The sequence below is a fragment of the Mauremys reevesii genome, linkage group 2 (assembly GCF_016161935.1).
Source record: "Mauremys reevesii isolate NIE-2019 linkage group 2, ASM1616193v1, whole genome shotgun sequence".
In the NCBI taxonomy this organism is placed as follows: Eukaryota; Metazoa; Chordata; order Testudines; family Geoemydidae; genus Mauremys; species Mauremys reevesii.
The window spans coordinates 244,502,690-244,791,047 of NC_052624.1; the positions used below are offsets into that span (position 1 = coordinate 244,502,690).

The window sequence follows — 288,358 nt, forward strand, 5'->3', positions numbered from 1 at the left end:
GGTTTGCGTTCATTAGGAACTGGGAAAACTTTTGGGATGGGGGGAGCCTATACAGGAGAGATGGGCTCCACCTAAACCAAAGTGGAACCAGACTGCTGGCACTAAACATTAAAAAGGTTGTAGAGCAGTTTTTAAACTAGGAGATGGGGGAAAGCCGACTGCTGCAGAGGAGCATGTGGATCGGATACAGACTTCTCTTAGGGGAGAGTCTGATGATAGAGAATCTCCAGGTTATAGTCAGGAGCAGAGGACGGAAGAGGATAATGTAAGGGCCAGATCAGATGATAAACAGTCACATAAAAAAGAATCTGGCACATCAGAAAAGGGCAGACAAATAAACAGGGACAAGTTTTTAAAGTGCTTGTACACAAATGCTAGAAGTCTAAATAATAAGATGGGTGAACTAGAGTGCCTTGCGATAAAGGAGGATATTGATATAATAGGCATCACAGAAACCTGGTGGACTGAGAGCAATCAATGGGACACTATCATTCCGGGGTACAAAATATATCGCAAGGACAGAACAGGTCGTGCAGGGGGAGGAGTGGCATTATACGTGAAAGAAAATGTAGATTCAAATGAAGTAAAAATCTTAAGCGAATCCACATGTTCCATAGAATCTCTATGGACAGAAATGTCATGCTCTAATAAAAATATAACATTAGGGATCTATTATCGACCACCTGACCAGGACAGTAATAGTGATGATAAAATGCTAAGGGAAATTAGAGAGGCTATCAAAATTAAGAACCCAATAATAGTGGGGGATTTCAATTATCCCCATATTGACTGGGAACATTTCACTTCAGGACGAAATGCAGAGATAAAATTTCTCGATACTTTAAATGACTGCTTCATGGAGCAGCTGGTACGGGAACCCACAAGGGGAGAGGCAACTCTAGATTTAATCCTGAGTGGAGCGCAGGAGCTGGTCCAAGAGGTAACTATAGCAGGACCGCTTGCAAATAGTGACCATAATATAATAATATTTAACATCCCTGTGGTGGGAAGAACATCTTAACAGCCCAACACTGTGGCATTTAATTTCAAAAGGGGGAACTATACAAAAATGAGGGGGTTAGTTAAACAAAAATTAAAAGGTATAGTGACTAAAGTGAAATCCCTGCAAGTTGCATGGGCGCTTTTTAAAGACACCATAATAGAGGCCCAACTTCAATGTATACCCCAAATTAAGAAACACAGTAAAAGAACTAAAAAAGAGCCACTGTGGCTTAACAACCATGTAAAAGAAGCAGTGAGAGATAAAAAGACTTCCTTTAAAAAGTGGAAGTCAAATCCTAGTGAGGCAAATAGAAAGGAGCATAAACACTGCCAAATTAACTGCAAGAGTGTAATAAGAAAAGCCAAAGAGGAGTTTGAAGAACGGCTAGCCAAAAACTCCAAAGGTAATAACAAAATGTTTTTTAAGTACATCAGAAACAGGAAGCCTGCTAAACAACCAGTGGGGCCCCTTGATGATCGAAATACAAAAGGAGCGCTTAAAGACGATAAAGTCATTTGAGAGAAAATAAATGGATTCTTTGCTTCAGTCTTCACGGCTGAGGATGTTAGGGAGATTCCCAACCCTGAGCTGGCTTTTGTAGGTGACAAATCTGAGGTACTGTCACAGATTGAAGTGTCACTAGAGGAGGTTTTGGAATTAATTGATAAACTCAACATTAACAAGTCACCGGGACCCGATGGCATTCACCCATGAGTTCTGAAAGAACTCAAATGTGAAGTTGCGGAACTATTAACTAAGGTTTGTAACGTGTCCTTTAAATCGGCTTCGGTATCCAAGGACTGGAATTTAGCTAATGTAACGCCAATATTTAAAAAGGGCTCTAGAGGTGATCCCGGCAATTACAGACCAGTAAGTCTAACGTCAGTACCGGGCAAATTAGTCGAAACAATAGTTAAGAATAAAATTGTCAGACACATAGAAAAACATAAACTCTTGAGCAATAGTCAACATGGTTTCTGTAAAGGGAAATCGTGTCTTACTAATCTATTAGAGTTCTTTGAAGGGGTCAACAAACATATGGACAAGGGGGATCTGGTGGACATAGTGTACTTAGATTTCCAGAAAGCCTTTGACAATGTCCCTCACCAAAGGCTCTTACGTAAATTAAGCTGTCACGGGATAAAAGGGAAGGTCCTTTCATGGATTGAGAATGGTTAAAAGACAGGGAACAAAGGGTAGGAATTAATGGTAAATTCTCAGAATGGAGAGGGGTAACTAGTGGTGTTCCCCAAGGGTCAGTCCTAGGACCAATCCTATTCAATTTATTCATAAATGATCTGGAGAAAGGGGTAAACAGTGAGGTGGCAAAGTTTGCAGATGATACTAAACTACTCAAGATAGTTAAGACCAAAGCAGATTGTGAAGAACTTCAAAAAGATCTCACAAAACTAAGTGATTGGGCAACAAAATGGCAAATGAAATTTAATGTGGATAAATGTAAAGTAATGCACATTGGAAAAAATAACCCCAACTATACATACAATATGATGGGGGCTAATTTAGCTACAACGAGTCAGGAAAAAGATCTTGGAGTCATCGTGGATAGTTCTCTGAAGATGTGCACGCAGTGTGCAGAGGCGGTCAAAAAAGCAAACAGGATGTTAGGAATCATTAAAAAGGGGATAGAGAATAAGACTGAGAGTATATTATTGCCCATCTATAAATCCATGGTATGCCCACATCTTGAATACTGTGTACAGATGTGGTCTCCTCACCTCAAAAAAGATATTCTAGCACTAGAGAAGTTTCAGAAAAGGGCAACTAAAATGATTAGGGGTTTGGAAATGGTCCCCTATGAGGAAAGATTAAAGAGCCTAGGTCTCTTCAGCTTGGAAAAGAGGAGACTAAGGGGGGATATGATAAAGGTATATAAAATCATGAGTGATGTTGAGAAAGTGGATAAGGAAAAGTTATTTACTTATTCCCATAATACAAGAACTAGGGGTCACCAAATGAAATTAATAGGCAGCAGGTTTAAAACAAATAAAAGGAAGTTCTTCTTCACGCAGCGCACAGTCAACTTGTGGAACTCCTTACCTGAGGAGGTTGTGAAGGCTAGGACTATAACAGTGTTTAAAAGAGAACTGGATAAATTCATGGTGGTGAAGTCCATAAATGGCTATTAGCCAGGATGGGTAAGAATGGTGTCCCTAGCCTCTGTTCGTCAGAGGATGGAGATGGATGGCAGGAGAGAGATCACTTGATCATTGCCTGTTAGGTTCACTCCCTCTGGGGCACCTGGCATTGGCCACTGTCGGTAGACAGATACTGGGCTAGATGGACCTTTGGTCTGACCCGGTACGACCATTCTTATGTAAAACTGCTGCCCATTAATTTCATTTGGTGGCCCCTAGTTCTTATATTATGGGAACAAGTAAATAACTTTTTCTTATTCACTTTCTCCACACCACTCATGATTTTATATTATTGCCATTAGTCCTTCACTTTCCCTACTCTACCTGTCACAACTATGCATATTCCACCATCTTTATAAGTGTACCCCTCTGTTCCTTCCCAAATCACCTAGGAACAGGCAAGTGCTCGCCTTATAGCTGGACACCTGATGTCTTGAGGATAATACAGATCCTGGGGAGGTCCCAGCAGTGGTGTTGGGTAGGTGGGAATCTTCTGTCCACCCATCTGCAGCAGCTGTCTACTCATCAGAAGAATGATAGATGGCAGTGCCTCCATATGGATATGCACTGTATACCTCCATTAGGGTACCTTGATAGCTTCCAGGAACAACTGCACCCTAAACCATGCAATAGGCCCAGCAGATAAGGGCAACTTATACTTACTGCTCTATGGAAAGCATTAAATACACAAACATGAGCCAGGGACAGCTTTACTTAGAAGTCATGTAGCAAAATACAATGACGATGCAATAGAATAAATTAGAATACCTATTATAATGTGACAAGTCAATAGATGGCATAGCAACTGTTCAGCTAATGGTGGAGACTTATAAACATTAAAGTAAATTTAACCACTACTCACTACAACAAAGGCTTAGCTTTAGAAACAACATACACAAGCACATTCGTCATTAACATTGTACAAACTCAAGCCCTCCCCCATGGTTTTAAATTCTTGAGGCCTCGCCTCCCTTCCCATGAAATGCCTCACACTTTTTTTGAGGTGCTTGATTTTTTTTCTCAGCCTCCTCTCTCCTCCAGCTTCCCTTAGCCAATGCCCCATCCTTCAGTCTCCCAGGCTGTCACTGCAATCCCTGTAGTGTTAACCAGGAACTCAGATCTTGCCTATGGTTAACTGGATGTGCTCTAAGTTCCACACCTCAGAGTCCCTACCCAGCAGACTCGTTCCCCCAAACTGCATCTATCAATGGAGAGAAAACTAGGGACAGGAATAACTATAAATCAAACTGATTTATTAAACAGTGACTCAAACAGGAAACAGTAACTTATAGGACCCCCAGCAAAACAATACACAAAGGGCATATAGGTACAGGTTGGCACAACAAACTGACATAAAGTCAAGGTCTCAAACCCATGAAGACAATGGGGAATTTACTACAGATAAGGTACAGAGGTACACAGAATACTACACTAGGTTCAGAGGAATGGATCCATGACAGAGGACATCACAGATGGAATACACCAGGACAGCAAGGTGAGGACACAGGAGTTCAGGATACAGATAAGATAGGAATCAATCAGGAACTGACAGCTGGAACTATGGAGTTTAGATCTTCTTCTGTGGTCTTCTGTAGATCCCTCAAAATCTTGGCTAGGACATGTACTGCGCTGCCACCAGGAAGGAGAGCCTCTCCTCTCAGGTGCAGTAGTCTCTTATGCTCTCCTGTTAGTAGGCAGAACACAGGCCATGTGACCCTTGCTCTTTCCCGCCTTACAGAGAAAAAGGCACCAATTGTCTCAAGAAGAAGGTTACCAACATGGTGGACAAACAAAATGGTGAAATCCCTAAACAAAATGGAACTTGCAGTTTTCCCCTATGGTAGGATCCCTAACTTTCCACTTCTGCCCTGAGACATGATCACAGAGCCAAGATCGAAGTGTCCCAAAAGGTGCCAAACACTACATCATGGGATCTGTAGTCCTTACAGTCTCTAGTCCCTACAATTCAACTGAAAGTAGTTGTGGTCCTTTGGAGCCAATACATAATACTACTAGAGGCCTAATCAAAGCACCAGTGTCAAAAGTTTGGAGGCCCCCATAGTGGGAAAGCCCTACATAAGTCTCACTTGTAATGCACCGTTGGAGATTTAATATAATGCCAGTATACTATGGTCTCTTCACTACAAAACTATAGTAATCAATAACCAGCCATTTACTATCATGAATTTTTTATTCACATGGCTTTACATCAAGAATGGTGCTACATTAAAAAGTTTCAATATATCTTTTGTCTACTTCACTTTGAAAAACATTTTCTTACACAGTGAAAAGATTTGGAGCAGATTTCTAGTCTTTAAGGTCTGCTGCTTAATTGTATAATACATTATAAACTACAGAAAAGTAGCAATAGTTGAATCATTTTTCTTTAAGTGACAGCTGAACAGTAATAAAACGGAATAACAATGTTCAAGCCCAGCATTTATAAAGCAAACTTTCATCCAAAACACCTGTGTGTTCCCCAGACTGAGGAAGCATTTTAACTTAAAACTAGGGCTGTCAAGCAATTTTAAAAAATCAATCACGATGAATTGCAAGATTAAAAAACGTAATCATAATTAATTGCACTGTTAATAATAGAATACCATTTCTTTAAATATTTTTGATGTTTTCTACATTTTCAAATATATTGATTTCAATTACAACACTGAATACAAAGTGTATAGTACTCACTTTATATTTATTTTTTATTAAAAGTATTTGCACTGCAAAAAAACAAAAGAAATAATTTTTTTCAGTTCACCTAATACAAGTACTGTAGTGCAATCTCTTTATCATGAAAGTTGAACCTACAAATGTAGAATCAGGTTAAAAAAGAACTGCATTCAAAAATAAAACAATGTAAAATTTTAGTGCCTGCAAGTCCACTCAGTCCTACTTTTTGTTCAACCAAGTGCTCAGACAAACAAGTTTGTTTACATTTGCAGGAGATAATGCTGCCCACTTCTTGTTTACAATGTCAACTGAAAGTGAGAACAGGTGTTCTCATGGCACTGTTGTAGCCAGCATCACAAGATATTTATGTGCCAGATGCACTGAAGATGCATATGTTCCTTCATGCTTCAACCATCATTCCAGGGGACATGTGTCCATGCTGATAATGGATTCTGCTCGATAACAGCCCAAAGCAGTGTAGACCGATGCATGTTGCTTTTCATTATCTGAGTCAGATGCCACCAGTAGAAGGTTGATTTTCTTTTTTGGTGGTTTGGGTTCTATAGTTTCTGCATTGGAGTGTTGCTCTTTTAAGACATCTGAAAGCATGCTCCACACCTCATCCCTCTCAGATTTTGAAAGGCACTTCAGATTCTTAAAATCTTGGGTCAAGTGCTGTAGCTATCTTTAGAAATCTCACCTTCTTTGCATTTTGTCAAATCTGCAGTGAAAGTGTTCTTAAAATGAACAACATGTGCTGGGTCATCATCTGAGACTGCTATAACATGAAATATATGGCAGAATATGAGTAAAACAGAGCAGGGGACATACAGTTCTCCCCCAAGGAGTTCAGTCACAAATTTAATTAACACATATTTTTTTAACGAGTGTCATCAGCATGGGAGCATGTCCTCTGGAATGGTGGCCAAAGCATGAAGGGGCATATGAATGTTTAGCATATCTGGCATGTAAATATCTTGCAATGCCAGTTACAGAAGTGCCATGCAACTGCCTGTTCTCACTTTCTGGTAACATTGTAAATAAGAAGAGGGGAGCAATAGTAAATGTAAACAAACTTGTTTGTCTTAGCAATTTGCTGAACAAGTAGGACTGTGTGGACTTATAGGCTCTGAAGTTTTACATTGTTTTGTTTTTTAGTACAGTTAAGTAACAAAAAAAATCTACATTTGTAAGTTGCACTTTCATGATAAAGAGATTGCACTACAGTACTGGTATGAGGTGAATTGAAAAATACTCTCTCTTTTATCATTTTTATAGTTCAAATATTTGTAATAAAATATACATAATAATAATAATATGAAAACGTAGAAAAATATCCAAAATATTTAATAAATTTCAATTGGTATTTATTGTTTAATAGTGCTTAATCGCAATTAATTTTTAATAGCGATTAATTTTTTTGAGTTAATCGCATGAGTTAACTGTGATTAATCGACAGCCCTACGTAAAACAGAATTTTAGCACTCCAAGCACATTAGAATTAACTGTATTCTGAGTAGCAATTAATGTTATTCCCACCTAACCAAATGCTATTTAATGTAGGATGTAAGCTATGTCATTGCTTTGTATATGGCATGTGGTTTGTAATAGAAGAAAGGAAGTATTCTGCAGAAGACAATTCACATAAGCACAGGATCTTGGATTAGTTAGAAAAGCAAACAAAACTATGGAAACTGCATACAAGTCTGGAGCAGGGAACAGCACAGTGTGTTATATTAGAACAGAAAAAGAAAAGGTGGATTTATTTTAATTGTATTTCTTTGGATTTTATTAGAATCAGAGTTGGTGGTACCACCTATAGTTAAGGTTTCATAGATTTTAATGCCGGAAGGTACAATTCAATCATCTTGTCTGGCCTCCTATATAACACAGGCCAGAGAATTTCACCCAATTCTCTCTGAATTGAAAACAGTAGCTTGTATTGGACTAAAGTGTATCTTCCAGAGAGGCATCCAGTCTTGATCTGAAAACATCAAACGATGGAGAATCTATCACTTCCTTGGTAGTTTGTTCCAATGATTAATCACCCTCACTGTTACAAATGTATGCCCTATTTCTAATGTGCCTGTCACTTTCCATTATAAGACCTTTTTTTCAGTTGCTTAAAACTTTGCCAAATTAACAGTTTGAGCTAAAACTTTCCATGCTGGGTGTCTGCCTCATGCTGAATGTTTCTGGGGAAGTTTCAGCTAAATGGGTTCATTGCTCCTTATAATGAGGTTAGGAAAAATGCATTGTTTGCCCATGTTAAAAAAATTCTTACAACGGTTTTGTTGAGAAGCTCTAGCACCTCCATGATTTGGGACAGAGACTTGAAATGTGGCAGGAAGGTCACCCGGCTGTCAAGGATGTGCTTTTTGCCATGCCTGTGAAAATTTGCCTAAATTTAGCCAAGTTATAAGCCACCCACAAAACTCAGTTTGCACATGCTTTGTAGACTTTTGTTAGAGTTTGGCAGCTAAATTCTCTAAGGATTCCATCTCCATTGAACATGCTTCAGCCCATAGCAGCTCCTCTGTGCTGCCTAGACTGCGCATGAGCCATCCCTGCAGAGTGACTGAGCATGTTCCATTTTGGGGCTGCAGGGGGTGAGCAGGACTTTCCCTGCATGTGCTGCTTCCTGCAGGGTTGCCACCTCTGAGGTTAAAAAATAAATTGGACTTCTGGGATGATCCTGAGCCCACAAAACTGGACAATTGGCAGAGTGTACTGAGCACCCTTGCAGATTACCAGGGACAGCTACCTCAAAAAGAGGATGATCCTGGGGAAACTTGCAAGCTGGCAACCTTAGCGCCCAACTCCTGGGGGTCACTGCACCACCAGATCTGAGAGCAGAGAGACCATCTATCCTGTGCTCTCACAGCTCCCCCTGCTGAAACCCAAGCAACATGGGGGGAAATTCAGAAGCATGAGAAATTCAGATGGGGATTGCAGGAACTAGGGTTGTTGAATTGGATAAGAGCAGAGGGAGGGGGGAGCAGGAGGCAAGATAGGAGCAGAAGAGGAGGGAGGGCAGAGCAAAGACAGAAATAGAGGAGAAGGAGCTGGGATGTGGGGATAGAGGGAGCAGAGTGAGAAAGAGACAGGATGCAGGCACAGAGGCAGCAACACCTCTAACCACTAGAGAATACTGAATGGAGTCCTCAGTCTCTACATTCTTCTTCTGTCACCAAATAAACTGTGCAACCTACTGGCAAAATGTGTGTCCCATCCCATATAACAGCCTACTACTGCTATCCATTACTCTGTTAGCTCAAGTGGTAGAAATCTGTGTTGTGGCTCTAATGGTCCAAACCTTGGTGATGACCCAAACTGGGGATCAATATGATTCCACGGGATTAAATTTCTGTTACATCCAAAAATGATGTTAAAAGAATGTTAAGATTGCAAAGTCAAGCACTCAAAAGATAGGAATGTCTCAATATAGGTTGCTTGTGCAACCTTAATTGCCTTTCCACCCATACAACTGTATTATGCTACAGTCTTGAATTGCATGATCACATACTATATTTTCTACAGGACCTTAAAATTGGGGATTTTTTTCTGTCTCCTCATCTTTCTGACTGCTTCTGCTCAGACACACGCACCTCCACCAAGCAATTCCCAGGACCCTGTGAAACGCCCCCGCCTGTGTTATGGGCAGCAGCAACAGCCCTACTGTTTCAGCTATCTTACTCCTAAAAGGAGCTTACCTGCTTCTGACATAGATCCTGAATGAAGGATGTATATCACTCCCATCAGCTTCACCCAGGTTTCACTCAACCCCCATTATGGAACTCCAAGTTATCATGGATACTGTTTACTTTTAAAATGGAATGGATTGTGCCCCAATATTTGAATGCGTATCATTTCTTCCAACAGACACTCTGTGCTTCTCTTGCGGTAAATTTCAATGGACGTTGGTCTGCAATACTAGGCCCATATAATTTATTGGGCTAATTATAATCCTGATATACAAGATTCGATCTTTCTCTAATATATTATTTGAAATCTTGCCACAGTGCACGTGATCAATAAGCTATCTGACAGATGATTTCTGAAGAAGTTCTTTTCTGTTGTAATTAAAAAAACACTTTACATACAGTAGATATCTTATTTCCTTACTTATTTTCAATAAGTTACTGAATGGTTTATGCATTCATCCCCATACACACAGCCTGCTATTCCCTGCTGGAATGCAACATGTGCTGAAAGTGAATTATTTGAATATCTAAATGACAAATATTCATTTCTACTGTCTGTTTGCTGCCCAAGTAAGTTTCACCTCTGATTAATTTAACAATGAGTCATTGTTGAGGATATTGTTGGATATAGGAAAAAGAAATCAACTAGACAACATCCCATGTTGTACCATAGGCAAAGACTATTACCGGGTATGCCATAGTCAGAAGGATTCATCAGATTGCCATACCCATGATACATGTGTTTCCCCCTAACTTTGGGTGTACAAGCCCTGTAGCACCTGTAAGTCTACACTGACACCCTACTTTCGCTTGAGACATAACTGTCTAGGACTCTGCAGCTGAAAAGACAATATCTGTAATATGAGTCTCAAAGATGCGCAGGTTAAGGGGATTTCTCTTTCTCCACGAGGGTCCCAGACCCCAAAAGATCCTATTTTAAGGATAATTTGGGAGACCCTGTTGTGGTACTGGGGCTTGTGCTGTAAGGGCTGAGCTTCCCAGACAAAGAGTTGTTATGCACAGCATGCGGAGCTCTTGCAAGCACTTTTAGCACTGTGTGATCAGTGAACACTGCACCTCTCATCCTTGGTTCCGTATAGCTATCACCCTCATGGTCACCAAGCTTTCTCTGTGCCCCCTGCCAACCTCATTTAGGCATCATAACATCATCTATTGGGGAAGGGCAGCATTGTTTCTGATGCTTATTGCTTTTATTCCTTCACTTAGGATCCCCTGCCCAACAGATTTCTCTATCCAATACTTTTCTTGGGATGCTCACAGAGCCTGAGCATCAAATCTCTTCCCACTTGTTCAGGTGAATTTGAATCCACCACTCATATTGAGAAGTCTTCCCTCCTCTACCAACCCAACCTATGTATGTCTTTACTTCTGACTCCTTGGAGAACCACTCCACTCATTCCTTTCCATTCTCAGGCTATTCAAATGACTGTTTTATCACAGACAGATCAATTTAAATACAAAGAAGTACATTCAAATAGCACCATCATTATTCTCGTTTGGATTAATGCCAAAAGAATTAATAACGTTGCCCAGTCCCTGAATAACACCTTTCTGAAAAATCAGAGGGTGGAGAGGGAGCAATGGCTTGAGTCATCAGCTCGAAGTATTTGGCTTTTGTTGGTGCACGTGTGTTGTAAGTGACCCAGCCTTAATGAAATTGCAAAGTAGCTTTCTAGTAGCCAATATCTTTTCTATTTAACAAACAAATCAAATATTACAAATGAGAGTAGCTTAAGTATTACAGAAAAACTGGATTTTTAACTTTGATAACCAGAAATGAGATATGAAACCCAAGGAGACATGACTTTGTGCTCCCGAATGCTTCTAGTGCCAAGTTAAGGTCTTGACTCTAACATTCAAAGACATCCACTGGTCAGGTCCCAACTACGTCAGTGACTGAAGCTCCACCCATCACCCATCAACATAGCTGCATTCCCCTGGGATAAGGTGGCTCGAACCCTTGATGGAAGTGTATGATATCTACAGAGCAAGTGTTCTGTGTTAAGGGGATGGGGGCCATGGAGCAAATTTCCAGAAGAGGTCAGACTAATCTAGAGGCCTGCGGGTCATGTTGCAAGACCCTCTTTGATTTGAAAAAGTTTTCCACCATAGCCTATTCTAGGGACATAAGTGGTGTAAAAGCCTCATGCTGGGCCCTCTATGTAAGGCTGAGTTTCACCCTATAGACTGAAAGAGCAAAAAAGGTGAAAAGCAGGTCTCTTATATAACAAATATTTTAAACCAGGACAAAGCTCTAGGCCAAATTTCAAGAACCCCAAAGACTGGTGTATTTCCGAGCCAGGAGTTTGGTTTGGTCCACTATAGAGATATGGACCTGCTGAAATTCCATGTGAAATTCTAATGGTTACGCAAATTAGAAATGCAACAAGATTTTATAAAAGGTGATATAAAAGAGGGTTAAATAATAGGATTTCATTCATTCTGATACAATTGAATAGGTTTCTTGGGTGCAAAGCTCTTAAAATTGTGCTCACAAGCAAATAAAATCTCTCTAAAGTTTTTAATGAGCTTTGGTAAATTTATGACATTATCTATCTTACCTTAGTGACCACAAATTGACATCCAAGCTGTGTAAATGCCCAACCATTCGTGAATAAAACAGGATATAGTGAGGAAACGGAAAAAGGAAAGGATTCATGTCCGAGTGCACCTAGTGAACACCTGCACTTCACAGACCTGTGTAAAAATTTACCACCTTCTTCCCTCCAGATAAATATCTACTAACAATTTACTCCTATCTCCTGTCTCTCCACTGCTGACAAATTAAATGAAACTGATGCAGAGTGCCAGGAGGCAAACAATACACAAGCTAATTTTGGGTTTTGTCTGCCAGGAAAATAATCTTTATGCGAAGACCTAATTAAAAAGGATTCAACTTTTGGGGAGCGGTCATGCTGCCTGCTTCATAACAGAATAAGTTTTGATCTGGACCCATTGAGACATGGACACAGAAGAATGGGCTGCACACAGAGACTGCGACTTTAGCCATTCATTTGAGGTAACAGCATCCCAGCAACCTGGCAGAAAAGCTCCAGTGAATTTCACATTGACCACAGTGACTAAAGATATATGAGCAACCAGAAAGAAGAAGGGTCTTCCCCACCACCTCCTCCTTTGACTTCCACTTGGCCTGCATAGCTGGAGTCCTCCTTCCTTTCTTCACATGAGGTAAGGCGTTAGATATGGAGAGCCTGAAGCTGTGCAAGACATTGAAAGTTCACTGTGTCAAACCAACTCACAGGACCAATGACTGAATAGCATCCACATGGGGGTAAGTGCCCATGATTGATATTTGCAATCCACATTTTAATCCAGCCACAAGGTCCAAGAATCAACAAAATACTCCTTGAATGCCTAGAGGAAATAACACAAAGTGTTTGCCATTTCTGCCAGCCTTTCTTTAAAACATCTTGGGAAAGTCAGATTTTTTTTCACTTAGTTGTCTCTGCTAGTATTGCTTCCTCAGCTATTCCTTCTACTCTTGCTTCTGCCTTCTTTTCACTAAACTGAAGCTGCTCTTCTACATTTTCCTCATGATCTTTTCTCTCTCCTGGTTTGATTGTATCTAATGACTCCTTTTATAAATGGCCACAGACACTCCTCTGCTGCTAGAGCTCTTCTTTCTGGGGTCTGAAGTAAAATGGATTCCTTAAACAGGACAGCTAAAAAGCTAAATTGACAGAAAATGATCAGATTCAGGTGAAAGATGAAAAATATTCTAGCGCTAGATTTCTCAGTTACTCTAATGGGAGAGCCTGTATCCTAACCTACTGCAACATATTACTTGTGCTTGCGAAGAGTGGCTGCAAATGGCTGTGAATTCATGTGAAATACTTATGTCTAAGCTTGGTAGAATTCAGTATTTATTTTTGTTATAATATCAGACAATGGGTGGGTCAGAATAATTATTTAATGTGAGTAGATGTTGAAATTCAAAAGTTAAATCTTTATAGCTGTTCAAACTCAAATTGTCAACATCATATGTCAAAATATACAAAATAAACAGCCTTCCAAACACTAATAAGTTCTCAGGTAACATTTTTCTTACTTTGCCTATTTGTAAATTTCGAGGAGCATCGATGGACATATTTTTTCAGGGGTTTGTGTGTCTTCAAAGAAACAGATTTTTATTGACATTTGCCAATAAAAATCAAATCTTTCTAAGCTTACTTATAAGATGCAAAGAATACTAATTGTATTAATTAATGTCAAAACAGAATTGTTCTGTGTCTAATTGGAAGACAGTCAGTCTATCACTAAGGATTAATCAATTTTGCAAAAGCTGCTTTAATTAACATATTAATATATTATTGTGTTGAAGTCTCTAACACAAGGTATGTATTTCTCAATGTCTGTCAAGTACATAGCAAGATGTGTATCTCACTATATATTGATACAGATAGCTACACATCATGCTATGTTCTTCATAAATAAACAATATATTGCCTTGAATTGAAAATAAGGCAGTAATTCAATAGAGAAATTTATAGACAACATGAAATCCTTAAATTGAATTCATTTTAAATACAACACTTACAGTACCCTTGGGTGAAAGCTTTTTTAAAGCATTAGAGGAATCAAACAAACAAAGTCTATATTTTTGCATAGAGTGTTTTATGTTCAATGCCTCAATATTTATGTGCAGCATTATTTACTCGATGTGAAAATATAGGCTTTGTGTCTTTCATTCACTCAGCATTTCAGAAGTGTGGATACCCATGGGTGTATTACACCCACAGGTTTTATGCTGACAGTACTTATATAATGAAAATGAATTTTTTACAATTTAAATTAAAGCTAACTTTAATTTGCAATTGTAATATACTGTAAGAGATCATTATACAGTATGGGTGCCAAAGGAGATTTATTATGCCAGTGAGATACATTACACGAAGGTTTGCTATGAATGAATGTGACACAGGAGAAGGAAAATAAAAAAATCAAATGAATCAAGTTACTAATATATAATAATTTTATACAACTAAAATCCTTCCAACTGTAGGCTCAATAGCCTCTCTGTTAGAAGCTGAATTGCACTCACCTACCACAGACTCTCATAACTAGCAAACCAGCTTCGCCAGCAGGCTGTTCAACTACAATATAAACAGTTCTCCAGTAATTATTCAGAAAATGATGGCTCAAAGATTTTCCTGGATAAACTGTCAACAACTGCACTCTAGTATTTTGTGTGTGTGTGTGTGTGTGTGTGTGTGTGTGTGTGTGTGTAAAATGCACAAGTCTTATTTTTGCATAATACAAGTAAAAAACACACTTTTACTACTATACCAGGATCCACTCCAGGCAAGCTTTCACCCTTTCCATTCCCTAGGGACCATTCTCAAGCAAAGCTGCTAATGACATCTTCCTGGTTAAATCGGAAAGTCTATCCTGCTCCTTTGCTATCTTCCTTTAATATCACTGATCATTTTCTCCTCCCTGTTATCTGTTCTATGTGCTTCCATGACTCTGTCCTCTCCTTGGTCTCCTGGCATGATTACATCTTCCCTGTCTGTATAGTACACTTCTGATGTGTTTCCCCACCGATTTCCTGTAATTTTCACTCTTAAACCTCACACAGGGGAGGAAGCCATAAATCATGTAATCCCTATGGGCCAAACTGGCATTGGCCGGAGCAGGAGGTAGCATGGAGAATCTTAGGGATGGATTGTTCCCCGGGAAAACATAGAGTGACCTGTTGTGCAGGGAGACTGTGCAAGCTGCACCATCAATTAGGAGAGTGCAGCCCCTATCCCTCAGTGCAGAGAGAGCAAGTGAGCTATTGCCACTCCTTTTGCTCTCCTGAGTGCATGGTGTGTAATTGTGATAACCTTTGCACAGAACATGCAAAGGGACATGGGGGTGCTTCTTGGCCCTTGTGCACTCACATAAGAACCTATCACAATTTGGCCCAAAACAAAGAGAGGGTGTCACAAAGGTGCAATGTGTAAAGATGGAACTGGAAGTGTCAAATCTCTGCTAACATAAACTATTTCACAGATAGTGACTACAGACTGAGAGTGAGCAAGTGTTTCCTGAATAAGGTCTGGTCTACACTACAGACTTATATCAGTATAACTATTCACATAGTTATACCAACCGAACCCCCCTGGAGATAGCACTAGGCCAGCAGGAAAGCTTCTTCCATTGATATAGCTACTGACTCTCGGGGAGGTGGATTAACTATGCAGGTGAGAGAGCTCTCTCCTGTTGGTGTAGAGTGTCTTCATTAAAGACGATGCAAGCTCTGCCGATACCGCCTTTTAAGTGTAGATATGCCCTCAAACTGATCAGCTACTACAGTGTTTTTTGTTATTTTCCTTTTTTAATTTTCACTGCAAACACTGTTTATTTACACTCTGTCTGTTTTAAAATTCAGGTGTCAACCAAGTGCTAATCTGCTGCTATTTGCTGGTGCTTCAATTAACACATTATTAGCTACCAACAGCTGAAGGTGACTGGACCGTCACCTCTGTTTATTTCTTCAAAGTAACAGCTATCTGAAGCATCTGTATAGATGCACTCACATAAATATAACTTTGAACATAAACATATGCAGAATACATAACCATACACAGTTTCAACCAGATCTGTTAACAGAGCCACATCTTGTTAATTTTATCCACAGCCACAGCCTGTGCAGTTATGAGTATGGAGTCAATTTAATGATGCTAGAACTGACCTGTGCTAATTCTCAATCTTGTATGCTTCAGAGACCAGTGTATGGAAATTATTTAGGAAATCTGAGCAGGGGGACGGGGGGGCGGAGGGTATGTTCATACTAACCCTTCTCGAATGGGAATCTTTTAAATGTACAGGCTCAACTTCTTGGCTGCACAAATCGTCATAGCTCCACTTTTTCTTAGCATCTGAGCAATGTGCCCCAGGTGGCACGAGACAAGGATGCATCACTGAATTTGGGCTGTTGGTGGGATCATTAGCTGCCCCAGCCATGGCCGGGAGTGCAACGTGAATGCTGACCCATACCCCCCATAGCTCCACTGACTTGCACCAGCTGAAGATCTGGCTCCTTGTAGATATCTTTCTATACCTACTGCTAGTCTGTCTAGATGTGACAATAAACAGAAATAATCAGCAGCAGTTTTCTAACAAGGTTTGGACTCGAAAGGTCCCACCCTCTCGAGAGCAGGGAGACCTCAAATGCCCCACTCTCCAGAGAACTTTAGGGAGTAAGGGCTATTTTACTTTGTCCCAGTTCCTTCCCCTACTTGCCTTTCTAATTTAAGAAAGAAAAGACAAGACAGAGGGTGTATGCACTTTACTAGCATTTCCCATCTCTCTCCCCCGCCTTTATTTTGCTCAAAATCTTACCTGCTTCTAACTGTTTTCTCTTCATTACGGGCTGTTTTTGTTTGAAGAGGGCATCCAAGATGGAGGAAAGGCAATTTATAGAATTATATAAACCCCCCACCCTTGGGAAGGACCTATTGGCCTTGGACCCCATAAATACAGTTCTGGCTCAGAATGCAGTCATTTCTGGAGAAGCTAGAGAAACTCTGTTTCCCTGATCAAAGCCATTTTTCTTTTTGTATATATAAAGTCTCGCTTATTGTCCCATTTGTTATTTTCATTCTTTCTCACTTATTCTCTATAGCCACTTTAGTAATAAAAATTGCACATGTACTGTGCATTGTACCCAAAGCTTAGTTATAGGACTGTTAGCTACCACTCTTCATCACCCAAGGCAGTCTGACAGGTTTTAAGTACCAAGAAAAAGTGAGGTCCTTCCATTGAACTGACAGGGCTATTCTCTAGCACTTTACTACCGTCACTACCCACACAGGACCACATTTAATAGGAAATCTGTGATACTACCCAGGCAGTACCTGGCACAGGAACTAGCGTTTTCTCATCACTGTGATGCCATGTACAAAAATGATCTTAATGTTTCTATGCCCTATTTATGGGAAAATAGCAAACCAAAATTTAAAGAAAATCTTCCTTGCCTTCCTAGACGTTTGCTGATAAAAACAGCAAACCAAAGAAATGAGGATGGATACAGTGCAGATGGTTAAAGGAACTACCATGCATATGGGAGTGGGAACAGAGAGAGTAATAGGAGTGATGAACACAATGTGAATAAAGTAGTTTTTGAGGAGAGATTGACCAACAGGACTACAAATATGCATAACATTGAACACATCCATTAGTCTTTGCAAGACTAGGTCTGTAATTATCTTTCTCATCCAAAAATATTCTGTAACAGACGAGACCATTTTAACCATGTTTGTTGAATCAGGTCATAATATATGGTATTCACTTTGCTTATCACAAATTGTTGCATATAGATTTTGTGCATATGGATGAAGAAACAACAGATCTGGATGAAGAATTCTGCCTTGTTGTGATAAATATCTGGAGACAGAGGAAGATGCACGTACCATCTGTCTGACAGCTGAAGCTGGTGTGTGTACCACTGCTGTCTCAGAGAAGCAGGCGCAATCAATATGATTGTTGCCCTGTCCAGATGAAACTTCTTGACCACTTTCTGAGTCAATGGACAGGTGTGGAAAGCACATAGAAGGCCCTTTTCCCAATGTAGAAGGAAGGCATTCAAAAGGGATTGAAGATGCTTCCTGCTCTTGAACTGAGGAGGGGACCCTTTTTGTTAATTTCTGTCATGACAGTTCTACCTCAGGCTAACCCCAGTTAGAAAAGACGTTATGAGCTACTCAATCCTTCAGAGACCCCTTATGAATCTGAGAACAGTCCCTGCTGAGACAATCGGCTAGCCCATTTCTTTCCTATGCTAGATGCTGGGCCACCAAATAGATATCATGAAGAATGCACCAGTTCCATAACCTGACCTTTTCAGTACACAATTGGAATAAGTGAACTCCTCCTTGTTTGTTCTCATAATACATAGCAGTTTTATGGTCTGTGGCCACCTGAACTACCTTCCCTTGAATACTAAGGAGGAATGAGCTGAGAGACAAATGAATGGCCCTTAATTCCAACACACTGATGTGCAAGCTCTTTTCTTGAAAGCCCAGTGACATTGGATATTTCCCTAAACTAAATGGGTGCCACATTCAGGTTTGGAAACATCTGACATTGTCATTATCAACTGTGAAGTGAGACTGATGAAAACACCCCTGAGAACACTTCTCCTGTTCATCTACCATGTCAATAAATGGAGACCGTCCTGCGGCATGATGCCAAACATATGAAAATTGTCTCAACTGGGTGTGTAAATGTGAGACATCCATGTTACATTGGCCATGTTCTGAGCTGATCAAAAGGGGAATGTAAGTGGCAGCTGCCATCAATCCTATGAGATCCAGGAAGAAGATCACTTCAGAGTATTGATAGGCTCAACTCTGTGAAATTACTTGTGTTTGTGTTCTAGAAGAAAAGCTTTCCCTGCTAGTGAGTCCAGTATTGAACTGATTAAGGGAACTCTCTGAGTTGTACAGAGATTTGATTTCCTGGTGTTGAGAGCAGATTCAGATCCAAGAAGAGGGTGATTGTAACCTAAGTGTGGAATACCAGAACCTCGCTTGTAGCAGCTTAGAGCAGCCAATTGTCCAAATATGTGTAAACACAAATACTCTGCTTTCTTCTATGTGCCACTGGCACAGGAAAGTACTTTGAAAAAGCTCATGATGCTGTGGACAGGCCAAACTAGAGCACCTTGTATTGGAAATGGTGCCCCATCACCATGAACCACAGTGTCGGATAGCAATATGAAAACGTGTGTCCTTTAAATAAAGAGTGACAAACCAATCCATAAATGTAAGTGTGGAAATTATAGAGGCCAGGGTTAACATCCAAAACTAGAATTTTTGAATGCATTGGTTCAAATTTCTTAAGTTTAAAATCAAACAGAATCCCCTAGCTTTTTTCTGTATCTGAAAATGGCTCAAATAGAACTCCTGACCCTAAAGATACAGATACCTCCTCAACAGCTCCCATTTGGAGCAGCTTGTGAACACCCATAAGCAAACTCACCTTGTGAGATGGTCCCTGAGAAGGGAAGTGTAGGGGAAATTGAAAGAAGGCCATTTTTCTAATTGAATGGCATAGTCCTTTTCTATACTTTTTAATATCTAGTCTATAAAATTTAGTCCAGTGGTTCTCAACCTGTGGCCCAATAAGCACACAGCTGTGGTTCATGTGACATCCTCAGGGCCATAACCAGGGCGGGGTGGTAGGGGAACCTCCCCTGGGCACAGAGCCATCAGGGGGTGCAAAATGAGGTGGCACAGGATCAGGCCCAGCGTAAGCCCCCCAACAGTCCCTGGATGTGGGGCTAGATACTGGGGTATAGTCCTTGGATGGGGGGCATTGAGTGCTGAGGGGCAGTCCTTAGGGTGGTTGGGTGCTAAGGTTAGTTGTTGGGGCTTGCAGGGGGATAGTCCCTGGGTGGGGCATTCTGCCCTGGCCAGGGCACCCTGTCTCTGCAGGGCAGGCAAGTGTGCCAGCCCAGTGTTGGGGGTGGGTCTGGATGCTTGGGGGACAGTCCTAGGGTGGGGCTGGGTGATGAAAGCAGTCCCTGGCTGGGGGAACAGTCTGGGGAGGGGCTGAGGGCAGTCCTGGAATGGGGGGGGGCTGGGTGCATGGGGGACAGTCCCTGCAAGGGGGGATTAGTGCACGGGGGTAGTCCCTGGCTGGGGCTGCACCCTGCACCAGGCAGGGCTCCCCATCTTTGCAGGCAGGGTCCTCAACCGTGCTCTCTGGGCACTCAGCCCAGCCAAGCTGCCAGTAGCAGTACACAAGTGAGGGTGGCAATACACCATGCCACCCTTACGGTAAATTGGCTTTAATTATGACTGTAGAACTGCCGGCCCAAAGAGTGAGGCAATTTTTCATATGGGCCCAAAATATACTTATTACCACGGACTTCTGAGAATCATTCTGAGGCCCGGGCACAGCCAGAGTTCTGAACAGCAAATACGAAGATGTAGAAACCAGTTCCACAGGTAAGGATGTACTGGTTTTGTTCTGCTTCTCAATTTGTTTCCCCAATCAGGTGTTTACTCATTGCCATGTCTCATCTAAATGAGTCTGAACTGTTTTTAATCTGTTTCCTTGTGGATTAATTTTCTTGTTCTGAAAGCATCGGTTGGTTTTTCAGCAACAATCAAATATTGCTGTGTTTCATGAACAAAGAAGAATGGGTTCCTTCGCAACCAGTGGAAAAGCCTCACTGCTTATGTTCATTTACACTGCTTGTTTCACACAATGTCAGTAAATTACATAAACAGTTTTTAATAGCTGCTGTCAATTAAAAATTGTAACATACAAATGTTCATAGCCCTTCCCTGTCGCATTCAGTTTGGCTTCTCTTAGAAGGTATATGTGAATGGATGCAGTTTCATTTTAGCTACCTGCCTTACTCCATGTCATGGGGTGTACAGTACAGTGTCAAGCAATTCAGTGTGTGCATTAAAAAGCATCTGGACTGTTCACAACAGTTACTCTTAATCCCTTTCTCCAGCCACTTTATTTGTTCCCCTCATGCTAGGAGGAAAAACAGGGGGCAGCTGCTCTGGATAAACATGTGCAATCGTGGGAGATCCCCTCAGGAGAAGTTCTGTCACCAAGGACTTTTACCTCATTGACAGTACTGTGCAGCCTGTCTTCTTGGCTGCTGCTCTCTGGAAAAGAAATGGCAGCATTTCAGGCTGTTAAAGGTGTGATTGATGGGTGCTGTCGTTCTCTACCTGTCAGCTCATTGCACTGACAGGAATGAGTTCCCCTCTTGGGAGACAGACTTATACAACACAGCCCACCCATCCCTTTCAATGAGAATATAATATCCCATTGCAGATCTCCCACCAAGTGGTAATCTACTTCACAGGCTGGGGAAGGGCTATTTGAAGAGCTGGAAATTCTATTTTTCCTGGCAAGGCCAATGACGGCTTTTACACATTTTAGCAGAGAGGAGATTATAGCCCACAGAGACTTGCTTATGTGAATGGCTTGTTCGGCCCAGGTTTAAGGTGGCTTCTGCTGTCATAACCCCAGGTGCAGGGCCTCCAGTTGTGGAAAATCCATTTGGGGGATGTTGGATTGACTCCAAGTACCCCCAGCCTCCCCTCTTTGGAGGAGGCTGATGTAGTCAGTAGAGCCCAAAACGTGCGTACACTGGTCAGTGAGGGAGTGGGGCTAGCAAAGCCCTGGGCTGTGCTAATTCACAGCTGCTGCCAGCAGGGCTGTCATGTAGTTTGTGGAAGCTGAGGCCCCAATCCTGCAAACACATATGCACCTGTTAACATGTCACATGCTGAGCTTTACATACATATGTAAAGTTAAGCATGTGGAGAAGGCTGTGCAGGATCAGCTCCCAACCCCAAGGGAGGATGTGAGGTGATACAATCACTTACCCTCACTTGCATGAGGGCCCTACTGGTGCAGGTCGGTGTCAATTACAGCTCACAGAGAGTCAATCTACCACTTAGCCCAATTCTTTTTCTGGTTTTGCATAAGCACAAATAAAGTAACCGGTCAGAATAACAAAGTGCCCTAGGACCCATATTTGCTCATTTTGTGTTTGCTGGTGTGTGAGTTAAGCCCACTTTTCAACAGCATAATGTAAAGATGATCTTTTAAACCCCAAAAGCACTCAAATTAGCTCTCTGACCCTTCAACCAGTGTTGACACAAGAGAGTAGCTGTAACAAAATCCAGTTGCCATGATTCCAGTGGCCTCCTCTCCTGCTGCATTTCTTCCTTTTCTGGCTGGACAACGGTTAACCTTAGTGCTGCATGACCTCTCTTTCATCTGGTTTATCACAGGACGGGAGCAGTCAGGCCAGGAGATCCCGGTGGGATGATCCAAAACTCACTGACATCAATGGAAAGACTCCCAGGATCAGACCCAGTCTGAATCAGCACCATGGCCCCTTCAACAATCCTACTTGCCAGACTGTTATTCACAGGTAGGCATGGGCCTTGCATTAGGATATTGGGGGTACACTATGAGCTCCGGTATCATTCCTATACTGCCTGCAACAAGAAGGCTAACTCCATCACTGGGAGGAGGGCAGCTCTAGGCTTCTATGCAATGCCTAAGATGACACTCTGTGGTGGCTGGTGAAGGGATCCTTCCCCTTTCCTTCAAAATCAGAAGCAAGGACTGCAGCTGCGTAGCCCAGAGCATCTGTGTAGATTCTGTGGGCCATCAGCTAAGGATGCTGCTGTGCTTTTCTGCTGGATGGGGGCATTCCAAGAGATGATGGGTAGAAATAGGTCTCATATAAAAACTGCTCCATATCATTTCAGTTAATTAAATGCTAATTTTTTAATGAGGTGACAATGGCAGCGACTTGTTATCAGTATTTTAGTACTACCTGCAGCCACTGGGCAAGCACAGAACCCTTATGCTATTGTTAAACTCCATTCCTATATTAATTAAATACTTTCACAGCTGTATTAGCATGACACTGGACAGCAATGTCGATTGTAATTAAAAGGGGAAAATACCCATTTGGAGATTGCAGAGTGGCTTAGTGATATTTATGATTTTGCCGCATTGTTATAGAAACCTCTTCCATTTCTGCACTGCTACGTTAGCAAAAACTGGAAAGGTAAACCTCAGGAACACAGCCCTCCCCTTGCTAACATGAAGGCTACAGCTATTTTAAAATGGTGCACGTGACAGATGGAAATTAAGGACAAAGTACAACCCTGAGATTATGTATTGGGGAGGTGGGAGGTAGAGTAGGTATCTGAAAAAGGCCCAGAGTAAGATGTGCATGTAGGGCAAGATACTCAAAGATATTTAGGCACCTAACTTCCATGGCTTTCAATGGGAGTTAGGCACCTAAATACCTTTAAGGAGCTGGGCCCTAGTATTCCCTTGAACGCTAAACTGAGGTGCTGGCTAAATATGTCCAAAGACATTTCATAGCCCAAGGGGAGTTAATCAGTGGATGAAGCAAATGGTTCCTCCATTCTGGAACAGCAGGAGAAAGGCAGCTCTGTACATTCCTCCCAGCCCCTTTTGCCCTTGATAGGGAAAGTGGCTGAGAAACTCTCCATTTGACTTCACTCTCCTTAGCCCAGGTGGCTTAGAGGGGCAAAGGAAACATTTTTCCCTATTCCTGGAACTCCTATCAGTAAATGAAGAGCTGTTCTGCTTACATTAGGAATCTGTTGTTCACTGTCATGTTTAGTTAAACTAGTAGCGGATTTCCAGCTAGGGCATTTTACAACTATTATCTTCATGATAATAGTCTAATAGTAAAGAGCACAAGGTGAGACATACCTGTAACTTTTCCTCTGAGTGTTTCATGTAGTCGATATTATGATGTCCTACATATGAATGCTAAAACCTGCCAAGATAATAAAGCTGTAATGTGAAATTCATGCTCTAAACAGTTTTAAAATCACGTGTTTATTGAATTCATGTAAATATCTTCAAAACACTTTTATCTTTAGCACAATTTAAGCCAATGTAACAAACACAGCAGCGGTAATAAAGTGTAAATCCATTCACAAAAAGCAGCAGGTGGACAAACACCTCTCAGATACACCTTTGTGTGCTTGTTTCTGCTGCCACAATGGAATGATAACTCCTTATTTTCTACTCCTACTCTTATATAATAACACAGTAATTTACATAATAGCACCTGTCATCCCAAAAGGATTTTACAAACTTAGCAAAATGATATTGAGGGAATCAATTTACCCAGATTCTGAAATGCAGCCACCTCTGTGGTGAAACATGGCAGCTGGTTAGCAGCACATCACAGAAGCACTGCATGACACAGTAGGATCAGAAATAAATAAAGGTATTGTAACTAAAAGACACTGAAGGGGAATTACTTGAGATGCACTTTGGTAGAACATCAGGGTTAAAACACTTTGCTTTGAAATAAGTGTCATAGGTTGTTTAATGACCACACTTAGGTCATTCCATTCCATTTCATACTAAATACAGAACACCCAGCTGCACCATGTTCCCCACACCATTCGGGAGCACTGCTTCAGTGCAGATTCATATAGAAGAGCAGAGCTCAGCCCTATACACTCAATACATTAATGAGAGCTGAAGATTCCAGGCACCTGACAGGACTGGGCCACATGTGTTCCTTGCAGGTCTCCTATCCAAGGTCTGATCCAGTCCAGCCATGCTTAGCTTTTGAGAGCTAATGGCTGGTTGCTCAGGATCATATAGGGATAGGCAGATGGCACTTTACACATAGTTACCATACAACAGCAAAATATTGGGTCTTTGACATTTTTTATTTTCAATATTTTTATTTTTCCATTCAAACATTGCACTTCTCTTATATTCACATGATGCAAAATATAAGTTAATAGAAACCACACTGCTTAGTGGAGAGAGAGAGAATGTGTGAGAGAGAAATAACTGTTCTGCTGAGATCTCCCTGGTGCTTGGCGGTAGAACTCCCCATCCCCCAAAGTTATTTTACAAAACTTCCTTTGTTTCGTTTCCTTTAGTCCTGCCTTATTTATTCAGATTTCACATGTAAGTTATGTCCTGGTTTCTCAGAAGTTTCTGCACGAACACAGGCAGCTCTGCCATTCTTCCTCTGTGGATAAGGGCCTCTCCTCTCTTGCTTCAGGCTCTGTACTCTTCCCTAGAGTTCCACCTGAGGTCCTTGTCCGCCTGGGAAGGCATTTTGTCAGCGGCAAGGTCTACCTGCCAGTGCCACTCTATTTGGCGCTTCCAGAGAATGATGTAAGAACTCTGGCTGAGCCTTCCATTCCCCTCAGAGCTCCCTGACTTCTCTCCCTCAGCCTTTCCGAGTACGTCCACACAGTTCATAGAATCATAGAATCATAGAATCTCAGGGTTGGAAGGGACCTCAGGAGGTCATCTAGTCCAACCCCCTGCACAAAGCAGGACCAAACCCAACTAAATCATCCCAGCCAGGGCTTTGTCAAGCCTGACCTTAAAAACCTCTAAGGAAGGAGATTCCACCACCTCCCTAGGTAACCCATTCCAGATCTTCACCACCTTACTAGTGAAAAAGTTTTTCCTAATATCCAACCTAAACCTCCCCCTCTGCAACTTGAGACCATTACTCCTTGTTCTGTCATCTTCTACCACTGAGAACAGTCTAGATCCATCCTCTTTGGAACCCCCTTTCAGGTAGTTGAAAGCAGCTATCAAATCCCCCCTCATTCTTCTCTTCTGCAGGCTAAACAATCCCAGTTCCCTCAGCCTCTCCTCATAAGTTATGTGTTCCAGCCCCCTAATCATTTTTGTTGCCCTCCGCTGGACTCTCTCCAATTTATCCACATCCTTCTTGTAGTGTGGGGCCCAAAACTAGACACAGTACTCCAGATGAGGCCTCACCAGTGCTGAATAGAGGGGAATGATCACTTCCCTCGATCTGCTGGAAATGCCCCTACTTATACAACCCAAAATGCCATTAGCCTTCTTGGCAACAAGGGCACACTGTTGACTCATATTCAGCTTTTCGTCCACCGTAACCCCTAGGTCCTTTTCTGCAGAACTGCTGCCCAGCCATTCGGTCCCTAGTCTGTAGCAGTGCATGGGATTCTTCCGTCCTAAGTGCAGGATTCTGCACTTGTCCTTGTTGAACCTCATCATATTTCTTTTGGCCCAATCCTCTAATTTGTCTAGGTCCCTCTGTATCCTATCCCTACCCTCCAGCGTATCAACCACTCCTCCCAGTTTAGTGTCATCTGCAAACTTGCTAAGGGTGCAGTCCACACCATCCTCCAGATCGTTAATGAAGATATTGAATAAAACCGGCCCCAGCACTGACCCTTGGGGCACCCCACTTGATACCGGCTGCCAACTAGACATGGAACCATTGATCACTACCCGTTGAGCCCGACCATCTAGCCAGTTTTCTATCCACCTTACCGTCCATTCATCCAGCCCATACTTTTTTAACTTGCTGGCAAGAATACTGTGGGAGACTGTATCAAAAGCTTTGCTAAAGTCCAGAAATAGCACATGCACTGCTTTCCCCTCATCCACAGAGCCGGTTATCTCATCATAGAAGGCAATTAGGTTAGTCAGGCATGACTTGCCCTTGGTGAATCCATGCTGACTGTTCCTGATCACTTTCCCCTCCTTTAAGTGGTTCAGAATTGATTCCTTGAGGACCTGTTCCATGATTTTTCCAGGGACTGAGGTGAGACTGACTGGCCTGTAGTTCCCTGGATCTTCCTTCTTCCCTTTTTTAAAGATGGGCACTACATTAGCTTTTTTCCAGTCATCCGGAACCTCCCCCGATCACCATGATTTTTCAAAGATAATGGCCAATGGGAAACATATTTATATAAGTTTCCATTCCCAGTCACAAATCTAGCATTCTGGAGCAAAGTGACTAAAATATAGTCCAACAAACAAATGGTTATTTAACGTGCCCCTCACTTTTCCCTCCACCGCACTCCACTCACCGGTGTTGTCCTTGGTCAGTGGAGACTCAGACTTCACTTTCACATGAGTATACCTCCCAGGTGGGGGACAAAAAGGCACAATTCGCTCTGGCCATGGCTGTTTGTTGTGCCACCGTTCACTCCACCGCTCTGTTGCCAATGGCCCTGCACAGTCACCTTCTGCTGTCACCTACCACTGTGATCTCTGCGAGTTGGTCTCTTGAGGTTCCACCAGCTCTCAGTGATTTCAGCTGAGCTCTCAGTGCGGGAACCTCGCTGCTAGTGCAGTCTGGGCTGTCTCTTACACAAAAACACTGTACCCACAGGAACACTGTCCCCACAACAGGACTAAGCACTTAGACCTGATTGTCAGTGATTTCAGCTGCAGTGGTCACTTAACAGAACAAAAGACTATCTATTGAGCCTAATCAGCTCTATCTTTAAACAGTGGAGAGGGACAGGTCCCCACCCTCTCTCTTGATGCCTTGAAATCATCACAGGCTAAGTACAGTTCTACTGCCCTTTACTCATACAATAAGAACAACATTTCATCCCCTCTTCCCCCTACATTCAAGTGGTTTGTAACCCAACCCCAGCCAAAATCTATCACTTGGACAACACAGCTCTGTTTGCTGGATACCTAGGTAGATTAGGTGTGAATGTAAATATAATCTGGCCCTGAAGCCTTAGCCCCCAGCTCATCACTAGCTGTCAGGGAGAACTCATTTAGACTTTGCTTACAAATCATCATTTGAAATTATTAGGTTGGCCAACATCACCGAAATGAATGCACGGACATCATAAAAAACAGTTGTATAAGGAAGCAAGGAAGCTAGTCTATGTTCATACTTTTCAAATCTATTATACTTTTTCAGATACACATATTTTATCATACACTGTATAAGCTTTTAAAGTGTGTAAATGTTTCAGTTTAAATTCAGATTTCCAAACAGTCACTAAATGGGTATGTAACTAGCTCACAAAACTGGGGGGGGGGGTGTTGGGAAAATTCAGGGGGGGTGTAGGGAAATCACTGCCTGGATCTTCCTTCTTTCCTTTTTTAAAGATGGGCACTACATTAGCCTTTTTCCAGTCATCCGGGACCTTCCCCGATCGCCATGATTTTTCAAAGATAATGGCCAATGGCTCTGCAATCTCATCGGCCAACTCCTTTAGCACCCTCGGATGCAGCGCATCCGGCCCCATGGACTTGTGCTCGTCCAGCTTTTCTAAATAGTCCCGAACTACTTCTTTCTCCACAGAGAGCTGGTCACCTCCTCCCCATACCGTGCTGCAGAGTGCAGCTGTCTGGGAGCTGACCTTGTCTGTGAAGACAGAGGCAAAAAAAGCATTGAGTACACTAGCTTTCTCCACATCCTCTGTCACTAGGTTCCCTCCCTCATTCAGCAAGGGGCCCACCCTTTCCTTGACTTTCTTCTTGTTGCTAACATCTCTGAAGAAACCCTTCTTGTTACTCCTAACATCTCCGGCTAGCTGCAACTCCAAGCATGATTTGGCCTTCCTAATTTCACTCCTGCATGCCTGAGCAATACTTTTGTACTCCTCCCTGGTTATTTGTCCAATCTTCCACTTCTTGTAAGCTGTTTTTTTGTGTTTAAGACGAGCAAGGATTTCACTGTTGAGCCAAGCTGGTCACCTGCCATATTTACTTTTCTTCCTACACATTGGGATGGTTTGTTCCTGCAACCTCAATAAGGTTTCTTTAAAATACAGCCAGCTTCCCTCGACTCCTTTCCCCGTCATGTTATTCTCCCAGGGGACCTTGCCCATCAGTTCCCTGAAGGAGTCGAAGTCTGCTTTTCTGAAGTCCAGGGTCTCTGTTCTACTGCTCTCCTTTCTTCCTTGTGTCAGGATCCTGAACTCGACCATCTCATGGTCACTGCCTCCCAGGTTCCCAAGTCTCGCAGCCTGGGGTGACAGACTCACACTAGCAGGACTTGGGCTAGCACTCTAAAAATAGCAGGTAGACAGCGTTTTAATGTTCAGATTTGGGCTGGTGATTGGCTCTGAAGCCATGCGGGTGGGTAGGGAGGGGGACTTTCAAGCCTGAGCTCCAGCCAGAGCTTGAATGGCCACAATGTTATTTTTAACACAGTAGCATGAGCCCTGCTAATGCAGGCCACAAGACTCATTCCCAGCAGCTGTGTAGACATAGCCTAATTCTCCTTTCTTTTGGGGAAAAGTCCCTGGCTTCTGATTGGTTCAGGAAGTCTCTGGTCACCTTTCCCAGCCTTCACTGGCTACTTGTTACTGTAGCCACTGAAGACAAAAACAGTGCTTCAAGCAGAAGGCTTGAATCCTAGAGTGTCTGTTTAAACAGGAGCTGTCGTTACATCTGAACTTTGTCAGCTCTGCAGGGAAAGACTGTCAGGGCTCTCAAACACAGGCTAAATCTCACAAGGGTTTCATTCTGGAGAACAGTATTGTGACACCAGCTTTAGCACAAACAAATTGTCTTCCTTTGTAAATTACTAATGTGGTGTTGTAATGTTCTTATGTTGTCCTCAAAACACAAACAGAAGAAAGTTAAAGTTGTTTCAAAGCTCCTCTCAAAACTTTTGAAATTCCATTTGAACCAAGAAGCTGAAGAACTAAGAACCAGCTTGTCCTGCTCTATAATGGTTTCTGATCTGGACAACTACCCACAACAATCCAGAATTATAATGAGGCTGCCAAATTGCCTTCACTGCTGACCTGAGCCAAATTTAAAAACCAGTTTGGTACATTATAATACTTAGCCTTGCCTGAGGGCAGGGGATTGGACCAGATGATATTGACATCCTTCCAGTCCTACATTTCTATGATTAGCTCAGTGTGTCACCTGCATCCTTGTCCTCCCACATGCATTCTTTTTTTGGTTCTGCCTCAAGTGTTGCTTACTCACTAATTCTTAAATAAATCCTGTGAATAGTAAATCTCTTGGAGGGCTGATGCAACATTAGCTCTTGCTCTGCCAGGGACACCCCCACCTAATGTATCCCAGAACGCAGGCAACACTACCTAGGAAGTGAGTTTCACAAGGGCACCTGTAGGGTGCTGTATGTTAAAGCTGGCAGAACCCATGGAAAGAGTAGTAGTGGAAACAGTACCTGCTTTCTTCCAGCATAAATGCCCCCGCTGGAGGTGCTACCTTTTCTGATGAAGACAGATGCAAGTTGCACTACACCTGTGCCAGCAGGAGTGATTCTAGCCCAAAATCTGTATGGCTTTTTAAATTATAGCTCTCCCACATCCATAAAAGGTTATTGTAACATTATAGTATTAGTCATACCATCATTTGTTGCTCAGAGGGATAGATGCCTGAGCTATTCACAAAGGATTGCACAGCAGGCATCACCAGGTGGCAGGGCCGCCTAGAGGGGGGGCAAGTGGGGCAATTTGCCAGAGGCCCTGGGCCCCACAGGGGCCCTGCGAGCCCTGGCTGAGAATCCCTTCCCTGGCTAGAGGTGCCTTTTTAATTTTTACTCACCCGGCGGCGGGCCCTTCACTCACTCCGGGTCTTCGGCAGCACTTCAGTGGTGGGCCCTTCACTTGCTCCGGGTCTTCGGCAGCAGGCACGTCACTCGCTTTGGGTCTTCAGCAGCACTTTGGCTGCGGGCCCTTCACTCGCTCTGGGTCTTCGGCGGCACTTCGGCAGCGGGCCCTTCACTCACTCCAGGTCTTCGGCAGCACTTTGGCGGTGGGTCCTTCAATTCTGCCGAAGACGTGGAGCGAGTGAAGGACCTGCCTCCACCGAAGACTCGGCGCACTGCCCGGTGAGTACAAGCGTTGCAGCGGGTGGTGCCTTTGTTTATGTCCATGCCCCCGCTTTGCCCCAGGCCCCCTGAATCCTCTGGGCGGCCCTGCCAGGCGATACTGTTATGCACAGTCTTCCAAGTTCTCTTTCTTAGCATGTGACCAAGTTGTGATTCTTAGAAAGACATGGTAGGTTACTGTTGGTTTTGGTTATGCAGGGCTTTGTGAAGATGCAGCAACAGGAGGGAAGGTGTGGTGTGAGCAGCAAGAGAGTTTGCTCTCTGCCTCGGCCTCTGATTAGAGTCAATTCTTGAAGCAGAGTTACTTCCTGGTAACTGGGCATTGGCATTGAGCAGGGCTGAGAAAAGGGATTACCCGGCCGTATAACCAGCTCATTTCAGGGCTGGTGTTAATAAATCAAATTAATACCCAGACTTCAAAACATTGATTTCTCCTCCACTGGAAAGCTGATGTTCAAGGCCCCAACTTCTGTTACCACTTGACAGAGAAGCAACAGTGGTGTCAGAATGAGACACAGGCATGGGAAGAAGGCAGAAGAGTATCTTTTTCAGACAGCCTACATAGTAGCCTGGGGTGTTTTACTCTGTATCCAAGGGAAGATGTGGTGTCTGCCATTGGTAGGTGGCAGATAAAAAAAGGGAGTAAAAGTAGTAATATTTAAACCAACCAAACATGAAAGTTGTCAAATTCCTTGCTACAGAAGTGTGGAGTATTGTGAAGTGCAACACATGCAATGAGTGTGTTAATCTTGAAAATTCTGCCTGGATGTGGCTCTTTAGGGCAATCTGGTTCCATCTGCCTCATCTGCTCCTGTTTAATTTGGATCAGGGGCGGCCCTAGACTAGCTGCTAACAACTAGGTGAACCATGCAATCGGCGCCCCAAGCCCCAAGGGCAGATCTAGGCTGAGGTTTTTGGTAAACTGCAAAACATTTTGCCCCTTTTTTCCTTTTAATGTTTTTTTAAGCATTTTTTGTTTTTAAACAGAAGCTTAATTATTCGGTTTGTCTGTCCGTCTGTCCAACCAATGTTTCTGAGATCAGACAAAATAGAGACACGACATTTTCAGATTTGTACACAACTAGATGATATTTCAGTCTGATTTCAAATAAAAATGAATTAAAAATGTTAATTACTATTTTTATTACAAATCCAAAATCATCCATTACGCTATCCTGCTTTAACTGCCATTACCACTACATCCAATACAGAAAGAAATAAGAAAACTCTTCAATGAACTTTAACTTGTATTTACAAAACACTCTGAATAAAAAACACTCTGTGCTCTTAAAACATGAATTTTCTTGCTTTAAGTTTTGAAAATTCAGTCACTAGCTCTTTTAGATCCAGTTTTCCAGCCATTTCATGCTCTATTGACATTGTGGCAAGTCCAACAAGTCTCTCTTGCACCACTGTTGAATGCAGATATGTTTTTATCAATTTTAATTTTGAGAAGCTACATTCCCCACTAGCTACGGAAACTGGCAAAGTTAAAAGACTGCGTAGAGCTATAAACATTTTTGCAAAACTGTCCGTGAGTTTATTTTCACAAACGTCAGTACTTCTTCAGGAGTGGAATGTTTCTTAAGTCATCTTGAAAAAGCCTGAAGCTCACTACACAAATCTGTAGCATCAATGTCTTTTGAATTTTCACGAGTCAATGCCGACTCCAGTTTTATACAAAATTCTCTTATCTGTTTTGCTGTTTTCTTTTGCAAGCTGCGGATATCATATAGAAAGCCAAATACTGACTCTAGCTGCTGCATCTGTTGAAATCTTTCATCAACTGAGTGAATAGCAGTACAGACGCTCCCCAGGTTATGCAAACCCAATTTACACAAACCTGCACTTATGGAAAAATTTCCATAAGTTCCGTAAGCTTTTTTTTTTTTTTTTTTGCGTAATTGTCAGGTATACGTCCCCGACTTACACAAAATTCGACTTACACAAGGCATTCCAGAATGGAATGCCTTGTGTAAGTCAGGGAGTGTCTGTATCAAGGACTGTGAAGTAGAAATTCACTTTGAACCTTTGTTTTGGGTTCTGAATGGGTGTGTCTCATCCTTCATATGAAAACTGCTGTTTCTTTTGCCGAATGCGAACTGGCTCTGATTCAAATTCAGTTCGAAATTCTTCAGCAATCTTGAGAGAATCTACCAGTGTTCTTTTGAACCCTTCATCACTTCTGAATTCCTCCAGAATATTTTTAGTTTGCTGCAGTTTTTGAATAGCAGAATGTATGTTCAAGTTCTTTTCCTGAAGCTGCTTACTAGTGAGGTTAATCTAAAAAAGGATATTATTACCACAGAATGAGTGAAGTCACAAATTTGAACTTGGAAAGGCCATTTGCAAGAGCTTCTGCATCTGAACGTGCCATATTGCCAGATGATCCAGTAAAGGTAGTATCATCAGAAATTTCAATTAGGGCATCATAAATGTTTCCAAGTTCATAGTGAAGAGGCTTCAAAGCATCGATGCGATTCTCCCATCTTGTCTGACTAAGTGGTTTCACAGTTAGAGAATGGTTACCTGCTTGGAGTGTGACATCATTACTTTTGTAGTCTATTAAGCATTAATGCTGCTACTTTTCTTTTATGGACCTTATTTATTACATGTGAACCAGATATAACAAAGAAAAGTTCATAATTATACAGCCCGATAATAACACTAAGGTTTAATAACGCTTAAAGATACTCACATTTTTCATTTAAAATGCTGAAAGATGTTATTCTTTATTCTTTGGCACCAAGAAACACAATTTTACCCAGTATTTGCTTGATTCTTAACCATCTAACTGTGATCCGTGTGTTAAAATGACCGTTTGACATGTATCAATTCGCAATATCTCCGCTCTACATGACTTTCCGGCTATGCGACCTTGATGTATATTCAAGTTAGGTGTCACTAGCATTGCAGCTCTTGCCGCTGGTGGATGTGTTTCACTGTGGCTGAGTTATTGCATATCAAAATTGTGGAGTGGGTCATCTTGACCCTACGTCACAAATTGAAAAAACAATTGCTAAAATATTATTTTTTTGCAGTAAATAAAATATTTGACATATTAATAAATTCTCAGAAATGTAGAGAAATGAATTATAATTCATATTCCCTCCCTACACACACAGGAATTGAAATAATGACACATTCTTTTTTTTTTAATTTTTTTTTTCATTTGATTTTTCCCCTCAATTTTGGCACCCCATTTAACTTGGCAACAGCCTAGGCAACAGCCTAGTTTGCCTATATGGATGGGCCACCCCTGATTTGAATATTTCCATTTTCAGTTGCTGCATGCTGTAACTATTCTCATTAGCCTTCTGACTTCAGTGTCAACCAACAGTAAGCTCAAATTTTACCTTGCAAGAGAAGAGATGTAAGACAAAAGGTTCCATGCATGTGAGATTGCCTATAGTCCTTGAGAGTTCTGATATGCAGGAGATCTTGGCAGGGCATGAAAGTGCTGCTTATAGAGCTGGGTTTAATATTTGGTTGAGAGGGAACATACTAGTACCTCTGCAAACTATAATTTAATGAACCTAACTCCTTGTTTCTACAGCCCTAAACACCAGAACAGTAGGGAATCCTAGAGTTCTGCAATACTATTTTGTTTCATTAAAATGTTCATGTTAGCTGTGAGGAACAACGTGTTGTTCTACCACTGACAGACAATGAAAGGAAGAAGACATCAGTAGTACACATTATAGTATCCCCAACCCCCATCAGAGCCGAGAGCCTACTAAACTGCGGATCCATGGTCACTGGACACCATCGAGTCTATTCCACAATGCGCAGCAATGGAACACCTTGCTGATCCCCCATCTTCTGAGGAAGTCTGGCATGCCATAACCCAGACAAAAAAATCAAAAGGCACCAGGTCCAGATGGCATCCCAGCTGAGGTTTTTAAAGCTGGTGGAACAATGCTCCAGCACAAACTTTGCCAACTCCTCAACAATATCTGGACCTGTGAAGAAATTCCACCTAACTTCAAGAACACCAACATGGTTACAATATTCAAGAAAGGAGACAAATCTTTGTGTGGGAACTACAGAGATATTGCCCTCCTCTCCATTGCAGGGAAGATCCTTGCCTGGATCCTACTAAACCACCTCCTCCCCCTTGCTGAGGAACTCCTCCCCGAATCCCAGTGTGGTTTCAGGCCATCCCGAGGCACAACTGACATGATCTTCATGGCATGATAGATTCAGGAGAAATGCAGAGAGCAACACCAGGGACTGTTCCTGGCATTCATCGACCTAACCAAGTCCTTTTACGCTATCAGTCATGCTGCCCTATGGAAGGTACTGTATAGGTTTGGCTGTCCACAGAAATTCATTTCTATCATCAGACTACTCCATGATGAGCTGACTGCCACCAAGCTGTGCAACAGCTCAGAGACCGAACCATTCATCATTCACACTGGTGTCAAGCAGGGCTGTGTCATTGCTCCAACACTCTTCTCCATTTACCTTGCCGTGATCCTGATTCTCATCTGTGACCACCTTCCTGATGGAATCTGGATTGAGTACCATATGGATGGCCAATTCCTCAATCTCCAACGTCTCAAAACAAAATCTAAGATCAAGAGAACTGGCATCACTGACTTTCAGTCTGCAGATGATTGCGTCATTCTTGCACACACAGAGGCCGACCTGCAAAGCACCCTAAATCTTTTTGCAGATGCCTATCACTGTCTGGATCTCTCCCTCAACATCGGGAAAACCAAGGTACTCTACCAGCCCTCACCTGCACAAGCTACTCTTCATACTCCACAAAGCACTATCTGTGGAGAACCCCTTGAAAATGTGGACCATTTTCCATACCTTGGCAGCCACCTCTCCCAAACAGCCAGCATTAACACAGAAATTGAATACAGGATCCACTGTGCCAGCACATCCTTAGGAAGACTATTAAAACGAGTCTTTACCAAGATCTTGGTTTACAAGGCAGTTGCCATCCCCACTTTTCTCTATTGGGTGAGAGACCTGGGTAACCTACAGACGACATCTCAAGCAGCTGGAGTGGTTCCAGCAGTGCTGCCTCAGAAGGATTCTCAGGATCAGCTGGGAAAAATGATGCACTAACATCAGTGTTGTCTCTTCAGCCAACATCAGCAGTATAGAAGCGCAGGTCATGAAACACCAATTCTACTGGGCTGGCCACTGTGTATGTATGCCTGAAACTCACCTCCCGAAGCAAGCACTCTTCTCTCAGTTAAATCAGGGAAGAAGGGCTTGTGGAGGGCAGCAGAAGTGCTTCAAAGACATACTGAAAGTACACCTTAAAAAGGGAGGCATCAACCCAACAAACTGGGAGAAATGGCACGGGACAGAACACAGTGGCGCCACACCATACACCAAGCCACAGATCACTTTGAGGAGAACAGATGTGCTTATGAGACAGAGACGCGACAAAGAGGGAAAGGAGAGGCACAACAGTCTTCCAAGATGACACCTGTCACTTCTGTGGGAAAATCTGCAGGGCACAAATTGGGCTCCTCCAACACTTAAAAACCCACCAATGAACTCCCTTGGCAGACATATCCTCGCATCAAGGGATAGCTGAAGAAGAGATATGCCACATGCAGCAAGTCAAGTACGTGCATTATTTCTGAGGCCTTTTCATCAAACCAGTCTTGATGTTTCCTTGTGCTAAACCCTAGCATGTAACTGGCAGAACTGAGGGTTATATCATGAAGCTGGCTCCACTCAGCCTCAACATCCATTACAGGATTGTCTGAGGATGGAAAAGCCTCTGAAATCATTTGCGCAGTTCTTTCTGTTTATCTAAGAGCTGGGGCTTCTGGACGTTAAGTTTATTTATGGTTTTGGCTCCCTACTGATGCATCTTGGAACAGATGGCTAGCTACATTTTGCTCCACACCAGTCTATGGTCAGACCAACAATCAGTACCTCTCATCAGCCTGGTCAGGTTCACATCCCGTAGATCACAATCGGAAATTATGACAAAATCTATCAAATTCTGGTGGTGGGAATGAGGCTGTATCTATGTTGTTTTAAATCTGTTTGCTTGCCAGAATACAGTATTGGTAATGACCAATCCATTGGTAGCACAGGTGGAAAGAAAAAGAGTACCATTTGAATTTTCACTGCCAATGCCATGGTGGCCAATGACATTCTTCCAGACTGTATAATTACAGCTGACTCTGGCATTAAAATCTCCCAGGATTATGTTTGTCATTGAGTGGAATTGATCTAATGATGCTTTTTAGGTCATCACAGAATCTTTCCTTTGTTTCTATGGGGTTTGGCACAGTGAGAGCATATGCACTAATGAACATAACACATCTTTCACTGGACAGACCAATATGCAGAACCATAAGTCAGTGATGCCTTTTGGTAGAGAATCCAGCTCCTGTGAAATGGGTGTTCAAATGGCAAAACTGACTGGTGCCTTTTGGCAGCAGCCAAACCGATCCAAAAGCAGATATATCCGGCACCAACCTCTTCAAGCTGAGACTCATCAGCGAAGCGAGCTTCACTGAGAGCAGTGATGTCAATCTCATATTTGTTCAGTTCTCAGGCAATAATGGCAATCATCCTTCATGCTCAGGTATCAGTGTCCAGAAGCATCTGGACATTCCACAAGGCCGTATATATGGTGTGTTTTATATACTTCACATTCATTGAATTTTGACTGCAGAGTTGGATGATCAACCAGCCACGGTAAGTTGTCAGCTCAGGAAATGGAGCAGGCATTGCTTAGGGATCCTTTTCTTCCCTTTCCTCAGATTGGGGAGAGCAGGGCTGTCCTAAAAAGGGCTGCTCTGATGCATGGGCAGGATACAAATGATGCAGCTTCTCCAGTGTCTATGATAAGCGACCATCATGTCCACACCACCATGCGTGCAGGTTTACGATGGGGCATTCCCAACAGTATCCTCTGTCTGCCCCCATTGCCACTCCCCCATTGCTTCAGGACTTGAGACTTGTGAGACAAACTGACTACTTGCATATTAAGTGGAATTAAGTGAGAAGGGCTGTGCATCAGCCAATCCCACTCTCTCATCCTGGCCAGACAAATGCCCAATTGGTATAGAAAACTGCAAAAAGCAGCCGGTTAGGATGGAGCTATTTAATCCATAGGTAGGGGCTAATATGGCACTTTGAGAAGTTGTACATCTTCACACTGAAGGATAGCCACCTTCACTGTTCAACCCATGGTTGGGACTATTTACCCTTATCTGGGGCATAGTAGGTGAGTGCCAGGGCATATTCACAGGCCTGTGGGCCTGCATACTCTACCTCAGGGGCCCATGGTGCTCTGAGATCTCTTGCACATTTAGCCTGAAGCTGCAGTCAGTTTCCAGCTGGTGCCATGGGAAGCAAGAGTCTTGACCATGGAGAGGCTATGTACCAGCAAGAAGGATTCACATAATCTGCCTTCGTTTTGCCAAAGCAACAAGCAGAAGGCAATCACACTACACAACACACTGTACAAGATACGTTACATAGTCCTGTATCAAAGCACCACCATCCATCTAGCAGTACATCTGTCTCCAACCTCTGTGGATCCATCAAGATCTGTCAGCACAAAAGCCTTGGGCTTCTGCTCTGACACTGGGAACCCCTTGCCACAGAATCTGAGCCAGTACTTCTATCTTTTGTTAAACAGGGCTCATTTCCAGCAATCTTACTCTAAATGATTTGTTTTCCATCTTGGAAGCGTTTATCACTCTCCACACTACTCCTCATTTTAAGTGTATGAGATCTCTCTCCAACTAGTAGAAACTGTCAAAAAAAAGAAGAAACTTTTAAAGTGCAACTTTCTAGGAAAACTGTGAAGCCCAGATTATATGTAGAGTAAAATGAAGCATTGGAGACCATGCTCCCCTAGGCAGATGTTACTGTACTTTTAATCCTTGTACATCACCTAATGCTATGGTGATATGTGCTATATAAATGCTGATTGATAGTCTAGATAGAACTATCCTTTCAGGCTTTTTAGAGTGGTGAGAGGGAAGGGCACAACGGGACCTACAGATCTGGTCTATAGTTGGAGTGTTGATAGCTTCATTGGGTGGATTGACTGAGCAATTGAAGGGCAGCCTAATTTTTTCCATTAGTCTGTATTGCTTTGTACCATTTGTATTTACATTATTGCACGTGTGCTTTGAGTTTTGACAGGCACATTTTAAATATTTAAATAAATAAGAACGTAATTGTGATTTTTTTATTTTTTTCAATTTCTGGGAAATACTGAATCATTTATGAATATGATTTATGAATCTACTGAGTGAGGGACAGAGCTTCTGCGTTGGTGCCAGGGCAGCCCAGGACATGAACCATAGTCCTGAAGGTCACAATTAATATCCTGGTTCCCCCCTAAGTCCAGAGGAAAGTAATAAATTAATGGAGATATACCTATCTCCTAGAACTGGAAAGGGCCCCAAAGGGTCATTGAGTCCAGCCCCCTGCCTTCACTAGCAGGACCAAATACTGATTTTGCCCCAGGCCCCTAAGTGGCCCCTTCAAGGATTGAACTTATAACCCTGGGTGTAGCAGGCCTAGTAGCAGATTAGTTCTCATTCCATGCTGGTTCAGGTGCACTGGTCCATTCACAAGGTTCCACACTCCATCCCGAACCCTGGTCACATACTCTCCACCGAGCTGTGCAGGAAGGGAATGGACGCTACTCTCTCCCTCTTTGCAGTGTAAGCAGTAGCGCACATATACAATATAGGGGAAGGAAGGACATCTATGTCTCTTTACATCCCTTAGCAGGCATGTAACAACATGGAAGATCTTGTCCTTAATATTCATATTGTTTTCTTAATCGTACATGTTACACACTGTCCAAATCCCCTCTTCCTTGGAGAATTATTCTTTCATCCCAACACCCTTGGTCAGGACAATATCTTATATACATTTGTTTTTCATCTTAAAGTGCACAGAAGGGAAGTCTTCTGCTTCAGATTTGGCACCTTTGGTTATTTATATAAAATGACGGCTGTGTCTCATTGGTGTACATAAATACTAATATTAATGACATGGTATGGTAAAGAATGTTTTTATCAGCATGAGTCTTAGATGGCCACAGCCATGAATGAGTAGTACAAACTCTCTCAAATGTGTAGACATGACCTTTATAATCACATACCTCCCACCATGTATTCTGAATATGCCACAGATGTGGTATAGTAGAGAGAGAATCTACATTCAAATTCTATTTTGTGTTGTATTTCAGACTTTCCAGTCTCGCATGCTATCTGGCTGAAAATCTCTGAAGGCAGAAGGTAAGCTTTGCTCATGAGGAGTTTGGATACTTAACGCAAGTATTTAAAAGGGTTCTGAAAAGAGAACAAAACTTCTCTTTTGGTAGTGCCATATCTCTTCTAAGATGAACCTCGAATTTGAGCATAATATTCCCCTCTGGCAAAGATCATAAATGCCAAATTTCAGATGCAGTGGATTTTTTTTGATGAATTTGAGGGAAGGGAGAGGTAAACCTCTGTTTCCAGCTGGTGACCAAGTTCTATCATCTAAGAACAAAGCAAATTTCCTATGAATTAAAAGCAGACAATGGTTATTTTGTGAAGTGTTCTCATGAATAATACAACCAAATTTTGAAGTCAATGAGGTTACTCATGTTTAAAGTTAAGATCGTACTCAAAGCCTTTAAGAATAAAGCAAGATTGTCAGATGTTTACAAGTGTAGATCAGGTTGTAAATTGTTGCACCTTCTAAAATAAACATAAATCATTTTGAAAATTGAGTAAACTGCCCTAAGAAAGTTGCCTGTGTTTGAATTAATTCTTGAATTTAGTAAAGATTTGGAGGAACCCCCATGTTCTTTTGTTTGTATATCACAAAATGCTAGCATTTGAAGGACAGATACAGTGGCACAAAGGTAAAGAATTGCTGGAGCAGAGCAGCTTGAGAATACCAATGATTAATGAACAGATAAAGACACATATGATTGCCTGCCGTTTTAAAATGAGCTGCCAGCAGCTCATTAAGCTGGTGAGAACTCTTGAGACAACTGTTACAAACAGCCTTGCTTCGAGTCGAAAACGGTAGCATCTTAGTTCAAATTAGAGACCTTTAAGATTACAACCTGAGAGGAATCTTAATAAATTGCATTTCTCACAACAGTAGGCTGATGTGCAGACTCACCAGCCAGGGAAGGAAATATAAAGGCCCAGCTACAGATCTCTTCACCTTCCTTTCTTCAGGACTCTCTTTAGCTCCAAAACACAAACAAAAACCAGAACAAATAATCTCAAACTACTAGGTATAACCAGCTAAGGCCTTTCCAGCTTCAACTGGCTGGGCGGGGAGAAGACAGGATACTTTCCTCCCCAGGATAGCATCCATTGATCCAGCTTTCATAAGAACATAAGAACATAAGAAAGGCCGTACCGGGTCAGACCAAAGGTCCATCAAGCCCAGTATCTGTCTACCGACAGTGGCCAATGCCAGGTGACCCAGAGGGAGTGAACCTAACAGGCAATGATCAAGTGATCTCTCTCCTGCCATCCATCTCCATCCTCTGACGAACAGAGGCTAGGGACACCATTCTTACCCATCCTGGCTAATAGCCATTTATGGACTTAGCCACCATGAATTTATCCAGTCCCTTTTTAAACATTGTTATAGTCCTAGCCTTCACAACCTCCTCAGGTAAGGAGTTCCACAAGTTGACTGTGCGCTGCGTGAAGAAGAACTTCCTTTTATTTGTTTTAAACCTGCTGCCTATTAATTTCATTTGGTGACCCCCTAGTTCTTGTATTATGGGAATAAGTAAATAACTTTTCCTTATCCACTTTCTCAACATCACTCATGATTTTATATACCTCTATCATGTCCCCCCTTAGTCTTCTCTTTTCCAAGCTGAAGAGTCCTAGCCTCTTTAATCTTTCCTCATATGGGACCCTCTCTAAACCCCTAATCATTTTAGTTGCCCTTTTCTGAACCTTTTCTAGTGCTAGAATATCTTTTTTGAGGTGAGGAGACCACATCTGTACACAGTATTCGAGATGTGGGCATACCATGGATTTATATAAGGGCAAAAGACGGTTACTCACCGTAGTAACTGTTGTTCTTCGAGATGTGTTGCTCCTATCCATTTCAGTTAGGTGTGCGCGCCGCGTGTGCACGGCTCTTCAGAACATTTTTACCCTAGCAACTCCGGCAGGCCGGCTGGGCGCCCCCTGGAGTGGCGCCGCTATGGCGCTGGATATATACCCCAGCCGGCCCGTCCGCTCCTCAGTTCCTTCTTGCCGGCTACTCCGACAGTGGGGAAGGAGGGCGGGTCTGGAATGGATAGGAGCAACACATCTTGAAGAACAACAGTTACTACGGTGAGTAACCGTCTTTTCTTCTTCGAGTGATTGCTCCTATGCATTCCAGTTAGGTGATTCCCAAGCCTTACCTAGGCGGTGGGGTCGGAGTGAGACGTGGCAGAGTGTAAGACTGCGGAGCCGAAGGCTGCATCGTCTCTGGATTGCTGCACCAACGCATAGTGGGAAGCGAAGGTGTGGACAGAAGACCAGGTGGCCGCTCTACAGATGTCCTGGATGGGAACATGGGCCAGGAAAGCGGCCGACGAGGCTTGCGCTCTCGTCGAGTGAGCGGTGAGGTGGCATGGTGGCACGCGAGCAAGCTCGTAGCATGTCCAGATACATGCTGTCACCCAGGAGGAAATCCGCTGCGAGGAGACCGGCTCGCCTCTCATGCGGTCGGCAACCGCCACAAACAGCTGTGGCGAACGCCGGAACGGCTTCGTCCGCTTGATATAAAAAGCGAGGGCCCTGCGGACGTCCAGGGTGTGAAGCTGTTGCTCACGAGGTGAGGCATGCGGCTTCGGGAAGAAGACCGGAAGGAAGATCTCGTGATTGAGGTGAAAGGCCGACACCACCTTAGGGAGGAAGGTCGGATGTGGTCGAAGCTGCACCTTGTCTCCGTGGAAGACGGTGTATGGGGGACTAACCGTTAGTGCCCGGAGCTCAGAAACTCGTCTTGCCGATGTAATTGCGACTAGGAAGGCTGTCTTCCAGGAGAGGTAGAGTAGAGAGCACGTGGCCAGGGGCTCGAAGGGCGGTCCCATAAGCTTGGCCAGAACGAGATTTAAATCCCAGGTTGGGGAAGGACGCCGCACCGGCGGGTACAAGCGGTCCAGGCCTTTAAGGAAGTGGGAAACCATCTGGTTGGAGAAGATGGACCGACCTCCCATAGATGGACGAAAGGCGGACACGGCTGCCAGGTGCACCTTCAAGGAGGAGACCGCGAGCCCTTGTTCTTTAAGGTACCAGAGATAGTCCAGGATTGTAGGGATAGGGACTAGGAAGGGATTAAGGCCCCGCTGATCGCACCAGAGCGCAAAACGCTTCCATTTCGCGAGGTAGGTGGAGCGAGTGGAAGGCTTCCTGCTTTCAAGTAGGACTTGCTGTACTGCCGCCGAACAGCCCCTCTCTGCATGGGTCAACCATGCAGGAACCAAGCTGTAAGATGGAGGGACTGTAGGTTCGGGTGGCAGAGTCTGCCGAAGTCCTGTGTGATGAGGTCCGGCCATAACGGAAGGGGAACGGGATCCCGAACGGAGAGCTCGAGCAGCAGGGTGTACCAGTGCTGCCTCGGCCAGGCCGGAGTGACGAGTATTACATGGGCCCTGTCCCTCCGAAGCTTGAGTAGCACCCGGTGTATGAGCGGGAATGGAGGGAAGGCGCAGAGGAGGTGATCCGTCCAGGAGCACAGGAATGCGTCCGACAGGGAGCCTGGGGAGCGACCCTGGTACGAACAAAACAGGTGGCACTTCCTGTTCTCCTTGGAGGCAAACAGGTCTATCTGGGGAAACCCCCACCTCTGGAAAATTGTGTGCACCACATCCGGATGGAGAGACCACTCGTGGGAGAGGAACGATCTGCTGAGATGGTCGGCCAGCGTGTTCTGCACTCCTGGAAGAAAGGACGCTTCCAGGCGAATCGAGTGGGTCACGCAGAAGTCCCACAGGAGCGTCGCTTCCTTGCAGAGCAGGGAGGAGCGGGCTCCGCCCTGCTTGTTCACACAGAACATTGCCGTCGTGTTGTCCGTGAGCACCGCCACGCAGCGGCCTTGCAGACGGGCGCGGAAGGCGAGACACGCCAAGCGGATCGCTCGCAGCTCCTGGACGTTGATATGGAGGGAGAGCTCTTGGGGCGACCAGAGACCTTGTGTGTGAAGGTCGCCCAGGTGAGCCCCCCATCCCAACGCCGAGGCGTCTGTGGTCAGGGTGACAGATGGGCGAGGAGGGCGGAATGGGACTCCTGCACACACGACCTCTGGGTCCAGCCACCAGCTGAGCGAGTCGAGGGTAGGCTTCGTGACCGTGACCACCATGTCTATGGGGTCGCGATGCGGGCGGTACACCGACGCCAGCCAAGATTGAAATGGGCGAAGGCGCAGCCTGGCGTGCGTGGTCACGAATGTGCAGGATGCCATGTGGCCCAGGAGGCGCAGGCAGGACCGAACTGTCATCGTGGGAAAGGTGTGTAGGTCCCAAATGATGGAGACCATTGTCTGGTGCCGAGACGGAGGGAGACAGGCCCTGGCTAAACTGGAGTCGAGGACCGCCCCGATGAACTCCACTCGTTGCGATGGAGTTAAAGTGGACTTCTCGGCATTGATGAGAAGGCCCAGGAGCCAAAATAGGGATAGTATTTCCGTCATCTGGTCCATTACCAGCTGTCGGGATGTCCCGCGAACCAGCCAGTCGTCGAGATACGGGTAGACGTGTATGCAGCGACGGCGGAGGGCTGCGGCCACCACTGCCATACACTTGGTAAAGACCCTTGGCGCAGTGGACAGGCCGAAGGGTAGCACCGCAAACTGGTAGTGCGCGCTGTTGACCATGAAGCGCAGGTAGCGTCGATGGGGAGGGTAAATCGCGACATGGAAGTACGCGTCCTTCATATCGAGGGCGGCAAACCAGTCTCCCGGATCCAGGGAGGGAATGATGGTCCCCAGGGTGACCATGCGAAACTTGAGCTTGAGCAGGTACCTGTTGAGCTCCCGGACGTCTAGTATGGGTCGGAGACCTCCTTTCGCCTTGGGGATGAGAAAATATCGGGAATAAAATCCCCTGCCCCGCATGTCGTGCGGCACCTCCTCTATGGCCCCCAAGCTCAGCAGAGTCTCGACCTCTTGTAGGAGGAATTGCTCATGAGAGGGGTCCCTGAAGAGGGACGGGGAAGGTGGGTGGGAAGGAGGGGACGAAACAAACTGAAGGCGGTAACCATACTGGATGGTGCGAAGGACCCAGTTGTCCGATGTTATTTGGGACCACGCCGGGAGGAAGTGGGACAGGCGGTTGTAAAATAACGGGGTAGGATCCGGGAAGGAGACTGATGGGCCGTCCTCGGGTGTCCCATCAGTCCTCGGGCGTCCCATCAAAAGGCCTGTTTGGGCCCTTGAGGGGCCTTGGAAGGGGCCTGGGCCTGGTTGCGTCTGTTGCCCGATGGTCTACGGCGGTTTAGGTTAGCACGCCGACTATTATAGGGCCTTGACCTGGCCTGGGTAAAGGGCCGGTAGGGCTGTTGCCGGAATGACCTCCTCTGGGTAGCCGGTGTGTGCATACCGAAGGTGCAAATGGCAATTCGACCATCTTTGAGGGTCTGAATTCTGGAGTCCGTTTTCTCCTAGAAGAGACCCAGAGTGTCGAACGGGAGGTCTTGAAGGGTGTACTGCACCTCAGGCGGCAAGGTGGAGGACTGCAGCCAGGAGATACGCCGCATGGTCACACCAGAGGCCAGGGTTCTGGCTCCTGAGTCCGCAGAGTCCAGAGCGGCCTGGATGGAGGACCGGGAGGCTTTTTTGCCTTCTTCCAAGAGGGCCGAAAACTCTTGACTTGAGGCGGTTGGGATCAGCTCCGAAAATTTCGCCAGGGACACCAAGATGTCAAAGGTGTAATGGGCGAGAAGAGCCATCTGGTTGGCAATCCGGAGCTGGAGGCCACCCGCCGAATAGACCTTCCGGCCCAACAGGTCCATGCGCCGTGTGTCTTTGGATTTTGGCGCCGGAGCGGGCTGCCCATGCCTCTCCCGGTCATTTACGGACTGTACCACAAGGGAGTCCGGAGTCGGGTGGGTATAGAGGTACTCGTATCCGGTGGGCGGGACCGAGTACTTGCGCTCCACGCCACGTGCGGTGGGAGGGACGGACGCCGGTGACTGCCAGATGGTAGTGGCATTCCGCTGAATGGTGCGGATGAAGGGCAGGGCCACCCGCAGCGGGGCCTCAGCTCCAATGACGTTGGTCACCGGGTCGTCATCCTCCGGGACCTCCGCCACGGGGAGGTCGATAGCCTTCGCCACCCGGCGAAGAAGGTCTTGGTGGGCCCGCAAGTCAATAGGAGGGGGGGTCTGCGGTAGAAGCCCCCGCCACCGCCTTATCCGGCGAGGATGATGAGGACAGACCCTGGACCACCGCTTCTGGAGCTGGTTCTTCCAGGGGATGTGAAGCCGCCTCGGACCCTGGACGCTGAGCGGGACCAGGTGGCGACGGGGCCTCACCCGGTGGAGATGGGGGAGGTCTGCTCACCGTGGCTTCGGGCACCCTATGTTCAGCGCCCACATGCCTCGAGGGAAAGGGGAGACTTTGAGGCTCGTGGTAGGCCCAAGGGACCCAAAAACCCCACTGCTGCGGTCCCTGGTCCTGGCCTTGGGGGTCGGCCTGGAGATCTCTCCCGCTGCTCACCTGAGAGGCGACTGAGGGCTGACGCGAAGGCCAAGGCGGGGCAGAGGCGCTGAACGATTGCACCGTGGATGCCGGCAGTAGGTCCCTGGACGGTGCCGAGGATCGGTGCCGGTCATTGCGGTGCCGGGATGGAGAGCGGGACCAGTGACTGTTGCGGTGCCGGGAGCTCGACCGGTGCCGGGAGCTCGACCGTGACCTCGACCGAAGGCGTCGGGAGTGGCTTTGGGAGTCGCGGTGCCGGGAACGGTACCGGGATCCGGACCTCCCTCGGTACCGACGGTCAGGCGACCGGGACCGGGAGCATCTCCGGGAGTGCGACCGGTACCGCGATGTTGAGCGGTACCGGGACTGCGACCGGTGCCGAGACGGGGAGCGGTACCGCGATGGTGAACGGTGCCGAGATCTGGAACGGCGTGGCGGTGACCGTTGCGGAACCGGGACCGGGACCGACGTCTCTCTCGTCCGTCAGGGGGAGGCGGCTGCATCATCGCCGGCTTGCCTGCTGACTGAACGGCCCGCACCGGCGGTGCCGGGGGCCGGAGGCTCGGTGCCTCTGTGAGCTCGATGAGCTCTCTCGCCGTTGAGAATGTCTCGGGCGTGGACGGGAGCTGCAGCTCAACCGCGGTTGGCACCGGGGAGCAGGGTGGTACCGGACTCAACGGCTCTTGCGGCGCTGGAGTCGACGGTACCGTGCACGGTTTGTGCACTGCCACAGCTGGTACCGGAGGTGCCGGTGGTGGCTGGGCAAGCGGTCCCGTAGCATGCGGCTTGGAGGCCGTCTGCGCCGTCTTCCGTTTCCTCGTTGGAGAGAGGGAACAGTGCCGGGACGCTGGTGCCGGCTGCGGAACTCGAGCAGTCTCGGTACCGGAGCGGCTCAGGGCCGCCGGTGCACCGCGCACCGATGACGATTTCGGTGCCGCTGGGGTCGGCGCGGGAGGTTGAAGTGTCTCTTCCATAAGGAGCTGCTTTAGGCGAGTGTCCCGCTCCTTTCTAGTTCTCGGCTTAAACGCTGTGCAGATGGGACACTTATCTGGACGATGGGGCTCCCCGAGGCAGCGCAGGCAGGAGTCGTGCGGGTCCCCGACAGGCATGTGCCGCTGGCAAGCCGCACAGGGCTTAAACCCCGGTGCCTTGGGCATGAGCCCGCACCGGTTGTGGAAGAAGAGGGGCTAAACCCCCCTAATTCCCTAACTATACTATATCTAACTAAACTTATTCAACTAATCTAACAACTAAACTAACTTAACCAACTATGAACACGTAGGAAATGGAGAAACGCTAGGGCTGTGGAGGTAAAGGAGCACTCCACTGTTCCAACTGGCCGTCACAGGCGGTAAGAAGGAACTGAGGAGCGGACGGGCCGGTTGGGGTATATATCCAGCGCCATAGCGGCGCCACTCCAGGGGGCGCCCAGCCGGCCCGCCGGAGTTGCTAGGGTAAAAATGTTCCGAAGAGCCGTGCACGCACGGCGCGCACACCTAACTGGAATGCATAGGAGCAATCACTCGAAGAAGAAGAATATATTCTCAGTCTTATTCTCTATCCCCTTTTTAATGATTCCTAACATCCTGTTTGCTTTTTTGACCGCCTCTGCACACTGCGTGGACATCTTCAGAGAACTATCCACGATGACGCCAAGATCTTTTTCCTGACTCGTTGTAGCTAAATTAGCCTCCATCATGTTGTATGTATAGTTGGGGTTATTTTTTCCAATGTGCATTACTTTACATTTATCCACATTAAATTTCATTTGCCATTTTGTTGCCCAATCACTTAGTTTTGTGAGATCTTTTTGAAGTTCTTCACAATCTGCTTTGGTCTTAACTATCTTGAGAAGTTTAGTATCATCTGCAAACTTTGCCACCTCACTGTTTACCCCTTTCTCCAGATCATTTATGAATAAATTGAATAGGATTGGTCCGAGGACTGACCCTTGGGGAACACCACTAGTTACCCCTCTCCATTCTGAGAATTTACCATTAATTCCTACCCTTTGTTCCCTGTCCTTTAACCAGTTCTCAATCCATGAAAGGACCTTCCCTTTTATCCCATTACAGCTTAATTTACATAAGAGCCTTTGGTGAGGGACCTTGTCAAAGGCTTTCTGGAAATCTAAGTACACTATGTCCACCGGATCCCCCTTGTCCACATGTTTGTTGACTCCTTCAGAGAACTCTAATAGATTAGTAAGACACGATTTCCCTTTACAGAAACCATGTTGACTATTGCTCAACAGTTTATGTTTTTCTATGTGTCTGACAATTTTAGTCTTTACTATTGTTTCAACTAACTTGCCCGGTACCAACGTTAGACTTACCGGTCTGTAATTGCCAGGATCAACCCCTAGAGCCCTTTTTAAATATTGGCGTTACATTAGCTAACTTCCAGTCATTGGGTACCGAAGCCGATTTAAAGGACAGGTTACAAACCTTAGTTAATAGTTCCGCAACTTCACATTTGAGTTCTTTCAGAACTCATGGGTGAATGCCATCTGGTCCCGGTGACTTGTTAATGTTGAGTTTATCAATTAATTCCAAAACCTCCTCTAGTGACACTTCAATCTGTGACAGTTCCTCAGATTTGTCACCTACAAAAGCCAGCTCAGGGTTGGGAATCTCCCTAACATCCTCAGCCGTGAAGACTGAAGCAAAGAATCCATTTAGTTTCTCCGCAATGACTTTATCGTATTTAAGCGCTCCTTTTGTATTTTGATCATCAAGGGGCCCCACTGGTTGTTTAGCAGGCTTCCCGCTTCTGATGTACTTAAAAAACATTTTATTACCTTTGGAGTTTTTGGCTAGCCGTTCTTCAAACTCCTCTTTGGCTTTTCTTATTACACTCTTGCACTTAAGTTGGCAGTGTTTGTGCACCTTTCTATTTGCCTCACTAGGATTTGACTTCCACTTTTTAAAGGAAGTCTTTTTATCTCTCACTGCTTCTTTTACATGGTTGTTAAGCCACGGTGGCTCTTTTTTAGTTCTTTTACTGTTTTTCTTAATTTGGGCCTCTATTATGGTGTCTTTAAAAAGGGCCCATGCAACTTGCAGGGATTTCACTCTAGTCACTGTACCTTTTAACTTTTGTCTAACTAACCCCCTCATTTCTGTATAGTTCCCCCTTTTGAAATTAAATGCCACAGTGTTGGGCAGTTGAGGTGTTCTTCCCACCACAGGGATGTTGAATGCTATTGTATTATGGTCACTATTTCCAAGCGGTCCTGCTATAGTTACCTCTTGGACCAGCTCCTGCGCTCCACTCAGGATTAAATCTAGAGTTGCCTCTCCCCTTGTGGGTTCCCGTACCAGCTGCTCCATGAAGCAGTCATTTAAAGTATCGAGAAATTTTATCTCTGCATTTCGTCCTGAAGTGAAATGTTCCCAGTCAATATGGGGATAATTGAAATCCCTCACTATTCTTGGGTTCTTAATTTTGATAGCCTCTCTAATTTCCCTTAGCATTTCATCATCACTATTACTGTCCTGGTCAGGTGGTCGATAATAGATCCCTAATGTTATATTTTTACTAGAGCATGAAATTTCTATCCATAGAGACTCTATGGAACATGTGGATTCGCTTAAGATTTTTACTTCATTTGAATCTACACTTTCTTTCACATATAGTGCCACTCCTCCCCCTGCACGACCTGTTCTGTCCTTGCGATATATTTTGTACCCCGGAATGATTGTGTCCCATTGATTGCTCTCATTCCACCAGGTTTCTGTGATGCCTATTATATCTATATCCTCCTTTATCACAAGGCACTCTAGTTCACCCATCTTATTATTTAGACTTCTGGCATTTGTGTACAAGCACTTTAAAAACTTGTCCCTGTTTATTAGCCTGCCTTTTTCTGATGTGCCAGATTCTTTTTTATGTGACTGTTTATCATCTGATCCGGCCCTTACATTATACTTTTCAGTCCTCTGCTCCTGACTATAACCTGGAGATTCTCTATCATCAGACTCTCCCCTAAGAGAAGTCTGTGTCCGATCCACACGCTCCTCTGCAGCAGTCGGCTTTCCCCCATCTCCTAGTTTAAAAACTGCTCTACAACCTTTTTAATGTTTAGTGCCAGCAGTCTGGTTCCACTTTGGTTTAGGTGGAGCCCATCTCTCCTGTATAGGCTCCTCCCATCCCAGAAGTTTCCCCAGTTCCTAATGAACATGAACCCCTCCTCTCTACACCATCGTCTCATCCATGCATTGAGACTCTGAAGCTCTGCCTGCCTACCCGGCCCTGCACGTGGAACTGGGAGCATTTCTGAAAATGCCACCATGGAGGTCCTGGATTTCAGTCTCTTCCCTAGCAGCCTAAATTTGGCTTCCAGGACATCTCTCCTACCCTTCCCTATGTCATTGGTACCTACATGTACCACGACCACCGGCTCCTCCCCAGCACTACACATAAGTCTATCTAGATGCCTCGAGAGATCCGCAACCTTCGCACCAGGCAGACAAGTCACCATACGATTCTCCCGGTCATCACAGACCCAGCTATCTACATTTCTAATAATCGAATCTCCCATTACTAACACCTGCCTTTTCCTAGAAACTGGAGTTCCCTCCCCCAGAGAGGCAACCTCAGTGCGAGAGGCAACCCCAGCACCATCTGGAAGGAGGGTCCCAACTACGGGAAGGTTTCCCTCTGCTCCCATCGACTGCTGTACTTCCCTGGGCCGTTCTTCCTCCTCAACAGCGCAGAGGCTGTCTGAGCGGAGGTGGGACAATTCTACAGTGTCCCAGAAAACCTCATCAACATACCTCTCTGCCTCTCTCAGCTCCTCCAGTTCCGCCACCCTGGCCTCCAAAATCCGTACATGGCCTCTGAGGGCCAGGAGCTCCTTGCACCGACTGCACCCATATGCCACCTGCCCACAGGGCAGGTAATCATACATGCAACACTCAGCGCAATAAACTGGATAGCCCCCACTCTGCTGCTGGGCTTCTGCCTGCATTGTCTCCTAGTTAGTGGAAGGGTGGTTTACAGAAAGGAGTTTTGGAATGTGGTTTGGTTTACAGGTTTAGGGTTTTAGGGGGGGCACAGGGAAGGGGTTACGGCCGGCGAGGGACTCCCACTCCCTTCCCACTCCCCTTCCAAACTCCCTTGCGAAACTCCCTGTTAGCAGCCCCTGGTCGCTTGTGCGCGGCTTTATAAAGCCCTGGCCTGAGTGAATGCCCCGCCCACTGATTAAGGCTCAGCCAATTACCAGAGGCTTCGAGCTTTCAAACCTGCCTCCAACTGCCAGCCAGAGCACACGGTCCCTCAAACAACCAAACAAACAAACAGACTGACAAACACAAGCTCAGCACACAGCAGGTAACCCCCAAACACAAACAAACACACACTACAGACAGTCACTTACCCCACAGATGCTGTATTAGCTCCTCCTTCACCTGGAGAACTCCCTTGCGAAACTCCCTGTTAGCAGCCCCTGTTCGCTTTCCCTTCCCTTCCATAACCCTCACCAGAGGAGGCTGGTGATAGGCATGAACCTATCATTACAAGATGGAGTGCTTTTACAACTTGTCACACATGGGTACTAAAGAAGAAAAACACCTGTGTAGACAAGTGCTGGTCATGATTGCTGAAATTTGAATAGGAAAAACCTTTTTCTAGCATCTTGCCCATCTGAACACACATCCCAAATATCAGAGCATTCAACTATTTGTGATAACAAATCACAAATGAAGGGTGGTAGAAGATTCTCTCCATGTAGGATGAACCGTGTTATGCTCTTCTTTACCTTCCAAAAAACCTCAGATGAATCAGTGGAATTTGGCTCTAAAGCCAGCACAACAGGTGAAGGGAGGGTCAACTCTGTGCAGAGGTGATCATCTGATGGTGTAAACCAGCATAGGAGCTTTTATGCCATTCCCCCCTCTACTGTTAGTGTAACAGAGGGAAAAGGGTGGATCCAGAGAAAAGGGAACATGACTAGGATGCCCCTGTGCCATGTCAATGCTCAGCTGTCATTTCAGTCCCTGTTTGCAGCTGGTATACATGAGAGAAACCTCATGGCTGCTGAGTAGCAGCCGTGTTAGTCTGTATCCACAAAAAGAACAGGAGTATTTGTGGCACCTTTGTGACGAACAAATGTATTTGAGCATAAGCTTTTGTGGGCTACAGCCCACTTATTCAGGACAGGGGGATAAGCTCTGTAGAGATGAGGCATCAAAGTCAGGAGAGTGACACACACACACACACACACACACACACACTCTCTCTCTCTCTCTCTCTCTCTCTTTCATCCAAACCCCCAAGATCCTCCCCAAAAGATTTCTGACATCAGACTTAAAGTGATCATCAGTTCTCCCTTCTTCTTCTCTCTATCACAGTGGGATTGTGACACCAGGTTTACATCATCCAAACATCACATTTTCTATTGTCCTCGCTCTCCATGCCTCTATGCTCTAAAATCCCTACATTCTATCAGAGATCGTCAAACCTTGTCCAGATCCCCAAGCTCCCCTCCAAAATTTTCCCAAACTTCAGCGGATCCAAAGTCCATGCTCGGCCGATCTCTATAATGGTTCTGAACACACATTCCTTTGTGAGTGTTTGGAGTGAAATATGGACTTTGTCACTTGGGCCCATCTATGAACTGTAATTCATATTTTGAGTGATTTAATAAAAAGACAGAAACAAATCTATTGTTTGAATGATTTTTTGTGGAGGGCTTATCATGCAAAACCAATATAACATGATTATATTTCCAGAAGTTAGAAAAAATACATCCATGAAACAAGTGTCCATGAAAAAGGAGCCTTTCACATGAACTATCCTTCACTATCACAAGTTATTTGATTGGTCCCAACATCTATAGTTCATTGTTACAACTGTCAAAATTGGCAACCACGAAGATTGTTGTCTCAATTAGGGACAGTAAACAGATTGTCCTTATTTTTAATGAAAAAATCTAAAATGTAATACTTCACAGTTTAACATGTTTATTCATCTAAACGAGCTAAAAAATAATGGCGTGACATCTGTTTGAGAGACACTGGTACCTAACATTTTGGCTGTCTCTTCACCAATTTGGTTGTCATTAAAAAAAAAAAAAAAGGAGAGGATGCTGTCAATTAAATGCATTGACATACTGTATAAAAATCCTTTTCTGTTCTTGGAAATATGTACTAAACATATAGCATGGTGTGCTAAGGCAAACTAAGCAGTAAGTAGGATGAAGGGAAGAAACACGGTGCTTCAAAAAATGCAAGTCTGTTCCCCTCTCCCAGGGTGTCAACAAACTCAATGTTGTACACACAATCTTTGCCAGTTTATTCATCTTATGGATTCATTTCTACAAGTGCAAGCATAATCTACTTTGCTCAGAAGCAGTCCAAACACCATATTTCTGCAGACTTATTGCCGTTCCATATTGTTATTTGCTTAGTCATAGGAATCACTGATTATTATGATAGTTTATATAAAACTCTAAATGCCATAAAATCTTTATTATTCTGTTTGTTGGGATTCTATGTTGATTTTAAGCACATTCCACTTGACCTTGAAAAATAAGGACTCAATTGTTCCTTATAGGCACAAGCCCATGTTGGAACAGTATGGAGTATTTCCCCATTGGGAGCTGCTAGAGGCTTCTTGCTCATTTGCAAAGGGACCATACATAATCTAGCCCTAAATTAAGTGATGAACCCCTCCAGTAGTAGTAAATTTCACTGAACCAGTATAGGCCTTTTAGTTCAGTTTCTGCCCTATCCCATTAGAAAGGATAATTTAAATTATTATTTATTTTTACATATAATCTATGATCAAGTGGACAAGTCAATTATTATCTAGAGTCGAGGACTATCCTGGAAACCTAAGCAAACAAAAGAACTATCTCATATGTTCTCAGTTAGATGTAAATGCATAACCTTATATATATCATCATTGCTACAGCTAATTGGATAAGTTGATAGGGCTGTGATATACACAGGATCACATGGTGCCTAGTTAACAAGCTTCAGTGATCTTTAAATAAAGCACCCTTCAATGAAATTTTAAATACATCTCTGAGGCCCTTGTTAGAGATATAATTACAGTGCATCCCCTCATTTCCAATAAAAACACATTCATGGATTACTACAAATACAGGTAGTAACCAAGTGGCAATGTATACATCCTGTACTATTTGTACCATTGTAACCACCATTACGGAGTTCTTAGGCTTCTTTTGTACTCCTGAAATTGTTCCAAATTCTGCTTTTACTTGCCAAAGAAATAACAAGTACTGAACCAAGCTGTATTACTCAGGATCACTGCTAGCAGCTATAGTCCCTCCAAAGGCAAAATATCTACCTAAGTGGGGAGGTGAAACAGAGCAGCAACCCTCATTCTTCTGCAGGACCTAGAGCCATGCATCACTTCCCCAAAAAGAGGGCACGGCCAGACACACCTACACCAGCTGGAGCTGCTCTGAGTCAGTGCATCTCCTAAGCAGCTTCTGCTGGCTAGGAGCCTGGACTGGAGTTTAAAGATGCACTCCATAAGCAGAGGGCTGCAGCAATAATGGAGCCTGCTCTATCCCCAGAGTTGAACTCCCCCATTTTGTAGCTGCCCCATGGAGTTGAGTCAAGTCCAAGGTGGTAGCAAGCCATATACAATTACTATTACAGTATTTTCTATTGGTTTAATATGATCAGGACCAAAACAGAGCATTCCCATTTGTAAAATGTACTGTATTTGAAGAGACTAGAACAGAAGTGAAGCTCTCTTTGTTACATTTTCAACATTTAAACCAGGGGCAGGAATCAGTTGGTTTGCTCCAAAACTTATAAACAGTGTGCATTCTTTGGTAGTACTACTCATACTTGTATATTGTGTTATCTAAGCTAATTTAATGTTCTTTCTAATGTACATTTCATAGCAATGCAATAGATCCAACTTTAATAAGCACTTTCAGAAAAGTTCAAAGTTTAAAAATTCATTTTATTATTAAAATAGTCCATGAGCTACAGTTACAAAGACAAATGACCTAAAAAATTATGGGATTGGTTCTGCTTTCAGATACATACATAGGTATCATCATTAGAGAAAGAGAGAGAGAGAGCGCACACCTAGCATGCATTTGAGGTGCTAAAAGCAACTTCATTTAAAGATATCAGGAATGGATACCTGCTGTGCTCCAAAAGGGAGGCATAATAACCGGCCAGATTTTGATCTCACATTAGTGTGAGTAATTAGGAGTAAGCAGGAGTAATTTCCCTGAAGTTAAAGGAGTCCGTGAAAAGAGGTGTAAGCAAGACCCAACTCAGGCCCTATGTTTAATGCATTTGTGTTTATAAATTAAAAAATAAAACAAGCGGATAGTTTGACTAAGGCTGGGACATCTGCTATTAACAAACCCCTGTCTGTAACTAGTGGACTGAAAGCACAGGTGCAATATTTTCCATGTATTTGCTGCAATATTCTCCATGTATTCCCATGTGCACTGGGCATGAATCTCCTCAGATATTCTAAGCAATAGGCAACTCTCTAGTTACATGTGACTTAGTTATGTCTGTCACCTGAATGAAAAATAGCCGTATGTAAAATGCAGCACTTGAGAACATAATGGAGATTTGAGATACTTTCTAGTCTAGGGGTCTTCTGGTCCATAAACCAATACATAGATTTCATTCATCCACAGATGTAGTTTGGTTTTTACTTGTGATTCACACAATATGGGAAATGTTCTTGTTCTAATAACTTCAAGTTACTATTTTAAGTTAGAAATATTCTTCTTTTCATTTAACTGTTTCGGAACACAATATATATGGCAATATAACATACTTAGCACTTCTATTGCATGTCTCATACAAAGCGCTGTACAACCATTAGCTACATAATCCTTACAGCATCCTGTGAGTTAGTGGAAAATGGAAATTGCTCGTGCAAAATGAAAGAGAGGACTGCAGCATTTTGAGACGTGGTATGGCACTCAGTGAAGTGACAGGCATGTCACATCCAAAATGCCAGCTTGTGATTGCCACATGTCATAAAAGGCTTCACTCCAAGTGCTATATGTTGCTACACATTTGGTGGCATATATACTATTACTGGACTACACGTACTAAGAATGTATGATTTTGGGGATTTGGTGACTTAAAAAGTCACAATTTAGAGAATGAGAAATAAGTATAATATTTCCTTTTCATACATATGTTGGAGATGCTGGTGTATTCTGCATTTCTAGATGAGGTGTCCTGTATTACACAAACCGAATAAAAAGTGTATCCTTAGAGACTCATAGTGTATATAGGCATCAATACTGTATGATCTAAAAATTAACCATATTGATCTAAATTCCTGAACCAGGTTTTCAGTGGTGATAATGGGGCTGTGGGTCAATTTAAAATAAACATAGTCTTATATACTACACTATTAGTTATGTTTTGGTTTCTCTTTACCTCCAATATCCTCATGTCAAATCTAAGTCTAACTTGAACACTTCCAAAACAGTCACTAAACAAAGGGAACTCAGTGGTTTATCCCTTAGTTATAAGACTATTATATAAGAGACATTAGGGTTAATTTGCCAACAGAGTTTCTAACAGATTTAAGAGTCAAGACTCTTCCAGTTTTGGGGAGTAGGCATGAAAAAGATTTGTTAGCTGGTACAACCCCTTACATTAGTTTGATGGGAAAAAGATAGTATAACTGGAACACTAATTTTTTACCACACCCTCCCAATGAGAGAAGCAAGTTGCTATTGCAATTAGCAGGAAAAGTATAATTAAAATAGAATTTCATCTTTATATCAATAATAGAGCAGTATACTAATTAAAATCAACATCGGCTGAACTTTCTACATATACCAGTTCCCACAGCCCAAAAGGCAAGGAACACTGTTTCAGAGGCATATGTTAATAATGTTCAAGCTTCTGTCATCCAGGTGCCATTTCTGACAGAGCACATGTGCACTGAACAGTTGGCAAGGATTGAAAAAAGATTACTGTAGATACATGTGCATATAGAATCTAGGATATAAAATAGGCCCTACAGGAAGTGGGAGACTGTTTCTAAAAAGAGAAATTAAATATGACTTCCTGCATGTGTGAAGAGCGAGAGCAAGAGAGTGCAAGACTGAGGGTGGTGCAGATGTCCTGGAGATACAAATCAGTAAAGCAACTTTTATTTGGGGACTTGTTTTTTCTTTTGTATTTTAAAAAAAAGAAACCTAATTTCACTACTGGGAAGTTTGGATTCATGGATTCATGAATTTAAGTCAGGACAGACTACCCAGAAGTCAGTATCTACCCAAACTGTCTTTTGGCATCAGAGTTCTCAGCCTGAGAAACAAATAATGTAAACAATTCATTTAATTCACAATAGTACATCTTTTGCTTTAACTTAAGCAGCTTGCATTGCATGAGTCTTCTTTGCCTCTTCTGCAATATGAATTTTAAGAGTGATTGAGATATTGCATAGTATTATTATGCATTATGCTGTTCCCAAGCAGTGTTGTTCAAGGTAGTTGCTTTTCCAGAAGAGAATCTGATGATAGGATAGATACATTGCATCTGCTAGTTTTCATTTGGATCCAGATCAAGGTCAACTTCACTTGATAGATTAAGATAAAAGAAAGCGTAGAAAGCCAACAGAAATACCAGTATAGCTGCAAGGACAAGGGCAACTTCCTGTACAAACGAGAGAGAAATTTTAAAAATGATAAAATGTTACATATGGTATCATCATTTCAGATAAATCAGGAACAAATGTTACCTTCCATCTGTATCAAGCCTGCAGAAGTTAAGTTTTCATCAGACTATATAGTTCACACAACCAAGTGGCTTTTTAATTAACACTTCTTTGCTGCCACCATTTCAGCATGTTATGGAAAAATTGTACTTGATCAGATGATCAATTTTTTGGTGGGCCAGACATATCCTTTTTGGCAATCAACACAGACAATGTTCATAAAAGATTCTGTAGGTTTCCATGCAAATTTGAGCAATGATTTTAGATTGTGTTTGGCTATTTTAGCATTTTCTAGAAATATGATCACTTTTTTCATATAATTATAGATTCCTAGGCCAGAAGGCACCATTGTGGTTATCTAATCAGACATCCTGTATAACACACACCACAGAACTTCCCCCAAATAATTCACAGAACATATCTTTTAGAAAAACATCCAATTTTAAAAATTGTCAGTGGTGGAGAAACCATCACGACCCTGGGTAAGTTGTCCCAAAGGTTAGTTACCCTCAATGTTAAAAAAAGTTACACCTTATTGCCAGTCTGAGTTTCTCTAGCTTCAGTTTCCAGCCATTAGATGTTATACCTTTCTCTGATAGACTGAAGAGCCCATTATTAAATATTTATTCCCCATGTAGATAGCTACTGACTGTAATCAAGTCATCCCTTAACCTTCTCCTCCACAAGCTAAACAGATTGAGCTCCTTAAGTCTTATCACTAGAAGTATGTTTTCTAATCCTTTAATCATTCTCGTGGCTCTTCTCTGAATCTTCTCCAATTTATCAACATCCTTCTTGAATTGTGTGCATCTAAACTGGACACAGTATTCCAGTAGGGGTCGCAAATACAGAGGTAAAACAACCTCTCTGGTCCTAGTTGAGATTCCCGTTTATGCATCCCAGGACCTCGTTAACTCTTTTGTCCACAGCATCACACTGGGAGCTCATGTTCACCTGATTACCCACCACGACTCCCAAATCATTTAGAGTCACTGCTTCCCAGGATAGAGTCCCCCATCTTGTAAGTATGGCCTACATTCTTTCTTCTTATAGCGACAAGATTGAAAATTATAAATGAGGCATGCACACCACAGTTGGTATCAATGAAAAATGCTACTCCTACCTCCCTAGCAGAAAACAATGTGCCATGGTACCAATCTGCAAAATCCCTCAGTGCAGGACAAAACCGTTCCATGATCAATAACGCTGGCAGAAAGCACCAGAGTTTGCATTTGCACTTAACTCCCTCTCTCCAAAGAAAAACTCTTCTGTAGCTGCCTTAATTATAATAAATGAATCCTCTACAGTGTACTTGATTTACAGTAGGCTTCAGAATTCGAGAAATGCTTTTGTAGTAAATGCCACAGGGCTGTCTGTTATCATAGCCTCTTTTTCTTAGGGCTACTTAACTTAGGCTCCCAAATGTATTAAATTGCAGTATAACGATCCTCTTTATAACAATACTTCTTTACAACACAAAATGCTTGACTTCCAAAGACAGTGTTCTATTAAAAAACGATATTTTCAGTTCACTGGAGAGGGCAACATACTTCTCTATGTTATACAGTGTTTACTACCATTTTCATAGGCAGTGAAATATGGAGTATGACTGAATATTGCACTGTTATATGGCCACTATAAATGGAAATTGTCACTTCCACTGCTGACCAGGGTGATTACACATTACCTCACTGCCTATTGTCGTGATTTATTTTTAAATCATGTACAGGGGGCCCTCAATAAAAAGAGCTGAACTCTGTTAAAACAAATACCCACCACTCCCACCAAAAATAAACCAAAAATGTGGTCCAATGGTCCATCTATAAATCATCTGCATCAAACCACCCATCCAGATACATAAACGGATAGAAGGAGAAAAGAGGAGCTAAGTAGCTGTGTAGTAACTAATATGAAAAGGAAAGACTGACAGCAGGGTTTGAAAACAGCCAGAGAGGGAGTCAGATAGAGACTGTCAGCAAGAAAGATCCATAGATAGGGCCACAGTGGGAAGGAAACTATAGGAGGAGCTATTAGACCTGGGTATTGACCTCAGCCTTCTGATTAGGACATGGTCTACTAGAAAATTAGGTTGGTATAACTACGTCACTCAGAAAAAACACACTCCCTGAGCAGTGTAGTTCATCTGACTTAAGTCCCCGAGTAGACACTTCTTCTTCTGTCGACATAGCTAGTGCCTCTCAGGAAGATGGATTACCTCCCATGGGTGTAGTTAGTGTCTACACTGCACTGCGGTAGCATTTTAAGTATAGAATAGCCGCACCTCATTGTGTCCCCAAACCTGAAGGAGTTAAAATTTTTACTAGCTCCACGTTTTAAAATCAGGCCCATGATCTGGCATTCTTCTCCAGAACAGCACTTTCATTTGCATTTACGTGAATGCATTTTATGTTTGATCAGAATGTTGGATCAATAATTCAAACAAATGTCACCTAATAAACATTGAAATATTACTGCTTACTTGGCTTATGCTGTGTATGAGTCTTTGTTCTATGAGAAACCATTGGTTTATGCTCTACAGGGATGGCGATTTAATTTTTAAGTTGTTTGCAGTATTGTTGTAGCGGTATTGGTCTCAGGATATTAAAGGGACAAGGTGGGTGAGGTAATATATTTTAAAGGACCAACTTCTATTGGTGAAAGAGACAAGCTTTTGAACTTACACAGAGCTCTTCTTCACCAGCAGAAGTTGGTCCAATAAAAGACATTACCTCACTTACCTTGTTGCCCTAATTTATAAGTGATTTTTATTCTTCTAAACAAATGTTTAAATTGTTTGTATAAATTTGCTTAGGGGATTTGTTATAGGCTGCAACTAGACTTTCCTATTAGAATTATACAATAATTTGAACCTTATCTCATTTTATATGATTTGATTAAAAAAAGAATTGCATCTAATTTACTAACATTAAATGAACGTGATTTTTGCTTTGTTACCGTTGCAACACTTTCAGTAGCTCAAAAGGGCATGGCAGCATCAGACAGGTTTCATTTATTTTCTTGTATCCACAGCTGTGCTCCCAGACCCATCTGGCCACACAGCTACTAATTTTAAGAGGATGTAATGAACAAGTGACACACAACTGCAAATTCCATCTGCTCAGAAGAGTGGACAACAATACCATACAATGCAGCCACCATTTACACTGACACAGAGAGCAGTATTAATTTTTTCCCCTCTCATTTGGATGCTAGGCTTTCCCCTTTATCACAGGCCAACCTTTCTTCTTCTCCACCTCGTCGCTCCACAATCGCCCTTCGAAAATTGTGTGCTGTATGTAAAAAACTTGTTGGCAATGTTTTATAATGAAGAAGCATTTCCTAGAGATTATAAGAAGAAACTGGGAGTCAGAAGATCTCGATTCTATTCCCAAATTATCTAATGATTTGTATGACTTTAGGAATTTATGTTTCTCTACACCTTAGTTTTGCCATCTATAAATTGGGGATAATACTGCTACTTTCCTCAATCACAAGAGTATTAGGAAGGAGGTGGGAGACCTAATGTTTGTTAAGCATTAAGAGATCTTAGTACTGAAAAGACTTAGAGAAGTGAAACTAATGTATTAAAATTCTAGGCCTAAGAATTATACAAGAACCTCAACTTTGAGTTATTGAGAAATGCAGTGGAACAAAAAAACCCTCATACTCAATATTTGAGTAACAAATTTTGTCTGGTAACAAACTGATCTAACAGAATTAATGATACATTGTTCACAATTAGGCATGCAGTCTAGTATGTCTACGGTTGCAGGGATTCGATTTTTAAAAATAATTTTAACATAAAATTGATGTTTTTTTAGTATTTTTCCAATTTTTATTTATTTAAATTTTCACAGTTGTGCAAAAATTATGGGTTTAAACATTTTTTCCTAATTTTAATCAATTTAAATTTTCTCAGTTGTGGCAATTAATGGGGGTGTTAGACACCTGGGGATCAGCCAATAATTATTTAATGAGATTCAAAAAAATTAAAGCTTTATAACTATTAAAACCAGGGGCGGCTCTAGCCATTTCGCTGCCCCAAGCACGGTGGCACGCCGCAGGGGGCGCTCTGCCGGTCGCCGGTCCCGCGGCTCCGGTGGACCTCCCACAGACGTGCCTGCGGAGGGTCCGCTGGTCCCACGGCTTTGGTGGAGCATCCGCAGGCACGCCTGCGGGAGGTCCACCGGAGCCGCGAGACCAGCAGACCCTCCGCAGGCACGTCTGCGGGAGGTCCACCGGAGCCGCCTGCCGTCCTCCCGGCGACCGGAAGAGCACCCCCCGCGGCATGCCGCCCCAAGCAGGCGGTTGGCGTTCTGGGGCCTGGAGCCGCCCCTGATTAACACACAAAATTATCAACACCACACATCAAAATATACAAAGTAAATATCCTTAAATCAATCTCTAAGTTCTCAAGCAACATTTTTCTTTCTTTGCCTATGTGTAAATTATGATTATCATCAAAGGTAATATTTTTGTTGGTTTGTGTGCACATGGTGAAATTGACATTTACCAATAAAAATCAAATCCTTCCAAGCCTAAATATGTGTTAGAATCGCATCTAATTTATAAACTTTCAAATAGAAACCCTGCAATGAAAATCATACCAAAACACTACAAAATTGCTATATTTTCTTTGCAACATGAGTAAAACTTGTCATTTTAATTTGTATATATCACATCAGCTTTTACAATTTGTGAGCCATACATAAAGGCAAAGCCTTAAAACAAATCTACTTCCCTACTACCGGCAACTGGCAACTTTTGGATCGCTCCTCCGTAAAAGGTACTTTACTCAGAGGATTTCACTCTCAATAATTAATTCTTATGGAAAAAGAGCTACAGATATTAACTGAAAATAATCAGCATTTTTTTCTCACCACAGTACAGAATTTAAGAGACTAATATCCCCGCTATAGAATTCTGAAGTATGGTTAAATAAATCTTTAGAAGGAATATCATCTTCTATAAATCTCTATAGAGTTTTGAGAATTGTTTCTGTAGAACCCTACTGATTTCATCTCTATTAAGTTCTGTAGGACTTTTCCATAAAGGAAACATATTTAGTTACTGTATATAATAAATCTGACTCTCCTCTCATTTATGCCAATTTTACATCATTGTAACTCACTACAACTGACTACAATGATTTACACCAGCCTAAGTTTCTGATCCTGCAAACTATTCTACATGGATAGACCCCTATGCCAGCACAAAGCTCCACTGAAGTCTGTAGGGCTCTGAGAATGCTCTGAGGCTACGCATACTGAGCAGTTTGCAGAGTTGGGGCCTAACCGAGGAAGAAAAATACCAATTTTGGACACAAGATAAATTCCCATACTGTACATAGAGAACTACAGTATTCACAGGGAAAAAAGCATTCATATGTATTTGTTTTAAATCCTTCATAAGTATAAATCTCTGAATTGATATCACTTTGAAACTCAATGTGACTGAATATCACAGGTGTGTGTCCCTCCAATTCTAAGCTATTTCTAGTTAGTTTAAACTCAAGCATGTTTGAAAAGGGGAGAAAAGAAGGAAGTGACAGTGACACTGGGTATTTCTTTTTTTGGGGACAAAACATGAAAACCTGTTGGTGACAAGATATCCCTAACATATCTTGGCAAACTGGTTAACTCAGAAGATTATGAACAGCAAGAAATCAGAGGACACTCTTTGGCAAACTGCATCAAGAATGTTGTCATCTATTTGTATCCAACTAGCTCCAGATGAGATAGATTCTTGGTAGGGAGCGAGCTGTATAGGTAAATAGATGAGGTAGCTATGTGGAAGAATGGATGGACAGTACATTTCTCATATTCAGAAATTACTTTTTCCTTGGTTCCATCAATGTCCCCTTTATTTAATCTGACATATTCTCTACTGACTTGCCCCTTGTACCGTCATGTACATCTGAGCAAAGTGGGTATAAAATGCTATCATTCTGATTTGGTAGCATTTTTTACTTCCTTTGCACAGATGTAAATGGCTGCACAAGGGATTAGGTAGTGGAGAATCAGGCCCCTATTCCTAGTGTGTTTGTTATATTTATTAGTGACTATACTGAGGCAAAGGCAGTGCAAAACATTACCCATATTTATTTTTTCATTTCTATTTTGGGTATCAAAGGTTAGGGTTGACTATAGAAAACTTGCACATACTACAGAGGGTCATTTAAAGGAAATCTCAGGCATGTTATTATTTTTTTCCATGACCTTGCAGTCCCCTTACTGGTGGCTTAGCACAGCCATGCAGCGATTCTGGATTAGTGACACATGGAAGAACTCAGTTTAACAACACATCTTTTTATTACTGGAAGCAGGTACAGAGGCATTTCTTCTGCTGTCGGTACAGCTTCCCTCTCTCTCTGAGGCCTGGTCTACACTAGGCGTTTAAATCGGTTTTAGGAGCTTAAAACCGATTTAACGCCAAAACCGTCCACACTAGGAGGCACCTTATATCGATTTTAATGGCTCTTTAAACCGGTTTCTGTACTCCTCCCTAACGAGAGGAGTAACGCCAGTATCGGTATTAACATATCGGATTAGGGTTAGTGTGGACGCTGATCGACGGTATTGGCCTCCGGGAGCTATCCCACAGTGCACCACTGACCGCTCTGGACCGCAATCTGAACTCGGATGCAGTGGTCAGGTAAACAGGAAAAGCCCCGCGAACTTTTGAATATTTCCTGTTTGCCCAGCGTGGAGCTCCGATCAGCACGGGTGGCGATGCAGTCCGAAATCAAACTAAAAAAAGAGCTCCCGCATGGACCATGCGGATGTGATCGCTGTAAGGGCAGGCAAATCCGTTCTATCAGCGCTCCGTTACAGAAGATGAAATTCAGAATCCTTTTTTAAAAATCTCCAGACAGACGCCATAGCAGGGACTCAGCGCACTGCAGCGTGACAAGTGTAACGGAAAGCCAAAGAATCAAATGGACGCTCATGGACTGGAGGACTGAAGCTATCCCACAGTTCCTGCAGCCTCTGAAAATTATTTGCATTCTTGGCTGAGCTCCAAATGCTTCTAGGGTCAAACACAGTGTCCGGGTCATGGCATAGCTTGGCAATCTACTCACCCACCCCCCACCCACCCCAGAAGCGAAAGGTAAAACAATCCTCTGACTCTTTTACATGTCACCCTATCTTTACTGAATGCTGCAGAGAGACGCGATAGTGCAGCAGTCAACACCAACATCCTTGCTCCCCCCCCCCGCCATGGGCGGCTGATGGTACAATATGATGGAAATCCATCCTCATCATCAGCATCAGCTGATCATGCAAAAAGCTGGAAATCCATCCTCATGATCAGCTTCAGCTGATGGTACAAAAGGACTGGTAACCGTCCTCGTCATCAGCCTATTGGCCCTAATTTTTTCTGGTGGATGGATGGTGCAATATGGCTGGTAACCATCCTCATCATAGCAACAGGGGGCTGAGCTCCATCAGCCCCACCCTTCATGTGTAAAGAAAGATTCAGTTGCCCCTGGACTAGCAGTGGGATGCTGGGCTTCTCTCCTACACACTGCTTAATGTCCTGTCTGGACTATCATAGCAGCTGGAGGCTGCCTTCCACTCATTTCTCACTAACAAGTCAGTGTGTCTTATTCCTGCATTCTTTATTAATTCATCACACAAGTGGGGGGACAATGCTACGGTAGCCAAGAAAGGCTGGGGGAAGAACGGAATCAACAGGTGGGGTTGTTACAGGAGCACCCCCTGTGAATAGCATACAGATAATTTCTGCGGGCTCTGACACAGAGCAGGTGGTTCTCTAGCACACTTGCCTATATTAGGCAGCACAGATTCTATTTTTAGATACCAAAAAGGAGGGATTGACTCAGGGAGTCATTCCCAATTTTGCTTTGCGCCCCTGGCTGATCGGCCAGGGGCACTTATGACAGCAGCCAATGGTACAAAACGATGGAAGGTGCAATATGGCTAGCAACCACTCTTGGCTTTTGCACCCCTGGCTGATTGACCAGGGGCACTAGCAGCAAATGGTACAAAAGGACTGGTAGCCATGATCATCCTCAGTTCCAATTTATGGAAGGGTTTGGATGGTGCAATATGGCTAGTAACCATCTCTGCTGTCATGCAAAAGCAAAAGCATGCTTCTGTGTAGCGCTGCTGAATCGCCTCTGTGAGCGGCATCTAGTACACATACGGTGAGAGTCACAAACGGCAAAACAAGCTCCATGGTTGCCATGCTATGGCATCTGCCAGGGCAATCCAGGGAAAAAAGGCGTCTGCCGTTGCTTTCCCAGACGAAGGAGTGACTGACGACATTTACCCAGAACCACCCGCGACAATGATTTTTGCCCCATCAGGCACTGGGATCTCAACCTGGAAGTTCCAAGGGGCGGGGGAGGCTGCGGGAACTATGGGATAGCTAGGGAATAGCTACCCACAGTGCAACGCTCCAGAAATCGACGCTAGCCTCGGACCATGGACGCACACCACCGATTTAATGTGTTTAGTGTGGCCGCGCGCACTCGATTTTATAAAATCTGTTTTACAAAACCGGTTTATGCAAATTCGGAATAGTCCCGTAGTGTAGACGTACCCTGATGCAGGAAACACTCACTGTTCAACTCCTCTGAGTTACCTCAGGAGACAGAGGTTCTTCTCATCTGGAAGGAGCAACATCCTTTGCCTCACACACAGACCTAGCCAGAACACTGACTCAGGAACGTACTATGAAAACACAATCTTCATGCCAAACTGCTGACCCAATATATTAACTGCAATCTTTCACAAAGGAATCCCTTTTGTCATAAGGGGAGCTCAGGTGGTGGGTTCTACCAATTTCCTGGCAGCACAGTCAGTGTAGGTTTGGCACCATTGTTCCAAAGCTACTCACTGTCCTGGCCAGTAGAGCCTGGCTGATACTTGTCTCATAGACTCATAGACTTTAAGGTCAGAAGGGACCATTATGATCATCTAGTCTGAACTCCTGCACAACGCAGACCACAGAATCTCACCCACCCACTCCTGTAACAAACCCCTAACTTATGTCTGAGTTACTGAAGTCCTCAAATAGTGGTTTAAAGACCTCAAGGTGCAGAGAATCCTCCAGCAAGTGACCCATGCTCCATGCTGCAGAAGAAGGCGAAAAAACCCCAGGGCCTCTGCCAATCTGCCCTGGAGGAAAATTCCTTCCCGACCCCAAATATGGCAATCAGTTAAACCCTGAGCATGTGGCAAGACTCACCAGCCAGCACCCAGGAAAGAATTCTTTGTAGTAACTCAGATCCCATCCCATCTAACATCCCATCACAGGCCATTGGGCATATTTACCTGCTAATAATAAAAAAGATGAATTAATTGCCAAAATTAGGCTATCCCATCACACCATCCCCTCCATAAACTTATCTGTGAGACAATTGCCTAGGAGAGAAAGCCTTGAAAGCCAGAGGCTAAGCAACCAAGGGGAGCTAGCGAACAGGGAACCACAAACAGGGGACTTTGAGAGGGGGGTTGAGGGAGGGAGACACAATATAATCGCTGTAGTTAGGAAAAGCCACATCGCCAGTGCCAACACTGCTCCTGGCCTGATCTACACTTTGGGGGGGGGAGGAGATCGAGCTAAGATATGCAACGTCAGCTACGAGAATAGTGTAGCTGAAGTCGATGTATCTTAGATCGACTTAGAATCACTTACTTTGCGTCCTTGCGGCGTGGGTTTGACGACCGCCACTCCCCCATCGACTTTGCTTCCGCCTCTCACCGAGCTGGAGTTCAGCAGTCGACAGGAGAGCGATCCCTGATAGATCGATCACTACCCGCTGATCCGGCAGGTAGTGTAGATGTACCCCGTCTCCTCCACCTGCGCCTGTATCCAGACCGACAACCTAACCATGGATACCTCTACCCAGATCCTGGTGTGGATTTGCAGAGTCTGTGGCCTGCATTTCCCACTCACAGAAAGCCAGGCTGGGGGGACCAGCCAGTGTGAAAGATGCCTGCTGGTGGACTCTCTCAGGAAGCAGGTGGGAGAGCTACAGGAGGAGGTGGCCAGGCTGAGGAGCATCCATCCCCACGAGGAATTCCTTGAAAGTACTCATATGGAGACATCCAAGGCTGAGGAAGTTACCAGCTACAAAGGGCTGCTGTCACACCACCGGGGGAGGAGAATATGGCTCTGTCACAGGGAGGACACTGGCTGCTGGTTACTTCTGGCAGCAGGCAGTGTTCCACTCCTACTTCTAACACACCCACGATGGTGATGGAGAACCATTATGCTGTCCTGGCAACAAGCAATGAGGGATCACCCCCGAAGGTGGAGGAGGAGAAGTCATGTATCCCCAAAGGCTGAGAGGACTGCAGCCACCACTCCCAGGTGAAACATAGGGTAGTGGTGGTTGGTGACTCTCTTCTGAGGGGAACGCAGGCACCCATCTGTCACCCTGACACGGCATGCCTGCCAGGGGCCCATATCTAAGACATTATGGAGGTATTGTCAAGGATCAGCCGGCCCTCTGACCACTACCCCATGCCAGTCATTCATGTGGGCACTAATGAAACTGCAAAGTATGACCATCTGCAGATCAGAAGTGACTACAGGGCTCTGGGTGTAAAGGTGAAGGAGCTGGGAGCGCAGGTGGTGTTCTCTTCGATCCTTCTGGTCAACGGTAGGGACCCACGTAGACACAGATGTGTCCTGGAGGTGAATGCCTGGCTGCAAGGATGGTGTCACCAGGAGGGCTTCAGCTTCCTTGACCATGGAATGCTGTTCCAGGAATAAGAACTGTTAAACAGAGAGGGGATCCACTTATCGAGGAACGGGAAGAGCATATTTGGATTCAGACTGGCTAACATAGCGAGGAGGGCTTTAAACAAGGTTTGAAGGGGGAAGGTGATAAAAGACCATAGGTAAGTCAAAAACATGGAGACCAGGGAGAAAGGTCAGAATTTGGAGGGAGCATGGGCTACTATAGTATGGATAAGGGAGAGACAAGACAGAACAGGGGGGAAATCAAATCACTATCTTAGATGTCTGTATACCAATCCGAGAAGTATGGGGAATAAGCAGGAAGAACTTGAAATCCAGGAGGCCAGGAGAGCTGGCTGTATTTTAAAGAGTCTTATTGAGGTTGGAGGAACAAACCATCCCGATGTGCAGAAAGAATAGCAAATATGGCAGGCGGCTAGCTTGACTTAACAGAGAAATCTTCAGTGAGCTTAAATGCAAAAAGGAAGCTTACAAGAAGTGGACATTTGGACAGATGACTAGGGAGAAGTATAAAAATATTGCTAGAGCATGCAGGGGTGTAATTAGGAAGGCCAAAGCACAATTGGAGTTGCAGCTAGCAAGGGATGTGAAGAACAAGAAGAGTTTCTACAGATATGTTAGCAACAAGAAGGTCAGGGAAAGTGTGAGACCCTTACTGAATGTGGGAGGCAACCTAGTGACAGATGATATGGAAAAAGCTGAAGTACTCAATGATGAAATACTCAGTGCTTCACAGACAAGGTCAGCTCCCAGACTGCTGCACTGGGCAGCACAATATGGGGAGGAGGTGACCACCCCTCTGTGGTGAAAGAACAGGTTAAGGACTATTTAGAAAAGCTGGACACGCACAAGTCCATGGGGCCAGATCTAATGCATCCAAGGGTGCTGAGGGAGTTGGCTGATGTGATTGCAGAGCCATTGCCCATTATCTTTGAAAACTCGTAGTGATTGGGAGGTGTCCCGGACGATTGGAAAAAGACAAATATAGTGCCCATCTTTAAAAAAGGGAATCCAGAGAACTACAGATCGGTCAGCTTCACCTCAGTCCCTGGAAAAATCATGGAGCAGGTCCTCAAGGAATCCATTTTGAAGCACTTGGAGGAGAGGAAGGTGATCAGGAACAGTCAACATGGATTCACCAAGGGCAAGTCATGCTTGACAAACCTGATTGCCTTCTATGATGAGATAACTGGTTCTGTGGATATGGGGAAAGCGGTGGATGGGATATACTTTGACTTTAGCAAAACTTTTGATATGGTCTCCCACAGTATTCTTGCCAGCAAGTTAAAAAAGTATGGATATGATGAATAGGCTATAAGGTGGACAGAAAGCTGGCTAGATCGTTGGGCTCAACAGGTAATGATCAATGGCTTGATGTCTAGTTGGCAGCTGATATCAAGCGGAGTGCTACGGGGGCAGTCCTGGGGCCGATTTTCTTTAACTTTTCTGTCCTGCACTTAGGGTGGAAGAATCCCATGTACTTCTTCAGGCTGGGGACTGACTGGCTAAGTGGCAGTTTGACAGAAAAGGACCTAGGAATTGCAGTGGACGCGAAGCTGGATATGAGTCAACAGTGTGCCCTTATTGCCAAGAAGGCTAACAGCATATTGGGCTGCATTAGTAGGAGCATTGCCAACAGATCCAGGGAAGTGATTATTCCCCTCTATTTGGCACTGGTGAAGCCACATCTGGAGTACTGCCTCTAGTTTTGCCCCCGTCCTTACAGAAAGGATGAGGACAAATTGGAGAGAGTCCAGCGGAGGGGAACAAAAAAGATTAGGGGGCTGGGGCACATGAATTATGAGGAGAGGCTGATGAAACTGGGGTTATTTAGGCTGCAGAAGAGAAGAGTGAAGGGGGATTTGATAGTAGCCTTCAACTATGTGAAGGAGGGAGGGTCCAAAGAGGATGGAGGTAGGCTGTTCTCAGTGGTGGCAGATGACAGAACAAGGAGCAGTGGTCTCAAGTTGTAGTGGGGGAGGTCTAGGTTGGATATTAGGAAAAACTATTTCACTAGGAGGGTGGTGAAGCACTGGAATGAGTTACCTAGGGAGATGGTGGAATCTCCATCCTCAGAGATTTTTAAGGCCCGGCTAGACAAAGCCCTGGATTTAGTTGCGGTTGGCCCTGCTTTGAGCAGGGGGTTGGACTAGATGACCTCCTGAGGTATTTTCCTACCTTAATCTTTTATGATTCTACAAAATGCTAGTAAATAAACACAACTATTCTTGGCATCACAGATCTGACTTAGCGGGATAATACTCATGACTGAATTATTGGTACAGAAGGGTACAACCTGCTCAGGAAGGACAGGCAGGGAAAAAAGGGAGGAGGTGTTGCCTTGTATATTAAAAAGTATACACTTGGACTGAGGTTGAGATGGAAATAGGAGACAGACTTGTTGAAATCTCTGGGTAAGGTATAAAAGGGATAAAAAACATGGGGTGATATCATGGTAGGGATCTACGACAGACCACACAACCAGGAAGAAGAGGTTGATGCAGCTTTTTTTTAAACAACTAACAAAATCATCCAAAGCACAGGACTTGATGGTGATGGGGGACTTCAACTACCCAGACATCTGTTGGGAAAATAACACAGCAGGGCACAGATTATTCAACAAGTTCGTGGAATGTATTGGAGACAATTTTTTTTATTTCAGGTGGAGAAAGCTACTAGGAGAGAGGCTGTTCTATATTTGATTTTGACAAATAGGGAGGAACTGGTTGAGAATTTGAAAGTGGAAGGCTGCTTGGGTGAAAGTGATCATGAAATGATAGCGTTCATGATTCTAATAAGAGGGAGAACAGCAAAATAAAGACAATGGATTTCAAGAAGGCAGACTTTAGGAAACTCAGGGAGTTTTGGGTAAGATCCCATGGGAAGCAAGTCTAAGGGGAAAAACTATTGAAGACAGTTGGCAGATTTTCAAAGAGACGTTATTAATGGCACAAGAGCAAACTATCTCACTGCGTAGGAAAGGTAGAAAGTATGGCAAGAGCCCACCCTGATTTAACTAGGAGATTTTCAATGATCTAAAAATTAAAAAACAGTCCTACAAAAAGTGGAAACTAGGTCAAATTACAAAGGATTAATACAAACAAATAACACAAGTATGTAAGGACAAAATTAGAAAGGCCAAGGCACAAAACGGGATCAAACTAGCTAGACATAATGGGTAATAAGAAAACATTCTACAAATTCTTCCTCTAGAAGCAAGAGGAAGACCAAGGAGAGGGTAGGCCTGTTACTCAATGGGAGGTGGGGGGGAAACAATAACAGAAAATGTGTAAATGGCAGAGGTGGTTAATGACTTCTTTGTTTCGGTTTTCACCAAGAAGGTTCGTGGTGATTGGATGCCTAACACAGTGAATGCCAGTCAATACGAGGTAGGATCAGAGGCTAAAATTGGGAAAGAACCTGTTAAAATTTACTTAGAGAAGTTAGATATCTTCAAGTCACCAGGGCCTGATGAAATGCATCCTATAATAGTCAAGGAGCTGACTGAGGAGATACCTGAGCCATTAGTGTCATAGAAGATGGGAGAGATTCCAGAAGACTGGAGAAGGGCAACTACAGGGCCCATCTATAAAAAGGGAAATAAGGACAACCTGGGGAATTACAGACCAGTCAGCTTAACTTCTGTACCCAGAAAGATAATGGAGCAAATAATTAAGCAATCGATTTGCAAACATCTATAAGATAATAAGGTGATAAGTAACAGTCAGCATGGATTTGTCAAGAACAAATTGTGTCAAACCAACCTGATAGCTTTCTTTGACAGGGTAACAAGCCTTGTGGATGGGGGGAAGCGGTAGATGTGGTATAACTTGACTTTAGTAAAGCTTTTGATAATCTCTCACATGACCTTCTCATAAACAAACTATGGAAATGCAACTTAGATGGAGCTACTATAAGGTGGGTGCATAACTGGTTGGAAAACCATTCCCAGAGAGTAGCTATCAGTGGTTCACAGTCATGCTGGAAGGGCATAACGAGAAGGATCCCACAGGGATCAGTTCTGGGTCCGATTCTGTACAATATCTTCATCAATGATTTAGATAATGGCATAGAGAGTATACTTATAAAGTTTGCAGACAATACCAAGATGGGAGGGATTGCAAGTGCTTTGGAGGATAGGATTATAATTCAAAATCATCTGGACAAACTGGAGAAATGGTCTGAAGTAAATAGGATGAAATTCAATAAGGATAAATGCAAAGTACTCCACTTAGGAAGGAACAACTAGTTGCACACATACAAAATGGGAAATGACTGCCTAGGAAAGAGTACTGTGGAAAGGACATCTGGTGGTCATAGTGGACCACAAGCTAAATATGAGTCAACACTGTAACACTGTTGCAAAAAAGTGAACATCATTCTGGGATGTATTAGCAGGACTGTTGAACGCAAAACATAATAATTCTTCTGCTCTACTCCATGCTGATTAGTCCTCAACTGGAGTATTGTGTCCAGTTCTGGGCACCACATTTCAGGAAAGATGTGAACAAACTGGAGAAAATCCAGAGAAGAGCAACAAAAATGATTAAAGGTATAGAAAACATCACCTACGAGGGAAAGTTGAAAAAATGGGTTTGTTTAATCTGGAGAAGAGAAGACTGAGAGGGGACATGATAAGTTTTCAAATACATAAAAGATTGTTACAAGGACGAGGGGAAAAAATTTTCTTCTTAACCTCTGAGGATAGGACAAGAAGCAATGGGTTTAAATTGTGGCAAGGGAGGTTTAGGTTGGACATTAGGAGGGTAGTTAAGCACTGGAATAAATTTCCTAGGGAGGTTGTGGAATCTCCATCATTGGATATTTTTAAGAGCAGTTTAGACAAACACCTGTCAAGGATGGTCTAGATAATACTTAGTCCTGCCGTGAGTGCAGGAGACTGGACTAGATGACCTCTTGAGGTCCCTTCCAGTCCTATATTTCTATAATTATCTTCATTTGGTACTGACTGCTGTCGGAAGACATGATACTTGGCTAGCTAGACCATTGTTCTCACCAGTTTCAGGCAGGTTTGTACTCAGCAAGGCTCAGCTGTGCTTCTGCTGCTGCAGCTACTCTGCTATTTATATTTGTGCTAATTCAATGAGAGCTAGTGCAAGTATGTGCACATGAGCAGGGGAATAACACCCCTAGCTCATAATATAGATGTAGTCTCCAAATTATGTCCTCAGACAGGGGTCCTTCCCATCTGGGAGGTGCCATACCCTTTAGGGGCTGCCTGAGGATGTGCCACACACCCAAACCAAGCCAGAACAATGACTATATTACAATATTTGATAATATTTTTTAAAAGGACAAAATACTGCACACTCAAAACAAGTATGGTCACCCTGGTTCAACTAAATTTTGATATTTATAAGTCTTTAGTTGCCACTCTGACATTATCAACATGGATAAAATTGCTCATTGAGGAAATTAAAAAGTACTAAATGGGAATGACTGAAAGAAACTTTGTTACTTTAAATCCTGCATTAAAATGAAAAACAATCAGAGTTTGACAAGACAAGCTAATTAGTAAGCTAGCTCTGAAATGTAAAGTACCTACAGGGCAGTTGATTCCAAAAGATTTCATGTAATTTCCAGGGTTTGCTTTCTTCATTTTTTTTCAAACAAACCTTGCAAACTCTTTGGGTGAAATGCAGCCCTGCTGGAACTCCACTCACTTCCCTGGTTATGAGAAGACGATTATTTCACTGTTAATTTGTCCTCTTCTCTCCCTTCTCCTCACATTCTACCTTCTTCCTTTGTTTATATCCACTTATTGTCTCACCTTACATGTTTAGACTGCATGCTCTTTGGGGCGGGGACTGTCTATTATATGTCTGTACAGAGTATAGTGTAATGGGGTGATGTTGCTTGATAGGGGCCTCTAGGCACTACTGCAGTACATCTTAATACATTAATTAAATAATAATTACAACAACTGCAGTTATGTCTGGGATGGATTTGCCCTTATAATACTTCTGTTATCTACAAGTTAGCAATTTGGAAGTGTCAATAGATTTTTAGAAGGGAGGATTACTGCACCACATGTTGAAGTCAAGAGTAAATAAAATCCTTGGAAAATACACCTAAGTATGTTTTTTTCACAGATTTGGCCACAAGACTGGGTACTGCCAGGATTATATATTATGTTGTCTCCAGACTATTTGCTACCATTGCAATTACCTCAAAATTTTGTATGTCAGCTACTTTTCAAACACATATTACGGGCTTGATCTGACCCTTACTGAAGTTAATCGCAAGTCCCATTGATTTTAATGGTACAGTATCCAGGTCTGTATTCTTTAAATAAAATAAAGCCATACCCTTAGCACATATGAACCCTGTTACTTATTACAGTTCACCAACAAAAACTTTGTTAATGCAGAGTTACATTTGTGTTGTGGTGTCTTGTGGCCTGCCAGCACTTCAAACTCAGTTACTCAATCCACTGAGGTAATGAAAACTTAAGCCTCTGAAAACCAAGAAATACACAGTTAAAGTACATGTCATCCCTTCAAGGTAACCTTAACTCTGACCCTGGGAGCTGGCAACAGTTAGTGGGAATAGCTAAGTAAGGAAGGTGCCAGAATAAGTAGACAGAGTTTAACTACTTCGTATCTCCAAAGTTATCCAGAAAAGATGGAGCAATCTGGGACATGTTCAGAATGAGGCCAGAGCATTTGCCATGGCAACCATGCTATCAGACAGCTGAAGAACACAGAGAAGGTGCTGAGAAGGAAAACATCTGTGCTTTAAAAATGCAGAGAACATACAAAGCAGCTAAGGATAGACAGGGACTCATTTATCTACATGCACTCCAACTTCATTCACTGTGCTAGATGTAGCTGTATTGAAAGGTTCAGCGATTAGGTGGAGCAGGTTGGAAGAGCTGTCACTGTGAGATGATGACAGTAATTTGGTGAAGGGGCTGTGATATTTATCAAGTCTGGATGGTTTGTGTGGAATTGGCTCAATGTTTGTATAGACTTCGCTTCTTTGCTATGTCTGACCTAAGCCCGAGTTTTGCTTTAGCAAAGAGAAGATATTATACCTTGCCCGACAGTGTTTATTGTGCAGTTCCCTAACTGTTCTGCAGCATTTGCAAGGGGCTCTAGAATGTGTGTTATGGGCATATTGAGGCATCACTCCATGAAGGCAGAGCTAAGGTTGCATTGCAGGGATGGCATATTGCAAGGATTGCAGGTACCTTAACTGTTTTCAAAGGCTTAAGTTTGCTTTCCTTAACTCTTCACTTCCTGCTTTTCAGAGGTTTGAGTGTAGCTGAATCTGATGTTCTGGAAGGGCACGAGGCACTACTGGGCAACCTTAACTCTGCATTAACAAAGTGTTTTCTCATTGTATTTCCTAATTTTTTGAACAGAAAACGAGATGTTATTTGTACAAGATAGTGTTACGTTAAGAAGGTATAGTTATCACATGGTATGCAGGTGGAACTGAGGACAGATTAAAGATACCATATGGCATGTATGTAGGGTCTTTCGCCTTCCTGTGTGTTTCATTACAGTCAAACGGTGATAATGCTCGTGCTATGACATTTTTTGAGTGTGGAGGTGCTGACAGGATAGGGAGAGAAAACAGATGTTTTCACAATATTTATAATTATTATTCCATGTAGTTTATAGTAACTTTAAGCACATGAGAGGAGACTGGTGTGTGTCTCTTCTCACCCTTTATCCCACCATACCCCATAGCATACACCCCTTCCAGAGCATATAGCTGCCCAATCGGCATCTGTAGATCCCCCTCCCCTGCCCATCTCTGTATCTGCAGCTACAGCTGACTGTTAGCAAGCTCAGAGGAGGACATTCAGGGCATCTTCACTACCGCACTACATCAGTGCCGATGCGCTATGTTGACGAGACAGCACTCTTCTGTCGATGTAATTACTCCACCAAAACGAGAGGCAGAAACTATGTCGGCAGGAGAGCATCTCCAGCTAACATAGTGTGGTGTAGACACCGCTTTAAGTTGAGGTAACTTATGTCGCTTAGAGGGGTGGTTTCTTCACACCCCCGAGTGACGTAAGTTACATCAATTAAGCGGTAGTGTTGACAAGTCCTCAAAGAGGTGTGAAATGGTCCATTCATCTCAATGAGATGTCCTCAATGAATGAGAACACACCATGAAGATGAATGCAGCCTGAAAAGGGCTCAGAAAGGTAAGAGCTGCTCTGTTCATCTCAGTGGGTGTTCTCACTCCATCGCACTTGTGGGTCTGTACCAAGCACTAAGCAATCCTGTTCTCTGCTCCTCATCGTGGTCTCAGGATTGTCTTTGGTGCATGCTCTGGTCATGCCGCTTCTCAGCTCCCAACTACGATCTTAGTGCTGTGTACTGTACCATGCACCAAACATTCCTCTCCTCATCCCAATCTCTGTACTGTATGCCTGTTCCATGCACTTAGCATACTTGTTCTCAGTTCCCAACTATGATCTACTACAAAGAAGGGCAACAAAAATGATTAAGGTCATGTAACATGGAGAGAGATTAAAAAGACGAGGACTTTGCAGCTAGGAAAGGAGATGATAAGTGGGGGGTACAATAGAGGTCTACAAAATTATGAATGGCATGGAGAAAGTGAATAAGAAAGTGTTATTTACTCCTTCGTATAACACAAGAACCAGGGGTCACCAATGAAATTAATAGGCAGCAGGTTTAAAATGAACAAAAGGAAGTACTTCTTCACAAAACACAGTCAACCTGTGAAACTAGTTGTCAGTGGATACTTGAAGGCCAAAACTAAAACTGGGTTCAAAGAAAGAATTTTACGTAAGTTCATGGAGGATAGGTCCATCAGTGGTTATTAGCCAAGATGGTCAGGAATGCAAACTCATGCTCTGGGTGTCCCTAGCCTCTGACTGCCAGAAGCTAGGAGTTTATTACAGGGGATGGATTACTTGATGATTACCTGTTCTGTTCATTCCCTCTGAAGCACCTGGCACTGGCTGCTATCAGAAGACAGGATACTGGGCTAGATGGATTACTGGTCAGACCTAGTGTGGCCGTTCTAATGTTCTTATGATCTCAGTGCTGTGTACTGTGCCATGCACTGAATATGCCCATTCCACTCCTCACCCAGTCTCTACATTGTATGCCTGTGTCATGCACTGAACATTCTTGTTCCCCTCCTAGTCTCAGCACTATGGGGCCATATTTTGAAAGAGGGACAGAAATAGGTGTGCGGGCAGGAGGCGTTATTTACAGGGGGAGAGCTGAAATGCTCCCCAAATCCCTCACTGCATGCTCTGATCGCCCTTTCTCTCTTCCCCACACTCTCCTGCACTTCTCTGACCTCCCTCTTTTCCTAGTAGCAGCCGCAACCAGTGAAGGGGGAGTTTTGAGCCCCTTCCCCACTGCTGGAGGCAGCATGGAGAAGGAGAGGAGTTCTGGGTTTCTTCCCCTGATTAGGGGACAGTGGAGGGAAGGGAAGCCTCTTAGCAACTTCCATCTCCCTTCCCTGTTCAAGTCTAGCACTGTTGCACAACTTACCCTCCTCCCATGATTCTGCTCTATCAGCACTTCTGAGCAGCCAGAGAGCAAAGGTCCCTTTGAGGATGAGCCTTTATTCACTGAGGGATCACAGAAAAACTACAGTTTTGGAAATCCAGTGCAGCATCAAAACTCTAGTCATTGAACTGGGTTTTAAAAAAAAACACTATTTTGGATGATCCTTTACATGAATAAGAGTCATTGTCTAAGGGTGTGCTGCACAGCTTTAAGTTGGCAAAGGGCCAGAGCACCATCCTGCATCCTTCCAGTCTCCATATCCCCTGCATTGCTCCCACACCCCCACATTTGCCTTCACTGTTCTGACCCCCTATATCCCCGGGCTCTGAACCAAAAAGAGTATGAGAATCTGTAAATGTTATGAGCAGTTGATGTTGGGGGGCGGGGAGGCTGTGTATCAGGAACCCTTGATCAAACAACTCAGCATCTTGCCTTCCTTTTGATCCCACTTAGTTCCATTCTATGGAAGCAGGTGAAGATTATGAATCATGAATACATTACCCTAACCACTTACATTCTTTCATCTTCTATTTAATACCAATTTCCTTGATAATATTTTTAAAGTAAAATCAGAGTCTGAATGTGAATTTTAGAGCATATCTCATTCAAATATTACTCTTAAACTAGAAATTTTGGTTTCAGGGCAAACCTTTCCTGCAGAATGCAGTCAGAGATCAAGGACACACACAACACATTCTCTAAAAGCCGCTAATGGTAGGGCTCCAATTCACATTGCCTGGGTGCAGCTCAGGTTCAGTCACCACAGCATGTAACCCAGTTACTGTGACAACAGACTGCCTACCATCCTTCTGGCTTCAACACAGCCCTAGCCTTGCTGCAGATGTGCATTTCACTCTTGGGTACATCAGTTTGGCATGCACTGAACTGTAGTTACAAACTTTATTCCTAATAACTTTTTCAATGTGGCTTCCCCAGAGGGGCAGTGGGTCCCATGCATTAGCTAAAATAAATCCTCAGTAACTGAGATCAGTTTGGGGAGAACCGGAGCCAGAGTTTGAACCCCAGGTGCAAAAATAGTTAGATGAACCAGGTGATTTTTTTTGGGTGCAGGAGCCTCTTACTCAAATGAACACAAGCTTAGACTACTAACACTACCCCCAGCACCCTCATAAGACACAGCATATTTAAAGATAATCTAACTAAGCATGCAGATTTTGAGAACTTACAATAGTCATCCCTTAAACAGCAACACTCAACCTTAACTTTAGCAGAGCTAATGCTCTGCTAGACTAAAATATGTTAAGGGAGAAACATGTTGCTACATAAAATTCTCTCTTATTTTCCTCAGTCACTAACATTTGTACTTAAGATTCTCTGTATCTTTCTTCTTCTCAGTTTTGTGTACCTTTCAAGTAAGAATTATGCAATACAAGAAAAAAGTAAGTGATATAGTTTCTGAGAACACAGGTATACAATATTCTTACTTGTAAAAGATATTTAGCAAAATCTCCAAAAACACAAATTGTGAGGGATTTAAAAAAAAATTAACTGGGAGCTGAACGTACAATAAAAATGGAACATCACTTTTAAAAGGTCACATCACAGAATAAAAAAATAAGAGTAAAATGTAATAAGGCTATGTCTACACTACAGCCTATGTTGGAAAAACTTATGTCACTCAGAGGTGTGAATATTCCACCCCCTGAGCGACATAAATTACACCGACATAAGCATTTGTGTGCACAGCACTACGTCGGTGGGAGAAACTCTCCCGATGACATAGCTTATACCGCTCGTGGAGGTGGGGGGTTTTTTTTCATGCCAATGGGAGAGGTCTTTCCCATAGGTGTAGAGTGTCTTCACCAGATGTGCTGCTGTGAGGCAGCTGTATCAGTACAGTTGCACCACTGCAGCGCTCTATGTACAGATATACCCTAAGAAAGAAAGGAAAAAACACAGAACTCCAAAGGTTAGTAATCTATCTTTTAAACAAAAAAGGCAATCTACTTTTTCTCATTAAAAACTGACACCCAGCACTAACTGAGGAGATTATGTTGTGAAAACATACTGCATCGCACGGCAGTGCTTGATCGAGATCAGCAATCAGGAGCAAAAGGAAAGTACTGTTTCATGATTATAATAGCAAATTCTGGAAGACAACCAAATACATCATCTGGCAGCTCAACAGCTGTTACAGCTTGGTAGTAATACCTTGGCATTTGCTATAAACTATAACTTGAAAAAATTGATTTCTCATCTGCCAGAAACAAGAATATGTTCTCCTTTTAACATTTCTGAGTTTCTTTCAATAGAATAGTTAGATTTTCAAGCTATTTTTATTCTGCATGTTTCTCAGCATGGCTGCCAAGTTAATTTCATATTATTTTATTTTGATTCAAAAATAAATTTGGGGAATAAATATTGGATGCAACTTAAATAAACGACATGCTTAGCCAAATTCCATCATAATAGCATGGCGAATAGTATAGAATAGTTGTCCTTCGTGTTAATATTTATTGTCTTGACCATTTAGTCATAATTATACTTCACACACACTTGAAAACAGGAAGTTTCCAAGCAGTATGAAGTTCAGGAACCTCCTTGCTGTTTTGTTGGTAGTGAAGGAAATCATTTTCCATGTTGGAGTCAAAGTGGATGGATGTAGCCACGTAATATATTATACTTATTAATGATGAGACTATACCAGTATTTGTTTTTAAACAACTCCTGGATATAACATACTAGAAGAAGGGAGGAATTCATGGCTATTTTGCATAACTATATAAAACAATTAAAGCATTTTTGTTTATACAGTACCTGTCTAAAAAATCCTGTTTCTAAACATATAATATTTCACTGGCACTGTTAAATAAAAGTATGCTTCATATCAAGAATGTGGAACATTTAAAGTCCATTAGAGTTTCAGTTATTCCAGTTATTTGAAGGTTAAAAACAATCCCTCATAAATATTTTAGATTCTGGCATTCCACTTAGGTCTTGAAGTGTCAAACAATATCTCTCAAAAATCAATATTCACACAGTACTTATGGGGAAAAGAAACTCAACATGGTGTAAGCTATCAAATAGATATCTACCTTTATGCCCAGTGCAGTTTTCTTGGCCTCTGCTTTTAATCTTGTTGCTCTTAACACTGGCCTGCTTTTCTTGTAATCTTGTTTTCCTAAGGTAGAAAAAGAGTTAATGTAAATGATCCACTGAAGATAAGGTACATCTACAATAATTTTAGCTTCAGTGGCAGATCTAACATTTTTAAGAGTTCAGTGATAGAAAGAGTTGTGCCACAAGAATGGGACTAACAGCAGGGTCAACAATGGCCTTTAAAACAAACAACAACAACCAGAAAACCAAAACAGTAGTTAACAAATCAACCTAGAGTCTGATAGTCCAGTGAGCTACAAAATGCAAATTATGATATGCCTCCAATGGTATGTTATTTACTAAAATGACAACTGCAATGCTCAGTAGCCATCAGACAGCATGTATTTAGAAAACATCATCCTTCTGCAGGAGTCCCCCCCTTCCACCAGTCTATTCAGCATCTGTTCATATCCAGTGGAGAGATCCCCTTTGTGGCATACAGGGGATGCTCCCCTTGTACAAGCTCTCCTCCCCTGAACAGCCCCACCTTAGGGATTAAATATTGTGAAGACCGTCTGTACTCGGGCAAAAGTCATGCATAAAGGATGTAAATAATTATGATGCCAAAAGGAAAGGCACAGCACCAGAAAGTATTGTCAGAGGAAAGCTAAGAGAGTCTCTTAGGGGAAAGAAAGGGAAGAGAATTAGAGAATGAAAATTTGTATCCTCTCCAACAAATTCATCCTGTCAATGCATTGTAAATATTTTCCACCATTACAGTACAGGGCCACTGGAGCTTTATATTGCAGGAGCTGCTGACATCCTAAGATAGGAGGGCACCACAGAGCAGAAGAACAGTCATTTTCTAAAGCAATCAGAGAAACAACCCAAAGGTTACCTCATGAGAAGAGAGGAAACAGAACCAGCAGGGGTGTCTACCCTCAAAGTATTATAATAGCCCTGTTTGCTATGCAATGGTTAAGGAGCTGTCAGAATTTCCATTATGAATTGCAGGAATTTATAACTCATAAAAATTCACTCCAGGGTGAAATTTGGCACAGAACTATCCCAGCCTGGAATATTTTTGAGCCAATTTTCAATAAAGTGATGCAGCTGTTCCAACTTACTTGTGAACAAACTATAGAAATTTATCCATTTGGGATTTTTTAAACACTAAAAATATCTTCAGCTTAAAAAAAAAAGATAATTGAAAAGTGCTAGCTCCAGTTTCAGCTCTCATGACTCAAATTTTCTGTCATGCCTTCCATGGTAAACAAAGCAGGACAACCAACAGAATGACTTACATCCAAATATCTGCTCTTCCAGTGATGCAACAGAATTAGATAATGAGAACTATGCAGCTTTGAAAGAGCATAGGGAACCAGAAGCCACTGACGTCAACAACTGAAATTCCCCCACCTACTGATATTCCCTCTGAAGGGTAAACTGCAAAGGTTGCTGACATTGGAGTAAATATTTCATACGGGGCATGTACCCTCTTTGATTAAAGTTCATTTGTTAGGATCAAATCTACGACTGCAAGGAGAAAGTCTATTATTGCTTGTAGCAAGGTGGCCATTTACTCCATGCCCCCTCGTGGCCAGGGGTTTCTTTTCAGGCACACTTCCCCTTTTGCCCCCCTCTTGCGGGCCACTTAAGAACTGCACACAAGCTTTCACATGAATACCACCACCACCTGCTTGGGGATGGTTTAACAACAAAAACAATCCTCAGGGTCACAAAATAAAGTCCATCACCATGCAACAGTCCATAATTATCTCTGGTGTCTTTTCTCACAGCCAGAGCTCTTCTTTTGTCCCATCTGTTCTCACAGCCCAACTCTTCCTGGCTGGAGCTCAGTCTTCTGGCACTGGCCTCTAGGCCCTCAAACTTCTAGGTCCAAACTCAGCCCAGGTTTTCCCATAGGAGCCTGCTGGTCTGTTGGTCTCAGGGCATTCCCTGCAAGAGCCCTTCACGTTCCCTCCCATCTCTCTATGCTTTCTTGCATTTTCCCAAACCACTGCAACCTACAGCTGTTCTTTATAGGAAAATCACCCTGATCTTTCCCAGGTTTGGCTCATTCTGTAATCAGGAGCTTCAGCCCACCAGCCCTTAAGGGTTGTGCCACCCTGTTACATTAAAACAACAAGGAGTCCAGTGGCACCTTAAAGACTAACAGATTTATTTGGGCATAAGCTTTCGTGGATAAAACCCACTTCTTCAGATGCATGGAGTGAAAATTACAGATGCAGGCATTACTATACTGACACATGAAGAGAAGCTATCAGGGCTACCCCCAATACCTGTTACATTACTCTTTCCATCAGTTTCAAGCACTCTGGTACTACTTACTCCAGTAGTGTAGTTATTGATGGGGCTGGATTGCAGTTACATAGAGAATGCTTCCAGATTTATATTAAAGTTGATATGAACAACTAAAATCACCTATATAACAAATATTGTAATGACTCTACAGCAGTTAATTCTCCAAAACTATGTACCTGTCATTTAATTTACTACTCCTTGCTAAATACAACAGCCAAAAGACATACTGGAGAAGTCTTGAGTCCACCAAGTGCAAAAGTTTTTAAAGGGCATCTCTTCGGTTTTTTGCAATGAAAACTAGATCCTACAATTGTACTAAAAAATGCTTTAAATATCTGAACTTTCTAAAGCCCTCAGAAAGACATCTGCACTACAGGACTGTAAAGAACTATGAAATGCAAAGTCCCTGGCTCATAAAACTGATAGTATCACCTGTAACACATTGCACAGATACATAATGTAGGTTCCTTAGGTTCTTTGGGCCTACAAATTCAACAGGTTGGAATATGCATTTGCACATTTCTAATTCCTTCCTGTTTCATCATGCTCATACTGTAAGCTTTCTCTGTACATATATCAGTCATCATTAATCTAAGCTGTTTCTTCTTCCCAGCAAGTGACAGTCAAAGCCGGTTAAGATGGACTCATCAGACAAAGCCCCATTTGTCTCTTACCCAATGTCTATTTGACAGACACTGAGTTCCCGAGGGAGCATTGGCAGAGAAGCAGCAGAGGATGCAGATGGAAAACTTCCAGACTAAATCTGACCTTGTGTATTGTTTAAACAAAACCCTCTTCTCTTCCATCCCTTATCCACTATCCTCTGTCGAGTGGGAGAGTCCCTGGTCCAACACAGTTACCAGAAGACCAGTATATGTTGCAGTAGTGAGCATAATAAAGGGAGGCGCTTCCTGGTCAGGAAGTTCTCTAGTTTCTGCTTTTAAGGCATGGATCTTTCTCTCTCTGTCTTCTAACTGTTGTCAAAGTAAGTGCATCCCTCTCCTTAAAGAAGTGGTAATGGAAAGAAAAGAAGACCAACATAGTAAAGAAAAAAGACACAAATGTGACAGGAGCAGCTGGAGCAAATTTACAATGTCAGAACAGTACATAACTAGAGAGTGAGAAATCAAAGAACCCTGTAAGAAGGAAGGTTGGAAAAGCTGTGGAAGATGTGGCAAGCACCAAGTCACAGCTGGCAACAACATCCAGCAAAAGAGGAAGAATGTAGGAGATGCCATAAAATTGGACATTTTGCAATAGCACACAGGTCACTAAGGTCTGGTCTACACTACAAGGTTAGGTCGAATTTAGCCGTGTTAGGTCAATTTTATAAGCACAACCAACCCCGTTCTGCTGACCTAAAGGGCTCTTAAAATCGACTGCTGTACTCCTTCCCAACGAGGGGAGTAGCGCTAAAATCGACCTTCCTGGGTCAAATTTGGGGTAGTGCAGACGCACTGTTGTGCAATTTGACGGTATTGGCCTCTGGGAGCTATCCCAGAGTGCTCCAATGTGACCGCTCTGGACAGCACTTTCAACTCCGATGCACCAGCCAGGAACACAGGAAAAGCCCCGGGAACTTTTGAATTTCATTTCCTGTTTGGTCAGCGTGGCGAGCTCAGCAGGACAGGTGACCATGTAGTCCCAGAATCACAAACAAGTTCCAGCATGGAGCTAACAGGAGACATTGGATCTGATTGCTGTATGGGGAGAAGAATCTGTGCAGGCAGAACTCCAAACCAGCAGAAGAAATGATATATATGCCAAAATCGCACAGGGCATGGCGGAGAAAGGCTACACCAGGGACACACAGCAGTGTTGCGTGGAAGTTAAAGAGCTCAGGCAAGCCTACGACAAGACAAAGGAGGCAAACGGTTGCTCTGGCTCAGAGCCCCATACATGCTGCTTCTATGATCAGCTACATGCCATTCTAGGAGGAATCCTACCAGTATCCCACCACTGTCTGTGGACACTTGCAAGGGGGAAGTCTCATGCAACACAGAGGAGGATTCTGTGGATGAGGAAGAGGAGGAGGAGGAGGATGCACAGCAGGCAAGCGGAGAATCCGTTCTCCCCAGCAGCCAGGACCTTTTCATCACCCTGGAGCCAATAACCTCCCAGGGCGAATTGTTCCCGGACCCTGAAGGCAGAGAAGGCACCTCTGATGAGTGCACATTTGTAACTACACTACAGGGGTTAAAAGCAATAGTGTTTAATATTTGATTTGCCCAGAAGACTTGGGATGCATTCGCGGCCAGTACAGCCACTGGAAAAGCCTGTTAACATGTCTGGGGATGGAGCAGGAATCCTCCAGGGACATCTCCATGAAGCTCTCCCGGAGATACTCTGAAAGCCTTTGCAGAAGGTTTCTGGGAGGGCTGCCTTATTTTGTCCTCCACGGTAGGACGCTTTACCACGGCAAGCCAGTAGCAAGTAGTCTGGAATCATTGCAGCACAAAGCATGGCAGCAAATAGTCCTGGGTTTTGGTCACATTCATGCAACATTCGGTCTTTATCTTTCTGTGTCAGCCTCAGGAGAGTGATATCATTCATGGTCACCTGGTTGAAATAGGGGAATTTTTGTAAGGGAACAGTAAAAGGACCCCATTCATGCTGGGCTGTTTGTGCTTGGCTAAAAGGGATCATCCCGGAGAATAGCCACGTGGTGGGGGAAGGGGTGTGCTGCACATCCACCCCAAAACCACAGCCCCTCCTTTTAAATGGCAAGCCCAATGCAATGGGAAAGGAGGGTGCTGCAGTTTGAAACCATTCCCACATGTTATGAAGGTGGAAGACACCAACCCCGCGTACCCTTTGGCTTACCACGGCTGCCTGGAAACCGAATTCTGTTGTCCAGCCATGTGTGATGTGTCACCAAACTGGCAGGTGCTCAATATAAAAGGCAAAATGTGACCTTGTACCTAAAACACATGTGCTGTCTGCTGTGAATTGCTTGATTCACTGTGAAAAGGTCTCCCTTTTGTTCTCAGAAATGTATCTGCTTAAATAGTACTCTCCCTTTTTATCCCCCCTGCAGGTGCAAATGTTTCTATGCTCCCCGTATCAACTCTGTCCCTGAGGTTATCACAGATTAGACGGCGAAAAAAACACACTCACGATGACCTGTTTTCAGAGCTCATGCAGTCCTCCTGCACTGATAGGGCACAGCTGAATGCATGGAGGCATTCAGTAGCAGAGGCCAGGAAAGCATACAGTGAGCGTGATCAGAACACGCAGGAGGAGATGCTGAGGCTAATGGGGGAGCAAATAGACATGATCAGGTATCTGGTGGAGCTGCAGGAAAGGCAACTAGAGCACAGACCCCCACTGCATCCATCATATAACCGCCTGCCCTCCTCGCCAAGTTCCATATCCTCCTCACCCAGACACCCAAGAATGGGGGCGGGGGAAGGCTCCGGGCACCCAGCCACTCCACTCCAGAGGATGGCTCAAGCAACAGAAAGCTGTCATTCAAACAGCTTTGATTTGTAGTGTGGCTACAATAAGCAATACAGCCTTGTCATTCCCTCCTCCTGCACCCCACCCGGGCTACCTTGTCAGTGACCTCACTTTTTTTTTAATAAATAAAGACTGAATGAAGTCAAAACTAAGGGGACTTTATTTACTTTGCCAGCTGTGGTCAAAGGGGAGAGGGGAATTGGCTTACAGGGAAGTACATTCAACAAAGGGGGCGGTTTTGCATCAAGGACAAACACACACACACACACCTATCACACCATAGCCTGGTCAGTCATGAAACTGTTTTTCAAAGCCTCTCTGATGCGCAGCGCATCTAGCTGTGCTCTTCTAATCACCCTGGTATCTGGCTGTTCAAAATTGGCCACCAGGCAATTTGCCTCAACCTCCCACCCCGCCATAATCGTCTCCCACTTACTCTCATAGATATTATGAAGCACACAGCAAGCAGCAATAACAATGGGAATACTGGTTGCACTGAGTTCTAACCTATTCAGCAAACAGCGCCAGCAGGCTTTTAAATGTCCAAAGGCACATTCTATCACCATTCTGCACTTGCTCAGCCTATAGTTGAACTGCCCCTTACTACTGTCCAGGCTGCCTGTGTACGGCTTCATGAGCCATGGGTGCAAGGGGTAGGCTGGGTCCCCAAAGATAACTATTGGCATTTCAATATTCCCAATGGTAATTTTCTGGTCTGGGAAGGAAGTCCCTTTTTGCAGCTTTTCGAACAGCCTGACATTCCTAAAGATGTGAGCATCATGCACCTTTCCCGACCATTCCACGTTGATGTCAGTGAAATGTTCCTTGTGATCCACCACTGCTTGCAGCACCATTGAGAAGTACTCTCTGTGGTTTATGTACTGTTTGGCAAGGTGGTCTGGTGCCAAGATAGGGATATGGGTTCCGTCTATCGCCCCACCACAGTTAGGGAACCCCATTGCAGCAAAACTATCCACTATGACCTGCACATTTCCCAGAGTCACTACCCTTGTTAGCAGAAGGTTATTGATTGCCTTGGCTACTTGGATCACAGCAGCCCCCACGGTAGATTTGCCCACTCCGAACTGATTCCCGACTGACCAGTAGCAGTCAGGCATCGCAAGCTTCCACAGGGCTGTCGCCACTCACTTCTCAACTGTCAGGGCAGCTCTCATCTTGGTATTCCTGCTCTTCAGGGCAGGGGAAAGCAAGTCACAAAGTTCCATGAAAGTTGCCTTACGCATGCAAAAGTTTCACAGCCACTGGGAATCATTCCATACCTGCAACACTATGTGGTCCCACCAGTCTGTGCTTGTTTGCCAGGCCCAGAATCAGCATTCCACTTTCCAGACACACATCGGTGTCCTCTCAGGCTGGTAGTGCATCCTACCAGCAGAAACGTGACTCTGACATCCCCAGCCAAGGACCTCATCACTGGTCCTTCTGGACACCGTGGGCATACCACCAATCCCAAGGTGCTCCACCAGTCGCTCCACGGTCGGTCCCGTCAGAACACCGGGTACCAGAGGCGACGCTAAGCTGTCCTCCACCTACGGGCATGGATGAGGCTCCGATCCCAACTGCGGACACCCAGACTCCACCGGACGCAGAGGACGTTCCGCAAATACAGGAACCCCCCACAGGATCCCTTGGTCCCGGGCCTCTCCTCTTCCTCCTCGCCTGACGAGGTGGTGGTGGGAACATCCTCCGCAGGCCCTCCACCGATTGATCTCAGAGCCCATCAGGACCTCCTGAGATGAGTGGCTCTGAATATGAACCTACAAGTGGAGGAGATCCCTGAAGTAGAGGACCCTGTTGTGGATATCCTCTCGGCTGATGCACCCCTAAAGTGGCCCTGCCATTTATCCGCACCATACAATCCAATGCGGATACCATCTGGCAGTCCCCGGCCTCGATTCCACCTACAGCAAGGGGGGTTGAGAGGAAATATATGGTCCCCTCAAAGGGGCATGAATACCTCTACACTCATCCACCTCCTTGCTCTTTAGTGGTCCAATCGGTGAATGAGCGGGAGCGTCATTGCCAACACGCCCCGGCTCCTAAGGCAAAGGAGGCTAGGTGCATGGACCTCGTAGGCCGTAAAATATACTCTGCCGGGGGCCTCCAACTTAGGGTGGCAAACCAGCAAGCCCTCCTAAGTCGGTATAACTTTAGCACGTGGGTGTCCGTGGGGAAGTTCACGGAGCTTCTTCCGCAGGAGTCCCTCCAGGAGTTTACCGCTCTCCTCGAGGGTAAAAAGGTGGCGAGAACCTCCCTCCAGGCTTCTCTGGATTCCGCGGACTCGGCAGTCAGAACCTTGGCGTCAGGAGTGACGATGAGGCGCATCTCCTGGCTCCAAGTATCAGACCTTCCCCCTGAATTGCAACAAACCATTCAGGATTTGCCCTTCGAAGGCCAAGGCCTGTTTTCAGATAAGACTGACCCCAGACTGCAAAGTCTGAAAGATAATCGCGTTATAATGCGCTCGCTGGGTATGCACACGCCAGTGACCCAACACAGGACCTTCTGGCCACAGCCACACCGCCTTTACGCCCCGCCTAGACCGCGTCAGGACTTTAGCAGAAGGTGGCAGAGGAAATCGTCGAAGGCAGTCTGGCCCTCAAGGAGGCCAAAATCAGGCGCCCGCAAAACCACCAGCAGGGCCCAAACAAAACTTTTGATGGGACGCCCGAGGGCGGCCCACCAGTTACTTTCCCGGATCCTTTTCCTCCATTTCTCAACCGTCTCTCTCATTTCCTCCCTGCCTGGTCCCAGCTCACTTCCGACCGCTGGGTCCTGCGCACGGTGGAATTGGGATACCACCTCTAGTTTGTTTAAACCCCACCTTCCCACCCTCCCTCCCCGTCCCTCTTCAGGGACCCCTCTCACGAGCAAGTCCTCTTGCAAGAGGTCCAGTCGCTCCTAGCTCTAGGAGCCATAGAGGAGGTACCAAAAGATGAGGGGCAAGGGGTTTTACTCCCGTTACTTCCTAATCCCCAAGGCAAAGGGAGGTCTGCGACCAATCTTAGACCTGCGAGAAAAGACGGTTACTCACCGTTGTAACTGTTGTTCTTCGAGATGTGTTGCTCATATCCATTCCATGTAGGTGTGTGCGCGCCGCATGCACATTCGTCGGAGACTTTTACCCTAGCAACTCAGTGGGTCGGCTGGGCGCCCCCTGGAGTGGCGCCACCATGGCCGCGGATATATACCCCAGCCGACCCACCCACTCAGTTCCTTCTTGCCGGCTACTCCGACAGTGGGGAAGGAGGGTGGGTGTGGAATGGATATGAGCAACACATCTCGAAGAACAACAGTTACAATGGTGAGTAACCGTCTTTTCTTCTTCGAGTGCTTGCTCATATCCATTCCATGTAGGTGATTCCCAAGCCTTACCTAGGCAGTGGGGTCGGAGTGAGACGTGGCTGAGTGCAAAACTGCCGAACCGAAGGCGGCATCGTCTCTAGACTGCTGCACCAAAGCATAGTGCGAGGTAAACGTGTGCACCGAGGACCAGGTTGCTGCTCTGCAGATCTCCTGGATCGGTACGTGTGCCAGGAAGGCGGCCGAGGAAGCCTGAGCTCTCGTGGAATGGGCAGTGAGGTGGCCCGCCGGAACATGGGCCAAGTCATAGCACGTGCGGATGCAGGTCGTGAGCCACGATGAAATCCTCTGAGTGAGATAGGGAGGCCTTTCATATGATCTGCTACTGCCACAAAGAGCTGAGGGGACTTACGAAAGGGCCTGGTGCGATCGATGTAGAAGGCAAGTGCCCTGCGGACAGCTAAGGAATGTAAGCGCTGGTCTCGGGGAGATGCGTGAGGCTTTGGGCAGAAGACCGGGAGGAAGATGTCCTGATTAGTATGAAAGGCAGAAACCACTTTAGGCAGAAAAGCGGGATGCGGCCTTAGCTGCACTTTGTCTTTATGAAAGACCGTGTAAGGAGGGTCTACAGTCAGGGCCCGGAGCTCGGAGACCCTGCGGGCCGAAGTAATGGCAACCAGAAAAACCGTCTTCCACGAAAGGTAGAGAAGAGAACAGGTTGCCAGCGGCTCAAAGGGTGGCCCCATGAGCCTGGTCAGTACCAGACTGAGGTCCCAGGTAGGGGCGGGGCGACGGACCGGAGGGTAGAGGCGTTCCAGCCCCCTGCGGAATCTAATCACCACCGGGTGAGAGAACACTGAGTGTCCACATTCGCCAGGGTGGAAGGCGGATATGGCCGCTAAGTGCACTTTCAGGGAAGAAACAGCAAGGCCTTGTTGCTTAAGGAACCACAGGTAGTCCAAAATGGCCGGAACGGGAACCTCCATGGGTACCAAAGTACGTGACTCACACCATAACGAGAAGCGCTTCCACTTGGCCAAGTACATGGACCGAGTGGAAGGTTTCCTGCTGCTGAGCAAGACATGCTGCACAGGGGCGGAGCAGCATAGCTCAGAGGCGTCTAGCCACGCAGGAGCCACGCCGTGAGGTGGAGAGCGGGGAGGTCCGGGTGGCGAAGAGTCCCGTGCTCCTGTGTTATGAGGTCCGGGCAGAGGGGGAGGGTGATCGCTGGGGATACCGAGAGGCTGAGCAACGTGGAGTACCACGGTTGCCTGGGCCATGCTGGGGCAATCAGGATCAGGTGAGCCCCGTATTGCCGGAGCTTCAACAAAACTTTGAGGACTAGAGCGAAGGGGGGAAACGCGTAAAGCAGTTGGTGCGTCCACTGGATCAGGAACGCGTCTGAGATCGACCCTGGAGAGTACCCCCAGAATGAGCAGAACGTTTGGCACTTCCTGTTCGCGCGTGTCGCGAATAGGTCCACCTGGGGAAAGCCCCACTTGCGGAAGATCACGTGGATAATGTCCGGTCTTATGGACCACTCGTGGCATAGGAAGGATCTGCTCAACCGATCCACAAGAGTGTTCCGAACTCCCGGGAGAAAGGAGGCCACCAGGTCGATCGCATGAGCCAGGCAAAATTCCCACAAGTGGATGGCCTCTGCACAAAGCGGGGAGGAGCGAGTCCCGCCCTGTTTGTTTATGTAGTACATGGCCGTTGTGTTGTCCGTAAGGACGGAGACACAACGGCTGGACAGAGGCCTGCAGAACGCCTGGCAGGCTAGGCGAACTGCTCTGAGCTCCCGCACGTTTATGTGGAGGGAGAGCTTCTCTGGTGACCACAGGCCCTGGGTGCGCAGATGACCTAGGTGGGCTCCCCAGCTGAGAGAAGACGCGTCTGTCGTCAAGGACAGCGTTGGTTGGGGCGGGTGAAAGGGCAGCCCCGCACAGACCATGGAGGGGTTCAGCCACCAGTTGAGGGACCGAAGTGCACTCAATGGAACGGTGACCAGGGTGTCCAGCGAGTCTCTGGCCGGGCGGTACACCGAATGTAACCATGTTTGAAATGGGCGGAGCCGAAGCCTGGCGTACTTGGTGACGAACGTACACGCCGCCATGTGTCCTATCAGAGTGAGGCAGGTGCGGACCGAGGTCGTAGGGAAAGCCTGAAGGCTGCGGACAATGGACGTCAACGCCAGGAACCTTGGCTGAGGGAGACAGGCTTTGGCCCGAGTGGAGTCCAAGGTCGCTCCTATGAAGTCCAGCCTCTGTGTGGGAACCAGGGTGGATTTGTCCGTATTGAGCAACAGGCCAAGATTCGTGAACAGGGCCAATGCCACTCGCACATGTTCCGCGGTCTATTCTCGAGAGGCCCCGTTGAGGAGCCAATTGTCCAGGTAGGGGAACACGTGGAGCCCTTGGCGACAGAGGTGGGTGGCCACCACCGCCATGCACTTCGTGAAGACTCGAGGTGCTGTGGAGAGGCCAAAGGGTAGGACTGCAAACTGGAAATGGCGATGGTCCGCTACGAAGGAATGTGTCTGTGTGGAGGAAAGATGGCTATATGAAAGTAAGCATCTTTCATGTTGAGGGCAGCATACCAGACCCCGGGGTCCAAGGAAGGGATAATGGTCCCTAAGGAGACCATGCGGAACTTTAACTTTACTAGAAATTTGTTGAGGCCTCTTAGGTCGAGAATTGGCCTGAGACCCCCTTTTGACTTTGGAATCAGAAAGTAGCGGGAGTAAAAGCCTTTGCCCCAGTCGTTCCGTGGAACCTCCTCTATCACTCCGATATTGAGGAGCATTCGGACCTCCTGTAAAAGGAGGTGCTCGTGAGAGGGGTCCCTGAAGAGGGACTGGGAGGGAGGGCGGAAAGGCGGGGGTGAAGCAAACTGGAGGTGGTATCCATGCTTCACAGTGCGCAGAACCCAGACATCCAGACGCCGGGAGGCGGTTGGAGAAAGGGGGGGAAGGATCCGAGACAGGAAAAGGTATGCTGCCCCCGGGCGCGTCTTCAAAAGGACGACTTTGGGTCCAATTGCGGCTTAGAGGAGCCGCGATTCTGGCCGGACTGAGGGCCCGAATATCGTCTACGGCCTCCTCGCCCTCGGCGTCTATTGAAATCCTGACCCCGTCGGGGTACAAAGTATGGACGGAAACACTGAGGGCAGTAGGTGCGTCGCTGGGTTACGGGAGTGTGCATACCCAGGTTGCGCATTGTGACTCTGCCATCTTTTAAGTTCTGGAGTCTAGAATCGGTTTTGTCCGAGAACAAGGCACTGCCCTCGAAGGGCAAGTCCTGCAAGGTGTACTGAAGCTCGGGCGGAAGAGTGGAGGCCTGGAGCCAGGCAATGTGCCGCATGGTGATTCTGGTCGCTATAGACCTGACCGTGGAATCCGCCGCATCAAGGGAAGCCTGCAAGGAGGTCCTTGCCACCTTTTTCCCTTCTGCTAGGAAGGCTTTATACTCCTGGTGGGAATCCGAGGGAAGCAATTCCTGAAACTTGTCCATTTCAGTCCAGGTGTTGAAGTCGTAACGACTCAGCAGGGCATGCTGATTGGCTACGCGCAGCTGGAGGGCGCCCGCCGAGTATACCTTACGGCCCAGAAGGTCCATACGCCTGGCCTCTTTAGATTTTGGCGCGGGGGCCAGCTGGCCATGACGCTCCCTGTCGTTAACCGACTGAACGACCAGAGAAGAAGGAGGCGGATGCATATAAAGGTATTCATACCGTTGGGATGGCACCATGTATTTCCGCTCGACTCCTTTCGCCGTTGGCGGAATAGAAGCTGGCGTTTGCCACAACTTATCCTTTTTTGCCTGGATGGTCTTGATAAAGGGTAGAGCCACCCTGGTAGGCGCGTCTGCCGACAAAATGCTGCGGACTGGGTCGTTGACCTCTGCGACCTCCTCCATCTCGATGTTAATGTTGAGTGCCACTCGTCTGAGGAGGTCTTGATGTGCAGCAAGGTCCAGTGGGGGCGGGCTCGTGGACGACACGCCCGCAACCGCCTCGTCCGGTGAGGAAGAAGAGGAACCACCGGGTCGGAGGACCTCCTGGATGAGCTCCTCCTGTTGGGGCTCCTGCTCCAGGTGTTCAGGCGAGGTGGTGGTAGGAGGCGGCTGAGCATCCATACCAGCTGGCAGAGGGCGACTCCCTGTTGCCTCTGGGGCCCGACGTTTGGCAGGGACCGTCCGAGATGGAACTATGGGAGCCCCTTGGGCCTGGTGGTAAGCCCAAGGTGTCCAAAAAGGCCACTGCTGAACTGCTTGCGATTCAGAGTGGGAGTCCTGGAATAAAGCCTCCGGCACATCTGCTTCCCGATCTTGGGAGTAGAGGCTACCTGCCCGGGACGAAGCCGAGGGGTGTCGAGAAGGCCATGGTGGAGCAGATAGGCCTTGGGCAGATGTTCCCACCGACCTGGTGCTTTTGCGCACCGGGGAACGGTGCCGTGAGGTACTCCGGTGCCGCGATCTGGTCCGGGACCTGCGACCTGGACGGTGCCGGGAGGTCGACCGTGACCGAGAGCTTCGGCGTCGAGAGCGGCTCCGAGTGGAGCGGTGCCGGTAACGGTGCCGAGACCTGGAATGGTGCCGAGACCTGGAATGGTGCCGAGAGTAATACGAAGGCGACCGGGAACGGGAACGGTGCCGCGAGTCCGACCGGCGTCGTGTCAAGGAGCAGTGCCGGGACTGCGAGCGGCGGGACGACCGCGAACGGTGCCGAGATCTTGAACGGCGACAGGACCGTGATCGGGAGCGGTGCACTTCAAGCAGGAGGAATGTGGATCCCTCGTCGGCATCGGGCGATGGCAAGCCGAGCACGGCTTGAATCCCGGGGAGCCGGGCATGAGCTCCGGCCCCGAGGCGGGAAGGGCCTAAGCCCAGAACCCGACTAACTAACTAAACTCTAACTAATCAACTAGAACTAACTACACTAAATTAACAACTTAGAGAACTATATACACAAATAGAATAGAAAATTGAGAGAATGCTAGGGAGGTGGAGGTCAGCTACGCTGCACTCCACAGTTCCAACGACCGACACGGGCGGTAAGAAGGAACTGAGGAGTGGGTGGGTCGGCTGGGGTATATATCCGCGGCCATGGTGGCGCCACTCCAGGGGGCGCCCAGCCGACCCACTGAGTTGCTAGGGTAAAAGTCTCCGACGAATGTGCACGCGGTGTGCACACACCTACATGGAATGGATATGAGCAAGCACTCGAAGAACTACTCAACAAATTCATGATAAAGCTGAAGTTCCGCATGGTAACCCTGGGGACCATTATTCTCTCTCTGGATCCGGGAGACTGGTATGCCGCCCTCGATATGAAGGATGCGTATTTCCACGTTGCAATTTACCCGCCACACAGACGGTACCTCCGTTTTGTGGTCGGCCTTCAACACTTACAGTTTACTGCACTCCCGTTTGACCTTTCTACAGCTCCGCATGTCTTCACAAAATGCATGGCCGTAGTCGCCGCCTCCCTCCGCCGTCGTCGGGTACACGTATACCCGTACCTCGACGATTGGCTCATTCGAGGGACTTCCCAGTCGCAAGTGTCGCAGCACCTGTGCATAGTCAAAGACCTCTTCGGAAGCCTCGGCCTCATGATCAACACAGAGAAGTCTACTTTAACACCCACACAGAGACTAGACTTCATCGGAGCGACTCTCGACTCCAACCTGGCCAGAGCCTGCTTCCCACAGTCGCGTTTTCAAGCGATGGCTTCCATTATTCGAGGTCTCCAAACCTTCCCGACAACGTCGGTACTCAACTGCCTCAGCCTGATCGGGCTGCACCTTCGTAACCAAGCACGCGAGGCTACGCCTCCACCCCATTCAAACTTGGCTAGCTTCAATATACAGGCCGTGCAGAGACAGCCTGGACTCCGTACTCACCATTCCCCAGGAGGTCCTGGTCTCCCTAACCTGGTGGTTGAACCTCACCACCAGTTTATAGGGGATGGGATTCCACCCACCACCACCAACCTCTGGCTCTCTGACCACGGACGCATCATCTCTGGGTTGGGGTGCCCACCTCGAGGGCCTTCACACTCAGGGTCTCTGGTCATCTCAGGAGCTGGCTTTGCACATCAATGTGCGGGAGCTGAGGGTGGTCCGTCTAGCATGCCAAGTGTTTCGAGACCATCTCCAAGGCTGTTGTGTATCAGTATTTATGGACAACACAACGGCCATGTTTTACATAAACAAGCAGGGCGGAGCACGCTCCTCCCCCCTTTGTCGAGAGGCCGTTCGCCTCTGGGACTTTTGTATAGCCCACTCGATCGACTTGGTAGCGTACTTTCTCCCTGGAGTCCAGAACACTCTGGCGGATCACTTCATCAGATCCTTCCTGTCTCACGAGTGGTCGATCCGCCCGGACGTCATCCATTCGGTTTTCCGGAAGTGGGGGTTTCCCCACGTCGACCTCTTTGCCTCCCGAGAGAACAGGAAATGCCAGGTGTTCTGCTCATTCCAGGGCCGCTCCCCGGGCTCCCTCTCGGACGCGTTCCTGATTCCGTGGAAGAGGCACCTATTCTATGCCTTCCCACCGTTCCCACTCGTCCACAGAGTCATTCTCAAGCTCCGCAGGGACAGCGCCCGCATGATCCTGCTTGCTCCAGCGTGGCCGAGGCAGCACTGGTAAACCATGTTGTTCGACCTTGCAGTGGCAGACCTGATTCCTCTGCCACTCTGGCCCGATCTGATAACACAGAACTTCAGCAGGCTTCATCATCCGGACCTGCAGTCTCTTCATCTCACGGCATGGCTGCTGCATGGTTGAGCCAGTCTGAGTTGCATTGTTCTGCCTCAGTTCAGCAGGTACTCTTGGTCGGAAGCCTTCCACTAGGATGACATATCTGGCCAAGTGGAAGCGTTTCTTCTGCTGGTGCACCCAGTGTGACTTAGTGCCCACGCAGGTGCCTGTTCCTGCTATTCTGGACTACCTCTGGTCCCTGAAAGAACAGAGCCTAGCGGTCTCGTCCATAAAGGTCCATCTGGCAGCCATCTCCGCCTTCCACCCAGGGGAAAATGGCCGCTCGATCTTCTCTTACCCCATAGTCTCAAGGTTCCTCAAGGGCTTAGAACATCTGTATCCTCAAGTCAGATGACCAACTTCTACCTGGGATCTTAACCTGTTCTTAGCCAGACTTATGGGTGCCCCTTTCGAACCACTGGCCACCTGCTCGCTACTGTACCTTTCCTGGAAAACAGCCTTCCTCGTCGCTATTACTTCAGCGCGACGAGTATCTGAGCTTCGGGCCTTGACAGCTAATCCCCCGTATATGGTATTCCATAAGGATAAGGTACAGCTGCGACCACACCCCTCCTTCCTCCCTAAGGTGGTGTCTGCCTTTCATGTCAATCAAGACATCTTCCTCCCAGTCTTTTTCCCGAAGCCGCACACATCGCGATGGGAACAACAGCTGCATACCCTAGACGTTCGCAGTTCTCGCATTCTATATCGAGAGAACAAAACCTTTCCGAAGGTCACCTCAGCTCTTCGTAGCTGTGACAGATCGGATGAAAGGCCTACCGGTCTCATCCCAACTAATTTCATCTTGGGTGACGTCCTGCATCCGTGCATGCTATGACTTGGCTCATGTTCCAGCTAGCCACCTCACCGCCCATTCTACTTGAGCTCAGGCTTCATCTGCCGCCTTCCTGGCCCACGTTCCTATCCAGGATATATGTCGAGCAGCTACTTGGTCATCGGTTCACACCTTTGCCTCACATTACGCACTGGTTCAACAGTCCAGAGATGATGCAGCATTTGGCTCAGCAGTTTTGCATTCTGCAACATCTCACTCCGACCCCACCGCCTAGGTAAGGCTTGGGAGTCACCTAATTGGAATCGATATGAGCAAGCACTCGAAGAAGAAAAGACGGTTACTCAGCTTTGTAACTGTTGTTCTTTGAGATGTGTTGCTCATATCCATTCCAAACCCGCCCTCCTTCCCCACTGTCGGAGTAACCAGCAAGAAGGAACTGAGGGGCGGTTGGGTCGGCAGGGGTATATATCCGGCGCCATGGTGGCACCACTCCAGGGGACGCCCAGCCGACCCACCGAGTGTTGCTAGGGTAAAAATCTTCCGACGAGCGTGCACGCGGCGCGCGCACACCTAATTGGAATGGATATGAGCAACACATCTCGAAGAACAACAGTTACAAAGGTGAGTAACCGTCTTTTATTGTAGGATGACAATTAAACCATATTTCTAAGGACTATATTCTCAGTAGAACTTCTTACACCTTGGTATAGAAGTATAAATGTGAAGCACTGAAACCTTAAATTGATACTGGGGCAGCACTTGCTGCCAAAAAGAGATATAATCAGTCCTGGGATGGAGATCTGCAAAGACCAAATAAGATTCTACATGGAGCTAGTAACACTACCTTGGATGCTTGTGAATAGGTCTGTAGGAAACTGGAGAAAAGACAGAAAGTTCTTCAACAAATATATGCAATACAGGGACTAAAAACTAGGGTTGCTAGCAATATAAGGACAACAACTAATAGAGAAACTGGACTGCAATAATAGAAAAAAGCAAACTATACAGGAGATGTAGCCACACATCTTCACTGAGTCAGGGAGCTATCAGAGGAGTACAAAATAAAATTGTTACCATCAGCAACTACCTTTTGCTCTCAAAGTCCCATGCCATACCCCTATAGCCTTGCTGGGCAAAGTCAAAGATAATTAAAGAAAGCATACAACTTGGGGGTTATTTCCCAGATAAAAGAACCCACTGACTGAAACCCAATGACAAAATCCTTACACAATTTAACAAAAGTGTATGTGTAGAGAAAGACATATGCTTCCTGCAGCTGACCAGACATTAGCTCTAGCAGTTGCCTGGACCTGTGAATGGCTCACCGTCTATCCATTCGGCTAGAGTTTTAACACAGAAACAGACCACAAGCCCTTAGTGGCATTATTGGGCGCAAAACCACTGGATGACTTACCTAGGATTCAAAGAGTTCAAATATGGCTTATGTAATTTTCTTTCAACACTGAACACAGATGTGAGACAGCATTCATAGCAGCAGACACTCCACCTAGAGCCCCAATTACGCAGCCACCAACAGATGAAGTAAAGGTTTTAGTGATATCAGAGTCTACATTCTGGCAGCAATTTCAGCATCTCAACGTACTCAACTCTGCCAAAGATGGGGTGTTGAAGGAGTCAACTTCCAACAGATGTATTGCCATATTGGCAGGACCAAAATGACCTTCACATGGCCTACTTCTGAAAGGACAGCACATTTTTATCCCTATGATATCTCAGAAAAAGATGTTCTCCAAAATCCATAAGAGACACTAAGATGTAAACAAGTATGAGACATGAGTACAGCATATCTATATGGTGGTCCAGACTGAACAGGCAAATTCAGACCTTAATATAGGGCTGCGAAGTATGTATCAAGGAAAAAACAAACAAAAAAACTATCACCAGAACCATTACCCACTACAGACCTTGGCAGAGGGTAGCAACACATTTGTTTTTCTGGTAAGGACATATATTATTGTAGTCAATTTCTTCTCCAGTTACATTGACTTGGCTATACTCTCACAAAACTCACATGTCATCCAGAAACTAAAATTAACATTTGCAAGACCTGTGGTTCCTGAAGTCTTCATATGTGGCAACAGGACTCAATTAGCCACTGAAACATTCCTAGTATTAACACAGGATTTTGATTTTGAACATATTCGAAATCCATGTTACCCTCAGAAGAGGGAGATGGAGAGAACAATGCAAATTTAAAAAGATTTCTGCAAAAACCACTGAACACATATAAAGCACTGCTGGCATATCAGTCAACACTGCCTGTACCTGGACTATCTCCCACAGCACTTCTGATGGGAAGATGACTAGGGACACATTTACCGTAGCACTGATACATCTTAAACCTAAGTGACCTTACCTAAAGGAATTTAAAAAAAACAGGATGTTGAAATAAAAATTTGGCAACCAACTGGTTTTTGAAAGTTATAATTCTTGACATCTGATTCGTGTCCATTTATTCTTTTACGTAGAGACTGTCCGGTTTGGCCAATGTACATGGAAGAGGGACATTGCTGGCACATGATGGCATATATCCATATATCACATTGGTAGATGTGTAGGTGAACGAGCCTCTGATAGTGTGGCTGATGTGATTAGGTCCTATGATGGTGTCCCCTGAACAGATATGCGGACAGAGTTAGCAACGGGCTTTGTTGCAAGGATAGGTTCCTGGGTTAATGTTTTTGTTGTGTGGTCTGTGGTTTCTGGTGAGTATTTGCTTCAGGTTGGGGGGCTGTCTGTAAGCAAGGACTGGCCTGTCTCCCAAGATCTGTGAGACTGAAGGATCATCCATTCAAACACCAGTCGGAGAACACTTTGATCTCCCTGGTCATTCGATTACAGACCTAAAAGCTGCAATATTACAACAAAAAAACTTCAATGAGAGACTGCTCAATTGGAATTAATTTGCAAAATGGACATCATTAAATTAGGCTTGAATAAAGACTGGGAGCGGATGGGTCATTAAACAAAGTAAAACTATTTCCCCATGTTTATTCTCCCCCCCCCACACACACACACACTGTTCCTCACAACTTCTTGTCAACTGCTGCAAATGGACCATTTTGATTACCACTACAAAAAGTTTTTTTTCTCTCCTGCTGGTAATAGCTCACCTTAACTGATCACTCAGTGTGATGAGAGTGTGTATGGTAACACCCATTGTTTCATGTTCTCTGTATGTGTATATATCTTCCTACTGTATTTTCCACAACATGCATCCAATGAAGTGGGCTGTAGGCCACAAAAGCTTATGCTCAAATAAATTTGTTAGTCTCTAAGGTGCCACAAGTACTCCTATACTCAAAGGGGAGATCCTGAATGCTCTGTTGGACATCGTATGGCAGACCTGATACCTAGAGCCAGGTGCCCCTTCTCATGGCAATCCTGGTCGACATCACCAAGTGGCTGCATCAGCCCCTTCCAGAGTGGCCTGCAACGAAGCTCGGGAAATGAGCTTGCCCTCCTCTACCAGGGGAGAGAATTCAGCACGGGAGTCCTGCAGCAGCAGCTCTGAGAACTTTCCGATTCCCCGGCATGTATTGTAGCAGTACCTGATGACAATGATCTCCTGATTAGAAATGCAGAGCTGTAAGTCGCCAGTGGAATACACCTTTCTACCAAAAAGGTTGAGTTGTTTCACCTTCCGATTCTTTGGAGAGGGCCCTTGGTGGCCCTGGCACTCACGTTGGTTAGCAGTGTCCATGACCAAGAAATCTGGTGGAGGATGGTTATACAAGGGCTCATAGCCCCTGGATAGCATAAAATAGCATCTTTCATTGTACTTAGCCATAGGGGGCAACGAAGCTGGGGTCTGCCAAAAGGTTTTTGTGGTGTCGGCAATGGTCTTTATGAGGGGTAGGGCAATACATGCCAATCTGGTGGGGGCGAAGATATCAACCATTGGACCTGCGATCTCCACTACCTCCTCCGCCTGAATGCCCAGGCTCTGGGCAACCCTCCTCAGCAATTGCTGTAGGACCCTCTTGTCCTCCAGGGCTGGGGCTACTTAAGTGCTTGCCAGTGCTTCATCTGGAGAGGAAGAGAAAGAGACCCCCACAAGGAGTGGCTCCTCTCTTCCCTCTGCACCCAATGGGTCCTGCAGCGCTTGGGGATCCTGGGCTGGAGCCGACACGAACATCTTTATGCTGTGGCCCTCGGTGCTGGAGCTGTATACGTCAGTGCCAAAGCCACCGGGGCCAAAGTTGTCAAAACAGGAACTGAGGACATCGGCACTGATACTGCTGGGGCTGGCGTAGCTGACATCGGTGCTGCAGTGGTTGGGATGGTGGCTTAAGGAGTGATGGAGCTAACCCCAATCCTGGCGAGGTCAATGGTGCTGGAGGCACCAATGCCGCCCTAGAATGAGACCCTTGGCTCCGCCCTTGGGCTTGGTGAAAGGTCCACAGAGTCCAAAAGGGCCACAGTGCCAGGTAAGGGTGCCAGTCTTATGATGACCTGGACCATCTACTTCTCCTCCTACGAGATCGATAGGAGTCTGACTCCAACTCTGATGTCTCCGAAAAGGAGGACCACGTAGGAGTGGTACTTCGAGTCGTCGAGGATCCACGCCGAGGGCTCCAGGACCGACGAGGCTGCTGACCCTGTTCTGGCACTGGGGAGTGGTGCACTGGGGATGGAGACTGCTGGGTCATCATTGCAGGCTTTCCTCTTGATGGTGCTGGGAGAACAACTGGTGCTGGCAACCTCTCCCATCTACATGGGTAGAACGTTGCCGTGAGCTAGAGCAGGTCCCATGTTGCCTCAAATACCTCCGGCTCAACGGGAGGTGAAGTTGTTGGCTTGGCCTCGGCGACCAAGAAGGGTCCGGACTTGACCATTCTTCCATGGGGGCAGGAGTTGACGTGACTGCTTCTGGCAGTGAGGCCAAAGTAGTGTGGCCCAGCTTAGGTCTCACAACAGTCAGATCCTTGGGTCTAGCCAGGTGGGAATGACCCCCCTCTGGCCTCCTCTTCTTCTGCAGCACCGGTGATTGAAACCGGTGCCTGCCTGTGGCATGTGAGCCGCCAGTGGAGCCATGACAATGCCGAGTCTCCTTGTCTTTACTCGGCACCGATCCCCATGCCGATAGTGCCGGGGCACTGAGTACCAAGGAGGATGTACATGGCACCGGGTCTGCTGACCCAGGGTCAGACTAGGGCCAGATTGCCGCTTCCATTAGTAAGATTTTCAGGTGCTGATTTCTATCTTACGGTGTCCTGGGGTGAAACCCATTACAGTTCCTACAGCAATGCTTTTGATGGCTCTCCCCCAAATACTTCAAACACGAAGAGTGAGGATCGCTTCTGGGCATACACTTGCCACAGGCCTCACAGACCGCACAGGCAAGCCAGGAGACCACGGCATGCCATAGCGCCAGGATAGCACAGGAGGGGAAACCCTTCCAAAGGAAAATTAAGAACTAAGTAAAGTACCTTCTAACTACTTAACACTAACTACAGAACTAATGAGAACTATATACGGACTGCCAAAGGCGCTTGTCACAAGAGCAAGGGGAAGATCCAGCTAACTGTCACTGGCAGTAAGAAGGAACTGAGCGGGTGGAGCGTCGGTAGGGCCCTTTATTGAGCACCATGATGGTGCCACTTCAGGGGGCACCCACACCGACGTGATGGATACTTCTATGGGAAAAATCTTCCGGCTGCTGTGCACGCTTGCACACACCTGATTGGAAATGACATGAACGAGCACTTGAAGAAGAACTTCAACATTCAGCACAAAATAAAAACACTACCTGTCCTCTTCATCCCTTGCTTCTTGGTCTGCCCACAATCCTCTTCTTTCTTCTCCTTTGTTAGTTCAGCAGCTGTAATAGCCACTTTTACTAAGTGTGCATCACCATAAATTTTACTTTAAGAATTTTTATGGGCAGAAGCTGGGACTTGTGCTAGTATTTGCAAATTTAGACATGGGTAAAGACAAGGGCGGTTTGCCATTTCCGCCATGAAACAGTTTCACAGTGAAAAACGTTCCTCCCCCAGAAAAAAAAAGTTAGGTTTTCACATAACACACAACAGGTGCTTTTTTCTCCTCTCACATAAACAGTATTAAAAATATACTGATTTCATGAGAATTAGTGTGATTTATATCACTAATAGTGAGTGGGAATAAGGCCCCCGTACATCTATTTATTTAATAATGTTAATAACAGATTAGAGATTATCTGACCCAGTTTTTTATTTTTTATTTTTTTTCAAATTTAGTGTTTCATGCAACAACAACATGGTTAGTACAAAACCTAAATTAAACACTAAAGATGAACTGGGCAAATTCAGTAAGTTCTGGAGGCCACTTTTCTTTAGGCATCAGGAATATTTTGTTACTAAATCACTCTTTTGCTGGCATGAATGCCACCATATTTTTGTAGTCATCCCAACCATTCTCAGTTGTGACTGAGAATGTATTGCACTGAGAACAACATTTTGAGGAAGTTGACTACACACAAGAGTGTGGTTGTTTGAGGAACCTGCTATTTAAAATATAACTTCTCCAAACTCTACAAATTAGCTTCATTTAAGGGAGAGGGAAGGGACACCAATATTTACTGTTTCAAATAAGCCAATGTTTTAACAATAGTTTATTAAATACCAGGATTGAATAACAGATTGAAGAGTATCTAACTGATTTCAATTCATCAGGCTTAAACAGAAACAGGGCTGCATCTTTGCCCTTTGTTGATACTGCAGTCCAAGCTTATTATCATATGAATACCTGGTTATTGTTTTATACTGTTCGTGTTTCAGAAGCTCCCTGCTTTCTTTTTCCTCAGTAGACTTTACAATATCCACCCTCATTATCATCATGTGGCAGTGCTGCTCTTCGCCTGCATTTGCTTCTTTAAAAATTAATGCACTATTTTCTGAATGCTGTACTGCATAAGCTGCTTATGAGTACATTATGCTATCAAGCAAGCACATGCAGAAAAGCTTCCTAAACTGTAATTCTTTCAATGAAAATACAGCTGGTTCTGCTTCAAAGGCACTTCTTTTCACCTGCAAATGGACTTGCTCCTACACTTATTCCTCAATTCATTGTCTTTTATTTGTGTCTGCAAATCTTTAATTGCCTTTAATTAGAAAAAAGTAAATTCAGTGCTTTAATCTTGCAAATACAGTCAATCATAATTCTGTCTGGGATGAATACCAAGTTCTATTCACTGACTGATCTTTATAACAAAAGGTATATAAATTTATTGTCCGTTTATATAGACCACACCAATTAAGCCACAATAGAAAACCAAACAGATAAGAGTCAAAATATATGAAATGAGAAATGTGCAATCTAAATTTAATTACTCAGATGAATTATTTGAAGATGAGTTATTTACAGCATGCCAAAAAACTGACAGATAGTAAAAGTTGCTAATCAACATTACAGATTTAAAATCCCTTTCAGTGCTTTCAGTCCAATTTGTAACCACAAACAAACCGATGTCCCGAATCTTTTTGTGTTGGTATTACAATCATAATCAAAACTGTAATAACATTTATTCCACATTGTAGTGATCCATTTCAGATGTTAAAATTAGTTAAGTTACGCTGTAACAAAAGTGCAAATAGTCATTTAAGTACCACAGGTAACAGCAATCTATGCTTTACCACATACATCAGGTTTTAAAAGTACAGGCGGCCAATTAAAAATACTAACAAAATTAGGTAACCCTTACACTGAAAATACTTACTCATACAACTAACTCAGTGGTCAATGGAATCAATAGTGCAAAGTCTCACCAATGTAATTAGGGTTTCCACAGTCTGGTTCCAAATGGGTATATTACATCCCACCCTTACCCCTGTTCCATCTCAAGGCAGAGGTGGGGAGAGGCAGGAGGGAGGAGAACGTTTGATTTGACTGGCAGGAGAAAGACAATCCCTGAGGTCCTGAAAAAGAAGGGCGAGAGCTCAGTTCTCCTACTATTCCCCTGGCCCAGAATGTGCATGAAGATTGAACAAGGTGCAGTGGCAAGGGAGGAAGACAGTTTTCCCCAACCTTTGCTGACTGGCTGGGGGGAAGAGGGAAAAGCTGACTGACCAGGGTGTCCCCCTTGACTGTAATGGAAAGTCAGCCCACCCACGTGTGCAGCCATACTACTTTATTTGCTTCCCTGTCCTCCCTATCCTATAAGTAAGGCACTGTTTGAACTATGTCTCCAAAATGCTGTGGGTCTGACTGGTCACCAGTTTTGTGGATCAGAAAAGTATTTTTCCCTTGAGGCTAGATCAGCAAGATGTCTAATTGGTTTTTTCATCTTCCACGCAGCACCCTGGAGAATGCCCTGCTGGCAGCCCCTCTGCTGTATAACGGTGAGGCTTCTCCTTGGGTGCGTCTGCTGATCTTAACTTCTAGGAATGTGTGGAGAAGAGGTGTCTCTCAGGCAAGTAGGTACTAAGCCGTTTACCATTTATTCAATAAGCAATAGAATTCCCAATCTAATGCCAATCTGGTATCATATCTACATTTTATACAATGCACAGAGGAAATGTCAAGGTACAACACACATTATTACTAATCTAAACAGAAGATCTAACTAGAAATAACAATTTATTAGAATATTAATGGAATCTAAGAGAGACAAAATCCCAAGGAAAATTAAGGGCCCAACCCCAGCTACCAGGGAAGTTAAATGTACAAAAACCCTAATGACTTTGGTAGGAGTAGGATTTGGCCTGAAAGCATTTAGCACTGTTTTTTGCCCGCTCAAACTACCCTACTAACATTTTCAGTGATCTCTCCCCTTCTCTCCCTAAAAAGCAGAAGAGAGATATGCTTTAATACAATTTCAAAACAAGATTGCTGTGATTAGAGATGTTTTTGGAGTCTTAGGCTAACAGAAACATTTTGATACGTATTAAACACACTCACGAGAGACTGTACGTGCTCAAAAAAAGCATGAAAACCCCCCACCGCCTCTCTCTTTTTTATTCAGGTTTAATGGAAGCTCAAATCACTGACCATTTTTCAATCGCGAGAGACAGAACAGCTTGACACTAATAATACATTTGCAAAGGACACATCATCATTTAACACAACATTAAGTGCTCAGGGACAACTTTTTTTTACAGTAGACACAACGTGCTCGGAGCTCAGGGTTGACATATCATTACATTTAATGCTACAAAGATAATCCAACCAGTCGTTCATGAAAGGTAAATTAATTTTAGAGCTACTACATTTCAGCTTTAAGCCAACAAGAAAGATGCATTAAAGTGAATAAGTTTCTTTTGAACTATCTGCAAGATTTTTTTGGTCTAAATATAAGGCTTCCTCAAGTATACCAAAATCTTCCCATCCAACTATTTCAGCCCTCTCCTGATTCCAGCTCAGAACTCGTGACACATTTTAAATACAATTTTAAAGCTGGAAATAAAAACACCTGTAAACAGCCTATCCTTTGCAGAACTTGTAAAGAGCTTCTATGCTACAGAAAGCAATATTTCACAAAAAGGAACACGTTTAAAATCTCTGCATTTGGACTCATACTATAATAGATAATAAAAAGATGTTTCCACTATTTAATTTCTTTCCTGCACTCATTTATTTTAAGCAACATTTTTAACAAGCCCATACAAGCAATTTACAAAGGAATTTTAGAAAATGGAATACAAATAATTTAAAAACAAATACTAAACAATGAGACTACTATTTAAAATAAACTAAATCAAAAGTCATGTGATTTTCATTATATTTCCAACACCCATAGAATATGCAGGATGAATTGTATAAGGTTTAAATAAATTATATATAAAACAACGCTCACACAAATGTTGATCTTTATTAGGCACTGTGTTCAAAGAATATGATTTTCCATATAATCGTATATTTCAAAGTTTCTCTCAACCCAAGTTTAATGGTTACAGTAGTTTTTAGTTTGTGGATACTAGGAAGATAGCAATTACGCATTAGTAGGAGTTTCCTGAACATGCACAACTGAAATTCTTCAGTTAACCTTTCCAGTTATCATTTTAACATTTTATATTAAAATGAACAATAATGACAATGTTAAGGCTTTTAAAAATAAAGTAATACAATTAATTTGAACCAGGCCACATCATGAGTGTATTGCCTCTCCCCTGGCCCATTTATAAATTGCTAGGGAAAACTACAAGCATTTACTGCCATGTAAACAAGCAGGTTTCATAGTAAGTTCTAGAATTGTGGACAAAGCAAAACAAAATCACTACTGTTTAGAAGCCACTGTAAAGTACTGACAATTATAATTTACAAGCCACAGTTATGCTAAATAACTGCTCAGACTGTTTGGGGGACAAAAGAAAATATAGTAACTAGTTTCTTAACATTAAGTATTGTGAGATCATTATGCTATACAGAGGCAGTGCATTACTGAGAAGGAGGGGTAGATGTACAGGCCAAAGGGGATACCTGGAGCTTTTGCAAGACAGAACTGGTCTGATTCTGACTTTGCTTACACCAATTTTAGTAACTCTGTTGACTTCAAACTGAGTGAGATGATTTAGTCTAGAGTAAGTGAAAACAGAATCAAGCTCAAAGCCTCTGAGGCAAGATGGACACATTGTGCTAGACAACCGTTTTACAACTTTACAAGTGTATGGAATGCTCTCTGCAGCACAGAGGAGACAAACCTTTTTTGACTGTGCTCTGTTTGAGGATACATGTACAGTTTATTTCAAATTATAGCCAAAAGCCGAGCAAGAGGGGCTTTGGGGAATGTTCTACATATAAGCTCTACAGTCAAGCAGACAGAGACAGAGTATTACTATTATGATCATCTAGTTATATTACAGTTGTACCTTGAGGACACAACTGAGAATAGGACAAGGCTTTGTGCAAACACATAACAACAGACAGGCCCTGTCCTTAGCTTACTGTGAAGGATGAAGGAGCTGTCTGTACCATTTTATGAATAGTATGTGTTTAATCTGTCTGTTATGCTGTTGGCTAAGTGACTACCAAGGGTTAATTCCAGAAGCAGCTGAACTGAAAGTAGGCAGGAAGGCTAACACATCTGATACCCCCAGTTGCCACTACATAAAAGACAATGCAGAGAACCAGCTGCTTTGAAGTAGGTTGTAAATTCGGTCTAATTTTGATTGTTTGGTTTAGCATGCGAGTGCCAGGGGTACCAGAAAGGGGAGGGGAGAGGAGAGGCAGAGGGGAAGGGTGGTGTGAGGGCTTGGGGAAAAGGAGTGGTGCGAAGGCAGAGGCTCAGGGGGACGAGGCAGTGTCTGTGGGGACCACGGTGCCCCTGCCCACACACACTATTAGGAAGTTTCCACCACCCCTGGCAAGAGCTGAGTGCTGTTGGTGGCCTGTGATATACAGGAGGTCAGACTAGATGATCTGGTGGTCTACTCTGGCCTTAAACTGTGACAATATGAAGTCTATCCCTGTTTCCCCAATGGATCATATAAACTGGTTTCTCCAAATTTAAGAGACCCAAAGCAAAGAAAGAACTTTGGGAATGACAGAAGCCCCCCGTGAAACACAAGGGGAGAGGAGAACAGAGATTGCAGGGAAGCAGATTGAAACCCAGTCCCAGAAGTGGAGGTGCCTGGAGAAGCTAGGCCTACCTAAGCTTTACATAAAACAAATGTTTATAAACTGTTCATTGTGTTAAAACCCTTTCTCTCATTATGCTGTGTTCTACTATGGAGATTAAACAATACTTGGTTTTGAAAAGGCTGTTTTGGCTCACTGCATTCACCACTGGTCAGTCACAGCTCCTGAAGGGAAGACTTTCAGGAGCTGAAGCCAGTTGAGCCTGCTAAGGAACCACAGTAGGTACAGTGTGCTGTATCCTGCAACCCAGTCCAAAAGCAGGAGACTCATGGGAGAGAGAGGTGAAGGCGTGGGGCCTCACCTGAGGGAGGGATGCACTCTGAGATACAAGAGCAGGATCAAAAGTGAAGATAGCCCTTGCGATGGCACAGTCTAAATAGACAAGACAGACAAAGAGTGGGAAAGGAAACAAAGGCAGAAAAAGGAATTGCCCAAGGTCACACAACAGGCCAATGGCAGATCTGGAAATAGCACCAGAATGTCTTAACTACTAATCCAGTGCCTCACCCAGCAGATCATGCAGCTTCTCAATTTAGGATGAGGCTCTAAATTCTTAGATGCTGTCTGCCTACATGTTACGACTCCTCAGTAAAAGGAATCACGTTATTCTGGACCAAGATCCTTTATATAGTGTCAGTGCAATTTGTTAATTCTGTCCAAGTAAGATGTTTCCAGTAATATTCTCAGCATTTGCAATTTTCACATCAATGAAGCATATTACAAAGGATGCTCTGTCAGATCTATATATCACTGTCACTTCAGGTGTCAATGCAGACACTCTAAGCAGAAGTATATGTTAGATGATACTGTGAAAATGATTATGCAAGATGGAAAATTTACATCAAAACAGTTCTTGGAGACCCATTCACCAACAGGGTAGAAATCAGATGGTTTTAATGGAATTAACAGGGACAGGAACATCTCTTTTACGCGTCACCATTATCTCTTGGGATCCTAAAATTACTTGTGAGGAATAATCTTCCCAAGTCACTCATAATTTTAACACTCCAAAGAAATACAGTTCTTCAATTCACTTGTAATTTAAACTCCTTTCCTTCACCATAAACACCACCTGACAGGTCTTAACTAAAAGTGAATGACAGCAATAGTAGCTTACTTAAAAGAGTAAAGGAAATGCATATTTATGAGGACCTAGAGTTTTGGTTTATGGACCTCCTAAATACAGGTGAAATAATGTCTTGAACACATATTGGGAGGTACAATTTTGCCTTCAAAAGCAAAACTGGGCTAAAGCTAATGATGGGATCTGTGTTTGTGTTATTAACACCTGCTACTGCATAAAGAAAGGGCAAAGGAGATTGGCTGTTGTTAAACTTGTCTATATTTTCATATTTTCCCAGACACACTATTCTATATTATTTTTCTTCTGGAGACTCACAGTAAGAAGGACCTCTGTATCCATATTAAGACATGTTTGTTAAGATCAATGAAATGTCACCACTTATCCCAGGTCTGAATTAGGTGCTTTGGGTAAAAACAGTGTTTCATGTGTCTGATGTGCACTTTGCAAAATATTGCCATTTAAGGTACATGTAGGAAATTGTGTGGCTCCCACACACCTCCCACTTCATACATATAGCAATGAATTAATTTGCATGCAAAATTTATTTCATCGCCTTGGTACCATATAATCATCTACCAGAATGCAGGCAATGGGTATATTTGAAACCGTTTTTGTTTTCATTATTTCTATATCTGTTTTGAGTTTGACCACTGCTGACCCCGAAATTATCATTTTCCCCCTTTACCTTGTCTCCTTTTTTAGGACCCTGGTGACTAGTTTCAGAGAATAATCTTCTTTTAAAGCTTAATGTATTTTAAATAACTTGTACAGTTCAAGGTGTGTGCCAAGGACATTTTCCAAATAAAACTAGCATTATTATCATTCCTTAAACTTCCTTCTAAAGCACTTTTAGTCTGCTAAGAATGTTGCCTCCGTCAAGCAACATAATGAATCAGGACCGGGTAGTGAGGAAGCTAATTTTCCTCCTGAAAGAACATTGCAGTGAAGTGATTAGAGCAGGGGTCAGCAACGTGTCCGTACACAAGTGTCCATGGTAAAAATTTTGAGGTCCGTGGTAATTTTTCAAAAAATTTAATGACTGACATAACCCCCCATCCCTCCCCATCCCCACACAAACAATGTCCGTCACTAAATATGGTAATTTTGTCAAGTGTTTGTTGCGCAACATGGTGGTGCCGACCCCTAGATTAGAGTATGGAACTGGTTTATATTCCTGGGTCTTTCACTGGCCCTGCTGCATTAAAGAGAGATTGTAACTTCCTTATGTTGCCTCAGTTTTACCATCGGTAAAATACTACCTACCAAGATGTCGGGTTGCTTAGTCAATGTTTATGAAGCACTTTGAGATCCATGGATAGAAGGTGCTACAAAAGTGCAAAGTATTAATCTTAATGATTTATTTATTATTGTACAAGAGATGTTTCTCTAATTGCATATGTTAATTTATTTAAAAGGTTCAGATATTGAAAATTACTTCTTTCAAACTGACTCCCCCTATTACAAGACTTTAAAATCAATTACTCATTTATTAAAAACGTATATTAAATATTTATAAACATGCTTAGAGATTTCAGTTTTGGAATTAATCAGTTTCTGTGTGGCACAAACAAAAAACCCAAAGGCATCCAAAAGCCAAACAGAAGGCCAGCATTTGGCAATGCCCGTTTGATCGCAAAATGCTCTACAAAATGCTCTACATCCTATGAAGTGCTTAATGCCCATTTCCTTGCAAGAAGAATCCCTTTACATGGTATTCATAGATCATATATTTTAAAGGCCACAGGAAACCATCAAATCACCTAGTCTGACCTCCTGTATAACACAGACCATTATATTTCACTCAGTTGCACCTGTTTTGAACCCAATAACTTCTGTCTGACTGACACATATCTTCGAAAACGGTATCAAGTCTTGATCTGAATATATGAAGAGATCTCTTGCATCTGAAGAAGTGGGTATTCACCCACGAAAGCTCATGCTGCAGAACGTCTGTTAGTCTATAAGGTGCCACAGGATTCTTTGTTGCTTTTATGAAGAGATGGAGAATCCACTACTTCCTTTGGTAGTTGTTCCAATGGTTAATCATTGTCACTGTTAAAAATGGATGGGAGATCTTGTTTATAAACTAGTGGACTAGTCTCCTTTTCAACATCACTTGCTCTGACTCATTTTCTGCCTTAAAAAATACCAAAGAGAACAAACTAATAGCAAATCAGATGGAAATATCTATTATACGCATCACATGCAGTCTAGATTGTCTTAGCATTCTGTTACAAAGGGTCATTTTCAGCTGCTTATAAATTTTTCAAAGATATATATATATATTTAAATGTTGGGAGAATTCTTCTTCTGACGGTTTCACTTCAAGCATAGGACTGGGGGGAAAAAAACTCTTTTCCCCCAAGAAAAATGGTTGCACCTGTTTTTGAACAGTTCTAATACTTCAGCAGAAACAGATGGAAAATTGGAATTTGGTAGGAATGCAGTCCCAAGGATGTAGATGTGCCTTCCAAGGATCCAATAAATATTGGCTCTGGTTAGGCTAGGTTTTACAGGTTTATAAAAAGGACTTTGCACATGTATGCTGGATTATGTTAAATTATTACAATTACTTATCACCTGCCCTTCCATTGACATTTCACATTTGTGCAACATATAAACTGAGTGGAAATTTACTCTGAATAGACCATGTCTCAGGAATCAGTTCGATGTGCATGCGTGGTTAATAAAATATAGTTGAATTTCAAGTTTAAGAGAGCATGAGGCTCTAGAATACAAACTAACTTTAGCTCCACCCACTCTGTCCTGTAAAGGTGTATATGAAAAGAGGCAGGGCTTTGAAGGAATCCTGCCGTCTTACTTATGAGCTAACAAATTGTGGAATGAGGCAAGGGCTCACTGATTGCACATACTGTGCTATAGAGGGTATTTCACCACTATCTAGCAAACAGTAGCATGATCGAATTTCTCTCTTTACTTTTCTTTATAAAAATCATAGGAAATTCCTTATCAATATCTATATATAGTCAGTGATGAGCTGCAAAATCTTAACAATCGGTTCCCTATAAAAAGTTCTGATTTAAGGGATGTTCCACAGTATGTATTTTTTGTACTTTTCTCCATAAGAAATGGCAACGCATTGAGTCATTGGGAGTCATACTTGACAATAAAAAAAAATGTTTACATGTTTATTACAATAACCCCTCTCCGCTCCCCCCCCAATAATTGAGAGGTAGCTGTTGATGTTTTTCTTACACCCCACAAAACGTTGGAGCGTTGCTGAGCTCCTGCCACTCAGCCCGCTGGCTCTGAGCAGGAGGAGCTCAGCCCTGGAGACATCCTCGTGGGGCTGGGGGCTCCTGCAGGGCCCGGGGCCTAGGGCAAATTGCCCCACTTGCCCCCCCTAGGCAGCCCTGGAGCTCGCAGCCCCCCTTCCCCCCTTGCCGGTGGCCACTCAAAGTGGCATGACTTGGGAGCTGAGCTGCCCAGCTGCCGGCGGCTCAGCATGCTGCGGCTCTGAGGGGGCGGGCGGGGGGGAGTGGGGGAGGGGCTGGGGGAGCCTCGGCCTCCACAGCTGGGACTCCTGGGAGCTCAGATGGGGGACAGGATGGTCCTGCAGGCCAGATGTGGCCCGCGAACCGGATTTGTTTGCCCACCCGCCCGCCCCTTAACAGCTGGTTCTATACCAGCGTCTAATTTTAACAACCGGTTTTTGCGAACCGGTGGGAACCAGCTCCAGCTCACCACTGTATATTCAAGGGACATTAAAGTTGCAAATACAAGCACTCAAAAGTCAGGAAATGAGAGTTAAAAGTTGCACAGTCTTAACTCTGCCCCTCAAGTCTGTATTATAACACAGATTTTCATTACATGATAATATTCAGTTTATGGTGCCGAAGCCCCGGCCTCATTCAGTAAATACATTAGACAGTGGAGATAGCACAGTTATGTAGTGAACTGAAAGCCTTGAGCACGTCTGCTCAAACACTACACAGCTGCATGGTGCATCATAAATAAGACTGGTGTAATTCACTGCAGAAGTTGTATGGTGCATAGTGAACGAGGCAAAGAGCCAACAGAAAATGACGAATGCTCTTGTGCATTCCAAAAATCAGTGTTCAGAAATATCAGGTTTTGCACATGCCGGTTAAGAAAATATAGCATATACCAAAATGCAGAAATATTTTGAAAACTTATCTTTTTTCCCCTCCCTTTTTTTGTTCTCTCCTTTGACTAGAGAGGAGTATAACAGAACTATCCCATACAAAGGAAATTTTTCCATTTCATTTGAGAGCTCAGTTCGGAGTAACAGTGTTTGACTAAATGGAAAATGTTCCAATAACCTTGCTCACAAAGTACTAACATAACCCACTTGTGAAACCTTTGGTATACTTTACAAATTACCATTCGCAAACTGCATCATATTTGGTTGTTAAAATAGGTGTCTACCTATGCAGCTTATGACTAGCAAAACTGTTCTCCCTGCTGTCCTATTTAAGACTGCTGACCATTGCAAGTACTTAATATGCTCCAAATTTCTGTTGGTCACCATTAAACCTATGATGTTAGAAATACCTGGGTCACATCCTATTGCTAGCAGTTGGATAGGTTGTAACAACTGAGATCAAGGTAAATGGGAAATTCCAGTCTAAAATGTACAACTAGGGATATCCCAAGAGGACACATATTGTACCTGTTAACTGGTCTATGAATGTTACATTTCTATAAATATAATAGCAACAATAAATAGGAATTTATCCAGCAGTTTAAAAAAAATAAAACAGTGCTAAAAGTGATGCTTTGACAATAAGCAAATTTCTGATTCTTTAACCTCTGTTACTTTAATAGTTTTACTATTTTGTGCTGAAACCATAAAGGTTGAGCGACAAAGGTTAATAGTTAATAGTTGTCTTTTTTCCCTCCCAGTCTCTCAGCATGAATTTCCTATTCACTTCAGCAAAAGGAAACAGCCTGTTGAATTCATGATTATGTTCTTCAATTCTTTTGAAAACTATACTTGGCTTTGGTGCAAATATCCAACTATGAAACAAAACTGTTCTGCTTTCTCAAGTACAACTACAGTGAGGTAATTTCTTGAAAGCCTTCGAAATATATTTTAATAGATATAAGTATCTCCAAAAGCTGCTTCTCTCCTTGATAGAATTTTGTCCTCATGGATAAGTCCTCAGGGTGAAGCCATAGGCCATACCTTGGTTTTGTGGGTAAGATTTTGGCTCCAACCACTTCTGCATTCCTGCGTGAAGACTTGCCACTGATGTGACATCAATGGCCTAAAAGGAGGTGCAGGTATCTCTTGTGCTAGTATGTTGCTGTTTTGTCCTCCCAAATAATGGAAGTGCATTGTATCTTCTATTTTAGGGCCTTTTGTGCCCACAGAAATGGCCTCAGGACTTGACCCACAATATTTAGATCTATTTGTGTCCTGTCCATTTGCAGTCACTTTATACTGTTACAATTCTGTATTAGTACTTGTTGCATTTCCGAAATTAATTCTTCAACCCCAGTATGAAAAAGTCATCAATGAACACAGCTTTCTATTACTAACATGGCATGAAAAACAATCAACAAAACCTGAAACAACATAATAGGCTTTTAAGTATCTGAATATAATTCAGTCTCACTCTTGATCCTTATGCATAAGGCCTGATTCTTCAATTACACTAGTGCACAGCTATAGAAACACCACTGAAACCAATGGAATTAATCCAGCATCAAACTACCATGAGAGCAAAATCAGGCTTCTCAGATAAATTCCTTCCAGTAGTTAGCTCACGTTCTCCTAGTCCTATGAAGCATACCCACTCTTACTGAAAATTGCCTGAGTTACCTGGGAAAAGCAGAGGTGCTTAATATGGTATGCCATGAAATTCTCCTTAGTTTTTCTCCATTCATTTTCCCCCCTCAGTGGCAGAGTTAAGGCCAGGGGGATAAATGTCTTTTCTCCTTTATTATTTTTGCTACAGCCAAGATCAGTCTCTCTCCATGAAGAGTACTAAAACAGTACTTCCAAGTTGTTCCCTTTCATCCTGATTCCTCATAGGAATTCAACAGCTTTTCTTTATTCACTCAGCAGGTCATATTTGGTATTCCCATTAAGCCATTTGGGCAGTAACTTTTCCATAAAGTATATGCTATGGGTCTGTATTTTCCCATCCTGCCTTCCAAGATAACTTGAACTCATACATTACAGACACAAGTCTGATTTTCTAGGAACTCTACTCATCATTCCAATATGTTACTGTTTTTAATAATAGCTTGGTTTGCTGATAGAGTATGTTAGGGTTTGTACCTTCAGTTCTATTAGATTTGAAATGTATTCAACCTTGCTAACTTTCCCCCTGTGGAGTTCATTTCAGTATTCAGTTTTTCTATAAACTCCAGGGAGGACAAAAATTATAGTAGTTTATTCTTTCTAGAAAAGGATTTTTTCTGACATTATCCTGCTCGTCTGTTCACTCTTCTTCTCAATGAGGAGGTACTCAATGCAGCTTTGGCACCGTGCCTGCACATGATGAAAAAGGCTGTGGGCTAAAAGAACCCCATTCTGGTCTGGTAGTGCTTGTTAGACATATGGAACACAATACCGTTGCCTCAGGATAGCATAAAATACTTCTGCAAAATGCTGATTTAAATGATTATACTTGCTGTTTTTACTTTAATCCCACAAGGGGAGCTGACCTTATCTACAAGTACTCTGGGCCCAAAGCTCAGGTGAGTCTCAGGGTACATCTATCCAGGAATAAAAGACCAAGGGGGAGCTGACTTGGGCTTGTGAGGCTCAGGCTGTGGGGCTAAAAATGGGCTCCAGCCCAAGTCCAAACATCTACACAGAGCCCCAAGAGCCCAAGTCAGGTGACCAGTTGCGGGTTTGTTATCCCGATGTAGACATACCTGAAGTGAGTATGAAAAAGTGGGAATCTACCTTGGTGTTGCTTATACTTTCTTCCTTCAATGTGTCTGTTATGCCAAATTAGGACTCCTTCTAGGGTTACTTCCTTCTCTTTGACTCATATTTCCAAATTCAGAGTTGTTGCCTAAATTAGATTCCTCCACACTAACAGACACCTGTAGAGCTACTAATATGTGGTCTACCTATGCCCAACGGAGTCAATTTAAGCGTAATTTACCTGCTGATAAGCTAGAAGAATGTGTAAATCAAATTAGCCTCCACATTACTTTAATTTACATCATCTTCCAGCGCCTCCTTGTATAAATCACACCAACTCCCTTAGACATAGGTAGTGAATGTGTGCAAAACTCTAAAGAAATCTGACAACGAGGGGTCTAACTTACATATCGCTTTCTTCAGCTTCAGTGAATCTGGCCCATTGTCTCACCAACATGCCAAAACCCTGATTGAAAACCCTGCCCACTGGTGAGACAGTTTGGCTCCAAATGCTAGTTTATAATCTGGCTTCTCAAATTCAACTGCCAACAAGTAATGGTGTTTTTTAACACCTCTCCGCTGGGAAATGAATGCACAAACCTCACTTCATAATGCTCAGGGTGGACTGATTTAAATCATCATGATTTAAATCAAGAAACAGGAAACCTTGATTTAAATAATCTACTTTAACTGTGTTTTGAATTTTTGCTTTTTCGTTATTTTCCTAAAGAAAGGCTGATTTCTTGTTAGTTGGTAACCACTCAGACATGTTGATTTACCACTAAATATAGCCCTAACAATAACTTTCATATTTGTTTTTGCTAACTAGGAGGATACATTATATCTATACATATTTATTTAGCTTCTTAATTTTTCCATTTTTTTATTGTTGCAAACTGGTGAATAGTGCCTTACTTATTTACTAGATGATGATAAATCAAAAGTGAAAAATTAATGTCAAGCTGCGTTTGGATATAAATTGCAATTCAATTAAATCTGTTTTTATTAAATAAATCTTAACTGTGCTGGATCCATAAGAAAAAAGTTTATTAGACATGTTTGCATTTAAAATTGATTTATTAAACATAGGAAGTATTATCTGTAGTTGAACTGATTGTTTATGGTCACCTTGTCCTTACAGATTTTAGAACTCCAAGATCTCATCCTTTCACACCTAGCTATTATTCTTAGATTGGAAGAGTAAAACAAGCTTTCCTGCTTTTTCAACTCCGAAGTGGTTTCTTAATTTTGAATTAACTGGTCATTGAACTAAACTATCTGAAATGAAGAAAACACCCACACTGCACCTGCTGAACAGGCTACTGCTATCCAAAGCCGGTTTAGCACTTCAACAAACTTTGCTCTCAGGTGCTTAGTTAGTAACTTCCAATAGTTCAGTGTTTACTCCTGTGGGAATTCTGCACCACTGCATAAGCGCAGAATTTAATGTTCCCGCAGATTTTACTCTTTTCCTACAGAATAATTGATTCATGCAGTCCTCCAGGCAGCAGTCTCGGATGGGAACATCTGGTTGTCGGGAGCAACTGGGGGAGACATAAATCACCATCTGGGGGGGTGGGGTGGGACTCTGTCCCTCTCACTTGCTATTTGCAGTGCACCCAGAGCCAGGGAAGAGCAGGGCTGGTGATGCCTCAGCCAGTGGCTCCTATCACGTGCTGGGCTCCAGCTGCTAGTTCTGGATGGGCTGGGCTGATATGGGACTTCCTCTTCCCCTGCACTGGCTGGGACTGTGTCAGATCCACCCCCAGAAACCTCCTCTGGCTGCAGGAAGTTCCACACCCCCAATGCTTCCTTTCCCCATTGCTTCCCACCTGTGGGGGAGAGGAGTCACTGTCTGGGGAGTTGCCCCCCCATCTGCCCAACCCCCATGCATCCAGACCCCCCCCCACCAACCAGATCTCCCACCCATGAGTCCCACCCCCTGCATCCAGATTCCTTGCACCCAGACTCCCCCACCAAGTCCCCAACCTCTGCACCTAGACCACCTCCTGAGCCCTCAGCACTCACACCCCCTGTGATGCTCTGTACCTTGGGGAAACACCCGGCACCCCCATGTCCATCCTTGTAAAATGATTGTGTGGTATCTGATGCAAAGTTTGTCAAGTCATCTGTCTTCGGAAGGCTCATGATGCACTGAGCATTGTTGTTACAGTACTGTTATAGGTTATAATTTCATGTATGTAGTTATGAGGCTGAAAATGTATCCTCATGGCTTAAAATAAGCCCAGGCAAAAACTCTTCAAGAGCAAAGAGGCAGTTCACACCTCATCAGGGCAGGTATGGATCAAACCCAGCCCAGCCTCACAGGAACAAGGGACAGTGGCCTAGACAGCAACAAAAGGCTCTGTTGGGACTCTCGAGTGAATCACCCCCCTTCCTCTGCACAGTTTGGGACAGTGATGAGGTAATGCTCACCTGACTCTGGAGGGAGGGTGGGGGCAAAGCCAAGAGGGAAGAAAGAATATGATAAAAGGAAGAGACGTTTGACATGCTCTTCCTCTCTCTTCAACCTACATCTACAGACCCCACACCAAGCGACTGAAGTGCTGATCAAAGTGGAGAGCCTGGCTGATGAGCAACTAGCCAGCCTGTGGTGAGAAGCATCTAACTTTGTAAGGGCAGTGAAAGTGTTAAGATCAGTTTAGAATGTGTTTTGCTTTTATTTCATTTGACCAAATCCGACTTATGCTTTGACTTATAATCACTTAAAATCTATCTTTCATAGTTAATAAATGTGTTTGTTTATTCAAGCAGTGTGTTTGGTTTAAAGTGTGTCAGAGGCTTCCGTTGGGATAACAATCCTGGTATATATCAATTTCTTTGTTAAACTGACCAACTCATATAAGCTTGCAGCGTACAGCGGGCATAATTGGACACTACAAGATGGAGGTTCCTAGGGTTGTGTCTGGGACCGGAGATTTTGGCTAGCGTCATTCAGTTGCACAATCCAAGGAGCAGCTTACATGCCAGGGGTTGTGTGTGAATAGCCCAGGAGTGGCGGTTCTCACAACAGAGCAGGGTAAGGCTGGCTCCCAAAGTTGAGGATTGGAATAGCCTAGAAGCTCACCAGTCCAGATAACACCAGAAGGGAATGTCACAGTGGCGCAGCGAGCAGGGTGTATGTGCAGCTTGTTACTCCAAGTGGAGTTCACACTTTAAGCACGGATATTTATGATTTTAAGTGAGTCTTAAGTGCAGTGGCTAAGAACAGTCAGGAAGAGGTCACAGTTTTGTTATTTTTTGTTTGCTTATTTTGGGAAAGGGAGTAGGAACAGAAAAGCAGGAAAATGAGTGAAAGCAGTGAAGCAATTGTGAAGTTCGAGCTTTTCAGGCTGCAGTCTGCAGAAAAGGAGAGGGAGCACCAGAGATTATTGCAATGGAAAGAACTCGAGATAAAAGAAAAAAACAGAGAGAGAAAAAAAAGTGAAAAACCAACTGCACCTGCTAGAGATGCAGAACCAGAGGCCCCCTACCCCACCCATCACTCCAAAAATCCATAAATGGGAACACTTATGTCCTGCATAGAGTGAGGACGATGATATTGCTCAATATCTGATTACCTTCGAAAGGCTTTGTGTAATACATGAAATCACTGATAAGAGAGTTCCTACTCTGATTGCAAAATTAACAGGTAAAGCTCAAAATGTATTCAATGGAATGCCTATTGAAGATGCTTTAGACTATTGTAAATTTAAAGATACTGTTTTGCGAAGTTTTCAGATTACCCCTGAAACATATAAAGTAAAATTTAGGAATCTTAAGAGAGATATTGGTATGAGTCATGTGGAGGGAGTAATGCACAACTTCTTGTCCCCCCTCCAGTTATAAATTACATAAACTGGGTTATATTATAAACAAGAAATAATTTTATTAACTACAAAAGGTGAATTTTAAGTGAATAAAAGATATAACAGACAGAACAAAGCAGATTACTGACCAAATAAAGCAAAATATGCAAGCTAAGCTCAATATACTTAAAAAAACAGGTTACCAAATGTAAATTCTCACCCTAAATGTTATTTTAGGCAGGTTGCAAAGTTTCTGTGGTTCAGAGTTCCAGTTATATTCCTTTTCAGACTGGGCCCCTGCATCAGTCTGGACTCCACCTCACCCCACCCCACCCCTTGCCTTCACTTCAGGTACCTTTAGCAGTCTTTCTTCTTGGGCAGACAGGCCATGGAGAGGAGGCAGTCCCATTTACCTTCCTCCCCACCCTTAAATAGGATTTACATAAGGTGAGAATCCTTTGTTTCCCAAACTTGACCCCCCCCACACATCCCTTCCAGTGGAAAGTTACAAGAAGTCCCAGGTAATGTTTAGTATCAGGTGACAAGGCCATCTGACTCTGTAGTATCACATCATCCAGGAGTCAGTGGCAGTATGGAGCGTCTGCAAGAAGGCCAAGCCTTTTCACAGTCCATTGTCCTCGCTGATGGGTCATCAGCCCTGTCTGGCTTTTCCACTGTTGTACCTGAAGTGCTAGCAGTGGGCATCACCCAAAATACCATAGTTGAAATACAGATACATAGTCAATATTCCTAACTTCAGATACAGAAATGATACAGGCATACAAATTGGATAATCACATTCAGTAAATTATAACCTTTCCAATGATATCTTACAAAATCCATCTTGCATAAAGTACATCTCAGTTATGTCATATTCACATCATAAGCATATTTTCATAAAGAATATGGAGTGTAACGTCACAATGCTGTTTTATTTTAATTTTTTTTTCCTTTCTCAGAAGTCTTTGCTGAATGGGCTGGCCCTTAACACTGTACACAGGATGCATCCCAAAAGGAGACATTAATCTGTATTTCTTACCTATTTGTTTCCTGTATTGCTCAACAGGAATTCTTGCGGCAGATGAATCCTTTCTTCCCATCCTTTTGGAGTCCAAAACCACTAAGTAAAGAAGGGGGAAAAAAAAATCACATTATTTTTAAATAATGAATTATCTAAACAAACCAATGAATTCTATGACTGTCACAGAACAATTTTACTTATTAAAGACTTTATCTAAATTATATACATGGTAGAAATGGTTAGAACATAAGAATGGCCGTACTGAGCCAGACCAAAGATCCATCTAGCCCAGTATCCTGTCTACCAACAGTGGCCAATGCGCCAGGTGCCCCAAAGGGAGTAAACTCAACAGGCAATGATCAAGTGATCTCTCTCCTGCCATCCATCTCCACTCTCTGACAAACAGAGGCTAGGGACATCTTGGTTATTATCCATTAATGGACTTAACCTCCATGAATTTATCCAGTTCTCTTTTAAACGCTGTTATAATCCTAGTCTTCACAACCTCCTAAGGTAAGGAGTTTCACAAGTTAACTGTGTGCTGTGTGAAGAAGAACTTCCTTTTATTTGTTTTAAACCTGCTGCCTATTAATTTCATTTGGTGGCCCCTAGTTCTTGTATTATGGGAACAAGTAAATAATTTTTCCTTATTTACTTTCTCTACATCGCTCATGATTTTCTATACCTCTATCATATCCCCTCTTAGTTTCCTCTTTTCCAAGCTGAAAAAGTCCTAGCCTCTTTAATCTCTCCTCATATGGGACCTGTTCCAAACCCTTAATCATTTTAGTTGCCCTTCTCTGAACCTTTTCCAATGCCAGTATATCTTTTTTGAGATGAGACCACATCTGTACGCAGTATTCAAGATGTGGGCATACCATGGATTTATACAAGGGCAATAAGATACTCTCCATCTTATTTTCCATCCCCTTTTTAATGATTCCAAACATCCTGTTTGCTTTTTTGACCGCCGCTGCACACTGCATTAACATCTTCAGAGAACTATCCACAATAACTCCAAGATCTTTTTCCTGACTCGTTGTAGCTAAATTAGCCCCCATCATATTGTATGTATAGTTGGGGTTATTTCTTCCAATGTGCATTACTTTACATTTATCCACATTAAATTTCATTTGCCATTTTGTTGCCCAATTACTTAGTTTTTTTAGATCTTTTTGAAGTTCTTCATAGTCTGCTTTGGTCTTAACTATCTTGAGCAGTTTAGTATCATCTGCAAACTTTATTTTACTAGGTTTTACTAGGTATTTTATTAGGTTACTAACTTTTCTGTAACTGTTTTTCTTTTAGATGTGTTGCACATGTCTACTCAGCTGTAGGGGTATGTGTACCCTACCCCAATGCACAGTTGTCAGAATTTTTCTCTTAGCGGTACCCATCGGGGCAGCACGATCACCCTCTGCTGCCTCGTGCAGGCATAAAGTGCGGAACCACCATTGACCTCCCTCGGCTTCTTCCTACCGGAAAGACTCCACTGGAGAGAGGAAGAAGGGCAGGTCATGGAATGGACATGTGCACATCTTGAAGAACAACAGTTATGGAAAAGTTAGTAACCATTTCTTCTTCAAGTGATAGCACAGATGACTCAAAAGCAGTCCAATTGCAGGACAACTTGTCCAAACTTAGCAATGTCTCTAGACTGTCAAGAGATAGCATAGTGATAGGCAAACATATGCCATGATGACCAGGTTGTCACTTTGCAAATATCTAATATAGGAACATGGGCAAGGTGCTGCTTGGGATCTAGTCAAATGACCCAACACTCTATCCACAGGCTTCACATTCACCAACTGGTAACCTAAGTAGATATCCAAAATGTGATCCTTTGGGCGTATACAGGACACACCTTCATTCTGTCCACCCATGCTGTGAACAGTTGTATTGAAGACCTAAAACAGGGATAGGCAACCTATGGCACGTGTACTGAAGGCAGCATGCGAGCTGATTTTCAATGGTACTCACACTGCTCGGGTCCTGGCCACTGGTCCGGGGGCTTCTGCATTTTAATTTAATTTTAAATGAAGCTTCTTAAACTTTTTAAAAACCTTAATTACTTTACATACAACAATAGTTTAGTTATATATTATAGACTTATAGAAAGAGACCTTCTAAAAACATTAAAATGTATTACTGCCACACAAAACCTTAAATTAGAGTGAATAAATGAAGACTCAGCACACCACTTCTGAAAGGTTGCCGACCCCTGACCTAAAAGGTTTAGTCTGTTCTAGATAAAACAAAAAGCAAAACAAAAAACCCAAAAGCTTTTCCAATATTTAGAGTATGAAGCCTCTCCTCACTTTTATGATCATGAGGCTTTGGGAAGAAGGTTGGTAAGAAGACTGCTTTGTTAATTTGAAAACTAAACAGGGAGCAGGTCGATAGAGGTTCAAAGGGGGCAGCCCATCAGTTTTTCTAAGACTAGATTCAAGCTCCATGAGGGAACAGGATTTTGCATGTGTGAAAACAATCTATCTAGGCCCTTTAAAAATCTTACAGACATACGGCTGAAAAAAGAGAATGGTTATCAACAGACAGGTGGAAGGGTAAGATAGCCACTAAATGCACTCTGATTGAACTAATCGCCAATGCTTAGTGGTTTAGAGGCAGAAGATAGTCCTGTATGTGCTGAACAGAAACAAAGACCAGAAAAGCTCCTTTCATTCTAACCCTGACAGAGAACTTCTTCCATTTAGCCAAGTAAGTACTCCTAGCTGATGGTTTTCTACTATTTAGCAGCACTTCCTGAACAACCCTAGAAAAAGACTTCTCTGCAGTCATTAGCCACAAGGCCTCCGAGTCATCAAGAGAAGGGTCTGCAAATTGGGATGGAGGAGATGACCCTGATTCTGTGAAATCAAGTCCATGTGTAGCAGGAATGACAATGGGGGGGACTAACTGATAGGTTCAATAGCTCCAAAAAACAGTGTTGAAAGGGCCATCCCTCAGCATAAGATGAGACTTGTTCTGCTTAACTTTGCACAGAACTTTGGGCAGGAAAGGAATGGGAAGAAAAGCATACAAGTGTTCATCTGACCACGACAGTAGAAACACATCTGTCAAGGAACCTGGACTGTGGCCCACTGCGGAGCAAAACTGATGACATTTTTGGTGTCTTTTGTTGCAAACAGATCCACTTGTGGAGTTCCCAAAAGCTGGAAAATGGACCTTGCTACATCTGTGTGAAGGGACCACTTGCAGTGGTTGATGAACAGCCTATTAGGCGATCTGCCAATGTACTGTGGATCTGTGGAAGGTAAGCTGCTTTCAGGATTATGGAATTGGCAATGCAGAAGGCCCAAAGTAGAATTGCTAAATGACACAGCAGTGAAAATCAGACTCTTCCTAGTTTTTTTTTTACATAAAACATGGCCACTGTATCATTGGTCATAACCAACAAACCCCTTCCTTTGATTTGTGGAAGAAATGCCATGCAAGCTAACCAGATAGCCTGCAACTCCCTGACATTTATATGCAGACTGAGATCTTGGGAAGACCAGAGATCTTGTGTCTGTAGCAGACCCAAATGAGTCCCACCCCTCCACCAGTATGTTGGTCCAAGGCATCCATGACTAAGATGAGAGATTGTTGAGGCCGGGCAAAGGGAACTCCCTTGAAAATGTTGGCAGGATCTATCCACCAATCTAGGGAGGATAAGACTCAATTTGGAATGTGAACTATCATGTCCATGATGCTTCCTCAATGGCATACACTTTGGCCAACCACCCCCATAGCTCTTTCAAACGTAACTCCAATAAATAGAAGCAGCAAAGAATCCTGTGGCACCTTATAGACTAACAGACGTTTTGCAGCATGAGCTTTCGTGGGTGAATACCCACTTCTTCGAATGCAAGCAGTGCTTCTTAGCTTACCTCTCCAGTATGGATGGCTCGAATGCAGTGCTTGCATTCGAAGAAGTGGGTATTCACCCACGAAAGCTCATGCTGCAAAACGTCTGTTAGTCTATAAGGTGCCACAGGATTCTTTGCTGCTTCTACAGAACCAGACTAACACGGCTACCCCTCTAATACTTGACTCCAATAAATAGGTTTTTTGAACCAGAGACAGAATGGACTTCTCCATGTTGATCAGCAGGCCGAGCTCTTCTAACATGGGCCAAAAATTGTCTCACACAACAACATGGCTTCATGAGAGAGGTCCCTGAAAAGGGATAGGGACAGGATTACTGCACTTCCATCATGTTAAAAACCTACCAATCTGTTGTAAAGTGAGCCCAAACACATTTTGTGAGTGGTTTGCAAAAATTGAAGAAGGGAAAGAAGACACTCTTAGACCTGGTATCTGCTCTTGGCAAACACATCAAAGTAAGGTCTTGAAGAATGCAGCCAGAGGCACAGTGTGGTGGTGGACGTCCCTTGTAGTGAGGCCCAAGGATCCTTTCAGTAAGCATTGTGTTGGAATTGAGGGTGAATCCAGGGTGAGCAGGTACTGGATGCAGGTTGGTGGATATGACTAGGCTAAGAGACATAGGAACTCATTTCAGAATCCAAGGGAGAAGAAATGTCAACAAAGGAGGAGCCATCCATACTGGAGAGGTAAGCTAAGAATCTGGAGAAGGGGGTGCTGCCAAGATCATTTGCAGCTTTCCCCTCAAGAACACCATTTTGAACGGAACACTAACTGCTGCATCCCATGTTCCCACATGGTGCAGAGGTGAAGGAATGAGTGTTGGTACCTTGGGCGCCAGGCAACACTCTTGCATTGCCAGAGAAAGTTGTACTGAGAGATTCAACAACTCTCTCACAACCGCAAATGCTTTGGGAGTAAACAGTACCGGAAAGTGTTCTGGTCCTGTGGTACCGAAGCCTGAGGTGATAACGCTGATGGCACTTCAGGAGTTAGTCTCAACAGGCCTGTAGTTGGCTCTGGAATCAATGAACTCCCTGTTTTGATGTATGCACCAGAGTGCCTCCTTTTAGAGCGCGCCCCCAAGTCCTTTGACTGCTTTGTCTCTGCTCTTGAGGTACCTGGTACCAAGTTTTACTTGCGGTAACTCTTCTTTGGCACCAACAAAATTGACTTACCTATTGGTACCAGCAAGGCTGGAGGAACACAGCTGACCAATGAGCTCAGCACCCAGAGTGGGGTGGATGGTTCAATGGAAGGCAGAGCGTTGATATCAACAACAGGTACTTAAACCTGGTTGCCCTGTCCTTTTTGGATCAGGACTTAAAACCCTTACGGATTCTGCATCTGCACTCACGTGAGCATCCCCCAAGCACTTAAGGCAGCTGGGTCACTATTGGTCACTAATTGGCAGTGGTTTGCTACAAGAGTGGCAAGCACACAGCATAGCTCTTGGATTAGGACCAAATTGGGAATCGGTTACAAACTTTTAAACTACTAAATAAAGCTACACTACCTAAACTACACTAACTAAACTACAGACCATTAACAAAAATAGACACTACTATCTATTTACAACAAAAAGAAGGGACCTGAAAAGACAAAAATGGGAGCTTCAACAAGAGCTGTCTTGGGGGTAGGAAGGAACTTGGGGTGGCTCTGCCTTTTATGCCTGCATGTAATACACGAGGCAGCACAAGGCACTCATGCTACCTGATGTGTATCATTAAGGGAAAAAATTCTCCAACAGCTGTGCACTGGAGCACACATACACCTACAGTAGAATGTTCATGTACTATCATTCAAAGAAGAACAATGAAATACTGGAACTAATCATCAATATTACAAACACTATAAGATGAAATCTAAAAGCACTCTTTTTCTATGATTTGGTTTATTAATATTACAGAAGTCATTAGTTTGAACAACAAAATAAACACAGTATCAGAAATTATAACAAAACAAGCTGCCATCCAATATGAACCTTCCTCTGCAGCATGGGGCACGGGTCACTTGCTGGAGGATTCTCTGCAGCTTGAGGTCTTCAAACCACAATTTGAGGAGTTCAATAACTCAGACATAGGTTAGGGGTTTGTTATAGAAGTGGATGGGTGAGATTCTGTGGCCTGCATTGTGCAGGAGGTCAGACTAGATGATCATAGTGGTCCCTTCTGACCTTAAAGTCTATGAGTCTATAGTTGAAATCACTTTTAGTATAACTATATTTCTTCGATAAATCACTGACTGAACTTAAAGTCTGCTATTATTCAGATTTCTACTATGTCCATCCCCACAGAATCTGGGTGCCCAAGAATATAAGTTAGTAAGAGAGAAGACAATTTGCAAGCTCATACAGATATAGGGCCAGGCTGTGCTTGTGTGATCCACATGAAGAGGCCTCCCATGCACTTACCTCCCCCATCCAAAGTAGAATGGGAAGTCTGCTTGCCTTCACAGAAGCAGTGCCCCATTCTCCTGCCACCCAGGGAAGCCTATTCATAGTTCTAGAAATCGCCAAGTGAGGAAAGGGTGGATAGTAGGTGGAGTCACTTTGATTGTCCTCAACCTTCACCTAACAGCAAAACCAGAGGAGAATAAATACTGTCAGAGCCTGTATTAACTTTCCTGTATTTCTTATATTAACCCTCCTTCCTCTTAAAGGGGAGTCTCAAGAACAGTCATTGGGGAGCCTTGACAGTGCCATGCTGTCAGAGGGCCACAGGGCAGCACCAGAGCTACTGCAGAAATGCTGGGACTCCACATGGATGGCCCTCTATCCCAGGATGATACCCAAGATCCATGCACGTGTCTGGGGATCAGCAAGAAGTGTGGGTCTGATTCATTTTATTCCAATGCAGGGAATAAACAGATGAATTCAGAGAAAATTCTGGGGAGGGAACTGCATTGATTTTCCTGGATTGCAGCTCAGTCCAGAACTGAGGTACCTTAGTCCTCACACTTGCTATTCTAATTCCAGGTTTGTCTTGACCTGAGATGACAAATCAGATCATATTATACATGTGAAGTAATTGGGATGCGCACAAATGGGGACTACAAATTTACAACCTAACTCAGGTCTCCAGAGTCTAAATCCACTATCTCTCTATTAACATTATTTTTTAAACCTTCAGAGTAATATATGTTCTAAAATTAAAACAGCAAGGATGAAGTTCACCCATCACCTTCCAAAGTCTACGTAATCAACCTTTTGTACAGAGAACTCCAAACAGACTGGAGCGAATTGGAATCTACCTCCCAACTTCCATACAGGCTGGGGAGCTGCACACAGTCCCTCTGAGGCTGCTATTCCCACTAATAATCACAGCTTCTTCACACGTTGGTATCACTTTTCTCTACTAGATCCACACAATCATGGTTCCAATAACCCTTCCAGACGATCCCAAACACACCAGCTGTGTGTTATATAAGAGGTGCTAAGATGCTGTATACAGCTGCTCCCTCTGTATGTTTCTCTCCCCACCAAGTAACAACACGTGGTTTACCTGGTGCAGTGGGATACTGGAAATGGATTAATTTCACCCTCTATTCCAAAAACCAAAATCTGGTTTTAAATCTATGTGCAAAAATATATATTAAACCACCAAGACAAGTTTGTCAAATGAGCTATGGTCAATGGCATAACTGTTTTCAAGCCAGGTTCAAAGCACAGTCTCAGGAATTATCCCCAAGGCTTATTCATGCATCAAACAATACAACAATTATTTTCACTGTCTGTCCATTTGGTCATTTGGGGACCAATTCTACTTTGTGCTGACAGTACTGGCCAGAAATCAGCACCCATTACATCAGAGCAAATACAGAGTAACTCCATTAACTTAAGTGGAGTTACTCGAGATTTAAACTCATGTAAATAACTGAAGAATTTGGCCAATGGCAAAATTTCAACTGACTTTAACAGCAGAAACAGGCCCTATATCTTAAGGTATGAACCATGAGATGAATGAAACTGAGTCTTCACAAATCAGTGAATACTTTAAATGTGTTCAAGAGGAACAGAAATATACAAATCAACATTGCTGCACTTTTAGTGCAGGTCAAAATTAATATCACTGAAGATTTTCATATACTAAGTACATTTAACTCGGTAAATAACCAACATTTAGGTATCTATAGTATATACTAAGCTGAATGAAACTAAGGAAAAAGTATCACATCTGGGTTTTTTTTCAGTCCCTTGCCCCTATTGCCTATAAAATCATAACCCACCTTACACACAGTAATGGAAAATAAAGTTAACATTTCAGCTAACAAAGTAGATAATACAACATTTTATACAGCAAAATCTAGTTTTTGGTTTACTTTATTCCACTGTTAGAAACAATGTTTGACTTGCCTTTTGCATTTTCAATAGCCTAGTAATGTTTTGTAACAAAATGTTAGCTGTGAAAGATGCTTGTAGTTTTAGCACTGCCAATAAAATACAAGAGTGCAGAAAAATTATTTCCCAGTAGTTAAAATATATATTTGGCCTACTTAATACGAGCCACAGAGACATGCCTGTTCATCTGTGTGGTTCAAACTGTCACTGACTCAGGCATCTAGAACCTCTAAAATGCTGTGACTTTCTTTGTTCTTCAAAGCCATTCAGTAATCATCATTCATTTCTACTGCTTTGATGGTTAGATAGCAAACTCCTGAGAAACCCATAGAGACATTAGCACACACAGCCGCAATGCCTAATAAGACAGCTATTTGCATAAAAGATCAGCCACAATTTAAAATGTGTTGTGATAAATGTGGAAGGGGAATAACAGATCTATATTAGCATGTACGAAACCAAGATTGTTTTCACAATTTAATTCCTTGGGGGCTGTGGCTCATCACCTTCCCTTGTAAAGAATTCTCAATTCCCTGAGGAAGTAGCTTGCTATGAGCCAGAGTTAAGCTAAAATATGGATTAATAAGAGATAATATTTATTATTTATGAATCTTGCTGCAGGAATGGTTTCAAATGTAACCATCAGATCAGATTTCTAGAAGGAAAAACTCTAGAACCTTTCTGACTCACGAAATACTTTGAAGCGAAAATTGTCACCCCTATTTAAAACAGAAATATTTCACTCATAAATATATCTATTATTTCCCAAAATAATTCACACCATTTAACAAAGTATGGGTTCATTCCTGCATCCACTGTACTCAACAGCAAAATTTCATTAATGTCAGTTGGTGCAGGATCGAGCTCCCTTTCTTGTGTTTCTTTATTTAACCTGAATTCTGCACAATCATAAAGTGCTGTACATACTCAAAAGCCTGTGTAGGTTCCTGGAATTTTAATGACTGTATACCATTTAAAAATCATCTAAAGGAGTTTGTCAATGTTCTTTTAGATATTGCTAAAAAAAACTTGAGGAGTAGTGTCAGGTCATTAGAAATCAATGTGAGCTTTCTCCCAGCTTTCAGCTTCTACAAAAGATGCTTTTTAAGAAAAAAAATCATGTACAAATGATTTGAATGATATTTTGTTTCTTAGTTTGTTTTCAGGTTTTTAAAGGGCAATTTTTTCCTTGGTCTTTTTTCCCCCCTCCTCTTTCCTCACACTTTGAGGGCTTGCATCACAAGAGGAGTGCTTTATCTTTTTTTCTCCTGTTCTATCACATCCTGATCACTATCTGAGATGAATAAGTTGCCTCTATCACCCTCCATTGTCAATAATATATTTCTGATTTTGACAATTAATGAGAGTTATAGATAGAGAGTTATATGTCCATTCAAGATCTGACCATGAGAGAATTTAACTCGCTACTCTTGAAATACACTTCTGTTTTACTATTCATGGGAATTTCAAAAAATTATTATTCTGGCCATTTAAGGGATCAGACAGTCCCTTTCATTAATGGAACAGAAACATATTGTGAATGACTAAAAAAATTAATACAAAATAAACATAGGGACTATAAAGCACATGACACTGTGCTTTGTACATTTATAGTGCTATATGATTAATAACAATAACATCTTAAGTAGGTTCCACCGTACATACCAAGAACTGCATGCATGCAAAATTCCATGAAACTGAGACTTTGTATTGAATCATGTGTTTTGATTCTTTAACTATAAAAGTTGTTTAAATATTAGTATTTAGTATTTTTGAACATTAAAGATAATTAAAGGTTGAAATGTAATTATTAATTTCAAGAGAAATTAAGAATTAGTGACTGAAAGAACTCCCTGCAGAATGCCAATGTTATGGGCCAAATTTTCAGACACTAGCATCTAAGTCTAATTTACACATGCATCAATATGGACACACTCATAATGGGTAACTGAATATCTATACATGTAGCTATCTGTCTGCATGTACTACAAATGGATGCCACGAACAGGCAAGCACCCTTTTTTATGCAACGTAGGCCTATGTTTTCAAACAATAAAGGCAGCCGAGTCTTAACTCAGGCTATGACTCCAAGTCGGATTTAAAATTTACAGATGTCAATGGAAAGAGTTCCACTGACTTCAATAGGTCTTTTGTCAATAAGTTGCATAGTCAGTTGAATAACCCCCGTTTTTTAATAGAGTTAAATTAGCCAAAGGAGGGAGACCATAATGATCCGTAAGTGCAGTGGGAAAACATTGCTAGTGACAAAAAAAAAATTAATACACGAAATAAGGACAATAGAACAAAGTGCTAAAACAAACCTCATGGTCAACTAGAAGTCACAGCTGTTGTCACTAACAACTCAGAACTTCATGACAGCAACAGAACTAGAACTCATATCCTATTGCTTTCAAACAGGCACCTACCAGTTTAGGCAAAGGAGAAACTCCATTATCTGTTAGTAATATTGTGCCTATAGCACACTATAGAGAAATTCTGATTTTACCTAATAGGAGTGGCACAAATACACAGCACCCCAACTCAATGTTCTATACTCCTTAGTTCATTTCAAAATCCACAATAAATGAAAAACAAATTAAGTATCAAATATTTTTATTTTGATTCTTCACAAAGTTTAAAATATTTTATTAGGCACCTAATACTAAAGACAAGGATTAGAAATATGACTGATTTTGATCATGTGAGAAAAATATGATTTTACTTAAAATACAATCCTGATAGGATTTAAATCAAGATGTTCAAATTTGATAAAAAAGGGGACATCTGTACAAAAATAAATGGCTCGTTTCCACTCCCACTGAAGTCGTCACTCCAGGGGGAATTCTGCGCCACTGTGCGTATTCAGAATTCACGTCCCGCACAGAAAAATTACTTCTAATGGGAGAAGCAAAGGAAAGCTGCACGAGCGGTCACATGCCCCTCCCCAGCTGCGCAGGCACATCGTTTTGTGCACCCGGAGCAGCCGGCAGAGAGATAAATCACCATGGAAGGAGGGGCTGGGGATGCCCCAGCTGGTGGCTCCTACCAGGGCTCAGCTGCTAGTCCCAGATGGGCTTGGGGTGGGGAAGGACAGGATTTTGTCGTCCCCAGCCAGGAGAGACCAGGGCCAGGTCAGACCCACTCCCAGAAATCTCCCCCAGCTATAGGAAGCTCTGCACACACACACACACACACACACACCCCCTGCCATTTCCTGCCCACATCGCTCCTCAGCCGCAGGGGGAAGGGTCACTATACAGGGAGCTGCTCCCCCCTCTGCCCAAACCCTGTGCATCCGGACCCTCCCCATACCCAGACCCCCCTGGCCAAGCCCCAATACCCTGCACACAGATGCCCCCACACACCCCACCTAGACGCTCCCCCCTGCATGCGGACCCCTGTCTCTCAACTCAGATCATCCCCCACTGAGCCCTGGCAATCGAACTCCCAACTGGATGAGTCCCACCCCCCTGCACCCAGACCACCCTGATGAGCCTCCCGCACCTGGACCCTCACCCCACTGAGCCTCAACCAGCTGCACCCAGACTCTCACTCCACCAAGGCCCATTCCCCCAACACCCAGACTCTCCCTGCCAAGTCCCATCCTCCCACACCTAGACCCCCCACCGCTGAGCCCCAACGACCTTCACCTGGATCCCCCTGCAGAATCCCATTCCTCCAGAACCCCCCAAAGAGCCCCTGTTCATCCATTTAATAGCAGCTGGGCGCTGCAACCCACATCAAGGCCTCATTGAGCATTGTTTTTTCTGGAATTTACATAGATTTTGATGTAAAGATGGACTTTCATCTGAACAAAATTTTAAGATTCAAGATTGTGAAAATATTAAAGCCCTCACTAGAAAAGATAATTTTTAGGTGTGGGGAAATAGCTACTCATGGAGGAAGTCCATGTAGTCCATGTATCTGTTCCATGTGCAATAGTATATTATATAACATATCATACATCTATCTATATGTGTGCATGTACATACATATGTATGTTTTATTAATGTACTGATTGCAGCATATTACAATGCCTTTTTCATAGTAATTCATTTTATACAGCTAATAAAAATATGCTACTTACATAGCATTTGCATATGAATAGTCATAGACTTTGGTTCCATGTGGAAGAGGTGATGTCTACCTGGGTTTCTGTATCTCTTCTCACAAAGCCCCACAAAACATATGGACTCTGCAATCACACAAAGGAGGAGTCTACCCCATCTCATTTATATGGATAAATATTTGAATTTGAGTTTACATGAATAAAGTTCCAGTGCTTGTTATTGTCAGACACATACCCCAGATCCAGCAAAGAACTTCAACATATGTTTAATTTAAGCATGTCAGTAGTCCCACTGGAGTTAGTAGGATTACCCAAATTAAGTATGTATCAAATGCTTTTCTGCATGCAGGCCTAAGTCTGAAATGATAGAGAAATCAACAGTAACGTTCTTTTTCTTACTGGGCTCTCAGTATATGTTCTGTTGGGGCTTTCAATACAAGCTATCCTATATCTTAAAAATTCAGACTTCTGTTTAATGTAATATACTATATTCACTTAAAAATACAAATTGTCTGCAATCAAAAAAGAATTTCTACCCTTCTGACACTAAAAGAAGAAAACCTTCTCAGGCAAATATACTGCAGAAGGTTTTAATGCCTCCCATTGTGTGGCAGTTAGCCTTGTTGATGTACAAACTACAAACAAAACACTGGCTTTATACCTACTCTAGAGGAGTGATTATCTACTTGAATAAAGATCAGAAGCATCTCTCAGAACTGGAAGATGGAAAGAATGCCAACAAATGAAGACAACATGGCTAATATATTAATATCACTTATTTTCAAGATATTTATTTTAAATTTAACTTAAATTCTATAATTTTCCATTAAAATATATAAATCAGATAATATTATATATAGTTTTCATCATCACACAATACAAAAATGAAGAACTGGTGAGGGTTTCTCTCTGGAAGAAAAATTATATGATATATATGACTACATTTTTTTTTTAGTAATGTGACCTATTGTGTACAGTATCTGGTATATACAAGCAGCATTAAAAGCAAATGCAGATGCTGTACTATGCTGATTGTGATTTGAGGGTAGATAAGGAGAGCAAAGGCATTTGTCACTCATACAACATGAAAATAAAGCATGCACCTTTTATTGTGCAAGTTAAAAGCTTATTGAGTCAAGAGGAATGACTAGAATCAATTATTTGTTCTGCCTCAGTGATTCAAGATATCAACAGCAAACAGTCTGCAGTATGGTTGAATATAGGCACTTTCATTCCCTCTTTGATCCTTAAAATCCACACCTTCACCTTTTATTTCCTTTGATGAGCTAGGGAATCATTTAAATTAAAATTACTATGCTATATAGGTCGTACATCTCAAATTTCAAAATTAACTACATTCTTCTAAACACTCTACTTATAATAACTTAATATTTACAATTCATGTATTAAATAGAGAATCATGTTATTTCATTGGTATCTTACGCCATGGTATCAAAAATGTTATTTTGCTCTGCTCAAGTATTAACTAAGGGGCAGCACAACTCTCCCTACTCTGCTAAAAGCCAAGGGTAACTCCTGTCTTCTCCCTTTCCCGGGCTTAGGGAAGTGCAGCACATTCCCCCCCCCCCCCAATTTTTCCGATCCTAGCGTCCCAACAGGTCAAAGTTTAGTTTGCTTGGGTGCAAACTTTAAAATATTTGGATTTAAGTGTAAACTTCATTCTGAATTTCCTGCATTTAGAATGTTTGATTTGGGGATAGTTACAATTTCCCTGTAACAAACTGATCCTGAATTACTGATACATATTCTCAATCTTAACTTCATTTTAATGTAGCGATTGTCCAGGATAGTGGAAGGAGAAGTGAGGGTCTCAGTAACTGGACCTGCCCACCCTGGCAGCCCACCATAAATTGGAGGTTGGGAGACCTGGAGAAAATACCAAAATAAATAAAGCCACCACCCAAAAGCTAGAAGTGAGACAAATTTGTTTCTTTGGTGAATCCTATCACCACAGTATGATGAAATGTCACATCACCACCACCATCTGTCATAATGATTAACAAAACTGGTGACCAACCTTTCCTATTTTGATTTTCTTTAACCTTTCCTATTTTGATATTCTTTAACCTCTGTCTCACTTGGTACCTAGAAAAAACGGGTAAAGGCTGAAAGCAAGTTACAAATGACAGCAACAAATAATATTTCAACACACTTGGAGATAATTGTAACACTTCAGCAAAACTGAATTATTAGCTCCATTTTGAAAACTAGTCTTTGAATGAATTTAAAAGATAATCTTTCCATTCTATGTTCAGAATGAATGTTTTTTCCCCTCTCCTGAAACTACCATAACTCAATAAATATTAAATAAACTGATTTATGAATGAAAAAAGTTTCATGATCCTTTGTTGCTCCTCATGTTGTATTCAGTATTCAGGATAGTGAATTAGCTTATACAAATATTTTAGTCAGAGTAAAAGAAATAATAAGTGCACGAATAGTTTTAAATTGGATTTTTAAAAAAACTGATTAAAAGCACCATAACCTGTTAGGGTATGTCAATACAGCAACTAGGCAGGGTCTACTTGCAGGATCCCAAAGCTCAGGCTCCAGCCCAACCCCGGAAGACTACTCAGCAATGAAACAACCCAAGCCCCAAGAGCTTGAGTAGGCTGGCACAGGCCAGCTGCAAGTGTCTAGTTGCTGTGTAGACATACCCTTAATGTTCTCAAATAGAGATAAGATGACAAAATGAACATACATATCCAGGGGAGGAGGGGAGGGATAGCTCAGTGGTTTGAGCATTGGCCTGCTAAACCCAGGGGGCCACTTAAGGATCTGGGGCAAAATCAGTACTTGGTCCTGCTAGTGAAGGCAGGGGGCTGGACTCGATGACCCTTCAGGGTCTCTTCCAGTTCTATGAGAGAGGTATATCTCCATATATTTTATTTATTTAGGATAAAACAACATTATTCTGTAAATTTTTCTTTAATTTTGGCTATGAGAAATGAAGTTGTAAATCTACTAGATTCTCCTCCCAGATGTAAAATTAAAAGGTTCAGCTGATCTTAGGTCCTCCACTCAAAGCACCAGTCACAACCTCAGAATAATTCAATTAAAGTTACATATCAAAACTTACATATAATACCAAATCTTTTGTATGGAGCAATGGTCCTCTGAAGGTACAAATGCTGGTAACTAGCAGAAAAAGTAGCAGCCTGCTTACTTTATAACAACAAAAGCCCTGGCCTCACTTTAGTGCTGCAGGTTTTCACCATTTTGTGCTGCACAATTTCAACTGCATTTGCTCAGCAGCAGCAAAAGGTGGGCATTCTGGAGGCCTTTTGCTTATATCCTGCATTGCAGCTGTGCATGCACTTACTATCAGCCTATTGGTCTAGACATTGCTAAACTTTAACACTGTTAGTTTCAACTGTCATGCCAGGTATTTCTTATATTTTTGAATAGGTCAAAAAGCAGGAGGTGCAGCACACGAGTCACCTATCCCTAGTTGTACACCCTCTAGGGACTGCCCTATGCTGTGGCATGGATCAAAGTGACAAGACTCCAAACATTTTACAGTTGTAGCTACGAAAATCTTAGCTAAATTTGGTATAACATGACTATCTCCAAACTGGATTACGGTCTGCCTAACTCTGTTTTTAAAGCCATGACCAAGTATTACCTCCCCAGCTATATATCCAACTTCCACCAACATTTTAGGCAATGCTATAATAATTAAAATATATTAGAATATGCTGTAGGCATAATAGCTGGGGTCATGAATAGGGTCCTACCAAATTCATAGTATATTTTGGTCGATTTCACGGTCATAGGATTTTAAAAATCATAAATTTCATGAATTTCAGCTATTTAAATCTGAAATTTCATGGTGTTGTAATTGTAGGGATCCTGGCCCAAAAAAGAGTTGTGGAGTAGTCACAAGGTTATTGTAAAGGGGGTTGCGCTACTGCTACTCTTATTTCTGCGCTGTTGCTAGCGGCAGTGCTGCCTTCAGAGCTGGGCAGCTGGACAGCAGTGGCTGCTGGCAGAACTGCCGCCAGCAGCAGTGCAGAAGTAAGGATGGCATGGTATGGTATTGCCATCCTTACTTCTGTACTGCTGATGGCAGGGCACTGCCTTCAGAGCTGGGCACCTGGCCAACAGCTGCCACTCTCTGGCTGCCCAGCTCTGAAGGCAGTGCAAAATGGTGGCAGTGCCGTGACCCTCCCCTAAAATAAGCTTGCGACACCCCTGCAACTCCCTTTTCAGTCAGGACCACCAATTTGTGAAACGCTGGTCTCCCCCATTAAATCTGTAGGGTATAGGGTAAAAGCATACAAAAGACCAGATTTCACAGGGAGAGATCAGATTTCACCATCTGTGATGCGTTTTTCACAGCCGTGAATTTGGTAGGACCCTAGTCATGACCGAATAACGCAGTTCTGTATTTGATTTCTGGACCTCATACCAGTTAGCAATGGGAAAGTTAGGACATTTGTCGAAGAGAAACCTTCCATCTCTACAATGAGATCATTTAATGAGTTGCTATAGGGACAGGAAGATCTACTCAGAAGCCATAGCCCAAAATAAAATAGTCCACTTTAATATCCTGAGTGCATGTCTCTAAGCCAGGGGTCGGTAACCTTTCAGAAGTGGTGTGCCGAGTCTTCATTTATTCACTCTAATTTAAGGTTCTGCGTGCCAGTAATACATTTTAATGTTTTTAGAAGGTCTCTTTCTATAAGTCTATAATATATAACTAAACTATTGTTGTATGTAAAGTAAATAAGGTTTTTAAAATGTTTAAGAAGCTTCATTTAAAATTAAATTAAAATGCAGAGCACCCCAGACTGAAGGCCAGGACCTGGGCAGTGTGAGTGCCACTGAAAATCGGCTCACATGCCGCCTTCGCAAGCATGCCATAGGTTGCCTACCCCTGCTCTAAGCATTAGGAGTTAGCACACACCCTTGGCTGGAGTCAAAAGGAGAACACGTGCTTCAATATTACCATAAGATTTTACTGGGAGTGGTTGGGGGATACAGTGTCCGAATTATTTCCTTGTAGTTTCTACATAAAACAAAGAATACCAGGGCATTCAATAACATAAATCTAGGCCAGCTTGCATCAGAGCAAATAAATGAGCAGACGAAATACAATACCAATATCAGAAATCTAACAAAGGCTACTCTCTTCCTGGTACTATCATTTTGTTCCACCACTACTATACCCGACGCCCTATTACCCTGTAAGCAGGCTTGAAGACCAGAGGAAAGCTGTATCAATTTTGTGTAGGACTTTAATTACAATTGTTTCCATTTTATTGCAGGATTATGAGTGTGTAAGGCTACTCTGCCCCCCGCCTGCCCCCCCCCACCTTTGCTGAGACCTTTTTCTACTCTGATGGGCTTTCATACAGGCTGTGTTAATGAAAATTGATACTAACATACTACAGTGGAAATGTCTAAAATGAAACTATGTCAGCTCAGAAACACAATAAAGGTGTTCAGGCTAAAAGTGGAAAAGCCTCCCAACATTATTCTTTGCAAAGAAAACAGAAAAGAAACCAGAAAACCAACTAACTTCCCAGAGAACAAGGCATCAAGTTCAAGGCCTTGGTCCTTTGTGTTAAGGTGTAAATGGGCTGGGCCAGGGATATCTTAAAGATCACCTCATACTCTGGGATCTCAACAACAATCAACAACTTTGCTCTTTGGCGACAACAGAACTGTCTACTGCAGGGGCGGGCAAACTTTTTGGCATGAGGACCACATCAGGTTTCTGAAATTGTATGGTGGGCTGGTTAGTGGAGGCTGTGCCTCCCCAAACAGCCAGGCATGACCCAGCCCCCGCCCCTTATCTGACCCCCCTGCTTCTTGCCCCTGACATCCTCCCTGGGATTCCTGCCCCATCCACTCCCCCCCATTCCCTCTCCCCTGACCATCCCCAGACCCCCCTCCCCTGACTTCCCCTCACCGCCCCATCCAACCTCTCCTCTCATTCCTGACTGCCCCCTGGGACTGCTGCTCCATCCAACCACCCCTTATCCCTGATTGCCCCCAAAACCCCTGCCGCCCCATCCAACCCCCCATCTCCTTCCTGACTGCTCCCCTGGGACCCTTGCCCCCATTCAACCCCTCTGTTTCCCGACCCCAAACCACACCCCAGCCCCGTGACCACCACCCAGAACTCCTCTGCCCGCGATCCAACGCCCCGGTCAACTTACCGCGCCGCCTGGAGCACCGGTGGTGGGCGGCGCTACAGCCACACCGCCCAGAGCACAAGGACAGGCAGCTGTGCCACCCAGCTATGCCACTGCGTAGCACAAAGCACCGGGTCAGGCCTCTGGTCTAGATAATACTTAGTCCTGCCTCAGCACAGGGGCCTGGACTAGATGACCTGTCGAGGTGCCTTCCGGTCCTACATTTCTATGATTCTATTAAATAAAAAGTTGACATCAATCTTATTACTATAACATTAAAGTTACAATGGCAACCACTCAGATGGCAGGAAATGCAAAATTTCAGGATCCCCCTAATAGCCACAGATCTCCCATGTTGCTCAGTGACACTCGAGTTACTAGCAATATTCAATGTAACCAAGTTTGTCACTCTGGACAAGTTACTTCAGGTATGTCTACACTTAAAACGCCACAGCGCTTCAGGGAAGACACCGCTATGCCAACAGGAGAGCTTCTCCCACTAATGCTGTTAATCTCCCTCCATGATGGGGAGAAGCCTCCCGTCGACATTGCATTGTGCAGGAGGTCAGACTAGATCATCATAATAGTCTCTTCTGACCTTAAAGTCTATGAGTCTATGAGACATAGTGCTGTCTACACCAGGCATTAGGCCAGTATAACTGCATCGCTCAGGGGTGTGGATTTTCCCACAACCTGTGAGGTAGGCAAGTACTACCTTAATAGGCAGCAGGTTGAAAACAAATAAAAGGAAGTTCTTCTTCACGCAGCGCACAGTCAACTTGTGGAACTCCTTACCTGAGGAGGTTGTGAAGAGTAGGACTATAACAGTGTTTAAAAGAGAACTGGATAAATTCATGGAGGTTAAGTCCATAAATGGCTATTAGCCAGGATGGGTAAGGAATGGTGTCCCTAGCCTCTGTTCGTCAGAGGATGGAGATGGATGGCAGGAGAGAGATCACTTGATCATTGCCTGTTAGGTTCACTCCCTCTGGGGCACCTGGCATTGGCCACTGTCGGTAGACAGATACTGGGCTAGATGGACCTTTGGTCTAACCTGGTACGGCTGTTCTTATGTTATGTACTATTATCCCCACTGTACAGATGAGGAACTCCTTCAGTTTCCCATCTATGAAAGGGGACAAATAACATTTCCAACCTTTTTCTTTTTAGACTATAAGGCAGGGTGAGCAAACTTTTTGGGCCAAGGGCCACATCTGGGCGGGAAAATTGTATGCAGGGGCGGGGCAGGGGCACAGGAGGAAGTGTGGGAGCGGGTGCGGTGTGCAGGAAGGGGCTCAGGGCAAGGGATTGGGGCAGAGGAGGGGTGCGGGCTGTATGAGGGGGCTCAGGGCAGGGGGTTGGGGTGCAGGAGGGGTGAGGGGTGCAGCAGGGGCTCAGAGCAGGGGGTTGGGGTGCAGGAGGGGTGCGGCAGAGGGCTCAGGACAGGGGGTTGGGGTGCAGGAGGGGTCCGGGGTGTACAAGGGGGCTCAGGGCAGGAAGTTAGGGTGCAGGAGGGGTGCACAGTGCAGGCAGGGGGCTTAGGGCAGGGAGCTGCGGGGCAGGGTGCAGGAGGGGTTCGGGCTCTGGCCTGGCATCGCTTACCTAAAGCGGCTCCAGGGTGGCAGCGGCATGCACCGGGGCCAGGGTAGGCTCTCTGCATGCCTGCCCTGTCCCCGGCCCCACGCAGCTCCAGGAAGTGCTGCGGCCCCTGGGGGAGGAGGAGTGGAGGGCTTCACGTGCGCTGCCCTTGCCGCACCTCCAAGTACCTCCCCCAAAGCTCCCCATTCCCAGCCAATGGGAGCTGTGGGGAGCAGTGCCTGGAGGCAAGGGCAACGCACAGAGCTCTCTGCCCCCCCACCCGGGGGCTGCAGGGAAGTGGTGACAGCCACTTCTGAGAGCGGCGCGGGGCCCACAGTGCCACGGGGGGCAATCCTGCAGGCTGGATCCAAAGCCCTGAGGGGCCGGATCTGGCCCGTGGGCGGTAGTTTGCCAACCCCGGTCTACTGCAAGAGTGAAGGCCATCCTTATAGGAGACTAAGGGCACGTCTACACTGTCCCACAGTCCAGACTACGGGGTGAGGGGGGGGTGAATATCAGTGTGCTTCTAAGTGCACCACTGTAACTCCTTTGTGTTGATGCTGTGGTGCAAACTGAAAGGTTCTTAGGTCACATTAAGATCATTCTTTTTAAGGGGATTACATAAACGTGAAGTAGGAACCTTTTAGTTCACACCTTCAGCATCCACACACAGAGGAGTTACAGAGCAGCACTTCGGTGCACACCGCTAGTCACACACTCATAGTCCAAACTGCAGGGCAGTGTAGACATCCCCAAAGAGACTTCTCAGAGGCTGGTCCAAGATTGTGGAGCTCATAATGGCAGAAACTGCCTCAAGACTCACTACTTTTCCAGTCCAACTGCAGGTCACACTTATTCTACTCTGCCTTCATAAACAAACTTTATAGAAACAAAAGCAAAAATTCACTACTGGAAAATTTCTCTCTGTGGAGAAGATTACAAATGGAACCTCATGACAGATGATATTCAGTTTGTTTAATTTATCCTCGGAAAGCACTCAAATACCACAGTGAGGGGCATGGTATCAAAACCAGAACAGCACATAGAGAGAAAAGAGATGTAAGCAGAGATATGCACAAGTTAAATTTTACAGGAACTTAAAGGCAAGGACAAGGAGAGTAAATTTTATATAGAAGGAAATGGCATTGGTGAAATTATCTGAAAGGGACTGATAAGAATGGAGCATTGAGTAGGATTTTGGCAACAACATTTCGGATGCATTGAAAGGGGCAAGGCTAGTCAAGAAAACCAGAAAGAAGGAGATTGCCACAGATGAGGCAAAATAAAATCAAGGCTTGTTAAGGATTTTGGCAGTAGGGACAAGAGGTAATGATTGACTTTTCACCTGCTATATAAAAATGAACAGCAGGATTTAGTGACAGAATTTACATGGGTAATAGTTTTATAATCACCTAGTCATTTTGAATGTGAGAGACAGGGAGAATGTTGGTATTATAAGTGTAATAGAAGGAAAGAGGCATTCCATTGTTGCCAACATTGAGTGCGAGTTTATCATGAAAAAAACAGGTATTGGAGAGGAAGTCGGAGATGCAAATTTTATTAGAGGGGAAGTCACAAGTGAAGAAGTATTGCTGTGAATTATCAACACATAGTAGGAGTTAAAGCTACACAATGACACAAGGTTCTTCAGAGACAAAGAAGCTAGAACAGAGGACTGTGAGGAACTAACAACGAATGGGAGGAAAGAGGGGAAGGAAAAGTCACTAGTCAGGTGCTCAGGGAGTGGCTGAATAGGTAAGATGCAAATGACAGTCTAATTTTTTTGAAAAATTGTGAAGTGAAGTAGTGAGCTCATTTGTACCAGTATGTCAATACACAGTATGTTCTTCTAGCTACCAGCTACTTCATGGCAGTGATGATGTCTGAGCTCTTGATAACAGACTGATAGATTTGCTGCAGACTGTGGATATACTGAGCTCTTTCCTGTATGAGTACAGAAACATACTGTTCCCTAGCCTTGAAAATTACTTAGGGAAATGGTGCAAATTCTATACAGTCCTTCTATGGTCAAGACATAGAATTTAACAGTCTGTACAATACACATTTTCTGCGTACAGTAAATGGCAGAATGCAAGTGCTCTGAATTCTTGACTCCATTATTTTGTTCTGCATATATGGTTATGTTTTAGTACTCTACCCACATTTAGATCATAATTTCCATGGATATATATAAACTCACAGAAAGACAAACAGGCTCTCTTTACATGTAGAACTGGAAGAATTCATCCAACAGTTTTGCTTTGTAAATCATTTCAGATCTATTCTATTAAAGCCATAAAGGATATCAGCAAGTGCACTGGGACCTTTTGTATGAAGTTATTATGCTTTGTTACTTTAAGAGGTTACTAATATTATTTAATCTCATGGAATACTTAAAAAAGCTACTTCAAATTTAAATTAAATTTTTATCTCTAACTAATGGCTATACACTGATTTTCCAGATATTCCTATACCTATCTGGCCTGGTGGGTTTCTGCATTGCTTTCCTAATTAGATATCAAATCATGTCCTATCTTTCTCAATAAATAAGTGACAAGTAAATTAATTACAGTAGTCGGAGGATGCAGTGTTCACTTTTCCCTCTGCAAATTACAGAAAGATGTTTATAATGTTCATAATAGTTATATTTGAACAGTATATGCAAAAAAGCCCATATGAATACACAATTAAAACTGAGGGCCAGATCCTCAGATGGTGAAAATCTGAGTGGCTCTGTTGAAGTCACACTAATTCACACCAGCCAAGGATCTGACCCTCAGATTTTAATCAAACAAAAGTCAGAGAGTGTACATACATATTATTGCAGCAACTTCCATTACACATTCACACACAATATAAGTAGACCTGCTATACATGTGCCTCTACAGCATTAGAAAAAAAATCACCAGCCTGGCAGCTTTCTCATCCTGCTCAATTGGTAACCACATCAAAAGGCATAACAAGCTCATAGGGGTAGAATATGGACATCCCAAGACCCTCAGGCCCCCTCCCAAAAGCAACAACTGAAGGCAGAGACAGTAAATCAGGGCCTTCCAGCCAACAAATTCTAAGCTTACCCTCCCAAAAGAGGCTTTACAGTTCACTGACTTTGTAATTCTCTCTACTCTGAATCTTGAGAGGTCTTTTTTCCCCCTCATTTGCCATAGGCTCTTGACACCAGGCGCTGCGCCTAGCGGGCAGCGCGGCGGAGGCGGGCCCGGGGCGGGCCGGCGGGGGGCCCGGTGGACCTGCGCTGCGGCGGCTGCGGGAGCGAGAGCGGAGAGGGCGGCAGGGCATGACGCGGGCTGGCGCCGCTCCTCCACCTCAGCGGCTCCCTCGAGCTCGCAGGCGCACCGCTGCCGGCCACCCGCGGGTCACGGGGCCGCGCCCCCGCCGCCATGCGCGCAGGTCCGGCTGCGGCGTCCCCTCGGTGGACTGCCGGGGGGCCGCGGGGCGGAGAGCAGAGAAGGGACGGGAAGAGACCTGGGGGACGGGGAGGGCGGGCGGCGCGCGCCGGCTGCTTGGGGCAGCTACTTTCTAGCCGCGCGCCCCTTTGACCCCTCTTCATTCCACCCCCTCTTAACTGTGCAAACCTCCATCTGCCCAACCTTACTCTCCCTGCCTATTATGCATCTTAACCTCCTTCTCCTACCCCTCACCCACTTCTTTTCCCATTCTATCTCCCTCTCTCTTTACCCACTCCCTTATCATGCCTCTCTCCCCTCTTCCCCACTTCAGTCCAAGCACAGCACCACAATCAAAACCCACTCTCTAGAAGGCAGGTCCTCATTTGGTGTAAGTCAGTATATTTGAATTTCTAGTCGAAATTCACAGAGTAGTACTGATTTCAATTGAAATAAACCACATTACATCAGGATCTGGCCCAGAGCTTCTGGAACATGAATAAGAACATATTAACCAATGTTTAAAAAAAAAAAAAAAAAGACATTGGACTAACATGACGTTTACCTGCCATCACCCTGTCTGTTTTGCTTTCATGTTTTATCCTTTCCCCTACTTTGTCTTTTTGTCTTGTCAGATTGTCAGCTCTTTGAGGCAGGGATTGATCTTCCTACAGGTTATACACTGACTTGCTTCCTTATTGGGATCTTTGGGTGCTACCTCAACATATATAATCAAAACTGTTAAGTGCAGTTCCTTTGTATTATGATAGTATGTAACATAAATCTATGTTGCGTGATCGTGTCTGCAGCCATACTACCTTGATGCTCCAAAGCTAAACAAGAACCCATCTAGGTAACTAAATTCTATCAGCGCAGTTTCAAGTGAAATTGTCTTTAAATTGAGTTTAGTAGAAGTGAAGAAAGGTATTCTTACTCATCATAGTATCCTATTCTCACTCTAAGCTACTGAAGTCAATGGAACTACTCATAGTACATAAGTTAAGCATGTGCATACAGTTTTGCAGGATCAGGGGCCTTCAACAAAGTTTTTAGGTACTGTGTGTCTTAAGACACTCCGTTGTCAATATGAAGAAACCACAGAGATGCAGCTGGATCACAAATAAATGTTTTTACTTAATATAAACAGGGCTTTGGAGCAGAGCGCGAAGCAGCTCTGGAGCAGTGGAGCTGCAGGTTTTTGCCTGGAGCTGGAGCGGAGCTGGAGCACAGCTCCAAAGCCCTGAATATACGATTCGCACGATTTTTACAACACAAAACACAGTGAGCACCACTAGAGAGGTCACTAATTAATTACAGGAATACTACCTTATACCCTACACTAGAGTCTTTAATTACATGATCACATACTGTTTTTTTCCACAGGACCCTTTCTTCATACAGTACGCAAAATGGATGGTGTTTGCTGAATGAGCAGCAATTCAATATTTTGTTTGCTCTTCTGTGTGTGACCTAGGTTATTTACTGCACGCTATTCAAACCCTGCTCTGAAGGCAGCAATATTAATTTTGTGATGGGGTTTTATCTGGTGCTCATTGCTCAATATCGGAGTGCTTCGCAAACTAATTGATTTTCATGACACCCCTGTGATATGAAGGTATTATTCCCATTTTACAGATGGAGATCTGAAGTATAAAGAGATTAAGGTCAGAAGTGTTAACTAATTTTGGTTGCCCAATTTGAGACACCTACGGCCTGACTTTTGAGAACAGTTAGCATTTACATGTTCAAAGCACAATTTCCAATTACTTCAGTTACAGTTGCAAGTGCTCAACAGTTCTGCAAATCAGATTCCCAAGCACCCAGAAAATGAACAACACAGTTAGCAGCCACCTGTGAAATGTTTGGTTTGAGATTTGCCTGGCAAAACACTGGAACTCTGTGGCAGAGGCAGGGATAAATCCAATTCTCCAGGGCAACATTTAACCTTCAATTAAGCATGAGCTCAATCTTTCTCTTCCTGAAATCCCTGACTCATTCACTACACAACTTCCATTTTTTGCCACACAGGCAGAAGATGTCCCACAAGTAACAGCCTCCTTCATTACACAAATCTGATTCATCCCAGAGCATGGTACATCCTGTAACACTGAATAAGTTAGGGTACTGTGGAAAAAATAGTATGTGATCATATAATTAAAACATGTATCATAATGCATACTCACAAGGGGACTAAATTAAGGTTGCACAAACAACCTTAAATCTGGCATATACTAATTTTGTGAGTGCTTGACTTTGCAACCTTAACATTCTTTTAATGCAGCTTTTTCCTAAGTTTTTAAAGAAGCAAAGTTCAAAAACAGAAATTCCATCAGGTGGCATCATATTCATACACACATGGGTCATCAGCAGGGCTGGAACTTTCAGATCCAGTACACCCTTCTAACTCTTGAGACAGCATAACCGACAGCAGTAGCAAATTGTTAGTCTCTATGTAGACCAGCAACCGGGGAGATGAGACACCCACTTTGCCAGTGGGGTTCAAAGCATGGAAGCATTGGAGGTTCTCATCACAATAGATAAGAATTTTTTTTTAACATGGGCAAAGCAACATATTTTCCCCTGATCTTGTTCTCAAAAACAGCTCAACCTTATATTGAAATACACACACACACACACACACAAAATCAGCTTAAAGCAGGAAATTTCAGTCCAAACGGGTAAAGTTTAGCAAAGTTATAAGCAACTGAAAACAGGGTCTGCCAATGGGAAGAGTCAGGCAACCTTAACGACAGGTGGCAGTAGCAATTCAACCTATAATGAATTTAATGTTAAAGTTAATGTCAAAAGTCGGAAAATTAAATCTTCCTGTTGGGCATATGATTTCCAATTTCTGTCATACATACCACATGAAAGGAACAGCTCTGTTTTCTAAGTAGGTACCATTGTTACATAGTCACTCTTCAGAGTAGAGTTGCACTTTAAGGTGAGATTTGAACAGAGTTGTAGATATGTTGTATACTGAACAGAGAAATGCAGCAGCGGTTTAAAAACAAACAGCATTTAAAACAGGAAGTGAAGAATAACAAAATCACTTGAAATTGTAGTGGAGATAGAGTGAAGTCAATGGGACTAATCAATACAGGAAGTTAACTATGAGAAGCAATTATCATGGGCCCAGTTATCTTTTTTTCCTTATTTATACCAAATAGCACAACCCGAAAGAAAATAATGATTGAAACTTGGAAATTTTTTTACACTTTCCATCTGATCAGTATTTCTACTATATTAAAAATTGAACTAAGAGAGTAATGTTTGGATAATTCAGAATGAAAAAGGTTTTTTTAAAATAGATTTCAATGGAGTTGCACCATGTTTTTCCCATTAGTTAGAAGACACTAACCCATAGACAGCACTCCCTACAGCAGATAAATTGGCCTATATGAATAATGTCTTCCTTGTTTATGATATTGTCCTTTCCGGTCTACCTTTTGGACCTCCTCTTCCCACTGCCATTCTCCACATTCATCTACCATCCACCTTTGCTCTGTCCATTCTCTCAAACTTTTCACTTTTGGTGCAAGAACTTTCTCTGCTGTAGTTTCTGCCATCTGGAATAATCTTTCTGTAGCTATTCAATTTGCTAGCTCTTTATCTATTTTCTAATCTAATTTTATCACTTCTTTTCTGACTATGCCTCCTTATTTCTCTTTACCTCTTTTATTGGACTTAGAGGCTGCATGGTGATGAATTAATAATACTATCACTGTTCTGTGTTTGACACTGCAAGCACAATACAGCAGAGATCACGTCTTCTTTGTTTTGTATAGCACCAAGCACAATGTTGACACTCAAATAAATAATAATTTATTCACATACTGTTCTGTATTTAGCTCTGCAAAGAGTCCTGGGCTATATAAGCTACACAAAATAAAGTTGCATAGTACAACTGGAATAGATGGTTAGCTAGGTGAAATAAAGAAAAATACTACTAACCTACTGCTTAAGGAAATCCAGAAGAAATGTAAAACAAAGAAATTAGCATCCTCCATTTTAAGAACGCCTGGGGTAAATGTTTAGTCAATCCTCTGAATTATAGTGGTAGGGCTACATACAGCTAGTGAAACAAAAGCACCTGGGGTGCCATGACATTTTCTCATGACCTGCAAACATAATTCAAACTGAAAGAGTAAAAATGTATCTCTAATCATAGGCAGTTGCAGACAATTTTAGGATACTAAGGCTGCATTCATGTGGGTCCTTCTTAAGAAAACACATGCTAGGGCTTTTTCTTCTTCTTTCAACCTTTGCCACAGACCACCGAGGTTTGTCATTACATGAAACAAAGTTCCTTTATGAATGGCAAATGACATTTAATTTCATTCCTTGGATTGGGTTTCTGTCTCATCTTCAGCATTAGAAAAATAACTACTCACTCATTCACATGTCAAAGAATATTTCAACACCAAAACTGCATATTAAAGAGCAATAACATGAACTGTGTTTCTTCATCTTCTCTACCAACATTACCATGCTGTTTATACAGTTAGTGCATAATACTGCAATGATATATGAGATCATCAGTATGGTGATGTGAAAACAGTTTCAGTGTCTGTGATTGATAAAGTGTGGAGCTAGTAAAACATTAAAAAAGTTAATCTTTGTAATAATCTCCTGAAAAGTTTTTATATTAATTTAAAGCATCGATCATTTTAATATTTAATCATTGTAGACTTCATTTTAAATGAAGGTATCCATAGCATTGAAAAGCACTTCATTTTTTATTTAAAAAAATGATCGGTTGTATATGCTTCATGTAATTCTCTTCATTTTTTTTATTTAGTAAAAATGGGAACCTGTTAGCAAATGAAATGTTATTTACAAGAAAATACCCATAACATTTTCAGACAGGGATTGTGCCAGAACATACACATTTCTGTAGTTTCACAACAGAAAACACAATCTTGTTTATCAGAAGTACATATGTACTGTGGTGTATGTATGTTGGTTATTTTGTTGAGTTGGTTGCTGGGAGCCGGGGGGGAGGGGTTGGGGGACAAGGGAAGTAGAGATAGCCAGGGTGGGTGAGACATACACTATTTGCATGCCACTTTCTTTATAGGACTCATTCAGATAATACTTTATCTGTGATATAATAGGGAACTAGGGCTGTCCACTATGGTAATTGCCATTATAATCATCCTTTCCCTAGAAATACTCTTTGTAACATTCACCTTCCTAACTTCAAGGATAGTTTATAAAGGCACTGCAAAATATCCTATTATAAAAAGCATATTCTCTGTAATTAGGAACTTCTGTTGCAGAGTAAAATATTTTTGAGCAGTTAATATGAAAAGCTATCCCAGACAAACCACCAAAAAACTTCCCAATTTCTTTTCTGAGGAAAAGGGATGATTTTAACTACAATTCAGTGTAAATTGGGGAGAGGAAGATAAAAGAGAAAATACTATTTGTCTAGTTTATTTTTAAAGTTTTGCTTTTAAATACATTTAAGGTACCAAGAATTGAGGTTCAAAAGCAAAAAAAGCATAGCAGATCTGCAGCACAACGTTGTGAAAGAAAACAGACAAAATGAGTCAACAGAAGTTGGTCCAATAAAAAAAATTACCTCACCCACCTTGTTTCTCCTATATCCTGGGACCAACACAGCTACAACATTGCATGCTATTCGAAAACAGTAAATCCTACAAGCCAATCCACAATATAATTATGGCACCAAAAGGCTTTGCGGTATTGCAGACTAGTACATAGGCCTTGTAGGGACATGTGTTCAAATCCTGCCTTGGATCAAAATTACTTTGTCTCGCTCTTTCTTGTCCATATCACAAAGCTAACCCTGCTTGAGAAGCTCCAGAATGAAAGATGAAGAGCTTCAGTTCAGTATATAAATAATTTGTCAGAGGCGTATGTGGGAATTTGCATGATGCATGCCCCAACCCTAGCTCAAGTTAATATTATTAGTCCCTTATTTTCAATAAGCACTAAACTCAGTCAGGATTTTGTATAAAGGTATACATCTGGCTTCAAGTTACAATTTGCCACCATCAGTTTTGCAGCCAGAGCTGTGGAGCAGCTAAAAAACAATACATGAAACGTGATAAATGAATTCATGATTTGACACCTGGGCTGCTCCCATCACAAGGAGTTCATGGATAGTAGTATCTGAGCTGAGAGGTGAAAACATTATTTAATACTGAACTCCATGAAAATAAACAAACTTACTTCCACTGGGAGATATATTACGAGTTTCAGCAGTATTCTCCATTTAAATAAAAACAATCTTTCTCAAAGCACTATATCCTTAAAGCACGTTAAATTTTTGAAGTTTTGTTTTCAGCAGCAAAATAGTTGTTTAAGACGATTTAAAGTCTAATTTTGAGTGGCTTTGTTTCTACTGAGCAGGCTCACGTTAATAAATCTAATTGCTAAGAGAATGTACTATTTGGTAAGGAACAAGGATATAGGGGAACAATGGCCATTTCCCAGAAATGCAGAGTAACTCCCAGCAGAACGATGAGTTGCACAAGCGAGCTTTGTTCCTCGTCTTCCCTGTGTTCATGTTTAAAATACTGACCTGGGGCGGTGTTTTATCTCTGAGGGCTCCACGTAGGCACAAACCACGTCCTCCTAGGAGGGTAAATTGTACTGATTCAAGATAAACGCGATCATGCCAACCCCAGCGTCTGCCAAGGAGCGTCTTTTGGGAACAATCCCCCACCCCCTGCCCCGCAGGGCCTAGCACGTTTTGGGGAGGTGAAGTGACTCTGCCAACGAGCCCCTTTGAGGAGCGCCAGCTAATTCTCTGTAAGCATCAGCCACTGCTGCACCCCCAAAGGCCCCAGTCGCCACAGCCCGACCGGGAGGAGCCGCGAGCAGCGGGGACACCTGCTGCCTCCAGGGCTGAGCCGCCCCGGACCCCTGCCGGGGGGGGGTTACGGTGAGGGCGGGGTGCGAGTGTACAAAGACTGGCCGGGTGAAGGCCACGGGGTCAGGGTGACGCAAGTGGAGCGGGTGGCGCGCTGCACCCGCCAGGCAGCCTGGACCCGAGCCGTTCCGAGCACTCCACGCACCGCCCCCTGACTGGCACCATTTCCCCCAGGGCCTTCCCCGCCCGCAACCAAAATGGCCTCCCCGAGCAGGGAGCGGGGGAACGTCACTTCGCCTAGATTGGCAGCGCACCTGGACCAATCGCGGAGATGAGAGGTTCTGCTCGACCAATGAAGAGAAGGCACAAGTGGAAGAGGGCGGGCCGCCAATGGCGCTAGCCACGCTCGTGCGATGATCCGCTAACGGCGGCGGGACTCGCTGGGTCGAGTCCACCAGGTGAGGTAACGGCCGTGGGTGGGGGAAGCGCAGTGACAACGGCTGCGGCTGGGCCGGCGCGCTCCCTCACCCGCCCCAACAACGTCAGCAGCGGCTCGATACCTCCTGGGCTGACTGGGCGAGCTCCGCCTCCTCCTGCCGCCGCTGGGCGGGCTCTTCGGGCCAGGGCCTCCCACTGCAGCGACGGGTGAGCCCAGCCGCTCCGCGCACAGCCCGGGACAGCCCCACCGCCGCCACGGCCCAGCCGCAGAGCTCGGTGGGAGGTGCGGGCTCCTGTCTCCCCTTGGGGAACCCAGCTCCCATCCGGCCTGTTGGGCGCTCAGCGAGGAGGCTCTCGGGGCTCCCCACCAAGGGGCCAGTAGCTGCGCTCTCACGCTTCGCGGGTGCCTGTTCCGAGCCCCGTGGAACATGTGGCCTCTTCGTGACTTAGGTGGGCCAGTGCTTTGTACTTTACTCTAGTTGTAAGGTACCTTGCAGCTAGCTGGCTAAGCTGTGCTCGCCTGCCTGCTTACGAGGGATCGTCCCTATTTTTTAAACTGTTCTTGGTGTCCAGTGTAGTTCAAAGTCATCCCTGTTTTTCTTTGCTAACATCCTTATTTGTAGCTTTCTGGTGGTGGCAGGTATGTATCTGTTGTGTTTATTATATAAAGTGGATAGAACTAGAAATACAACCTCCTCCATTTCCCCCCCATACAGATCAACATGATCAAAAAGCCTATTTCACTGGCATGTTAGTTGAGCTCCTGGCAACACAAATTAGGAATTTGTCACAGTTACGCCTGTTACTTTTTTTATTGGTATAGTGCCGATAGTGCTAGGTCTTTTTCAAACATGTATTTGTTTTGTTTTGACATAAAACAATAAAGAGCACCCACACTCAGGCTCTGAGCACCCCACCAGTTATTTAAAAATCACAAAAACAAATACACAGTTCAGTGAACTCATAATCCAGTGCTACCTCTCCCGTACATCAACCAATACTTCAGTCTCCTCCACACAGAAAATCAAGGTTTTAAAACCCGAGAGATTCTAAGACCTGAAGGAACCACTGTGATTATCTTGTCTGCCCTCCTGTATTTCACAAACCATAGAATTTCCCCCCCTATAAATCCTGCAGCAAGTTCAGTAACTTGTGGTTGAATTAGAGTGTATCTTTTTTAGAAGGACATTCAATCTTCATTTTAAGTTATGTTGATTTATTTACCTCTGTGGAGACCACTGTATGCCTTTGCTGTTTACAATTCCCATGCCAACAATAACTGGCTTCTTTGAACATAGGTAGTTCACTTAATATGCTGTTAAGTTTCTTTTACATTTTATATATTCAATGTATCTTAATTACATCTTATTCTAGGAAAAGTCTATGTACTGTACAGGAGGTAAGACTAGATGATCACAATGGTTCCCTTCTGACCTTAGACTCTATGAATCTGCTGCTGGCACTATGAATAAATTTCATATCTTATGTATATTTAAAATTTCCATTACAATATTTCATTAACTTGTTTTCCATTTAATATCCTTAATTGATAAAGGACCATGAGTACATTTAAACTAAAAATATTTGAGATTCAGTTAAACCCAGAGAATGTTTGTGCAATTTCACATCCAAATACAGTATGTATGTACAGTACATGGGATCATATTCACATATACTGTATGTTTACTTGGTTTTGTAAGCACTGAAACACATAGTAGAAAATAAGCACATGTGGGTATAAACAGTGCTGAACACAATTTGTCCTTGTCTGAACGTGCAGCTAAATTGAGTTCAGCACTGATTCAGCTGCACCAATCACTAGTGAGACATTTTCCCCCAATGTAAACAAACTTTGTGTGTTCCCAGCAGCTTCAAAATAAAGATTTGCTTTTAACTTACCACACCTGTGTCATATCTCCACTGGAAGGGACTTACATTATCCATTGACAGTTTTTTCACTATCTTCAACTTCTCTTTCCTTATACAGGCCCAAGACCTTCCAAGGAAACATTTATTTCTGTTGTCGAGGTTTGTTCTCCTGTGAAACAGGCATCTATAATAGTAAAAAGTTCAGAAGTTTAAGATTTTCAGATGAGAAGAGTAGCATTGGGTTGCTTCCTGTATTTTGTGGAATGCCAAGCAGGCTGGTGGGATTCTATGTGTCCAGGGGAAACTGAAGTGGTTCAAATTCTGTCTCTTAACACTTAACAGACACCATTTCTGAAAACATATCCCACACTGATACCATATCAATACTGTATTAGTTTATAAAAGGGCAAGAAGTATTGTTATTGAGTTTCACACCATACATCAGTTTGAGGCCATACCCATTAAGTATGTGAATGTACCAGAAATAGCTTTTAAATTTGCAGATTTGTTACTGAAGAAATCCATAATTTGTACTTCATCTCAGTAAATTGTCATAGGTGAAATCTGTTTTAAAACACACATCTACAGTCCTGATTAGGAATAAGATAAAGTACCTGTAGGTTGATACTCAAATTAAAAATACATGTTATCCTAACTCCCTAACAGTATAATTATCATCACTATTTAAATCCTTGTGCTTTTTTACTTTGTTTCTAAGGTGGGTCGGCAGTGGGGGAGTTTTTTAAGTTATGATGAAAAATTCTATATCGATAAGCCTAGAAACTGAAATCCTGTGTGAATGGAACATCTACAGTATAGACAATTACAAAACAAGTTTCTCTACACCACCCCAATCCACCAATGTTTCTCATTCCTGATCTGGAGGGTAAAGGTAATTCTGACAGCATGCCCTTTCATTTCCTATCCTTTGCTCAGAGTCCCAACAGGGTGTCAGTCGTGATAGATGATGGTTTTGTGATACGAACACCTGTCCATTGGGAGCCGTACAGGGACCAACTCATTTCACACAAGCCACTGAAGAGCCATCAGATGGTAATGACTTTCAGTCCCTATTGACCTGGGCCAATTTGAATCGGTGATCTAGGGGTGAAAGGCTCTATATTCCATTACCAGTTTTCTGAGCCATCAAGTCTACTCCATTCCACCCCCACTACTACTGTACTGATATACTTTATAGCATTTTTCTAAATGCTATCATCCATACAGATGTCTGCCGTCATTTGTTGATACAGCCAATCAATACTACATTAAATGTTACTTTTCAGTTTACCCTTAATTGTCTAAAGTACATGTGGTATTTTCATTATTTATATTACTCTGCCATTAAATTATGCATTCCAGATTAAAAGAATAAAAGGCTTGTTTACATTATTATTATTGCTCTGGCATCAACTTTTGGATTTCTGTGTAAAGAAATTAATCTCCTTTTGGAGGGGGGAAATGGGGAATGACAAGCACTAGCTCCTGCTGCCTCTGGGACATAATTATGCTCGCAAACACAAAAATGGAAAAATCATAAGCTCAACACAGTTGAGACTCTTGAAAGTTTCATCTCAGCATGAAGCTATGTTTTAATTATTATTTTTGTCTGCATTGTTCAGCTTGTCAGTGCACCAACTAGAATAAGTGCTTATCCTAGTTAATTCTTCATGAGGCTTATGTCACTGGAAGATGCTTTTAATTTATTTTCTCCCCTTCCCCCCCGCATTTAATCCAACACTGACAAAAAGGTTATCTATAAACATTAAACAAAGGGACTTACTGCTTTAAACTCCCATTGACTTCAATTGACTTTGGCTAGGGGGAAGAAGTATGCTGTGGATACATGTTTGGTAGAATTTACAAATTAAACTTTGTGTTCTAATGTATTAAGTTTTCTGTATGGTAAGGAAGTTTTGTTTTTACCCACTGAGTTTAGACTCTACTGCTAGTCAATTCTTAGAGTGCTGTATATATACCGGTAGTTACTGATTTTCCCCCTAAGATTTAATGAGGTCAAAATCTCTGGAGTATTATGTGATACTTTTCCTCCAATGCAATCTTTGGAATTCTAAGGCTCTTTCTACAAGAACTTATATAATTATTACACCTAAATGAGATGATGTATGACAGAGTTATATCTGCTGCACAGTAAACGCTTTGTTATCCAGAATGTTGGGGAAATAGGAGGTGCCAGTTAGTGAGAAATTCTGGTTACCTCAGAGTTATACTAGTTTGGGTATGGGTTGGGGTGCAGGTTCTGGGAGGTGCAGGAGGGGGAAGGGGTTTGGGGTACGGGAGGGGTTTCAGGGTGCCGGATGCAGGCAGCACTCGCCTCAAGCGGCTCCCCATAACCGGCGACATGTCACTGCTGCTCCTACGTGGAGGCATGGTCAGGTGGCTCTGCGTGCTGCCTTTGGGAGCTGCAGAGCCAGTGGGCAGGGCAGGGGCAGTGCACAGAGCCCTCATGGCCATTCCTCCACCTAGGAGTAGCAGGGACATGTCACCACTTCTGTGGAGCCACGCAGAGCCAGGTGGGGAGCCTACTGGCCTCACCAACTGGACTTTTAATGGATATCAGAAATGCTGGTTTCTAGAGCTTTCCGGTTGGTAAAATGCCAGATAACACAGCTTTTACTGTACTTAGATAATGCCTTAATGTATGACATTTGGAAAAACTGAAATTATTTTCCATATGGTAACTTGTGTTAATATTTCAGAAGCAATCAAGTATACGAAAAAAAAACTACATGAGTTGCATTTAATATGAGCTCGGTTTTATTTATTGTTTCAAAAACCTGGTAAGGTTCCTAAGTGGCAACATAAGTTACCTATTACAGCATTTAAAAAACCAATATTGAAATCCTATTTCCACTGAACTCAATGGAAGTTTTGCCACAGATTTCTTTGGGGTCAGGATTTCACCCCAGGTACTAAAAATCAAGAAAATAAATAGACCTGGATATCATGCCCACCCTTATCAAAAACTTTGGGTTTCTGTACATTCCATCAACATACTAACACATTTTCATCAAATATAAATAAATATTTAATCACAGCATAATCATAGCTCAGACCCATCGAGTATTATGTACTATTGTTAACTTTATTTCTGTATCAAAACATTTTCTTTTAATGGATGCTCTTAAAAGGAAAATATCAGTTCAATATATACACACACAGATAAAAATGTTAAAAGAATACTAGTAAGGTTGCAAAGTCAAGCACTGAAAAATTAGAAAATTCCAGATTTAACACTGCATGTGCAACCTTAAGTCAGCCCCCTTGTGTATATGCATTTTGATAGTCATTAATCACATGATCACATGCCATTTTTTCCACAGGACAACCTCCTCATTCAGTACACAGGATAGCTCATTAAATTAATATTCAATATTTTGTTTCATTTTCATTTTTTCAGTGTGTTGGCCCCATGCCTTATTTACTGCATACTGTTCAAACCCAGCTCTGAAAACAGATTAATATACTCATAATCTTTTCCATGGCACTCATCATTAGTCTCTGAATGCTCCACAAACATAAATGTATCGTAATAACCTGAGGCAAGGGATTGGGAGCTGAGGCATAGAATAAAGTCAAAAGTTTCCACTAATTTTGCATGCCCAATTTGAGATGCCTGGGACCTGATTTTTCAGAGTATTGAGCATTATGCAGCCCTTTTAGTTTAAAGTACAGCTCTCATTGACTGCAGTTGCAGCTGTCAGTACTCAGCACTTTTGCAAGTCAGATTCCAGGGTATCAAGCTGGACACTCAAAACTGAGGAACACAAAATTAGTGACCTATGAAAAGTTTGTTTTAATTAACTTGCCTAGTGTCACACAGGAACTCTGTGGCAGAGGCTGGAATAGAATCTAATTATCCAGGGCAACATTCAATTGCCTTAACCATGCGACTGTTCTTTCTCTTACTGCAGTCTCCTGCTTCATTCAATACCCACTGTCCAACTTCTGCAACAAATAAGGCTGGGGTCCTACAGACAGCAGCCCCCTTTACTACACAACCTGATTTATTCTGTACTGGTCCCTTTGTTTCAGGCTCAGAGGCAGAGCCCTGCATAGATACAAAATTTGTATCTGCATCCAATGTGCAAAAATGGTCAGCAAAGAGGTGGATTAAGATTTATTGGGGCCCAGGGCACAAAGAACTTTTGGGCCTCCCACATCTGCCTCACCATGAGGCCCTGCTCCTCCTCTCCCCCTCTGGCCAGACCAGAAGCCAGAGCTGGGCCGTGGTAAGAGCCGTGGCAGCCAGCCAGGGAGACAGATTGCTGGGGGGAGCCCAAGGGTTCTGGAGCTTTTGTAAAATGGGGGCAGGCCAAGGCCAAAGTGGCAGAGGAATACTTCCTCATCACCCTGGGCTCCACTGTCTCCCCCATCCGTATTGCCCAGAGCTCCTTTCCATGGCCATGCACCCCAGGCCCACTCTGTTCCTTGCCTCTTGACCACAACACCCACCCGTAAGGCTGGCTCTGTGTTCACCTTATTTCCAAACTCCATTGCCTTCATGGATTGGCATCAGGATACACATGCCAAAATTAAAACTCTCAGGCTCAGTGGAGTAAGATCTAAACAGCAGGCTACTAGCATTAAGATTGACACTACTGGCCAAGATTCATGCTCTCAGTATATTAGGATGCACCCAACAGGGCCATAATGACAGAATTCACATTAGAGAGAGAAGGTGGGTGATGTAATATCTTTTATTGGACCAGCTTCTGTTGGTGAGAGAGACAAGCTTTTGAGTTTACAGACCTGAAAAACAACTCTGCATAAGCTTGGAAGCTCGTCTCTCTCACCAACAGAAATTGGTCCAGTAAAAGATACTAGCTCACCCACCTTGTCTCTCTAATGTCCTGGGACCAATAGGACTGCATACAGAAAGAGAGGATTCAGAGTAACAGCCCAGAGTGACCATCAGACCAGGGCACTATTTTCAGAATTCATATTTCTAGCATAATGTCATTACACCAGGGCACGAGCAATAGCAGCACAATGAAATACATATAGCGGGAGTGAGTGCCAGAAATTCACAGTACAAGCACACAGGGATCCACCCAGCAGGATAGCTGTGGCAGAATGCCTGCTCACAGTATAGTGGGGATGCACTCAATCTCTGTGAGAGGGTTCAGCTAAATGCAAGGGCACTTGCAAACAGCTGTACTAACAGCAGGAGCTACACTACTGGCCTTGTAGGAGTTGCATGTCAGGACACTAACTCACAATCCCAGAGCAATGGGATCCAGGCACCAGGTCTTTAGTACCAGAATTTGTACTCCCAGAATAGTGGGATGGAATTATAGACATTAGAGGACAAAGAAAAAAAAACAAACCTCTGTGATCATCACATCTCAGTTTCTCGCCCAGCAAATGCAGGGCTGCTCCTTGCAGCATGTTTTATCCAGTCTCCTTTTAAAAATTCCAAGCCTGGGGGTTTCCAGCCCTTCCCCTGGGAGATTGTTCCACAGCTTAAAACAGAACTTGCACTGCCAGGAAGGTTTTCCCTGGTAGCTTTGCATTTCCCCCTCTTAATTTTGTCCTGTTACTCAGAGTACTGGTTTGTGCAGAGCAGAGTAATAGTCTCAGGAGTCTCCTTTCCAGCAGTGTGAGAGCCACACACCAGCCCCAGCCAAGGGGGAACCTCACCTCCATGATCCTGGGGAAAGGGGCTTGTTTCACCAGAAGGTGGAGGGAGAAGGATGTTTTACCGTGGGCTCTGGAGAGAGGATTTGCATGGGGAGAGGTGCAGACATGCTTGGCTCCGTGCAGGCAGTTTAAACTGTGAAAGGGAGGTGTCCTGGGAAGGGAGGAGGCCCAGGTGAGTGGGGGGCTCTAGGTGTGTCCCAAGGGGATAGGGGAATCCTGGATTGGGGACTGGCTATGTCCAGGAGATCCTGGTCTGTAGAGGATGTATCCTCTGGGGCAGGGGGATCCCAGACTGTAGAGAAGGTATTCCCCTGGGGTCGCGGGATACCAGGTTCTGGGGCAGGTGTCCTGAGGGATACCAGGGCTCTGTGCAACGGTGCACCATGTTGGGCGGGCACAGGGGGAGGCAGAGCAAAGGCAATTGGAGCCCCAGGATCAGGTTGCTGCGCTCTGGCCCCTGCACTCAGTACCACAGCTGCTGCAATCTGCAGCCAAAAGTTGCGAAGTCTCATCCCAGCTGCCACATGGAGAAGAGCCCGAAGGAGCTGCAGTCCCAACAGTGCCTGGAGCAGAGCAAGAAAGCAGGTGTCCAGGAGCAGCACCCGTTCCAGCAGTGCTGAGGAGCGAGCTGCCAAGTGGCCCCGGGCACTGTGGGCACCAGAGTCTGCTGGGAAAGGACTCAGATAAGCGGCAGATTTAAACGCTGGGGCAGCGAGAGCCAAGGTGGGCCCCTGGGGGCAGGTTTCCCCCCCCCCATAAGCATAGTTTGACTATGTTTGGTGGGGGACAGCATGTGTGTGCTGAAGACAGTTCCCCTGGCTCACTGGCTCTCTCCCCCCACCTGGAGTGGTACCTGGGCTGCCGGTGCTGTGGGGAGGACAACATAATGGGGGAGAGGAGCTGCTGCTGGCTACTCAGGCAAATTCAGATGCACAGTGCCTCTCCCCGCCCTTACCCCTTCCTCTCCCCACCCCATGCCTCTTCCCCCTTCCCCAACGTCCCTTCCCCTCTACCCTACCTCCTCTGCCCTACATTCCCTGATTCCCCTCACCCCACTCCCTTATCCCCTTCTCTACCCCTGCCATATTCCATCCCCCTTCCCCACTGCCTCTTCCCCACTCCCCTACTCCCACCCCTTCCTCTCACCCCCTGCCCTATCCCATCCCCGTTTCCCACTGCCTCTTCCCCCTACCCCACTTCCCTTCCCCCATTCTCTCTTCCCCCTCCCCACAAAGGCTGAACAGAGCAGCTCAGGGCTTGCAGAAATTGGGGGGAGTGGCACATGACCCCACATACACCCCCCACACCTCACCTCCAAACGACATCCATCCCCTCCCCATCTCCTGACACTGCAACCCCCTCTTCCTCTGAGCAGGCTTCCTCTGCCCGGAATGGGACTTATCTGCTGCCTGCAGAGCTGGGGCTGGGCGCTGCAGCCACACATGCAGCTGATGATGTGGCACACCCTGCTCTCACCCGCCCCTTTTAAGCCAGGTTTCTTTTGTTAAAAAGTAGGAGGGCACCTTCTACCCATTCTGCCACTCCAGAGCCCCTGGACTCTCTATCTACCCCAGGGGGAAGGGACACAGGCTGGGGGCTGCTCTTGGGCACCCTAGCCCCCGCCTAGGACAGGTGGAGGGGCCGGGTCTCTCCACGGAGACCCAAGCTCCCTGGGCGGCTTTGGCCTGGCTCTGGCTCTGGCTCTGGCTCCGGCTCCAGCTTCCGGCCTGGCCAAGGAGAAGAGGAGAAGAAGGAGATAGGGCCACAGTGTTCATGCTCCTGAGAGCCCCCAAATGGGCCCATGATTAATCCGCCACTGGGTCAGAAGAAATAAAGCAGGTATCTGAAGATTTGCAGGGCTCTACTCAGAGGGAGGCCACTCTGATTCACTGTATCAGGCAATAAACAGAAGCTAATTAGCAGTGTCTGGCCCAAGTCTGGGCTCAGACTTACTGGGCAGGTCAAAACAATAAGGAGTCTTTGGGCTCAAGCCTTCTGGCTAAGGCAGGCAGTAAATATAGTCTAGGCTCTGACTCCCTGAGTGGGGCAGCACAATAAGCAGTCTTTAGCCCGAGCCTTCTGGTTAAGGCAGACAGCAATCACTGTCAGTGGCTCTGGCCCTCTGAGCAGGGCAGAGCAACAAGCAATTAAACCATCTTTTGGCTAGCATACTGACTAAGGCAGACAGCAAACACAGTCTATGGGCTTGCAGCCTTCTGGCGGGGGGCAAGCCACAAACAAGGCCCAGGCCTTCTGGCCACCACCCAAGGGTTGGGGTTGGCAACAGTGGGAGTAGGAGGACCCGAGTCCACCCTACTTCAGCAGGTTCCAGCCCAGGGCCCTAACAGTGGTGGGGGACCGCACCGCTGGGTCAGCAGGGATCCTGCCAAAACATTCTGACTCAGAAGGCAACAGCACAACCTGACTAATGTCTGGTTCCCGTGGGCTACTTCCTACCCCAGTCCATTGGTGTGGCTCCATAGTCTGCATGTGCTCCATCTCCTCGGACACCAGTCCCAGCAGCTCCTCTCCACTTCCAGGGACAGCAGACCATATAGCTAGGGGTCTGGTCCGGAGTCCTGCAGCAGGGTAGAGACATCTGCCTCCTTTACTGGCTCTCGCCAAATTAATCTGAAGGGTCAGCCTTTTATATTTCCTGTCCCTCAACTTTGCTTGGGGGGCAGGGCTGGCTTGGTTTTGCTCACCAGGGAGTGTGTCGTGATCCCTCAGGCTCAGAGGGAGGCCACTCTACCTCACTAGAATCCCAAACCAGGTCATTCTGTGTACTTTGGGCAAAACAATATGATCACGTAATTACGGACTGAATCATAATTAGGTTCGGTAGAATTAATTTTTTTCTAATAATTTTGATGGGTAATATTGATGTTTATTTTTTAGCATTTTTTTATTTTTATCAATTTAAATTTACGCAGTTGCAGGAAATTATGGGGTGGGGTCAGACAACAATTATTTAATGACAGTAGATGCTGAGATTCAAAAATGTTAAAGCTTTAGAACTGTTAACAAAAATTGTCAACACCACATATCAAAATATACAAAGTAAATCAAACTCTAATCCTAATACATACCCACAAGGGGGGCAAATTAAAATTGCACAGGCAACCTTAATTCTGGCATTTCCTAACTTGGGTGTTCTTGACTTTGCAGCCTTAATAATGTTCTGTTAACATAGTTTGTTATATGTAATTGCCTAGATTTTTAAAATAGTAAACTACAAAGACAGAAATTCCATCATGTTGCAACATATTGACACCCACCTGGGTCATCTGCAGGGTTGGAAGAAGAGGTTACTGCGACACTCTCACAAGGTTATGAGGCATTTCTCCACTACTTAGGGTGACCAGACAGCAAATGTGAAAAATTGGGACCCAAGCCCTAGGTCAGGCGGGGCAGCCTATATAGAATCCAGGAGCTCAGATCCCACTAGCAGGGCTGGAAGGGATCTCAGGAGGTCATCTGTAAAGCCCAAGCCCTAGCTCAGGGCGGGCAACAATCCAGTTCCAACTAAGACCCTCAGGCAGGGCTGAGCACACAAAGTCACTGACCTTAAAAACCTCAGTCAGGAAGGGCAGCAACACACCAGTTCTAGCTCAGACCCTCAGGCAGGGCTGAGCACACAAAGTCACTAGTTTAAGCCCAAGCCCTAATATCAGGCGGGGCAGCAACCTAAACAGTTCTAGCTCAGCTCCTCACAGCAACTTGAGACCATTACTCCTTCTTCTGTCATCTGCTACCACTGAGAACAGTCTAGATCATCCTCAGGGAACCTCCTTGTCTCAGGAGCTGAGCAGCAATAATAGTCAAATCCCCCTCATTCTTCTCTTCTGCAATACTAAATAGTTCAAGGCTCAGGTCCTTATAGCAGGAGCTGAGTATCCTCAGTTCAGGGCTCAGGTCCTTCCAGCCCCTGATAATCATTTTTCAGTAATCCCTCTGCTGGACTCTTTCACAATTTTCCACATCTTTCTTGTAACAGGAACTGAGCTGTGGCAGCAGTTCAAGAAGCCCAGGTAAGTGCAGGCTTCTCTGCCTGAACGCTAGAGGAGGAAGATCACCCATCTATCTGCTGGCAGGGGACATGCCCACCCACTCCTACTTATACAGCCCAACAGCGGCGTGGATCCGCTGCAGTCAGTGGCAACAAGGCCGCACACTGTTGACTCATATCCAGCTTCTATTCCACTGTAACCCCTTTTCTGCAGGTCCTTTTCTGCAGAACTGCTGCCTAGCCTCTCGGGTACCTAGTCTGTAGCAGTGCAGCGGAGTCTTCCATCTGCACTTGTCCTCGGTGCGCTGAACCTCATCAGATTTCTTTGGTCCAATCCTCTAATTTGTCTAGGTCCCTGTATATCCTATCCCTACCCTCCAACGTATCTACCACTCCTCCCAGTTTAGTGTCATTTGCAAACTTGCTGAGGGTGCAATCCATGCCATTCTCCAGATCATTAATGAAGACATTGAACAAAACCAGTCCCAGGAGCCTGAACAGGGCGTCCGCTTGATACCAGCTGGGCTCCAACTAGACATGGAGCCATTGATCACTACCCATTGAGCCAGACAATCTACCTTATAGTCCATTCAGCTCCAGCCCACTGACTTGGCTGTTCTGGTTCCTCTCTCAATACTGTGGGAGACTGACCACTATCAACATAGTTTGTTATATGTAATTGCCTAGATTTTTAAAATAGTAAACTACAAAGACAGAAATTCCATCATGTTGCAACATATTGACACCCACCTGGGTCATCTGCAGGGTTGGAAGAAGAGGTTACTGCGACACTCTCACAAGGTTATGAGGCATTTCACCACTACTTAGGGTGACCAGACAGCAAATGTGAAAAATTGGGACAGGGAGTGGGGGGTAATAGGAGCCTATATAGAATCATAGAATAGCAGGGTTGGAAGGGATCTCAGGAGGTCATCTAGTCCAACCCCCTGCTCAAAGCAGACCAATCCCCAACTAAACCATCCCAGCCAGGGCTTTGTCAAGCCTGACCTTAAAAAGATAATGGCCAATGGCTCTGCAATCACATCCCTTGTTGCTCACACTTCTAAACTTAATCCAGAGACTCTCAGGTTTTCCTAATATCCAACCTAAACCTCCCCCACTGCAACTTGAGACCATTACTCCTTCTGTCATCTGCTACCACTGAGAACAGTCTAGATCATCCTCTTTGGAACCTCCTTTCAGGTAGTTGAAAGCAGCTATCAAATCCCCCCTCATTCTTCTCTTCTGCAGACTAAATAATCCCAGTTCCCTCAGCCTCTCCTCATAAGTCATGTGTTCCAGCCCCATAATCATTTTTGTTGCCCTCTGCTGGACTCTTTCCAATTTTTCCACATCTTTCTTGTAGTGTGGGGCCCAAAACTGGACACGGTACTCCAGATGAGGCCTCACCAATGCCGAATAGAGGGGAAAGATCACGTCCCTCTATCTGCTGGCAATGTTCCTACTTATACAGCCCAAAATGCTGTTAGCCTTCTTGGCAACAAGGGCACACTGTTGACTCATATCCAGCTTCTATTCCACTGTAACCCCTTTTCTGCAGGTCCTTTTCTGCAGAACTGCTGCCTAGCCTCTCGGTCCCTAGTCTGTAGCAGTGCATGGGATTCTTCCATCTGCACTTGTCCTTGTTTGAACCTCATCAGATTTCTTTTGGTCCAATCCTCTAATTTGTCTAGGTCCCTGTATATCCTATCCCTACCCTCCAACGTATCTACCACTCCTCCCAGTTTAGTGTCATTTGCAAACTTGCTGAGGGTGCAATCCATGCCATTCTCCAGATCATTAATGAAGACATTGAACAAAACCAGTCCCAGGACCGACCCTTGGGGCACTCCGCTTGATACCAGCTGCCAACTAGACATGGAGCCATTGATCACTACCCATTGAGCCAGACAATCTACCTTATAGTCCATTCATCCAGCCCACACTTCTTTAACTTGCTGGCAATACTGTGGGAGACTGTATCAAAAGCTTTGCTAAAGTCAAGGAATAACACATTCACTGCTTTCCCCTCATCCACAGAGCCAGTTATCTCATCATAGAAGGCAATTAGGTTAGTCAGGCATGAGTTGCCCTTGGTAAATCCATGCTGACTGTTCCTGAACACTTTCCTCTCCTCAAAGTGCTTCAAAATTGATTCCTTGAGCACCTGCTCCACGATTTTTCCAGGGACTGAGGTGAGGCTGACTGGCCTGTAGTTCCACGGATCCTCCTTCTTCCCTTTTTTAAAGATGGGCACAACATTAGCCTTTTTCCGGTCATCCAGGACCTCCCCCAATCGCCATGAGTTTTAAAAGATAATGGCCAATGGCTCTGCAATCACATCCCTTGTTGCTCACACTTCTAAACTTAATCCAGAGACTCTCAGGTTTTTCTGCAGTTTCATACCGGAGCTCTGAGCAGTCATACTGCTCTCTTACATACAGTGCAACTCCCCCACCCTTTTCTGCCCTGCCTGTCCTTCCTGAACAGTTTATATCCATCCATGACAGTACTCCAGTCATGTGAGTTATCCCACCAAGTCTCTGTTATTCCAATCACATCATAATTCCTTGACTGTGCCAGGACTTCCAGTTCTCACTGCTTGTTTCCCAGACTTCTTGCATTTGTGTATAGGCACTTAAGATAACTAGCTGATTGTCCTGCTTTCTCAGTATGAGGCAGGAGTCCTCCCCTCTTGCGCTTTCCTGCTCGTGCCTCCTCCTGGTATCCCACTTCCCCACGGCTTTGCTCTCCTTCCCCCAGTGAATCTAGTTTAAAGCCCTCCTCACTAGGTTAGCCAGCCTGCTTGCGAAGATGCTTTTCCCTCTCTTCGTTAGCTGGAGCCTGTCTCTGTCTAGCAATCCTTCTTCTCAGAACACCATCTCATAGTCAAAGAATCTGAAGCCTTCTCCCCAACACCACCTGTGTAGCCATTTGTTGACTTCCACGATTCGATGGTCTCTACCTGGGCCTTTTCCTTCCACAGGGGGGATGGACGAGAATACCACTTACACCTCAAAAACCTTTATCCTTCTTCCCAGAGAAAAAGATCCAAAAATCGGGACTGTCCGTATAAAATCGGGACATCTGATCACCCTACCATTACTTTGTTCAAAGCTTCAGTTTGTAGAGAAGTTACTCCAGAGGTGAGAAGCAGGACTGAAGACAAAATGGAGAAGATACAGCTGCCTTTTTCTATCTTTTGCCATGTGGCTTGTACATCCTCTGTCCCAAACACAAGCTCACAGCACATGTGCTTGGAAAAGCACTTAGAGTCCCCTCTCCACAGGCATCTCCCTACATGTCCCACTGACTCATAGCTGTAGCCCCTGGTGTCTCTCAATGGGTTCATTGTACAGCTGATTGCTCTTGGTGGGCCATTAAGCAGGCTGGATAGTGCTGATGCCAATCTGTCTGGGGTGTCACCCAGACACACAGCACAAGTTTGAGATATCAACATATCACACATATTTATAACTCACAATACAAAGACGATATATACATACAAACAAGATCATCATACTTAGAAAATCATAACTTTTCTCCTGATATCTTACATGGCATATCTTGTAAGATCCATTGCAATTTTGTAATATTGGTATCAATAATATTAGAAATGGTCTCCTATATTCCATACAGTATCATAGACAGTCCATAGACAGCTTCCCCGCAGCTCCCATTAGCTGGGATTGGCGAACTGCAGCCGCTGGGAGCTGCAGGTGGCCATGCTTGTGGACGGTCAGTGTAAACACTGTCTCGCGGCCCGCCAGTGGATTACCCTGACAGGCTGCATGTGGACCGCGGGCCGCAGGTTGCCCACCACTGATATAAACTGTCCTGAATCAAACACCAGAGATGAAATCTGCTGTGTTGGGTTATGAAGGTGCAAGCTGCCATATGATTTAAAAGCTGGAGACAATTTCATCCTGAGGTTTGAGGACTTATATGAATCCTTACAATAAATGTTTTCATGTTCGAGAACCTGTCCACAAGCAGGTAAGCCCTGGCTGTGACAGCATCTAGAGAGAATCCTATAAAATCTATCCATTGAACCGGGGGTCACAACAGACTTTGAGATTGTATTGGAGGCCTCAACAGTGGCACAGAGACTTTGTTGTTTGTACTGCCGATAGGACTTCTTGGTAAGATGACCCCTGAGTAGCCAATCATCAAAATAAGGGAAGATGATTATCGCTGGTCGACATAGGTGGGTGGCTATGAGTGCCATGATCTCTGAGAACACTGTTGGGGCAGAGGAGAGGCTCAAAGGGAATGCACAGTACTAGAAATGATCATGGTCAACTGTAAAACAAAGAAGTGTCTTGTGAGAGGTGAATCATAACATGAAAATATATATCCTGAAGACTGAGAGTTTACAAACCAGTCCCCAAAATTTAGGGAGGAAATTATAGCTGCAAGGGTCACCATCCTGAATTTCTGCTGTTTCACGTAATTGTTTAGATGTCTGAGATTTATATTGGTCTCCATTCCCCATTCTTTTTTAGGGCTTAAAAAGTACTTGGAATTGAACCCCTTTCTTCTGTGCTGGACTAAATCTTATTCTATGGCCCCTCAAGTGTAGAAGAGATTCACCTTCCTGTCTCAGCAATTGATCGTGAGATGGGTCCCTGAAAAAGGATGGGGAAGGGGAAATTAAGTGGATTGAATAACCAGATGTTATGGCCTCCAAAGCCCATTTGTCAAACATTATTTTCCCTCATGCAGGCTGAAATTGGGAGAGCCAGTATCCAAAGTGGTAAAGGAGGATGGGATAGTGCAGCTGTAGATTCTTGTGCAATGGTTGGTCCAGATTCTTGACTAAGCCATCAAAACTGATGTTTGAATTAAATGGATGGCTGGGATGAGGTAGCTGTTTTAGCTGTCAAGTATCAGAGGGGTAGCCGTGTTAGTCTGGATCTGTAAAAGCAGCAAAGAATCCTGTGGCACCTTATAGACTAATATGCATCCGACTAAGTGAGTATTCACCCACGAAAGCTCATGCTCCAAAACGTCTGTTAGTCTATAAGGTGCCACAGGATTCTTTGCTGCTTTTACTGTTTTAGCTGGTGGTTTATTTTTTGAGTACTTCGGGCTCTTGGAAGGAGACTCAGAGGATCTTCTTAAACTATAGAAATGAATGGGGTGAGATCTCTAAGCTACATTGTTTTTTATTTGCAGGTATATAAAACCCGAGAGATCTAACTGTGGCCCTTGAATCTTTTAAAGTATGAAGTAAGTCATTGGTAGACTAGCCAAACAACTTGAGACATCAAAAAGGAGGTCTTCAACAGTACTCTGCACCTCCGTGGTGAAGCTGGACAACTGAAACCAAGATGGTCATCACATCACAATTGCAGTGGAAATGGATCAGGCTGCAGTACTGGCCAATCTAAGGAGACCTATAATTATGTTTTTGCTAAGAATTGTCCTTCCTTTATGATGGCCTTAAATTGCTTGCGGTGCTCCTCTGGCAAATGCTCAATAAAGATGTTGACTTCATTATAAATCAGATAGCCATATTTTGACATGAGCACTTGATGGTTAGCTATTCTGAATTGCAATGCTGCAGAAGAGTAATACTTATGACTGAAGAGGCTGAGTCACTTCTGGTCTTTGTTGTAAGGGGTAGCCATTGCATTCTGCTGTCTACTGCCTTCATTAACTGCACAACCCAGGGAATTTGGTGTTGGATGTGAAAATAAAAATTCTGAGTTCTTGGCTGGAACGCAGTTTTGTTGGCACATTGACAGGAAGGAGGTGCTGTAGCTGGAGTCTGCCAGATGGTCTTAGCAGGCTTAATGTGTTTATTTTATGTCAGCAGTGTAAGGTTTTTATATATTTCATATATATGATGAATGGGTGTGATGGATAGTCTGCCCTTTTCAGGCAGTATTGCTTACTGTTCAATCCTTCCCATTACCTGGCATGGCCCTTTTAAGAGTTTGGAGTGGTCTGATACACAAAGCCTGAGGAGATATGGGGAGAGAGGAAAGGGGTGTGTGACATGCCCAGGGTACAATCTGGACCGATTAACAGCTGGGATGCTTTTTACACTGCTTTGCTGTGAGACCTACCTCTCCCGTCTGCTCACACACAGCCTCCAGCATGTAAGTTACTCCGAGCTATAATGTGGGAGTATTGCAGCCAGCCACTTTTGGATTACACTGCACAGTGACACCAGCACACTCCAGTCCCAGACTTTCCCCAGAAATACCTCTTGTACTGCCCAGCTCTCTCCTGGACAATACAAGGTCATATAAAGTCCATCATTTTATTAATATAAAATGATATATGCACATACTTATCCCAAAAGGAGTTTCTCAAACACTTCAGTTGAAACACACTAGTTTAGATAAAACAATAAAACAAGTTTATTAACTACAAAGAGATTGATGTTAAATGAATGCAAATAATGAGACATATAAATCAGAATTGGTTACAAGAAAAATAAAAGTAAAATGCAACGAATTCTGAAATTAACCAACTAGCGTGAATTCAAAGGAAGGTCTCTCTCACCACGTTTCAGCCGTCTCTAGTGGCTGAACTTCTTTCAAGCAGGATCCCTCCCTCAGTCCAATGCTGCTTCCTTTGTTCTTCAGGTGTCATGAATGCCATGGGCAGACAGAAAGGGAAGAATGATTTGGAGTATCAGCCCTTCCTTCTTAAAGTCCTTTGCCTTCTTCAAGATGCATCTCCGGCTGAGGTTCTGGAGACAAAAAGTCTGTGTGTCTAGGAACCCCATGCTGTTTCTTTTTAAGATGTAGATTTTTCACCTGTCTCTTTTCCTGCCAATTAACAGCCATTTAGCAAGTAAAGGCCCAATTAACCTTATTTACACCTGGCTGAGGTGTCATCTTGCCTTTTGTTTCTGAGGAACTGGTTTGGCCACTCCCCAGACTTGGAAAAATCTTAGTAACACCATACAGTGGAGTCTCATAACTTTACATACAATGTTGCCACACATATTTTACTGGGACAATAATGACCAGCAAATGATGAGTTTTCCAATGATACCTCACAAGGCACACTTCGTACAAAGATGATTACAATAATGTGAAAAGGGTGAATACAGGAGTACAGACCAGGAAGAAGTAGCATTTAGAAGGAATCGTGTTACTGTATCTTTAAGGGCCTGTGGGACCTGGAGCCTTGCAGAGAGAGTGGGTCAAGGCTTTCTTCTCACTCAGTCAATAAGGAATGAGCTGAGAGAAGGGGGCCTCCTCCTCCACAGCAGGCAGATGCCTTCAGACACCGAAGGGAGTAAGAAGGCTCCTGCGGTGCCCTGAATTAACAGAGAGCAGACACCAGCAGCAGAAAGCTGCCACACCTTCTGACCCTGCGAATGTAGTGGGATCAGCTTTGGGGGATAAATTGCAACCAGGAGAAGAGCTGGGGCTCCTGCCGTAAGGAAAAGATACAAACTGAGAGAGAACCCTGAGGGGAACAGAGTCTAGAAGGAAGACTTCAGGGGAACCCTGAAAGCCAGTTTATTTGGGATTTTTTGTTGTGGTTTTTGTAATAAACGAGCTCTAAGAAGGGTGTTATTGAATCAAAGTCAAGAGTGCCTGAAGTGGAATTAGTGGCTTCCTGAGAAGGGAAACTGATGCAAGGAGTACATGCAGCTCCATACTAACTCGTCTGAGGGTGCAACAGGGCCAGCACACCCCACAACAGTGGATCACAAGGTTATTAAATGAATACACTGAGTGGTGCTGGCCAAACTGATATTGACTGCTGCAGCTTGTTGCCTCTTTCAACAAGACATATTATAGTTATACCATAGACAATGAAGCTAGAGACACACACCTGTAGCACACAGCTTTTCTTTCATAGATACATGGTGTTTAAGGCCAGAAGGAACCATTAGATCATCTCTGACTTTCTGCATATCACAAGCCATTAAACTTCACTCAGTTACCCCTGTATTGAGCCCAATAACTTGTATTTGACTAAAGCATATTTCCCAGAAAGGCATCTCATGTTGATTGGAAGAGAGCAAGAGATGGAGAATGCCACTTCCCTTAGTTTGTTCCAATGGTTAATCACCCCCCACTATTGAAATATTGTGCCTAATTTCAAACTTCAATTTGTCTGGCTTCAGCTACCAGTCATTGGTTCATGTTATGCCTTTCTCTGCTAGATTAAAGAGGCCTTTATTACATGGTATTTGGGGCCCGTGAAGGTAGTAGTACACTGTGCTCAAGTCACCTCTCACTCCTTTTTTTTGTAAATTAAACAGATTGAGCTTTTGAAATCTCTCACTGGAAATTTTCAGCCCTTGAATAATTGGTGTAGCTCTTTTCTGCACCTTCTCCAGCTCTTCAACAACCTTTTTAAATGTGGACAATAGAACTGCATGCGATATTCCAGTATTGAGTTCACCAATGCCATATACAGAAGTAAAAGCACATCCCACTCGTTACTCTCTTTATACTAGGGATGTAAATATCATTTTAAACATTAACCGTTTAAACAATTAAAGTTATATTGTTTAACTGGTTAACCAATTAAAGATAGAGGGGCTGGGGCTGCTCCAGCTGGCACGGCTGGCGATGGGGCTGCTATAGCCGGCCCAGGGCTGAGGTCGCTCTGGCCAGCCTGGGGCTGGGGTCAGCCGGCTAGCACGCCTGGAGCTGCTCTGGCCAGCTCAGGGCTGGGGGTTAACAGTTAGGGTACTTTAACAGTAATACTAATGCTTATTTGTTAACTGTTACCTGTTGAACAGTTTAATATTTTACATCCCTAGTTTATACATCCAAGGATCATATTAGCCTTTTTTGCCACAGCATCCCACTGAGAGCTCAAGTTGAGTTGCTTGTCCACTATGACCCCTAAGTCTTTTTCAGAGCCACTGCTTTCCAGGATACAGTGCCTCGTACTGTCGGTGTAGCTTGTATTCCTTGTACCTAGACGTACAAACTTGTATTTGACTATATTAAAAACACATCTTGTTTGAATGGGCAGAGCTTATCAAGTGATCCAGATCGCTCCTCTGATTGCCCTGTCTTCATTATTTACCTTTCTGTCAATCTTTGTATCTTCCACAAAGTCTGTCAGAAGTGAGCCTATATTTACTTCCAAATCATCGATGGAAAATGATGAATAGTGATAGGCCTACTAGCGATCTCTATAGAATCCCATTAGAACCACCCTCATTTGATGATTATTCCCCTCCAGTGATTACTTTTTGAGATCTATCAGTTAGCCAGTTCTGAATCTATTTATCATGCACTCTTTGTATTGTATAGTGCTATTTTTTAAATCAGAACGTTGTACAGTATTACATGAAATGCTTTCAATCCAAGTGTTAGTAAAAATGCTAAAAAATAATATCAGATGCTAAATTCGAAAGCAGGTCTTTTGGTTTGATAGCCATTGTCTAATTCACCAGGGCACAGTATTTCCTAGCCATGTCACTGAGCCTCTGTGAGCTTTAGTTACCTCATCTGAAAAATATACGTAAATGTTTTCAGGATCAGGACCCATGGCACCAGATGCCTAATCCCAGATCTAACCAGTAGACAACACTCTCATTCTCATTTTATAGAATCTAAATCAGTGGTTCTCAAACTTTTCTACTGGTGACCCCTTTCACATAGCAAGCCTCTGTGCGTGACCCCCCTTTTAAATTAAAAAGCACTTCTTTACATATTTAACACCATTGTCAAGTCGGGCCTTAAAAACCTCTAAGGATGGAGATTCCACCACCTCCCTAGGTAATCCATTCTAGTGCTTCACCAACCTCCGAGTGAAATACTGTTTCCTAATATCCAACCTCGACCTCCTCCACTGCAACTTGAGAGCATTGCTCCTTGTTCTGTCATCTGCCACCACTGAGAACAGCCTAGTTCCATCCTCTTGGAACCCCCCTTCAAATAATTGAAGGCTGCTATCAAATCCATAACGCATCTTCATGATACTACACTTTAATGGCTGCATGGATTTAATTTTTGAATAATATGAAAAAGAAACCTGTGTCAAAATGCTCTGAATAGCTGATAATTTTATCCTGAAGGGCTATTCTCAAGGTGAGTAGGCACAGACACTGACGCATCTTCTCATTCTTGTCTTTTGCAAAGTCCAGTAATTCAATAAAGGCCAAATTGAGAAGATTTCATCTTTATTCAGGTAAAACTTCCATTGAAATGAAGGACATCAAGCTTTGGCCACAAATGTTTTAATGATCTATTTAAAAAGAGTATTATTTGTATTTCACTTGCTTCTGGGAGCCCCCCTGTGCTAGGCACCCTACAAAAACAGAATAGAAAAATGTTCCAGGCTTGAATGGCTCTAAAAGAGTGTCACACAACCCAACACTGGTGAACAACCCTACAACAACAAACCAGTGGATACATGCTATGGGAGAGGAGAGGAAGGTGTAATTAGCTCCCAATAAAATAGAAAAAATAATATTATGTTAAGGATTAAAAGTAAAGAATGTCTTGGAATAATACACTAATGAAAATTTAGTTTGCAGCATCTAATGTAAAGACAGTAACCTTGCCAGAAAAATTATTGTTTCTGAAGCATTTTCTGCTCAAACCCAGACTGCATTTATATATAAAAATTGGTCTCACAAAACATTAGGATTTAGGATTAACTTTCTACTGGGAAATCTATTTCAAGTTAATTGAATTCTGTTACGACAAAGAGGAAATGCATGCAAATAATTAATTAGAAACAAATTCAGGATAGAAAATTAATACTTGATACTCAGTAACAAAGCACAAAGTAATATATGTAAAGCAGCATTATTCTGAGTCATGAATTTTTGTTAAAGAATTCTTTTCATTCCAATGAGAAAAATCACTGATACTAGAGCCACATACTAAGGCCCTGATCCTGCAAACATTTATGCATATGCTTAATTTTACAACAGCAAATAGTTCTAAAGTTAAGTATGCTCATACATGTTTGAAGGATTTGGGCCTTAACAGACAACTAATTTGTATATAGAAAAAATCCTACTTAAGTACTAATCATTTTTGCTCCTAAAAATTGAACTTTCATGAAAACAGAAGAAATAGGTATAACAATCTGAAAATAGTCTAAATGTTCTGTCTGCACAATTGTAGCTTGTTTTGTGAATGACCTTATCAAAAGGCCTTTTATGAACAGAAATCTCTCTTTGTCCCTTTTTGTGCAGATTGCCTCTACTAACAAGTGAGGAGTGCTACTGGGAGCAGAGTGTGGCTTTTAAAAAATCTATTTTCCTAGAATGAGTGTTTTACTTTTGCAGTTTTATCGCCCTTAGTCTTTTCCCAGCTCTAATCATGCAAGTGATGTCATAAAAAGTAACTTTTATAAGTTTTAATCACATATATTTCAAATCTCAAATAGGCTGTTCAGACAATACACTGTTTAGAAGACCCTATTATGCTATGCAGTAGCGTGTGATGAGGAGATGCTACATTTATTTTAAGAGAGAAAGAAATCTGTATTTCATTTGTTACACTGCTAACTTCACTTTAGGTAATTGCATTCAGCTTTATTATTGCCCAGAGCAATAACTGATTGTTAGTTATTGAAGTCTGAAATGATTTTCTCATTTCCCAGGGGAATCCGGAGATTTACATGGTGCACAGCAGTAACTAATAGATATAATCTGGTCATAATGTAGCTATATAATGTGTTATTTACTTGTTGAGAACATGGATGTTGAACATTTTAACATTTCCTCAAGAAGTGTTGCAGATTTTACTCAGGATACGTGAGAATTAAGTGCACTACTCTTACGATCAGGGTTGTTAACATACCAGCAGCCATCAAAAGGTATATGACATTGGAAATAACACACTTGTACATACAAAAATTAATGTAAAATTGGTTATATTTTCATTTAATTTGTGTACACATTAACAAAATAACCTATGATAAGTAAAATCTAATTTAAAAGAAATACATATGGCTCTGCTTATTGTACAAATAAGAGGAAATTCACACCAGGACAAAGCAAGTCTTAGGTAATGCAGAAGTTCTCCTTCAGGAGTGAATTTCACCCGCAGTGATTTAGACAGATTTTGATTGCTTGTTTGACTGGCATCTGGGTTTCAAGCTTTCCCTAAAATAATCTGAGGAGGGGGAAATGAGTAATTGATCATATTTATTAACATGTTCAAATTATCTGCTGCTCAACTAAATCAGATCAAGTAGAATCCACTTAATTGGGATATACTAGTGGACAGCCTATAAACCCAGTTAAGAAAATAGGTCTTTTCTTAAAAGAAATTATATAGCTAGATAAATATGGACTTAAACTAACATTAAGAACACAAGAAAAAAATTAAAACATTTACTTCATTTCTTTTTATATTTACTTATAACTTCTCTTAAAAGGTTACAAGTTAGATTTTCACAACTAGGTCTTGATCCTGTAAACAGTTACACATGTGCTTAACTTTACTACTAAATGGAACTCCTCATGCTAGTGGAGTTAAGCACATGTGTAAGAATTATCAGGATCCAAGAGCCTATTTAGCACCTGGTTAAATATCACTTAATAATAATGAATAAATCCCATCTAAGCAGGGTTTTTGCTAATTCTTTCCCCATTTGTAATTCTGTCCCCATTAAGCAGCAATACTTGCAATCAACTATCATAGGGCTAAATTTATTTTTTTGACATTTTTAAATACCCATTTTGTTCACTGGATACCTTCCAATAATTTCTCTTTCAGCCGTCCCAATAAAGTGTCCATCCCAATTAAATTTGTTCTGGTTAAATGGAGTATAGAGTCTAAGCACATTTTCCATGTATTTTTCTTTCATCTCTCCATCTCTACCCCTCACAAGCTCACTTTTTGAGGTTTTTGCCCTACTGCTCAAAATCTTTCTCCTGATGCAACACCTTGATTCATGATGTCAAGCAAACAAATTCTTCTACCATACATGCTTGTCTATTAGATGACAAATTTAAGAGGCATTCAGTGCAATTTTTTTGGGTGGCCATTAATTATACACAAGGTCAAGCCATTTCTGCAGAGAGGATTTAAAGATCACCCTTCAGCTGGTACCAGGAATTTATTGTATCAGCCTCAAGGAAGATGATGAAGCTAGAAAAAAAGATTATGATTATAAAAAGGACAGTGATATTTATCACATATCAGTGGAACAGGATTTAGCATTGTTTGATGATTCTGACTTAGCGATTGTATGACCACACAAAAGCTAGCATTTTGTATTATCAAAATTAAATTATACATAATAATATCTTGTTGAGTCAGCTTTTGTGGGCATCATCTTGTTTATACATAGATCAATAATAGTTGCTGTTTCTAGAGTATTAAGTATTGGCTTATATTAAAGTATATAGAATCATAGAATCATAAGACGGGAAGGGACCTTGAGAGGTCATCTAGTCTAGTCCCCTGCACTCATGTCAGGACTAAGTATTATTTAGACCAGTGGTCACCAACCCGTAGATCGCGATTGACTGGTAGATCCCGGAGACTCTCCCATTCAATTGCAATCTCTGACTGCTAAAAGTCTGGCGGTGTAGCAGGGCTGCCGTTAAGGCAGGCTCCCTGCCTGCCCTGACCCCACGCTGCTCCCAGAAGCAGACAGCATGCCACCACGACCCCAGGGGATGGGGGGAGGGGCAGGGATCTCCACGCGCTGCTCCTGCCTGCAAGCACCACCCCTATTGATCAGGAATGGGGGAATTGCGGCCAATCAGACCTGCAGGGGCGGTACGTGCAGAGAGGGGCAGCACACGGAGCCATGTGCCCCAACCACAGGGGCTGCAGGGGTACGTTGGCCCCTTCCAGGAGTGGCGTGGGGCTGAGGCAAGCAAGGAGCCTGCCTTAGCCCCACTGCGCTGCCGGCTGGAAGCCGCCTGGGGTAAGTGCTGCCTGGCAGGAGTCTGTACCCCAGCCCTGAGCCCCCTACCAAAGCCAGCACCCCATTCCTCGCTCCTGCACCCCAAACCCCCTCCTGCACTCCAGCCCTGACTCTCCTCCTGGAGCCAGCACCCCTCCTGCACCCCAACACTCTGCCCCAGCCTGTACCAAAACTCCCTCCCAGAGCTTTCACCCCTCACTCCCTCCTGCCCCGCAACCCTCTGCCCCAGGCACATCTTTCCTGAAATGTGGCACCCAGAACTGGATACAATACTCCAGTTGAGGCCTAATCAGCGCAGAGTAAAGTGGAAGAATTACTTCTTGTGTTTTGCTTACTATACTCCTTCTAATACATCCTAGAATGACGTTAGCTTTTTCTGCAACAGTGTTACACTGTTGATTCATATTAAGCTTGTGGTCCACTATGATCCCTAGATCCCTTTCCACAGTGCTTCTTCCTAGGCAGTCATTTCCCATTTTGTATGTGTGCAACGGATTGTTCCTTCCTAAATGTATTTTGCATTTGTCCTTATTGAATTTTATCCTATTTACTTCAGACCATTTCTCCAGTCTGTCCAGATCATTTTGAATTACAATCCTAGCCTTCAAAGCACTTGCAATCCCTCCCAGCTTGGTATAATCCACAAACTTTATAAGTGACCTCTCTATGCCATTATCTAAATCATTGATGAATATATTGAACAGAACCGGACCCAGAACTGTTCCCTGTGTGACCTCACTCATTATGCCCTTCCAGCATGACTGTGAACCACTGATAACTACTGTCTGGGAACAGTTTTCCAACCAGTTTTGCACCCACTTAATGGTAACTCTATCTAGGTTGCATTTCCCTAGTTTATTTATGAGAAGGTCATTCGAAACAGTATCAAAAACTTTACTAAAGTCAAGATTTACCATGTTTACCGCTTCCCCCCATCCACAAGGCTTGTTATGTGGAAATTCCTCTCAAGGTTTCTATTCCAATAAAATTAAGTAACATGATCAATGTGGCATTGGAATCTTATGAAAGATAAATTTTATTTCAGTTACCCCGAATACTAACTTTACATTTTAAATAATAATAGTTTTACAAACATTTCTGTGAAAGATGGATTTGATTGTTATTTTAACGTTTACTACTAAAATGGTTATAATCATAGTTTTGAAGTAGAGCTCTGCGTGGGACTATTATTTTAAGCCCACTCTCGTCCCGCCCCCCACAATACCCACTCCCATTCCCACCTGCTCCCGCATTGTTTCTTGCATTTTTATCCTGCTCCCACCCACAAAAACCTTAGATCCCATAAAAGAGACAGATTCCCCCATGCTACTTAAAAAAAACAAAACAAAAAAACCAACAACGGTCAGTTAATATATTAGATATATAAATGGAATTCAGACACCATTTTCATGTGGTAAACTGATGAGATATTTAGTGTTTTCACGCAAATTATCTGTCTGGGTTTTTTTTTGTCCACCCACTGTACATTTTACCCACTACAAAGTACATTTTACCCACTCCCACTATTATGGCAGTGTGTCCTGCAGGACCTGCAGGATCCCATCCCGCTGCAGGCTCTATTTTGAAGCTCTCTCAGACTATTTCTTACATGTTTGTACTGTGCCTAGCACAATAGGATCCAACTTACTTTAAGTGCTACTGTGATATAAATGTTAAATAATAATCATCATTTTGAAGTCAGAAGCATTGGTACAAACATCTGTTATCTGAAGCCAGGTTCGGAAGAATAATCCTGGAATAAGAAAGTACCAATAGTTCTTTTAACATGAAGATCAGAATCGCCAGCTTTCTTAGATAAAATATTTCTCTTCGAGTATACTGAAACAAGGAGTTTTGTTGTTAGATAAACAAACTAGCTATCCTGTGTAAAGTGATCTCAGTCTTACAACATGCACCAGTAATGCAAATATGGTGCACATGATACTTGAACAGATAAACTACCAACTGCTGCGTAGTGTAATAGTGGTAAACATGTTTTATTACAGCAGGTTTTCCTCTCCGTCTAATATGAATGTTTTATGAAGGTTTGAAAGTATTCCTCATGGAAATGTTAAAAAGTTCATTCTTCTCTCAATGCACAAAGGATTTGTGCACATTATTCACATTAAACCTAAGAAGAGCTACCCACATAAATACCTAGTGCATCGAGAGTTGACTAGACCATTAATCCTCAGGGTCTTCATTACCCTTTCAGTACAAATCCCACCTCCTTGCCAGCTTCTGCTCCTACCATTTCTATTGTCTTCCTCCTTTCCCATTACAAGGAGGCCATTCCCACCAAGGCAACACATTAGATGCTGTGGAATACTCCTTCCCCACTGCCTGCCCTTTCTTTGTGCCCTGTTGCTCTTCTTCCCCAGCAGATACTGACCCAAGCCACAAAATTTGGAGCTAGATTCTATGTCAAAATTTGTCAGTGTTCAAAATGATTTCATTCCTGGATTTTGGCTCACATCCATCTCTGCACTCTGGATTCAGCTGCTGAGCATTTATTTTGGCCTATAAGTAAGAAAGACCCACCTATCCTGTCTGTAGTCTCCTTTGTTAAAATGAAATATACAATTAAATCAAAAGTCAAAGCCAGTATCTACTTCTCATCCAAACCAGAAAATGAGCAACCAAACTACATGAAGTTCAAACAGTAATCTCCTGCCCTGGAAACACCTTCCTATATTGTTAACCTTCCTCCCCAAAAGCCAGGGTAAATAGTCAGGCCATGCCATGAATCCTGGAGTTCAACAGACTGGGGCTGTTTTGGACCAAATTATGCTGTAAATTCATATTGGAGATCCATGTCGGCAGTTCCCTCTCTATTAAACTGAGTGCACTTTCCCATAAGCGATGTGCTTTGTTCTGCTCATTGTATGCCAGCCTGATTTCATCACCTCATCTGCACCAACTGTAAACAAAATCACCTGAAGCAAAATGACCAGGGCTCCAATGGATAATCTGACATATTATTCTGTAATGGATGACTGCAGATAATACACCCTAAAAATGTCACATATCACACTAAAACCATAGATCATGGAACTCCTATGCTGGATCCACAGTCAAGCCATGCTTATAGTCAGTAATTAATTAGGATTAAAAAGATAACATTAAGGATTACTGCCAAAATTAAAATGTCTCAGTCTCACCAATGCTTGCACAGCTCTGCTCTTGCCTACACTTTTTCTCTTATCCCTCCTACTGTTCTGCTTGTGCTATACACTCTGCCTGTTCTTGTTTCCCCCTAGTCTCTCCCCACACACCACTCCACATCTTCTCTCATGTTCCTTCAGTGACCTCATGATTCTGTGTTCGTGGCTACAGCCTTCAGACCCCTCCTCCAGACTCACTGTGTTTGCCTTCATTCAGGGGCGGCTCTAGTAATTTCGCCGCCCCAAGCAGGGCGGCACACCGCGGAGGGCGCTCTGGCGGTCGCCGGTCCCGCGGCTCCAGTGGACCTCCTGCAGACGTGCCTGCGGAGGGTCCTCTAGTCCCGCGGCTCCGGTAGACCTTCCGCAGGTACGCCTGCGGCTGCTCCAGCAGACCCTCCGCAGTCATGCCTGTGGGAGGTCCGGTGGTCCCGCAGCTCCGGTGGACCTCCCGCAGGCATGACTGCGGAAGGTCCGCCAGAGCCGCCTGCCGCCAAAATGCCGCCCCACGCGCGCACTTGGCGCGCTGGGGTCTGGAGCCGGCCCTGCCTTCATTCCACCTCTTCCGTTCTTTTGCTAATCCTGGCTCCCTCAAACTATCTATTTAACATTAATATGTTACCTTATTTAAATATTACATTGAAAATACTGTAATATCTAAAAAAAACCACTAATACACAGTACTAAAAATTAAGCTCATGATGACGACATACAATAGCTTCTCATGACTGTAATTGTCACCGTTTCCTAGATCTTCATCTCACCCCCCAACACACATCTACATTGATACGCATACACTTGATTTGTCAACCCTGTGCCTGGTCTAGATTGTAAGCTCCTTAGGACAAGGACCTGTCTCATTATCTGTAAAGGACAACATCATGGACATTCTTCTAAATCTGGCACCACAGAAATAAAAATATGATTTGCCTTTCACTTCCCTGAAAGACATGCTTAAAATTTCTGCAGTCACATTGTATATAAGCAATTCCCATTTTGTTGTATAGCATCACATTGCTGCTTTCCAATCATCTAAAACTGTGCTAAAATTCCCTTCTTGTCATCCTGAACACAACAGTCTATTCCATTTAGTTTCTATCTCTTAACTGAGGGCAAGATCAGGCCCTTTATTTTGTATTGTCACATAAATCAGAAGGTCAGATTTCCTTTTGTGTTCATTGTTAGCTATGTTACTGAACAAAGGGGAAATCAAAACACATGCAGTTCTTGCTAATGCATTAAACTATTTTTCTAACGTATTAAGCTATTTACTGTCTAACCTGGTTAACCTAATCTTATTGAAACTCCACAACCCATCTGATTAATATGTCTCTCAGACTGGTTACCATTTTAATATTTTGGACACACAGACAAACTGTACAGATAAACTAAGTATGCATTAACCAATGCTGACAGTAGTGTGAATAATTTATAAATTGTATGTACATAATTTAAATATCAATATCAATATAGAAACCAAAAGCTATTAAAATCAACTTTTAAAATGAACTCCTTCAATGCTGTTTGACAAACCCAAGTCATGCACTAGGTCCCATTAGTAACTACTGGTTGTCCACGCTCCTTAAGGATACATTATTAGGATAAATTGTTAACAATCTGAGGCACTGGAGGTTCCATCCACTGTTCTATCCATCAAAGTTCAGAGAATAAGTTGGTATCAGAAGAGTCTTGAGGTAACTGAGCTAATCTTTGCAGTTGGAGTAAAAAAATCTTTTGGAAGCTTCCCTCCCCTAATTCACCTATTAACACTCCAAAATAAGATTCTAATGATTTTTGCTAGTGTTTTGATTTCCTAGAAGCCATTTTAATAACATCAATCATTCTCAGCCCACACCCTGTTCTCCAGAGTAAGGGAACAGATGCTCAAGTGGCTGGATATTTGCTTTTCAGTGCAGAGGACCGTGTCTAATGTTTAACTTTTCTTCAAACCATACTTAGCCTCTGCTCAAATTTGCACTGGAGTGCAACAACCTTGTGTTTCCTGCTACGGACCCTGAAAGGGCTTGTGGGACCAAGGCTTTTATATGGGACAGTAATCAGTGATTTCACTAGACCTTTGAGAGGGAGGTTGCCAAACCTGAATCTGCTCCCTCTTCATAAGTAATATTATCATTTATCATTTACCAAGGTTTGTGTAGTCTTTAGCTTTAATTTAATGGAAGGTGATGTCATTAACAAAAACTTTACTAATGAAGAAAAACAAGCTATTTTTAAATGGATGTTATTGTACCCTCATTTCCAGTCATGATATTAAAAACCTCTGAAGTATACCAGAGTAAAGGCTTAAACAGCATAGTATTGTTGTAAGCTAGAGTGCTTTGAGCCATCACTGTAGAAAACTGTTGTATTTTTAATGAGGGAACATCACAATCCCTGGATTCACAGTGCTAAGGGTCTACACTCTTACACGTCATTACAGTTTCCCTCTCATATTTTGAATCTCCTCACATAGCCCCATGTTTTTTTTAATAGCAAAAGATTAAAATTCTTCTAACTGTACCATATTTAATTGCCCAATTTAAGAATAAAGCTGAACTAAATACAAATGTTGCTTTCCCAGGCTTTAGGGAATTACTACATGACCGTGTCAACTCTCAGAGGATAACAAAAACAGCATTTTGCAGCTAAAGTGAGAATTTTTCCCTGTTGAAAATTGCCTGTTTTTATTATTGTAAGAATTGGTCCACTGAACTTAGTACAGCCTCTTAGGTCTCAGTGAGAATCCTATGATTAATGAGGTAGCCATTAATGTCAGTAGATTGAACAACTGAAATCTGATTATATTAAAGTGCTTCCCAAACATTAGGGTCACATTAACAGTTTATTGAAACAAGCTGATAAAATTTAAAATGGTCATCTAATTCCCTGGGGTTCCTAATTGTTGCATGATAAATCACTCTGTAGAGAAATCTATTACAGTGTTCCAAATGAGAAAATGTAATTTACTGTACCATTAGTAGGGTGTTTGAAGCACTTTGGTTCTTTAGCAGGGGAGTTTTGCTAGAATAAGACAAAATTCCATACATGGGTGGAAAAAAAGGTTTTTTTAGGTCAAGATAATGCTTGTGGCTGGAGCTGTCTAAATTGTCTGAAGAATGAAGCATTTTATGAAAACAAATCACATAACGCTGACTTGTAAGCCTACTACTAACCATCCAGCACGAATGAGCATTCATCTATGTTTATTATGCTACTGTCATGCTCTTGTACCATATATGGACTGGCTACAGACCTTGCCTATACACAACAGATGTGTTCATCACAAGATCCAATGCTCTGCCAGGTATGGCTGGGGTTCATGTAAATGAGGTATTTCACACAGTGCCACCTAGTGGCTGAACAATATAATACAGTTTAACATTCCATTACCTCTCCCCCTTTAAGTTCTGCATTCCTGCCATTTGCAGTATCACTCTGTCTTTGAAGTTCAGTACATAACAGTCTGAATCATACTTGTATTCTAATTGCACAAACCAAACACATAACAACTTGGCGGTCCATTAGTTGCAACCACTGGCTGTGGTCATTTGGGAATCTTTGAGTCATCTTCACGTTCTGCATCTACCACCAGTAGAGTTTGCTCTGTTGGCTGTCCTTTCTTAGCAACAAACTGTAGATGTAGATAGCTTTTGCTGAACTCTCCACTGTTGATCTTGATCACATATGATCTGGTGCTGAATTATTTTTCTTTATAACAGCTGGAGTTGTCCATCCCTTTTCTCCATCCAATTTTACATAAATACAAGTCACCAGGCTCTAGACCTGGCAGTTCTCAAATTGAGTGATGTCTATTGTAAAAGTGTTTCTAAGTTTTTTTAGCCTTTTTATGTGATTTGGCTAATCTCTTCATGACTGGCCACTTTGGAGGTAGATTCTTTTCCAAAATTGGAACAGTAGTTCTGAGTTGTCTTTCCATCAAGAATTGTGCTGGACTATATCTAGTAGCCACTATTGGTGTTAATCTGTAACTCAGAAGAGCAAGGAATTCCTGCTGCAGAATTTTCTTAGGTGTCTGTACATCTCCCTCAGTCTCTCCATTTGGGAGAGTGGGTAATATGGACTGCTAGTAATATGATTAAAATCACATTTTGTTCAGAATGACTTAAATTCTGCTGCAGTGAATTGTGGCCCATTAGCCATTACTAGTTCTAGAAAACCAAAGTGAGCAAAAGTGTACTTTAGTTTAATGACATGTTATATCTTTCAAGTATATTATTTCTATATACCTGGAAAAATAGTCCACAACAACCAGGTACTGATGCCCTCTGAATTTGTGTAAATCTGCAGCTTGCTTCTTCCAAGGTCTCTCTGGTAGGGGTGTTTTGTACACTGTATGGTTCAGCATTAAGTTGATTTGTATTGGATCTTCCTTCAAAAGTCTAATATCATCAAATCCTCTGTTGAGTTCTTCTACCTTTCTCACGAGGCCCATCATGGCTGCCAGCTGTGACTGAGAAGGTTGTTGATCTTTGATCACATACACTTTGATTGCATAACTTTTGCATTTGTAAGTTGTTTCTGGGGTGAACTGGCCCAGGCAGTTCAGAAAACCTCCAGAGCTAGTCAGAGCTGTGTCAAGTGACTTCAACGTAGGGAGGGGTTGAAGGTGATTGTAAGCCCCTTCTGACACGACTGTGATGTCAGCTCCTGAGTCAATTTTAAATTCAATAGTCTTGCCATGAATATTCAGTTTCACTCTCCAAGTAGGCTTTATTCATAAGTGATAGATCCCAGAAACAACTACTCTTGATGTCTATAATATGACTCAACTACCTGACTTCTTTGGTGTGGCAAGCAGCTACAAAATGTCCATATTTCATGCATGCATTAGACCATGTACCTCTGGCAAGAGATGCATCATCTCTTGAGATTGAGTTTTCCCACACGTTGTGCATGTAGACTGGAATTTGCCCCTTTGAGCCAGAGAATTCTCTCTCTTTGCCTCAGGGATTTTATGGCAATGGATTTTACAATTTCTAAGCTAGTTTCAGGTTTTTTCAAGTTTGTCAAGTTTCTCTAGATTTTTCTGTTTCACCACTTCAGACAGTTTTGCATTTGAATAGCTGTGGCTAGGATTAACTCTCTGTTGTATAGCTGTTATGAAAGGTTTTTATCTGTTAACCCAATAAACAGCCTGTCTCTGATATTTTCATGTTTTGCATTCCAAAAAAATCACAATTTTCAGCCAGTGTATGCAGAGCCCTTATAAAATGTTCAACATTTCAAATGTTCGTGAATTCTCTAGTGAAAAATGCTCTCTCTGAGGTATAAAGTATGCATCAAACATAGTCAGAACCCTTTCAAAGTCATCTTTGTGACTGCCTTCAGTAAAGTCAAAGGATTTAAAGATATGTCTGCTTGCATCCCCATAGCATAAATTAAAGATGATACCTGTATATCTCCGGTTTCTTTGTGCAGTGTGGTAGCAATGTGAAATCTTGCAAAATATTGTTTCCAGTCTGCCTATTCTGAAGGTTTGTCAAAGCTGAAGTTCTCTGGGCATTGAAGAGTGGTATGTGGATGAGATCCTACAACCTTTGTTGCTTTGTTCCTTCTATTTGCAACTGTTGTTGTTGTTCCTTCCATCTGCAACCTTTGTTGCTCTGTTCCTCTTAGTTTACTGCTGACACCATGTCATGTTCTTGTACCAGATATGAACTGACTACAGAGCTTGCTTATACACACCAGATGTGCTCATTATAAGATCCTTTAATGCTCTGCCAGGTATGTCTGAAATTAGTTTAAATGAGGTATTTTACACACATTGCCACCTAGTGGCTGAACAGTATAATACAGTTTAACATTCCATTACAGCTACTATCCTTAGAAGCCTATTTTCTCTGCCCTTCCCCTAGTGTCTAAAAAACTCAACTCCCATAGAAAAGCACCTGGAGATCCAAAATTCAGTCACTAAGGATTTTCACCAAGGATTGCACAGGGTTAACCTACCCACATTGAAGTCCAAAAAGAACAATAGGAATGAACTTAATTCTTAAGTACCAATCTTAAGTACCCTCCTTTATGGTGGCCAAAAACATGTCAGCCTGCAAGTCTGACAGGTGCACCGCACATCCTCCCGAAAGAACTCGGTCGTCCCTTGCACTATATGAGGATTGTTGAGGATGCCAGCAGCTGGGTTGCTAGAGACCATGTATCACAGCACCTGCCCTGCCTATGATGGGCCATATTGGTGACCAGCATTCCAGATCCTGAAATTAGAAGAACTCATTAAAACTTCCTTCATAGGTCAGCCATGTGCCCAGTGCCAAAGATCTCCAGGACACTGACAACATCATATGCCGACGCTCCATAGCGCTTGTGGTATTCACTTGGGTTCGTTGCTAGCTCCTGGTGAAAACTCCTGAAATCTGACAAACAAAATGAGATAAGGCATCTACTATGCCATTATCCATCCCGGGTACATGCTTGCAAGAAAAACAGATGTTAAAGCTTAAACATTGTAGCACAAATGTCTCCACTAACCTCATGTGATCTGAAAGTTTGGGCAACTGATAGCATGTACCACCACCATTCTGTTGCACTAGAAACACACCCTTTTATTAGCCAGCTCTGGTCCCCAAATAACCACTGAAATGAAAATGGAAAAAATATACAGGAAAGTCATGTCACGCATTACCATGTTTTGTGTCCAGATGGTGGGCCATTACTGGGCACATAACCTGCATTAGTAAAACACCCCAAAATCCTTACCCCCTGAAAGCATCTGAATGGATTTTCAAACCTGCCTGAAATAACCATTCCTGCCTTCATAAGGGCACTGTAAAAATGTTCCTAAACCTTCCTTCATCTCTCTAGTAACTTGTATATAATGGTGTGGTCTGGCTATGGAATCATAGAGTATCAGGGTTGGGAGGGACCTTAGGAGGTCATCTTGTATAACCTCCTGATAGATTTTTGCCCCAGATACCTAAATAGCCCCCTCAAAGATTGAACTCATGACTGAGGGTTTAGCAGGCCAGTGCTCAAACCACCAAGCTATCACTCCCCCACAGTATGCTTGCTGTGGCTGCCACAAGCCGGACACAGAATGCCCACTCCAGGACAACAACCCTTCAGGCAAAGTTCAGGTGCCACATAATAGATTGCAAGTCTCGTAGCATGAGTTTCTTGGCTCCCTCAGGTCTCCTGAACAATCCCAATAGCTCCTGAAGCTTATCGTGAGGGAGCCACGATATGCCTGCGCCTGGGTCCAGCTTGATCCCCAGGCAGGTCAATGTAGTGGAAGGGCCCTCTGTTTTCTCTTCCACTAGGAGTCGCCCCAACTGTTTAGCCAGGGCCTGAAATGTGTCCAACTAGTGAACACACTCATCTGACCCTATTCGTCCCACAAACAAAAAGTCATCCAAATAATGCACTACTTGGTGTAGTCCAGCTGCCCTCACCACTGCCCAATGCAACGTTGTATTGAATTTTTCAAATGCTGACCAGGATACTGCACAGCCCATGGGCATAGCCTTGTCAAAATAAAATTGTCCCTCAGAAGAGGAACCCAAAAGGTCAAAGTCCAATGGATGCACTGGCAGCACCAGGTCTATTCCATCATTAATAGAGCCACCTCGATCTTCCCCTGGAGTCTTCTTGGGGACCAAAGCCAGGGGGAAACCTGTAAGTTCTGTACAGATAATTGATTATATTGCCCTGCCACCCTACCCTCATTTAATTCCTGTATATTCTTTTTTGAACAATATGGCCCAGCTACTGACTTCACATTTTTTACATCATATGACTCATAGAATCAATCATAGGAGATTAAGGTTGGAAGAGACCCTAGGAGGTCATCTAGTCCAACCCCCTGCTCAAAGCAGGACCAACCCCAACTAAATCATCCCAGCCAGGGCTTTGAGCTACTCCCCAAAAAGGGGATCCCACCCACAAATATGCCCCATCTGCTTTGTTAGGCTAATCCTATAGAAGAACCCTCAACACTTCTGGCCTAACTGGCAATGGCACCTGTGCCCACTGCACTGCTCCCAGGGGTGAGTTTGTGTTCTGAACCCCATAACCTGTTCTAGCAGAACCATATCTGGGGTTGGCACTTGACCCACCCTCACTCCTGTTTCCCCCCGCTATTGTCCGCTACCACTCTGGCAAGAAGGGGCTGAATGGGTCCCCAAGCAAATCTTGCAAGTGTGTCTGTATTTACAAGAGCTGCGAAAACAACTGCTGTCATTAAATGACAAGTAAATATCATTAAGCGACTCAGGCCCCTCTTGAGCTTGCTGTGGAATGAACAAGCCACTGTCCATGTGAACTCCTGATCCCCACGGAGTCATCCACTTCAATCACAGCGTGTAATGTGGTATGTCCCACCAGATCCCAGTTTGTGTTGCTGCCCTCAGTCAAAACTGCTCATCATAATTAAATCAAGACATGCTCCTGAACATTTTGTATGCCCGCCTGATTATATCCATGTACCTAAACAAGGCTAGGCTTCTCCCTGGGTAAGCCTGCATTATATCACCTGCATAGATAAGGAAGGCAGCTTCCCAATTTTCCTATGTTCTACGCACCCATGTTCACTCGGGAAGCTCCCTGTTCTGTTTACTCTGCCCTGTCAACACCTCCCTGTGCAACAGTGATAATATGTCCACGTACTCACCTCTCAGGATTTTATCCTTAGTTGTACTGAGAAGGTGAACTCCCATCGGGTCAGCCATTGCGGCATAACCATACTCGGACTGACTGATGATGAGGCATCCTCAGTGCTCTGCTGCCCCACAGCCACCCCTGAAACCTCAACTCTGTCCCAGGACACTACATTTCTTAATGACTGGTGAGTCAAAACATGTCCAGCGGTCTCATCCCACTGTGGGCTCCCATACCTGTGCAGCAGGTCTGCCCCATCTGCCCATCTCCTGTGTCTATACCAATCCTCCCTGTTGCCCTGTCCAGACCCCTCACCCACGGATGCCTGAGGTTGTTGCAAGAACTGCAAATTAGCTTGCAGGAGCTGTGAGTTCATTTCCACACCAGTGGGGCGGGGCACCCCCAGATGGGTCTGATATGGCTTATGGGACTCCTAGTCCCAGTTTATTTATTATCCCACCAGACCCACTCCTGTCTCACCTCGAGTAAACTCTCAGAGGAATAATTTGAGCCCAGACCCTGCTCCTCACTGAGGACCCTGCAACTGCTACCAGTTGCCACACTGTGTGGCAGGGTATCTCCTGTGCCACCTGTCCCCACAACCTCTCTCTGTTGCAGTTCACACTCACCCCTGGAATCAGTGTCACGCCTATCTCCTCCTTTCAGTGGAGAAGAACATCGCGGTTCTTTCAATAGCTCAGTTGGTAGAGCAGAGGACTATAGACTTAATTTTCCTGGGAATCCTTAGGTTGCTGGTTCAACTCCAGCTTGAAGGAACTGCCTGGGAGGGGAGGGATAGCTCAGTAGTTTGAGCACAGGCCTGCTAAACCCAGGGTGGGGAATTCAATCCTTGAGGGGGCCATTTGGGGATTTAGTTGGGGATTGGTCCTACTCTGAGCAGGTGTTAGACTAGATGATATCCTAAGGTCCCTTCCAACCCTGATGTTCTATGATTTCAGAAGCCCTGTAATATGTTCTGGGTTGACATAGAGCCATGCTGCTTAGTGTGCCTGGATCCTCTGCTGCCTTACTAGATACCTGGAGAAAGGGCTTCTAACACCAGGGGCTTGCACCTTTAAAACCTCTGGATCCTCTGCTGCCTTACTAGATACCTGGAGAAAGGGCTTCTAACACCAGGGGCTTGCACCTTTAAAACCTTCTGCCCTTATATTCCTAGGGAATAAGTCAGGCCTGGTCTACACTAAGAAGAATGGGGACTAAACTAGACGCATTTCAGCCACGTGAATAGCGAGAGCTGAATGAACTAACCCCTAGTCGAACTACGCCGCGCGCAGACGCCGAAAAAACACCCTCGCGGCTCTCAGCAACCACTACTCCAACCAGCTGCCGAGGTGGAGGAGGGAGTTCGGCGCGAGTTCGAGTTCAACCGAATAGATCATCACGCGACGCGATAGTTCAAAACTCGAAAAACTCACTCACGCACGACCCGACGCGGTAAGTGTAGACTAGCCCTCAGTGTGGCCAAGCTGACCCCCACTTACCTTTGCGTAGCAGTTTCTGATCTCCTTCCCTTCCCTCCCACCCATAAAGCACTGCTACCTTCCTTCAGCAAGCCCAGACAATGTCCCCCACCCACTTCAGGTGCAATCACTAGCTAGTCAACTAACTAATTAACCAACCAACCACTCAGTTAAGTAAATAGATTTAAAAAAAATGCTTCAGAGTTAGGGAAACCAGCCTGCTTCTGGGTCTCAGCTTCTTCCAACCTGCACAAGCCAAGTGGTCTTTTGTAAAGCAGCTGCCCTGAGTACTTGCCCCCATGGAGTCTGACCCCAGCAACAGGGAACCTATTGGAGCATACCCAAAAATATCACACCCAATCCAGAAACTTCTGGATGCAGAGTGCTAATTGTGCACCTGCCCAGCAACAATAATTCTGACAAAACTCCTTCCCAATTCCCCCTATAGATCTCTTAAAGAGATATCTCCCTATGAGGCACATGGATTACATCTGCAGATACTTTAACATTTCTAACTTTGCACAGGTGAGTTAAGTTATTCACATGCATGTTTACAGGATCAGGGTCTTTGTATTTTTCTCCCCCTTCACACTGTTATAAGTTACACCTCATATTATTACAGTACTTCTCTCTCTCATTTTTCAGTTTGTTTACTTTGTGTATAGTGAGTTAGACTATAAGTGCTCAACCTTATATATATGATTTGCTTCAGTGGGTCTGTTCATATGTATTACGTTAACCATGTATGTAATAAGAAAATGTGATTATAAAACCACAGAAATTGGCAAAGGGACTCAAGCAGGATCCCTCTAATACAGACAGGCTAAGGGGCCCTGTTGAATCAAGGCATCCTGAGGCAGGTTCTAGAGGCCATGCAGTTTGTCCAGAAAACAGAGTTTATTTAGTATTCTCACCTGTTGTGAATAGAAATAAGTCCAAGTCACAAAGTGTGACTCTGTACTTTTCTAAAGTTCAGAGGGACCCAGTATTGTATCTAGATATATAGATACTACAGTGATGGACACCTTGTAAATGCTTACAGAGTAACACACCTTTGAAGATCCACAGGTCCTACACATGCCTATAACAACATGTAGTGTGCCTCATTCAGTGCCCTGAATGCCCCAATAACAAATATGTGGGTGAAACCAGACAATCACTATGCTCTCGAATGAACTCAAACAGAAAAATACGAGACAAAAACACCATATCACTAGTGGGTGAACACTTTTCACAAAGTGATCACTCCTTATCTGACCTCTCAGTCCTTGTCCTCAAAGGAAACCTGCACAACACCTTCAAAAGACAAGCTCGGGCAGTTTAAATTCATGATCTTAATAAAGACACTTGATTTATGACTTATTACAATAATCTGTAACCCATTAATTCTTCCATTTTTGTCCTATGACTGCAGAAGTATCAACAGGTCACTTCACCTTGAATGGTCTCTCTTACAGTGTGTGTTAACTACTTATGCGAAACAATCTGTTCCACCTTGTATTTAGCTGTGACACTCTGGTTACCTTTCCCAGACCTGAAGGAAAGATCTGTGTAGCTGGAAAGCTTGTCTCTTTCAGAAACTGAAGTTGGTCCAATAAAAGATATCACCTCACCCAACTTCTCTCTACAGAGTGACAGTCACTTAGTTTGATTCAGGAGGGGTTGTTTTGGGCCCATTACCTGTCATTATAATCATGTTAATACAGCTTTTGCCATTCCTTCCATACAAACATATCTTTCTCTTTATTAATTTTGCAATGTGTAGCAGTGTGGATTTAGTTCCCACCAAAATTATTTGACCAGAGAGAGTGGGGGGAAAAGCCCAATTGCCTCTAATTTATAATCATAAAAATCTACTGGAAGTGACGACATAGAATGCTGATATCAGATACTGTCCTACTGCAAATATATGCCTCATTTAAAAATGTATTGTTATAACAACCACATAATATTTGACTCACACTGTACATGCAAGGGCAGCCTATTCATTCCACATATTCTTAGGGCCTGATGAAGGGAGAGTTTATTAGTAGTAGTAGTAGTATTACTGTAGCGCCTAGGAGTCCTAGTCATGGATCAAAACCTCATGCTAGGTACTGTACAAACATAGAACAAAAAAGCTGCTCCTGCCCCAAAGAGCTTAAAATCTAGGTACAAAACAAGAGAACAGATGGATACAGACAGATGGGGAAGTATAAGGAAACAATGAGACAACAACTTCCTGCTGCAAGTGCTGGAGGAACCAACTAGGGTCTGTGCTCCTCTTGACAAACAGGGAAGAATCAGTAGGGGAAGTAGAAGTGGGTGGCAACCTGGGCAGCAGTGACCATGAGATGGTCGAATTCAGGATCCTGACAAAAGGAAGAAAGGAAAGCAGCAGAATATGAACCCTGGACTTCAAAAAAGCAGACTTTGACTCCCTCAGGAAAGCGATGGGCAGGATCCCCTGGGAGGCTAATATGAGGTGGAAAGGAGTCAAGGAGAGCTGGCTGTATTTTAAAGACGCCTTATTGAGGGTGCAGGAACAAACCATCCTGATGTGCAGAAAGAATAGCAAATATGGCAGGCAACTAGCTTGGATTAACAGAGAAATCTTCAGTGAGCTTAAACACAAAAATGAAGCTTAGAAGAAGTGGAAACTTGGACAGATGACTAGGGAGGAGTATAAAAATATTGCTAGAGCATGCAGGGGTGTAATCAGGAAGGCCAAAGCACAGTTGGAATTGCAGCCAGCAAGGGATGCAAAGGGTAACAAGAAGGGTTTCTACAGGTATATTAGCAACAAGAAGAAGGTCAGGGAAAATGTGGAACCCTTACTGAATGGGAGATGCAACTTAGTGACAGATGATGTGTAAAAAGCTGAAGTACTCAATGCTTTTTTTGCCTCAGTCTTCACAGACAAGGTCAGCTCCCAGACTGCTACACTGGGCAGCACAGTATAGGGAGGAGGTGAGCAGCCCTCAGTAGTGAAAGACCAGGTTAAGGACTATTTAGAAAAGCTGGAAATGCACAAGTCCATGGGTCTGGATCTAATGCATCTGAGGGTACTGAGGGAGTTGGCTGATGTGATTGCAGAGCCATTGGCCATTATCTTTGAAAACTTGTGGCGATTGCAGGAGGTCCCAGATGATTGTAAATAGGCAAATATAGTACCAATCTTTAAAAAAGGGAAGACGGATAATCTGGGAAACTACACACTGGCCAGGCTAACCTCAGTACCTGGAAAAATCATGCAGCAGGTCCTCAAGGAATCCATTTTGAAGCACTTGGAAGAGAGAAAGGTGATCAGGAACAGTCAGCATGGATTCACCAAGGGCAAGTCATGCCTAACCAACCCGATTGCCTCTATGATGACATAACTGGCTCTGTGGATATGGGAAAGCGGTTGATGTGATATATCTTGACTTTAGCAAAGTTTTTTATATGGTTTCCCACAGTATTCTTGCCAGCAAGTTAAAGAAGTATGGATGAATGGATTATAAAATGGATAGAAAGATGGCTAGATTGTCGGGCTCAATGGGTAGTGATCAACGGCTCGATGTCTAGTTGGCAGCTGGTATCAAGCAGAGTGCCCCAGGGGTCTGTCCTAGGGCCAGTTTTGTACAACATCTTCATTAATGATCTGGATGATGGGATGGATTGCACCCTCAGCAAGTTTGTGGATGACACTAAGCTGTGGGGAGAGGTAGATACGCTGGAGGGTAGGGATGGGGTCCAGAGTAACCTAGACAAATTGGAGGATTTGGCTAAAAGGAATCTGATGAGGTTCAACAAGGACAAGTACAGAGTCCCACACTTAGGATGGAAGAATCCCATGCACTGCTCCAGGCTGGGGACTGACTGGCTAAACGGCAGTTCTGCAGAAAAGGACCTGGGGATTACAGTGGATGAGAAGCTGGATACGAGTCAACAGTGTGCCCTTGTTGCCAAGAAGGCTAACAGCATATTAGGCTGCATTAGTAAGAGAATTGGCAGCAGATTGAGGGAAGTGATTTCCCCTCTATTTGGCACTGGTGAGGCAACATCTGGAGTATTGCATCCAGTTTTGCCCTGCCCCCCACTACAGAAAGGATGTGGACAAATTGAAGAGAGTCCAGCGGAGGGCAACAAAAAAGATTAGGGGGCTGGGGCACATGAATTATGAGGCAAGGCTGATGAAACTGGGGTTATTTAGTCTGCAGAAGAGAAGAGTGAGGGGGGATTTGATAGCAGCCTTCAACTGCCTAAAGAGGGGTTCCAAAGAGGATGGAGCTAGGCTGTTTTCAGTGGTGGCAGATGACAGAACAAGGAGCAATGGTCTCAAGTTGCAGCAGGGGAGATCTAGGTTGGATATTAGGAAAATTATTTCACTAGGAGAGTGTTGAAGCACTGGAATGGGTTACCTAGGGAGTTGGGGGAATCTCCATCCTTAGAGTTTTTAAGGCCCAGCTTGACAAAGCTCTGGCTGTGATGATTTAGTTGCAGTTGGTCCTGCTTTGAGCAGGGGGTTGGACTAGATGACCTCCTGAGGTCTCTTCCAACTCTAATCTTCTATACTTCTATGAATACAGTCAGAGATATGGTACAGAAGAAGAGGTATAAACTTCCACACACAGAGATAAGAAGTAGAGGGAGACGAGAACGGGGACTGAGGACAAAGCCCTGTAGAGCCCTCAGAGAAAGATGGAGGGCAGATTAGGAGGATCTGATAAAGTGATTGGAGCAATCAGTGAGATTAGAGAAGGAGAAGAACCAAGAGAGGACAAAGCCAATGAAGCCAAGGGTGGGAATGACTTAATAATGAGCATAGCTGATTGTGTCAAAGACATGTGACAGGTCAAGTAGGATGAGTATAGAGTACTAGTTCTGAGCTTTGGCTAAGAAGTGGTCATCAGAGACTTTGGGAAGAGTCATTTCACTGGAGTACAAGAGACAGAAAGTGGATTGGAGAGGTCTAGGATGGAATTGGAGGAGAAGAACTCCAGACAGTGATTGTAGATATCACCTTCGATAAGCTTAGGGCTTGTCTTCACTACTCGCCGATTGGCAGGCAGCGATCAATCCAGCAGCTGTCGATTGATCATGTCTAGTACAGATGCGATAAATCGACTGCTGAGCACTCTCCCGTCGACTCCGGTACTCCACCAGAACAAGGTGCAAGCAGAGTTGATGGGAGAGCGTCAGCGGTTGACTTACCGCAGTAAGTAGATCTAAGTATGTCAACTTCAGCTATGCTATTCAGGTAGATGAAGTTGCATATCTTAGACAGGGCTGCTGAGAGCGGGTTCGGGCCCCGGTGAAAAAATTTTTTCAGGCCCCCCATCGAGGGCGGACCAGCTAAACAGGGCCTGGGAAGCCGGGCCCCGGGCCCCTTTCCGGACCGCCGGGCTCCAGTAATTTGTACTGGTTTCCCCCACTTCTCGTCAGCCCTGACTTAGATCGACCCCGCCCGGTAGTGTAGACAAGCCCTTAGAGATAAAAGGAAAAGGGAGAGGCAAGTGGGATCAAGGGTGTTTTTTTCAAGAGGGGAAAGAACAATGCATGCTTGTATTACCAAGGGGGAGGGATAGCTCAGTGGTTTGAGTATTGGCCTGCTAAACCCAAGGTGGTGAGTTCAATCCTTGAGGGGGGCCATTTAGGGATCTGGGGCAAAAATCCATCTGGGGAGTGGTCCTGTTTTGAGCAGGGGGTTGGACTAGATGACCTCCTGAGGGCCCTTCCAACTCTGATATTCTATGACAGTGAGAAGTTAAGAAGTGTAAGAGTGGGGATGAGTGTGACTGTGAAAGAAATCAGGAGATGGGATGGGACACAATCACTGAAGAAAAGAAAGAAATCAGGAGATGGGATGGGACACAATCACTGAAGAAAGTGGAAGAGTTAGAAGAGGAGAGGAGAAACTTCTTCCTCTGTGACAGGGAAGAAAGAGGAGAGAGTTGTAAGAGGAGGAGAAGGGAAGGCAAGGCCAAGGAGAGAGGCAAGGTTGCACTGCATTTTGACAATTTTCTCTTGGAAGAAATTGGCAAGATCCTGTGTAGAGAGAGAAGTGGAGCAGGAGGAAGGGAGGGTTGGAATAGTGAGTCAAAGGTGGTGAAAAGGCACCTGGGATTGTAGGCATGGGATTAAATTAAGCTGGAGAAGTAGAGTTGTTTATCTAAAAGTGCTTGCACCTTTCATTGATGGGATCCCATTGAAGACAGGACCCTTAAATTATAAGTGCCACTTAACTGGATATTTTAGATATTGACAAAAAATATGTAATTATCGAAAGCGCTAAATTAGCCAAGCATGTGACATATTTCCATGTCAGAGACTGATTTCCCAGGCATACTTCGATATTTTGAATTCAGTACACAGCAATGAACTTGGGAGGTGCATCTTAGCAGATTACTTGCATCTGAGTCATAAAGGTTCAGATAATTTTAAATTGAAGTCAATGTAGTTAGGCCAATTTACCCCAGCTGAGGATCTGGCCCACAAGCTCTGAATGACTTTTGTTGAATACATTATTGTATCGAGGGAAGGCTACTCATACACAGATTAACTGACAATGTCTTATTTAAAGCTGAAATAAAAACTGTTTGACTGAATCTTCATAAGATCTTATAAAATGTCACTGATAACATAGATACAACAATGTCATTTATTAAATGTTGGGTTGACACAAAGCCAGGAAAAACTCCATGAATGCCAATATATTCCAATACTGTTAGTGTTGGGAATAAAACAGTAACTTAGGTTAAGGAAATATTGGCATCTTATGGTATCTGTGAATTTCATGTCTTTGGCTGTGTGATCCCGCATGGAACAATACACTCACTGGGACACCGTGTGTGTGTGTGAGCTGGTCTGCCTGCACAGAACAATTTCCAGGATTGCGGCTTTGAAATGGTTTGCAACAAAGATTTTGTGGCGCTATTTGTATACAATTGCCTTCCAGGTTCTGGTGAAACCCCACTGAAGACAATAATATTACTGCAGGGATGAATTTGGACCTTAATGTTTTGTTTATTCTTAAAAAAGAAAACGAAAAGAAATTTCTTTCATGGAATAAGGAAACACACACAGTATTTACCTGAAGGCCCTGAAAGGCTCTTTCAGAAATATGTGCAGAATTTGTGTTCTTCTGAATGCATATGTGTGTCTTTACAAAAAACCTACTTATTAGTAACACAGTTAAATAAGTATTTTTGTATGTGTAGTAGGAATTTCTTGGTAGAAGCATTATTTACCTTATCGGCTATAATGACTCTAGTAGGATAAATGCATATTTGGCTGTAGCTACAGCATTTTAAAAATGCATATGATTAATATTTTTATAATAGTTTACATTTATATGGCACTTTTCATCCAAAATAACATAGGGTATTATTCATGGGAGTAATCCCATTGAACTCACGTGAATAGTCCATTGAGTACTCATGTTAGTAAAGACTATTCATATGAATTAGAATTGTGGGATCTGGCCCTTATTCTATACAATAAATTTGTTTCCCACAAATCTGACACTCAGCATCAACATTAGTTTTAAATAAATTAATTGGAGAGGAGATGAAGTTGCAAATGCTGCTCCTTTCACTATATTTCCAGAATTCTGAATGTATGAATATGAGCGGGAGGCCAAATAATTTAATCTCTTTCTCTCTCTAAGGAGCCTATTACTGTGGTATCTCACTGCTGATTTAAAGATGAGGAGATGCTTCCTCTGAATGATGCATCCTAAAACAACTTACTACAAATAGGGGATTTGATCCTGGGAACTTTTACTCAGGCATGTCACTGAACTCAGTGGAACTACGCACCACAGTTAAAGTTTGCAGGCTCAGGATCTCAGATAAACCAATTGCTTGTTGACCCATGTAAGACAGACATTTTATACTAAACATTCCACTTGCTGAATCAGAGATTGTTGATAAAATCATTCTGTATTGTAAACACAGGTGTCAATGAAACTTTTCATTTTCTAAGGGGTGGAGATAATCAGGAGGCACCCCTAGAAACTATTTATGTGCTGGCAATATCTAACTTTTGGGGTTTCCCTCTGTGAAGATTTCAGTTCTCTCTTCTCTAAATATGTGGGTGTTTAGATGTAGGATTTGATTTAGCCTATTATATAGATGGGGCCATCTATGGAATTCAAGTCGAGACCCAGATCCAAGTTTCTGTAAGATTCAGGGGTGTTCACATCCTGGGTTTGATCTTTACCCAGGCCCATATCTACAAGAAAAAGTGACTTTTCCCACCGTTTCAATGAGAAATTAAGCTTGAGACATTCACTTAGTTTCAAAATGGAAGTGGTCCCACAGCAAGAATAGATGGTGTTTTAAAACACAGAGTTCAGCTGTACAGATGCTGTTCCCATTGAACGTAGCAGGAGATGTACCTGAGTGAGCAAAGGCTGAATTGAGCTCAAAAGGGCTAAAAGTGCCTGATTCTGGTGAATCTGAAACAGTCTAAAGCAATCCCTTTGACCAGGGCTGCCCACCACAAAAGAGCATTATAACTTATACTAATGTAAATCGATCTATCAAGTGATCCAAAGCCCATTGAGGTCAATGGGAATCTTCCCACTGACTTCACTGAGCATTGGATCAAGCCTGAAGTAAGTAATTGCATTAATGTGTTGTGCCCTTGTCCTTCCTCAACCGGTCCCCTTCCTATCAGCTGTTACCTACACTCATCACATCACACTTAAATTAGTTTGCAAGCTCTTTGTGGCAGTGATATTTGATCTGTAATGTGCCTCACACACTGTTACAGTGCTGTGAAAACATCCATCAGTAATAATAATTATTGTTATCTGCAAAACAGGCTGTCAAGATGTAAGAAGTGCAAAGGGCTAAAATGCATTTCCATGCTTTGAGAAGGGGTCACAGCTTTATAAGAGGCATGAGCACAAAAACTCCATGTTTTATCACCACATTCACTGTGTAGTGTCTTCTATTAGCTGTCTGCACCATCACAATACCACAATGACCTCTGTTCTTCTCTCAGAAGGAAAGTAGCCCCTCAAGGGCATTTAAGAATCTTTGATTTAAGGTATCAAATAAAATCGGGCAAATAATTCTTCAGGGAAAAAAAGCATATTTAATACTTTGTTTGCCTAAATATTTATTTCAAACAATGCAGATTCACAATGCTTTTAATACTAATGTCATACTTAAAATAAATCACTGTGTACTTCCTGTGATCTTTTCAGAATGCAATAAAACAGATTGTTTTTAATGGCTGTTCCAGCAATGAAAAATATCTTTGTTAGGTGAAAACAACAAATTGATGCTTTTTCAATTCCTTTTAATGGCATGAGGATCTTTGCAACATGCTGTGAAAAATATTCTCTTAATGATAGGCCTGTGGCACAACTTAAGGAGTCATCAAGAAATAAATGCTCTGCTGTCTGGCTGGCAGCTTGGTGTCCCTTAATTGAAGTATTATAAGATTCTGTGCAGAGTAAAGCCTCCAGGGTTTTGTAGCTAAATGGCACGGACACCTCTGATGAGACATGCAGATGAAGATGTGTCAATACAATCTTCACCAATTTGCTGTAATAGCAGGGACTGATTAATTTTATAACCACGGGTGCTTCTATTAGCTAACCTAAGGAATGATTTAGACTTTATTAAGCGACTTATTTCTATCTTTTTCGAGAGACTTCTGCAACATAGTTTATCTCCAAGAGCTAGACAGCAACACATTTTTCTAATAAGGATTCTAAATTTATTATTAAAGGAAGGATCATGAGCTTGACTCAGTTTATATGCAGCTCAGCAGCAGCAACTCTTTGTGACTCTTGACAACTCGACTGTTCTTCAGTTAACTTGATATTTCTCAGAAAATAAAGTAGCTTCATATCCTATGCAATTGAGATAGCAGCTCTTATATACATTTTTAATGGACAAAAAAGGAAATTGAAGCAACTAAATCAGAAGTATAAGCCTGTATATTTGTATCTTTTTTTTCTAGGCTATAAAACTGCTTTAATATTTTATTATAATTGCCCATGGATATCTAACATAATTTGGTTACACATAATCAACTAACACTGTATATTTTAGGGCTTTGTTCAATAAAACATGAATTACCGTATGTGAGTGGGCAATGTGTTCCGAGATTTCGCTGCAGGTTTGCTTTCTCAATCACACTGCATTTTATATACTGACCACAAACCCAGAAATGACCATTGTAAATTCCCTGTGTGGGAAGCTAGGAGGAGAGCTATTTTCTTCCCTGGAAATAATGAACCTAGATTGATTCAATTTCCAATACGTTCTACGTTCCTCTCAACAGAAAGATTGGTGACCACCACCTGTCCCTGTAGTTGGTTAGCACAGAGAACTCCCATTGACGTCTGGGGGGAATTTTATGTACTAAAGGGCTGAGGTTGTTTTTTGAGTGATTTGCTGCTGTTTCCACATGTGGGACTCATGTTGTCACTGCCAATCTAGAGCCTCTTCCAGCAAACTAGAACCAGGACTTCACCATCATGAATATTAAAGGAATTTTTAGTCAGGTTATTGGACACTGACAGACCTTGTAATGCTCCCTGGATATTCAAGGTCTCAGACAAACCAATAAATCATGAACTGCTCCCTGTCACCATACAGATACACCACAGAACATGGCCTGGATTAGACAGGAATGGAATGCGGACTACACCCCAGACCTTAGTTCCATTCCCACACAAATGCTTACTTGAACTAGAGCTTACCAACAACACAAGGGTTGGACCACCTGAAACTCTGAGGAAATTTTGATCTGGATCTGAACTTCAGAACATGGGCTCACCTATTATGTACCACCTGGCTGCACACACAAGTTGAGGCTCATGATCAAAGCTTGAATCAGCAAAATCAAGATGAACGTTGTTTCTGTCTTTTGAATTTAACTCTTTATTCCCCTTCCTGAATTACCATTTTTACAAATTTTATTTATTTTGTATTTGTGACTGGCTAACAGATTTTTGTGAAAAAAATACAGCCTTTTGTTTGCAAGCTGTTCACTTTGGCTGTTCTGTATTGTTTCTGCTCCCTGATTGGCTAACAAAACTTTTTAAACAGACACTAATAAGTGATGAATAGTGAATAACACATATTCTTGTTCGTACATGAATACTTAATCATTTTTATAACATGACTAACCAGAGTTATAATAATTAATGCTAACAAACAAACATTTTGGCAGGGATATGAAAGTGCATATTTCAGGACTTGAGTCAATCAGTCCTCAGGACTAGTAGGATAATCTGGCCCTCATGAAGGTATCATCCCTCTGTCTGTGTCAGGGTTCCTTGCACCTGCCTCTGTAGCACCTTCTTCGGTCTACTGTCAGAAACTAGATACCAGACCAGATGGACATAGGTCTGATTTAGTCCAGTAATTCCCATGTTCCTACTTGGACATTTGTACAAAGAAACCATTTTCCAAGCATTCATACAGTTCACAGGAGTGTTTGTGAATAACAGAAAGAAGCCCTGTCATGTTCTCAGGGCCAGCTCCAGACCCCAGCGGGCCAAGCGCGCGCTTGGGGTGGCATTTTTCCGGCAGGGCGGCAGGCGGCTCTGGCGGACCTTCCGCAGGCATGACTGCGGAGGGTCCGCTGGTCCCACAGCTCCAGTGGAGCATCCGCAGGCGTGCCTGCGGGAGGTCCACCAGAGTCGCGGGACCAGCGGACCCTCCACAGGCACGTCTGCAAGAGGTCCCCCGGAGCCGCGGGACCAGCGACCGCCAGAGCGCGCCCCGCGGCACGCCGCTCTGCTTGGGGTGGCGGAATTCCTAGAGCCGCCCCTACATGTTCTAAGCAAACAGCTGTTTGGAATTCAAATTAATGTTTGTGAACCCTGTTTTTGCCACATTTGATCTGCTCTCTCTCTCTCTAATCTATCTCATTTTCATTTTTTTCTTTCTTTCCTAACCACACCCCCAATCCCCACAGTTTTAGACCTGTAATCATTCTGAATAATCATGTCAGCACTGTGCCAGAATGCAAACCAGGAAGACTGCTTTTTTCTCGATTGCTTTTCTCTCAGTATTTCAAGTGTATTCACACTGAATATTGCTGCTGATTCAGATCACATTCCTGTTAAAGTGCATAGGAACCTGACTTGATGTTTAGGTATTCCATTAAATGCAGTTGTGGTATCTCTGTTATCCAGCCCATCAATTAGTTTTGCTTTCTCAGATCTTCACAAGGAAACTAGTCTGATGATGCTAACGGGGTTATGGTATGAAATAGTCTGTTAGTGGGAAATGGTTCTCTTGTACATGACCTAAACAGATGTGCAGTGCACCCTGATACTTGAGTGATGGATGCATTATTCATTTTTGTAATAGTATATTAATTGCTACAAATATTCATAAAAGTGAGCCACAAGCGGCCAAATCATATTTGAGTTGAAATATGGTGCACAAGCTAACAAAGTACTTGTAATTCATGGATCTCAGCTTTCAGTGGACCTATCGCCCCTTAGTGTGAATCTTCACAAAAAGAAAAGAAAGAAAACTGAGCTCAGACTCACTCATCAGCATTGTTATCATTACAACCAGGAGCCTTAACCTTTGGAACAGTTTTGCACCATACACTGATTGAACCACTAAGTGCTATTGATTTCAGCTTTCTAGAGGAAGACACTTACAGAACCTACAGAATATAGGGGCTTCTGTTCTCCTTGAACATGATTCACATGTGTAAATGTCAATGGGAGATACGTGAGCATATTAAGAAGAGATGTGCATTGCATATATATTGCATGTATATGCATAGAGCTAAATAATAATATACATATTTGGGGCCAAATTCTAAAACTATAGCAAAATGGTGCAGATATACACACTGCACAACATACACCTGTATTCTAGTAGCAGCTCCATACGCAGCCCCAGTCCACAGCCACACCAGGCAGGTAAATCCTATGCATGAGATCACTTCAAGTTTAGGAACTATGTATCCATAACCACAGATCACATTCCCTGATCACTAGGTGTCTCCCAGGAAAACCCCTTTGCAGGACCTGCGGAGGGATCTTTCCATGGGTTTTTAGGAGGACTACAACAGGTGATCACAATGTAGGCACAGAGCCTGCCAGCTTTTGCCCTGTGAATGTGTGTCTCTGTAATGAGATTTTCTGTTTTTTCATTGCCTGGAATTATAAATTGAATAAACTCTAAATGAAATACTAGAGTAAAATCCCTTCTGAATTGCCGATGCCCAGGCTAGCACTACATACCCCTCCGTGGGCCAAATCCAGCCTTCAGTTGTTGCAATGTAAATGAGCACAGAACTTGACCCATTCAATCTAATTTTTGCACTCTAGTTTAGCTAATAATTAGTTCATGAAAATAAACAACATACATTTTCCTAAAGAGATTCCCTTTCATTTTCAGTGGGTTGTATTGGCTAGATCTCATTTGTACACCCCGTCAGGAACTCAAAGTAGTGTCATTTCTTTAAAAATAAAAGCCAGACATTTTATTAATTCTTTTCTCTTTTACGAAGAAAGACTGGAAAATCCACATGGACTGGAATGTAACTTTCAATAATATAATAACAGATGGATAAATAAGAACATAAAATCGGCCACACTGGGTCAAATCAACTGTCCATCTAGCCCAGTACCCTGTCTTCCAACAGCAGCCAGTGCCAGATGCTTCAGAGGGAATGAACAGGGCAATTATCAAGAGATCCATCCCCTCATTCAGTCCCAGCTTCTGGTAGTCAGAGGCTTAGGGACACCCAGAGCATGAGATTGCATCCCTGATCATCTGGGCTAATAACTACTGATGGACCTATCCTCCATGAACTTATCTAATTATTTTTTGAAGCCAGTTATGCTTTTGGACTTCACAATCCCCTGCGATAGCCATCTACCTCATAGCAAGGGGGAGCATGTTATTGTGCCATTCCTGGCATGTGGTTGTGCTGTTTTGGGGCTCCTCATGTTACAGTGTACGCTCCCTGGCACATGGGCATAGCTATGTCACCATATATGTTGAGGGGGCAGAGTCAAGGATCTACCCATTCCATGCATCCTCCCCTTCCCCATAGTGGAGGAGTGGGGCAGCCCTGAAGAGCCTGCTTCCTCCCACATGCTGGAGATGGTGGTATGGCACACTAGCACAAAGGAATAAGGGGGTGCGCCCTTGTGCTTGTGCATTGTACAGACTATGATCTGCCCCAGCATTTCCTGATCTTTTAATTCACTTGTTAGTTTACGCCCAATTTGCAGATGAAGCAGAGAACAGGGGGCTGGAACAATTTTTATAGTGGGGGTGCTTAGAGCCATTGAACCAAACTGTAAACCCTGGATATAATGGAGTCCACTTCAAGCCAGGGTTGTGAAAGCACCCTTAGTTCCAGCACCTATGGCAGAGAATGCATGCTGCCCTGCCAGATCAAAACATCTGATGTTACTGGTTTAGAGTCTGATCCAAAATCCACTGAAGTCACTGGCAGTTTTTCCATTGACTTCAGTGGGCTTTGGATCAAACCCATGCTGAGGTATAAATAAAATAAAAAGCTCCGGTGGTTATTATATACTGTTTGCATGGCAAATAGATTTTATATCCCCTGCTTTAAACCCTTATACAAAACACAACATGAAGGAGGAAGCAGGCCATTGCTCAGTTCGCATTGTGAAAAAGGAGAATAAAAATATCTACCCTAAAAACGAACATGATTTTTTTATATTATGTGTTTTAAGGCATGACAGCCAACCAAAGAGCTATTTAGTATGTTACATGGTTTAATAAAAATAACTTGCCTGGCAGTGTCTGAAAGCTTTTGCAGCTGCAGGGGTACTTCTTGGAAATAAATTTTGTTTACACAGGTGCAGCCATATTTAACATTTTTTTATATGCAATGCAAACAGCTGCCTGTCTGTTTTCTTTGGCAGAGCTCTTTCCAGTTGAAACAATTTGTATCAAACATATCTCTCCGTGATACCTATATAAACAATACAAAAAATTCCTGTACAAGGAAGAGGTTTCTCATAATGTATCTTTTAGATAAACTGTCAAGCAGAAGCAGCTTGGTGAGAGTCTCCTTAGTAAAGCCTGGCCCATCATGAAACATTTTACATTTGAAATGATCTGGGGAGGCTTCTGAGGAAGTGTTAAGCACTCAGGGTACGTCTACACTACGGGACTATTCCGAATTTGCATAAACCGGCTTTGTAAAACAGATTGTATAAAATCGAGCGCGCGCGGCCACACTAAACACATTAAATCGGTGGTGTGCGTCCATGGTCCGAGGCTAGCATCGACTTCTGGAGCGTTGCACTGTGGGTAGTTATTCCGTAGCTATCCCATAGTTCCCGGAGCCTCCCCCGCCCCTTGGAATTTCCGGGTTGAGATCCCAGTGCCTGATGGGGCAAAAATCATTGTCGCGGGTGGTTCTGGGTAAATGTCGTCAGTCACTCCTTCCTCTGGGAAAGCAACGGCAGACAAGCATTTTGTGCCTTTTTTCCCTGGATTGCCCTGGCAGATGCCATAGCATGGCAATCATGGAGCCTGTTTTGCCTTTTGTGACTGTCACCATATGTGTACTAGATGCCGCTGACAGAGGCGATTCAGCAGCGCTACACAGCAGCATGCTTTTGCTTTTGCATGACAGCAGAGATGGTTATCAGCCATACTGTACCATCTACCAATCCATAAATTGGTAAAAAGATGAGCATGGCTACCAGTCGTTTTGCACCATTTGCTGCTGTCATAAATGCCCCTGGCTGCTCTTAGCCAGGGGCGCAAAAGCCAAAATTGGGAATGACTCCCAGAGTCAATCCCTCCTTTTTGGTATCTAAAAATAGAATCAGTCCTGGCTAGAATATGGGCAAGTGTACTAGAGAACCACTGTCTCAGAGAGCACAGCTGCTCTGTGTCAGATCCTGCAGAAATTATGAGCTGTATGCTATTCACAGGGGGTGCGCCTGCAACAACCCCACCTGTTGATTCCGTTCTTCCCCCAGCCTTCCTGGGCTACTGTAGCATTGTCCCCCCACTTGTGTGATGAAGTAATAAAGAATGCAGGAATAAGACACACTGACTTGTTAGTGAGAAATGAGTGGAAGGCAGCCTCCAGCTGCTATGATAGTCCAGACAGGACAGTAAGGAGTGTGGAGCAGAGGAGCCCAGCATCCCTCTGCTAGTCCAGGGGCAATTGAATCTTTTTTTTACACATGAAGGGTGGGGGCTGACAGAGCTCAGCCCCCTGTTGCTATGACGACAATGGTTATCAGCCATACTGCACCATCTACCAGGAAAAATTAGGGCCAGGCGCCCTTGATTGACCTAACTGATGCTAGTCAGCATGGTTACCAGTCCTTTTGCACTGCCCCATATGCCAATAGGCTAATGACGAGGACAGATACCAGTCATTTTGTACCATCAGCCACCCATGGCGGGGGGTAGCAAGGATGTTGGTGTTGAGTGCTGCAGCATCAGGTCTATCTGCAGCATTCAGTAAAGATAGGGTGACATGCTAAAGAGTCAAGAAAGGATTGTTTTCCCTTTCACTTCTGGGGGTGTGTGGGGGGGTGCGTAAATTGCCGAGCTATGCCCTGACCCACTGCGGACACTGTGTTTGACCCTAGAAGCATTTGGAGCTCAGCCAAGAATGCAAATACTTTTCAGAGACTGCAAATACTTTTCGGAGACTGCAGGAACTAAGGGATAGCTTGAGTCCTCCAGTTCATGAGCGTCCATTTGATTCTTTGGCTTTCCGTTACGTTTGTCACGCAGCAGTGCGCTGAGCCCCTGCTATGGCGTCTGTCTGGAGATTTTTTAAAAATGATTTTGAATTTAATCTTCTGTAACGGAGCGCTGATAGAACAGATTTGCCTGCCCTTACAGCGATCACATCTGCATGGTCCATGCGGGAGCTCTTTGATTTTTAACTGCATTGCCACACGTGCTGATCTGAGCTCCACGCTAGGCAAACAGGAAATATTCAAAAGTTCGCGGGGCTTTTCCTGTCTACCTGGCCACTGCATCCGAGTTCAGATTGCTGTCCACAGCGGTCAGTGGTGCACTGTGGGATACCGCCCGGAGGCCAATACCGTCGATCTGCAGCCACACTAACCCTAATCCGATATGATAATTCCGATACTAGCGCTACTCCTCTCGTTAGGGAGGAGTACTGAAACTGGTTTAAAGAGCCCTTTATACCGATATAAAGGGTCTCTTAGTGTGGACGGGTGTGGCATTAAATCGGTTTTACGCTCCTAAAACCGGTTTAAACGCCTAGTGTAGACCAGGCCTTAGCACTCAGTGTGATAACTCCCAGGATTTTATCCTGTTATAATAGAGGTGAAGGCTATTACAGCTGGCAAAGGAAGTTTGGCAAATTAGGTATTTTCCTTAACATGACAGTATATGCTGTAGGGCAGTATGTTATTCTACTTTTGGCATATTTTTACACAGGCTGAAATATTTGCCAAAATATTTAGCCTCAAGTCAACTATCCACTTTTTATTACATCATAAATGTCATGTTATATTTTTCATGTATCCATTGGTATGAAATACTACCATATTCAAAATCCCTATGATTTACATGAAGCTTGTACTCCCGTGCGTTTCAAATACTTTGCAAATATTTACATTTCGAAGAGCTCTCCTATCATCAGATTTTTTACACTCATGCGGTACAGTAGAAAGCTAACATATTTTAAATTAATGTATGAAGTCTGGGTTTTTAAAATACCCATCCTCCCTCTTCCCCCAAATAAAAACTATTAATAGGGAAGAAAGAAAAATTAGGTGGAGAAATCTACCTTTTTATTCCTTTACCTATTTTTCATATCTGAAGATTGCCCTACTCTCATTTGCAGAGAACAATGTTGAAGTTAATATGTGAATGGATTAATTCAAGTCATATAAAAAGATGGTTGTCTATATATAAAATACAGCTGTAAAAATTAAACAGTCCTCATAAATACAAAAGTAAGTTAAAATGGTAATGATTGTGCCCACAGAAGAAGAGTTTACACTGTCCTAGTGTTATCATCTTACTCATCTTGTTCTCTGTTTTAATGGCAAAGGGCCCCATGTATTCAATACATTGGACCAACTTCACATCCAGTTTAACTTCACTGACATTAAAATAGACAGGACTCTTGCATGCTGAAGGTGGTGGTGGGGGGGGGAAGAAATGAGACTTCTCCTTCCATCCTTGCTGCAAATTCATGCGTCTAGCTGAATAATTTAACGGACCAAACTTTTTCCCAGTGTAAAACCACTGACTTCAGTGGAGGATTCAGTGGCCTCCTCTTGGGCTGTATGTCCCCTCACTTGGAGTCATGCAGTTATTGGTTCTGCATAATAATAAATAACCTGCCTATTCACTGGCCTGGCCCATAACTCATCTCTATAGCTCTGTGCAAAGAGACTGCATGAAATTAAACTCTGTGCACAGTACAGAGTGTGGGTTCCTCAAATCCTGTTCCAGCTCAACTAGTGGAAACACATCATTGGAGCTGTGGCCAGGTTTTTTGATGGATTTGTCCCTGAGTATTCACACACTCAAATAAATGCCCTTTCATTAGTCCTGTTTAACAGATGACATGGTCAGCTCTCTCCACAATGTATATAAACAAATAACTCATTAAAATTAATTGGATTTTTGCAAATAAAGTACTAGACCATAAGGCTGTAAGTTTTTTAGGCACTCTGAAACATGTTGGCCCTTGATCCAGATCCTTGTTTAGGAGAGCTAAGTACATAAAAGGTATACCTATATGTTAAATAAAGTTGTGCTGTGTGTAGAACTGCATGAAGCAGTTAGAAGATAAAAGTCTTTGCAGGTATTTGTCTACTTTTTCTAATCTAAATTGTATTTAAAGTTTTAAACGTATTTTGATTATTTGTTGCTAGATTGAAGAGATATGCTCCTACCATCATGTATGCCAGCATTCTCTGCTGTAGGCAATTGTATTAGCTTTGTGGTTTCAACAGGGATGGATTTACTGAGTGAATTGGAAATCCACATACACTTGAACCTCTTACATTTTTGAAGTGGAAAATCTCACTCAATCACCTTCAGTCCAACTGAACCCAGGTCTCAATTAGCACACTGCAAATTGAGAAACAGGGAGAAACTAGCACATTTGGTATACAAGTGTTTGTGATAGCAGCTCTTTTCCTAAGAAAGGGTAAATTATGCAACCAGTTTAGATAAGACAGAAAAGACAGTGAATGAAAGAGGAAAATAAACATCACCAGAAAGGACTCATTTCTGTATTAGCTTGGAACCATATTATCCAGGGCTGTAGTCTCATCAGATTTCACAAGTTGAACAGGGCTGATCCTCAGAGATCTGACCACAAAGGAAAAGCAAGGCACTGTAGAAAAAACGTAACCAATACTTGTTAGAACTCCTGGAGATGCCCTTTTTCAAGCAAGATGCTAAATTGATGTCGGCCCTTTGGTGGGGTACCTATCCCGGTAACTTGGCCAAATTCCAGTTTGGTTAATGACTTTGGGCTAGATCCACAAGGAGACTTGAGTGTTATTTATGTTGGACTTAGGCACCTGGCCCAAGACCTGTCTGCCTACCTAAATTCCCCCTGCAGTCTCAACTGGCTACAATCGTTCTTTCCAGTTCTAATCAAGAATACAGTGTTGTTGTGCCCTGTCAGCATTTCCATGTTCCATCATTGAGGAGGAGGCACCTACACAGTGAGTGAAGTGATTCCAGAAATATATCTCTATATATATAAAGAGAGAGAGAGAGAGAAAGCGAGAGTTTGCAAAGCACAATGGCATTCTTTCAGATAAAAGGTGCTTTATAAAGGTAATTTATTACTGTTAGATAAACACATTAATATTTTCATATTTTCTCATGGAATGTTTCCCCAGATGTCTCATTATCATCTCCTTTATGGACTCCCTCATATGCCACAGCCTGAACCTCTGGGACACCAAAGACTGAATTGCAGTGACATAGGGGCCAGATCTTCAGCTCCTGTTCCAGCCATAGAGGGAGAACGAAGCAACAAGAAATGTGGCCCTGAAGTTGTGGCTGGTGACTAGCCTGAAGTAGGAGAATCCTCTAGTGACATAAAGTTTTTGGAAAGTTGCTTTGTTAAATATGGTGCACCCAATGAGACTTATACTGATGATATCTGTGTGTGGGGTCCTGGTCTACATGTGGGCTCCTAGATGCTATCGCTATACAAATAAAATAATAAATAAGAACAACACTATTTACAAGGCCAAAATTATACCAGACAGGAAACATGACAACATGCAGAAAAAAGGCAATATTCAGAACAACCTAGTAGATCGGTTCATGCTATCTGAAAGTTGTGTTACAGATAAATATGATGGTCTAATAAAACTTCATAGCATTCTTTGGTAGAAAGTATAGCCTGAGTTGTGTCCCAAAAGCTGAGTCTCACCACCCATTGTGGTTTGTTGTCTGATAGGGCACTCATTCCCAGGGCTGGCTTTATGAATGGGAGTGCCTGATTTGAATATCTGGCGGCGGTCCGGGGCTTTGGCAGCGGGGGTCTGATCCGGGTCTTCCGCGGCACTAAAGGACCTCCCCCGCTGCCGAAATGCTGCCAAAGCCCCGGAGCAAACCCTCCGCCCCCGCCGGGTGAGTAAAAAAAAATTTAAATTAAAAAGACACCTAAGACACGGGGCCCTCTTAGGCATGGGTGCAGGGCCCTCTTAGGCGTGGGGCCCAATTCTGGGGAATCGGGGGAATCGGCTTAAAGCCAGCCCTGCTCATTCCTTTCTTTGTTCCTGGCTTATAAATCAAGCTTCTTTCTGTTTACACACACTCACCTTGCCTCACAGTAGATCTGACATTAAGTTAGGTTGTGCTCCTGTCTCACCAGCCTGGTAGACTTACTATAACTCATCCGTTTAACACATATATTGGACATTTCTACCAAAGAATCCAGCAGCTCAGTCTTAAGATGGCTTCCAGCACGTTTCATCTGTAAATTTCAAGCCCTTTATAAATGTAAGTAAGTATTATTAAGCCCATTTTATAGATAGGGAGATCAAGCCACAGAGAGGCAAAGTGACTTGCTCAAGGTAACATCACCAGTCAATGGCAGAGTTGTATTCATTACTTCTTTTTGCTCGATCTTTTTGGGAAACTTCAGAGCCAGCACATATGCAGTTATACTAAAGCTAGGTAGGGTAATTAAGACCAGTATAGTTCCTCCCACAGTTTCACTTGGTCAAAGACATTAAGGAGGTGTTATTGAAATCTATTATCCGCACTGAGTTTAGAGCTTAAATATCTTCTAAGCATCAGGCTGGGTCCTTTAATAGTGAGGACAGCTAATGAAATGTCCACTTCTTTGTCAACAGCCTCCCAGTATTTTCAGGGAACAGTTCTATCATGTCACATAATTAGTCTAGAAGTTAAAATAAATCTAATAAAATATTAAGGCTTTCCCCTTATCAGTAGTGACCGGCATCATCTTGTGTTCAATGTTTCACCCTAGGAAATGGTTGTCATCTCAAAAAAAGAGGCAATGGAATCTGCCACCCTTTCAGAGCTCTGAATGTTTCTGGATGTTTTACTAGTCACAGAAAAAAAGAATCCTATTTGGTGCATGACATTGTCACTAGATCAAATTGATGGTGAAAAGGGGGTGTTTATACTAGAACTGGAAACTGAAGAAGTGCACAACAACCTTTTATAGTGGGGATAAGGTTCATTGGTTAGACTATACAATTTCTTTTCTCAAGTGATTATTTGTTTTTAGAAAGCTTTTGAGGAATTTACTGTCTTTGATCTTTAGAAGATGTGCGGGACAGAGTTAGTGGAGTTTGTGATCAACTCTGTAGCAGGTGCCAGAATAAAAGCAACCCTTTTAGGGTGCATTTGAAACTGGTCAGATTTTGTCTTTACTCTGGATGGAATTACACAGCTACCCTACAAACACAATTCTCTGACTACTCTATTGATTTTAGAAAACAGACTTGTAAAGTTAATTATGAGTGTCTCTTGACATCAGTTCTTTACAATTTTTATTATACAACATGAGTTCTGATATTATTGTGTCTTCAATCTGACTGCGATCACAGGGACACTGCATTATTCTGGTCTCTTTTTTTTAAAAAAAACGTACATTTTAAAAACCGGAGTTGACAAGTTAAAAAAATGTGTTTAAAAACATTTGAATAAGATACTTTAGTTTGTAGACATCTTGTCACCATCCTGAGAATTTACAACAGTCAGCAATGTAAACATATACTTGACAAACTCCAGCAGCTTGTAGACTGCAGAGTTCATCCACTCATTTCAGTGAGGCAGATGTTTCATTTTAATACTCTTCATACTATAGATTAGGATTATGGTTTTTTTGTCCTTTTTTTTTTTTTTTTTGCAAAGGGAATAAACCTGACATGCTACTAATGTCATTTCACACTGCAGGCCAGATGGTGAAAAATGCAAGGGCTGCAACTCTGTTTATGTACGGGAAAAAAAGGAATTTTGTTTCTGAAAGACTTCCAGCTCGATCATTTGTTACTTTTATCTAAACACTAGATGATGAATAAAGTAGGACTATCTGAACTTCAAAAAGGTCCTTGAGATTAAGTGCTTAACAATGTAATGCATCTGGCGGAAGAATATTACATTATTCCTGCTTGCCACATCACAAAGATGTTGAGAACATATTCAGTAGTGTGGCTGCCTTAAAGCAGGGTGCTTTGAGCAGACATTTGACAACTACTTGGAAACGGCTTATAAGATAAATCATGTTTCCATCACTTTTTTATTATTATTACCAAAAGATGGTAATTAAGCACTGCACTAACAGACAGTCCATCTTAAAACAGAGTTCAATGTAACTGTCTATTTCAGACTACAGAACAGTAAATCTAGAAGGAGCAATGTAAAATGTTTGCAAGGAAACCATACATTACACCAAGGATGAGTGAATTCATTACAGATCTAAAACTTGGGAGAGCAACAAAAAGTTTTTTCTAAGGTTCAAAATTAAGCCTAGACTGATTTATCACATAGCTCGTGTTAAATTTTGTAATGTACAGTGTCCAAGGACAGCTAGGGGGAGTCCCGAGCAGTAGCCAAGTGGGTGCAGGTGGTTGGGTAGCCAGCAGGTCAGTCTATATCAGAGGCAGTCGAGGACAAAAGTCAAGTTCTCACAGGGATCAGAAGCGGAAGATCCAATCCAAGGGGCTGGATCAGTGGGTTGGGCATGTGAGGTTGGCCAAGGCAGCAAGGCAGTGTCAGGCAAAGCGGCAAGGCGGTCTGGTGAGCAACCAGAAGGCACTGGTCTATTGCTCAGACAACTTCTTCCTGGTGGGGCTTTTATACAGTTCAGGTACCCAGTGAAAGTGCTGCCTGTTCATTCAATCAGGGGCCTGGGGCATGGCTGTTCAGGGCTTGTAGGCCTTTAGTACTAAGGGTGTTGGCCAGGGGTGCCCATTCAGTGCATTCCTGTGGTACAGAAGCTAAGGATGCTGCCTAAGAATCTAGCAGGTTTGGGTGCAATACCATGATCCTGGTATCACTCCCTTCCCTGGGGATGACCTCAAGGCATAAAAGGACTGGATTTGTACAGATGTGCTCTGTGGAAGGCTCTGAATTTTTCAGGAGTGTGCACAGAATGGGCTGGTACCCAGGGCCACCCTTGCAGCCCATATCCTTCCCAGTCAATAAGGTACCATATCTTCCCTCTTTTTATCTGAGAGTCTAGGATCTCATGGACTAGATACTCTTCTGGGCTTTGGACTTGGACTGATGTAGGGGAAGATTGCTTTCATTCAGGAAAGGGATTGTTGGAGAAAAGTTTAAGGAGGGAGACACTATATACAGGGTGCACCTTGAGGTAACTGGGAAGGCGTCAAAATTCAAAGGTTACTGGATTGATTTGCTTGCAGATCTGGTAGGGTCCCAGGTACTGGTGGTCTAGTTTCTGTATGGATCCGCCTGTCTTGAGGTGTTTTGCCGACAGCCTTATCTTTTGTCCTGCTGCAAATGTAGGACCCCTCTGCTGATGATGGGCAGCATGATGTTTGTATGTTGTCTGGATGCATCTAGGTTTTGTTTCAATTCTTCCTGTGTCTGATGGATTTAGTGAACCAGGTCGGAGGCTGTGGGTACTATGAGTACTGCATGGGGAAAACTGAGATGGAAGCCATAATTTGCACCAAAAAAAGCGAGGGAGAGGTGGTCATCTTGATTGAGGCATCGTCTGCGTTACTGTATGCAAATTCTGGATATAGAAGCAGAAAGGCCCAGTCATTTTGATGGTAGTTGGTGATGCGTAGCATGTATTGTAATACCTGGCTCACTGTTTCTGATTGGCCATAGTTTTGTGGATGGTAGATTGTTGATGCATGGAGATGCATCTCTAGGAGGCAGAACACCAAAACCGAGACATGAACTGAGAATCCTGGTCTGAGATGATTTGGACTGGGAGACCATGGAGGCAGAACACATGTGTGATAAGGATACAAGCAATATCCTTGGTGGTGGGAAGATGTGCACAGGGAATGAAGTTGTCAGCTGATCCACTATGTCAGTATAGTATGGCATCCCTCAAATTCATCCATGAAGTCCATTATAATGTTAGCCCAAGGACTCAAGGGGGTCTCAGCAGGTATTAACATTCCAAAAAGTTTAGTTCGGGGATCTTTGATATGGCCATAGGTGTTGCAAGATCTGAATGTCAGACAGTTTTAGCCACCAGAATGACCAATGTGCCATGTAAGTGGTCTTTGACTAGCCAAAGTGTCCATCCCAAAGGTCTCCAAATGGGAGTGTACCACAGGGACACAGATGCACCCGTGAATGAGGAGGAATCCATCCTTTTGTGTAAACTTTCCCGGGGGCTCAGGGCTGGAGTTTGGAGCGTCTGGGCAAAGGGGTCATTTGGTAGCATGAAACACATGGCTGTGAACAAATCAAATAGTGCTGATCCTCCAAAGAAGTGATGTGGTTTCAGGATGCAGGGAGGCTCTTCTTCGAGTCCCTTAGTATCATTGGCATATTCCCCTTTGCAGGACAGAGCATCTGCCTTACCATTGAAGGAGCCAGAATGGAAGGTGATAGTAAAATCAACACAAGAGAAAAAGAGAGTCCAGCATAGCTGTTGTTGGGCAGGGCTTTAACAGAACATAGGTGTTCTAGATTTTTGACAGTTCTAATAAATAGGATAGTGGCTGCAATGCAAATCAATCAATAAAAAATAGTCAAATAATTTAAGTAAATACAAGCAATAAAGGTGGAATATCATCTCATGTGGGAGGGGGAACAAGTTTAGATTTAGAGTGGATATTTTCTAGTAATATGAATCATTGCAGTAATCCCTTTCTCTCAGGGTCTCCCCTCCCCGAGGAACCCTCACCCTCTATCCCCACCTAGCCTCAGTATATGGCCACTGCCAGTCATTGTCTAGCCCCTGCACTCTGTGGCAGACTGCAGTATCAGCCTTCTCATCACTGGCAAGGTTAGGTTTGGACCTGCTGCCTTGGCCTATCCCTGGGCTGCCCTCTGCAACCCCCAGTACCTGTTGGCCCAATGCTAGGCTGCAGCCTGGGGCTTTCTAGGCTGGAGCTCCCCAGCCCCTCAGCCTTTCCCCAGTCCTACGTCATTCAGGTACTCTGTCTCTAGCTCCCTGCAGTCAGGCCCATCTCCCTCTACAGGCAGAGGAAGACTGTTTTCTCCTGGCTTCCCTAGCCTTCTATAGGGGCCAGCTGGGCCTGATTGGGGCACAGCCTCAGCTGAGCCTACTTTCCCCAATCAGCCCAGGCTTCCTGCCCCAGCCACAGCCCTCTCCTGGACTGTTTTAAGCCCTTCTGGGCTGGAGCAGGTGCTAACCCCGCTACAGCAAGGTATTTTGTGGATGTTGCCCTGAAGGAGAAGAGTGTAATCAAACTACCATAAGGTACTGATATCCATCTGTGTACAAATAGCATAGAGATGTTCATACTAAAAACTAACCAAGATGTTGTCTATGCTCTCCTTTTATTGAAAACACAAAACTAAGATTCCCAAGGGTCTAAATTATAACACAGACTGTGTATGGACCAAACCTGATAACTGGATTATGAACCTCTTCAAGTTTCTGAAGAGACTGGATTCATATCTCTGGATCTAAAGACTTCCCATGTTTTTGGTTCCTGGTAAAATCCTAAGCAGAAGGGGCTTATTTCCCATTTCTCATGCAGCTGTAATCTCATGTTATCAAATAACCTCATGAGCTATCCAACATTCATGCTGGTGGAAATCTCACAAGAACAGAAGATCACGCTTGATTTCCACCACTTTGGGTCATCAAATCCAAACTCAAATGTGCTAACGTTAATTCAGCTTCCAGTCCAAGCACCAAACCCTACTCTACACCTAATCCAGACCCAAACACTGAATTTAATATCTTTCAAGAATATGAGAAGTGGCTACTGGTGTGTATATTTACTCTCAATTTCCCTCTGTCTCTTATGGTGAGTTTAACAGAAATGAAATGGAAGCATTTTATATTGTATAGTGTTTTATATTGTATTTATAGTACAAGCATACAACGACTGTGCAGTGTGACTATAAAAAAATCTTCTAAAATCCCTCAGTATTACTTAATTAAAAGATAATGGACAAAAGGGATAATAGGTTGTTTTTCAAATTTAAATGATTTTTTTTTCATAAGTGATTATCAAACGTCTATATTTGTAAAAGAACAGCAATTCATACACATCAAACCTGTGCTATTATTAACATAAAGTATGTGCCAGCTTTTTATCAATATAGAAATCTGTTAATTATCACTAGAACTATTAATTAAAATTAATAAATAGCTAAATTAGGAATAGGAATGCCACTTATTTCTTAACATTCTAAAAGCAAAAATATCTACCTATTTTCCTTTACAAGAATCTGACACTATGACAATGGAATAGAAGGTTGTCACAGTATAATAGTCCCCAGCTGCTAGATAAATGCCGAGCTGAAGCTGAGGCATTTATCAAAAATAAACATTGAAGAAGAGCGGGGAGACATTGATCCTGTGATAATGTTCTGTTAAAATGACTTTATTTCTGTTATACCAAATGACTGATGTAGATGCAATCATTTTGTCTGATGGATGTCAATGTAATAAAATGAAAGTTGCTCACTGTACCATTCCTGAGTAGTTGTATTGTGATTGGCTTTAGAGAACAGGCTATTGTATGAGTCAGCCAACCATAGAAGAGCTAATCCACAGACCCCATAGGGTTTTCAAAAGCATGCTTTATTTTATGAATAACTTGCTTTCTGATTGGCTACATTTTTATTTAATTGTTATCTGCTCAGTCAGTAAGCAAAGTGGCATATTTGGTACAATGGTAACATGAGTATTACACCTAATCCCAGAGATGGCCCTGAGGAGGCACAAAGTCCGGATCCAGACCTGAACTTGCCTACACTGTTTACATCTGGGGGTTCATTTTAGTCTGTTATCAGGATAGACACAACCATGAAGACAGAGTTAGGATTCAGATTTCTGGTTCACGCCCACCTCTACATAAATCATGTGATTATTTTCCAGTAAAACTAAGAGAAGTGCAGAGGAGGGGATATATTATCCAACTCCATCCTGGTTGGTTGGGTCTTGGATCTAACTGGACAGCCCCAGCACAACTTTATGTTTCTCCGTAGACTATACAGGGATGTAGATGCAGGGCACTGCTTCCTTCAGCAGGGTTTATCCCCACGTTTTTAAGAAGAGGCTCAAGGAGGAGTATCTCCATCCATCTGTCCTGGTCTCTTCTCTACCAACCATCACTCTTTATTTCATATCCAACAGCTGGAAGTACCATGGACTGTTATTACATTGTGGCAAATGGAAGGATTTTTTCATTAGACTGTTTATTATACAAAGGGTCTATAAACCCCTATAGAGCTGTCCATCTGGCAATTCCCCTGCTCTATGCCACTCGCTCCTTTTTGTGGCCCTAGTGAGAGGGTTTGACTGGAGAAAAGGGGATGTGACTCAAATGTCTACAATCAGTATATTTCCAATTGCCAGAATGCCTTTGGTGAAGTTATCAAACATGCAGAGGTCAGAGGCTCCCCATTGAAGTCAATGGGACTTACACACATTAGCATACATTTAAGTGCTTTCCTAAATGAGGATGGACTTAAGCATGTACTTAGCGTTTTCCTGAGTCAGAGTCCTATCGTGTTATTGGAGTGTTATTAGGTTTTGAATGTCACTGTAAAATACTGTAATAATTTTCATAGGAATATTCCTAATAGTCAGCAAGGCTAGATTACTTTGAGTTCTACAGGTTGTGTGACATACCTAACATCTAAAATATATGTTGCCTTCCACCTGAGGGTGGAATAGGTAGAGAGGGGCCATGTGTAATTCTGCAGAGCAAACACCAATTCTCTCCGCCTTGTAAAAGGACCTTCTGCTTTTGTGGCATGGTGTTATACATCTTGAGCCTCATTCACTGCCCCCTCCGGTGTAAAATTTACACAAGCATTGAAATATCGTGGAATACCCAAGGAAATCATTTTTCAGTCGATTGAGCTCTTAATGGAAAAAGCTCTCTCAATCCTATCTTACAAATTAGAAGATCCCCTGCTTCTAAATAGTTCAATTGAAATCAGCTTTTGTATTTATCCTTCAGGTCATTCAAGCTCAAATGTTGTTAGCTCTGAGTCAAAAAGTCAGATTTTTAAAGGGAAAATGTCAAGTCCTTTTAGGCTTCAACTGACCTTTTAAACTACATTAGGAATTTGAAGCATTACACATGGATTTCTACATTTTATATCACAGTATTTAACAAATGATCAAACACAACTCCCCAGAATACTATTTTTACAAGCTTGACATTTTAGGCATTAAAGGATGTTGTTGGTCTTTCTTTTACATAAAATTACCCTTGAGAAATTCAGTGTGTTTTCTGTGCTTTCATTTCTCTTTCACAAGAGGGAAATTTTATGCATTTTATTTCATGCTGTAGTTTTGCAAGCTGGTATTGCAAGTAGAACAGTATAATTGCAAAGAAGCAAATACTAGAGATGTACATGAAGTAATTACTAGACTGTAAATACACTCAACAGGCTCAGTTGGTGTCATGCACTGGTAGAGTATAGCTCAAGTAGTTTATGGATGGCAACAGAGCCCTAGAAATAAATGCAGACCTGCATTCACTCCTGGATTATCTGATACTGCTGTCAATAATATCATATATATTTTTAATCTGGTGTGATAGAATCATTCTTATGGCTCTAAGTACCTCTCACATTCATATGATGAACAAACGATGCCACTGAATGAGATTGTGAATGTCTAAAGAGACACTTATCAACTGAAAGAGCAACACACAGACACTGGAATTCCTTGATCCTGTGAATGCAATAATAATAAGTTTCACTATTACCTACAGTACCTACCTACATACAATACAAAGAACTGTAACAAAGATATATTTATAAGTAATAGGCTGGGGGGAGAATGGTTGCTTGGTATTTCTGATTAAAGTTAATGCTTATGAAATGTGTCTGGTTGACAGACTTAGGAATCAATGTCTGACATTTATCCACAGAATAGTGGCTGAGGCAGTGTGAGCTTTCCATCTGTGCACCCGCAAAGATCACCAAGCCTGACCTAGAGGGATCATATCAAGGAAGGAGAGTGCAGTCCAATCTGTGTCCATTCCATCATTAGGCCTCTCTGCTAAGATTAATAGTAAGGGTACCAAATAGTGCTAACCATGACAGTGTGTGAAGCAAACTGTGAAGAGCTACAAAGGGATCTCATAAACTGGGTGACTGGGCAACAAAATGGCAGATGAAATTCAATGTTGATAAACACAAAGTAATGCAGATTATAAAAGATAATCCAAACTATACATATAAAATGATGGGATCTAAATTAGCTGTTACCACTCAAGAAAGAGCTCTTGGAGTGGATAAATCTTTGAAAACATCCACTCAATGTGTGGCGGCAGTCAAAAAAGCTAACAGAATGTTTGGAATTATTAAGAAAGAGATAGATCAGGGATCGGCAACCTTTGGCACGCAGCCCGTCAGAGAAATCCGCTGGCGGGCCACGACAGTTTGTTTCATAGAATATAAGGGTTGGAAGGGACCTCAGGAGGTCATCTAGTCCAATCCCCTGCTCAAAGCAGGACCTCTAAGGAAGGAGATTCCACCACCTCCCTAGGTAACCCATTCCAGTGCTTCACTACCCTCCTAGTGAAAAAGTTTTTCCTAATATCCAACCTAAACCTCCCACACTGCAACTTGAGACCAGTACTCCTTGTTTGGTCATCTGCTACCACTGAGAACAGTCTAGATCCATCCTCTTTGGAACCCCCTTTCAGGTAGTTGAAAGCAGCTATCAAATCCCCCCTCATTCTTCTCTTCTGTAGACTAAACAATCCCAGTTTCCTCAGCCTCTCCTCATAAATCATGTGCTCCAGCCCCCTAATAATTTTTGTTGCCCTCCGCTGGACTCTTTCCAATTTTTCCACATCCTTCTTGTAGTGTGGGGCACAAAACTGGACACAGTACTCCAGATGAGGCCTCACCAATGCCAAATAAAGGGGAATAATCACGTCCCTCGATCTGCTGGCAATGCCCCTACTTATACAGCCCAAAATGCCATTAGCGTTCTTGGCAACAAGGGCACACTGTTGACTCATATCCAGCTTCTCATCCACTGTAACCCCTAGGTCCTTTTCTGCAGAACTGCTGCCTAGCCACTCAGTCCCTAGTGGGTGGATGGCAGGAGAGAGATCACTTGACCATTACCTCTTAGGTTCACTCCCTCTGGGGCACCTGGCATTGGCCACTATCAGTAGACAGGATACTGGGCTGAATGGACCTTTGGTCTGTCCCAATACGGCCATTCTTATGTTCTTAGTCTGTAGCAGTGCATGGGATCCTTCCATCCTTAGTGCAGGACTTGGCACTTGTCCTTGTTGAATTTGATTGCAGCTCCCACTGGCCACGGTTCACCATTCCAGGCCAATGTGGACTGTGGGAAGCGGCAGCCGGCACATCCCTCAGCCCACGCCGCTTCCCACAGCCTCCAGTGGCCTGGAATGGCGAACACTGCAGGTAAACAAACGGTCCCAGCCCACCAGCGGATTTCCCTGACGGGCCGTGTGCCAGAGGTTGCCGATCCCTGGGATAGATAATAAGATAGTAAATATCAAATTGCCGCTATATAAATCCTTGGTATGCCCACATCTTCAATACAGTGTGCAGATGTGGTGGCCCCATCTCAAAAAAGATATGTTGGAATTGGAAAAGGTACAGAAAAGGGCAACAAGAATGATTAGGGGTATGGAACTGCTTCCATATCAGGAGAGATTAATTAGACTGGAACTTTTCAGCTTAGAAAAGAGACGACTAAGGGGGGATATGATAGACATCTACAAAATCATGAGTGGTGTAGAGAAAGTGGTGTACTTCTTCTCATAACACAAAAACTAGGAGTCACCAAATGAAATTAATAGACAGCAGGTTTAAAGGAAATAAAAGGAAGTATTTATTCACACAACACACAGTCAAACTGTGGAACTCTTTGCCAGAGGATGTTGTGAAGGCCAAAACTATAACAGGGTTTTAAAAAGAACTAGATACATTCATAGAGGATAGGTCCATCAATGGCTACTAGCCAGGATGGGCAGGGATGGTGTACCTAGCCTCTGTTTGCCAGAAGCTGGTAATGGACGATGGGATGGATCACTTGATGATTACCTGTTCTGTTCATTCCCTCTGAAGTACCTGGCATTGACCACTGTTGGAAGACAGCAAAGAATCCTGTGGCACCTTATAGACTAACAGACGTTTTGCAGCATGAGCTTTCGTGGGTGAATACCCACTTCTTCGGATGCAAGTAGTGGAAATTTCCAGGGGCAGGTATATAGAAGCAAGCAAGAAGCAAGCTAGAGATAACGAGGTTAGATCAATCAGGGAGGATGAGGCCCTGTTCTAGCAGTTGAGGTGTGAAAACCAAGGGAGGAGAAACTGGTTCTGTAATTGGCAAGCCATTCACAGTCTTTGTTTAATCCTGAGCTGATGGTGTCAAATTTGCAGATGAACTGGAGCTCAGCAGTTTCTCTTTGAAGTCTGGTCCTAAAGTTTTTTTGCTGCAGGATGGCCACCTTAAGATCTGCTATTGTGTGGCCAGGGAGGTTGAAGTGTTCTCCTACAGGTTTTTGTATATTGCCATTCCTAATGTCTGATTTGTGTCCATTTATCCTTTTCCTTAGAGACTGTCCAGTTTGGCCGATGTACATAGCAGAGGGGCATTGCTGGCGTATATTACATTGGTGGACGTGCAGGTGAATGAACCGGCGATGGTGTGGCTGATCTGGTTAGGTCCTGTGATGGTGTCGCTGGTGTAGATATGTGGGCAGAGTTGGCATCGAGGTTTGTTGCATGGATTGGTTCCTGAGCTAGAGTTACTATGGTGCGGTGTGCAGTTGCTGGTGAGAATATGCTTCAGGTTGGCAGGTTGTCTGTGGGCGAGGACTGGCCTGCCACCCAAGGCCTGTGAAAGTGTGGGATCATTGTCCAGGCTGGGTTGTAGATCCCTGATGATGCGTTGGAGGGGTTTTAGCTGGGGACTGTATGTGACGGCCAGTGGAGTCCTGTTGGTTTCTTTCTTGGGTTTGTCTTGCAGTAGGAGGCTTCTGGGTACACGACTGGCTCTGCTGATCTGTTTCCTTATTTCCTCGTGTGGGTACTGTAGTCTTGAGAATGCTTGGTGGAGATTTTCTAGGTGTTGGTCTCTGTCTGCAGGGTTAGAGCAGATAAGGTTGTACCTCAGTGCTTGGCTGTAGACAATGGATCTTGTGGTGTGTCCGGGATGGAAGCTGGAGGCATGAAGGTAGGCATAGCGGTCGGTAGGTTTTCGGTATAGGGTGGTGTTAATGTGAGCATCACTTATTTGCACCGTGGTGTCTAGGAAGTGGACCTCCCGTGTAGATTGATCCAGGCTGAGGTTGATGGAGGGGTGGAAGCTGTTGAAATCATGGTGGAATTTTTCCAGAGTCTCCTTCCCATGGGTCCAGATGATGAAGATGTCATCAATGTAGCGTAGGCAGAGAAGGGGCGTGAGTGGACGGGAGCTGAGGAAGCGTTGTTCCAGGTCGGCCATAAAAATATTGGCATATTGTGGGGCCATGCAGGTGCCCATAGCGGTGCCACTGATCTGGAGATATATATTGTCATTAAATTTGAAATAGTTGTGTGTGAGGATAAAGGCACAGAGCTCAGCAACCAGTTGTGCTGTGGCATCATCAGGGATACTGTTCCTGACAGCTTGTATTCCATCAGTGTGTGGGATGTTTGTGTAGAGAGCCTCTACATCCATGGTGGCTAGGATGGTGTTTTCTGGAAGGTCACCAATGCATTGTAGTTTCCTCAGGAAATCAGTGGTGTCACGGAGATAGCTGGGAGTGCTGGTGGCATAGGGTCTGAGTAGAGAGTCTACATATCCAGACAGTCCTTCAGTGAGAGTTCCAATGCCCGAGATGATGGGGCATCCAGGATTTCCGGGTTTGTGGATCTTGGGTAGTAGATAGAATAACCCTGGTCGGGGCTCTAAGGGTATGTTGATTTGTTCCGGTGTTAGTGTAGGGAATATCCTGAGTAGATGGTGCAGTTTCTTAGTGTATTCCTCAGTGGGATCTGAGGGAAGTAGCCTGTAAAATTTGGTATTGGAGAGTTGTCTGGCGGCCTCCTTTTGGTAGTCAGACCTGTTCATGATGACAAAAGCACCTCTTTTATCAGCCTCTTTGATTATAATGTCAGGATGGTTTCTGAGGCTGTGGATGGCATTGCGTTCTGCTCGACTTAGGTTGTGGGGCAAGCGATGTTGTTTTTCCACAATTTCTGTCTGTGCACGTTGGCGGAAGCATTCAATGTATAGGTCCAGACTGTCATTTCGACCCTCAGGAGGAGTCCATGTGGAGTTCTTCTTCTTGTGCTGTTGGTGGGAGGGTAACTGTGTATCAGTGCGCTGTTCAGTGTTGTCCTGGAAGTATTCTTTGAGTCGGAGACGGCGAAAGTAGGCTTCCAGATCGCCACAGAACTGTATCATGTTGGTGGGGGTGGCAGGGCAGAAAGAGAGTCCCCGAGATAGGACAGACTGTTCTTCTGGGCTGAGTGTGTGGTTGGATAGATTGACGATATTGCTGGGTGGGTTAGGGGTACCACGGTTGTGGCCCCATGTAGCAGGTAGGAGTTTAGACAGCTTACAGTCCTTTTTCCTTTGTAGAGAGGTGAAGTGAGTAATGTAGATCTCCTGTCTTATTTTAGCGAAGTCCGTTTGTATGGAAGTTTGGTTATTGATGAGAGTCTCCAGGTTGGAGAGCTCTTTTTTGATGTTTTCCTGTTTGCTGTATAGGATGCTGATCAGGTGGTTCCTCAGTTTCTTTGATAGAGTATGGCATAATCTCTCACTGTGGTCTGTGTAGTATGTAGATAGCAGTGGATTTTTTACCTTTAGTCCATTAGGTATGATGTCCATCCGTTTACATTTGGAAAGGAAGATGATATCTGTTTGTATTTGTGCAAGTTTCTTCATGAGGTTGATGGATTTCCACTCCATACGGCTAAATGCAGCCTTGCATGGTGTCAAGTATCAGAGGGGTAGCCGTGTTAGTCTGGTTCTGTAGAAGCAGCAAAGAATCCTGTGGCACCTTATAGACTAACAGACGTTTTGCAGCATGAGCTTTCGTGGGTGAATACCCACTTCTTCGGATGCAAGTAGTGGAAATTTCCAGGGGCAGGTATATATAAGCAAGACATATATATCCTTGGAAGACAGGATACTGGGCTAGATGGACCTTTGGTCTGACCCAGTATGGCCATTCTTATGTTCTTATGAGGTTTCCACTGTGGCCACTTGTCAACTACTAATTGGAGAGAGACCAGCAAATGATTTTTTCATTCTTACACAACAAAACTGATGCCAATGATTTTTGGCCACTATAACCTAGAAGTGGACAGGCGACCTAGACATAAAAGGCTTGGTATCACATCACCAGTCCTCTGAACCATCCAGCTCACTCTACAATTACAGTTTCATTTCACTTATATTTTACAGTAGGGCTGTCAAGTGATTAAAACAATTAATCGCAATTAATCGCACTGTTAAACAATAATAGAATACCATTTATTTAAATATTTTTGATGTTTTCTACATTTTCAAATATATTGATTTCAGTTACAACACAGAATACAAAGTGTACAGGGCTAATTTTATATTTATTTTTTATTATAAATTTGCACTGTAAAAAAAAAATTCACCTCATACAAGTACGATAGTGCAATCCCTTTATCATGAAAGATGAACTTACAAATATAGAATTATGTACAAAAAAAATAACTGCATTCAAAAAATAAAGCCATGTACATTTTAGTGCCTACGAGTCTGCTCAGTCCTATGGTACTTTTGTAGCCAGAATTTCAAGGTATTTATGTGCCAAATATGCTAAACATTTGTATGCCCCTTCATGCTTTGGCCACCAATCCAGAGGACATGTTTCCATGCTGATGACACTCATTAAAAAATGCATTAATTAAATTTGTGACTGAAATCCTTGGGGGAGAATTTTATGTCTCCTGCTCTGTTTTACCCACATTCTGCCATATATTTCATTTTATAGCAGTCTCAGATGATGACCCAGCACATGTGGTTCATTTTAAGAACACTTTCACTGCAGATTTGCCAAAACACAAAGAGGGTACCAATGTGAGATTTCTAAAAATAGCTACAGCACTCAACCCAAGGTTTAAGATTCTGAAGTGTCTTCCAAAATCTGAGGGACAAGGTGTGGGGCATGCTTTCAGAAGTCTTAAAAGAGTAACACTCGGATGTGGAAACTACAGAACCCGAACCCCCAAAAAAGAAAATGAACCTTCTGCTGGTGGTATCTGACTCAGATGATGAAAATGAACATGCGTTGATCTGTACTGCTTTGGATCATTATCAAGCAGAACCCATCCTCGGCATGGACACATGTCCTCTTGGATGTTAGTTGAAGCATGAAGGGGCATACAAAGCTTTAGCTCATCTGGCATGTAAATATCTTTCAACATTGAAAACAAGAAGTGGGCAGAATTATCTTCTGAAAATGTAAACAAACTTGTTTGTCTGAGTGATTGGCTGAACAAGAAGTAGGACTTGTAGGCTCTCAAGTTTTACATGGTTTTGTTTTTGAGTGAGTGTATTATGGAGACAAAACACTCAGGTTTCTGGTGGGACAGCTCTCATCAAACTCCAGCAGCCCCTTCTAGTCTACAGAAAGCACAGTTATGGTGGGCTGCTTGAAGGAAAGGTCATTGCACAACAAAGGGTTAGTGACAGTTGTTCATTCCACTCCCTTTGACAAATAATGGAAGTCTGAGGGGTACATTTTTATAAAAAGAAAGCAATTACACATCTACATTTATGCATGCATTTGATGCAAATTCTCATGCATTTTATTTGTCTAAATAGGTATTTCTGCATTCACAAATGCAGTAACTGTGTGTGTTTAAATCCAGGTTTGCAATTGAACATGCATTTTTGAGTATGCAACTTGAAACATAACCCTAAAAGATGAAATTTAAATAGGCCACCATTGTGCTGAAAGGGACTTCATGAGTTAATGCTGGAGGTCTCATTATACCTGGCAATAAAGCTGATTCTGAGTCACATCTGGTTATTCCTAATAATAAAGCATACAATGTGTGTCTGATACTACATGTACCCTGGTGTCCATTTTGCTCCTGTCTGCAGCATGACACTAAAGTCCTCCCCATCTCTAGTAACTCCCCATCTCTTCAAAGAAAAATACTAAAAGGGAATTGGCAGCTCTGAGACTAGAACACAGTATAGTGCGCCAGGCCACTGTGCGTCACACACTGTGAGAGGTACCAAGCTGAAACTAGTGCGTCAGAATTGTTGAGAGCATCCGGTTCACAATCCTGATTATTAAGTAGCTTTGCTGATTACTCCATTGTTCTGTGATCTTGTAATATATGGTTTTAAAAATAAATTCTAAGTTATTCAAGATAATCTTCATAATTAGAAGGAAAAAAATCAGCTTCCTAAAACCAGATAGAGAGAGTCATGACAACATCTAATAGTAAAAGTATGAAAGAAACCATTTTCTGATGCCTCTGTTTGCTCTAAAACAAGCTTCTGTGCAGCTGTTTTAAAGTCTTTGTCAAACCTTATCAAAATTCTTTACCTTTCACCATATATCTGTTACTCATAATGGAAAATACCTGTAGAATGACAGGAAGATTAGGTAAACTGAAGCAAGTCATCATGATAGTTTTCCATTACTGGAACTCAAAATAGGATTGTCAACAAGCTGTGACCCACAACAATGATCCTACTGCCATAATACGAACAGGCATGTGTAAGAACATATATTTTGATGTATATAGTTCTTATTTGGATAAGTTATAACATCTAAATTAGCCAGCTCTATTAAATTTAATGAAAGCAGGCCAGCTAAGGCTTTCTGGATGAATTAACTCCTCTGAAATGACACACTTTTCTCAAAGTTTGAGCTTTGTTTGAGAGTTTTTCATCTCCTGCCACACAAGAGAGGCCCAGATTGTTTTAATAATTATGGGAAGAGAGAATTACAAAGAGCTCAAAATAAAGCCCTTGTGTTCTTCAGGTGTTCTGGTATTAGTGGGGCAGTAGTGATCTCTGAGACATGAAGATATGACTACTTAATTTGTAAATCAAATGAAGTAGATCTCATGATCATTTTATATCTCTTTGGAAGCAATTAGGTAAGAGGGCTTGTTGGACTCTCCACTGGGACTATCGTCACTGTCTTTTATCTCAGCCAGCTCTGTGCATTAACAATTAGACTCTTGTTTGAGTTATGCTGAAGTGCTCACAGGATAAAGCTTAGGAAAAAATGATATTGCCCCCTTAGCTCCCATTGTCAACAATCCTGACTTCCTTCTTCCATTAACAAGACTTGGCAAGGAAAGGACTTCACAAAATTGAAACAGCTAATAACTAACGATAACTTAATGGATACAGCAAATCTCTTCCGATGGTGGCTGGGCTCAATTTGGGGAGCAGGGGTTACTTCTTGTCACAAAGAAGGAGTTCTGTACCAGGTGACAAGGGTCTAAGAACTTCCTAAAGCAAATGGGAGTAGATTTTTCAAAGGTGTCAATCAGGAACAGTGGTGATGGAAACAACATGTCTGCGGTGGAAAGAATGGTTAGTAACACTGAAAAAGCACACATAAAATTTGGGGAAATTTGGATTTCTTTGTACTTTTGAAAAGGCAGGAGCACACTTCTTGATCTGAGGAAAGTGAGTTTTTTCCCTAATCACACTGTAGGAATAATTTCCAAAGCATTAGTCAGCCCTGATCAGCAGGGAATTCAGTTTGACTTTTAAAATTCCTTAGTTTGTCTTTAAGTCTCTAAGTCTACAGTTCAGTGATAAATGCTCTGTACTTGTGTTTTTAGGTTGCCTCCTTGTTTTAGCAAGTATCCCATCCTACACTTTACCTAACAATCCAAGGGGGGGGGTTGAGTCTAAGGCCAGCAGTACCATCTAGTGGTGATACTCCAGACTGTGTTGCCCAGTGGCAAGAATCAGTGGCTGCTTTGCCTAGCAGCTGGAGTCAGTGGCCCTGAGTAGGGCAAGATGGGCCCTTCCTTCTCCACAGGGTTCCAACCCAGAGCCCAAAGAAACAATAATTCAAAATGTGCAGCCAACTGAACCTACTTACCCCATCTTCCATTCCTCCGCTGGTGCCACCAGTCTGTTTTGGGGTTCCCCTTGGAGTTTGCTTGGGTCACTCTGTGGAGGGCCAACCTCTATCTGCAGCAGCTCATCAACCTTGGCCTCTGTGCTTGAAGGCCCTGTGGCAGTTTGATCGTAAGGCCTGGTCTCATCACTTGGAGCCTCGGCAGCTTCTCTGGAAGAGGCTGCAACACCCAACTGCTTTCCTGCTCTGTCCACCCAGACGGAGCTGAGCTGCTCCCTTTTGAACTCTGCCTCCACTGGGAGCATGCCTACCAGGGCAGTGGGGTGGGGCCTTCTGTGTCCAGAGCAATTCCTTAACCCTCGCTTCACCAGTGTGAGCTTTGCACATCCCATCACACTGAGTATGTGACACTGTAGGGCGCCCTTCTGGGAAGACTATAACTGTTTGAAGGAGCCATTCCTATTGAGTACAAGCTTATTAGACAACAAAACAAATATAAAACTGACCAAAATGCAAAAGGCCATGTAATCTGGAAGCATTTATCAGGACAAGCTTAAGACAAAATCAGCAAAAGCATGGTTCTTGGTGTAGCCTCCTCTAACTCCTTACTGATTTCCTCACTCCTTGCTCAGAATGTTATAACAACTGCAACTTCCCCTTCTCCTGTCTGTCACTGCATCGGATAGAAAGAAGAAGATAAACTTTGGGTATGTCTACACTGCAATTAGACACCCGCGGTTGGCCTGTGCCAGCTGAGTCAGGCTTGAGGGGCTCAGTCTAAGGGGATGTTTAATTGTGGTGTAGACATTCATACTCAGGGTGGAGGTCGGGCTTTAGGACTCTGCAAGGCCAGAGCCTATACATACTCTGAGAGACCTGATGCATCTGAGCTAGTACTGCAGTGCAGTACTTTCTGCATACATCTTTCTCTGTGTGTACAAGCACTCCCTTGGAATAATATTCTGGGCCAGAACAGCTAGATAGCTAGGATTTTATAAATGCCTAGAGAAGAGTCAGATAAAATAAAATTAAAATTAGATTTGTTTCTTTTTAAACTAGGGAAGGTTTTAAGGGCTTGAATTTTTAAAGGTATGTAGGTGCCTAAAGGTGCAAATAAGTACAGGATGTGATTTTCAAAAGCACCTAGAAACCTGACATTTAAAATCCTTTAAAATTCTCATCCTTAGCTGTTTTATGCATATTCAAAATGGATAAGTATGGTAACCTTGCCTCTCCCTTTATAGTGATGCTCTACTCTGACTGACAACTCAGCTGTATTGCACAGCTCCTCACCTCCTCTTTACATAAGAACATACAAATAGCCATAGTGAGTCAGACCAATGGTCCATCTAGCCCAGTATCCAGTCTTCTGACAGTGGCTGGTACCAGATGCTTCAGAGGGAATGAACAGAAAAGAAGAATTTATTGAGTAATCCATCCATCCCCTGTCATTCAGTCTCAGCTTCTGGCAGTCACAGGTCTAGGGACACCCAGAGCATGGGGTTGCATCCCTGACCATCTTGGCTAATAGCCATTGATGGGCCTTTCCTCCATGACCTTATCTAATTCTTTTTTGAACCCAGTTATACTTTTGGCCTTCACAACATCCCCTGGCAATGAGTTCTACAGGTTGACTGTTCATTTGTGAAGTATTTTCATTTGTTTGTTTGTTTTAAACCTGCTGCCTATTAATTTCATTGGATGACCCTGGGTTCTTGTGTTATGTGAAGCGGTAAATAATACTTCCCTGTTCACTTTCTCCACACTATTCATGATTTTATAGACCTCTGTCATATTCCCTCCTTATTGGTCTGTTTTCTAGAATGAAAAGTCCCAGTCTTTTTAATCTCTCCTTGTATGGAAGGTTTTTCATCCCCCAATCATTTTTGTTGCCCTTTTCTGTACTTTTTCCAATTCTAATACATCTTTTTTACTATGGTGTGACCAGAACTGCACGCAATATCTAAGGTGTGGATGTACCACGGATTTATATATTAGTGTCTTCCCTCTGAGTAGCTCCTCAGTCCCGGGACTCTGCTCTGCCCCTTGTCCTCCCTATACCCCTAAGGCAGCTAACTTCATTTTGCTCCACTCCCATTCAATCCACACCCTCTGACAGTGCTGCTGTGCCTGATGTCACCCATCCTCTCCCTTGTCTAGTGGGAAGGAAGCCTGACACTTTTACTAGCCCAGATAGCACTTCTACTTGCCCTTGACTTTTGTAGTCCATAAGGTTTTTCCTTGCCTGCTAATACCTTACATTTACATAGGGCTACTCTTCCCAATATACTCCATAACATTTTACATATTTGTGATGGGGTGTGCACCCCACACTAGTATGGATTGGGTTAATGAGGGCCTGAGAGGCCAGTTAGGTTCCTGGTGTCACCTGAGAGAGGGAAGGCCAGGTTAACCAAGAGTGAAGGCCAGCTGAGCAAGGCTGGGACATCACCATAAAGCCACTAAGCTGAGAGTAGAAGGGGGCTGCGGGGAAAGGAGTCTGCAGTCACTCCCTAAGAGGAGAGGTGTCATCCAGGACAAGGAGGAAGTCCAGGAGAAAAGTGAGCCCTGAGATCCTGTCCTGAAGTAAGGAGTCTGGCAAGAGGCTAGGAGGGGGTGAAGTGGGCACAGGGAAGTAGACTAAATTCCTGTGGTAAATGCAGAACCAGGCAAGAGAACATAGAGAGGTTTGGTAGGAAGGTGACCAGGGAAACAGCAACAGGGACAGGACTTGGCTTTCTGGTTATAGGGTCCCTGGGCTGGAATTCAGTGTAGTGTTTGGGCCCGGGTTCCCCGCCAGCCACTGATATAGTGGCATAGAGCCCTGAGGTCGGACTCAACACAATCTGGAGATGGCATTTGTACAGTTGCCCTTTGTAACCTGGGAAGGGCCACGTTACTAAAAGAAAGGCTCTTGCAGAGGATGAGCAGCAAGGGACCACACAATGCAGCAAGAGCTACATTACCAGACCTAGATGCAAGGAGGTGCACTAGTGGCAAATGGGAACCCTGCTACAGTACCGTATGCAGGACTCAACTGAGGGGTGTCTGCCTTGGAGCTGTCTTGTTATCTCTATATTCTAAGATACTGCACTCAGTGTCATGGAAACTGACTCACTGACTGACAGGGTAAAGTCTGTATTGCCTAATAGTTTTCAATATAAAGTATTATAAAAATGAATAGTTTTACTACTTACCATTTTGGAGAGAATATTGAGCACCCATTTAGCACTGATGTAATTCTCATATAGGGAACTCTGTGAGATTCATAGTTTACAGAAGAGGTCATTTATAATAGATTTCTCTAATGTGTTTTATTTGGTACCTCTGAAAATTTTGATTAAAAAGCTAGAACGATATAAAATTAGCATGGCACACATTAAGTGGATTATATACCAGCTAGTAGATAAATCTCAAAATGTAATTGTAAATGGGGAATCATCACCAATCACATCACCAGTGTGTTTAAAGTGGGGTCCTGCAGGGATAGGTTCTTAGCCCTTCTCTATTTAACATTTTGATCAATGACCCAAAAAAACTCCATAAAATCATCACTGATGAAGTTTGCAGATGATACAAAAATGTGGGCAGTAGTAAATAATGAAGGGGATCAGCTCACTGATTCAGAGTGATCTGGATTGCTTAGTAAAGTGGGTACAAGCAAACAGCAGGCATTTTAATACTGTTAAATGTAAATATATACATCTGGGACCAAAGAACGTAGGCCATACTTACAGGAGGGGGGACTCTATTCTGGAAGCAGTAACTCTACAAAAGATTTGGGGTTGTGGTGGATAGTCAACTGAACAGGAGCTCCCAGCGTGATGCTGTGATCAAAAGAGCTAATGTGATCATGGGATGCCCAAACAGCAAAATCTTAAACAGGAGTAGAGAGGGTATTTTACCTTTGTATTTGGCACTGGTGCAACCACTGCTGGAATACTGTGTCCAGTTCTGGTGTCCACAGTTCAACAAGGATGTTGATAAATTAGAGAGAGTTCAGAGAAGAGCCACAAGAATGATTAAAGGATTAGAAAACATGCCTTCTAGTGATAGACTCAAGGAGCTCTATCTGTTTAGCTTAACAAAGAGAGGGTGAAAGGGTGACTTGCTTACAGTCTCTAAGTACTTACTGGGATACAAATATTGAATAATGATCTTTTCAATCTAGTGAAGAAATGTATAACATGATCCAACAGGTGAAAGTTGAAGCTTAGGCTAGAATTTGCTTGTTCCTTCTCCTTCGACATAGTTATACTGACATAAGTTTGTTGTGTAAACCTGGCCCAAGTTGCAGCAAGCTAAGGGTGTGTCTACATTGCCCTGCAGTTCGGACTACAGGGGCATGAATAGCAGTGCTCATCAAACTGTTGTCCTGTAAGTCCCCCATGTGGATGCTGCAGGCATGAAGTAAAAGGTTCCAACTTTCCATTAACATAGTCCTCTTCAAATAGGACTACATTAATGTGAATCAGAAATCTTTTAGCCAACACACACACTTCCACATGGGGGAGTTACAGCGCAGCACTTTGGTGTGCGCAGCTATTCACACCCCTGTATTCTGAACTGTGGGGCAGAGTAGACAAGACCTAAGGCCACTTTACTCCTGAATGAGAATATCCACACAGGGGATTAAATGTGCTTTAATTTATCAGCATTGACTTCATTCCTTTAGTTGATTCTCACATGTAAACAAGCCCTAAGAAAGGGAGACCATTCCACTGCCAGTAGCAAGATGGTCAGGCCAAGAAGGCCAGAAGAGTTGCCTGGCCTAAAGAGTCAGATCAAACCAAGCCTCACACGGGTGATAAGATCAGACTGAAGGGGTCTGCAGTCAGGAGTTTGTTGTTTTGCATAGATCTGTAAATTTCATGTACTTTTAAAGAGTAACGTGTGTGTGGAAAGGAATTCCTTTGCTAAGCCTTGTTTTACTACCATGTAGTTCTTGAAGAGATTAGTTAAGAAACCGGAGTTCCCACTGCTAGGTGAACTCTGAGGGGAATCTGTATAAGTAGTAGGGCTGTGACACTGATACCAGGGTCTGGGCAGACTGCCCACGAAAGATGTCAGACATGGGGTCTGCACCTGGGAGTGCACCTTAGGCCTGGTCTACACTACGCGTTTAAACCGATTTTAGAAGCGTTAAACCGATTTAACGCTGCACCCGTCCACACAACAAGGCCCTTTATATCGATATAAAGGGCTCTTTAAACCGGTTTCTGTACTCCTCCCCGACGAGAGGAGTAGCGCTGAAATCGGTATTACCATATCGGATTAGGGTTAGTGTGGCCGCAGATCGACGGTATTGGCCTCCGGGCGGTATCCCACAGTGCACCATTGTGACTGCTCTGGACAGCAATCTGAACTTGGATGCACTGGCCAGGTAGACAGGAAAAGCCCCGCAAACTTTTGAATTTCATTTCCTGTTTGTCCAGCATGGAGCTGTGATCAGCACGGGTGGCGATGCAGTCCCAAATCCAAAAAGAGCTCCAGCATGGACCGTACGGGAGATACTGGATCTGATCGCAGTATGGGGAGGCAAATCTGTTCTATCAGAGCTCCGTTACAGAAGACGAAATGCCAAAGCATTTGAAAAAATCTCCAGACAGAGGCCACAGCAGGGACTCAGCACAGTGCTGCATGACAAGCGTAACGGAAAGCCAAAGAATCAAATGGACACTCATGGAGGGAGGGAGGGGGTACTGAGGACTCCAGCTATCCCACAGTCCCCGCAGTCTCCGAAAAGCATTTGCATTCTTGGCTGAGCTCCCAATGCCTGTAGAGTCAAAAACATTGTCCGGGGTGGTTCAGGGTATAGCTTGTCAATTTACCCCTCTTCCCCCCCCCATGAAAGAAAAGGAAAAAAATCATTTCTTGACTTTTTTCAATGTCACCCTATGTCTACTGAATGCTTCTGGTAGACACGATGCTGCAGCAGTGAACAGCAGCATCCTCTCCCCTCCCCTCCCCTGTGGCAGATGGTACAATATGACTGCTATCCATCGTCATCATCAGCCCGTGAGTGCTCCTGGCTGGCCTCAGGTGAGGTCGGCCGGGGGCGCCTGGATAAAAATAGGAATGACTCCCGGTCATTCCCAGTAGATGGTACAGAATGGCTGGTAACCGTCTTCATCATAACAACTGGGGGCTGAGCTCCATCAGCCCCCCCGCTTCATGTCTAAAGAAAAGATTCTGTCCTGCCTGGACTATCATAGCAGCTGGAGGCTGCCTCCCCCTCATTTTATCTCACTAACAAGTCAGTGTTTCTTATTCCTGCATTCTTTATTACTTCATCACACAAATGGGGGGACACTGCAACGGTAGCCCAGGAGGGTTGGGGGAGCAGGGAAGCAATGGGTGGGGTTGTTGCAGGGGCACCCCCTAGAATGGCATGTAGCTCATCATTTCTGCGGGATCTGACACGGAGTGGCTGTGCTCTCTGGTACACTGGTTCTCTTGCACACTTTCCCCATATTCTAGGCAGGACTGACTCTATTTTTAGAGATAAAGGAGGGAATGACCCGGGGAGTCATTCCCATTTTTGTCTTTGCGCCCCCGGCCGACCTCAGCCAGGAGCACCCATGACAGCAGCAGACGGTACAGAACGACTGATAACCGTCATCTCATTGCCAATTTACAATGACATGGCAGATGGTACAGAACAACTGATAACCGTCTCTGCTATCTTGCAAAGGCAAATGAATGCTGCTCTGTAGCACTGCAGTACCGCCTCTGTCAGCAGCATCCAGTACACATACGGTGACAGTGACAAAAGGCAAAACAGGCTCCATGGTTGCCATGCTATGGCATCTGCCAGGGCAATCCAGGGGAAAAAGGGCGCAAAATGATTGTCTGCCATTGCTTTCACGGAGGAAGGAATGAGTGACGACATTTACCCAGAATCACCCGCAACACTTTTTTGCACCATCATGCATTGGGGTCTCAACCTAGAATTCCAATGGGCGGGGGAGACTGCGGGAACTATGGGATAGCTACGGGATAGCTACCCACAGTGCAACGCTCCAGAAATCGATGCTGGCCTCGGACCATGGACGCAAACCACCGAATTAATGTGCTTAGTGTGGCCACGTGCACTCAACTTTATACAATCTGTTTTACAAAACCGGTTTATGTAAAATCGGAATAATCCTGTAGTGTAGACATACCCTTAGTGAGCTAGAGCCAGTGATCAGTCAGAGTTCTTAGAGCCATGTGGGATTCAGGAGTTGGACACAATCACAACAGAAGGTTGTCTGTCCAGAAAGGAGGACTGAGGCTGGCTTGCAACAAATGTATTCAGGAAACCAGATGTCTCAGGCATGATTCTATTCAAACCCTGAGGATTTTTTTGCCTTGGCCATTCCTGAAACAAGTAAAACACCTTTTTCAGCCAATGGTACTAAAATTGAATTTAGTGGTGCCCTTAACATTGCAGAATCTATAACATTTCTCAAATTGATGACATGGGAATTACTAACAGACTATATATCTAAGGTATTGATGTGGCCCCTATCACTGTAGTATCTGAGCACCTCACAAGCAAGACACATTTATCCTCACAGCACCTTTGGGAGGTAGGGAAATACTGGCTTCCTCATTCTACAGCTAGGGAACTGAGGCACAGAGAGATTACATGACTTGCCCAAGGTCACACAAAGTCTAAACAATTAAAATGAACCCAAATCCCAAACGAACATCCTAATTACTGGGCCATCCTTCTTTCTATCAAATGTATATCTTTAGAGTTCATTTGGGTATACTAGGCAAAATCCTGCACTATTTTAAACCTGCATAATCCCAATTAATGTAACCAGGCTTTGCATGTGTAATTGTGAGCAGAATCTGGCCTATGGTGTGCATCCACTGAAAGGGAAGCCCTTGGATTTGTTGATCTATATGAATCATCAAAAGTAATCTCTTCTAGACATAGACCTTGTCTACACTACCGGGGTAAAGCAACCTAAGTTACGCTACTCAAGCTATGTGAATAATGTAGCTGGAGTTGACGTAGCTTAGGTCGACTTATTGTGGTGTTTACATCAACCTGCGTTGATGGGAGATGCTCTCCCGTCAACTTACCTTACTCCTCTCGTTCCGATGGAGTATCGGAGTTGACCAGAGAGTGATCTGTGGCCGATTTAGCGAGTCTTTTCTAGACCTGCTAAATTGACCCCTACTGCAGCAATTGCAGTAGATGCCCTTTAAATGTAGACATGGCCATAGAAAAAGCCAGGCAATGGAGTAATCTTGAAGTTGCATCATGCATGACACTGCAAGAGATTTAAAAAAAATATGTTTGCCACAAGCTATATGTGGAACATCTGTTACTTTAAACTGAGAGTTCATTCTTCAGTGTCTCTTTTGGTTTCTTATAGGCTAGATTTTATCCACTCAATCATCCAAAGATATGGAACCATCAAATTAAAAAGAAATAGAAACCTGACAGATGAGATTCTACAGTGCTAAATACTAATGTGCAGTGATGCCAACTGTCATGGTTGCAGGGCTAGCTGCACCCCTCTCCCCTTTTTGATCTCTGAGGGCACCCACTCAGGTGTTAAACTTCATGCCTTTACCTCTGCTGAGGTAGAATTCACAATTCTTCCACTTCTTAACTGGGCCCTGGGCTACATCCCCCTGTGTATTGACCATGTTTACACACCATGTCCAGCTGGGTTCAGTACTTGTGGTTCTTTCCTTTGGGAGTCTGTGATGAGTGACCTGTGATCTTACCCAAAATTTTATCCCCTGATGGCCAGGGGCAGCTCTAGGAATTTTGCCACCCCAAGCACGGCAGGCAGGCTGCCTTCCGCGGCTTGACTGCGGATGGTCCGCCGAAGCCACGGGAGCAGCGGACCCTCCGCAGGCAAACCGCAGAGGCAGCCTGCCTGCTGCCCTCGCGGCACCGGCAGAGCGCCCCCCGTGGCTTGCCGCCCCAAGCACGTGCTTGGCGTGCTGGGGCCTGGAGCCGCCCCTGCTGATGGCATCTCAAGGAGGTCAAACTTCTTCAAACACCCTAGCAGGTCCTGTGCATCTGGCTGTCCTCTTGACCAGCTTTCCAACAACTCTCCACAACTTGAGTGTGTTCCTTCTTAAATTGCCATGGTCCTTTTGATCTCTTGGATTCCAATAACCAAGTCAATGTACAGTATTCATAAATTATTACAGAGCAGCTCCACTTCCATCACACCAATTCTCACAATTTTTTCCTGAGTCTTGTAATAGTTGGAATTTTTTTCTTAAAGCCCCAGCCCCAGTGATTACAAAAGAATGTCAGTTTTCATTTGAAAAAAAGTAGATTTCATATTATTGAGAAAAGCTTGAAAAGGTGAACCCTAAAGGCTCAAAAATCAGAAGGCAAATAATAAGTTAATTGAAAAGCTCATGATTTTTAAGCTAGTCTCATGAGTTTTGAACACTTGTAGTTGGCAGTGCTGAATTTGAGTGAGGGTCTGGATGGGAGGAACTGTTAATCTAAAAAGACCTATGAATGCTGTAGTATTTTTAACACTATACAGTTTTGTTTTGCTTTCATGAGCATCCTGTACATAACAACTCTGCATTTAAGATAATGATCCTGACCACCTTTGTAAAGCACCTTGAGATCTACTGATGAAAAGTGCTATAGAAGAGTAAGGTATTATTTAATTATTATACAATATTTCAGTCACACGTAGGCAATGAAACATTTTATGCAATTATATGCACAGTTGCTAAGTAGACCTGCATCACAACTAACAATGCATTTCTTTCAAGAGTCAGTCAGTCAATTCTACAGGACTTGTAGACTATCTGTAGTAGTACCATCTAGTTACTTCCAATAATATTACAATTATTAACTTTCTTAACATTGTTCAACTCTTTGGTTCCCGGAGGCAAATTTTGATGATGCAAAACACTTATGGTTTTAACTACAGTTTAATAATCTATGTTCATATAGGACAGTGATGGGCTTGCTAGAAATACCTTGATAGATAGTGACTGACATGTACATAGTATCTTTATTCAAAGAGCCAAAGCTTTTTAAAGAGCTGTACAGAGAGATTATTCTTCCCACCCTAGAAATACAGCCACTTTTGAGTCACAAATAGACAGCCATTCTTGAAATGTGAAGACAGAAATCTAAGATTGACGTATCTAGTTAAGTAAATGAATTGTAAGTAGGTAGGATATAAGAGCTCTTTGAATGATGGAGGCCTCAACCCATTCCTGAAATGTTTTAGAACATTAGTTTTGACTGTAATTGGAAAAATATACAGCTTTCAAGTATTCAAATCACTTCCCATCCTCCAATCATCGTTAGACCCTATTCCTTTAAAAGTCTTCTTGGGAACTATCTAATATTCTGCACCCCCTCTCCAATGAATTTCATATTTTTAGTGATGGATGACCCCTACAGTATCTTCAAAGATTCTGAGGGCTTGGCTACACTTACAAGTTGCAGCGCTGGTGGAGGCTTTCCAGCGCTGCAATTAACACCCCGTCCACACTTGCAGGGCACAACCAGCGCTGCAACTCCCTGGTTGCAGCGCTGGCTGAAAACCCATCCGGGTTGGGGTATAAGGAGTGCAGCGCTGGTGACACCAGCGCTGCTCAGCAGGTGTGGACACTCACCAGCGCTTTACCTGTCCTCCAGGGAATAAGGAGCTATCCCAGAATTCCTGTTCAGCCACTCTGCACATCAGTTTGCACTCTACTGCTCTTGCCTCAGGTGACCCGCCCTTTAAAGGCCTGGGGAAATTTAAAAATCTCCTTCCTGTTTGCTGCAGCCAGGTGTGGAGTGCAATCAGTTAATCAGTTACAGGTTACAGGTAACCATGCCTCCACGCGGCAAACGAGCCCCAGCATGGAGCACAGGTGAATTGCAGGACCTCATCAGTGTTTGGGGTGAGGCGTCTGTTCAGGCACAGCTGCGCTCCGGCCGTAGGAATTACGATATCTTTGAGCAGATAGCAAGGGACATGCTGGATAGGGGCCATCAACGGGACGCACTACAATGCAGGGTGAAAGTTAAAGAGCTGCGGAGTGCCTATTACAAAGCCCGCGAGGGTAATCACCGATCAGGAGCTGCTCCCACGACCTGCCGTTTTTACAGGGAGATGGACGAGATACTTGGGGGTGACCCCACTGCCAATCCCAGGGTAACGATGGACACTTCTGAGCAGGCTGGGGGACAGGAGGAGGAGGAGGCTGCGGGGGGGGGAGAGGAAACCGCGAGTGAAGCTCCTGGGATGGGGGACGAAACCGCAGATTCCCTGGAGGCATGCAGCCAGGAGCTCTTCTCAAGCCAGGAGGAAAGTACCCAATCGCAGCAGCAGCCAGCAGTTGCAGAAGGACAAGCAGAGGAGCGGTGTACCGGTAAGCGGCTTTTATTTTCTGGGTGGAAATGTTTCTGGAGAGGAAGGGGGGTTATGGATGCATGCATGGCAGCGTCTAGATGTGGAATAGCCCGTTGATGTGGTCTATCACGTCGCGGTAATCTGCTTCAGTTATCTCAGCAAAAGCTTCATCCAGAGCGTGGGCAATATGCCTGCGCAGGTTTATAGGCAGAGCCACTGTGTCCCTTGTCCCAGTGACGGTGACGCGTCCGCGCCACTCTTCGGCCGGGGGGGGGGGACCATTTCTGAACACAGGCACGCCGCATAGGGTCCCGGGCGGAATCCACATTGCTCTAAAAGAGCCCCCCGCTGTTCCCTAGTGACTCGCAGTAGGGAAACACCTTCCAGGATTAAGTCCTGTGAAAAATGTTGGGAGACTCTTTAGTGAAGAGATAGGGAGATAAGATCACCCCTGCATCTGCATCTTCACTCAACCCCTCTAGCACTCCAGATTACCCGAAGCAACCAGCTCCCCTCTCACTCAAGCCCCACTCCTCACTCACCATTTCGTGGCTTCTGTTGTGTTTTCCTTTTGGGATAAAGAATGCAAGTGAGAACTTGCAAGTGAGAACTCGTAACAATTCATGTCTGGAGATAGTGGATACAATGCTGCCCGTGTTAAAAGTTGTCATTTATGTGTGTACATTGACCTTGACTGGACTGCAAAGATGTTCAACATCAAAGAGGCTTCAAAATATGAGAAATATTAACCGAATGAGCAAAGAGGACATGCTGAAAACTGTTCTTCAGCACTCTGCTACAGAGAGAAAAGAATTGAAGGAGTGGCGAGAGAAAGAAAGCAGGACCCGCAAGAGAAATGCAGTGGCCAAGAGGAAAAGCACGGAGCGGCTGCTAAGCATCCTGGAGCGCCAAGCGGAGTCTATAGAGTCACTCGTTGCCATGCAAGCAGAGCACTACCGTGCTACTCCCCCACCCGCCCCGTCCTTTGTGCCTTGTGCCCCAATGTCAGCTCCAACCACCTTTCCCCAGCATCCAGGCTCTTACCACCACCAGCTGCCTCCAACACCTGTACGTTCCCCAACCAGCCCTGATACCTACCACCACCCTTACCCTCTGCATTCAACCCCCATCACCATGCAGTATATGCACCCTGAAGTGCAGGATTCATTAAACAGCAGTCCAGACATGGCATATGCAAACTTGTGACTGTACAGTTCACCAACCCACACCCTTGCCCTCTTGTGTTAATGAAATGTTGTGTGTCTGTCTGTCTGTCAAGGAAGTTTTTTTCTTTTCAATAAAACAATTCTTGGCTTTGAAAACAGTCTTTATTATAGCAGAGTAGTGAAAGACACCTTAGCCCAGTAAAGAAAGAGGCACTGCAAATCATATTATTATTATGGATAATAGAATAACAGTGTAAGCAGTGCAATTCACACCCATGCAAGGCAGCAAACATTACTGTTGGCTTTCAGCCTCAAATTCTTCCCTCAAGGCATCCCTAATCCTTGAAGCCCTGTGCTGGGCCTCTCTATTAGCCCTGCTCTCTGGCTGTGCATATTCAGCCTCCAGGACTTGAACCTCGGTGGTCCATGCCTCACTGAATGTTTCACCCTTCCCTTCACAAATATTATGGAGGGTACAGCAAGCGCTTATAACCGCGGGGATGCTGCTTTCCCCCAAGTCTAGCTTCCCATACAAACATCTCCAGCGAGCCTTTAAACGCCCAAAAGCACACTCCACAGTCATTCTGCACCGGCTCAGCCTGTAGTTGAACCGGTCCTTGCTCCTGTCAAGCTTCCCTGTATAGGGTTTCATGAGCCAAGGCAGTAACGGGTATCTGGGGTCTCAAGGATCACAGTGGGCATTTCGACATCCCCTACTGTGATCTTCCTGTCTGGGAAAAAAGTCCCTGCCTGCATCTTCCTGAACAGGCCACTGTTCCGAAAGATGCGTGCATCATGCACCTTTCCAGGCCAGCCTGTGTAAATGTCAATGAAACGCCCGCGGTGATCCACAAGCGCCTGGAGAACCATAGAGAAATACCTTACGATTAACGTACTCTGATGCCAGGTGGGGCCAGAATAGGAATATGCGTGCCATCTATCGCCCTCCACAGTTAGGGAAACCCATTTGTGCAAAGCCATCCACAATGTCCTGCACGCTCCCCGGAGTCACGGTCTTTCTTAGCAGGATGCGATTAATTGCCTTGCAAACTTGCATCAAAACGATTCCCACGGTCGACTTTCCCACACCAAACTGGTTCCCGACCGACCGGTAGCTGTCTGGATTTGCCATCTTCCAGATTGCAATAGCCACCCGCTTTTCCACCGTCAGGGCAGCTCTCAATCTTGTGTCCTTGCGCCGCAGAGTGGGGCGAGCTCAGCACACAGTCCCATGAAAGTGGCTTTTCTCATACGAAAGTTCTGCAGCCACTGCTCGTCATCCCAGACTTCCATGACGATGTGATCCCACCACTCAGTGCTTGTTTCCCGAGCCCAAAAGCGGCGTTCAACGGTGCTGAGCATTTCCGTGAATGCCGCAAGCACTGTAGTGTCACACGCGCAGACAAATCCATATTGATATCATCGTCGGACTCCTCACTGTCACTTTGGAGCTGAAGGAATAGCTCGACTGCCAAACGTGTTGTGCTGGTGACACTCATCAGCAGAGTCCTCAGCAGATCGGGCTCCATTTGCCACAGAAATCGCGATTCACAGAGAGTAACAGAAAGACACTCACAATGGCGCCAAACGCTGCCGGAATGAATGCTGGGATGTGAAGCGATGCACCACGGGGCGCTGGCAAACAGGAAGCGGAATGACCCGCACACTTCCTTCCCCTTCCCACAATACTCAGCGCCAAAACGGCGCCAAAACGGGACGAGGTGTTCTGTGGGATAGCTGCCCACAATGCACCTCTCAATACAGCGCTGGAAAGTGCTGCAAGTGTGGCCACACTGCAGCGCTGGTAGCTGTCAGTGTGGCCACACTCCAGCGCTGGCCCTTACACAGCTGCATGAGCAGCGCTGTAACTCCCAGCGCTGCAACTTGTAAGTGTAGCCAAGCCCTGAGTAGCTACTTTCCCTTCATTTACTATCTACAGAGGGCTACTGCTGTCGCATCCCAGCTTATACTGGTTTCCTGAAGGCTAAACACTGCCCATTCCACATCAGCAGGAAAAAGCCTTGCCCTTCTGCCACTTTCAGCTAACTGGTTCTCTGAGGCCTGAGATTTTCCAGCACTCTTTGCAAAGACATTGGAGACATGAAATCACCCAATGTGAAATTCTGACCTTTTAGAGCAGGGGTCGGCAACCTTTCAGAAGTGGTGTGCCGAGTCTTCATTTATTCACTCTGATTTAAGGTTTCACGTGCCAGTAATATAAGTTAACATTTTTAGAAGGTCTCTTTCTATAAGTCTAGCATATATAACTAAACTATTGTTGTATGTAAAGTAAATAAGGTTTTTAAAATGTTTAAGAAGCTTCATTTAAAATTAAATTAAAATTCAGAGCACCCCAGGCCAGTGGTCAGGACCCGGGTAGTATGAGTGCCATTAAAAATCAGCTTGTGTGCTGCCTTCGGCACGCATGACATAGGTTGCCTACCCCTGTATTAGAATCAACGTAAAACTCCCACTGATTTCAATAGGGTCAGGATTTCACTTCCAGGTTTTAATTAGTTTAAATTGTTTGCAGTCATATTGTGTAGCTAACTGTGGAACACAAAGTCTAGTATGTTCAACAGTGATACACACATACATGTTTTAAGATAATAAAATACAGAGGAGTGCCTTTAAATGAATGGGAGGTATAGGAGTAGACATGTTTAAACACTACTTATTTCATGCATCATAATGAAACAGAAATACATAGTGAAGCCCTCTTAACTGAACAGAATAAACTTGCTTCCAAAAATTGACTTCCTATAAGCCAGTGGGAAAAGATGTAATAAAAAACTGACCTGACAAAAGAATACATTTTTAAATGAACACATTATTTGTGTAGAAAAGTGCAATATTTTATAAAATGTAACTCTAAAATAAATGCCTGCCCTTATCTAAGAGATGTATGGGCTTTTCAGTAGAATGGCTTTACTGACAGTGGGGGTGGAAGAAGAGCTGTCCAAACAAGAAGCTTCCTGACATTGGTGGGCTTTTTACTGCATCTGGTTGGTTGCACAGAGTGTTTAGCACACTGGAGTTCACATGGTGAAGGGAACTTGTGTCAAGGTGTTACAAGGGCTGAATGGTGGTCAGAGAGCTGAAGCCAGAGAGTGACTGATATTTTGACAGTAGACTGTGTGTGAAGAATATTCTATGCAAATATCGAGCCTGGGATAATGAATAGTATAATTTCTTTCCTCTTCTGAGAGCTTCAGTGGAGAGGACACCTGGATTTCACAAAAAAGCCCCACGGGAATTAAAAAATGTTTTATTCATTGACGAAACAGACTATTTTCTTCTGGTATCTTAGACAGAGAGAATAAACACCTGGGTTCTCATTGGATGCTTCTGTGGCAGATTTTTCTTTAAATATATTTTGTAATTCTATTTGTGATAGGGAAGCCCCTGGCTACTCTTCTTCTCCCTCTCTTACCTTTGCTATGCTAAGTAGAAAGGGTCACTCCAGTGCGGGAGATCAGAAGATTTTCAGTCACCCCATCTTTCTTGGCTGCCTTTGTCCTTCCCCATTTGAGCCTGCCAGTGCTCAAAGAACTTGTCAGTATTTATGGGATGTGTATGACTGCTGCACCCTACAGGCTGCACTGGGTATGCATATAGCCTTAATACTATTAACAGCTAAAGGAGTTTAATTTGTAACTCAAGTGGGAGAGTCCTGTGCTTTGTGGGTCAAAGGTCCAGGATTCAAATCACATGTGTCATTTAGTAGATGACTGAGACATTATTTCCTGTTCAGCCATGGATTCTGTCTTAGGAATGTGTTCATTTTGTTACACACAGTATAAATTCCAACCCCATAGTATGCAACTGTATTAATGTGAGCCCATGGAAATCCCTGTGTGCTTCTCTTTCTTCTTCCTTGAATTGCAAGAACTTTGAGGTTTATTTTTAAATGTGGTTTTGAGAGAGGCATTAGGTGCATTGTAACAGGGTCGTACTCACCCCTGCGGCGCCTCCTGCTGGTCACTCCGGGAATTAGCTCAGTCCAGCGTTCGGATCGCCCTCTGCAGGCCGGTGATCCGCCTGTCCTCTGGCCCGAGTCCTTCCCCGGACCCCGGTGCCCTTGCACATGGGGTGCTGCCCCCAGCAGTAACCCCTTTTCTCTCTGGGTTTTCCCTGCCTCGGGAACACCCCCACCCTACTATCCCCACTTCGCCTCAGTAGTGGCTACTGCCCAGTCTCTATCTAGCCCCCATTCGTTGGGGCAGACTGCAGTATCCAGTACTCATCATCAGCAAAGGGGGTTTGGACCTGCTGCTTTGCCTACCCCTGGGTTGTCCCTTGCAACCCCCCCAGTACCTCTTGCCCTGTGCTAGGCCGCAGCCTGGGGCTTTCCAGGCTGGAGCTTCCCAACTCCTTAGCCTTTTCCTAGCCCTGCTTCACCCTAGGTACCTTGTCAGCTCTATGCAGCCAGGCCCATCTCTCTCTATAGGCAGAGAGAGACTGTCCGTGCTTCTGGCTTCCCTGCCTTCTTATAAGGCCCTGTTGCTCTGTTTGGGGCGTGGCCCCCCAGCTGCAGCCACTTCCCCAATCAACTCAGCCTTGAGAGCCACTGCTCTCAAGCCCTGCCAGGCCACTTTTTAAACCTCTTCACAGCAGGAGCAGGGTCCACCCTGCTACATGCATCAGGGTTGAAAAAGTAGATTTTATGTTTTGTTTGAAAGCCCTGAGGTTTGTGCTCATTCTGCCCTTACATTTCCAGTTACAGGCCAAGGCTCCTGCTCTCATGAATCTCAGGGTGAGGGATGATTTGTCCTTCACTGTGTCACATACGATAAACATAATTATTAACATTCTTACTAGCTAACACTTTGTTTTAAGCTCTTTTACACTGATAGCTTGTAAAAAATTAAATGTTACTGACCAGACTGATTTCTCTTACGGGAGAATAAGTTTCACACCATTGCCTCCTGAATTGTGACTACTGCGAGTAGGATATATTCTTCTTCACTAATGCAATTTAAAAGTGAAATTTAATTTCACATTACATTTCTTATTGTATTATTTTCTATTCTTACCTTTTCCCCCTTTTGGGAGAACATTAGGGAGACAACACGTCCCTGTCGAGAGAATCCCTTACAAAAGGATATTAAAAAAAAAGTGTACTGAAATATGCTAGCATTGTATAAAATACATTGTGTGATCATTTTGCCTGCGGCATTATGCGCACACATGAATGAGAGCAGTGTGTGAGCCTGAACGTTGTGTGGTCAGTGCCAGGGTATATTGCTACAATCGTTCTGCATAAATATTTGCCAGCTTTCTGGGATGTCTGGGAATTTTTTTTTTTTGGTAATATTTCATCTGTGTCTAACCAAACCAAGTTTTTTAGAGCTGCACACTCCTCTCACGGTTGTTACAGCACGGAAATCTTCACTCACCATAGTAAAGTTCATCAAATTATGTAGTGACAGTGTAATTTAAATGGAAAAGGCATATTATGTAATTTTTGTGCATAAATGGTGCAATAAAATCTCACAAAAACAAACAAACAAACAAACAATCTACTTTCTGAGGCTCAGGGCCCCTTGAACTATGATTGCCTTAAGTTTTCAAAGGATAGATGGCAGGTTTTAAATCAAGATTGCATGTTCTTATAAAAGATGTACACTAGTCCAAAAAGGAATTAATTCAGGGAAGCCCTATGTCCTGTGCTATGCAGGAGGTGAGACTAGATGATCACAATGGTCCCTTCTGGCCTTAGAATCTGTCAGACAGCGACTCCCTAACACTTGTGACCCAAGTCTGCAGCCAGTGTACAGCAGATGGCTCCATGGGAGTCAATAAAGCTATGTGGATTTATGCCACCTGAGAATCTGATCCTTGCATGTATATTAATACTGATGTCTCCATATTTCAAGCTTTGTTGGACTGGCGCTATAAGCTTCCTTTCCCTACTTTAAGACATAATCCTTCAAACCCTTAGTCTTGCAAGTAGTCCATTTGGGAATTGCAGTCAAGCGGGGAGATCTGGATCATTTGGTAAGCTGGGCCCATTCAAACAAAATGTGTTTCAGTACAGCCAAATGCAAAGTGATACATCTAAGGAACAAGGAATGAAGGCCATAACTACAGACTGAGGGACTGTATTCTGGAAAGAAGTGACTCTGAAAAAGATTTAGGGGATGTAATGGATAAGCAATTCAATATAAATGTCCAGTGTGATGTTCAGCAAAAAGAGCTAATGCAATCTCTGGATGTATAAAGTGAGAAATAGGGAGGTGATTTTACCTCTGTATACTGCATTGATGAGATCGATATTGGATTTCTCCACCCAGTTCTGGTGTCCACATTTTAAAACGGATGTTGAAACCTGGAGAGGGTACAGAAAAGAGCAACAAAAATGATTTGAGGGCTGCAGAAAAGGCCTTCCAGTATGAGCTGTTTAAGACTCTATCTGTTTAATTTGTCAAAAAAGCTTGAAAGGTGACTTGAATACAGTGTATAAGTACCATCATGGGGAGAAAATACCAATTAAAGGGCTCCTTACTATAGCTGAGAAAGGCATAACAAGTACCAGTGAGTAGAAGTTGAAGACAGAAAAATTCACATTAGAAATAAATATACAGTTTTTAACTGTGAAGATGATTAATCATTGGAACAAACCACCAAGGGCAATGCTGGATTCTCCATTTATTGACTTCAAAACAAAATTGGATATTTTCCAGAAGATATGTTTTAGCCCACCACAAGTTATTGAGCTCAACACGGGGCAACTGGGTGAATTTTAATGGCCTGGGATGTAGAAGAAGTGTTAATCTAATCTAGCACAATCTAATGCTCCCTTCTGGCTTTACATTCTATGCATCTATTAATTCTCACGAGTGAGGATTTCCAAGTTTGGATCAGCAACAAAGACTCTCCTCATTTCTCCACATTGTACTGCTGTTGTCCACTACCCATTTGTGCAATGCTTAATCTACAAAGGAACTTTGGACATGCTAAAATTTAAAGGAAGGCAGCTGGCACCACCAAAATTTTGGCTTGACAATTTACATGTATATTTTCCCTGTAGGGGCAACAACTTTATATTCACAGGAGTGCTGCTGGTGGTGTTCCCAAGAGATGCATTGGCTCAGTACATCTTCAGTTACCCTGATTCTGCCCCTCTCAAGCGGGCCCAGCCCATTTTCGGGGTGTGCTGGTAGATTCTGTACCCACACTTAGTCTGTGGCTAGAGAATGAAGGACTCAAGCCCAAGCTAGAAGACTGGAATACAAGTTTTCTGATTGTACGGTTACTTTTCCAGGTGAACTGAGAGAATTTGTCTTTCATTAAATTGCAGTGGTTACTTCTAAAAAAGTAAATGTAACCACTTATACAGTTGGCTGTGATAAATCCATAATTTGAAGGCTAATGCAAACCTACTGCAGCATCTGCATGATTAAAAGAATAGCTTGACAAATTCTATTATAATCTGATATGCTTTTGAAAAAGAACCCAAAGAACCCAGCTTCAGTATGAACTGGAAAACTGCTTAGATCATGAGCAGTGCTAAGAACAGGGAGGGCTTCATTTTATCTGTCCAGCTGTGCAGGGAGCACAATGAGTCTCTCCCTCATTTGCACCAATATTCAGGGACAAGGCAAAACCTGTGTCATGCTCAGAGAGATCAAGGATCTTGACTCTACAGATACTGTGGGTACTGGATCCCCCAGCAGGCACAAGCCTGGCCTGTGCAGTAGCAGCATATGTAACAACCCTGCCAGAGTGTTTTGGAGAAGCCACTTTCCAGTGTTCCTGTAGGCATTGTGCTTATCCAGCAGCTTCCACTGAGATGGTGGACCTCCACACTGCCACCTAGTCCAAAGGATGGTCCAGTGGTTTAAATAGGGCAGTAGCAGGTTGTACATTTCTCCTTCGTTATATGGATGGTACCTCTTGAGAAAGCAACTGTGCATCATAAACTATATGGAATGGTTGATTCTGTGATCATTTGTATCCCAGCAATGCCTAGAAGTCCCAATGGAGATCACAGCTTCATTGTGTGAGAGATTGTACACAGACATAGTAAAAGACCATATTTGCCTCATAGAATTTATAAACGAAATAAACAAGACAGACAAAGAGTGTGTGTGTGGGGGGGAGAACAGCAGTGAAGTTACTTGTCTCACAATAGGTTAGTGGTAAAGTTGGATATAGAACCCACCTCTCCTGAACTGCAGATTTGTTGCCCTCTCTGCTGAGTCATTCTGCCTCTCAAAACAGCTAAACTAACATTGTCTGAGTGTCAATATTTATTACCACCAGAATTTTTTTTACTACAGTTTCATTCAATTTTCCTTGGCAGAGACATTTCACGTTACCAAACGTTAGCCACCTTTTCTAAGGAATGATTTAGTTGCTGTAGATTAATAGGTGTCATTTTTACGCTCAGAGAAAAAAGTCACTATTTTCATTCCTTTAAGAAAACTGTGTGCTGGTAAAGTAGGTGAAACAGCTGAAAAAAACTTATCCAGATTACTGCATATGTCTAATGGAAAAAATCAACAGAAGACAAAAATTAAAATATAGTGCAATAAAGTGCAATCAACAGCATTTTAATCTAAGAAGGGAGTTGTGATTTTTTTTTAATTCTATTGCTAAAAACATGGTCAACAACAAACCTTACTTCAGCCATCAGCTGGTTAACGCTCTCAGTACAGAATGAATATGAAAAAAATGTAGGACTGCTCAGCATTTAACAATGTTTTTCTTGGTTTCTACTTATAAAAACACTGTCAAGTTTTAAAGTTTCAAACCTATATCTAGTTGAAAAATGGTTGTAGATTAGCTGGGAATAGCCTATAGAATGTAATACCAATATATATGTAAAGCTTTAAAGTTTCAGAACACTGCATGTGCAAAAAAAACAACTGAACCTGAAAGCAAATTCACTATTCAATGAGGAAAAGCAATTGGAAAGCCCTTTTAGTGTTCAGTTTGTATGAATTACTAAACCATGATAGGTGTAACACTCCAAAATACCATACAGAAACTCTTATTATTCTGCAACATCATATAATCAACTAGAACTGCTTAAGTATCAGAGGGGCAGCCGTGTTAGTCTGCATCTGTAAAAGCAGCAAAGAGTCCTGTGGCACCTTATAGACTAACAGACGTATTGGAGCATAAGCTTTCGTGGGTGAATACCCACTTCGTCAGATGCATGACATGGGTATTCACCCACGAAAGCTCATGCTCCAATACGTCTGTTAGTCTATAAGGTGCCACAGGACTCTTTGCTGCTTTTATAGAACTGCTTAGGAATTTCCTGTCAAAATGGACAGAAAATGCAGTTTCCAGAAAATGAACATTTTCCCCCCTGGATAGAAATTCCATTTTGGACAATTTCCATAAACAACATACATTATTCTCTCCTCTTGAAGGAGAGGAAGGTGATCAGGAACTGTCAACATGGATTCACCAAGGGCAAGTCATGCCTTCTATGATGAGATAACTGGCTCTGTGGATATGGGAAAGCGGTGGAAGTGATCTACCTTGACTTTAGCAAAGCTTTTGATACAGTCTCCCACAGTATTCTTGCCAGCAAGTTAAACAGGTATGGATTGGATGAATGGACAATAAGGTGGACAGAAAGCTGGATATATCATCGGGCTCAACAGGTAGTGATCAACAGCTTGATGTCTAGTTGACAGCCGGTATCAAGCGGAGTGCCCCAGGGGTCAGTCCTGGAGCTGGTTTTGTTCAATATCTTCATTAATGATCTGGATGATGGGATTAATTGCACCTTCAGCAAGTTCACGGATGACACTAAGCTGGGGGAGAGGTAGATATGCTGGAGGATAGGGTTAGATTCCAGAATGACCTAGACAAATTGGAAGATTGGACCAAAAGAAATGTGATGAGGTTCAACAAGGACAAGTGCAGAGTCCTGCACTTAGGGCAGAAGAATCCCATGCACTGCTACAGGCTGGAAACCAACTGGCTAAGCGGCAGTTCTGCAGAAAAGGACCTGGGGATTACAGTGGACGAGACACTGGATATGAGTCAACGGTGTGCCCTTGTTGCTGAGAAGGCTAACAGCATATTGGGCTGCATTAATAGGAGCATTGCCAGCAGATCAAGGGAAGTGATTATTCCCCTCTATTTGGCACAGGTGAGACCACATCTGGAGCATTGCGCCCCGTTTTGGGCACCCCACTACAGAAGGAATGTGGACAAATTGGAGTGAGTCCAGTGGAGGGCAACGATAATGATTAGAGGGCTGGGGCACATGATTATGAGGAGAGGCTGAGGGAACTGAGCTTATTTAGTCTGCAGAAGAGGAGAGTGATGGGGGGACTTGATAGCAGTCTTCAACTACCTGAAGGGGGATTCCAAAGATGATGGAGCTAGGCTGTTCTCAGTGGTGGCAGATGACAGAACAAGGAACAATGGTCTCAAGTTGCAGTGGGGGAGGTCTAGGCTGGATATTAGGAAACACTCTTTCACTAGGAGGGTGGTGAAGCATTGGAATGGGTTACCTAGGGAGGTGGTGGAATCTCCATCCTTAGAGGTTTTTAAGGCCTGGCTTGACAAAGCCATGGCTGGGATGATTTAGTTGGGGTTAGTCCTGCTTTGAGCAGGGGGTTGGACTAGATGACCTCCTGAGGTCTCTTCCAAGTCTCATCTTCTATGATTCATACATGTCCAGTGCCACCAAGTGATGCTGATGCACATAAGTGAGGCACACATACTGGGACTCTGATCTTGGTTTATACTGCATTTGAAAAATTACAAAATATGTCTGTCAAATAGATGAGAGCTAGTTGGTAGGGAAGGACTTATTTTCAGTCTTCTGAGAGGGTAGCAGTAACGCAGTGGACTGGAGAATGACCAGGAATTTGAGTGCACTGTTATAATAATACAATTTAGCTGGACTCAGCTCCACGTCACGTCAATATTGGTTGGGCTTTATTTTTAGATCACTTTATTGATTTGTATTTCTAATTATTCCAGCATTCTACACAGAGAAAACCTTCTGCCGTTCATGGCTCCAAAGATAGGCCCAAATACTGTGGGAGACTGTATCAAAAGCTTTGCTAAAGTCAAGGTAGATCACTTCCACCGCTTTCCCATATCCCAAATTCGTCCCCAGTATAATTCCAGTGCAGTGTATGTAGCAGGCTTTTTCATTTAAGCTGGTGGCAAAGAAGGATGTTGAGTCAAAGCCTTTGGACCTGGAAAGTAACTTGAGTTATCTAAACTCTGCCAAGATAGCCAGAGGAAATGAATTAATGACTCAGTGTTTTGCCTCCCTGCAGGAGACAGTGTCAATAGTTGTTAAGAAATATGAGTAGCTGGAATCTTAACTAACTCTAATGGAAAAGAGAATGGTGAATATGGGGGTACTAGTGGAAGGGAAAAGTTCAGTTGTTACTCTGAGTTATCAATAGAAAATAACCCCAAAATTTTAAAATTAATTTTATAATTGAAAATAAATTAAGTGGCAATAACATTGTTACTACGGGTTTGTAAACCAATAATCTGGCAATAGAGCAGGGGAGTGTTGGCTGCTAGCAGTCCTGGGGGCCAATCAGCCACCCACCACACTTACAATTAGATTCTGTTCTATAAAAGAACCCAAGAGTCATATGTCCTTGTGGAAAATGATTCTACTGCTTCTCAAATAGACATTTCTGCATGCCATTTTTATTTATTTATTACTTACGTATTTATTTATTTTTTGGAATATAGGAATACAGGAATTGTGATAGTAGATCAGACACATGGTCCATATTTTCCAGAATCCTGTACCCAACAGTGGCCAGCAGATACTTCAGAAGAAGGTGCAAGAAATTTTACAAGAAAGTGTCTATCTTCTCTGTACCATTCATTAGTTTTTATATATTTTTATCATGTCCCCTCTTGTCTCCTTTCTCAGCTGAACAATCCTAATGTTTTAATCCCTCTTGCTATGAGTGTTTTCCATTCTCCTAATCATCCTTGTCATCATTCTCTGAATCCATATGAGTTCCGCAAAACCATTTTGGAGATAGGGTGACCAGTACTCAATGCAGTATTCCAGATGAAGGAAAACCATTGATTTGTACAATGTCATTTTATACTATTCATATTATTCTCTACCCTGTTCCTTATGTATTCTAATATCATATTTCCTTTTTGACTGCAGCTGTACATAGAGCAGAGGACTTCATTGTGATATCCACAGTGTTTTGGGCAATTTTAACTATCACAAAGCACAGTTAGTATATAGAAGTCCTTGGCAAACACATCATGAGTCCAAGAACTTAACAGCATTCAAGAAAAGGCCTGGACATTTATAATGATAAGGATATCCAGAGTTACAATAGTATGGATTAAACCAAACCAAAAGTTTTGAAAGAGATAATTCCTTATGTTTCAAGGCATAAAACAACATCTAACTAATGGGAGTTAGGAAGAACTTTCTCTGTGCGCAGGTTATTCCATAATTGCCATCTGCAGGATTTCTTGTCCCTTGCTCTGCAGTATCTGGAACTAGCCACTGTTAGAGACAGGATACTGGACTCAAGTCTTGTTGGTCTGATCCAGTATGGTCACTCCTCCATTCCTAGTAGAAAGGTCCCACCAGTACATGAATAGACTTCATAAGTTTTATCAGTGGTGTCACCAATGAAGAACAGGTTTATAGACTAAGAAGCAAAACAAGGCTTTTCAAACATTTCGAATCTTTGGCTAGATACAGTTCCACTCTATTCCCAATGTCTGTAAAATACAAATCCTGCTAGATGTAGCAGGAATTGCTATGACAGTCATTGTACAAACACTTCCATAAGGAAACATTTTAAAGTAAGATGTTCCACTAAAATAAAAAACCATTGACTCAAAAGGCATTAGTTGCAAGGGAAATCCTGTCCCACTTAAATGAGTGGATATAGCCCAGAACTTCTGTGTGGCAGGGGTGGAGGAAGGAGAGTCACAGAGACTGTACAGCAAAGCACATTCCAGAAAGAGATACCGCTTCCCTGAGAGATGTCCTGAACTGAGGTGTACACTTCTAGGGGATTGTCAATTTCCGTTTCTCAACTCCCAGGTTAAAACATGGTGAAAACTTTGTTTCTAACATACAGAGCATAATGAAACCCAGATGCCAACTGTCTCTCTAAACTTTCAGTTTGCTGCCAGCCATCCTGTCTGCAGGGATACATTCTATTAGCCACAAAATTCTAAGTCTCTTTCTTGCCAAAGTTTGCCTTATACCATTTTACAACAAGATATTCACTGTTTTCGTGATTATACAGGTGATTATTGGTATGAGAATCAAAAACTAATTAGGAAAAGTTGGTCAGGTTTTTAGATCAACAGACTGATCTCCATCCAGTTTGTCAAAGGTTCTGGACCTGTGTTGCTTATTGAAAGAAACATGATTCAGTATCTTTATATAAATATTATTTTAAAACTTAAAACTAAAATAAAACCAAGAAAATAATCATCAAAGCTAAGCTATTATTAATAATAAACTAAATTAAAAAATAGAGCATTACAACAATTAACCACTTAGTCTCAATATTTGTCTGGAAATAAATCAAATTAATACTAAAACAATGATAAATTCTAACGAGTCTGAGTAGATGATCATTTGGTTATATATCCAAACTAAAGAACTGTACGAAAGTCAATGAAATCTATAATTTGGATATGGTTACATATCTTGATACTGAAATCAAAATTATGTAATGTCTGAAGCCCAATCTCAGAGCCAATTATAAAGCCTCTTCTTTATATTTCAGTTCTTGTGTGGTGGATAACACTTTCCTCCTCCCCTCAACAGAGATATTATAATACAGACTTTAACAGAACACTTGCTAAATAGAAGTTTAACAACTTTTATTTACCAAAAATTAGAGGTGACATTTTCAAGTGTCTCAGGACTTTTAAACACAGAACACAAACTAATGAGTAATTGTCTGAGACAGGATTTAGGCTTACTTTATCCCAGGGAAACTTTTCTTTCAGGTGCCTTTCTGAAATGGACTTTATGAGTACTCACACAAATATGCATGCACACAGACACACTTTTACTTTCACACTCCAGAACTAAAAAGACTGGGCCATCTCCCAGCTAATAAACACAGAAAAAGGCAAAACATGATACTTGAGATAAATAGAATCATAGAATCATAGAATTCAAGATCAGAAGGGACCATTATGATCATCTAGTCTGATCTCCTGCAAGATGCAGCCCACAAAAGCCGATCCACCCACTCCTGAAATAATTCTCTCCGTTGACTCAGCTGTTGAATGCTCCAAATCATGATTTAAAGACTTCAAGTAGCAGATAATCCACCAGCAAGCGACCCCTGCCCCATGCTTCGGAGGAAGGCGAAAAACCTCCAGGGCCACTGCCAATCTACCCTGGAGGAAAATTCCTTCCCGACCCCAAATATGGTGATCAGCTGAACCCTGAGCATGTGGGCAAGACTCTCCAGCCAGACCCTCTGGAAAAGGCTAACAATATCCCAACATTGACCCTTTGTACTAATTACCAGTGTGGCACGTTATTGACCTATTGACTAAACCCGTTATCCTATCATACCATCCCCTCCATAAACTTATCCAGCTTAATCTTAAAGTCATGGAGGTCCTTCGCCCCCACTGTTTCCCTCGGTAGGCTGTTCCAGAATTGCACTCCTCTGATGGTTAGAAACCTTCGTCTAATTTCAAACCTAAATTTCCTGACTGACAATTTATATCCGTTTGTCCTCGTGTCCACATTAGCATTGAGCTGAAATAATTCCTTTCCTTCCCTGGTATTTATCCCTCTGATATATTTAAAGAGTGCAATCATATCTCCTCTTATCCTTCTTTTGGTTAAGGAAAACAAACCGAGCTCCTCAAGTCTCCTTTCATACGACAGGCTTTCCATTCCTCGGATCATTCTAGTGGCCCTTCTTTGTACCCGTTCCAGTTTGAATTCATCCTTCTTAAACATGGGAGACCAAAACTGCACACAATACTCCAAATGAGGTCTCACCAACGCCTTATATAACGGGACTAGCACCTCCTTATCTCTACTAGAAATACCTCGCCTAATGTATCCCAAGACTGCATTAGCTTTTTTAACAGCCACATCACATTGCCTACTCATAGTCATCCTACGATCAACCAGGACTCCTAGGTCCTTCTCCTCCTCCATTACTTCCAACTGGTGCGTCCCCAGCTTATAACTAAAATTCTTGTTAGTCATCCCTAAATGCATAACCTTACACTTCTCATTATTGAATTTCATCCTGTTACTAATACTCCAGTTTACAAGGTCATCCAAATCTCCCTGGAGGATATCCCGATCCTTTTCCAAATTGGCAATACCTCCCAACTTGGTGTCATCTGCAAACTTTATCAGCCCACTCCTACTTTTGGTTCCGAGGTCAGCGATAAATAGATTAAATAAAATCTGACCCAAAACCGAACCTTGAGGAACTCCACTGGTAACCCCCCTCCAACCCGACAGATCACCCTTCAATACGACCCTCTGCAGTCTCCCCTTTAACCAGCTCCTTATCCACCTCTGGATTTTCATTTCGATCCCCATCTTTTCCAATTTAACCAGTAATTCCTCATGCAGTACCATATCAAACGCCTTACTAAAATCAAGATATATTAGATCCACCGCATTTCCCTTGTCTAAAAAATCTGTTACTTTCTCAAAGAAGGAGATCAGGTTGGTTTGGCACGATCTACCTTTCGTAAAACCATGCTGTAATTTGTCCCAGTTGCCATCGGCCTCAAGGTCCGTAACCACTCTCTCCTTTAAAAATTTTTCCATGACTTTGCATACTACAGATGTTAAACTAACAGGCCTGTAGTTACCTGGGTCACTTTTTTTCCCCTTCTTGAATATAGGAACTATATTAGCTAATCTCCAGTCAAACGGTACAACCCCCGAGTTTAGAGATTTATTAAAAATCATCGCTAACGGGCTTGCAATTTCACTTGCCAATTTCCTTAATATTCTAGGATGAAATAGTAGGGGGGGTTATGAATTCTTTGGCTCTCACAATTTTCTGGATTTTTGTTGAGTAGTACTGGAACTGCTAGCAAGGAGCCATGTGGTGATGTTCTCCTGACATAGCACTTCTCCCTAGTGGACCATCTTCAGGTGAAGGGAGAGATTGGTCAAAGGCTGGAGTGGCCTGGTTGTTGATGCTGTGATTTCCTCACCCCAAGATGGCTGGATGTTGGGGATTTTGGGAAGTCAGTCTTCCCTCAGTCGTCTGTTTGACCCGAAAGGTGAGGTTTCTCACCCTTAAGTTTGAGTCTTCTGTGAAGTTTGATTATTCACTTCACTTCCTCGACCTAGCAGCAACTCCCTGCTCCACAGTCTTCAAACAAGTCAGGTGTGAGGTCTACCTTGGACCCATGAGTACTTGATCTAATCAGATTTGAATTAGGTCATCTTTAACTAGCAGCAATTTTGGGGAAGGTCATGTTTAAAACCAGAAATTTAAAAAATATTCAATTTTATATACAATAGAGACTATAGGCCTCTGATCCCTCAAATATATCACAAAGAGGGCACATAAGACCACTATGAGGAATCTGTCATGGTCTTATGGTCTTTTTAAAAGGTCTTGATGCCTTTGTGTCACCAGTTTATGGAAAGTTCAAACACAAAAGTCCTGTAAAATAGCTGAATGCTAGGCTTCTTTTTCAACAACCAAAAATTCACGCAACATTCATCCACCAGCAAAATTAAAAATAGGTTAAAACTTATGATCAGTTCCATCATTTCCAGTTTCTTCTCTGCTAATCTAAAGCCAGACAAATGTTCTTTCTGAAACTAGGATATAAGTCAGACAGCTTATCCTCTGGAATCTTCATCTTGGTAGAGAAAAGTTACTTTAAACTCCTCAAGGTGAATAGCCCACTAACTGAGTCAATATATAGTATTCACAATTTATTACAGAGCAGGCCTGCTTCTCCTACACAGACAAGATGCTTTGATAGGTCCATTTTATCCTTTGTGATTCTATGAGCTCATGACGCAAGATCAAGCTAGGGGAACATCAAGAAAATGGTGGTGGGTTGCTTTGAAAATATGTCAACCCATTTTTCCTTGCTTTAGGCTTTTAGCATGGAATGATAATAATAGGCTGGTGTTAAAATCTTAAATTCAGCTTAGATGATCTTGCACATGAGGAAAGTTTCATGATTTCAAGTGCAGCTTTTTGTATGATTCAGGCTGATGTGTTTAAGGATCAACCAGGATTAATTTCAAAGGCTCCAGGAACAAGAGCCTGCATTTCTTTCTAATACAGTAATAAATTATAAAAATATGAATACATTATAATAACCTAATCTTAAATATATAATTGGAGACAACATAGGCTTGAAGCATATGTGCCAATTTTGACTCTCTGTATTTTTAAATGAATTTCTCTTAACTTGAAGGATACCAAAAAAAAAATATTCACATCCATTATTCTCGGACAAGGGATAATAATTTAAATGAATATCAAGATGCATTTTTAAAAATTGTCAATCTGCCATATTAACTACATTATTTTGTACCTTCAGGCCCTTGTTGTGGTTTTTATGAACATGATTCAAATAAATTGGCTCTTTTTCCTCGGTGGCTTCTTTAATTACTTTGTTATTATCCAAGGAACTGGTTTAATTTAAATGAACACAGTGTTCCTGCTACTACTATCTAGAGAAAACATAGGCTTGGAACATGCTGTTTTGTAGTTACAATATATGTCTCTGTGTGTGGATGCCAAAACTGGGCTAGTCTTATCCATCTACCTATCCTACCATGATCCACGAGAATGCCATCAACCCAGCAAAATCACTGATCCTAAATAACATACAGTGATCTTTGTCAGATGAGGAAAACAGGTAATTAGACCAATGGTAAAGGTAATCTGCTGGTGTGCCACCAGACAGTTTGTTTACATTTGCACAGCCGCCTGCAGCTCCCAGTGGCCATGGTTCACTGTTCCTGGCCAATGGGAGCTGTGGGAAGCGGCAGCCAGCATGTCCCTGCAGCCCAAGCCACTTCCCGCAGCTCCCATTGGCTGGGAACAGTGAACCACGGCCACTGGGAGCCGTGGACAGCCGTGCAAATGTAAACAAATGGTCTGGCGGCTCACCAGCAGATTACCCTCATGGGCCGCACGCAGCAGGTTGCCGACAACTGAATTAGACAATCTGATTAAAAGACATTATTATTGTACACTTATTTCATGCCCAAATCATACAGATACTTCATGTTACCAAGGACATTTTCCTCTGCGAGATCCAGGTATTTTTAATAAAAGCAATGTGAATAATAAACAAACAGGAAATTAATGATATTCTCCGTGTTATGCCCTTACATTCTGATTATAATTCAGGTTGGTAATCCAGTTCTTTACTTATGTGTAGGATTTTCCCCTTCCACTCCCCTTTGGTGTGTATCCAACTGAAGTACCTAATAAAACACATACCAGTACTTTAAAAAAAAAACACAAGCGAACATTGGTACTTCATAAAATATTTAAAGACTTTATGAAAATGCAAAACTGTATTTCATTTCCTGGAATAGTTAGTTTCAAACTCCATCTATATCTTTCAAACCAAACCCATCTGTGTTTGAGGCAGTTTTAATCTGTGGAAACACTATTTTGGCTAGCCAGTGAGAGTCAACGTAAAGTATGAAGAGACTACTATATCAAGTCAAGTTACTGAGAAGAAATTGTAGTATCTTGTAAAGACAAGCAGTAAATATGAACAACTTCAATAGTTGTTCATTCATGTGAATGAATATTATGCATCATGATAATACTTTGCATTGGTGGTGTATGTAGCTAGTGTGTTATGATTTTGTGCTACTTTCGTTTTCTGTATACTTTAATGGTAAGAACTCCTCCCTCTCTGCTACAGGACAGCTGCCATGTTGTGTTCCTTTCTGCTTCAAGAGAAACACACACACTGGACAGCACCTTCCATTTCCCCATCTCAGAGCATTCACATTTGTGCATTCACTTGTACCTGGGCAGAATGGATGTAAAATGCTACCATTTTGATTTAGTGGCATTCCACATCCTTTTTGTACAGGGATAAGTGACTGCATAAGGTGCAATCAGTGGAAAGGCAGGCCATGAGGCTCATTGTACTTGACACAGGCATCAGTCCTGGTTGGCCCTGACATATTGCCAGTATTTGCACTTCTTCCTGCTGTCCTTTCTTCATTAATATTATCCCCATCTCTGTTTTTGTGATGACTGGTACAAGAAAAGACATGACTTTTTTTAAGGTGATCTCTCAAGTGCAGGGTTTGTTTACCTAACCAGTACTTCACTATATCATTAATGACTGAAAGGCCAGCCTGACTGGTTTGAGAAAGGTAATCATTTATCTGCCCAAATAGTTTTATCTCTGTATAAAAGTCCTATTCCAGCTGGAGTCTGACTACATCCACCAGCTTCCCATCACTTCATCTCACACTTCTTTTTAGTGCACCACAAATGCAGAAGCCTCAGACATGTCAGCTAGACAAAATATAAAAACCCTCCTCCTTTCCTTTCATGCTGAATCTCTGTGTCCACCACAGTACTACATACTGAACAATCATCACTTCTTGCAACTACCAGTAATGTGTCAAGGTCTTGAAAGAAATAATTAGATGCCAACTTTGGATAATAGAGTATTTAAAAATCAATTAGTCTTAAGAGGAATACGTCTCAAGTTTTCTCATGATTCCACCGTTTGACACACTATGTTGAAGGGTGTCTCACAGACAAGAAATAGCCTAGTATCTCACGGGAAAGTGAAGCCTCCACTATGATGTACTAGCAGTGCTTTTTACTGCCTCTGGACTCCATTCATTTCTTGCCATAGCAGCATCAACGAACTTCCTAGCTGCTGTCAGTGTGTTTAATGCACATGTCAAGCCAGTGCAGTGCTGGCCCTGACATCAAACAAACTGATGGCAATCAGGACATTACCTCAAGCTGGCAAGGAAGAGAAATCACAAGAGCCTATAAGTAGCAATAACGGAAGCACTTTCTTGTATCGAGGCCTCCAATTTTTCTGTGATCCTGTGCCTGCGGAATTGGTCATGGATTTGTCAATTTTCTACAGAATGTGACATAGAAAGTGTTAACAAAATAAAAATCAAACCTTTTACTCCACACCACATGAAGATGTCATTTTAAAACCAAAAACAATAAGGGCTAAGCTGTTTTCACAGATTCAGTGGTGTAACTGACGTCCAAATCTGGCCCAACCTTATTCCATTTAGGCTCCTAGAATTAATGACTTTTGACATCACTCAGGCAGGCTATACACTGGCCAAGCTGGCAGCCTACATTAATATCTGGTTATTTGTATTTTTCTTGTTGTGTTGTCTTTGTCTGACCCAAACAACAACCATGACATTGTAGTGTATGAGTGGCCTGCAACATTACCTGTAAAGTTCTAATCAGATGCCACATGAATGGGCGAAAGGAAATCTAGTGTGCTGGGTTTTGCTACCAGTTCCTTTTTATCTGCAGCTTCTGTGATATATATGTATTTTAAAACACTTCAGAAATTAATATAACAGTCATTCTATGCAAAGGTAAAGATTTAACATCTTACCATAAATCAACTACATAGATAACATTTGTATAAATAATTTTTAAAAAATGTATAAATCAAACTTAGACATCTGTGAAACATGAAAAAAAAATTGATCTATCTGCATCATTTCAATGGCTCCAACAAAATAACCATCATTGCACAAATGCTGTTTTCCAGGTCTGTTTGGCCTGGCACTTTCTGACATCAGCTCTAACTTTAAGCAGAACCCAACCAATCATGCAGCATTATCACATCTCTGCAGTCATAAAATAAATAAATAAATAAATAAAATCCACCCAGTTGCAACTGCAAATCTGCCAAAATGGATTGCCCAGAGATCTCACCTTGAAGTTAGTTTCTCAAGCTTTTAAATGACTAGCCATGAGCTCATTTTTCTCTTTAAGTACTGCCACTACGAATCACCTTGAATAATTTCTTTTTTCACTTTACAGATGTGCTAAACATGAAAAACTGAGTTCCTTCTGGCTGCAAATGCCTGGGAATTGTCATCTGTTTTTTTCCTCTTACAGTTTAAACATTTAAGAAATATTTGCTAGAGTTTGGCTGACAAATATTTTTACAGTGAGACACCTGTGCAATTTAGTAGAACAACGTGCTTAGACCTGGCCCTTCGCTCCGCTGAACACTCAATTCCTTTGCTAATTTGCATAGTTAGTGCTGCAGTAGCAAAGGGGCTGTGTGAGCACATGGATTATCAACCTCCATTTCCAAGGGTTTATCATTCAGGTATAAAAATTTCACTCTGAGCTATGCAACAGGTTAGTCAACTCTAGAACCCCACAAATGGATACAGAGCTCCACTGTTGAGCTATTCTAATTATCAGGAGTTTGAAGACTATATGAAGGAGCAATGTAATTATTGCTTAGTCATACTAATGGGTAGAGTCATTTAGTTCAACTGGGATATAAAAGGGATGGGAGCCTCTCTTAGACACACTCTATGGGTCATGGCTACATAGAAAATTTACGCTGTTATTTAAGTTACCTGTAAAGCCCAACTGCAGTACGACAGTATTGTTGAACTTTATGGTACTACTAGCAACTTCATGCATGTGTGACTAATCTCATCAAAGGAGGATGGGAACTCTACCAACTTAAAACTGAAATTTGGGAAATTTTATGCTGGGAGTAAAAACAAAGCCAAATTATGTTAAGTAAATATTAAGTATTTATTATTTGTCTTGCAGTAGCAGATAGAGGTCCTGTCCATCTGTCGGGACCCCATTGTACTAGGAACTATCAAAGCATAAGACCAAGGGAGTGTTTTTTTAAAAAATACAATCTTAAATCAAGGACTTATTCAACAGTAAGCGCCAAACTTTTTCTATATTTTAGAATGATCACACGTGCTAAAAACTGCTAGTGTGACAAAGCAGAAAACTGCACACAGTAAAATAGCACCAGGGACCTTCTTTTAAACCAAGAGAAAGCAGGAGACATAGCCATCTGTCTGAAAGTGTCTGAGTGACAGGGGTCAGGGGCATTTCCTGGTCCCCAGCAAACTAAGGGTTAAACTCCAACTTCTTTGCCCTCTCCATGTAGAGGTATTAAGTGAAAGGAATATAAGTAGAGTTGCTGGAGAGACATATGGGGAGCATGTCTTTGGGAAGATAGAAATTGCTACCCAAGCCCTGGGTTGATGCCTAGAATGGGTGGGTTGGTTTGTTACTGTTTTGCTTCCCGGTTCTGACTTGTATTTAGAGAGATTTTCTCCTTCAGAACAGAACTTACTGGCTGGTGCTGTGCTTTGCTTCTGCTTTGTCACACTAGCAGTTTTTAGCACGTGTGATCATTCTACTGTTCCTGAACTCTGTGGCATCTTCGTGAAAGCCCATATCTGACACCTTAGTTCCCACTCAATTACATTTTGACCACTTTGCAGGATCAGACCATGTGGGTGTATCTGGAAGATGGTGCTCTAGGTAGAATCACAGGGACAGAGGGTTATAGCTATAATTAGGGTTGCCACGCATCCGGCTTTGGACTGGAACACCTGGTCAAAAAGGGACACGGGCGGTTCTGGTTGGTACCGCCGACCAAGCTATTAAAAGTCTGGTCAGCAGTGCAGCAGGGGCCTGTGGCTAAGGCAGGTTCCCTGCCTGTCCTAGCTCTGCACGCCTCCTGGTAGGAGCTGCCAGGTCCTTGTGGCCCCTAAGCACATGGGTGCCATGGAGGCTCCATGCATTGCCCCCGCCCCAAGTGTCAGCTCTGCAGCTTCCATTGGCCAGGAACCATGACCAATGGGAGCTGTGGGGGCAGCTCCTGTGGGCACAAGGGCAGAGCATGGAGCCCCCCCCATAGCTGCCCATGCACCATGGGGCTGTAGGGACCTGGTGGCAGCTTCCTGGGAGCCGTGGGGAGCACCGCTGGGACCCCGCACCCCAAATCCTCTCCCACAACCCAATCCCAGACCCGAGGCCCCTCCTGCACTGCAAACCCCTCATCCCCGGCACCACCCCAGAGCCCTCATCCTCACCTCCCCTGCACTGCAACCCTCTGCCTCAGCTCAGAGCCCCCTCCTGCACCCAAACTTCCTTCCGGAGTCTGCACCCTGCACCCCCAACCCTCTGCCCCAGCTCTGCCCCCTCCTGCACCCCAAACCCTTCATCCCCAGCCCCGCCCCAGAGCCTACACCCTCAGCCAGAGCCATCACCTCCCCTGCACCCCACCACTCTGGCCCAGCCTGGAGCCCCCTTCTTCACCCTGAACCCCTCATTTCTGGTCCTGCCCTGAGCCTGCCCCCCAGCCCAGAGCCCGCACCCCAACCCCCTGCTCCAGTCTGGAGCCCTCTCCCACACCCCAAACCCCTCATCCCCAGCCCTACCTGAGAGCCTGCACACCCAGCCAGAGCCCTCACCCCTCCTCCCGCACCCCACGCCCCTGCCCCAGCCTGGTGAAAGTGAGTGAGGGTGGAGGAAAGTGAGAGACAGAGGGACGGGGGATGGAGCGAGTGGGGGCAAGCCTCAGAGAAGGAGCAGGACAGGGGTGGGGCCTCGGGGAAGGGTTGGGGCGGGGTGTTCAGTTTTGTACCATTAGAAAGTTTGCAACCCTAGCTATAATACAATCATTCTTTTTTTTGCTTTGATAGCCCAGTGAGGAGTCCTTACAGTGATTAAACCAGTTCAAAATCAGAGGGAGAGTTACAGGTCTCAGGATCAAGTGGTAATGTGGCATTGCATCAGTTTGTAGTGATGCAATGCAGAAACAGACAGGGAATGGGGACAGAAGAGATGCATCTGAAAGGAGTTCCTATCCCCAGATAACAGACCCATAGTTATTTAAGATGAGGTGTACAGACATATGGAGTGTGCAGAACTGTTCAAGGCCACCCGCTCAGGCTCCTACCCTGTGACATATCAGGGTACAATCCAGACTAATGAGTAGCTGTATCACCCCTGCCTGTAACCTGTGGTGTCCTTTACAATGCCTTGCTCCTGCAGCCAACAGCTTGGACTGCTCACAAACAGCCTCCACATCACTCCCAGCTATGTCTGAGTGTGCTGCACCCAGCTAGCCATACCTTGGCTCTTACCAGCCTTAAAGAGTACCACAGGGTGACCCGAACACACTCCTAGTCCCAGATTTCCCCACGCAAACATATGTTCTATACTGTCCAGCACAACTACACTGAGTCCTTTGTTCCTTAAGGGAATAATATGCACACAACTTGTTACCCCAAATGGAGTTACCCAGACACTTCAACCTGAACATACTGGATTAGATCAAACAGTACAAGAAGTTAGATTTTAAGTGAGTACAAGTAATGAGGCATAAAAATAAAAAATGGTTACTAAAAATTAAGATAAAACACTTACTGGTGCCTAACTTAATAAACTTTATGAGATTCAAAGCAAAGTTTTCTCACCACATGCTTTCAGCAGTCTTACTAACCAAACTCTAGGTCCCTCCCCCAGAGTCCAGCACCTGCTTCCTTAGTGTGTTCAGGTGTGGTAAGTGCAATAGGCCAGGGAGCAAGAGGAGGTTGCCTTGGGATGTTTGTCCCTCCTTTTTTATAGTTTCAGTCCGCCTCTTGAAAAACATTTCCTGCTGAGAACCAGGAGCCAAACAGTCTATGTGGAAGGATATTTCCTGCTGGTGTTTTCATCTGTTTGAACTTCCTTTGTCTTCTCTTCTGCTGGATGACTCTGTTTACTGCTTAAATGCAAATTAAGCAGAGCACACCTTCCTTTGTTTAGAAAAGACTGTTTGACAACTTCTGTTTGGGCAGGGCTGTGGGGTTTGGAACATGTGTTTATAACACCATACAAAGGGATCTTATTACTGCACCTACAATGTTGCCACAGATAATTTACCAGGACAATACTGACCAGCAAATTATGAGTTTTCACATGATACCTTCCAAGGCATACGTTGTATAAATATTATTACAATACCATGTAGGGTGTGAACACTGGGGTATATTCTGTCACACACACCCATTTTGTTCCACTCCCTCATTTAGACTTCAGAACTGAGGTAAACAAACCAACAAACAATGATGGGAGGCCCAGGAATTCTTCCTCAGAAAAGATTGAAATACCCAAAGCAAGTTCAAGCATTTCAGAAGATACAGAGATTTGGACAAAACTTACCATGTATGTAAGTAAGGGGAGAGAGCTTCCTTTAGAGGAGGTTACAGGATATCCTAGAGAGGATACTTCCTCTCCTGGCAAGTGATGCTGCTACTCCATCTACTGATAAAAAGGCTGGGAGCCCCAAAAAACTTCTCAGCCAGACACAAGTTCCTCCTCTTTCCACCATTTCATCATCCCATCTAATGAATCCTCACTTTCCAGGTAGAAGGGGAAGTATTCCTTTTCCTTTAGCAGAGGGAAAGCTGTGCTCCCCCATGCTCTCCCTTATTTGAAAATGCTGATAATAACAAATTGCCACATATTCTAGGTCACAGTTGAGGCTTTGTTGAGGTTTGGGGTTGTGTTTCTCCATTCAAGTCAAGAGAGATGTCTCCCTGTATACTGTAATCCTGCAATCTCAAACCCATCTCAGCAGTGGCAGTAGCCAGCAAAGAGATTATCTAACAACGCCAAGGAAACCACTATCTCCTTTTACTACACCTCTGATTTGTTCCTAACACAGGAGAACCTCACTCCTCTTCACCTTGGTTAACCAGAAGCCCATGCTCAAAATGTATTTGCAGGTTTTGAGTTTACAGGGTGCTGCAGGGCCAGTACAGGAGACATGACTCTTCCCATGAGCCTATTGGGGAAGCCAAATCAACCCTGGGTCATACTCCCCACATTCTCCATACTCCTGAGACAGGTCTAATTCATTTAAATGTGGGTGTTCCTCTTCCTGGACTCATTGCTTCTGCTGTAGGCTCTCACTGCTCTTGTGCACTGGGTCTCTTTTGCATAAATGTGGGAGTGTAGAAGGAGCAAAGAGCCCAATGGGGTAGGGAGGTCTCAGGTACAAATTAATTAAAGACAGCCACTGCTGAATGTAGGCCAAGAAGAAAAAATGGCATCCAAGCTTTACCTTGCCCGTTTCCCTTCAAATATGGACTGGGACTCAGAAGGTGAAGCAGCTGCTATCTCTATTTAATCTCTCTCTGGCGTTCAGCGGTTTATAGTGGGAAACTCATTTATGCCAGGAGAGGATACCAGAGGTGAATAGAAATGGATAGTTAATAACAATTTGATACATATAATTCTTCCTAATACTCCTTGCTGGATAATAAATGAAACAGCAATGTTTTTTTCCCTGTCTCTCCTCCCAGCTGCATAGATGAGTGCATAGAGAGCAGGATGAGGAAAATTAGCAGCCTGGAATGAAAGACATGTAATATCCTCTATAATCTCACTTGGACAAGTCTAATATCACTTAATCACTGCCTCTGTTGATACACTGGGGAGGAACAGCACATATTCAAAAAATTGTGGATGACTCACATACAGTAAAGCAGATACTGGTAGATAATAATAATTGAATCTTTCAGTGGAAAAGATCCCAAAAGAGCTCCACAAATTGTATATAAGAGAATCACTCCACCCAGCTTCAAGTGCAGCCACCTCTGGGATGGAATGAGGAAATATTTAACAATGCACAGCAACATGACACAGTAGTTTAGGATAGGAAGTAAAGATTCCAAATTAATGTACAGGGAGAATTTCACATAAATAGAATTCACATATCCAAACTGAGCTAACATTCTTATTCTTAATAAAAGTTCCAGAGAAATTTTCAGAACCACAAATTGGTAGTACCTCAGTTTTTACATCACATAAAAAATAAAAATAGGAGAGTATTTCTCTCATGTTATACTCTTTCCTCTTGCTGCTTATGTTTCTGAGGAAGATTAGTTAAATGAACCTTGGATAGTACATTCTGAAACTGCCATAATGCAATGCCTAAACTGGCACATACACACCAGCAGGTTTTTTCCACCCTCAACCCCAATGGACTTGTCAGCAGTTTCTATCATTAGCAATATAATCCCTCCTCTCTCCTGCTTTTACTTTTTATGTTTTCCCAGGGCTGCATCAATAATGAATAATTTACCAGTGTAGAGAAAAGAAAAGTGTCACTACTGGGGTCTCAAGGCTCATCACTCACAAACCTGTCACATGGTCAAGAGTCATCAGTACCATTATTTGTGTGAGGGGAAATTAACAATAAGCTACTATTGAGGACTCTAGCTTCATCCACTGTAAATGGTGGCAGATTCTTAAAAGCAAAGGTTGTCTGTGCCACTACAAATTGCTTACCTCAGAAAAGCAAACTAGTCTCCTTTTTACTCTCCTCGTGGATGATGTCCCACGTGTATTAACCAGCAGAGGAATTCTGGTGTAACTCAAAAGATGTCAAATATTTTATTATCTGTTTCTTTTTGGAGAAAAGTGAAAGATCTTCCCCAGCTGTATTAAAGAGAAGTCATACTGAATCTGAGAGGAGGAATTCAGCAGGGCTTTGCAAGGCAGATGGTTCCTTGCAGAAAGCAATATGTCTCTCTGTGGCATTACAGAACCATGGGATTGTTAAGATTTAAGTTTCGGAAAGGAAATAAAATGCCCTATACAAAAGCATTAAAAATAAACAGCATGAAATAGTGCAAAATGGTGTCTGAATAAACACCGAGGGCACAAATTAGAACAATTAGCTTGTGAATGGCTGGATTCTGTGAACTAAAGAAAATCACTAGTGATTTATTTTCTTTCAATAGTCAGACAACTGTCTATCTATTTTAGGGTTTTATACTGCAGCTCATCATGGTATTATCTGAGCACCTTCCTCATAAAATCAGTGCAGAATCTCTAATGGCCCAGATTATCCCCTTCTGCTCAAAAAGTTACAGGTTGTGTCTCTAGAAGAGGAAAATTCAACAAGGATCGCCTCAGCAAGATTCTTCCATACCGTCCCCTCAGAGTATGCGGTTTGCACCCCTGAAGGACCAACTCCACACCAGGGGCATTCCAAGCAGAGCTGGTTGAAAAACAATTCTTTTAAAAGGCCCATGTTGTTTCAATTTCAGAGGGTTCAAAATGGGCCCAATTTCTCATTCTTTTTTTCAAAATGTTTTGCAAGTTTTTAAAAATGGACATCTCTGTCAAAACGGTTATTGAAATCTTTCAAACTGGGTTTTTTGGTAAATGAAAAATTTTGATAATTTTTTTAATAAACATTGAAAATGCTTTTGAAAATGCTTGACAGAAATATGATTTTTTTTTACAGAGAACAAACAACTGAGTTCCTTTTACACAACTCTTTAAAGGCCATTTTTGATCAGAAAAATGTTTAGTTAAAGCCAATGTCACTGTGCTGGCTGTGAGCCCAGCAGCCAACCCAGGATTCCATCCCTGCCCTGCTCCCTGCACCACAACTCCACTGAAGCACGCTCTCAGAGGACCGCCTCAAGGTGTGGGGGACTACATGGAAAACATAACACAGCCCTGAGCTGTGTTACATTTTGCACCTATGGTTCCTGGAAGACAATGTGTAGTCTCCAACCCCACGCCCATCCACTCTTCCCCCTGGTCTACCCAGCCTCAGTTCATTCTCTTTGTGCTGACCTCTCTGCATGCTGTGGAGAAGACAGAAGAGATCATTTAGATATCCCGGACAGGAACTGTATCTTAAATTGTATTTGTACGATGCCCAACCCAATGGGATTCCATCTTGATTAAGGGCCTTGGTCATTATTATAATGTGTACAATCAGGAGTGAAAGTAACTTAAAGGACTTATCGGTTCGAAGAAGTCCTGAGCAGGGGGCATGGCCTCAACCAGAAGAAGTGGGGCCTTTAAATCAAGATTTAAAGGCCCCGGGGCTCCGGCTGTGGCTGGGAGCCCCGGGGCCTTTAAATTACTCCCGGAGCTACCAGCTGCAAAGGTGGCTGGGAGCCCTGGGGCTCAGGGGCGATTTAAATGGCCCGGGGTGCCCTGCAGCGGCTGGAGCCCCTGGCCCTTTAAATCACCACCAGAGCCCTGCCACCACTACCTCGGGGCACTGGCAGAGGGGCTCGGGTGATGATTTAAAGGGCCCAGGACTCTGGCCACTGCAGGGAGCCCCAGGCCCTTTAAATTGCCAGCCTGGGGAAGCCAGTCCGGTCCGGCACAGTGTACTGGCTCTTGCCGGTACACCGTACCAGACTGTACCGGCTTACTTTTACCTCTGTGTACAATCAATAATAATAAGTAATAGCAATTATTGTTATGTGAGAATTATAAAATCTGTGAATTAGGGAATTATGGTTTAGTGAAGTTCTATCGTATGAAATTAAATTTAAATTTCAGATTATTATTTGTATGACAGTGGCTCCTAGATGCCCCCACCAAGATTGTCCCTTTGTGGTAGGTGCATTACAAACTCACCTGAAGAGTCTATAGTCTAAATAGACAATGCAGTCCAAGGGTGGGACTGAGACACAGATGTAAGCGTCGTGCCTAAATTCACACAGGGAGATCAGGTCAGAGCTAGGGGCTGAACCCAAACTTCCTGTGTCCCATTCCAGTGGCTTACCACACTACCACCCTTCTTGCCTGAGACTGGAAGTTTTAGGATGGATTTTTGAATATGTTTTACACAACAGATTGTAATAACATTACAAAAGCACAGCTGTATTTAACGTTGAGCAGTGTATTCCATTCTAAACCTCTATTTTCACTCATTAACAATTATTCCATTGCACTTTGGGTACTCGATACATTTGTGAAATTCCCTGCAATAGCTGTATTCAAGGCTGCCTCCATTTTCCAACCCCAATAAGATTATATTATATTACTCAGCACTCCCTGGCTAAAACAACTAATTTACATTTCCAGAGGGTGTTAGTTGTTTTGAATGTATTATGGGACTGGAGAGTAATTGGAGAAGGATATGGATTTAGTAGCATTGCCCAGAAGTGAACAAAGGCAATTATTTCAGCATGAGAAAAGGGACAGTGATGAAAAACTAATTTGATTCAAGTGATAAAGTTCTGTCTTAGGGTGGTGCTGGGCAGTAGCTTTTCTTACGCAGCAACTCTTTCCTGCAGGGGTCCACAGATCTGATTCTTTCACTCCTCTTCATTGTGCATGCGAGGCCACTGGGGTAAATTACATGGCAGGTTGGCTGCAAAGCCATCAAAAGATATATGACAAGCAGCTCTACATCTCCTTTTATCAAAGCTAGACTATGCTGTCTTTTTGCTTGCCCAATGCATGACTGGGATGTGAACCAGCCAGCTTAGGTTCAACCCTGCCAAGATGGAAGTAATACTAGTGGAGAGAGGAAGCATTTGGAGAGAGTGGTGAAGGTGTGTCTGCCAGGTAAGTAGGGGTTACAGCCAGTCTTAGTCAAGGAAGTTCACAGTCTAAGGCTGCTTCTAGATCCCCAGCTGCTCCAGGAATTCCGGGTAGTCAGTTGGCCCCCAGAAAGGCCTGGTATAAGGCTCATCCATCAATGGTTGGGTTTTTTTAAACCACACTCAACACTATGGTAGCTAGTTCCTATCTATTCACTTGCCTGATGGGTAACTGTAGGGCTGAGAAAGAATAGGATGTTACTTCTATCCAACAGAGAATAGCTGTGAATAAACAGGCTTTTAAACAAAGCAGTTATATACACATATATATCTGTTTGGGGTATTTAGTAGATCCCTGCTATCACACAAGGAGCACTGGTTTCCATCTTCTACAGGTGGTCATCTTCTGAATTGGACAATTGACATAAGAAAACTGAACTTACTGGTATAACTAGACAAAAGGCTGATTCTTTGAACTGTTGTTGGCTGCTGCATCACAAATAGCTTCTGCAGTTCCAATTCACCAGAACAAGCAGCTCAAAACTTTGATTAAAATGCTTGAAGGGACTCCTAGGAATAAAAATATACATTGCTTTGGGCACTGGTGAGGCTTTACTTGGACGGTGAGATAGCCTAAGCCAGATTCAAAAACCTTGGATTTTAATTGCCATCTTGCTCAGGAGACACTGAGTTTTTCTAGCTCACTGAGCATATTTACTGTAAAAAGCAAAACTATATTTAACATTTTTAAAGGAACTTTGTCACAAAACAGTGAAGAAAATGAAGCTGAGTGTCTACACTAGCGAATAAAGATTTTCACTGTGCCCAGCCCTGTGCAGCTTGCAAAGTGAGATAAAGGGGGCCAGTAGCCTACCTTCCCCATGAACGGGTCAGCTACACTTGCAGTCCTTGACAGTCATGAACATGAAATAAACCATCAGCACCATCACTGATACCAATGGAAGGATTGCTTTATCCCCTCCCATAGGAAAAGGAAAAGTGTTGGGCTCATTTCTGAGTGTTCCCTATCTCAATCCATTGGAGAAGCAGGGGTCCACCCCACACCCTGAACAGATCGCAAGTCAGCCCCCAAAGCTTGCAAATCTGAGAAGATCTGCTATGTGTCTGTATAGCTGCTCTGGGACTCATAATTCCTTTTCTGGTTCCACTGGAGAGACACTGCCATGTCGTCATCTCCTGGCGAAAGGGAACCTCTCAGGAAAAGAAGGCCTTCCCACAGTATAGCACACATGACCTCTGTGGTAAAGTATAGCCCATACAAGATTGCTACCCTCTCAATTAATACACACTCCTCTTTTCCTCAAATAAAGAACTCAGATTGTAACTTTTGATCAGTTCAAGTAGAGACAGACTTCAAATAAAAACTCCAACATGCTTCCTTTTGATGATGACAGCTCATACCTCTGAGTAACCACCAGTCTCCCCACCCCTCCGGGACTGAGTGACAGCAGAAGAGCTCAAAGTGAATTTTAAATGACATAAGCCTAAAGATATTGCAATGGGCTAATTTAGCAGTTATTCTGAATGGGATGCATTTTCTCAGCTTTTTGTGCTCTGTCCTATCTGTCCTCTAATGGCAACAAAGTTGGGTGTATTTTTTTTCTTTCTTTCATATCTACCCTGACAAGTTCTTATTCTAGAGATCTCTGCTGTCGTTGTTTTGTTTTTTTAAAAAGTGCCCCACCCTGTTGCACAGTACGAGGCATGGTGTCTTTGACTTGGGGATCTAAAAATACAGCCAGGATATAGCCATCCTTAATGTACTTTATGGGAGGTCCCCTTTCATCATAGTTAACATGCCCCTAGTAAGTGAAGTGCAACATCTTTGGATGCTCCAAAAATGATTCTGTTTGTGCTATGTAAATTGTTTCCTCCTCCCCTTCCCCCCAGCAGGCAAATCAGAATGTTAATCTGGCTCAAACCAGCAAAAATTTAGGTCACTCACCACTTATGTGACCTCCACAAAAGGTCTTAGGCTGGTACGCAGTCCATTAGATTTTACTGAGCAGATGTCACATACACATTGTAGCCTCTCATCATTGCCCTTCTGCATCAGTGCAAGTCATTAATGGCTGTGTATTGCACTTATTGATCTGCCAGAGATTACACCCCACCTCCCTGAACTTTTTATACTCATTTTCCTCACATGCAGAAAATATATTCTAAGCAGGCACTGTATATAGGTATCTGTGCAGCCATGGTAATGCCCAGCCCCTTGCGATGAATTTCACCCACTTGCATGAATCTGAGCACAGCAATTTGATGTCTGTAAAAGTGGCTAATGCTGTAGGTCCACAGCGTTCTTTTATCTGATCAAATTAATTGTACCATTTACAAATGGCCAGTATCTCTAAATGACTTAATGAGCTACTCTGAAAAAATTCCACTTCACACTGAAGAACACTCTGATTAATGCAACCATCAACATTTATCTTTTGTCAACTTTTACTTGCCTCAGTGATGCTGCAATAAATCACAAAGCCTATCATGAACTAGTTGGAGTCACTGCAGATTGAACCCATTGCAGTACAAATCTAAACAGCTGCTTTGAAAGTTAACTCCTTTCCTCCAATCCTTGGGAAATAATCTGAAAGGCATGTTTTACAGCATGTGTCTGCTTTCTCTCACACTTTACTATTTATCAATTAAGGTCAAAGAGCTCCTCTCAGGAAAACAACACTTTGCTCTTCTGATTTTAATGTGCTACACTGGTTTCTGTGCCATCTTCAGCATAGCAGTATACTTCTCTTTTGCTGTTGTAATCCCTAAATATATATGCACTTATTCATGGTCAGGGCATGCAGTGGCAGCCAGGTCACACTACCTCCAACAGGGATTTTTATAACAGCACAACAGTATCCATTAGAAGACATTAAATCTCTTGCCTAAGGAAAAAATACAGCATCCTAGCCTAACAGTCTACACCCAACCAACAGCTTTTTGAACCTCGACCCAAAATATTAGTACATTTTATGGAAGGTTCAGTGATTCATCGATTCCCAGAGACCACTGTGATCATCTAGTCTGACCTCCGGTATAACACAGGGCATAGAACTTCCCCAAAATAATTCCTAGAGCATTTTCTTTAGAAAAACATCCAATCTTGATTTAAAAATTGTCAGTGATAGAGAATCCACCTGACCCTTGGTAAATTGTTCCAATGGTTAATTACCCTCACTGTGATAAATTTATAGTCTGAATTTGTCTAGCTTCAACTTCCAACCATTGGATTGCGTTATACCTTTCTCTAATGGATTGCAGAGCTGGATTGTCAAATATTTGTTCCCCATGTAGGTACTTAAAAATTATAATTCAGTCACTCCTTAACCTTCTCTTTGTTAAGCTAAATAGATTGATTCCTTGAGTCTATCACTATGGGGCATTTTTTATGTTTTGTAGGTGGTAGAGTATGTACTGTAACTAAACTCTATAACTACTACATGGTATATAAAAATCAGCCTCAAAGGTACTGATTAAATATAGGAAATTTATTTTGAGAGTGTCCTTTTAAATTCAATGGAAAACTTTCCAGGGGAAAAAACACCCAACAACTTTAAGTCGTGGTGTTTTTATTTTTTATTTTCAAGCTCACATTTTTTTCTCCTCTTCTCCTGAATCTTACTCTCTGTAACAGTTTTAGAGATTTATAAAGTGTATGGAAACATGATGTAAGCTCTCCCTACTACAGTCTCTCTGACACAGTGACCAAGACAGTTTTGGGCATGCCTCTTACACACATACACCAAAACACGGTCCAAACCAAAAATCACATATTTTAAACTCAGAATACCACATGATACTAAGTCAAATGCCTTACAAATGTGTATGTACACCTCTACCTCGATATAACGCTGTCCTCGGGAGCCAAAAAATCTTACCATGTTATAGGTGAAACCACGTTATATTGAATTTGCTTTGATCCACCAGAGTGCGCAGCCCTGCCCCCTCCCCCCCGAGCACTGCTTTACCGTGTTATATCCGAATTCGTGTGATATTGGGTAGCATTACATTGAGGTAGAGGTGTATATTATATCTACAGTTACCTTTATGAACCAAACTTGTACTCACTGCAAAGAATGAAATCAGGTCATTTGACAAGACCTGATTTCCATAAAACCGTGTTGACTGGGGTTAATCATATTCCTACCCTTTAATTCTTTATTAATTGAATCACATTTCACCTTTTCCATTATTTTACTTGGGATTGATGTCAGGCTAATAGGTCTATAGTTATGCAGGTCTTCCCACTTGCTCTTTTTGAATATTGGCACAACATTGGCACTCTTCGCATCTTCTGGAATTTCCATGCTATTCCAATATTTACATCATCAGGCCCGATATCTCATCAGCTTACTCCTTTAGGATCTTGGGTGCAAGTTATTTGGGCCTGTAGATTTAAAAATGTGTTTAATATCTTCTTTGATTGCTAATGGACTGTAAAATATTTCATCAACCTCATTTGTTACAAACACATCATCCTTCTTTCCAAATTGAGAACAGAAATATTTATTGAACATATCTGCCTTTTCTGCATCATTGTTAAAAAAATTACAATATCCACCTAGTAATGGGCCAAAACAGCTGCTAGAATTTCTTTGTTCCTAATGTATGTTAAAAAACCCAAAACATCTCCTTATTGCCCTTAGTTTTTCCAATCACAGATTTTTAATTTGATGTCTTTAGCTTTCGTTATCAATTTTATATACTTCATAATTCTAATATGTATTGATTACTATCTATTTCACCTTTTCCCTTGGTTATATATTGCTTTTTTATTTCTAATTGCTGCCTTCACTTCACTACAGAACCAGGATTGGCTGAAGTTATCTTCTTTCTTGACTGTGGAATCATGTGTTTTTGGCCATTAAATAAACTCTTCTGAAGGAACATCTAATTTTCATTCACCTTTTTTTGTGTTAATGTTTCCTCCCAGTCAGTTTATCTCATCATTTTCCTCAGCTTTGGGAAATTATTCCTTTTGAAGCACCTATTAGTTGGGGTTGTCCTCTGTTTTCCCATATTGAATGTAATCAGGTCATGATCACTGGTCCCTAGGCAATAACCAACTTCTAGTTCAGTGATTAATTCATTTTTATCCATCATAACGATGTCCAAAATAGTTACTTCATACTGAGTGCAATAGTTTTCTGTTGGAATATTTCAACTTTGTAAAAAAATCCAACATTTTTCAGTTTTCATTTTTTTCAATGAAAAGCCAATGTTTTCCATGAAAAATTGACAAAAACAGATTTTTTGTTTTAATTAAAATTTTGCAAGGGGTTGGGGGAAGGGAATACTAACTTTCTGACCAGCTCTAATTAAATGATCCCCTGTAGAGATATAATCCAACATAACCAAGGTTCTCAAAAGGATGTTAATTTTTTAAAATGTGACACCTCCCCACTCAATATTTTGTTTCTGCTTCAGAAATGGAGTTTATAATCAATTATTCTGGGAGGGAGGAAGTTTATCCAAGTTCACCCACACTATTCGCCTGCCTGAGTGATTTGTATAGTATTTAGACAGATGAATCAATGACCTCTGTGCAATTTTGTCCCCATTTTTGGCACAATATACCATGCCTGATTCCCTGTGCGACCAATTTGATCTTACTCTCATTCTCCTACACACGTGTGCTTGAGGCATAAGAGTAAGATCCCTTTTCAGCTTCATCACAAAGGCAATAAATAAATAAAAACTGTGTTTATTTTTCCCCACACACCTGACAAGTACTGTTGTACACATGTCCATTTCACATTGTTGTCCTGCCAGACTATTGGGAGTTTCCTGCCTTCTAATGTCTTGATACTTGGGGAACCTTCTCCTGCATGTTTGTCTCTTGGCATGTGCATTGGAGGCCTAACTTTTAGTGTCTGCTAACCAGACCAGCCTTCCTAACTATGAACAGTGGGTCAAATTCATTCCTGCTATAACTCCACTGGCTTCAGTGGTGTTAAAGCAGGGATGAATTTAGCCCAGATGTCTGCCTATTAGAAACAGAGTCATTTGCTACAAGGGAAACAGTCAACATCTTATTTGCATCCGTGCATATCAACAATGCAATTAGGGCAAACTTCTTTGAGAATTAGATTCAGATGGTAATTAAAGAATTGTGTTATGAATTTTAATTTGGCATTAGCAAAGTAAATTATTCTGTATTGCTCTGTTCTCACAGTTTGGGCAGAATACATTATGCTTTGCTTACTGAGACCTTTGAATTATATAAAAAAAAAAAGCCCAGTCTCTATGTCCTTAGAATCTAATTGTGTGGAAAAAAATGAGCTACATAAAACATTTACCAGTGATTCAAAGTCAAACAACAGTGATCACTCCTTTGATTCCCTTCCACATTTCTTGGGCTAAGTTGGTGGGGACTGTGAAGGAACTCTTCTAAGCAACAGCAATTTAAAAGATATAATCACAAACACACATCAAAAAGGGGGCATTTTGAAAAGGCAGGTGAGAGAAAGAAGTTTTGCATAATAATCAAAGTCAACATTATTCATATGATTGCCAATGGCCTATTGACCAGGATCTCCGTCCAGTGCCTTAACATAAGACTTCCCTCATTTATTGTTTCCTTGCCCCTAATCTAGGATGAGCATACATCCCATTTTGGCTGGGACAGTCCCTTTTTAAAGACCTGACCCAGACGTCCTGACTTTTTTTGGCAAAAGTGGGCATTTGTCCTGTTTGCTCTTGCTAACTGATCATCCGTTGTCAAGAACAAACAGGACAAATGCCCACTTTTGCCAAAAAAGTGAGACATGCACCCTTAGTGGGGTGCAGAAGAGAATGCAGGAGGTGAGTAGCAATGCCAGTCCTGAGGGGTTGCTGTAGAGACAGCAATACCAGCCGCTAGGCAGGGAGGCAGGATTTGGGCAAGCAGTGAAAGCTGCACGGGGGGCAAGCAGGATTTGGGCAAGCAGCAATGCCAGCTGCACATGGGGGCAGGTAGGGTGAGTGGAGAGCAGCGATGCCACCCACACACATGGGTGGTGGGGGGAAGCAGCGGGGCTTGAGTGACGAGCGATGCCATCCCCATGCAAGGAACAGGCTGGGCTTGGCAAGAGCCTGAGCTGGGGGGAGGCAGGGCAAGGGCCAGCCCCACATGACGGGGAGAGGGAGGAAGGAGGGAGAGACAGGGCTCAGGTGAGTGGCTCAAGCCAGCCCCACACAGTGTCGTGTTTTCCCTTTGGGAAATATGGTCACCCTGCCCTAACCTCCTGCTGCTGGAGTGATGCCTGGATGTTAGTGCTAGGGTTTAACTGGGCTAAAATTTGTCTTTGTGTTAAAAAACAAATGTCTGGGAATTAGGAGATCTGGGTACTATTCCCAACTCTGTCACTTACTACCTGTGTGACCTTGGGCAAGATGAGGCCAGATGTTCAAAGCGACCTTAGATACGTGCATTCTTTTGCATACATCTAATTTATATGCACAAATACCTCATGTGTGAGTAAAAATCAAGTATTTACATAAGTAAACAGACAGTTAGATGCTTAATTGGCTTGTGCACATGCAAATGGAAGATCACAACTGTTCAGAACAAACTTTGAAAATCTGGCCCTTAATCTCTCTGTGCTTCAGTTCTCTCATGGCTTGTCTACACTTAAAATATTGCAGCTGTGCTGCTGTAGCACATCAGAGAAGATGCTACTTATGGTAAGGGGAGGGCTTCTCCCATTGCCGTAGCTACTCCACCTTCCAGAGAGGCAGGGGCTATGTCATAGACTTTAATCATAGACTTTAAGGTCAGAAAGAACCATTATGATTGTCTAGTCTGACCTCCTGCACAACGCAGGCCATAGAATCTCACCCATCCACTCCTGTATCAAACCCCTAGCCTATGTCTGAGCTATTGAAGTCCTCAAATCATGGTTTAAAAACTTCAAGGTGCAGAGAATCCTCCAGCAAGTGACCCAAGCCCCACGCTGCAGAGGAAAGCGAAAAGCTTGACCTCCTCATAAACAAACTAGGGAAAAGCTATGACCTCCTCATAAACAAACTAGGGAAATACAATCTAGATGGAGCTACTATAAGGTGGGTGCATAACTGGTTGGAAAACTGTTCCCAGAGAATACTTATCAGTGGTCCACAGTCATGCTGGAAGGGCATATCAAGTGGGGTCCTGCAGGGATCAGTTTGGGGTCCGGTTATGTTCAATATCCTCATCGATGATTTAGATAATGGTATAGGGCGTATACTGATAAAGTTTGCAGATGATACCAAGCTGGGAGGGGTTGCAAGTGCTTTGGAGGGTAGGATTAAATTTCAAAATGATTTGGACAAACTGAAGAAATGGTCTGAGGTAAATAGGATGAAATTCAATAAGGACAAGTGCAAAATACTCCACTTAGGAAGGAACACTTGGTTGCACGCATACAAAATGGGAAATGACTGCCTAGGAAGGAGTACTGCAGAAAGGGATCTGGGGGTCATAGTGGATTACAAGCTAAATATGAGTCAATAGTGCAACACTATTGCAGAAAAACCAAACATCATTCTGGGATGTATCAGCAGGAATGTTATAAGCAAGACATGAGAAGTAATTCTTCTGTTCTACTCTGAGCTGATTAGGGCTCATCTGGAGTATAGTGTCCAGTTCTGGGCACCACATTTCAGGAAAGATGTGAACAAATTGGAGAAAGTCCAGAGAAGAGCAACAAAAATGATTAAAGTCTAGAAATATGACCTATGAGGGAAGATTGAAAAAAAAAAGGGGTTATTTTGGCTGGAGAAGAGAAGACTGGGAGGGGACATGATAACAGTTTTCAAGTACATAAAAGTTTGTTACAAGTGGGAGGGAGAAAAATTGATTTCCTTAACCTCTTAAATTGGACAAGATGCAATGGGATTAAATTGCAGCAAGGGAGGTGTAGATTAGACATTGGGAAAAACTTCCTAAATGTCAAGGCGTTTTAAGCACTGGAATAAATTGCCGAGGGAGGTTGTGGAATCTCCATCACTGGGGATTTTTAAGAGCAGGTTAGACAAACACCTGTCAGGGATGGTCTAGATAATACTTAGCCCTGCCAGGAGCACAGGGGACTGGACTAGACCTCTCAAGATCCTTTCCAGTCCTATGATTCTATGATTTATAGACTGTAATCAAGTCACCCCTTAACCTTCTCTTTATTAAGCTAAATAGATTGAGCTCCTTGAGTCTATCACTAGAAGGCATGTTTTCTAATCCTTTCATCATTCTTGTGGCTCCTCTCTGAACCCTCTTCAATTTATCAGCATACCTGTAGAATTTTGGGCACTAGAACAGGACATAATATTCCAGCAGTCATACCAGTACCAAATATAAAGGGAAAATGGAGCTATACCAGTTTACACCAGCTGAGGATCTGACTTCAATGTTTGAAAAATGTTTGAGATCCTTGGATGGCAGGCATTAGAGAAGTGCAAAGTACTCTTCTGTGTTTGCTCTTTGGGTGCCTGGATGGAAAAACAAATAGCTTAAACACCAAAGTGGCAAAATAGCACATGAGAGGACATACTCAATATTTTCGGGTTAGACCACAGAAGCAGAAGAGTCTGAAATCTTACAAGGAAAGACTCTCTTGTTTTGATAATCTTTGGATGAGTACCTGAACACTTATCTTAAACAGGACTCTCAGGGCCTGATCCTTGTCTAACACTTGTATAAATACAGAATAATTCCACTGATGTCATTAGAGTTACACTGGGATAAAACCAGTGTACACGAGATGAGAATCAGGACCTGACTCGTTGAAACTTGTTTATCTCTATGATTTCCCCCAGCAACAACTTCACATTGGCACAGTAGATTTTGAAGTGTCCTTGCAGAGTATGGTACCATAATAGCATTCAAATATGCACTGCAGTACAAAACAGATGGTATGTCTATGTAAAATCATATATTGAAGATACTCATTGTAATAAATCTCATTTTATTTGTGACTTTAGTGGAAGTTTGCTACAGATTAGCAGGTTATAAGATATACAAAGCTTATTCAATGACTGTATTTAGGGAAGGCAAAGGCATTAGCCATTATAAAATTAAGAAACCAAAAATAAATTGTGGTTTTGTTTCTCTATCTGTGCTTAATGTTCAATCTTCAAATAAATTTGTTTGTTAATCACATCCTTTGGATTCTACTGCTCTTATTCCATTATTTGACTGTGTGACATAGTGACGTACACTACCATATTGACTGTGAGTGCATCACCCCATGCTTTTTTGTTCTTATGTATGGTAAGACAGTATGGGAGAATAAAAAGTGAGCGATAAGCAGTAAAGTGCTAAATGATTTTGCTGTCACTGCAGTACAATGAAAATGACATTTTTGGCAGATAGTAGCCAATGTGCTTGGCTGCCCAGGCCTCAATGCCACATAACATTAAACAAACAAACAAACAAACAACAAAAACCCTATGTTATGCCTTCTCATCAACTTTTTAAAGCTTCTGCTCACTTTGTGGAACCGCCACTCTATCACATTCTCAATAATGTATGAAATGAAAAAATTCTGTCCACCTTGAGCTGAGAGAGAAAGCAGACTGAGCTTTGCAATAATTACCTTGTGCTATTTTCTGTAACATTTAGCTCAGGCCCAATCAAAAAGGGAAACCAAGACCTGAAAATTCAGCTAAAACTAATTATTCCAAAGGGAGTTGGCAAGTATTTTGCTCTTTGTCTCTCTCTTTCTCGCTAAGCTGCAGTTACCACAGCTAGCAGATAAGACAGAGAAAATTAGGGGAACAAAGAGAAAGCTATTCCTTTGAATTTTTAAGTGGATTTATTGCTCATGGAAGGTACTAGCTTCTGATAGCCCTGAGACCTTGGAGCCTGAAATAAGTGCCCCTCTACAATCTATCCTTACATCACTAGCGATCTCTTTGACCTAGTAACTGCCTTACTGTTAGGCTAAGTTGAAACATCTGTGCAGTGATAGCATGCGGCAGGTCCACATTCAAGGCACTGAGAGGTATTTTTCCCTATGTAACTAATACAGTAGTGTGGAGAACTGACAACGATGGACATACATTAGCCCAGCACCTTTCTGTTAAGGATCTGAAAGCAGTCGCTGTTATGCAGTGATGAAAGGGTTAACTTTATTTATTTTAGGGACTGGTGGTATTTTCAGAAATTAACCTATACACTGTGTAAATAGCACTGTTGGTACAGTCTCTACAACAGCAACACTCTTTCCAGCTGCCACCAAATGTCATGAGATTTTGTGCACCATGGACCCAATCCTGTTCTCATTGAGCTCAGTGGCACTGTGCACCCCCAATAATGGTAACTGCAAAATCTAGTTTAGACTCCACAGAAATGTCACCAAGAGAGGCTCCCTGCGAGAATGCTGCATCAGCATGTATCCCAACTAGCTTGCCCCCTACCACATCACTGGGCCATTTACACCAGCTAGCTCTTGCTTCAGCTCAACATTTTTATAACAGAGCATTGAGTACTTACTGTAAATGGTTTGTTCACCTTATAATAATTTGTGATAACTAGTGTAATCTGTATTTCCAGCTGCAGGAGATTTTGAACAATATTAATTGTAGAAGTCTTCTAGACTAGGAAAAAGTGCTAAGTAAAATATTGTTCCATTTTGGCAGTAAGAAAGGACTGCACTTTCTGTATAAAGCCAGTGAAGAAACCAAAGCACGATCCATGTGGTGAGCAGGAGATAAAACAAACTCCTTGGCACTGGGCAATGACAGAGACGGTCTGTCTCATCCCTGATAGCTCGTCTAACATTGTTACCCTAAGATGGGTCATTTCTCCTCCCACCAGGCTGTTCATATACCATCTGTCCATACTGAAAAATATCGTAAGCATTATGCTGGGTCTTTGTGTACTAAAAGAATGAATGCAAACTTTCCAGAGCATAAAAAGTGATACAGTCTGTTGCAATGGAAACTTTATATCTTTATGCTTTAGCTAAACCCTTGAGGCTCTGTTTTAGTGCTTTTGAGCTGCTCCAGAGTCTAAGCAACAGAACTCAAGTAAAATGTGAAACTTATTAATCAAGGCCCAATATAGCTTTTCCCAATATTTCCTCCTTTCACATAAGGAAAATAGTTTACCCTTATATTGCACCTTTAAATCAAGGATTGGATAAAACTGTTTACACAAGCACTTTTTCTATGCCACCCCTAATGCGTGGAAAAAGTGCTCTGTTTAAATTAATAGAACTAGTACCTTTATCCTCCTCTTAGTCCTCCTCAAGGCTCACCCCTGCTGTAATGTGCCAGCTGATAATAACTAGACAAGTGGTGAATTGTGATTACTGCTACTAATGAGTTAAGAACTGCACACATGTTAGTTTGTGCTGAAACATTCTGTTTGTTACCCTCCCTCCCCCCACACATAGTTTTTTTGTCTTTCATCCATCTATGATGTTTCATCTTTTAGACTGTAGCCTCTTTGGGATAGGGACTGTCATTTTCTATGTGAGTATACAGTGTCTAGCACAATGGGTCTCTGACCTGGCTGGGCCCTCTAGGCACTCCTGCAATATAAGTGTTAAATAATAATAAATACAAACATGATTTAATTTTCACAACAACTTGGTGAGGTAAATACTGATCCATCCAATTCATGCAAAGGAAAAACATGCAAAGAGAAGTGAAATGATTTGCTCAAGATCACAGAGCAGGTAAATGGCAAAGTTGGGGACAGAACTCAAGATTCATGCTGCGTAGTCCACTACTCCAATCACTAGATCACATCCATTTTCAAAGCCAGATATTTTCCAACCTCAAAATCACTGTATCTCCTTGCCAGCTCGTGTGGCTGACATTAGTATTTTCTGCAATTAAAAGCAATAGACAAATTCATTGATGCCTTTGTTAGCTCCTGAGCTACTTGCACTCATGGAAGTAGGTGAATATCAATCTATTTGAAATCTATCACTAATAGTTATATTTTTACACATCTAAGGGAGAAATAAATGTCAAACCTATCATATAAAAAACTTTGAAATAGTTTTCACAGACATGCTATACACGGAGGTGGTAAAATGGTATTCTTTTACAAAAGACCCACTTCTACTATTTACCTAAATTAAAAGAGCCATTATAATAAAAATAGTCACATTTTAAATGCTTTACACAACAAGTGAAATCATGATCCCGCTGAAGTAAGAGTGTTTTGCTATTGACTTCACTGGGGCAAGGATTTCACATGTCTTTTAGTATCTTAGATTATCTTTTAGGATGAGATTTTAAATGGCACCATAGAGATATTAGGTGCCCAACACCCACTGTATGTGCCTTTGATAAGCTCACCCTTAAACATCACAATATATGACACCATTACTCTATGTCTGAACTGCTCCGAGAACAGCCTTATTGGCCAAAATAGACAATGACACATTTCCCTAAACCAGTGATCTAGGCATATGGATTAGCTTTCTCCATCCATCTAATTTTTGTTTCTCAGCCAGACCTGCTGCAGAGTAAGAAAGCATATGTTTCAGAGAACCCTTTCTATTATTTTATAACACACTGCAAAACACAAATGAATTGATTGTGTTAGTTGTGCAACTGTCAGGTTTTTGAGTGATTCAAGTGTGCTTGCCCTTTCTCTCACCACATTTTTAGGTGTTATATAAATAGAAAAGAAAATGCAAAAGACATTGTTCAACGCTGCTGTTTTCTCTGACTTGTGCCCTGCTTTGGCAGCCTTCATATACCTTTTTACCTGCACGTGAGCTGCCTTTTTAAAAAACAAACAAACAATAGGTTCTGGTTTGCGTGTTTTGATGTTTGTCAAAATCAAGCACTGAATCAGAACCAAGATCCATCCAGGTTCTTTGAAAACTGTATTAGACACATTCCTCATTAGGCATCTGTTTATTCCAAAACATACACACACAGGGGATGGAATTAGATAACACTTTTCTGGCTTACTAAATGGGTTAGACTTAGTAAATATGGTACTCTATTTTCAACTGATTCTACCATCTGTCAGCAAACTTATTGCTTTTATCAGGAGTTTTTCTTGTGGTGATTTACTGGGATATTTTCCCCTTTGTTCTTTTCATGAATATATGTCCTTGTAAAGTTTAAGGGAAATGTAACAGAAAATGAATTCATAGACAAAATCTGAACAAAACAGATGAGGTTACAACCAAGGATGTAAAGGTACTTGTAAATTCATTATTACTTAAGCATCACAGAGGAATTTTCCTCCTGAGTTTGGGAGAGACCTTCAGTATTTTGCAGGTAGGTTCAAATACTCACACAGCTGCAAAGGGCCTGCAACATGTCCAGAGTGCACAATGTAGAAGAGACAGTGGTGTCTGGGAGGAGAGTTATTATGAGAAAAGAGAAAAATAAAGTACTATATCGACACCCAGGAGGGACAGGGAAGGTAAATCATGCAGAGAATTTGTTAAACAGGCTCTCGGTTTTGTATCAGCCCAAGGATAACAAAGCAGGCAGAACAGAAAAAGGTAAATAAGAAGAGCATCAAAACATCATGGCTCATTCCTATTCTGACAGTGAGACAGTAGAAAAAGTAATTGGCAGTAGTAAATAGTAGGAGGCTCAGAACCTAGAAATTGATTTATGTCACCATAGTTGTGACCTTGTTTCCTCTATAGTTGTTGACACCAGTGTAACAAGGAACAAATGTTACTGGTAGGCAAGTTCCAGGCAGACACGCTGGGTCAAATTCAGACCAGGTGTATATGGACATTACTCCATTATCCCATCTGGAAGAAGCCTCTTTGGATGCCATGTTAGTGTCACTATGGCCTCCCTTTTCACTCAGAGAATAGCCAGCTACATCACTGTCATGTACTTTTATTTCTTTTTTAAATCTGGGACCAAATGACTTCAGTTCCTTATTCGTCCCAGAGATAAGGGATCTTGTAATGATGAATTAAGATCAGTTTCAATTATGAAATGATGTGTTTACCCACTTTTCACCATAGTAAGAGAGAGGCTATGAGAAAAAGGAGGCAGATGAGTTAAGATAATCCATTCATATGGGGTGTAAAGATCCTAGGTGGAATTGAATGGACAGCTTGTTACAATTAGGGATTGCTCATGGATGAAACTGGAGAGCTCTGTCAGTTGCTAGGGTGGGAT

The 288,358-nt window shown here is 43.2% G+C and overlaps 1 protein-coding gene, 2 long non-coding RNA genes and 1 other non-coding gene across 12 annotated transcripts; 2 read left to right on the forward strand and 2 right to left on the reverse strand.

Moving 5' to 3' along the window:
- Positions 1 to 55,795: 55,795 nt before the first annotated feature.
- Positions 55,796 to 153,160, reverse strand: TRIQK (triple QxxK/R motif containing). Of its 8 annotated transcripts, XM_039526571.1 has the most exons (7): positions 153,023 to 153,160; positions 152,418 to 152,470; positions 136,757 to 136,824; positions 128,724 to 128,882; positions 122,444 to 122,524; positions 81,398 to 81,483; positions 55,796 to 58,010 (listed from the first exon to the last, which is right to left on the reverse strand). In XM_039526571.1, exons 4-7 carry the CDS (start codon positions 128,779 to 128,781, stop codon positions 57,897 to 57,899), a joined length of 339 nt encoding a protein of 112 aa, XP_039382505.1. In that variant the 5' UTR covers positions 128,782 to 128,882; positions 136,757 to 136,824; positions 152,418 to 152,470; positions 153,023 to 153,160; the 3' UTR covers positions 55,796 to 57,896. The 8 variants fall into 8 exon arrangements, with proteins under 8 accessions (XP_039382505.1, XP_039382502.1, XP_039382504.1 ...); XM_039526568.1 differs by lacking the exon at positions 136,757 to 136,824; XM_039526570.1 differs by lacking the exons at positions 136,757 to 136,824; positions 153,023 to 153,160 and adding an exon at positions 152,914 to 152,940.
- Positions 153,161 to 153,216: 56 nt separating this feature from the next.
- On the forward strand, positions 153,217 to 170,194 carry LOC120398855. Of its 2 annotated transcripts, none has more exons than XR_005594749.1 (2): positions 153,217 to 153,353; positions 169,867 to 170,194. It is a non-coding gene; the product is annotated as an uncharacterized LOC120398855 (long non-coding RNA). The 2 variants fall into 2 exon arrangements; XR_005594750.1 differs by lacking the exon at positions 169,867 to 170,194 and adding an exon at positions 155,952 to 156,305.
- Positions 170,195 to 191,002: 20,808 nt separating this feature from the next.
- TRNAY-AUA lies at positions 191,003 to 191,092 on the forward strand. The gene is given in 2 exon segments: positions 191,003 to 191,039; positions 191,057 to 191,092. It is a non-coding gene; the product is annotated as a tRNA-Tyr (tRNA).
- Positions 191,093 to 247,833: 56,741 nt separating this feature from the next.
- On the reverse strand, positions 247,834 to 267,490 carry LOC120396467. The gene is made up of 3 exons (XR_005593161.1): positions 267,386 to 267,490; positions 249,202 to 249,283; positions 247,834 to 247,920 (listed from the first exon to the last, which is right to left on the reverse strand). It is a non-coding gene; the product is annotated as an uncharacterized LOC120396467 (long non-coding RNA).
- Positions 267,491 to 288,358: the final 20,868 nt, after the last annotated feature.

Bases quoted from the DNA above. Each gene is read 5' to 3' on its own strand.
- TRIQK (XM_039526568.1), bottom strand. From the start codon at position 128,781: ATGGGGCACTGCTTCTGTGAAGGCAAGCAGACTTCCCATTCTACTTTG. The intron at 122,525-128,723 runs GTAAGTGCATGG...TTCTTTACTTAG, and splicing joins TTCTACTTTGGATGGGGGAG to TGGTTTTGGACTCCAAAAGG. The intron at 58,011-81,397 runs GTAGATATCTAT...TCGTTTGTACAG, and splicing joins AAACTGCACTGGGCATAAAG to GAAGTTGCCCTTGTCCTTGC.